Below are 288,358 nucleotides of genomic sequence, written 5' to 3'. Positions count from 1 at the left end.
GAATTTGATCAAACACCACTTAATGAAATATCAGGAATGCACAAGAATCAAATGTTTCTCATGCATAACTTTATGCAAGAACAATATGTTAATGCAATAAAAAAAGGAGACAGGGCAACTGACAAGTTGCAGTAGTGCTCATGTACCATTTTGAATTCCAAGAACTGTATGATGTCATTGGGGCCCTTCAAATACAATCAGTCCATCTATATATGGAGTCATGATTTATTTGGAAACATGTATGCAAATTTTGGAAAACCTTACAAATATATTATCAGTTATTCAGTTGAAAAAAGAGTAAATTTGTAGAGCTTGCAGGTAGCAAAAAACTCACCTCATTCTCTCCTTCGAAGCATGTAGAAATCACAGTTCAATTTAGATGTTTGCATCTGTGTCATTAAATATTATATATGATTATATTTGGTGACAAATTTGGCCATTTTGTACAACAACTCTTCTCTTTAACACAGTAAACCCGACCCCATTTGAAGGCAGCAAATAATTAGGAACAGTTGCAAGTTTGGAGGTGCTGTTTACAGTCAGTGCCACCAACATGGCAAAACACACTATTGGTTTGTCTGTTCTGGGCTACAGTAGAAACATGGTGTTGCAACATAGCAGCCTCTATTGAAAGATGACGCCTGACCTCTGTAGATATAAACAGTTCATTCTAAGGTTAAACAAACAAAACCCTTTATATGCCATATATGCTCATATGTATGTATGTATGTATGGTCATATGTATGGCCATATGTATGTATGTATACTCATATGTATGTATGTATGCATGGTCATATGTATGGCCATATGTATGTATGTATACTCATATGTATGTATGGTCATATGTATGTATGTATGTATGTATGTATGTATGGTCATAAGTATGTATGTATGCATAAGTCATAAGTATGTATGTATGTATGTTCATATGTATGTATGTATGCATACATATGTATGTATGTATGCATGGTCATATGTATGTATGGTCATATGTCTGTATGTATGTATGGTCATATGTATGTATATATGGTCATAAGTATATATGTATGTATTTATACTCATATGTATGTATGTATACATGGTCATATGTATGTATGTATGTATGTATGTATGGTCATATGTATGTATGGTCATGTATCTATGTATGTATGTATGTATGTATGTATGTATGTATGTATGGTTGCATGGTCATATGTATGTATGTATGTATGTATGTATGCTCATATGTATGTATGATCATATATATGTATGTATGTATTCTCATATGTATGTATGTATGTATGTATACATTGCCATATGTATGTATGTATGCTCATATGTATGTATGTATGCATGGTCATAAGTATGTATGTATGTATGGTCACATGTATGTATGTATGTATGTATGCATGGTCATATGTATATATGTATGCTCATATGTATGTATGTATGTATGTCTGTATGTATTTATGTATGTATGCTCATATGTATGTATGTATGTATGCATGGTCATATGTATGTATGTATATATGTATGTCTGTGTGTATGTATGTATGGTCAGATGAATGTATGCATGGTCATATGTCGTATGCTCATATGTATGTATGTAGGTATGTATGCTCATATGTATGTATGTATGTATGTATGCTCATATGTATGTATGTATGCTCATATGTATGTATGTATGTATGTATGTATATATGTATGTATGTATGCTCATATGTATGTATGTATGTATGTAAGTATGTATGCTCATATGTATGTATGTATGCATGGTCACATGTATGTATGTATGTATGCATGTATGGTCATATGTATGTATGTATGTATGTATGTATGTATGTATGTATGGTCATAACCCTCTATGGTACACATTATTATGCCAGTGAGGGAAATGTGTTTTTATGTCTCAAAATAGACTAAATAAACATAATCTGAAGAAATTTTATTTTTATTTTTATTTTTGGAAATTTTTGGGGTTCGTTGCCTGTGGGCAACATTGTACCATAATGGTGCATAAGTGAAAAAGAACGTTCCTTTTCCAATTTGAAACTTGTTTATTTCATAAAATATTCAATAACATCAAGTCACAATTCATTTTAAATTTTAAATTAAAAAGAATTATAAAAAGAATTTATATATATATGTATGTATGTATGTATGGTCATATATATGTATGTATGTATGTATGTATTTATGTATGTATGCTCATATGTATGTATGCATGGTCATATGTATGTATGTATGTATGTATGTATGCTCATATGTATGTATGTATGGTCATAAGTATGTATGTATGTATGTATGTATGTATGTATGTATGGTCATATGTATGTATGTTTGTATGCATGGCCATATGTTTGGCCATATGTATGAATGTATGCTCATATGTATGTATGCTCATATGTATGTACGTATGTATGTATGTATGCTCATATGTATGTATGCTCATATGTATGCTCATATGTATGTATGTATGTATTTATGCTCATATGTATGTATGTATGTATGCTCATATGTATGTATGTATATATGCTCATATGTATGTATGTATGTATGGTCACATGTATGTATGTATGCATGGTCATATGTATGTATGTATGTATGCATGTATGCTCATATGTATGTATGTATGTATGTATGTATGTATGCATGGTCATATGTATGACCATATGTATGTATGTATGTGTGTATGTATGTATGGTCATATGAATGTATGCATGGTCATATGTATGTATGGTCATATGTATGTCTGTATGTATGTATGTATGTATGTATGTATGTATGTATGTATGTATGTATGGTCATATGTATGGACGTATGGTCATAAGTATGTATGTATGTATGTATGTATGTATGTATGTATGTATTGTCATATGTATGTATGTATGCATGGTCATATGTATGTATGGTCATATGTATGTATGTATGTATGTATGTAGGGTCATATGTATGTATGCATGGTCATATGTATGTATGTATGGTCATATGTATGTATGTTGTATGTATGTATGTATGTATGTATGGTCATATGTATGTATGTATATATGCTCATATGTATGTATGCTCATATGTATGTATGTATGTATTTATGTATGGTCACATGTATGTATGTCTGCATGGTCATATGTATGTATGTATGTATGTATGTATGCATGGTCATATGTATGACCATATGTATGTATGTATGTGTATATGTACGTATGGTCATATGAATGTATGCATGGTCATATGTATGTATGGTCATATGTTTGTATATATGGTCATATGTATTTATGTTTGTATGCATGGTCATATGTATGTATGGTCATATGTATGTATGTATGTATGTATGTATGTATGGCCATATGTATGTATGTTTGTATGCATGGTCATATGTTTGGCCATATGTATGAATGTATGCTCATATGTATGTATGCTCATATGTATGTACGTATGTATGTATGTATGTATGTATGCTCATATGTATGTATTTATGCTCGTATGTATGTAGGTATTTATGCTCATATGTATGTATGTATGTATGCTCATATGTATTTATGTATGTATGTATGTATGTATGTATGCATGTATGGTCATATGTATGTATGTATGTATGCTCATATGTATGTATGTATGTAGGTATGTGTATGTATGTATGTACGGTCATATGTATGTACGGTTATATGTATGTATGTATGTATGTATGTATGTATGTATGTATGGTCATATCCCTCTATGGTACATATTATGATGTCAGTGAGGGAAATGTGTTTTTATGTCTCAAAATAGACTAAATAAACATAATCTGAAGAAATTTTATTTTTATTTTTATTTTTGGAAGTTTTCGGGGTTTGTTGCCTGTAGGCAACATTGTACCATAATGGTGCATATGTGAAAAAGAACGTTCCTTTTCCAATTTGAACATTGTTTATTTCATAAACATATGCAACAATATTCAATAACATCAAGAAGTCACAATTCATTTTAAATTAAAAAGAATTATAAAAAGAATTTATATATATATGTATGTATGTATGTATGTATGTATGTATGTATGTATGTATGTATGTATGGTCATATATATGTATGTATGTATGGTAATATGTATGTATGTATGCTCATATGTATGTATGTATGTATGCTCATATGTATGTATGCATGGTCATATGTATGTATTTATTCTCATATGTATGTATGTATGTATGTATGGTCATATGTATGTATGTATATATGCTCATATTATGTATGCTCATATGTATGTATGTATGTATGTATGTATGCATGGTCACATGTATGTATGTATGCATGGTCATATGTATGTACGTATGTATGTATGCATGTATGTTCATATGTATGTATGTATGTATGTATGTATGCATGGTCATATGTATGACCATATGTATGTATGTATGTGTGTATATATGTATGGTTATATGAATGTATGCATAGTCATATGTATGTATGGTCATATGTATGTATGTATGTATGTATGTATGTATGTATGTGTGTATGTATGTATGTATGTATGCATGTATGTATGTATGTATGGTCATATGTATACATGTATGGTCATACGTATGTATGTATGCATGTATGTATGTATGTATGTATGTATGGTCATATGTATGTATGTATGCATGGTCATATGTATGTATGTATGTATGCTCATATGTATGTATATATGTATGTATGCTCATATGTGTGTATGTATGCATGGTCACATGTATGTATGTATGTATGCATGTATGGTTATATGTATGTATGTATGTATGTATGTATGTATGTATGTATGTATGGTCATATGTATGCATGTATGGTCATAAGTATGTATGTATGTATGGTCATATGTATGTATGTATGTATGTATGGTCATATGTATGTATGTTTGTATGCATGGTCATATGTTTGGCCATATGTATGAATGTATGCTCATATGTATGTATGCTCATATGTATGTACGCATGTATGTATGTATGGTCATATGTATGTATGCTCATATGTATGTATGTATGTATGTATGTATGTATGTATGTATGTATAGTCAAATGTATGTATGTATGTATTTATGCTCATATGTATGTATGTATGTATGCTCATGTGTATGTATGTATGGTCATATGTATGTATGTATGTATGTATGTATGCATGTATGGTCATATGCATGTATGAATGTATGCTCATATGTATGTATATATGTATGTATGTATGTATGTATGTATGTATGTATGTACGGTCATATGTATGTATGTATGTATGTATGTATGTATGGTCATATCCCTCTATGGTACATATTATGATGCCAGTGAGGGAAATGTGTTTTTATGTCTCAAAATAGACTAAATAAACATAATTTGAAAAAATTTCATTTTTATTTTTTTATTTTTGGAAGTTTTTGGGGTTTGTTGCCTGTAGGCAACATTGTACCATAATGGTGCATAAGTGAAAAAGAACGTTTCTTTTCCAATTTGAACATTGTTTATTTCATAAACATATGCAAAAATATTCAGTAACATCAAGAAGTCACAATTCATTTTAAATTTTAAATTAAAAAGAATTATAAAAAGAATTTATATATATATATGCATGTATGTATGTATGTATGTATGTATGTATGTATGTATGTATGTATGTATGTATGGTCATATATATGTATGTATGTATGGTCATATGTATGTATGTATGCTCATATGTATGTATGCATGGTCATATGTATGTATGTATGCTCATATGTATGTATGCATGGTCATATGTATGTATGTATTTTCATATGTATGTATGTATGTATGTATGGTCATATGTATGTATGTATATATGCTCATATGTATGTATGCTCATATGTATGTATGTATGCATGGTCACATGTATGTATGTATGCATGGTCATATGTATGTATGTATGTATGTATGCATGTATGTTCATATGTATGCATGTATGTATGTATGTATGTATGTATGTATGTATGCATGATCATATGTATGACCATATGTATGTATGGTCATATGTATGTATGTATGTATGTATGTATGTATGTATGTATGTATGTGTGTATGTATGTATGTATGTATGTATGCATGTATGTATGTATGTATGGTCATATGTATACATGTATGGTCATACGTATGTATGTATGCATGTATGTATGTATGTATGTATGGTCATATGCATGGTCATATGTGTGTATGTATGTATGTATGCTCATATGTATGTATGTATGTATGCTCATATGTATGTATGTATGCATGGTCACATGTATGTATGTATGTATGCATGTATGGTCATATGTATGCATGTATGTATGTATGTATGTATGTATGTATGTATGGTCATATGTATGTATGTATGTATGGTCATATGTATGTATGCTCATTTCAATCAGGAGAGACTAAGAGTAAAAGAGAAATGGTTTATTGGCACATGCATGATATATGAAACATGAACAGTCTTTGGCAGTTAGACCCCAATGAGGTGAAACAATATGTATATATAAATGGGGGTGATGAAGCTGTAGTGAAGAGAACCCCCCCCGGGGTCCAGACACTGGTGGTGGTGGTGATGATGAGGTGCAAAGCAGAGACTGGTGAGGTGAAGTGGCTCTGGACTCCTGCTGCCTGGACCTGAAGGCTGGAGGAGAGGGCGTCAGGGAGGATCGAGGTGAACATCTTCTGCTACCTGGGTCCAGTCACTGGAGGAGAGAGGGGTGGAGGAGGGTCGCGCGATTGACTGAATGACAACTGATGGAGCAAAGACAGAGGCGATTTAAAGATTTGGCAGCAGCAAATTGACTGGCTATCACGACCGTGGCAAAATCTGAATGGATGGTAAAGACGAAGTAGAACGCCCACAAACAGCTGATTAGAGGGAATAGGAGGAAAGATGCGGAGTAAAGGAAAGTTGTGAATGAAGGCAGCGTAATAGAAGGTCTTCCTGACTGAACTTACGCTGAGCTACATATGTATGTACGTATGTATGTATGTATGCTCATATGTATGTATGCTCATATGTATGTATGTATGTATGCTCATATGTATGTATGTATTTATGCTCATATGTATGTATGTATGTATGTATGTATGTATGTATGCATGCATGCATGTATGGTCATATGTATGTATGTATGTATGTATGTATGTATGGTCATATCCCTCTATGGTACACATTGTGATGCCAGTGAGGGAAATGTGTTTTTATGTCTCAAAATAGACTAAATAAACATAATCTGAAGAAATTTTATTTTTATTTTTGGAAGTTTTTGGGGTTCGTTGCCTGTAGGCAACATTGTACCATAATGGTGCATAAGTGAAAAAGAACGTTCCTTTTCCAATTTGAACATTGTTTATTTCATAAACATATGCAAAAATATTCAATAACATCAAGAAGTCACAATTCATTTTAAATTTTAAATTAAAAAGAATTATGAAAGGAATTTATATATATATATATATATATATATATATATATATATATATATATGTATGTATGTATGTATGTATGTATGAATGAATGGTCATATATATGTATGTATGTATGTATGGTCATATGTATGTATGTATGTATGTATGCTCATATGTATGTATGCATGGTCATATGTATGTATGTATGCTCATATGTATGTATGCATGGTCATATGTATGTATGTATTCTCATATGTATGTATTTATGTATGTATGTATGTATGTATGTATGTATGCTCATATGTATGTATGTATATATGCTCATATGTATGTATGCTCATATGTATGTATGGTCACATGTATGTATGTATGCATGGTCATATGTATGTATGTATGTATGCATGGTCATATGTATGACCATATGTATATATGTATATGTGTATGTATGTATGGTCATATGAATGTATGCATGGTCATATGTATGTATGGTCATATGTATGTATGTATGTATGTATGTATGTATGTATGTATGTATGTATGTATGGTCATATGTATGCATGTATGGTCACAAGTATGTATGTATGTATGTATGTATGTATGCATGGTCATATGTATGTATGTATGTATGTATGTATGTATGTATGTATATATGGTCATATGTATGCATGTATGGTCATAAGTATGTATGTATGTATGGTCATATGTATGTATGTATGTATGGTCATATGTATGTATGTTTGTATGCATGGTCATATGTTTGGCCCTATGTATGAATGTATGCTCATATGTATGTATGCTCATATGTATGTGCGTATGTATGTATGTATGTATGCTCATATGTATGTATGCTCAGATGTATGTATGTATGTATGCTCATGTGTATGTATGTATGTATGGTCATATGTATGTATGTACTGTATGTATGTATGTATGCATGTATGGTCATATGCATGTATGAATGTATGCTCATATGTATGTATATATGTATGTATGTATGTATGTATGTATGTACGGTCATATGTATGTATGTATGTATGTATGTATGTATGTATGTATGGTCATATCCCTCTATGGTACATATTATGATGCCAGTGAGGGAAATGTGTTTTTATGTCTCAAAATAGACTAAATAAACATAATTTGAAAAAATTTCATTTTTATTTTTTTATTTTTGGAAGTTTTTGGGGTTTGTTGCCTGTAGGCAACATTGTACCATAATGGTGCATAAGTGAAAAAGAACGTTCCTTTTCCAATTTGAACATTGTTTATTTCATAAACATATGCAAAAATATTCAAAAACATCAAGAAGTCACAATTCATTTTAAATTTTAAATTAAAAAGAATTATAAAAAGAATTTATATATATATATATATATATATGTATGTATGTATGTATGTATGTATGTATGTATGTATGGTCATATATATGTATGTATGTATGGTCATATGTATGTATGTATGGTCATATGTATGTATGCATGGTCATATGTATGTATGTATGCTCATATGTATGTATGCATGGTCATATGTATGTATGTATTCTCATATGTATGTATGTATGTATGTATGTATGTATGTATGTATGTATGTATGTATGGTCATATGTATGTATGTATATATGCTCATATGTATGTATGGTCATATGTATGTATGTATGTATGTATGTATGTATGCATGGTCATATGTATGTATGTATGTATGCATGTATGTTCATATGTATGTATGTATGTATGTATGTATGTATGCATGGTCATATGTATGACCATATGTATGTATGTATGTGTCTATGTATGTATGGTTATATGAATGTATGAATGGTCATATGTATGTATGGTCATATGTATGTATGTATGTATGTATGTATGTATGTATGTGTGTATGTATGTATGTATGTATGCATGTATGTATGTATGTATGGTCAAATGTATACATGTATGGTCATACGTATGTATGTATGCATGTATGTATGTATGTATGTATGGTCATATGTATGTATGTATGCATGGTCATATGTGTGTATGTATGTATGTATGCTCATATGTATGTATATATGTATGTATGCTCATATGTATGTATGTATGCATGGTCACATGTATGTATGTATGTATGCATGTATGGTCATATGTATGCATGTATGTATGTATGTATGTATGTATGTATGTATGTATGTATGTATGGTCATATGTATGTATGTATGTATGTATGTATGTATGGTCATATGTATGTATGTATGTATGCATGCATGCATGTATGGTCATATGTATTTATGTATGTATGCATGGTCATATGTATGACCATATGTATGTATGTATGTGTATATGTATGTATCGTCATATGAATGTATGCATGGTCATATGTATGTATGGTCATATTTATGCATGTATGATCATATGTATGTATGTATGTATGTATGTATGGTCATATGTATGTATGTATGCATGGTCATATGTATATATGGTCATATGTATGTATGTATGTATGTATGGTCATATGTATGTATGTTTGTATGCATGGTCATATGTTTGGCCATATGTATGAATGTATGCTCATATGTATGTATGCTCATTTCAATCAGGAGAGACTAAGAGTAAAACAGAAATGGTTTATTGGCACATGCATGATATATGAAACATGAACAGTCTTTGGCAGTTAGACCCCAATGAGGTGAAACAATATGTATATATAAATGGGGGTGATGAAGCTGTAGTGAAGAGAACCCCCCCGGGGTCCAGACACTGGTGGTGGTGGTGATGATGAGGTGCAAAGCAGAGACTGGTGAGGTGAAGTGGCTCTGGACTCCTGCTGCCTGGACCTGAAGGCTGGAGGAAAGGGCGTCAGGGAGGATCGAGGTGAACATCTTCTGCTACCTGGGTCCAGTCACTGGAGGAGAGAGGGGTGGAGGAGGGTCGCGCGATTGACTGAATGACAACTGATGGAGCAAAGACAGAGGTGATTTAAAGATTTGGCAGCAGCAAATTGACTGGCTATCACGACCGTGGCAAAATCTGAATGGATGGTAAAGACGAAGTAGAACGCCCACAAACATCTGATTAGAGGGAATAGGAGGAAAGATGCGGAGTAAAGGAAAGTTGTGAATGAAGGCAGCGTAACAGAAGGTCTTCCTGACTGAACTTACGCTGAGCTACATATGTATGTACGTATGTATGTATGTATGCTCATATGTATGTATGCTCATATGTATGTATGTATGTATGCTCATATGTATGTATGTATGTATTTATGCTCATATGTATGTATGTATGTATGTATGTATGTATGTATGCATGCATGCATGTATGGTCATATGTATGTATGTATGTATGTATGTATGGTCATATGTATGTATGTATGTATGTATGTATGTGTATGTATGTATGTACGGTCATGTGTATGTATGTATGTATGTATGTATGTATGTATGTATGGTCATATCCCTCTATGGTACACATTATGATGCCAGTGAGGGAAATGTGTTTTTATGTCTCAAAATAGACTAAATAAACCTGTAGGCAACATTGTACCATAATGGTGCATAAGTGAAAAAGAACGTTCCTTTTCCAATTTGAACATTGTTTATTTCATAAACATATGCAAAAATATTCAATAACATCAAGAAGTCACAATTCATTTTAAATTTTAAATTAAAAAGAATTATGAAAGGAATTTATATATATATATATATATATATATATATATATATATATGTATGTATGTATGTATGTATGTATGTATGTATGTATGTATGAATGAATGGTCATATATATGTATGTATGTATGTATGTATGGTCATATATATGTATGTATGTATGTATGCTCATATGTATGTATGCATGGTCATATGTATGTATGTATTCTCATATGTATGTATGTATGTATGTATGTATGCTCATATGTATGTATGTATATATGCTCATATGTATGTATGCTCATATGTATGTATGGTCACATGTATGTATGTATGCATGGTCATATGTATGTATGTATGTATGCATGGTCATATGTATGACCATATGTATGTATGTATGTGTGTATGTATGTATGGTCATATGAATGTATGCATGGTCATATGTATGTATGGTCATATGTATGTATGTATGTATGTATGTATGTATGTATGTATGGTCATATGTATGCATGTATGGTCACAAGTATGTATGTATGTATGTATGTATGTATGTATGTATGGATGTATGCATGGTCATATGAATGTATGTATGTATGTATGCTCATATGTATGTACTGTATATATGTATGTATGCTCATATGTGTGTATGTATGCATGGTCACATGTATGTATGAATGTATGCATGTATGGTCATATGTATGTATGTATGTATGTATGTATGTATGTATGTATGTATGTATGTATGTATGTATGTATGGTCATATGTATGTATGTATGTATGTATGCATGTATGTATGGTCATATGTATGTATGTATGTATGTATGTATGTATGTATGGTCATATGTATGTATGTTTGTATGCATGGTCATATGTTTGGCCATATGTATGAATGTATGCTCATATGTATGTATGCTCATATGTATGTATGTATGTATGTATGTGTGGTCATATGTATGTATGTATGTATTTATGCTCATATGTATGTATGTATGTATGCTCATATGTATGTATGTATGTATGTTCATATGTATGTATGTATGTATGTATGTATGTATGTATGCATGTATGGTCATATGCATGTATGAATGTATGCTCATATGTATGTATATATGTATGTATGTATGTATGTATGTATGTATGTATGTATGTATGGTCATATCTCTCTATGGTACATATTATGATGCCAGTGAGGGAAATGTGTTTTTATGTCTCAAAATAGACTAAATAAACATAATTTGAAAAAATTTCATTTTTATTTTTTTATTTTTGGAAGTTTTTGGGGTTCGTTGCCTGTAGGCAACATTGTACCATAATGGTGCATAAGTGAAAAAGAACGTTCCTTTTCCAATTTGAATATTGTTTATTTCATAAACATATGCAAAAATATTCAATAACATAAAGAAGTCACAATTCATTTTAAATTTTAAATTAAAAAGAATTATAAAAAGAATTTATACATATATATGTATGTATGTATGTATGTATGTATGTATGGTCATATATATGTATGTATGTATGGTCATATGTATGTATGTATGCTCATATGTATGTATGCATGGTCATATGTATGTATGTATTCTCATATGTATGTATGCATGGTCATATGTATGTTTGTATGTATGTATGTATGTATGTATGTATGTATGGTCATATTTATGTATGCATGGTCATATGTATGTATGTATGTATGTATGTATGCTCATACGTATGTATGAATGGTCATATGTTTGTATGTATTCTCATATGTATGTATGTATGTATGCTCATATGTATGTATGTATATATGCTCACCTGTATGCATGCTCATATGTATGTATGTATGTATGTAGGTATGGTCACATGTATGTATGTATGCATGGTCATATGTATGTAAGTATGTATGTATGGTCATATGTATTTATGTATGCTCATATGTATGTATGCATAGTCATATGTATGTATGTATACTCATATGTATGTATGCATGGTCATATGTATGTATGTATGTATGTATGTATGGTCACATGTACACATAATGGTGCATAAGTAAAAAAGAACGTTCCTTTTCCACTTTGAACATTGTTTATTTCATAAATATATGCAAAAATATTCAATAACATCAAGAAGTCAAAATTCATTTAAAATTTTAAATTAAAAAGAATTATAAAAAGAATTTATATATATGTATGTATGTATGTATGTATGTATGGTCATATATATGTATGTATGTATGGTCATATGTATGTATGTATGGTCATATGTATGTATGCATGGTCATATGTATGTATGTATTCTCATATGTATGTATGTATGTATGTATGTATGTATGGTCATATGTATGTATGTATATATGCTCATATGTATGTATGCTCATATGTATGCATGGTCATATGTATGTATGTATGTATGCATGTATGCTCATATGTATGTATGTATGTATGCATGGTCATATGTATGACCATATGTATGTATGTATGTGTGTATGTATGTATGGTCATATGAATGTATGCATGGTCATATTTATGTATGTATGCTCATATGTATGTATGCATGGTCATATGTATGTATGTATTCTCATATGTATGTATGTATATATGCTCATATGTATGTATGCTCATATGTATGCATGGTCATATGTATGTATGTATGTATGCATGTATGCTCATATGTATGTATGTATGTATGTATGCATGGTCATATGTATGACCATATGTATGTATGTATGTGTGTATGTATGTATGGTCATATGAATGTATGCATGGTCATATGTATGTATGGTCATATGTATTTATGTATGTATGTATGTATGTATGTATGTATGTATGTATGGTCATATGTATGCATGTATGGTCACAAGTATGTATGTATGTATGTATGCATTGTCATATGTATGTATGTATGTATGTATTTATGTATGTATGTATGTATGTATGTATGTATGCTCATATGTATTTACATAAGTATGTATGCTCATATGTGTGTATGTATGCATGGTCACATGTATGTATGTATGTATGCATGTATGGTCATATGTATGTATGTATGTATGTATGTATGTATGTATGTATGTATGGTGATATGTATGCTCATATGTATGTATGCTTATATGTATGCATGGTCATATGTATGTATGTATGTATGCATGTATGCTCATATGTATGTATGTATGTATGCATGGTCATATGTATGACCATATGTATGTATGTATGTGTGTATGTATGTATGGTCATATGAATGTATGCATGGTCATATATATGTATGTATGCTCATATGTATGTATGCATGGTCATATGTATGTATGACTTCTCATATGTATGTATGTATGTATGTGTGTATGTATGTATGTATGGTCATATGTATGTATGTATATATGCTCATATTTATGTATGTATGTATGTATGTATGTATGGTCACATGTATCTATGTATGCATGGTCATATGTATGTATGTATGTATGCATGGTCATATGTATGACCATATGTATGTATGTATGTGTGTATGTATGTATGGTCATATGAATGTATGCATGGTCATATTTATGTATGTGTGCTCATATGTATGTATGCATGGTCATATGTATGTATGTATTCTCATATGTATGTATGTATATATGCTCATATGTATGTATGCTCATATGTATGCATGGTCATATGTATGTATGTATGTATGCATGTATGCTCATATGTATGTATGGTCATATGAATGTATGCATGGTCATATGTATGTATGGTCATATGTATTTATGTATGTATGTATGTATGTATGTATGTATGGTCATATGTATGCATGTATGGTCACAAGTATGTATGTATGTATGTATGCATTGTCATATGTATGTATGTATGTATGTATTTATGTATGTATGTATGTATGCTCATATGTATTTATATAAGTATGTATGCTCATATGTGTGTATGTATGCATGGTCACATGTATGTATGTATGTATGCATGTATGGTGATATGTATGCTCATATGTATGTATGCTCATATGTATGCATGGTCATATGTATGTATGTATGTATGCATGTGTGCTCATATGTATGTATGTATGTATGCATGGTCATATGTATGACCATATGTATGTATGTATGTGTGTATGTATGTATGGTCATATGAATGTATGCATGGTCATATGTATGTATGTATGTATGTATGTATGTATGTATGTATGTATGTATGTATGGTCATATGTATGTATATATGTATGTATGCCCATATATGTGTATGTATGCACGGTCACATGTATGTATGTATGTATGCATGTATGGTCATATGTATGTATGTATGTATGTATGTATGTATGTATGTATGTATGTATGTATGGTCATATGTATGCATGTATGGTCATAAGTATGTATGTATGTATGTATGTATGTATGTATGTATGTATGTATGTATGTATGGTCATAAGTATGTATGTATGTATGTATGTATGTATGTATGTATGTATGTATGTATGTATGTATGTTTGTATGCATGGTCATATGTTTGGCCATATGTATGAATGTATGCTCATATGTATGTATGCTCATATGTATGTACGTATATATCTATGTATGCTCATATGTATGTATCCTCATATGTATGTATGTATGTATGTATGTATGTATGGTCATATGTATGTATGTATTTATGCTCATATGTATGTATGTATGTATGTATGTATGCTCATGTGTATGTATGTATGTATGTATGCTCATATGTATGTATGTATGTATGTTTGTATGCATGTATGGTCATATGCATGTATGTATGTATGCTCATATGTATGTATATATGTATGTATGTATGTATGTATGTATGTACGGTCATATGTATGTATGTATGTATGTATTTATGTATGGATGTATGTATGTATGGTCATATGTATGTATGTTTGTATGCATGGTCATATGTTTGGCCATATGTATGAATGTATGCTCATATGTATGTATGCTCATATGTATGTACGTATGTATGTATGTATGCTCATATGTATGTATGCTCATATGTATGTATGTATGTATGTATGGTCATATGTATGTATGTATTTATGCTCATATGTATGTATGTATGTATGTATGTATGTATGCTCATGTGTATGTATGTATGTATGCTCATATGTATGTATGTATGTATGTTTGTATGCATGTATGGTCATATGCATGTATGTATGTATGCTCATATGTATGTATATATGTATGTATGTATGTATGTATATATGTATGTACGGTCACATGTATCTATGTATGCATGGTCATATGTATGTATGTATGTATGCCTTCATGCTCATATGTATGTATGTATGTATGCATGGTCATATGTATGACCATATGTATGTATGTATGTGTGTATGTATGTATAGTCATATGAATGTATGCATGGTCATATTTATGTATGTATGCTCATATGTATGTATGCATGGTCATATGTATGTATGTATTCTCATATGTATGTATGTATGTATATATGCTCATATGTATGTATGCTCATATGTATGCATGGTCATATGTATGTATGTATGTATGCATGTATGCTCATATGTATGTATGTATGTATGTATGCATGGTCATATGTATGACCATATTTATGTATGTGTGTGTGTGTGTATGTATGTATGGTCATATGAATGTATGCATGGTCATATGTATGTATGGTCATATGTATGTATGTATGTATGTATGTATGTATGTATGTATGTATGTATGTATGTATGGTCATATGTATGCATGTATGGTCACAAGTATGTATGTATGTATGTATGCATTGTCATATGTATGTATGTATGTATGTATGTATGTATGCTCATATGTATGTATATAAGTATGTATGCTCATATGTGTGTATGTATGCATGGTCACATGTATGTATGTATGTATGCATGTATGGTCATATGTATGTATGTATGTATGTATGTATGTATGTATGTATGTATGTATGTATGGTCATATCCCTCTATGGTACATATTATGATGCCAGTGAGGGAAATGTGTTTTTATGTCTCAGAATAGACTAAATAAACATAATCTGAAGAAATTTCATTTTTATTTTTATTTTTGGAAGTTTTTGGTGTTCGTTGCCTGTAGGCAACATTGTACCATAATGGTGCATAAGTGAAAAAGAAGGTTCTTTTCCAATTTGAACATTGTTTATTTCATGAACATATGCAAAAATATTCAATAACATCAATAAGTCACAATTCATTTTAAATTTTAAATTAAAAAGAATTATAAAAAGAATTTATATATATGTATGTATGTATGTATGTATGTATGTATGTATGTATGTATGGTCATATATATGTATGTAAGTATGTATGTATGTATGTATGTATGTATGTATGTATGTATGTATGGTCATATGTATGTATGCATGGTCATATGTATGTATGTATGTATGTATGTATGGTCATATGTATGTATGCATGGTCATATGTATGTATGTATGTATGTATGTATGTATGTATGTATGTATGTATGTATGGTCATATGTATGTATGTATATATGCTCATATGTATGTATGCTCATATGTATGTATGTATGTATGTATGTATGTATGGTCACATGTATGTATGTATGTATGCATGGTCATATGTACGTATGTATGCATGTATGCTCATATGTATGTATGTATGGTCATATGTATGTATGTTTGTATGCAAGGTCATATGTTTGGCCATATGTATGAATGTATGCTCATATGTATGTATGTTTGTATGCAAGGTCATATGTTTGGCCATATGTATGAATGTATGCTCATATGTATGTATGCTCATATGTATGTACGTATGTATGTATGTACGTATGCTCATATGTATGTATGCTCATATGTATGTATGTATGTATGTATTTATGCTCATATGTATGTATGTATTTATGCTCATATTTATGTATGTATGTATGCTCATATGTATTTATGTACGTATGTATGTATGTATGCATGTATGGTCATATGTATGTATGTATGTATGCTCATATGTATGTATGTATGTATGTATGTGTATGTATGTATGTACGGTCATATGTATGTACGGTTATATGTATGTATGTATGTATGTATGGTCATATCCCTCTATGGTACACATTATGATGCCAGTGAGGGAAATGTGTTTTTATGTCTCAAAATAGACTAAATAAACATAATCTGAAGAAATTTTATTTTTATTTTTATTTTTGGAAGTTTTTGGGGTTCGTTGCCTGTAGGCAACATTGTACCATAATGGTGCATAAGTGAAAAAGAACGTTCCTTTTCCAATTTGAACATTGTTTATTTCATAAACATATGCAAAAATATTCAATAACATCAAGAAGTCACAATTCATTTTAAATTTTAAATTAAAAAGTAATTTTAAAAGAATTTAAAAAGTTTCTTGGCTAAATGTTGCCTGTAGGCAACATTGTACCATTTAGGAACAACCCATTGAAATAAATGTGTAAAGTATAAAACTTTAAACTACTTAAATCAACAAAGATAACCATTACCATAACCATTTGAAAAACAAAAACAACAAATTCCAGTGTTTGATCATCACTGCTTCATTTCAGTGCATGTTTTGTGTCAGTCCCCAGTACTACATGAGTGAATTCACACTTTTTCATGCATGAAGTCATGTATGAATTCATGAACCCTTACTATAAATTGGTTGCTTTAACCATCCTCTCTATGCTTTACTAAAAACACGACATATTTATCATCTTTCTTGGATCATTTCCAAAAAGCCTTTTTTCATTTATCATGTCAGCTGAGAGGAATGTACCCATCAGGCAGAGTTCAGTGGTCTTTGGCTGAGTGAAGAGGAGGAGGAGGCCATTGAGCAGGAGCATTGGAGCACTGGAGCCTGAACGTTGCTAAGGCTAACAGTAGTCTGATTTAAAGAGACACAGTAATGTGCTGGCTGCTGGCTCAACTAAATCACAGAGATGGAGCTGTAGCAATGTGGAAGAAGAACACAATGCTCCCTTTCAAAGCAGCAAACCCTTTTTTCTCTTCATCTGAAAAGCCCCCTCTCTACTCTTTCTCTCCCTTTCTCGCCTCATCTCCTCTGCCAAGAGCTCTTGCGCCTGTTTTCTCAGCTGGGAGGATGGAAATCAGACAGAGGGGAGACTGGGAGACGACCAATGAAGGGGGGAAAGACACTGAGGGAGAGTGAAAGTTGAATTTTGGGTGACAAAATCAGGATTAATTGCTGCATTGGGATTTTGCTGCAGCAGGTTGTAGAAAGAAGATGAGAGGAAGAAGTGTCCCCTTGTGCTTGCATCAGGTGTCACTTTATTAGGTTACAAGTCAGGAGTCAAGTATGCAAAGAAAAGCACTAAAGTTATGTGACCTGCTTGGCCAGAAAGTTCAAAATATAGAGAAATCTAATGGAAATTTGGTTTCCATTAATCAAGAAGATAGAACAATATGTGTTTTGAGGGGATCAGAAGCTTCCATCTGGTGCAATGTGGTTTGAGGGCATTTCCTTCCCCCATGCTGTCTCTAGTCTCTCCAACACACACATACACACATGCAAACTACACTCAACCATAACCCCAATCCCTCTTTACAAGCCATATACCCCATAAGCCTGTAACCTCCCCCCATCCAGCAGCTACCACACCCCCAGCAAAGACAGTGCAGAGTATCTAATCCATTTCCTTCACCACTGTGGTTGTCATGGAAACGCAAAATTCCCCATCTGAGTGACGAGAGAAGGAATGGAGTGAGGAGGGAGCAGGGAGGGAAAGCAGAGAATTAAATATTTAAGGATGCAACACAGAAGGAAATGAGCTCCTTCTGCTTTCTTATTTTACGACTGCTCCTGCAACACTGTGGCCATAGGTGTGTGCGTGTGTGTGTAGCTACATGCTGGCATCACTGCATATGAAGGATGCGGTGCTGCATGCATGAAATTTTGGACATGCATGTCCATTTGTTTGGGAAGTGAAGTGTGTGCCCTGTGTGTCTGCTCTCAGAGGTTGGACACGCTGTGAATGTGCAGCTCCTCAGACATGCAGACTCTGACACAGAGGCATGTTGACAACTCAGCGCCATGGCGACAGGTGTTGCCGCGGAAATGGTGCAGCTGCTGCATGGATATTTCAGGCTAATAAGCATGCACCATCAAGCTCCAGTCCTCGCCGCTCCCCTCCCCACGTCTCCGCTCTGTTCCCTGAACCCACACACCCCTGCTTCATATCAGAGACTGGAATGCAAACTCTGAGGAGAGTCCATCTTGAGCATTATTATATAGTCAGCTGGCTGTTTGATAAAGGAATGAAACGCAGAGGTTGAGATAATGAAGGACTTCTGTCATAAAAAGAAAAATACAATAAATGACAAATCTGAGCCCTATACTACAAAAACACAAACACTATTGACTATGCAACCATCAGCTCTTTTAACCACCTGAAAACTTAATTTCATACCTTAAAGAAATTGTCTGACCATTTTGGGAAGAGTTGTATGACCAGGTCAGTTCCCCCAAAATGTTTGCTTAAGTATAGAGCCGGAGCCAGGAGCCAACTAGCCTAGCTTAGCATAGAGACTAGAAACACAGGGATATAGGTAGTCTGGCTCTGTCTGAAGTTCAAAAATCTCTGTACTCTCTAAAGCACACAAATAAACATGTTATACCTTGTTTATTCAATCCGAACACAAACAGAAATGTACAAACGTCAAGTTGTGGTTAACAGGGATTTTTCTTGGTAAACAGTTACTGCCTGTCAACCTCATTATGACAAGACTCCAGGATGTCACTGCTCTCCAACAAGTAATTACAGCATTTAGCACCCAGTAAAACAACAAGTCGTCGTGTTAAATTTCAGTTTGTGTACAGATAAAACAAATGTAGAAATGTAGAAAACAGGATGGAAATATGACATTTCTGTTTCATGTATTAATATGAGGAAGTTACCACCTGACCTGTGGAGCCATCACTGATGTACTACAGAGCCATGAGAACAATGAGGAGGCGGTTGGAGTGGTAACAGCTGATCTGTCATGTGAGTTGAATGTTCGCTAAGTTAGAACTCATTTGGAAAAAGTATGTCCATCTCCCATTCATAACTTTTTTTCAAAAAGGGCAAAAACTGGCACAAATGTAAAAACTATTTTTGTTTCCATTAACTTATTCTAATGTGATAGTTTAAAATCTGTATAAAAAGCGATGATGGAAACATGGAAACAAGTAATGTGTCACTTGGGCAGGCAGATTTTTGAACTACAGACAGAGCCAGGTTACCCATTTCCCACTGCTTCCAGTCTTTATTGCTAAACTAAGGTGATCACACATTTGTACAGTAGGGCTGGGTGTCAATACACAATACCTTTAAAGGTATCAACCAAAATAACCCAGCACTGAGTAGTATCGAAACTTCTTCAGTCAAATGAGATCTGTATTCAGTCCTTTTTGTATCAAGATGTGGAAAAAAATGACTATCTGAGTGGTTTTGCTTGCAGCCAATCACCACAAGTGCTCTTTGATTCAAGTGTGTCATTGTCTCACTACTGCAGCTACAGCTAGCAGCTATAAACAGTCTGTGGTGGTTAAGTTGAGCATGGTGTTTGGTTTGTCTGTGCTAGGCTACTGTAGATATAAAAGGCTCATTCTATGGCAACAAAAACACACTGATTCTTATTTTCAGGAGACTATACACCCATGAAAACATACTTATGAATACTACATTTAATTTCTGCCATATTCTGCCAATAAATCCCCAGAAATCTTACATGTGGGACCTTTAAAGAAGGTTTGGGAATGAGACAGTAACATGGCAATATTGTTTGCCTTGTAATATAAACCAAGTTCTATGTTCATTATTAGAAACTCAACAAATGTCTGGAAGAATTACAATCAAGACTGACATCAAAATCTACAGTAAAGAAAATGCAGAATCATGAACTATTAATAGATCCACACACATCTGAGAGAGTTGAGAAAGTTGCATATTTGTGAAACACCAGGGAATAACAAACTGGACGTAAACACATCTGAAATCAACAAGGGGGACCATGGGAATATTTTCAGAGCAGTATCTCATATTCTGACAGAGGTTTGAATGTCAGCAGGGTTGGTGGGATACAAGGGAGTCCACAGCATGCCGGGACCTCTGGGACAGGTGTTAAACCCATCAGCAGCAGAGGACGCTCACAAAACTGGGAATTTAGTCTTGAACCATGGGAAATACTCAAATACAAGACATACCAGTGGTTTAATACCAGAAGTTTTATAACAAATAAAGATGTGGAAGGAAAGATACACACATTGCTACAGCATGAGACCCATTCTGGCAAACTGAATGTATTTTAAGAATGCAAAAAAATCCATAAGAAGCCTCATGACACAGAAGTGAGGACAGAAAAACAAGAGCCGTATTTGTAGTTCCTTTGACGCAGTGCAGTGAGACTGTGCACAATTAAACTTCCCAAGTCAATGCAGTGTCTCATTTGGAAATGAGCATGAATCATGACTGGTTTGTTTACATGAATGTGTGTATGTGTGTGTGTGTGTGTGTGTATCAACAGCAGGCAGAGGAAACAACCCTCAGAGAGGATTAATTAGAAAATACTGCAGGACGTTCTGAGAAAGGGAGAGAAAAAAGAAAGGAGGCGGGAAGAGAGGAAAAACAAGCTCCAGTGCCCCAATTTACCGCTCTCATGGCACGTCACCCACCCTCCCTCCATCTTTCTTTCTTTGTTCTCCCGCTCACATCATCTACTCCGCATTTCTCTCAACACACAAAACTCATTTGAGTGGTCAAAATCATTTTATTCTGTCCATTCTTTTCTATTACTGCCCCTACATCAATTTCTTTGTCTTTCCTTTTGCTAACCTAGATAACCAGACAGACTCTGCCCTAGATAAAATAGAGATCTGTCGGTCTCCCTTTGTGACCCCGCCTTTCCTCCATCCCTTCATCCATCCCCCCATCTCTTTCCTCCTCTCCCCCTTTAGTGACCTCTCTGTCTCTCCATCTGAGCTGGCAGTGGAGGTCCAGAAAGCAGTTTGTGTCATTCGTCTGTCTGTGTCCATAAAACTCAAATATTCATGTGCCTCCTCTGCGCTGTGCAACAACAGATGATGTCGGGCAGCAACAGACTCCCAGTTTCCATGGCAACCTCCACCATCCGTTTCCCCCCTCCCATCTTGTCTTCTCCTCTCTCTCTGACTCAGTTGGGTGGTAGGAGAAGGATGGTGGTGGCAGTGATTACCTTCCTGGCAGCATTTTAGCATCACATGGAGTAGATCACTAGGAGGTGAGAGAATGAGAGGGGGAGGAAAAAGGAAAAACTACAAATAATTAATGTCGACTGGACAGAAGCTGAGTGCAAAAGGGGAAAAAAAGAAGAGGACTGATGATTTCACACTGAAATAAAGACAGAAAGCAAACATGTTTCGACACGGGAGGACACCAGAATGAGTCTCCCTGTCCTCCTTGCCAACTCCTGCCTCTCCTGGTCTCCTCCTCTGTGACGCCTCTTTGTCCTTTCAGCCCGGCACAGGGACTGTAAGCTGCTTACTATAATACAGCAACACAATGCCTCTTAATACTCTTCTTTTACCCCCCACACACCCTGCCTGTCTACAAAATGGATTGCAATGCAGTGCACTACCCCCTATACTCATGTACATAGTCTTTACAGTGGGTTCTTCTGGGATGTAGCTCTTCTGAACAGCACTTTAGCTTGTCTCTCTGCTTTCTGTGGAATGGTTTTGATACAGCACTTGACCCATCTGTTCTTTACGTTATCAGTATAGAGCTGTGACTCACAGCGGCTGCATGGTCCAGCTGTAACTGTCCACCATTCTCACTTTAGTCATTGTTTACAGGCCTGATCTTTCCTTCTCATCGCGTCTGCTGCAATCCCTATTTTATGCATGACTGACTAGCATCTAAAGTGTAATTGCCCTCTTTTTAAGATGCACTGCTTTTCCAGCTGCAGCTATAGTATGTTCACATCTGTTTCCTTTGTCAATGTGGGTCATCTCTACCTCTGCATTTGTCTTTGTTTTTTACTTCCCCTCTTCCTCTGGTAATACCACTTCAGCCATTTTAGCGTAAAATGCTTGGAGACAAAATACATTAAGTCCAGCATGCTGTGAGAAAGAAGGAGAAAGATGGAGGAGATGGGGAGGACATGAAAGAGGGACAGGAATGCATAGAGGTGTGGAGGTGGAAAAGAAAATAAACAAAAAGGGGAAAAGATGAGAGAAGAGACAGAGAGATGAGAGACAAAATGAAGTGAGAGATGAGGAAAGCAGACAAGACAGGCAGGGAGAGAGAAAATGGGAAAAAAATGAGGGAAATTGGGAATGGGTGCTGATTTTTGCCGGCAGGAGGGAAGTGTAACCATGGTTACCAGGAAAAGAAGTGATGTCATTGCCACTAATAGGTGCTTGACATGGTGGGGTATTTTGGGGGGTTGGCAGTGCAAGACTGTTCCCCACCCTCAGCAGTTTATTGTTACACATCAGGAGAAAAATGTGACTACTGTGAATGAGTTTGTGTATTTGGGAATGCTGAGTTTCTTTTAGCTTTTACAAATAACAAAAAATGTACACTGGCACACCATCAGACATTCCCAGTGTGTGCCATCTTCATCATTACTTTGCAGTTTCGGCTAAACACCTTTCTAAATAGTTTCCTCAAAGCTTGATTCTTATCCGTCACATACAGAAAAAGTGATGAAGCTGTCCCTGAGCTACTGATCAGGTATTCTACCTGCATTTAATTGTGACATGACATGCTGCAGACTGACCAACTTTGTGTTTTAATATTCTACATTATTATATATTTTATTGTAATTAATTTTATGTTCTTAGTTTTACCTGTCCTTAGTCTTGCATTCTGTTTGGTTAGTATCAGTACTATCTTGGATTTGTATTGTTTCTATCTTGCTTACCACTTGCTCCTTTGCTTTATCACTATTGTATTGACTGAATGTCATTGCATCATCATGTAACATCTTAAGTTAGCTAATGATAGCAAACACTAACACTAGATAATGTTAGCAGAAAGCTAGCTAACAAGTTGGCTAATCTAAATCAATCATTAGCAAGAAGTTAACAGCTAACCTACGATGTGACTATATATTGCTTTTACAGAAACAGGACAGCAACGCCTTTTAACCAGCTTCAGAATTTAGTTTTCTTCTCAACACTGACATGTCTAGTACACAGCATGTCTAACTATAGGAAGCAGGAAAGGAGGATTTTGATCAAGGTTCCATGCTTGCTCAACTGTCATTGACCACAGAGTAAAAAGGGGCCAGACTTAGAAAAGGACACTTTCTTTACATACAACCTTACCCAATTCCATTTGCAAATACTTGAACACAGCATGCCATAAATGAAAACCTCATGTTCAAAAACCTTAAATGTAATATAAATGAATGGGGGGGTTGAGCAGAAAATTAACCATATGGCTTACTGTGGCATGTAGAAAATACCTTAAGTCTAGTTAAACACTTGCTAGCAATTGTAAAAAAAAAACAAAAAAAAAACTGTGATAATTGCCTCACATGACTAAAACCTATATAATATCTACATAATAATCAGGAAGAGTCAGGCACCATCAATATCTTGGCACTTGAAAGAATCATAACTCAGTTTCATCAATAGTAAAGCTTGTCTCCATCCTCAGGGTTGTGACCAAAAGCATTTTGTGAGGTTTAAATGTCTGTCTGTGTTACACTCTGCTCTGTTTAACCTCTAAATGTCACTGTGGATGTTGGCTTGTTATCGTCAACCCATATATTCACCCTCCTGAGATGGGGTTATACCTTATATAGAACACACATGCACGCACATACACACAAATGTAGCTGTGCTTGTAAGACATGCTTGCACGCACAACCTCACACACACACATATAGACCACACCCAGAAATTTACTGCCCCCAGAGGAAATCAGACTGCTGCAGGCTCAGCTAATGTAGGTCAATTGACTGACAACTGTCCTACCTCCACCAATGTGTGTGGGCAGATAGGGGGCAGGAGGGAGGGACACACACACACACACACACACACACACACACACACACGCACACACACACACACACTTAAAAACACACATAAGGAAAACTGTCTTGGTTTCAATCCTTCCTTCCATGCCATGAAAGTGTAACAAGGTGTAGCATGTATAAACACCATGCACATAAACACACAGTAAACAAACAGGATAATCTATGTATAATTAAATAGGTCAGGGGCTCAGACCCTTGTGATTAGAGCCTGACTACTCCAGACAGACACAACAGCCTTGAGGGGTACACATGGATAACAGTATCACTTCAACTTCTTCACATCAGTGTTACTAGTCTTCATCTACTGCACCATAGCACCCCATCTTCCTCACATTGAAGTCCAAAGCATCAAGATAAGACTTAATCAATGAAGATCATTTATTGAAAAAGACTAAAATCAGTGTTGTTGCAGCCCTGAGAGAACATGTGGTCTATCCTAACACAACAGTGCACCTTAAGGTGCAGTGGTGAAGCCCACAAACAAAGCAGCATTATGACTGCTGGATCCTGATCAGCACTCAGGGACAGAATCATTGCTGTCTTTTTATAAACCACAGACATTCAGTATCAGCCACAGACTACCTCTACTGTTCAACTATCCAGCACAACCAGATCCTGCTTACTGTTACCTTTAGAAGTGTCTAGTTTTTTACCTCTACTTCAGTCACTAGTTGCTAAAAACAGCCTAATAAATGTGCAGGAAAAAGCATCCTAATGAAAGGACTGCACTGACAGACAGCCGAGGAAATATTAATGAGGACAGACAGACGTGACCTCATGTCTTAGGTTTTAATCAGATATACAACGATTAATCGAGTATTAAATTAATCTGCAACTATTTTTTACAATCAATGACTCCCCCCACCAGGGGAAGTTCTCCCAGTTTGGGAACCACTGCAACTTAATCAGTTTGAGCAATTTGTAAAGAAAAAGTGAATTAAGCGAATCTCTTTGGGCTGTGGTCAAAACAAGACATTTGAGGACGTCATCTTGGACATCGGGAAACACTTAACATTTACTCACCATTTCACTGATCAAACAACTAATCGAGAATCGAGAAAATAAACAACAGATCAATTGAAAACAAAAGCAATCGTTAGTTGCAGCCATAGTTTTAATCATGCAGTCTTACACTCATGGGCTATACTCTGACTCACACAGACGCCCCACATGGGTCAGCTGTGGTCACATTAACACATCATCATGACCATCAACAACATTAAGAGCCATGTCTCACACAGCACTACACTCCAAAGTGAGATTATGACACTAAACATGACTATAGGTTGTCAACTTGTCACTGTAAACTGTGTGTGATATGAACTGTCAGGTTTGTTGTGTCAACACTCATGTAGCTTGTACTGGTACTGGCAGACAGCTCCATAAGAGTATTTGCCTATTTCGGCAACAAACACGCTACTTATAGAGATTCCTCTGTTGTATATGTTTATTATACATGTGAGGGTTCTCTGTAGGTAATCCTGACGGCCTGTGGGCACGTGAGAGAGAGAAAAAGGGAAGAGGTGGGCGTGAAGAGAGTACTATGGTTGTGCATGTGGCTGTGTGACCCCTGATGCTTATTGATATTCTGTTGGCATCAGCCCGCAGCACAGCCTGCACAGCAGACAGACCCTCCTCTCTCTAAATCTCCCTCATATTTAGCCGAGAAATCCATCCCCAGAGAGAGACGATGATCCGCTGGGATGAGCCATGACATTGTGGATTAGGGGGGGGAAATGCTCAAAAAATGAAAATTTGTGGGTGGTGGCTGGATTGGTGCGTATTTATGTGTGTTTAGGGATGGTGGGGTTCATGGGGACTTTGGGCCGAGGGAGATCAGCACCCTTTAAAAGGGGGAATTGCTCCAATAAAAATGGGAACATAAACAGGTCTAAACACATGTTGCATCTAATGTTTTTCACCGTTTCATCACGCCAGTTGACTGCAAAAGAAAAAGTTTGGTTGCCTCCTTGCAACTAACAATTGTTTTCATTACTGATTAATCTGACCATTTTCAAATTATTCAATTATTGTTGATACAAGGTCAAAAAGGAGGCCATGAGAATCCCTATTTTGCAGCTTTTTTCACATAATTTAGCTCCATCATCTTTCTCCTCTTGGAAATGTCTTTAAATTTTGATTACTTGGTCTATTTTATGACAAAAAAAACTTTTTTTTTTACCAGTTGGTGTCATAAGAGGTACCACAGCAATATTTGATATTTTTACTTGAACAATGACTGACATGATTAATAAATGATAAAAAATGTTCCTGTTTAATTTTCTTTTGATCATCTAATGAATTGAAAATTGTTGAAGATCTACTTGCAACTGGTAAGAATGACTGACGATGAGAGAAAAAAAATGCAGTGGATGATGTGGAGAGAAAAGTGAAGAAGAAAAGGTAAAAAGGCTGAGGCAGAAAATTAAAATGTGCCTAAATTCTTCACCCTTGTCAAACTTTTCAGAATTTCTCAAAATGCCACACAGACCCCTACTTCAAACAACACACTATTCCCTTTACAAAAATCCCATCTGCTCCCTTTAATAGGATTTAACGCTTAAGTTGTCTCTATATACTGGACGTCTTCAGATCTGACATGGACAGTAACACACACACACACACACACACACACATACACACACACACACACACACACACACACACACACACACACACACACACACACACACACATATATACATCAAGGGCACTTTCATAAGATGATACCCATCACATAGGTTCATACTAATGTGCAGGACATGTTGAATGTTTTCTCAGCACACATCATATTGTTTTAGTGAGACATGTTTAACTTCCAGACAAACAAACAGACAAACAAGACGCAAACAGAGAACAGACAGGCAGAAACATCAGATGACACGCAGATATGAGACGAAGAGATCATCAGAACCAAAGCGATGGAGGAAGCCTTGACGATGCACTGAGTGAGTAATCAGAAACAGAATCACACGTATATCGAAGGAATGACGGGAACATAAATGGAGACAGAGAAACAGACAGACTGACAGAGATTTCTGCATGAGATGGTCAGACAGACAGTGTTTTCATCTCTGCACCCTGCTGCTTCAGGGTGACACTGGGCAGCACTGTGATGATGGAGATGTCACTCAGCGGTGTGATGGCACAGCCAATCGGTTGACACTCACTGGCCCATGTTAATTGTCTGCTAATTGTGTGTCACATGGAGAGTGTTATACAAGCAGCCGAGTAATTTGATCAGGGGGATATTACCAAGAAATGAAGACCAATGCAGGGAGACTGAACGAAGCAGGCAGGGACACATTTACACACTGAGATGCAGGCGTGTGAATTTATGCACTCGCTTGCAGGAAAATGCAAAACTATGCAAATAAACACACAAATGCACAGACACACATGCAGCACATAGTCAAATACATATGCAATCATACATGTACGAACATCCAGAAACATCAGTTAAGTCCCCCCTTACAGTCACTCAAAATCTGTTTCTCTAGAGTTGAAATGCCACAGTAGTGTGTATTTCTTTCCTGAAACAGCAGGAAAGTTGAGAAATGGCCAATCTAAACAAATGAAGAGAGGCTTTAATCCACAGTTCTCAGAAATTGAGACTGAGTGAAAGACAGAGAAGCGGTGGGGTGTACAGCCAAGTTAAAGACAAATGAAACAAATTTATTTCAGAGACCTGGCAATGTGAGTGCGAATGGCAGCCAGAGAAACACACACACAAAATGTCTGGGTCAGAGGAAAAGAAAAGGCAGTGTTTGATGTAGAAAGGATAAGGAAATAGCATGGAGTGGAAACATATATAATGTAAGAAATAATACGTTCTGTGCATGTAAATCTGTTGTTTTCTTTTCTCCACAGTTGAGGTCACATCTTCTCTTTTATATGCAACACTCCCTCCCTCCCTCCCCGTCTCCTCCAGGAGGTGGAGGGGTGGCAGATATGCTCCGAGGTTCACTTTGCTACCTGGAGACCGACAGCCTGCCTTGGCCAGCCAATCAGAGGCTGTGAAAAACAGACTCCTGCTCTTCCATTGGTCCACCGCTCCCGGGAACTCATTCCACTATCAATGGCCGTGTCATTGTGTCGTCTGGCAGTGCTGAAGCCAATTATACTGCCCCCTTTCTTTGTTCAGACCTCTTTTCTCCAGCAGACCCCCTTCACGCATATAAGGGCATAGTCACACACACACACACACACACACACACACACACACACACACACACACACACACACACACACACACACACACATACATACAAATCTCCCCCGACTCCCCAGAATGTCACAACAAGAGACTGAGAAAGTCTGGGAATCAGAGGACCTGAAGCTCATAGTAATGAGACATCATTATAGATTACAATCAACCCTATATCCTTGATCTGACCTAAACTGCAACAAACCCACAAATATAGACAAAACAGTTTATTTAAACAAAACCAAAACCTAAATATATTCAATTTTGAACTCAACTTCTGAACTTAATCCTTAATTCTCCCACAGATAGCCCAAATGGTATCTATACAACCCTGTTTCCTGTACAAACTATGTTAACAGATTTTTTTTTTGTGAAACTGCGACACTTAGCAAAAAGCTTGTGAAGTTCATAGAGTAATGAAAATTAAGGGTGTAGAGACTGAGACAAACCTGTTGCCTGCCTCCTGTTTGAAACTATATAGTAGTCAATGTTGACATTTCTCATTATTTAATCACTATCTGTTTTCACATTAACCAAGAGGTTTTACTTGTCAACCTTCACCATATTTGCCACAAGCAGATACTGTAAAAATGTCAGTAATGAGGTCTCTGATGATAATAATGATGATTTCACAGTGATTATCACTGCCTAACACTTTGGAGAACAAGACTAACAGTCACACTGTAGGCTATATTATTATATTCTAAATGATAAATGTTAATGGCTGCATCATTACACACATGGAAGATGTTAGGCTTCAGGACTTTCTGCCAGACAGTCCTTTCTGTAAGAGAGCCCCCAAAACTGTCTGCCATAACCGTCTCTCTGGGAATCGAGAGACATGGGTTTGACTTCCATGCAAATCTTATTGTTGGCTTATTTTTTCAAGGGCAGGTTCACACCTAAAGGTCCAGTCCCTGAATTGAACCAATGAGAGAGTGATGCATTGTTTCAGTTTTCCAGCCGGTCTGGTTCACATCCAGAGATTGTAAACCCAAATAACTGGCCCATACATGACATGCTTGTCTTGAGGCAAACTGCTGTAATGGTGAACATTTAATCTCCTATAATTTCTTCACAATAAAGGTCCCCCGTTATGTTATTATTTAAACGCTTTTATTGTTAAGGACCCAAAACAGGAGGTGTTCTTTAAATCAGAGGCAACTTGACACAACTACTATCACCTGAAGCAAACATGAAACAGTAAAATTAAGCAGATACTTTAAAGTAATAGCGAAGAAAACAGAAAATAGTCACACAGGAGAGAAACTTTAAACCACAGAGATTTAGTTAGAAGCTACTTGAACACAGAGACAATGAGTTGTTGTCAACTTCAGTAGCTGCTCCGCTCCATACACTGGTGAAGCACACAGAGAAGAGACAGAGGAATGGAACTGACCCCTTTCACACTGAGCCGAAATTAAATGAGGGCACATAAATGAGGTAAATAATAAAATATTTAGTTTCTTTCAAGAGGTTCACAATCTTAGGGGAAACACTGAACATCTCGTGAGTCCAGGTTTGTCTCCTGTCAGTTGATATTACGGTTGCAAACACGTTGCTAGTTCAGTCACCAAAAAAATAAAACTATTGTTAACCAATGAAATGACACATGCAATAGTACACTTCCTGTGACTGATTCTAATAGTGTTTGCATCAGAAATGGACAACTCCAGAATGGTCTGAGACCACCTGTCTTATTTGTATAAGTGAATGAATGTATATTTGACCGATTCTATACAATCATACACCTTGCTGCAGCACATTAGTCAGTAACTAGTCATATTGATATTACCAACCACATAATCAGCTTATCTTTGAAACATTCATCTGCTTATTGGAATTGAAAGTCAGAGACTAAAAAAAAAAAGCTGGAGATAAAGAAACTGGAGAAGTATAAATTTAAACACAGAAGAAGGTCATGGTTTGGACTTTAATGTTTTTGTCTTCACAGCTTAAAAAATGAGTGAATGGATAAATAACTTGAAACCAGTTTTGGCACACTTTTCCTTCTTAAACTATAAATGTTGAGCTTTAAAATAAAAGGCTTCACTCCATGTCAAATAAGTTATTGGCTTTTAAAGACAGTAAAAGTCGTAAGACATGATTTTCTTAAGTTTTGTTAAAATTAATATGTTATTTGGAACTAAAGAAAATATGTAAACGCATGCTTGGACACATAGAAAAAGGTCTAAACTTGTGTTTCCACATGGACATAAGTTACGTGAGTGCAAAAACACGCCTGGGGGAACTGTCTTTTGGGGTTCCATTTCCACTTAGTGGAGAGTCTTTGACACAGCTAAATCAAACTTGACAGTTAGCTTTGCACAAAGCAGGCTAGTTCAGTGGTATGAGTTACCATGATTACTGAGCAGGGATTTCTATAAGCCACAGTCGTGGAATGGATCTCTCACTTAAATCAGGACTTATTAAAAAAGCAATGCTTTTTCTTCATCCACATTGATGGCCTTTATTTTGGATAGGGACAGCTGAAGATATGATAGGAAAGGGGGCAGAGAGAGGGGGAAATGACATGCAGCTAAATGGGTCACAGGTGGGAATCAAACCAGCGACCGCTGCAGAGGACCAACAGCCTCAGTACATGGGGCGAACGCTCTACCAACTGAGTTATGGGAGCACCCCAGGAAATCCATTATTATGATTATTCCTAAAGGAACATGAATGTGTTTTTCATTATCAAATTTTAAAATTGGTATCAATCCATCCGAGTCTATCCCAACATTTCACTAGAAGCCACAAATTTAATGGTCGGGCAGCATTACAGAAAATAACTTCAAACTTTGAGAATGCACACACAGCTTGGTGCAGACCAGTTTGAGCTTCAATGCAAGTCCATCAAAATTAAAACACAACTCTTCATTACATGATTCTTTATTCACCAAATGTTCAAATATATCTCAACAGTGAAGAATGGCGACAGATAGTTGGAAACTGTCATCGCAATGAAGTCAAAGTAGCTGAAAGCTCTGGTGAAAAGAGTATGATGTGCTGGACAAGAGTTGTGCAACCTGTTGTACTTAACATTGGCTTACAGTACGTGCTTGTACTTCACAAGATGACCTCATCTTATACCACTTACAACTTGTGTGACTTTTACTAACATTTTGGTCCAGCTGAATATTTAAGTCAAGTAATCAGCCAATAATAATGTGTGGACGTGAAGGACCTTCAGACAGATATTGAAGAACCGTCTACTACGAAGACTTGCCTCCCAGTCTATTTTATCAGAGAACTTCACTCTGTCTTGCTCAGATGCCGACACAAACTCCTCTGTCTAATAACACTTCACACTGAAGTCAAAAACAGAGTTTGCTTTCCGTCTGTTACAGCTCCCTCTGGCTAACACGAACAGGATGTGCTCACATGTTTACACAGCCACGTGTGGTGTGTAAACACAGTCACAAGCATGAGTGTAACAGACTATAAGCACACATTCAGACACACCCACAGATGAACACACCTACGGGCTACACGATCCACTCGAGGATGCAAATGTGCCAAGGAAACACAACAAAGGGGACGCATACACAGCAGACATGAGTCCAGAACACACAGAAACACAGCCAGGTCGTCTGTTCTCAGCCACTCCCATACTGCTGGTGGTGTGAACAAAGTCCACAGCTTCTTAATCCAGGGAACTTTTGTTTGTCAGCTAATCACTTCATCACAGAGAGTCCCCCCCCCCTACCCATCTAACTCTCTGTTTCTGCCAGCCTCTTTCATCTGCTCTACTATATGTTCGTTTCATTCAGTCTCAAACCTCCCCACTGTTTTTAATTGTGACTCTCACCCTCTCCCTCCCTCTTGTAGTCACTCAAACGCTCTTCAGAATTAAGGAGACCTCTTTAAGATACAGTTTCCTTTTCACTGTGCACATCATCTGTTTGTTGAAAGGTTTTTTTCCTAGTCACTTTTAAGAACCCCATTATCTGCCTCCTTCTCATTTCCTTCATTCGCATCTGAATCCTTTCATTTAGAAGCAAATGAACTCCCAGGACATAAATTCAAAAGGTTCACGTTTGCCTCCTGACATCATAAGTTCCTCTTTGTACAGAGGGAGACACTGAGTAGAGAAAGAGTACAAAGGCTATAGATGATATGAGTGACTGTGTCAAGAGAGGAAAAGGTAGCCCTATGAATCTGCATATGAATGTTACAGTCTTACTTTCGTCCTGTGGTTTAATAGTGGTAGTAATTTAGAGTTTTGCTGCAAATTAAGTGAAAATGCATTTAAAACAAGCAACTTTTGCAGTAAAGACTGAATAGCTTGAAATGAAATTACTGCTTGAGGTGTAATTTTAACTGCTAACAAAATTCTCTTTTACTGGTTGGAGTCATGATACAGTATAGGGATGCACCGATACCGATACCAGCAACAGGTATCGGTCCGATACTGTCCTCACGTACTCGTACTCATAAAACTACTCTGATACCACGTCACGAAAAGTAGCGACACAAACATCTAAAGAACCGCGACGACGCAGAGTTCAAGGCCTTTACTGATGCTTACCCTCTTTTTTTGGACGCGTCGTCATCATGAGAGAGACTGTCCTCAGCATCATCCATTAATGACCGCAGTGACTTTGCGTAAAATTCCAGGTACGTCCATGTAAAACTGAAATAAATGCACAGAGTGCACCTGTAGACTGCATCCAGCCATTGTCCAATAAGTCCTGGCAGGTGTAAACTAGAATGCCTAGTCCGAAGACGAAGAAAAGACACCGCCGTCATCAGCCTATAACCCACTTTTCTTCGTAATAAGCTCCTACAACTTCTCTTTGTATACTTGTTCTTCACCAAAACGGCCTGACAGCACAGGACACGCAACTTCACTCTTTAGGGTTCACAGCAGGGTCAACAAAACTGATGCACACATGGCGCCACACTCATACCTGTCCCCCCTAAACAATGACAGGTAGGAACTAATTAGCTCTTAGACAAGAGGGACATGAAGAAGAAACTTAAATACTACACATGTAAAATGTAAAATTAAAATACTAGGGAAATTGCTGTAAATGATAATGAAATAATTATCATATATAACACCATTTATAATAGTAAACTTAATTCTGCAAGTCCATAATAATGATGTGAAATTATTATACTGAAATATACACAGTAAACTGCACAGCTTAATAAAGAACACAAAATCAGTAAAGTAACTTACTACAAATTACCTAAAAATGTAATGGTATAGTAACTATGGTTACACTTGTAGCGTGAAACAGCAACAGTGATTTGTTACATTTAGAAAGTGACCATCTAATGAAAATAAAACATGTTTTAAAAGTTATTGTAATAATTTTAATGGCACTATTAAGTACTTGTATCGATACTCTGTATCGACAAGTACCCAAATGTAAGTACTTGTACTTGAACTCGGTCTGAAAAAAAAAAAAGTGGTATTGGTGCATCCCTAATACAGTATTTGTTTTTATTCATTTCTTTTTTTGTAGTGCAGTCATAGATCTCTTAATAGTAAATACTGGGTTTAATTTCAGGAAGCACTAGCAATAAAATTTTGAAATGTCTAAGACAGAAACATCCAAGGCTGTCATTCTGTGAGGAAAAAGCTCCTGCTGTATCCAGGCATTTATCCATTTACCCTGAAGCCCAATTAAATGCTTTAAGGTGACATGCAAAACAAATATTTGTTTGAATTTGTTCCACAAAACACCAAAGGCAAACTTTATATATGTTGCCATATGTTCCTGTCTGCCTTCATGTTAATAAAAAAAACCCTGCTACAAAACAGGTATTTTAATGCATTAAGTATTTGCTATTATTACTAGTATTTGTGCAGTTACAACATTGAAATTAGGTCAGAAAACAGAAAGTTTCTCCACTCTGCTACATGAGTACAAGGACATCCCCAGTGCAGATCTATCACAGACATGAATCATCACAGATGAATCGTTCCAGCAACACAAGAACATAGGTTTCATTTCAACATCAAGGGAGGACACATATTAAGCAGGGGTTATCCACGAGGAAATTTTGACTCTTCATTTCCTGCAATCTGGTGTTTTTTATGCACCAATATGCCTTTTCTGCATCAGTTTCTATATAGAAATGTCTTTTTTTATGTAAAGAAAAAAATTAAATACAATAAAAGATAATGCAGTAAGCATCTCAGGGAAGTGGTTCATTAATATGAGAGTCCACTGCTACTTTCATGTTTTCATTAGGGGGCCTATCCCCTCCATTTCCCCTAAAATGTACACCTATGCAGCATCACTTGTTATGTAAATAACATAAGGAACACTCACACAAATACCAGCGAAGAGCAAAGAGCTGCTGAGCCGCCTTACAGTTTCATTTTGATTAGGATCAGATGCTGGAGAATAGCTGCCTATTTCTGTCTTCAAAGAGACAGGAAGAGTGGCGAAAACACACATGGATACAAAGAAATTATGCAAAGGCATTTTGATTCTTCCTCAGTGTTGAACCACACTCATTACTGTCCTGTGTGTGTGGCTACAGGTGTGTGCTCAAATAACAATCGTAAATGATGAAAGGAAGTCGGGGCTTTCTGGTTAAATTAACAGGGGAGTTAATGAGGTGAAAGGACGGCAGTGGCAGCTCAGGTTCACTGAAGAGCAGAGGCCTTCATTCACAGGGCACAGGAGATCTGCTTGGAAATGGATTTCTTATTCTCCAGGTCTGTGACATGAAATGACTTCTAAAAACAGAACTCATTACTTTTTCTTAAGCTCTCTGTGACATCAGAGATGTGATAACACTAGTACATGCTCCATTTAATATGAGGAGGCAGAAAACTGTGCACGAAAAGAACATTTGAATATTTTGAGACAAATGATCAATTACATGAAAATAAAACTGTGGGTTATTCTTGGGGGAAATCAGACAATAGTCAGATTTATATTTTATTTCTACATACAGGGGGGTGAACATTAAGGTAAAAAGGTTTAAAATAAAACCTTCACACTATGTTTATGCTGAGGTACGTTACCCATAAACTGAGTGCTCCATTCAGCTTGCCCTGGACAGTTTCACTGGCCAATAAACTGCTTTCTTGACTCTTAACAGTGGGCGAAGTCTACCACTTAGACTGACCTGTTCACAGAGCAAGGGAGAAAAAAAGAGAGTTCACTTTTCATGTGGATTTAATTCAAAAGTAAGCTACCGCCAGAGACTAAAGGACACAACTGATGCTTTAAAAAGCAGATGCAAAGATTTCAATGGGAACAAGCTGCAGCGACAGTGACAATATCCTGTCAGAACCTGTAACTGTGGAAAATTTAGGAGATGTAGAAGGAATCAACTCACCTTACAGAACAAAACCAGGGCAAGAGAAACTTCTCCAGCTATTTTTGTGTGGCTGGTATGACACAGCAGGGTGTTCCCAGAACAGGCCAGTACTGGCTGACCACTGCAGGGAGGAGATGAGTGGAAGGCGTCATCATGACTTTATCATAGTTTATTTTTGTAAACTTTTCTGAGTCTGTGCTGCTGTGAAGGAGAGAAGACAATGAGCATTGCGATTGTCAGATGGAAGACAGCTGTGCTTCCTCTGACTGAATTAGCTGTTAAAGGGACAATTCACCCCAAAATAAAAAAATAAAAAAATCTCTTAACTGTAGTGCTATTTATCCATTGAGATTATTTTGGTGTGAGCTGCCATCTTTTGCATAATGATAGTAAGTTTATTTATATAACACCTTTCAAAACCACTATTACAAAGTGCTTTACAGAGACAATTAGAATCAAGCAGGACAATAATGAAATACAGCACCACCTTCAGCACCATATATGTATATATATATATATATATATATATATATATATATATATATATATATATATATATATATATATATATATATCATGGATAAAAAGTAAGAAAGAGAAAGTTAAGAATAGTTAGGGCCTTATCAGAGGACCTCAGGTTATGGAAAGGTGAGGAGGAGATTAAGAACTCAGCAAAGTAGCTGAGATACTGTCCACAGGCATGTCTTCTCTCAAATATAGTGGAACTAGATGGCGCTTGGCTTTATAAACTGGCTACTCAAGATAATCCACAGACGTTGTTTTGAGCAGTTTCATGTCTGTCTACCGTCCACCAACTGTAACACTGCACAGAAGGAAGTGTGCATCTACTCATAGAAGAGAGGCTCGTGCTTGTGACAGCACAGGATGTAAACATTAATGGTCTCAAGTCTCAAGGGCCATAGAGGATATTGGTTACTGTATTGATGGATACAAATAACTCTTACAGTATGGTAATAGATGTATTCCTCTAAGCCCTCAGGAGAACCAGCAGAAAACTAACCTTGACTCATATTACCTCTTCAAATTGAATTCTTTCATCACAGCAATGCATTCAGTGCACATTAAACACACCAGTTTATTACTTGTGGCAGATGGCAAAGTAAATACATACTTGTCTGTCCATTTGCTCTGGAACTGGTGGTTTTCACAATAAACTTTGCATCTCTTAAGCTTCAAAAGACATTTCAAAGCTTTTTGTTAGCTTAGCTAATGTGAGTGTATCTCTGGCCCACCAGCCCAGCGTTCAACATGAGGCTTGACTGAGCGAATGGCAGGTGCAGAGTGGGTGTATGCAGCCAATCAGAGCATACAGGTGCTTTACAAAGACGTAACCAATGTCATATTGGCTGTAGTCATACAGTCTATGGCTCAGATGTCTCAAAGTAACTTGTGCCAGCCTGATTTGGCAGGCAGGTTCTCATGGGCCTTAGGAAATTTCAAATAGTCTGTATCCAGCCCATGGGCCTCTAGTTTAATAGCCCTACTGTAATTTCTCATCTATGAGTAGATGCACACTTCCTCCTGTGTGATGACACTGTTGGTAGGTGTAGTTCGGTAGAAAGATTATCTTGAGTAACCAGGCCATGATTTCTGGACAGAGACATTGCTATTTAACTTTTACAAATTTTCTTTTGGTTCTTTTTGCACCCTCTACAGAGAGCCATCTACTTCCATTATTCACAGGCAGACAGTGATATCTTCATAACTCTGCAACTGACGCCAAAACAATCTAGATAAATAACATTACAGGTAAGACATCAAAAATGTGGATTTTAATTTTGCAGTGAAATGTCCTTTGGGGTCACAACATTTAAAATGGGCTAAAAAACAATGAAAAATGACAGATTTTAATACTCTGGCCTCAGTTGGCCATTTTATCTCTGAGACAAACTGCAACCCAAGAAATACAAAGATGGAGGCCAAAGTTTCATTATCCCAGTTTACATGTTAGTTATTGTATTTGTACAGAAAGGGATACTGGAGCAAATGAGGTCAGAGTATTAGTGACAGTGGCTGAAATGGAGAGGAGATGCAAATGACGTAAACACATCATAAGGCATCGACTGTTCTTCACTCTCTTCCCTTCAAACACACAAACACACTGTTTCATTGGAGGCATCGTGTTGAAAACTGGCAACCAATGTTGGAAAATGTCTCAGGAAACCCTGGAGCCATGGAAAATCCTGGAATTTATCTGAAAAAATAACTAATTCTACTGTTTATTCATTCTTCTGCTGTCTTGGCAATAAAATCATAGTTTCACTGAGTGCAGAAACTATCTGGTATTTTACTGCACTGTGTGTTTACATTTGAAAGGGGGAGGAAGAGGGAGAAGTATGGAAGAACTCACTTTGGCAAAATGACAGGAACACAACTGAGCGACAAATCACACACAGACATTTTATCACATTAACACATCAACAGATGACGTGCACACTTTCAGTGCCTTACATAAAATCTGACATGACCAAAGAATGAGCCAGTCACATCGTTTAATTACTTAAGACAATTTTAATAGTTCTGTGTGGCAAACAGAATGACTATGTGCATTATTCTGTATACATAGAGCAATCTCTGGAAAAGAAAAATCGTGTCTCCATTCAAATACATTAAAACAATCAACTGTAAAAATTCACATAGAAAAACAATCTCTTAAAAAAATTAATGAACAAAAGGAATGACTCAAATTAGAAAACAAATATTCCAGTGATGTTCTGATATCCTTTTCATTGTTTTTGCATTTTTTTTTTCTCCTTAATGTTGAAAACAGCAAACTTTCAGTATCTGGTACACAGCTGACCTGGCACTGCTCACCTGAGGAGATGGACAGAATATTGCAGTTGTGTCTCTTGATTTAAATGCAGCTACTACATATTTTGTGCTCAAGACCATGCGGTGCAGTCTTTTATTACTCTCAGTGTTACAAGATTAAAATGAAGCACCAGCGCTCAATCAGAACAAGGATTTCTACACCTACTGTACTTAAGCAATCTTTTTCTTTTTCTGTTGTTTAACTGCCAGTTCCTCCATGTTCAAAGACTAACATTTTCATGAAAGATGTCATATAAATGCTGGTGTTGAGAAAAAAAAACAAACTTTTTTTTAAAATTCCTGATATGCTCAAGTTTTGGACTACAAAGACTCTCCTCAATCACCAGCAATATGAAGTATTGATTTGGAATTAGCAGCGCAATAAAGACTGCTTAAGTCCCCCTTTTTAGATCCTGAGGCTGGCTACAGTATTGTGTTTGCATAGGAATAAATATTGCATGGAGCAGCTGACATCACCTCGCAGGATTCCTGTCAGATATTATACCACAACATCATGGCAACATGTATGCTGATGGCTACTGAATACAAATAAGAGCAAAGCCAGACATTCAGCAACTACTGTTGCAATTTAGTGGGAGGGAAAGTGGGTGAGCAACAGAAACACAAACGAAGACAACTGGATTACACACAGACACACATATACACACAACTGAACATGCACACAGACAGACAGATATACTTGTCTCAGCAGTTTTTGGGCAGTTTTCCAGTGTGCTGTATCCTCGGCAGAAAGACCACAAAGCTGTTTATGAAACCTACCATTTATGACAACATGGTCGGTACCGTACAGTAATTACAGATGGCAATGCACACACATGCACACACTGAAACCTACATGCACAAACACACACACATAGGAAGTCGAGTGTGCACACAAAACTAAATATAGGCGACTGATTTCACACACTCAGATATTCTCACACACATAAACACACAGGCATGTAAACTGCTCAGGCTAGGTTTGTATGGAAACACCCTTTTAAACAGCAATGTTTTTTTTTTTTTTTTGGTTTAAATGTCTGTAGAAGGATTTATTCCTCCAGACTAACTTAACTTCCCTGTGGGGTTTATGGGAATGTTCATGTATGTAAGCAAGTTCTCTTCATATAACTGCTGTGGGCACATGTGGTAACAGAGCTTAGGCAAGTTTATGTAAATTATCCCTCCTTTTTATGTGAAATTTAATTAATGCATGCACACCAGTGACCTAAATCCCTTCTCAGTAAAAAAAAAAGAAAAAACAAGAAAAAACTGAAACATACACCCAAGTGATGACTATTATTGGACTGAGTCCACACACCAGCCCAGTACAACCTGTGACAGGATAAATCCTGGGAGTGAAATGACAAGACTGGGTTTCTGTTGGTTGGCACTTTTTTCAAAAATACAGCAGAATGTTTAACATTTACAAAAAGTAACACACAGTATATCAGACAATTACAAAGCAATATGTTTCATAGATTAAAAAAAAGTGAAAAAGCGCATGGTGTTGGCCTGGAACATCCAGAGAAAACTCTATGATGTACCAAATCCCAAACACTCCCAGTCTAAATTTGGGATTTGGAAATAACCGCAAAACAAAGTGTGGATCCCTCCTGAGTAAGTCTTTGGAATTGCTCAAGATGCCCTTTGATGAATGAAAGGTGAAAATCAAGTGATACAGAAATACAGAGAAACAGACAAGAATATATGAAAAGATATGTGCATATGCTGAAGAAAAAAATCTTTATGACATTGGCAAAGATCCAAAGGTTGATGAGGGACGTCCAGGGGTTGTGGCTAAGGCAAGAACCCTGCTCTCACCCCTGCCTCTCCCTGTCCTCCCAGAAGACACAGTCAATGCTAGCCTAAAAGACGGTCCTGTTAAGACAAAGTTAGAGTAACATAGGACTTTTTTTTCAGGAAGCCAACCTCAGATGGATGGATGTTGGCTACAAAATACATCTGTGTTTGGATATCACTGACTCTGTGAGTAAAAAAAAACAAAACCTTTCTGCTCAGGGTGCCTAATTGGACCGAGAAGCAGCGGCATCCAGTATTTCCTCTAATGACTCTGCTCCTTCTAATTTAGGCTCCTCTTTCTCCTCTGTCTCTTTCTTCTTAGCAAGTATGTTGCTGGATGAGGGTGTGTCTTCCTGCATCAGCTCTTTGGCCAGGATGTTGGTCACTGCATGACCAGCTCGTCTGTGGTTGGCTGCGAAAGGGAAAGAAGCAGAGTGAGAGAGATACATAAATGAAGAGATAATAAAAAAATAAATGATAAATTAGATGTCATCATTGTACCAAAACAGGTGCATGCAGATATGTCAGTGCATGCCATGAAGTGACATATCTGATGAATGTGCAAAAAAAAAAATGTAACAACGTAAGAAATATTCATCAGGCTGCTGAACAACATACCAATATGCAGCTCCAGGAACATCACAGGCTTGTGTTTTGAATGCTAAAACACAACATGGATGCTCCATTTTCCCCAATATACACATACGTGCATTACCATGATATTAAACACACAAATAGCTTAATGGTGTGGCTGTGTATGAGCGTGGATTATTGTGACATCTGGACCAACTCATTGCTAATGTCAGATTAGATTCAACATGATCCTGAAAAAGTGAGGAAAATTAAAAAAAAAAAAAAAAAAAAAAAAAAGAAACAAACAAAAAATAGAACATATATTTAAAGGAAGAGGAAGTGGGAATGAGGAGATGAAGGAATGGAGATGGTGAGTGTAAAAGCATGGAGGAAAGGAAGGGGTAAGACGGAGGGGTGAGGCACCACGAGGAGCAGGATGATTCATGTTGTGGGAAGATTAAAGAGGCAGGGATGAATGAAAATGAGACAAACATGGATAGAGGAAATGAGTAAGAGGAGGAATGCTAAGGAATGATAGAGGCAAGTAGTAAAATAGATCACAGACAAATTATGGCTGCAGTGAGGAAAAGATAAGAAATGCACAGAGAAACAGAGTGAGTGTGACAGATTGTGCCCTGAGGAGGCTGTCGTTTTTTATTCTTCTACCTGCTTACTCTGTTATTTCCTCTCCTCGTCCTGCTGCTGCTGCTGCTGCTCCCACACACCAGCAGCCTTGCCTTTATCTCTGATCCCCTCCCTCTATATCCTTTACCACTCTTCATTCTCCTGTGTGGGAGGACAGCTGTGCAGCAGCGGCCATTTTGAATTATATAGGTCAGTGGGAGATTGTGTTTGTGTGTTTGCTGTTATTTTATGCCTGGTGTATGTTGACAACTCTTTACTCCTCAAGCAAAAATGGCTCTGAATAACAGGTTAACATCAGTCCAGGACACACTTGTTATCACAAACAGACACATCGATGCAATGTGTTTCCGTGCTATTGATGAGAAGAAGAAGAGAAAAAAAAAGACTCATGATGCAAACCAATAGTAATACACATGCAAATGAACCATGGTAACACAAACAACAAACCAAAACTTGACACATGGTTCTGATGGAGCAAAACACACACAAAAACATGAGTTACCTAACAGGTCTCCAGAACTAGCTGTGACAAAGACACAATTGAGTCTGAGGAGAAAGAGGAGATGGAGGATTTGCAGATTTAGAGTCATGTTCACAGTTCACTTGTCGTCTTTATATGTGAGCCTCAGCTGGACTGATCAGCACAGACAGCTGGGGTGTCAAATAATCACCTCACACACTATCCGTGAGAGTCACACAGATCACTCTTTGTCTTATGAACACCAACACATGGGAACACTTTCTCTCCTTCTCAGTCTACTCTCACATCCGTCCTCCATGTCTATTTTTGTCCCTCTCCGAGCCTCTCCCTTACTCATAAACTTACTAATTAGAAATTATGCAAATGACCCAAAAACCGAGAGAAAGAGTGTGCGTCAGTGTGGGTGTTAGTGTATGTGTACTGTGATGAGCTTGTCCTAAAAAATCCAACCCGCAGAGAAAAGCTCTTCAAAGGCTGTCAGCCCAGCTCCTCTCGTCTCTCATCCTCCTCCACTCCCTCTTGAGAGAGAAGACAGAGAGGAGGCAGAGAGAGGAGGGATAAGAGTTAGGATCAGAGGGTTGGTGGATTGGAGGCAGCATGGGAAAAAGATGAATTTAGACAGAAACCTGCAGATTTAAGTATTAATGAGAGGAAAATTCTCAGAGAAGTTGTGCAAGTTTTCTCTAGACTTAAATATAGTTAAAACACATGAAGTTAAACAGCCTCAGGGGCAAATACAGCACCTGACAGACAAGTTTACATGAGTATATCAAGTTAGTTTCATCACATGGCATAGATGACACATCAAAAAATAAAAATGGCAAAAACAATATGGCTATTCTATACCGCGATGGAAAAAGTCATCTGATCTTTTACTTAAGTAAAAGTAGTAATACTAGTGTAAAATACTCTGTTAAAAGAAAGTAACTACTGAATCAAACTTAAATATTAAAATACACTTAAAGCATTAAAATACACTTTAAGTATCAAAAGTACACGTTCTGGAGAATGCTCCATTTCAGAGTTATATGTATTATATTACTGGATTATATCTGGTGATGCATTAATGTGTAAATCTTTTGTTTTAGTTAGTAATGGTGGTGCTAATTTCAGGTACTTTATACACTGCTGGGTAGATTAATCTCTAATAATACATCATGTTTGATTTATTTTTTGTTATTAAGAATCTGAATCTATAAAGTACTAAAGTTATTAAATAAATGTAGTGAATGCAATATTGGCTGCCAAAATGTAGTGGAGCACAAGTATAAAGTAGCATACAATGTAAATACTCAAGTTAAGTACAAGTACCTCAAAATTATACTCAAACAGTATTTAGATATACTGAGGATTCTATATTTGTCATATGTTGATACTTCTTTCTGAACGTCCTTGGGTCACTATACATGCAAATCTTTACAATCAGATCACAGAAATATATACTTCCATTTACAAAAAAGGACAAATGGTTTTCCAAAACAGCAGGGTGCTTAACTTAGTTAACAGTACTCAGACCAAATAAAAATAATGCTCTTTTTGGGGACAAAAAAGAAAAATAGAATTTCATCAGACTTATTCTTTCAGGAATCACTTTGTGGTAGATTAGTGCAGTTAGTTAGTTATCAGTTATCTACCACTGTAAATAAAGTGGAACAATCTTGCAGCTCAGCTGTCCAATGAGATAAATCCAACAAAGAAATTATCTCCTGTTCTGACCAGTCAGAATATGATTTTACTACTATTTAAATATCACGCTGATTATTCAAGCACCTCATAATTTGAACACATGGAGTTCAGCTGTCTGAAGGCTGGAAAATGATCCTGATGATGAAATGTAAGATGCAGTGTGACTCATGCTGGAGACAACAAGTCAGGATATCTTGGCCTCTGCTGTCTTGATTTTGACCGCTCTTCTCTCTTGCAAGCCTACCAGTCTTGTGGAGGTGCACTACAAAAATAGCTGGATTAGCCCTTTAACACGTGGCACTAAGAAATACTCAGCATGTGTGTCGTATCCAGAAACTTGCTGTGATGTTGACTAAATGATCCATGCACTTGGCGTGAATCCTGGTGTATGTGTGAAGCGGTAGGAAATGAGACGTCAAGACTCACAACAAAGACTGTTTTTAGGTGTGTTTACTGGTGGGAGTGAGAGTGAATGTGTGTGTTTGTACACTAAGGGGCAATCAGTGGCACAAAAAATGTAGTGAAAAGATCATCTGTAACGCATTACACTCCAGGAGACCCAATAATGACTGCCTGATGAGGGAATAAATGCTTTGTTGTACAGTGTGCATGTGCTGGGGGGAAAAATACAGAAACAGGGAAGAGAGAGAGGAGATAATTTGCAGACAGCTTGAAGGACAGTCTGAGATGAGAAGGTAACATGAACTACCTCAGGGGTTTTGTGAAAGTATGCAGGTAGATTATTCCTACCCTGCAAATTAATGAACTTAAATACTACATGGTGTGATACCAGTGGTTGACAAGGAAGCAGCCATCTTTATGCTCTTAGTTTATTGTCAGTACAGCAGCTGCAGAAAAGCCACCATCACGTGACACCATGGTAACTGTGCCACGACTAGAACGATGGTGTACTTGCAGATGTAGGCTGGACCTCCATCAGTGTCGCCATCTTAGCAGGGACTTATAGCGCCCTCCTCAGGCTACACTGTGTAAAACACTGCTGCTCTGCACAAGAGGACTGTGGGAAACAGTGACGTCATCTAGCACCACTACTGGCTTGAGTCTGTAGGTTAGTATTGATGTGAAAACACACATTTTATGTCCCTGAATGTGCTCAACTGGTGCATATGTGGGGTTTTCTGGCCTGTGTTGTCTCAGTGGTTGTTAGGTTTGCATGTGACATCACCACTGCTTCAGTAATGACTTGTTTGATGAGTGCTCTCCTATTGGCCTGAATTATCTCTCCTCTGTGTGTGTGAGAACATCTGTGAAAGCACAGATCTTTGCAGGGGTCGTTTTCTTGCAGACCGTCTGCAGAACCAGCGTGTGCCTATTGTTGCTACCCCCTTTTTCTCTGTCTCCCTGTTGTGATTGGTGCTTTGTCAACTACTTGCTACAGTGATTGGCTGCTCTGGAAAGGGTCATGACCCAGCAGATGGGTCTATAGTGAGTGTTTAGACGCGTCATTCCTCTACACACCAATGCCCTCAAATTGCTGTAAACACACAAACACACATACAAATTAGCCTAATGTAGCCAAACTGACAGTCTGTACTCACACCAAACAACAGAGACAGACCGTAATTTACAAGCTAAAGCACAGAGCAGTGACGGTAGTTTGAAAAAAGTATGCAGGCTGTCTCTGACACACCATGTGCCTGTTTGGGTGTATGTATTGGTATGCAAACATCCATGTGTGAGTTTGTATTGGCATGCAAGCATCTGGTGTGTGCGCTTTGTCTGTATGTGTTTAAAGGGGGGGGCAGACAGACGGAGGGTAGACAGCTGTAGCTGCTCATTCTTCACAACCAGCACAAACACACACACACAGTGAGCTGAGGCACAGGTCAAAGGTGAGAGGGTATATAGCCCCCACAGCCTCGTGGCTTCCCATTCAGTCACACTGCTGTGACACAATAAGCATGACAACACACTCAATGGGCCCTCAGTAGTTCTTTAACACCAAGTTGGTGACGTGTGCAGTCACCACAGCTGTGAGGGGAGGAAAGAAAGAGGAGGAGAAAAGAGGGGCACACTTCTCGTAATGAAGACCCTTACACACACAATAGTGATCATTAGCTCTAAATACAAATAATAATAAAATAATAAATGTGAGAGTGCTGTATTATATTAGTGTGAGGTAAATATAAATATATTGTCTATATATTCAGGATACACACTCATAGCATCCTAACATGCACCAAAAACCACATATCACATCTATAACACATCTCTAAGTGCTTGGCAGAGAGTGAGTGCCATTAAAATTTACTCTAAGTTGTACGGTGGCCATATTAAGTTGGTAGGAGTTTAATTCTGACAATGAAAATGCCTTGTTGATTGAATTTTTACTTTAATTAAAATGATTAATTTAGATAACAAGTTTCAATGGGCTAAATATACTTTACAAATGTCTGAATACATATTTAGACCAACTGGTCTTCTAACGTAACACCTATTGATGAGCTATCACAGTTAGAAAATGTAGCATTAAACAATTTGAAGATCCGACTTGAATTTAAAAAAAAAGTATTTAACTACTCTATATCTAGATATTCCTGCCTGAACCTCTCTGGAAAGACTCAACTCTGTCTCTTAGGTATCTAGTTTCTGAGGTATTTTCCTCCCCTTCCTCCCTTCTTTTCTGTTACAGCTCCAAGTTCTCTTTCTTGTGGTGTTTCATCATGTGTTTGAACAACTTTGTAGTGAGCAGCCTTCCTACTACACCCATTTTCATTCACATCTGTGAAACAGCCCCAAACAAAGCACCTCTTTAGTTCAGCTATCACTATGTGTCAGATTAAACTAGTCAGGGTGCACGTTGTGGTGCACAGTGCGTGCGTGTTGTTTGAGTACACACAGACAGCAGTGGAGAAAAGAGTAAATGTACTAAATTACCTGCACGAACTGTCCCTCTCTTTTATGAAATACAAACGGTACAACTTATAAACAGAAAGCAAGAACCCTAAACCAATCCATTTTTTGCTATCGATCCTAATGATGCCAAAACTAACCTTCAAAAGGAGACATGGTACCTGAAGTATCAATATTTTGAGATTGATCAGCCCACCCCTACTTTCTTAGAGTATGCTACACCCTTCCACCAGGTTTCATGAAAATCAGGCCAGTAGTTTCTTCACAATCCTGCTGACAGAAAAACAATGCAACAAACAAACCAAACCGAAAACATAACCTCTGGAGATAATTAAAGTGGACCTTTACTGATTTCTAAATAGATTTTCCGTCATCGGGTAGCCAGGGAACTTTTTTTTCCACTAACATAACTTTTGAAACTCAAGAGTGGATTAAAAAAATAAATTAAATGTATATAATGAGATTATTTCAGAGGTGTATAAGACTGCTGTCATAATTTTTCATAATGGTGCTAGATGACTTACTGAGCAGATACAGCCTGAAAGGGTGTGTAATGAAGGACTATACTCTAAATAATCATTGTCTGCTATTGTGAGAAACTGAGTTGTAAAAAATTGAATAAAAAAAATATATTATGGAACATAGTTCACAGTGAAGCTTGTTAACTCTCCTTAAATATTTGTCAGTCAGTAATTTTCAATGCTTTAATTATAATTATTACAATATTTAACAACAAAATAATAAAAACAGAAACCTTGTAATTAGCTACAGCTACAGACTCCTCATTGAAGTCATCCCAAAATCCTCATGCTGATTGTTATCAAACACGCTTGATATTTCAATGACCCTTGAATTCTAACTCTTGAGACATTACGTATGTCGGTATCAATAGTAATGTGAGATGCTCTCTGATTACACAATGTCTGGGCTTCTGCCTGTGCAGAGCAGTTGATCTGATTAGATGCTACATGCTGCAGCAGCTTGATGCATAAATTAGTATTTTATTGAAAAGTAAATAATCTCACTGAACATACTCCCTGATACTTTTAAGTTAACAAAGATGGGAAAAAAGAGTAATTGTATGACACTTCCTCTCAAACAAAAAGTGAACTGATGGGTTAGTCCTTTTTAAAGGTGATTGAGTTAAGACAAAATTGAGTGAGCAGTCAGACTAATCCAACTAATTTCTCTTCTTGATTATTTACACCGCACAAAGACACTATGGGCGTGCATACAAGTGATTTAGGAGAACTTGTCGCATTCACCAATTTTCTCGTACTGTGAATTTTCTTTCAGATACAAACTCAGTTTACAAGTGGTCCAGACCTGTCATACAATCATTTGCACTCAGTCTGCTGCTATCCAAACCAAACATTTTCACTACTGACTGTATATTTCGTTAGTCTGGAAACATTTTAAGTTTGAAAAATAAATTACTCTTCATAATTATTCTGTTTGAATTATACATACATTTCAAATAATAATATAATTGTACCGGTAACACAGCATTACAGCATTTGCTTTTCCTGTTTCTTCACTTTAGCAGGTCTTTTAATTCCACTGCTGACTCTGTTAGAATAACTGATTTTCGTTCATCGATCTCTGAAAGCAGAACGTCAAACAAAACTTCATTCTCCATTTTCATGAATGAACACTACCTGACATATGAAGCAGGCCTTAAATGGAATTATTAGGGCATAGATTTTGCTAATTTACAAGTCTCATGCACACAAATACACACAGGTGGATAATTTACACATTTATCTGAAGTGACAAGCGTTTAATCTGACGTGATGTATTCCTGCAAGCCCTTTGTATGAAAAAAGTAAGAGACATTTAAGATAAGAATGAGAAAATGCTCTTGCCTGAGGCCCATTGTGTCACACTGTAGTACCTGTCCCATTGGCTTTATGGATGAGCATGTCTTTTTTTCATGTATTCACAAAAGATGGATTCACAAACAAACTAACTGATTGAGGCAGCAGCAGAGAACTTCACATATTCTGCAAGATATAATGACTACTTTTGCTGAAGGACTCTGGTGGCTTTAGAGAGAACAGGAAAAGGTTGTCTAACTGCAAGGTAAAGCAGCGAAAATATTCTAAATATTGCATTCACATGCATATTGTTTTAGATGGGCCTTTATTAATTTGCTTAAATATGTCTTATTGCAGATCCTGTTCGTAGCAGTACATTGCGTAGCTTCTGACAATAGGAATCCTTCTGCTTCTCCAAACTGGGAGCGTGCCAACCACCATCCTGACTATGGACATCACACAACCCTACTTCAAATAGTCTGCACTCTATTCTCTTTAAGGCAGCAAGATTCTTCTACCAGATCAAAAACCTGACAGAAGATCTGGGCGATTAACACCAAGAACATGATGTAAAATAAGTGTATGCATATTTTTACATTTCATTTCTGGAACTAAGAAGAAACTGTTTTAATACATGTAGCTCAGCTGGTAGTGTGCGCCCCATGCACTAGGGCTACCAGTGCTTTGCAGTGGTCATGGTTCAATTCCAGCCTGTGGCCTTTTGCTGCATACCCTCTCTCTACCCTCCATTCTGTCTACTCTTCAGCTGTACAATAATTACAGCAGGTGAAACTCCTGTTTTAATTAATGTATGACTGCATTCAACCATGACTCATCCACCCCTTTGCTTATTTATGGCTCATTCAAAGGGATGAATCTTTGTTTTGTGTTTGCAGACTCAGTATGTGAAATCTGATCTGTACTACCATCGAACACAATAGGTAAAATTAATTATAATTTAACTGCATGGAAAAGTAGCATGAGGTAAGATGAGCAACTGGTTCAACTGGCCTCACGGCTGGTAGCATATTATATCTCACAGCCAGTGAGAGGGAGAGAGATAAGGAAACATCTCACCACATAACATGGCCATACAAAACAGATTCAAATAGATCTACGTCTATGCAGACTCAACAGCAATTTTTTACATCATGTCACATTTTTGACCTGAACCTTGATGTTGTGTTGTGCTGCTGTACAACAAACACAGAACAAAGTAAGTCTGATCTTTCCTCAAAGTCTTCCTTTCTGCCCTGTGTACAGCAAATTTTACAGTTGTATTACACATGATGGAGTAAATACTAAAAATACTGTGGCTAGAGGAATGTTTTTAGCCTGCTGATACAGCCTGCCTGTAGCTTTAGATGTGTATCACTTGAGCCAAAGTCAGAATGTGCCTCCTCCTCCAGCTCCACTAAATTGCGACCTCTGACTCAACCACCCAGGCCAACATGCTTGCGCACACAAATATAAAAACACACTGCTATTGTGTGGGTGAAGGACTTGGGAGGAAAGTAGATAACTAGAAGGACATCGCCTTTAAACATAAATGAAGAAAATACAAACTCTTATAATACTACAATTAACTTAAAACCTCAGTACACCTTCACAACCTCAACATCAGTCATGGAAAACCCTGAACTTTGGCAAAAAAAAAAAACAAGAATCACAAAATGGGGTGGAAAGAGGAGACAAGGAGGAGGCACTGAGCACAGAAGTGATGCATACTGCCACTTATTTTTTTCCTACTCCTTCCTACCACAGACAAGTGTGCGTAGGGAGAAAGGCGCTCGCTCCCTCTCTCTCTAACACACATGTTAAGGTATTTCCTGTTAGGAGTGTGAGGTGGCCAAACAGTATTATGGGTGACTGACTGAGCCCTCAAGTGGGCCCCTTTTTTCTCATACAGTGCTCCTGCTTCTCCCTCCGTTTCCTCCTCTCACTGTTGTCTCAGTCAGTTTAGTGGTGATGAGCCTGAGCTGTTTGTGATTAAAGTGAGATTGCTGCACTTAAAAAAAATTCTCAGTGTGACTTTGTGGACTACTGAGGACCACTGGTTACAAACTCTGCAACAGTACAGTCTACAAGCCATATGAATGCCTTTAGAGAGAGAGAGAGAGAGAGAGAGAGAGAGAGAGAGAGAGAGAGAGAGAGAGAGAGAGAGAGAGAGAGAGAGAGAGAGAGAGAGAGAAAGAAAGAAAGAAAGAAAGAAAGAAAGAAAGAAAGAAAGAAAGAAAGAAAGAAAGAAAGGAAGAAAGAAAGAAGTACAGTCTATGCTTTGGCTCTGAGCTATTCCACTCTGGATCGCCGCTTCACATCTGGCTTCTATTGAGGGAGGGATTGGGTTGCACACACTCTCCCCCAGTCTCTCTTATGTGTGAATACTGAACCCACACGAGTGCATGTGAACAAACACATACACATGCGCGCTCTCTCTCTCTCTCTCACTCAGTTAATGGGCATTGGACACTGTCCCACTCACATGGTTGCACATGAGTTTCATACCACTATGTATCATGTTACAACGCTACTATCCTAATAGGTCTTGTAGCCTATTTTCATTTGCACGGTCTTGCCAGACCATATTATCCCCAGAATGTGTTACATGTACAAGTTTAAAAACAGAAAATAATAAAAAAAAGAAAAATAGGGAGAAAAATATCCTAGCCTCCAATGAGTGAATGTAACTGGATTGGGCAGTGGGGCAGACAGCAGAGTAAGTAGGTAACCAGATTACTGGCCTGTCTCTGTGAGCTTACAAACTGAACAACATGCCCTCAATGAAAATCAATACAGGCTGGAGTTACTCACATACAGGCCATGGACTCCTGGCTAGCCAAATAATGACTAAAACAGAGTTCCAGTTTTGTCTTTTTTCTTTTTTTTCAGTTATGCCTTTTTGTTAGACAGGACAGCTGAAGTAAAGACAGAAAGGGTGAGAGAGTGGGGGGATGACATGGGGGTACATGGGGTGAATGCTCTATTGACTGAGCTACCAGGCCACCAGAGTTGAGTGATTTTGATACTATTCGGTATTTTATGACCTAATTTCAAGTAGAAATTTACAGTGAGCTGGGGTTTCAAAACCTACCATAAAAAAACATGAGAAACAAGGGTTAACTACTTTCATTCTTAGTGTTTGTGCAAGTTGAACATTGGACCAATGAATGGCTCCCTAACTAGTTGTAATTAGAGATGACTGTGATTAGATGAGCAGAGGATTAACTGTTGTTACCTTCGTTAGTCAGCAACAGAAATATTAGTCGGTTAATATTTCACTGATGTACAAGGACAGTACTCTAAGATGTTACGCAGCCGCTCACCTTCTCCCCATGCTACAGTGCCCGGATGTTACAGCTAAGTAGGAGAGATTACATCTTGTAAAACCAGCACGTTTTGGCAGTATTTTGATGTAGAAAACGAAAATATGACTGCATGTTGGCTGAGTCAGAATAAACTGGCATAAATCACCCACTGGAGTAATGTCTAACCACATTCAGCAGAGACATGTGGACATTAACCTGCAAGGAGAACAGGCTGCTGGTGCTAGCACCGCTAACATTAGCCACACAGTGTGGCAGGTAATGATAGCTGTGGGTGACAGCTGTTTACATGCAGACACTGATCCTGCTCAGCCTGAAAAGAAAATGCCTTTAATGAGTTGTTGTCATGTTTTGTAGGATAATGTGCAATTTTCAGAATGCATAGCACAAAGTGCCACACATTCCAGCGGCATTTAAAATATGATTATTGGTTATTAAAGAGTGTGATTAATGGTTTGAAATGGCTCTTAATACACAGTGTTTAAAGATAGAGATTAATAAACTGTGCTCAATTTTGACAATTTTCTGAGTAGACTGAGGAGACTAGTTGATATTGAAATTCAGATGGGGAAATTGGTGGCCAGGAACACCAGTAGTTGTAATGTCACAAAATCATATTTATATGTACACATTTTAAACTTAGATTGAAGGTGAGTGGGTCTTCAGCAGATAAATATGAGAATGGCATTCTGGTGTCAAACTCTGCATGTACATCACTCTGAACAGCAATGGTTAATACAATATTTCTGAGTGAAGTAAAAATAAGCTAAACACACTTTAATGATTCATATTTTCCTTCATACATTTTGCTCACTCACCGATCCCACTTCCATAAACTTTCTACCCACATTCTGGTTTATCTTCTTCAGTTCTAAAGTCATATTCCTCTTACATTTTCCGATTCCACAACCACACCCTCACCAGTTGTTCCTCTCCTAAGTAGCCTGCTGCCCACACCCACCCTTGGCACCCTCCCCCTTCTTCTGTTGTTGTGCCAGCCACTGGTGGAATTGGCTTTGCCCCCCCGTATCCATGGCCAGAGAGTACCACCACAACCCACAGTCTCTGAGCCATGCAACAGATGGAACAGAAACAGGGGAACACAAACAAATCTGTTGTTGTGTGTTGACAGAAACATAGAGACAGTAAGGGAGCAGGAGGTGGAACAAATGAGCCTCATATACTATGTGTGTGTCAGTAAGGTATGGATACCAGAAATCTGTGTGAAAGGAAACAGAAATCTGTAAATCAAGCCAGACATGACACTTTGAAACGTCTGCATGTGTTGTGAAGATTTACAGCTCAGCTTGTGTTTGAATACCTGCTTGCCGAGGTCCTCTCTTTCTCCTGAAAGCAGCCCCGGACTGCAGCGCCTCCAATAGGCCATCCATGATACCAGTTTCATCACCCTCTGTAAACACAGCATCAAACATGACATCAGCAACACATCAACAAATGCTGGATGAAATCAATATGAGGAGTCACATTTCAATTTTTATTTATGTCACACACACCACTCCATCATCACTACCATGTTATTTTAAATCAATACAACCCTGACATACACACTCATTTTCTTTCCCAACAACAGGGGAGTAATTAGTGGTTTTTCTAAACCCTCTACCTATCACTGTTCCTCTAAGACACGCCAACACACACGTGGGCATGGGGGTTATTTACCAGCCACGTGGCCACAATAGCAAATTAGCTACATTAACCCAGATGGGCAGTGACCTCGTTCAGCTACCGTCACTGCTAGGGGCTAGACACTGCATTTTAAGAGGGATAACCTGTGTAACACTTAAACACTGAGACCAAACCTCATCATAAACATTAAACTATCACAGATTTGATAAGTTATTGTAGCTTACAGATAAAGGGATATTGACTGGAAGGGAACCTTGTGTCTGTGTGTTCAGGTACAATACAGATTGTATGGGTGGTCTTGTTTGTTTACATCCACATTGTCGGCACAGACTCAGTCTGGTGGCCTTAAATCGGGGAAGGGGGAGTCAGACCAGTGGGGCTGTGGGGGGCTGCTCCATTGCATCCTGCTGTGTGTACAAGTGTGTGAGTGATTGTTTTGTGGGCAGGATTCAGTGGCACCACTCAGCGCTCAGGCAGATGGTTTTAATTATTTCTATTTGAACCTAAATAGAGACAGAGGGATCTGGAAAAAGGGGCAGTGAGGTTGGGGGGTTAAAGGTTTATGTCGTCACCTTCCCAACCCCCAAACACAAACACATAGCTCTGCTCACACACTCACACACACTCACACACAGAATATTTAATCCTGCAGTAAGCCATGAAGCAGATGGCCTGTGGTCTCGCCTGTCACGTCAGAGAAAGTCTCTCTCACATATTTCCACAGCTCACATACACCCCTCGCTGTCCACGTCCTGGAACTGCACAGATAGCACAGAATGATGTAGGCCATGTTTTTCTGCTTCCGGGGAAACACATCTGGCACATTTCCACTCACGCTAATCACATGGTTGGCTTAAACCACTGGTGGAAGCACACAGACACACAAACCTATTTGTGAATATGTACTGGAGGCAGTAGAGGGACCACACAATGACCTGGCTGTATATATAACAGGCTAATTGTTGACTGAATGAACTCCCGACTAAGACTAGAATATCCTCAGGCCAGTGCACTGTACAGCATTACACAGCTCTATAGTGTTTTTGTGTGTGTGTGTGTGTGGCCTAGGGCGACACAATTTTATGAAGCCACGTAGGAGGCTTCTTTATAAAAAGGAGGTTTTACAATGTTTGGCTTGTTTGCGATTAGTAATAGATATAATAATGGGTGGGGCCACACTTGTTGGGTTCAAACATTTGTTGATAATCATGTACTCTTGTTCATGCACATGATTCTTTGGTCTACGTTCTATTAATGGAAATCAATACAAAATCAATGTTGAAATGGTCTCAAAAACTGTGCCAAATATCAATACTGAATATTTGAAATGCTTTCAACACTCATTTTTTTTGCCGTATTGATACTTCTGTACCAGCTGCACTTTCTTGCTATCTGCTCTCAGACAGTGAGTTGGTGCAAACACTGCTGCAGTTCCCACATAGGCCCACCTCCTCTCAATTACTCACAGCACCATCTTCTTCTCACCAGCTGCCTTGTTAAATTTTTTTTTTTTTTTTTTTTAGGTTATTTTTTGCCTTTATTGACAGTGACAGCTGAAGGTATGACAGGAAAGGGGGGGTGAAGAGACAGGGGATGACACGCAGCAAATGAGCCACAGGCGGGATTCGAACCAGCAGCCGCTGCAGAGGACTAACAGCCTCAATACATGGTGCGCGCGCCCTACCGACTGAGCTATAGGGGCACCCCATGCCTTGTTAAATTTATTTCACTAAAAATCTATAATTCTATGCCTTCAATATGAGTCAATTTTTCCCTGTGCTATCGGAAATTATATGGAATATCAATATTTCTTAAGGTACAGTATCGAAATGAGAAATTCCAGCATCATAGCAACAGTACTACCCACCTCCAACACATGATACAAACAGCAAGGTATTGCCTAAAGTAAGTAAGAACATAAGACGGATTAATTAGTCTAATAGCATTAGATCATGAGCTCTGAAAGATGTCTATGTGGATTTGATCTACATAGCACACGCACACACACACACAGGAGGACAGCATGTTGTGTGGAGCAATAGCACCCCTAATGGATGTTCACACAATAACAGATGGTGATATGAATAGTAGAAATTACAGAGAAGAGATGAGTGACAACGAACACAGACATAAAAACAGAAAAATTAAAAGAGTATAAGAATGGAAGACAGTGTTTAAGTTGGCTGGAGACAAAATATCTATTTTCCTAATGTGTCATCATGATCTTGCCCCTCTTTCACAGCTGCCTGAGGTGAGACGTCAGGCTGCCCAGGCTTATCCCATCTCACCCCTCCCACATCCTTTTCTCCTCTCTTCCACTTACCCCCTTTCCTAAGAGACAACAACACAGTCTAATCCCCATGAGAGCATCTGTTGCCCTACTCTCCTTCTTCCTCCCCCCTCCCCCACACTACTCCCTCAACATGTTCTCTATGTAGAGCACGAGCACTCCTAGTGGCTGTTCCCATACCAGCATCTGTGTGGGTGTGTTAACCACACATGCACACACCCTCAGCCTCATAGATAAAAAGAACACAGGCTCACACAGTCTTTTACAGACACTACTGACACCTAGCTGTAGAGAGATGGAAAAGCCAGCCACCAAGTGGTCTGGCATATCTCCAAAGATGAGTGTATGAGAGCCATGGATGGATATTTCATTACTGTAGTTAAGTTTTATCAGATAAAATTAGAGCAATGAACTTGGACTTCTGGGTGTAGCATCCAAGTTCTCTGCCAATCTTGTGCCCTCAATCTTGAATTTTCAAGTTTTATGAGAGTCAAATAAAAAACAAGTAAAGATTAGATTTGATTAAATAAGTAATAATCTAATAAGAATGTAGAAAATTGAGTTACTATTCGATCACATGCTTAGCACATTGTGAGGCTCCACTGAGTGAGCGTCTGTCTGTCTGACTCGCAGCGGAATGACAGGACCACAAACTGCAAACACACGCTGACCTTCCAGGGTTTAACCAATAACTGGGATGTCATGTTTACAGAGAGACAGAAAGTGAGAAAGTGGAACATTCAGAGAATGCATGGGAAAGAGGAACTTTCAAAGACAGTACACATACTATATGTGAGTGTTAGCTGCCAAAAGAAAAAAAGGGAACAATGAAAATAAGAGTGTGTAAAAGTGTAGCTGCTGAAAACAACATTTGTCTACTAATCAGCCAGTATGAGGGTTATAAACAAATACAGAACAAAGACCAGGTGTGTGTATGCCGGATTTGTGTGTGGTTGTATTTAAATAGGGGGGGTCGAATAACTCCGGGCTACACGGGTAGTCAAATATGCCACCTGTATGTAAATGATCTCGAGCCCATTAATGCACATACACACACACTCATCTTTGAAGCACTATTATGTTCCAGTCATGCATGCCTCTAGAGGCTGAACATGAAATTTGACTACCTCACTTTTTTCCATAAAATGTCTGCTCCATGCTTTTAACGCAGAGACAAAATATTCCAAGTAGAGTCTCAGTGCTCGCTGTCTCTTTAAGTGCCCCTTTAAATGAACGGCAGACACAGGGGGAGGGACAGGAAAAAAGAAGAGGGGGTGATGGAACAAAAGACAGAAAAGAGAGGAGAGGAGAAGCCAGCTGGAACATGGAGCACTAGCAGAAAGGCCCGAAAGACTTTTTGTAAAAGAGGTTCACAAAACAGACACGCAGATACACATTCTTACACACTCTCACACAGTGCAGAAACACTTTGGCCAAAACAATCTTTCTCCTACACAGGCAAAAGCAAAACAAACATTCACGAGAAAAAGACACAGTACTTTTGTAACACACATACAGAAAGATATACACAGAGTGAGGCTGCAGCAAATTTTGACTGTGGAACTGCGGAGTCCCAGGAGAACCTGACTGGAGCCAGAGAGAGGAGGAATGTACTGAAACTAGGTCACAGTCTGAGAGAAGGGGGAAAAAGTGCCTGTGTAGAAGTATGTCTCTGCAAGGCAGGATTTGAGTTTGTGTATAGGAGGATGAGAGAGTGAGAGTGTGTGTGTATGTGTGAACAATATGCTTCTAGCAGTCTTTTCAAAGCATAACAGCATCTCACACAAGAGTGGAAACATGTTTTTGGTGATAAAGAGATTCAGAAATTCTCTTTTATGGAAGCAAATCCTCCTTGGTTCACCAGAGGAGTGAAAAGAGGTCCAGCAGTTCCTTGTATACATCCCCCCTTGTCCTCACTTTCTGTGGTGCTTATTGTTACTTGTTTACTGCAAAACGCAGGTCATCAACATTAGATTAACTCCAGTCTATAAATACTGATGGTTTGCTCTTTCACACACACATGCACACAAAGACACACACACACATTTTCCACAGAAGCATGGACTCTGACTGCCCCCAACTGGAATCTGAGGGAAATACAAACAGATACAAGGTGTTTCTCTCTCTTTCAGTCACACTCAGGTAAACAGATGCAGCAATTGTGACCTGCGTTGATGTCAAGAAGCTGGTTCTTCTTGAGTTTTTCCTCCTTCTCCTTCTCTGCCTTTTCCCTGGCCAGTTTGGCCTTCTTCATCTTCTCCTCAGCCTCCTTCCTCTTCTGGTTCTCCTTCACTGCTTGCTGATGGGGGAAGAAAGAGAAACAAAGAGACAGTCCATGTATGAAAACTGAGTTTGAGGATTGGTGTGGATAACTTAATGTTAAAAAGAAAATGATTCTTTATTGGAGATTGAATGTCTGTGTATCTAAGCATAACTTCAAAACTAGATGGCAGTTATCCACAGTAACTGGTAAAACAAGTTATGTCTGGCTGGAGCCCTCCCAAACAGGACATTTACAGTTGATGTATAAACTGACAATATAATGTAGTCTCTCTCATTTGTTTATATGTCAATAGAAACAGGTGCACAGCCTTTTTTCTCCTCTCGGATTGACATTTGTCTTTCATGTTTCCCTCTTTCATCTTTTCCAGTCCATCTGTGTGTATTTCTTCGTACTATATGTGTATGAATTTGATTTGAGGTTGGTCACTAAAGACTGAAAACCGCACCTATCCTCTTTTGAAACAGAACAGTTCATTCAAATCCACAAAACACACCTGGAACATGTTTTTAAAGGTGTTAAGGTCCCCAAAGAATTCCTCTGCAGAGATTTTTCTTGGGTCAAAGACAAAGTACACTCCTAGGTCGGTATATTCCTTCTCCATATTCTTATGCAGCAGATCCAGTTTCTCATACTGCTCACGGGCACTACCCACAAAACTGTGGAGACACAGTGTTAAGGAACATAGAAACAATATTTCTCTATGTCTCTAGATTACTTATGATGACAAGATCTATGGTTTGACATTTTATAGAAACAGACTCTTTTAAGCAATTGCTTAAATATGAGACTGAATAAAGAGGATATGGACATCTTCTCCACAAACAGGTCCTTGTCATTTTGAGGAGGAGGGAAGGTTTCCAGATCTTTTTCCAGGTTCTTGATCTGACGGCCCATCTGGTCAAGGTTCTTCTGAAGTGTCTCTACAGAAACTGCAAGGGACATAACACAACGATTAATGATACAGGCCACCTGCATACAAAGACATTTTTCAATGAGAACACACTGTATCAATATGATGAATGTAATGTGTAACAGAGGTTGTAATGGATGACACTATTCAGGGATGGAGATGCACAGAGATCAGTTTGATGTCTCATATACCTCTGCTGGCCTTTTCCACATGGATGAGCTCATCTGTAAAGCCCATGACATCAGGATACTGCTCCTGGCACACATCAGCGAGGAAATGGAGCAGTGTTTGCTTCAGATCACCTGATTTGGTGTCACGCAGCTGATTGGGAAAAGGATTGATTTAAAAAAGGCACAGTGAAAAGGTAATCAATGAAAAGTTATTACATGTCTGCATGTGCTGTCAATATTTCACATCTTTTGGTCAACAGCAGCGATGCCCAAACTTTTTCTCTTGGCGGGCCAAAACTGAAATGGTGGGTCAGTGTCTAAAAGCAACTTCCTGTGTAAAGTGTCACTCTTAGATGTTCATATTATGAAAAATAATTAATAATTAAAGATTCTCAATATTTAAAAAGTATTTTTCCTCACAAAAATTAAAACAGTATAGACGGGTTCATATCACATGTACATTTTTTAAGTAGTTTGTTTTTGCTAGAAACATCTGATAGGTCATATCAAACCATGTGGTGGGCCAACTATGGCCTTTACAGATGTGTAAATGGACATGTAAGTAAGATTATGGATTTTGAAAAATCTCATTATTTATGCACTTTTGTCTGTGTCCATATTGCCTACTTCACATTATAAAATCAAATAAAAACATGATAAAATGAATTAAGTACAGACACTATTGTAACACTAACTAGATGTAGCATCTCTGCTGTAATGAGAGAATTATGGGGCCATCTCTTATACAAGTCAGGAACATAGCCACTGATTGGTTGACAAGTCAGGAACACAAACTCTGATTGGCCGACAGTCTCAACGCAGGGCATCTTGGGATTGCCAGTGGGTGGCTAACAACAACTGTTTTCAGCATGGAAACATGGATAAATAACTACAAAAGATAGAGATTATTGGTTTGTGGATTTGGCTTTTTGGCAGTTTCTGAAAGGGAAACAAAAACACAAAGCTGAAATTGTACAGGTACAATGCTAGCATTAGCATTAGCTTAACAGTAGCCTGCACAGCTTAGTTTGGGGCTAACCCCATCATTTTTCCAGCTATTGGGAGATAACCAAAACAAATTATAAAATAACTAAATAAATAACTAAAGACAAGATTTTTCTTAGTGTTTAGAAGCTGCTGTGCTTATTAACTGCCACATTGTAGCGTGAACTGTACATTTACTGCCAGAGTGACGGTTTGCAGATTGACAGAGTTTAAATTTCTGCTCCACTGTGAGTGTGAGCAGCACCGGCAGCACACTTGCACACCGCACACACATTACGTACTGCCCTGTTCCTTAAAGGAGCTATACTGCATTTAGGACAGTACGCCACCATAAAGTCCAATAAAACTTAGTAAATAAGGCATTTGCGGTTAACCGCCATCCCACGGGAAGGGTCACTTTGTCCCTGCAATCAGCAGTAATCCACACCATCACAGCCCTAGTCCATACTTGACCTCCAGGAGTACACACCAGGTAAGACTAAGACTATTTTTTTCTTTTTTACTGTGTTTGTGTGTTTTTGTGTGTGTACTATGTCTACAGGTCATTTTACCTTGCAGAGGTATGATATGGAGAAGCCAAATGCCTTTCCATTACGGGAGCCAGAATTCATAAAGTTCCCAACAAGTAGGATGATCTCTAGCAGCTTAGAGAATTTCTCGCTTTTCCTGAGCTCCTCACAGGCTGCAGTCACAGAAACCACATCTGGCTTGATGTTGTTCAGCTGTTCCTCAAACTGTAGCTTGAACAGGATGGCCTGAAGCCGTGGCATCAGCCGCTTCACGCTGGACATCTGGAGGGAGAAAAGAGGGTGGGGGGGATTTGAGACCCATGCCTAGTACATTTGTCGCCACATAAATAGTGTGTGAGTATGTAGTTGTGAGTGTGTGAAGGGGATTTCTTCTATTACGCACATCTTCCACAGTTGAACAAAGCAGTCTGTGTTCAACAGGATTGTCTGTGTCTAATATATTGACAGCAGTATGACTCCATCTCATTTTCTACGAGTCATTTGCCATTTCACTGATTTCTCTGCTATGTTTGTGGTTAGTCATGTCAGTGTCAGCTGGGATGTTAGACTATACCAATTTTATAAAAACAAAACAAAATTATGTTTTGTGTGCGTGCATGCTTGTCTGTCCTCACCACTACTCCAAACTGTTCAGACTCGGCCAGGTCATCATATTCATCCTTCATCTCTCCCAGGACACTCAACTGATCTGGTCCTGGCAGTTGTTTGGTCAGATTCTAGGTGGCAATAAAAGGAAAATATGAAAAACAGGATCTGGATACACTTATGTTTTTGCGTGGGTGTACACAAAATTCAAGACAGACTGATGGATGTTTGAAAGAAATTTCTTCTGTGGGTTATTGTTGACAAATGGACATTCAGCTAATGAGCAGAAATCTTAAAGATTCAAAGTGTGAAAAATTTTTGAAGATTGTGATCTTGATTATTAGGGGTGGGAGAAAAAAAACAAACATTCTCTTAAGTCTCGTGATTCTGTTTTTTTTTTAACAATTTCTGAATCGAGTGTTTATATGTATGCTAACATATAATGGAAATTCCTATTGACATGCTAACAGAAATTAGCATTGCGATTATGGTAATATTATCTCAACAAATTATCTATTTTAAATCACATGATCTACATAAAATAATGTGACCTCTTACTTTCAGGCATATATTTCATCTGCTTTGTGGAAGCTAATTGTTGCTGTCTTCATATTGCTAATTCAGTCTATTACTCTGGCTTCATCACTGATCAGCTACAGTGATCTCAAAGGGTCAAAACTCAAAGTTCACGGTTTCAAAGTTCAATTTTATACATGATTGATGTTAATTTAAAGGCTCTTTGTATATGTGCAGTTTTTAGGGGCTCAATTCATCTTGCTTTATTTATTATATTCTCATGGCAATAGCGTGATGAGCAGGAACAGCTGAAGTTTACTTCAAAGAGTATTTTATTCACTATATTTATAAGCAGTATAGGAATGACGCTGCTGAAATAAAACTCAGATAGGTTGACTGACATGTGATGTGCATAGTTGTTGCAAATAAGACTCATAATATACAGTCTAGATGTGTACGATTCAACTATTTCACATGGTCTAGTGTTAAAAAAAGCAAACAAAACAGTCAACTGTAATATCATATCATAATACTTGTAGAATTAGAATATTTAATCACTATATATATCGATTTGTCACTCAATTATAGTGACAGAAATGAATCAGGAGATAAGTATATTGTCCCAGCCCTTGTGTTTAAGTAAAACCCTTCTTATGCTGCCATTTAGGCCAGGTCCGTCTTGTTAAAGAGATACTGAACCTCATATCACTTCCTGGTTAAATAAATATTAAAGATAGAATAAACAGGATTTGTTGGAGCTGTTCATAAATGCACCAAAAAGACAGTCGATTGATGAGTCTTATATTAGAGATGTTTCACCTCTTGGATGAGAGGCAAAACATCTTCTAGAACTTTATCAAGTCCAGTTTCCTACGACAACCTTTTCTGACAAACACCATGACCTGCATGACTGAGAACCTTCACAGACATGCCATAAGCACAGGAAAATAATGAGAAAATAAGAATGTGCGGGTGAAGGGCTAGGTCTCCGTTGATGCAAACACTGCCACATGATTCTGGTACGTCGTGGGTGATTATTTTTGTACAAGTCTACACCTTGTTTTTTAAAGGGGGGATATTGTCCATATTTTGCCCTTGAATAAAAAATATTCTGCTGTAAGGTACATCTACATGGCAGAGGCTTGCTGTCACAAGAGTATGCAATTATCTCAATTCATTTTTCTCTTGGTTATTATATTCACTCATGATGCTTCAAACAACTACATAGGCATTAACTGATCTACTTTGACATTTACTAGAGAGAATAACACAAAGGAAAACAAACTTTTCATTCCACACTGTACGGCCAGAAGATACATGAATGTTGGTATACACAGAACCTTTATATACCGAAACTGGAGCAGATCTGAGCTCTGTACCTGAACCATAGACTCTGTGAGGATCTTCTCATTAACCTCCATGATGGCGTTCTTGATCTGCTCATAAGGAATACGGAATGATCCCAGGAAAATAGCTGTAGGAGCAAACACAATTTAACAGTACTCATTAAAACCCAGTAAGGATTCAATTAAACACGTTACTATCAGCATTTGTCCACAATATGCGTTTAAAGAACAATGTTATTGGTATGGGTGGATCTGGCTTGTTAACAGATTGGGCATGTATGGACTTACAAAGGTTCTGTGCGGACTTGGAGTCCAGAACCTTGAGCTCCTTGACCTTCTTCTTCTGCATCTGTTTCTTTTCATCTCCGCCGGCCTGCTCATTTTTGGCTGGAGAGGCGGATAGAGACATTGACAGGGTGGTGGTAATATTCAGAGATGAACAGAAGAAAGAGAAGACTTTGTTAGAAATCACATTTGTTGACTAGAACAGCTGGATATGAATAGTAATAATGCTGGAAAGAAGGGCAGTAGTAAAATCAGAGGGTTCTGTAATAGAGAGAGAAGAGGATGCGAGGGATGGATAGAGGGCCTACATGACGGCTATAAAAACTGACAGACTTGGCATGGCCTTCACTTTTTCCACTCTCGCCCAACTGTATGGTGTCACAGAGGTGTTAGGATTATTGTATCAGTGGCCTTGGGTGAGATGGAACTGCTCTGAAATGGCTTTAACACCAGGGAGAGATGTCCCTGGTGTGTGTGGGTCTGGTAAATATGGTTGGACGTTTGTTAGCTGTAAGGCATTTAGAGTTTGCAATCAGCTCACACACATACATGTATAGTACATTCTATCAGACACACACACTTTACAACATTTCACATTAACGTGTTCTGGCAAGGTCAGGATTGTGACTGTAAGGATGTGTCAGTGTGTGGGGGTGAATGTGCACTAGATGAGAATTAGGAGTGAAAGATGAACAAGCACATTGGTTTGACCACATAACAGCCCACTGTGCACAGGCACATCAGATCTAAGGTCAACGTACGTCAGAGTGCTGGATGTCACAGCTCTTCACTTGTTTCTGCCTGTATTATCTAACCACTCATACTCAATTTAACCTTCATCTGAAAGAGCAGCACAAACACTGTATGTCATAATTAAAATCACTTGTCGATCAACAAAGTATTTGTCACTGACAAAACTGATAATCAAATATAGATGAGCCACATTTTAAGAGATTTCATTGACAACAAAGTTCACCATGAATAGACATTTAATAACAGAATAGATCATTAAAACAACTGATAGCGCGGGGCCTTATTTGTAATAGAAATAACAGGTAACAGGTAATGGAGCAAATTTTGGAAAAGGCCTAAGAGCAGGGATGAGTTTTGTTAGGATTTTATTGATATGGATATAAACACCACTCATTGATAGTGATAATTAGTGATACTCATTGATAGTACTTGTCACAATTTAAAAATCCATTAATTATTTTAATAATATTTTTAAAAATGAAAACATAGCATGAAACAGTTATTTTACCATAGGGTTTTTTTTTTGCAAAATTAAAAAGTTAAATTGTTTCCTGAGTTATTACATTTTGAATGAATTTGAATGAATGAATTTTGAATTTTGAATGTTTTACCCTGTCAGCTATTTATGTAATGTTACATAAATACCTATAGCAGTATTGTCCAGGAACTTATCGATATTTTCATAATGACCAGTCAGGAACTGGTACCAGTTTGATACCGATTCCTGCCTAGGAACATCTCTCAAAACCACAACTATTCTTGTTCACCCAGTATAAAAAAAACTTTAAGAGACAGTGGCCTTCATCATTGCTCATCCTTTTTTCTGCGTAGTTGTAAAGTTTGACAAACACCGGAGCATCTCAACTGCCACTGTTTTTTTGCAATCTCTATTTAGGTTTTGTCTAATTCTCAATGTGGCCTTGTCCTTGTATAATCTGTATAAAGGTGAGACAGTAACAGGAAATAAGAATCACTGTCTGGAAAACAGCCAGCAAGAGTGCTGGTACAGCATGTACAGTAAGAGCACGATGTCTCTCCTGGTAACTTTCCATCCAAAATACACAGACAAACAAATAACGTGCACCTGTTTCCACAGCCCCGTGATGACCTCATGTATGAACATCAGAGGCTAAAATTAAGTGTTTCACTACCATGCATGGCTCATCCTACGCTGGGGAGCCCAAGAACATACAACCATCGCAGCACTGAGTTAACTTGTTTCTTCTCTAAATTAGGCCTATTAGGTTATGTGATTTATGTAATCTAATACAACAGATTATTATTATTTTTTAAAACGGAAACAAGTTGATTGACAAAGTCATGAAAAATTATAATGAATTTTTTTTCCCTGTGAGATTAAAGGGGACCCCAGTCAGTAGGATTATGGTTAATCACCAGGGGTACTAAAAATTATTATTCAATGTAAATTAGGTTTACCTAACCCCCACCTCTCTGTACAATATATATGGCCTTATTTCTTCACTTCCTCACAGTCATTCCACCATATTCTTCTACAATCTATCCACAGTCAACTGCATCTCTCTCTCACTCAAGCAGCAACACTGCAAGTCTTCTGCACCCCGACACAGAGAGCCACTACAGCAAAAATGCTCATTCATCCATCTGTCCATCCTTCCATATGTCCAGTCAAACAGTGCTTTGTCTCTATGTGAAAGGCCAATCAGTCAGACAGTCTGTTAACGAGTCCGAGCCTCTTAATGAGCTCCTCATCTTTCCATTTAGAACACACAAGTGCACACATAACAGTCAGTCAGTCAGTCAGTAAGCGCGCTGTGGCCTCAATAAGTCCCATTGTTTCACTCAGTGTCAGCTTCAGCTTTAAGAAAACTCTTTCACAGAACCAACCATCACTTTTGTCTAATGTTTGACTCAAACTTTAAGGTAATCTGATCTGTTTGAACTCTGTACTTCTCTCGTTTGCATATAATTTGCGTTATACTGGATAATTATAATCAGCCTTGTGTATCATTTCATGTTGTTTCATGTATCAACAACACTATTGTGTCCAACACTCCAGCCATAGTCCCTGCTGAGAGCAGGAAACCACAGCAGGAAGTCAACCATTACACAGACACACAAGGTCGGAAAATCCATCAGGACATCTGAGAGGAAACAACATAAATATCTTCACACAAACACATAAACACAGCCAGTCAAAGCATAAAGGTTAGGAAGAAACTCAAAGGAAGTGACAAGAATCTATAAATAAACATTTTAAGACAGAGACAAAAACAGGGAGACGAAAAACAATCCACTTCTTTAAGACAGTGGCAGCTAGAAAATGAGGGAAAACACCTCTAAAAGCTTATAGTGAGAGAAATAAAGAGATTTAAGAGTAATTATGTGAATATCAGTGAACATGAAATATACATGTGCAGGCTTGTGCAAATGTTACAGCTCAAAGGAACATCTAATCTGGATAGTATAAACGCAAGGAGTGATAATCCAGTTGGTCTGGGACAAGACTGGTGACCTACTGACAGCATCATGTCACTAGGTCAGTGTGTGCCTGTGAGATGAGTCGGTGAGGGAGCATGCGTTTGTGTGTGCGTGTATGTGTATGTGTGCATCTGCGCTACAATAGCTACAGTGCCAGCTGCACTCTAGCCAATAGAATCTGTCTTAGCTATGTTGACATCATGGCTGATTCATAAAATGGGGTCTGGTGTGCAGATTGTAAAATGGCTGCTCTGTGGTTTCCACATGCTGAGCCGGCTCGTTCATTTATGAGCCGATGGCACCTCTAGTGGCGGTTATGGAGCGCTGCACCATGTTGCACTTAGTCATTGTGTGGGAGGAGAGGAGATGACAGAGGCAGAATGCATGTGTGACTGGACACACACACACAAAAGCATACACAAGCACGTACACACACACACACTTGTGGAGTGCTGACATCTTAACTTACACATGTTTTATCATCCCAGCTGTCTTTTTGTTATACCGTAACACAAAGAAGGGCCCTTTTGTGGAAGCAAATCACTACCACCCCTACTGACACACACACACACACACACACACACACACACACACACACACACACACACACACACACACACACACACACACACACACACACACACACACACACGTCTCTTTCCTGGAACACCTCCCCCTCGTCTAACCAACAGCTGCTTGGCACTGAGGGATGATGAAAAAAAGGACGGGGTTAGCCTACGTCTGTGTGCACGCAGACACGCACGGTGTCATGAAAGAAAAACTAAATTCTTCCATTTCTGACTTCTGTTTTTAATTAAGCGGGCAGAGGAAAAAAACAGAGAGATGGATGGGGGGAGGAGGTGAAGGAGGGGGTAGACAGAATCATGAGGAGCCAAGTCATGTAGAGGTCTCTGTCAATATGTAACTAAGTGTGTGTGCGTGTGTCTATCTGCACAAAGAGGAGTCTGTTTATCAGTCAGCAGACCTGAGTGTGTCCTTCACCCCCCTCCTAGTCCTTTCCTCTCTCATTCCCTCGCTCCTTAAAAGGAGAAAATGTGCAGTAGAGAAGGTGATGGGTAGCCAGGCTTGGAGAAAGAAAAACATTTGAAAAGAAAGACACATGGAAAAAAAGAAAAAAGAACACAAAGAGAGGGAAAAAAAATGTATAATACACTTTCCATCCCAGTACAACACAGAGAACAGTAATAGAATAAGTCCTCTCCTTGAAAGCACAGGCACTTCTCTTTTCTATCTCTTCTCATTTCCTTTCATGTGGTCTATTCATCCTCTCATCACCACTCCCTGCTTGTGGAACGCTGCAGTTTATTTTTAACCCACTAAAAGCTTTCAGATGATGTGCCCTATTGTATATCTGTGGCCCCCAAAAGTGTTTTTCATGGGCCCTCTGGTGGCAAGATGGGAGAAAAGCATAACATCAACTTTATGTAACTTCAAACCAAGTTTTTTCCATTCAGCATTCCAGGGCTGGAGACTGTCTAAACTGGACCAGAGGAGAGGGTTTAGGGTTTCAACATCAATATCTGTGGGGTGAACAGTTCTGTGGAAAATGTGGCTGACGTTGCTCAAGAGAAAGAACCACAGAGACACAAACAAATCTTTTGCCAATTTTTACCATTAACAAAGACTCAGTACATTTCAGGGAAACTTAATAAGAACATTTATGTTTAGAGTTTTAGAAAGTCTACTTCATGAATGCTGAAGTAATAGTACTAAAGGAAGAACAAGACAAAGGGGGGGGGGGGTTTAAGTTCTTTGTCTAAGGTAAACAGACGGCAAAAACTATGGCAGACAGAAGGACAGCTGTAGCTTTGGTCCCTTTAAACTTTAAATGTCCAACATTCTGTCACTCTCTATATAAGAGTGTGTGTGTGTGCGTGCGTGTGTGTTACAATGAAAGCAAGTTTGACAGAAGAAGAATAAGGGGGTTTCCACGGTAACCTCGAGTCTGAAAGAGCCCCTTCATCCTGTTTTTCACTGTGAAAGGAAATGAGGAGAAAAAAATTCCTGACTGAGTGTGTATGTGTGTGTGTGTGTGTGTGTGTGTGATTGTGTGAAAAGGACCAGATGGCAGGGTGGGGCAGGGAGGAGGGGGGACGGGGGCAGGATGTGGGAGGGCCAGGATGCAGGGGGAGGGCTTGTGGGAGGGGCTAAGATGGTGCTCACATGCGCTCCCCTGGTGCATGAACAGTGTAACTGCAGCTTAGATTTTCTGCACTAAGCTGATATTGAATATTTTAAAATCACATTTACTTTAGAGACATAAAATAGATTATATTTATTGCTAAAAAAATCTACAGTATCTGAAATACAAATATTAGTTCTGCTTTACCATCTGCTCACTAGACCTGGCCTTCAGGCTCTCACCAACAAGGAAGGCTACCACACTTCTGAAATTTTGTTTTTCAAAGGTTTCAAACAGATTATTTTAAATTTCAAACCTACAGGAATAACTTTGTCAGAATGTGTAAAATATGTTTTCTTATTTGATGGTCCTATAAAATCTACAATTACAAGTAATATAACATGTACACATATTTTATTTGATTAAATTTAAAGTTTGCATCAAACAGCTCTGGGTCTTTGGACTTTAAACAGGTAACATAAGATGCCATGTTGCCAAAATCTAATGATAATAAGTAATGTTTTAAAATAAATTATATGTATGCTTGAGGATTCTGATTTATAAATTATCTGTTCATGTGTTTAATTGCCTGTCTGCCTGCCTGATTCTTTTGTTTACATTTGGATGACTGGCAACTTTAATAGTTTTCATAGTTTAAACTGGAAAAAAAAAATATTTTAAATATCATACAGAGTTAAATGTTTTTTTTCTATCTAAATGTATTGACTACAAGGGAGACAAAGTGTAGATCCTTCAGTTTCTTATTTATGAGTGGAGTCACAGTGCCCTCCACTGGTGAATAAGGTGTACTGCTGCTAGATGGCATAAAGCAAGCAAACACCTGGATACACTGTTTATTTCCTTCACACTCCATCTCACTCACCATCCAAGTTGTGTGTGTTTGAGTGTGTGTGTAAAGGAGAGAGAGAGAAAGAAAAAAAGCCAAAAGAAAGAACATACTGATTGTGTTTGTGAGTGTGTATTTATTTGAGAGTCCAGTGGGTACAAAGGGGGGAGACAGAGGTGGACAGAGTGTGTAGAAGTGTTGGAAACAGTGGGTCCTGTGTGTGTGTGTGTGTGTGTGTGTGTGTGTGTGTGTGTGTGTGTGTGTGTGTTTGTGTGTGTGTGTGTATGTGTGTGTGCGTGTGCCAGTGTTGTTCTCTCAGGGCCATTCTGACCTCTCTCCGCTCTTCTGGCCATGAAGGTCTTCAGCGATGACGCACACACGGCATGTAACGGCATCACTGATGAGACACACATACACACACACACGGAGTATGCTGCCTGCATTGCTGATAAGGTGCACTACAGTCGACAAACCGACACAGCACTACCTTGAACTCGAATTCGCACTTGCTGAAACCACACAAACAGCCCATAAATCCCCATAGCAAATAACAGAGGACACAGACAGACCCCCCCCTGCCACACACACATACACACAGGGAGAGGTGAGCTGCTATGGTGTGCTTATTAAATCAGTCCTATATCAGCCAGTCTCCTTGGGACAGCAGAAAAGATTTACTACAGCAATTACACTGGCTAATTACAAGGAGGAGAGATAGAGGGAGTCGAGGAGAGCTACAGAGTGTAAAAGGAGAGAAGGAAATCAAATCAAAAGGAGTGAGAGCAAATAAAGGTGTGAAAACTGATACAATGAGAGAGCAAATAAAGGGGGGAGAGAGAGAGAAGTTGGTTTAAAGGACACAGACAATGAGCAGGTGACCTTGAGCCAGCCACAACACCTGTGCCTTGAATGGGATATATGGAGACAACAGAAAAATACAATGGTTCACTTGTCAAACTCACAAACCAGATGTTTGAGAGTGTGTGTGTGTGTGTGTGTGTGTGTGTGTGTATGTGTGTGTGTGCTTGACTGACTAACTGAGTGACTCACTGAGTATGTAAGTAGTTTTTCTGGGGTACTCTGGTAGTCTGCGTGGTGCTTTGGTGTTTGTTATTCACAGTGTGAATGTCCTTGACGCTGCACTGGCCTTCACAGCACAGTGCTCCCTCTACGGGGAGGAGAGTGAATTACATCATTAAGCAGGCTCACTCTCTGTTATGCCAGGTATCAATCAACCCTGATCCCCATTCCTCGTGCTGTGGAAGACATGCAGTGACATTTGCAGATACTTACATACTTGACGTGTGTGTATGAGACTGACAGAGGAGATTAGTGTTCTTACAGACAGGTATCTTAAGTCTGACAGTCTCTCATATGTGAATATATAGCCTATATGAGTAGCAATTAAGAACTGCTGCTGATGACTTGATATTTCATCATTCCTATTCGGGAAATATAGTTTGGACCCCCATCACTCAGCAGTTGGGGTTCACTTGCTCATGGACATTTCATCTAGGGCTGCACACTTAATCGAAATATTATTGAATTCACACTATGGCCAAGTGCAGCAACCAAATCACAGAAGCTGCAAATTTTTGATAAAGAAAAATGTGTAACATAACAGCCATTATACTTAAGTACAGTAGTACTGCAGGGATGCCCTGACATACATATCTTGTTTTCCCAATGCAAGTAAACATATTTGTTTAGTACAGACCCCAAAAAATGTCACATCATCTTGATTTTGATTTTTTTTTTTCGGAATGTACAATAAAGATTTTTTTTTAAAGACAAATATTACCTGCCTGTCATGGCCAATACCAATAAGATAACAGATAATTTCACATTTTTGTATTTTAAGAAGTACATATAACCTGCAATTTATGCACACCTGACAGTAAGAAAGGCTAAGATGTAGTGAGCAAAGATGAATGATTTAATATTCCATAGTTCTGACCAAACCAAATCAAACTGAACAGTACTGACTCTTCAAATATTCTGTTTTTAAAGAAAAAAATAATCAAATAACTTTACAGATATGCTTTAACTTTTATTGAGCAATTTTCTAAGAATTAAAAAAATGATTTGACATAATCTATGAGATTAGATATTAATAAAGCTGATATTTATCGGCTAATATACGCACATACCAATAGGTGTGATAGGCCAAATTGGTCAATAATTGATCAGCCATTTATCTTGGATCTAAAGTTTGCATCCAAGTTTTTTCAGTGAAAGGGAAAATAGTGATGTAAATAATGAATCATATCACAAACCCAGTATCTGTAATATGTTTTTACTATATTGTGCAAGCCTAATTTCATGCTATCAGATGCTTTGACTCAGGTCGTGTAGCTGAAGTGAATGCACAGTGCCAGCTGCCTGCCAAATGTACTGATATTTCCCTGCTTGTAAGGAGTCCATCCTGACCTCTTCTATGACATATGCACAACCAAGCCGAAAGTCTCATTTACATGAGCACAGAGGTAGAAATGAAAACTTATAAATTGGGTTTCTATCTCAATTAAAAAGTTAGATGAACTGTAACACACATGCACCCCATGAGGCACATTTTGCCCTCAGCAAAAAGGATTAGGTGCTGCGCTCCTGTCAGCCCTCAAATATTCATTATTACCTTATGGAAAGATAGCAGACAGAGAGCGAGTGGGAGCAAGACGGAGCAAGCATAAGGGAGAGTGCAAAAAAAGAGCATGAGTAAGTGATAGAGAGGCACTTTATGAATACAAGCAGTTCTGACTTATGCAAAGCAAAATAGATGAAAGGAGGACAGAGAAAAATGGAGGTCTACACGGTGTCATGCCATGGAGGACAGTTAAAAGCTCGTCGCAGGGCTAGAGCACACACTCATCCTCTGTTAATCCCTCAGTTTCTGTCCTCTCGTCTCCAACCATCCATCCCTTCACTCGTCTTTATCTCTGCTTCAGTGATGAGGACAAAGGAAAGCACTCACTCATTTTCTCCCTCCCTCCCCAGCTTTCTCCCCCCCTCCTTTCTCCTTCTCTTGGTCTCTTCAGGCAAGGCTCGCAGGCCTGATTAGCAATTGTGACTTGACCGCATGGTGGAAAGATTGGCATGCACGCACAAACACACACAGGAGCATGTACACACACACATGTATACACATACACACATATGTGGCAAAGTAGAGGGCAAGGGCCAGTTTTGCTAGGTCTAATTACCCCTTGAGCGAGGCCCAGAGACAATGAGGGGACCGGAGAGGAGGAGGGAGTTTTGCCTTTTCTAATGTCAGCCATTGCTCGCAGGACACACACATACACTTGAAAAAGTGTGTCTGACTGGAGGCAAAAAGATTGGGCTGTTTTCTGGTGCTTGTCACTTGTTTTTTTCTGCCAACATGTTAATATGACCAAGCCAAGGAAACTAGAGAGGAGAGGAAAGGGGAAAAGGGGAAAAGGAAAAAAGAGATGTGTTGAGAGCAAAGATAAAAAGGGGATGAGTAACAAAGTGGAGCAATTGCAAAGGGAGGCAGTATTGTGGGGAAGAGACTGTGGAGCAAAATGGATGAGAGACAAGGATGAGAAGAACGACTATGAACTGGCAACAGAGTAAGAGGAAAGAAAAGGGGAATGAGAGCCCAATTCTAGAAACTTTTAATTATAATTAACACACTAGACAGGCGCATAGGCCTCTCCAGATACATGCAAACCCAAAGCTGCCATTTGAAATGGAATGTGTAGTTTATTTACAGCTTTGAATACACTTAAAAAAAAGGGCAAGTATACTGATCCCGCAATCCATACTGCTGAGAACACGGTGAACACTTCTTTGCATTTGTGTATGTGAACCTCTCTCTTTGTTGCAAATGCTTTGGGAAAACTACTGCAGGTGTTTGAAATACATCAATAACAGTGGATCATAGTCAAACTAAGTAGCTGCAGGGGAATGACAACCATGATCTGGCAACCTCCACCTCTGCGTGGGAACCTGGGGAAAAGTCTCTCTCATCAAAGATCCATCAGGGTGCTGCAGGGTTTCTAGCTTGTGAAATCAGTTTTACCCCCTCCCTAAAACAGAAAAAAATCCCCCAACCCCAACAAATAAACTAAACAAGAGAAACAGATATTTAAACAGAGAGACAGAAGTGCAAATCCTCTCCTCGAACATCTGTCTGCTGGCCTCTCGCTGGAATTGGCTGTAGTTGGGGCTAGACAAAAAGACACGCATGCACACAAAGACACAAACAAAAACACAAATTCACAGAAGTACACACCTAATCCCACCATGTGCTTAGTGAGCCATCAGGGGACGTGTTGCCAATCAGACAGCTATGTGAGGCTGGGGGAATGAAAACAATCAAGGAACAGCACACAATATGGTTACGAGACTGGCAAGTGTTTGTGTGAGTGACAGACTGTGTACGTGTGCGCGTGCCTGTGTGATTGAGTTCACAGATTCATGCACACATAATGCCAGCCAGAGACCAGCCTCTGTGCTCACTCAGTGCATTCCTAGAGGGACTGTGCATGGAGAGATTTTCTGGGTCTTCTGTAACTAAAAATGATTGATGCTAAGAGTGGCATATTCAGGAAAAGAATCAATGTTTTAGGCTTCACTGCCTATTAAACCTGGGGCACAAGTCTTTGGATAAAAGCTTCTGCCAAATGAATGTGATGCAAGCAGACTTATCACAAAAACCAAAACCTTGATACACAACTAATATATAAAAAATTACAATACTTGATACATCTTCGATGCCTCAGCAAAAAGAAAAAGAAGTCCTGGGAGCATAAAATATGATTTTTTTGTCCCTTTTTTTTTCTTAAAAAAAAAAAAGAAGAACCTGCACACAGTGCTGGTACAGAAAAAGTCACTGAAAACTGTGTGGTTTTGTTCTGCTGCAAGCCAAATTTTAGGAGGGACAATAAAGAAATGATGTGACGTTTAATGGAGTACTTAGATAAATGTTTTTATAGCTTAAGTATTTTCACTACTATAACTAATGGATGTTAGATTGTTTTAAATGTGTTGTGTTGACAAAGTATCAAAGAATCAATACTTCTGACTAGTGGTTGACTGATATGGGTTTTACTATGGCTGACGATGCTATTTCAAGAGCAGAATGGCCGATATGCAATACTGATATCACACCAAAGAAAAGTCATGTAAAATTCCATTAGTTCATGAACACTACAATGTAATATACATGGTCATCTTAGCCAGTAACATGCTGTTTTATACTGTTCAATACTTTTGACAGCCATAGATGTAAGGGTCATCTTTTGCACTACAACGTTAATTTTCAAGTTCAACCTGCAGGTTGACCTGGATGTGATTTGTTTCTTTTATTATTTTAAAAATAGGACAGTGGAGCATGTTATGCTTTAAATATACTGGTCAAAAGTACAACAAAAAGTTGTAGAATACAAGAATTTGCCTTTAAGCTTTGACAGTAAGTCAAGAGAACCCTCCCAAATTTGTACGACAGGACTGTATAGTATTTTCTTTATTCTACCTGTTGTTTGTACTGTGGACCTGTGATCTAGCGTGTGTGTGTGTCTAGCGAGCTATTACTCCTCTCGCTGTCTTGTCTCTTCTCACGGCTCAGTGAGTGTGTCAGTCTGCATTGGCCCTCTTTCAGAAGCTACTGAAAGATGGCAGCACCATTAAAATTTAACCCACTATCTCGCCACTCACCACATACTGACAAGAGAGGGGGAGAGAGAATGGCTGAGATAGCCAGGCAGGCATACAAGGATATACAGGCATGTACCTAACCACAGATATGCACACACACAACCGCACAGACACACACACTCATTCCCAAGCAGTGAGTTAGATGTGATAGCGAGAGATGGGGAGCGACGGAGCGAAAGATCCCATACAGATGGAAAGTAAAGAATAAGATGGAACAGATTACCACTTGAACACCACACACGTACACACGCATCTGATGCATAGACGGCAGAGGAAATGAGTGGCATCAATTCAGCAGGGGAAATGGAGAATGTGTATGTGCCTTACGTCCTATCAGTCTACTCTATCCCCCTCTCTAAATCCACATTTCCACACTTTCTATTACTTTCTCCCTCATCAGCTCTGGCTTCTTACTCCTTCACAAGCAATACTTCTTTTCGTTTCTCTCCCTCTCCTCTCTGAATCTATCACTCTTTCTATTCAATATTTTTTGACGCATAGCTTTTTCATTTCCCTGTCTCGCCTCTTTCTCTCTGTCTCCATATTTTCTACCACTCTCTCTCTCTGTCTGTTCCTGTCCTTTTCTGCCCCAGTGGAGTGTGGGATAGCAGGCAGTGCTGGGAGGCCTATGGTCTCTTAATTAAGAAGCAAGGCGGAACGAGGCCACAGTTAACAAGGACACACACACACACAGACATTTGCATTGCTTTACTTGTAAGGACCCTGCATTATCTACATGGCCAGTGCTGAAGTTAACCATCAGCAATGCATGCCTAATCAGAGCCCATACACTCTAACTATGATCTAGACTTAATTCAAAACATAAATTCAAGTTTATTTGCACCTTGAAAAAACTCAGAAACAACTTTGGGGCTCCAACAATCAAGAATCAGTCCTCATCAACCAAGACTCCTCTTCATGGCACCTGTACAGGGGAACGCACCCATGAAACATCTAGCAGAGTGCTTATTGCTTGCATGTTTCCTGTAAGACAGGCACCTTGGGAAGGTGACACTGACACTGATTAGTGTTAAGAGTGTTAAGAAAGCACTTGTATTAGTTGATTCTTTCCACACTGAGCGCTTCCAGTGAACATGGGACCAAAACAACCTCAGAGACAGAGGCCAGTTTGACGACTGGGTATAAGCTATAGCAACAAGGTGGTGTTTTTGCCCAGTTTGGCTCTTGGCACCTTAAGGGCTGAGTCACAGCTAACCGACCTAACAGCAGGTAGTGGTTAGCTATGTTACTTTAGCAACAAGCATAGCTATCTTCCCATCAGGAATATCTGCAATTAAATCACAAAGAGTTGAAGATGATCCAGGTACTCCAAAATCAGTGAATAAAGTTATGCTTTTGTAAAGTGAAGCCAGGCTTCCAGGAATACTTCAGTCCACTTCAGAGCATGGATATATTCTCCTTGCATGCTCCAGCAGGAAAATTTAGTAACATCCCCAAGTGCAGGATCAGTCAACTGTTTTTAAGTGTTTTCAAGGAAAAAGAAAAAAACTAAAATACCATTAAAATACGCTTAACTATCTACACATCAGCATTTTTGTAATTGATGGACCAGATACTGGGATATAGGTGACATACAACACAATATATGATAAAATCACATAAGCATCAATTTTGACTCAGGGAAACCTTATCAATATGCATTATTAAGGGTGTGCCAGTCTTTCAGCCACAGGTGGGTACCATCACAGATGGTTAGCCGCAAAGTAGCTTCTTAATACGACCGGCTCAGCTCCACTCACGTTCTATCTCTTCGCCCATTTTTGGATTAGATGAGTTAGCTGAGTCAGGTGTTGCCAAGATAGAGACGTCCAGAAAAGTCTCCCCATGAGCTTCAAAACGGCTTTTCAGAAACCTACGGGAGATGGATGCTCAGCCCACCATTTATTATACTGCCCATTCAAACAGACAAAACATCCCCTCTTTGCAATACTGCTTTCACAGATAGGGTCTATAGGTCAAATTCTGCCTCACAAAGATAGAAGTGCAATTCACAAACATAAACAAGCACTCGGTACAGACTCACAAAGAAACAGAGAAGCTGACACAGTTAAAGACCATTGTGCTCCAGTACCCCCCCAGCCCACCCACCCAAACACATGCGCGCACATATGCACACACACACACACACACACACACACAAACACGATTTCCTCCTCTTTCACACATCACAACACCTAATCAGAGGCTGAGGACCTGGGTTGAAATCTGCGGGGCTAGGACTCAATCAGCTACTGCAATCAGGCAGAGGACACACACACTCAGCCACATTCATTCACACACACAGCTACAATTACACACAGGGACGACACACACGTAATAAGCCCTGAGCTCACGGACGAGAGGAAGGCCATCACATTATTCAGTCTACCTCATCACCACTGTAACCAACACACATACACACACAGAGGAGGCGGGATGGAAGTAGCTATTTTGAGAGCGCGTGCGTCCGTTCTCTTCGAAGGTGACTTTGGGCTGGCTGGAGTGGTAATTGGGTACACATACAAATGCCTTTTTCTTCCTTTTCCCCACGTTCTCTTCAAAGTCTCTCTTTTACCCCCCTCCTTTCCTCCCACCATGATCCCCCTCTTTCCCCTCACCGCAGCCCCCGAACGTGATTACATTTCCGACATGAGTGAGGGGTGAAGAGAGCGAGCAGTGGAACGAAGGAAAAGTGAGAGAGACACATGATTGACTTGAAAACAAAGAGAGGGTAGAAAACAGCTCTTGCATTGGATGGAAAAATTAAAAAAAAACAAAAAAACAAATGTGTAGACACACATACATAACCATCTGTCCACTGCACACAAAAACACACACCTATATATACATGTATATCATTTACCCAACAGGGGAGCAAGGTAAAGCGGAGGAAAAATACACGAAATGTCACTCAGACTGTCACCCTGATCTTTACTGTTGAGGTGCGCACAGACACACACACACACAATGGCAATGGCCATCTCATTTCCTCAGACGAGTGACATTTTCTCTCTCCCTCTCTTTCTGTCTCTCCTTCTGCACTCTGTCGCTGTGGTGATAAAATTAGCATTCATTTCCCTCCTCTGCTTCTCTCTCCCTCGACGGCTGGACAAGAGGTGAGGACCATGGGGACGGAGGAAAGGAGAGAGAGGAAGAGAAACAAGAAAGAAAGATGGGAACAAAAGAAGACATTAAGAGAAAGAGGAAAAAGCTTGGGAGAGACATGGAGACAAAGAAGCAAACAGAGCAGTGTGTGACAGGCAGAGGGAGAAGAAGGATGGGAAGACAAAGACAGAAAGATGCAATGAGAGAGAAAGAATAATAGAGCAAGTGGACAGGATGCAGACTTATGGAGAGAATGGGGGGGTATACCCTCAAGGGATTCTTATCACCATGACAACCCTCTCCTGTCTCCTTTGCTGTCCAGCAGCATGATGAACTCTTGCTACTTTAGTGGACCTCAGCATGGACAAAATATTCACTCTCTATCTCAGCCCCAGAATCAAACTGAAGTTAAATAATTAGCAGTAACAAGTTCAAACATACTTTTAACAAGTATTTACAAACTAGATATGCGTTTAAAGGACCAATATGCAACCTTCATGAATTAACAGCTGGACAATAATGGTTGAGTTTACTTTGTTTATGCTGTGCAAATCCGCTCTACATCCGTGCATGTGGGCGGGTGCATAAACCTGCATGTGTGCATGTTTCTACAGGGACAGGGTAGAGGGCCCACAGAGTATAATTAAAAGCCAGAGACAGAGAGTCCTTGGGAGCTACTGCAGCAAGAACTTTATGGGAAGATGGGGGGGAAAAAAAGGAAAACTGACCTTTAAAAACACAGAGTGAGACAGAGAGAAATGGTGAGAGATGAGAGAAGTGAAATGGAAGATGGGATGGTGTGAGATAGACTGAATTAGATTATTCTCAATTGAATGCAGCAAAGAAAGAACAAAAAAAGTGAGTGAATGAGCCGGAAAGGAAACATTATTGGACTGGGTTGTTTGTGGGGGGAGAGCCAGAGGAAAAAGAGGGAGACAAAGAAAGGGACGAAGACAGAGAGAAACAGAGGGAATGACAGAATTCTAATCAGAATCTGAAGAACAAAATAATAAGGCTGCCTGACAGCAAATGTCAGCTCAGGAAAGGTAGCAGATGGAGGGAGAGAGAGACAGACACAAGAAGAAGGGAGGAGGGAGGAGAGGAAAAAAGGAGAAAAGAATCATCCAGAAGGAGACAGGTGGGGTTGGGAGTGATGGAGACACACCATCACTGCTCCCTCCAGGAGGAAGGAACACAATCTTTCTGATGCTAAGAAGCAACACATTGCCATGAAAAGATATTCCCCATCTCCCACTGGAGGGAAACAGAGCCGCCAGGTCAGGAGTGCGAATCCTCATATGACAGCGTATATGTGTGAGTGTGAATGTGTGTGCTTGTACACCAACACATTTGCTGCCTGGCTGGGAAATGTTGCCCTTGAGCCAACCTTGACTGCTGTTTCACTCCAGCTAAGCTTTGCTTTAATTCCCTAATCAAAAGCCATCTCTTCCTCTCTCCCATGTTACTTCCTCGCGACTTGATGAGACAGGATCGTGACTGTCTCTCACAATCCTCTTGTAGCTTTCTCTTTTTGCTGTTCAACAATGGTAGCTGCAGAGATGCTAGAGATGGCAAGAGCAGACCCATGGATGTAATAGTTACAAAGAAACACTGGCTATGAAGTGTATTTTGTTTTTGTTTTTTGTTTTTTCAAATCATCATGTACAGATTGATAAACTTGACAACAAAACTGAACACTAATTATTTTTGCTTTCCTGAATACCAGGTTTCCTGTTCATTGCACCATGTCTCCATGTCCTGTTTATTATTTTGTTTTTGAACACAACTAAGTTATGGACACATGGTGGCATGATGAAGACCATTTTAGACCCCTGCGACAATATCATTGTCCATCAGTTTCACTGTTATATGCCATTTGGTAGACAACATCCAACCTTTCTTAACTGAATTTACAGAATAATTACTGTATTGTAAGTTATAATGTTATAATGATACAAAGTTCCACATGCCGCAGTACAAGATTTTGTCCATATTGCCCACCCCTACTCCCAAGTATTTGAATCTTGATTTGGACGGTGATTACCATGGCAGTGGTGGAAGCTTTAAAGCATTCGGGTGAGCTCTGCTAATTATATATATAGGTTCTACGCATTTGACATAAAACAGTTATTGCATCCAATAACATATCAGATAATTTAAACAAGTTTTAAAAACCAGACTATAAACCAACCCTTAATTCTAGAGAAAAACTGAATTGTAATATGTCTGTTTCTAAGCTGCAATTCTATATCTCCATGATTAAAGTGACTGAACTTTGGCCACAGTCTTTAAAATTTAAACACTTAACAGTGTCAAAAAGCCAGCCAAAAGTCAGCAGTGAATTATATAATATATGCATCGTGTTAAGGTGAACATGAGCGATGTGAATCTTAAAAGGAAATCAAATTTTAATGAGTTAAACAGTTCTTTTAAGTTAACCTAAGGTCAAAGGGGTAGAGCCAGGGTTATTCAAAACCAGAAATCACAGATTCCACTACAGTTTTGCTCAACAAGAAGTTTTAGCCTAGCTGTCTCACTGGTCAAAGATGTGTTGTGTCTGTTATAATTCCCATAAAGTACGACTGGCCATGACTCTCGATGCTATGCCAGCTCTTGCAGTAGGGCTATACCTGTTAACCCCATTTATTTTAAACTTTTTTGTTGCAGCCCCTAACTATTTTTGTGCTCTTGTGCTTTGTGCTCACTTGTCATTTTTAGTCAGCTACAGTTGACTCCATGGTTAGTGTGTTTTGGGCAATAAGGCATCTGTACAATATCTGGCTCAATGGATTCTCTGAAATACATGCAGTATGTAGTTGTCACAAATAAAAACTTTGATTGTCATAATGATATTTAATGGTTATCTTCTACAGATTTTTACTGTTTTGAAAATGAGAACCCTGAGGTTGGTTCTATTCTAGTCAGCAGCATCATAGAATCAATTTTATGACCATACGATCATGTAGAGAAAAAGCTCTCAGGTGGTACTGCTTCTAAATCACTTTTTGATTTAGGATTAGTGAAGTGATATTTGTAGTTAATAAACATATGATGGAAAACTTTTTTTTTTTTAAACAAAGGCAAGGGCTAAGTTGCAGATGGACACATTATTGTAACTAAAAGGCTGACAAATGCTACATTTATTCCAAAATAAATAGCAGAGTAATTTTCATAGGATGTTTATGAATAAATGTGAAGATTAGTACTTCTTATCTGTGTTGCAGGCATGTGGTTAATTACTGAAATTACACTGTATTTCTAGAATGTGTTGTGTCATTCTAATAAGCAATGTATTCCAGTGGGCCAAATAAACAAAGTTTATTTATTTGTTTCATATTAAATGTTTTTATTAAAAATAATCAATAATTAATGAATGGAATTTATGGGCTTTTCAGAAGTGGCATACAGAATGCAAAAATCTGTAATTACACAGATAATTGTAAAGACTTTTGAAATGGTTGGTGAATCTGAGAGGAAAAAAAAACGAGGATGCAAACAGACAGACTTTACTGGGCTCTACATACAATTGACTGGAAAACAGAGGTTTGTGTGTAACTGCTGATGAGCTAACTCTGTCTTCTATTTTAAAAATCTATTACAATTTATGTAATACATTCAAATGATATTCATGTGGTACTGCATGGCATTACATCACCATTAGAAATTGAAATGTCTGAAGAACCACGGCACTCTCCTTTCACTAACTGTACTGACATATTGTAAAACAGACTGATTTAAAGAACAGGTCCATAATTTCTTAAGGTTTTTATAGCATTCTGCAGCTTCCCGCAATTTTTGAAACTCTTCCCACATGGCCTGACATAGGTTTCTGAACGATGACGTTGCTACATATAAATCCCTGAGGTCAAGAGAATAGAGGACAACTTATGTCACTGACTTTTTGTGACGCCTGTTTGAGTTTCCATTTGAAAAATGCAGATGGAGTCGACCTTTAAAATTAAGAACTATACATGAGAAACACCTAGATATCTTAATCAAAATATAATAACCATACAGGATATGTTCACATTTGGATTAGACTTGAAGGATTAAATGTGTGTGGGTATTGCAGGATGGAAATCTTGACAATTATCTAAACTTCCCCCAGGATAATAGCAGGCATTCATCCCTGAGCTATATCTCTATAAGAAGGTCAAAAAGAGATGGAGGTTATCAACTACGTAAAAAGCTGTCCCTGCATTTCCCCATAAACCACAGTTACACCATCACACCTCAACCGTCCTCTTCAGTAAGGACATCTTCCCAATCACTTGTTCTCTCATTCTCTCTCTCCCCTCATCTCTCTCTCTCTCGCTACACCCAGTGAGTAATGGCGGGAGCAAAGGATAGTGGCAGAGAGCTATAAAAGTGTAATTTGCTCCATTTTCCTTGGGAAACCAAATTCACTTTCTGTCCTGTGTTACAATCTGTTAACATTCAGATGGCCAGCATTGCAGACAGCACATTACCCGCCTACACTCGCTACTAATGACCCTCACACAGAGTGCACACATACACGCACTCACAAGCAAGGAGAGCAAGGACACACAAGCTGTAAGTGTATAAAAAAGTCCAGTGTTGCATGTGCACACCACAATACACAAAGACTCAATATCTGGTCGTAATGGACTGAGAGAGGGCAGAAAGGGGGAAGGACAAGGAGAGAGATTATTAAGAGAAAAGGTAGATGGGATGAGACTCTGTGTAGAGAGGCCAAATATGGTTCCCTGAATTAAATTAAATAACTTGTTCAATCTTACTTTCCCCTCACTCTGCTGCCCCACATGCCTTCCCCTCCTCTAATCTGGCTCTCCTCCTCTAATTCTCTCAAAGTCTTCTTCACATGCTCTTTCTCTAGCTTTTTCTTCCATTCTTTCTCCTCCTTGGTGTAAATCTCCCAAACTCTTGTTCTCTTACTCCATCTCTTTGTCTCCTTGTTCACTTTTTCCATGCCCATCTCTGTCCTTCCCTCACTTGTTCGCAAATTCTCTCTCACACTCTCATCTCATCATCCCACCCTCACAGCAATCCTCTCTCTCTTTCTCTATCCCTCTCCTCCATTTCCACCACTCCTCTCTCAGGGAGCTAATAGCCTCCTCCTTTGTTCTTGGAGAACAGCAGGGAACAATGGCGGAGTGGGGCTTGTCGTTGTGGCAACAGGCATGAGACAAGAGAGGGAGAGGGAGGGAGACAAAGAAGAAAGGCAGAGAGAGAAAGAGCAAGCACAGAGGGGATGCTGGTTGTTAGCCGGGCGGCAGGGAAGCGAGCGCTGGCTAATTACACTCGTTTCTATGCACACCGCAATTAAACCCTGATGCACACACATACGCCGCCTGCGCTCAGAATATCCACCGCCAGCCACACATACATACGCACACACTCGCTCTGCAACATCAGAGAGAAAGAGCGAGCAAGAGAGGAGGTGGTAGAGAGGCAGAAAAATAGGGGGGGCTGGGAAGGGAAAAAAGAAATGACAAGAAAAGACTGAGGCTATTTTAAATCAATGCAACTGTTCTCTCAAGTAGCTCAGTAAAAGTTCATTAAACTTCGAGCTCAAACAATCAGCTTCATAAAATCTATTTAAATACTGTAAGTTGACATTAACCTATGAGGTGGCGCTGTGACCTCTTCACAGCCACATGTTCTCCATCTTAATCTAATCGTCAAACACCACACACCAGCTAACCGACAGTTGATGTATTATTACCAGTTGGCCTCCATCATATTAATTCTTCCCACTGTTTTATCAGTTGTATTCCTCCCACTCTGCATCTCCCATAAGTTTGTCTCTATCCATCTAATCAGCTCATCTGGCTCCATCTCTCCACAGGATGATCTCACTCTCTCCAGAGATGAAGAGCTTTAACTTCACACAAATTAACAAAGTGGGAATAGTGGAGGGAGTGAAAGAGAGGTTGGTATGAATGTGAGAGAGAAGGAGTTAGAGAGATGGAAATGAGGAGACTTACATCCAGGTCACACCACCCTGTAGGGTAGAACTTATGCTCCGTCTCATAAACACCCTTTCCCAGCTTCCTTCATCCCTCCATCCATGCCCTAACACTCTTTTCCATTAACACACGTCTCGGCGAAGCATGTGTTCCACGCTGTCTGTCCGTCTATTCTATTATTCATGCAGTTTAATGCCTGCCCAATGTGTGTGCATGTGTGCGTTAAGAGTGTTGCAAGTTCGTGTTAAAGAGCAGGAACGTGTCGCTACATGTCTGACGACCAGCTGATGTGTTGGTCACATTGAGCTTTCAGTGTTAACAGCAAAAAAAAAGCAGCGAAAGAATGTGCATGTGTGTGCACACGCATACCAATATGTACACAAGAAGCACAAATTCACATAGCAGCATGAACACACACGCACACACACACACACACACACACACACACACACACACACTCACACAAACGCAGGCTGCCAATGAGGCAGATGAGGAGTGAAAGGAGTCACATTAAACAGCCAAACTTGTCCTGTTTCGCTTTCATAGCCCCAGTCCATTTTCATAATGCATTAAAACTACCGCTGAGAAGAGAGGGAGACATGGAAAGGAGAGGAGAACGATGAGGAGGGGGGAGTAGAGAGGAATGGAGACACACAGAGAAAGAGAGAGATGGAAAAGAGGGGACAAGGGACAAGAAACATTCTCTAAGTAATCTAAAGCTAGTGGATGTATGGGGGTGCGAGGAAACAAGATAAGGATGAAGGGAGTGGAGGAGTTAGAAAAGAGAGCTCGTCTCAGAGGCAAGATATGGGAATAGAAAGTGTCTGATAGAGGCACAGACAGATTAGGGAGGTGGATAAAAGAAGATGGGATGCGCTGATAAAACAAGTAAGGATGACTGCGAAAGATGGGGGGAGATGATTTAGTTACAAACTTTAATTATATGTGTTACGAATGCACGTGGGTTTCTTCATGTGTGCATGTGTGTAGTGCACTGTGTTGTGTGTGAGTGTGTGTGTGTGTGTGTGCCTTTGTGCATGTGTGTGGTTGTACAGTGGCAAGGGGCAGAAGGTTCTCTGTTTCAGCACCAGCAGGCTGATGAGAGTTTGGGGCCAAACAGCCCGGAGGCAGAGCTGGCCTTGTTACTCTCTTTTTTCTTCCTCTCAGACACAAACAGACACACAATCTCAAATTTAAACCAAACAGAGCTCCTGCCACAGTAACAAGCAGAGCATTTGGAATCTCTGATCACAATGAAATGGCTAATACGTGAGAACAGATAAGACAGTAAAATATTTATTTATGAATATCTGGTTGTTTCATGAATAACTTATGTGAACAATGCTTTTTAGTTTAATATATCTTGGTATTCCATAATTACAGTCTCAATTGATACTTAAAAGACACATACATGGATTGTCATGTCTTAGCCTGTTAACGCTCCATTGCATGATATTTTTGACATTAATATTGAATCAAATGATCCCTGTAGTGTAAAAGGAATTTCAAGTCCTGCTTAACCAACTGAGAATTAACACCATATTCTAGAGCTACGTGTAGCTTTCAGCTCAGTGTTGTGGTTCAGCAGGTTGTACCACCATGTTTATTACAAAGACAAGGCAATTGTACATTATCTGCTCAGCACAAATGCTGAAGTACCAAAGTAAATCAATGACTGAACAAAGACAGACCTCTGACAAGCTAAAAAAGACTTTTCCTGTAAATGGTCCTGGGACAACAGGTGAGGACATTTTGAGCACAGACACATCAGGTGGCCAGAAAGACTACAGTGAAATTCCCATCTTCCTGTGTTTGCTGCATATATTAAATATCCAACGGTTACATATGCCACAACATGGGTCCTAAACCTTTGATAAGCTGACAGTATAGCAAGGTTTGCTGTTCTGAGTTGGTTTTGGAAACTTTTTTATTCAGTACAGAATGAAAGTCAACTTGCTAATATCTGGAACTTGCTTGAGGTACATAATCCATCACAGTTTACTCCATGTCTGCTTTTTTTCCCTTTTAGACAAAGTTACGTTATTGTCATCAGTGAAACTGCAAGTGTGATGCATTTTCTGCATGGCCTGGAGAGAAGCTATCTAACTCACATGAACTCAAATTATCCCTACATTATGCTTATCCTATTGTTTGTCTCCAAGTTTTGATTTTCTGTCTACCTCCAATATGTCATGATATATTAGTTTATAGCAGCTAACTCTCAAACAATCTTTGACTTACATTACTATACAAAAGCAAAAATAAAAAGTTCACAAAGTTTAATGATGGATTACTGATTTAAACTAAGCTTAAAATCTTCACAAATTGATTTGTATACCATGCTGACACAAGCAGAAAGAAACAGATACCTAGAAGGTAAGAAAAAAAACAATAAAACATTAAAAATGGAATGTGGCAATTTATGTTACACAATTTGCAGTGGGGCAAAACATGCAGGGCACCAACTATGGCCTATTAAATGTCCATTAACCTTCAATCAGTTCTACTACTCTCTTTTCTTGTCACTCTAGAGTGACAAGAAAAAGCAAATATCTTCTTGTTGGTAGGAAAAGAAAGAGTTAAGGAATCAGTCGAATAGAGGCAGAGGCATCCAAAAGCCTATCTCCTCCAAGTCAATGGCGTGAAGGCTATCTCACACACCTGACAGAGACAGAGTGCTGCCAATAGTGCCAGAGGGAACAAGAGAGAGGGAGGGCAGCAGCCAGTGAGAAAGAAAAGGGGGAAGGAGGGAGCAGAAGACAGCTAAAGAAAGGAGACAAAGAAAGAGCATAAACCAGAGGCATGAAAAGACGGATGGATAATGCTGAGCACAGTGGTCAGAAGACTATTGCTTGTTTTGATTCAAATGCTTGTTGCTCATTAAGGGAAGCAGTGACAGAAGGAAAGTCAGAGAGGCTTGAGCATTTTGTAATTGTGTGTTACGGGGGCTGACGACTAATAGAGGCACCATGTTATAAAAAGCACTAAGAGCTCCAGCAGCCACACGCTTAAACTTTAATCAGGCATTAATAAAAACAATATCATTACTGTCTGCCTAAGGAAGTATCAGCACACACCTCACTGAATCTGGCAGGCAGGCGCACACACACACACACACACACACACACACACACACACACACACACACACACACACACACACACACACACACACAATATTGCAGTCCAGGAAACACTCATGCAGACATAAACAACCTCATCGCATTTTTCCTGTTTTTATTCGGTCTCCAACTCCCTCCTCTTCCTCCTTCCGCTTTTCTATTGCCTTTCATCTATCAATCTAGCCTTAAAAACATTGTGCATAAAGCACAAACAACAAAGTATGGCCATACAACTGCACACACATCCACAAATGAGCACCTAGATGGGTGGAGGAGCGAAAAAGCAAAAAGACTGAAAGCATCGTCTCAAGGACAAAGGTAAGCCACTCAACTCTAGCCTGAAAGCAGAGCTGCTTCATACAGCAAAGGGGCTGAGACTTGAGTCAAGCAATTGTAAGTAGCGCAGCTCCCCAGTCGCACCATTCACCACAGTCGCACCATTCACCACAGAAATAAAGAAAAACTATGAAAAATGGGAAGCCAGACACAAAATGGACATCCAGAGAGGCACACCTGAATGCCGTAGCCCTCTTGAAAGAGTAGCAAAGCTATAGAAATCTCTCTCACACTCGTACTCTCTTTGACAAAGCTAGGCTGGAAGGATGAAAGCACTGAATGAAAGCCTTCACAGGACCTTAAAAGACAGCATAATGGTGGCACAGAAAGCGGAAAGGAGTAGCAGAAAACAAGAGCTAGGAGACGACTGAAAAAGTAATTTTATGGATGTTCCTAGAACATATGAAGGGAAGGAAGTTGAAGGGAAAGAGTATGAGGATGGATGAAGAGTAGAGGAGGGTAATAAGTAACAAGCAGGATAATAAGTAAGGCACTCAGAGAAGGAAGGAGGGAGTGAGGGCAGAGAGAACATGAAAAGATAGAAAAACTGAATGAGAAAGTAATAAAGTCAGAAAAATCAAAAATTACTTTACTTTTCTTTCTTAGTTCTGAATAATCCTTGCCCTATATACGCAGTCAAACAGACTGAGATATGTGTATGTGCATGCGTGTGAACGGATCACGGACCGATAACATTACACTCCTTAATTCCTAATTAATCCCTCTAAACTGGATTATGGCACAGAGCATGACAAGGCCAGGATTCCAGCCTTCACCCCAATGGCTGTGTGTGTGTGTGTGTGTGTGTGTGTGTGTGTGTGTGTGTGTGTGTGTGTGTGTGTGTGTGTGTGTGTGTTAACGTCACTTTGCTGTTTTTCAACTTGAGGTCTCACAAGGCTGGCCTGTCCTCGGTTACATGATGTTGGGAAATGAAGCTGACAGTGTCTCTGGTCCCCTATGACACACACACACACACACTCAATCACTGACACTCTCACACACATACAATGTCTCTCATACACACAAACGCTCAAGAAGTCCCTAGACCACAGGTCTTGAAATGCTTATAAATTATTGTGGTGAGTGGCAAGAACTCTGAGCATTACTTCACACATTTTAAGTAAGGACTCATGGGGGAGATGCGCTTACTCACATAACAGACACAAGTCCCCTGATACACACACTTGTCCTGGTTTGAAAGCTGCCACACAAACTGTCCCATATGATGTATTCTGCATTACACTGCCGTCTGAAATAAAATCAGAGGGCCCTGCAGACACCAATACTAATAAATTCATTTTAGGTTCTACTGTGCTTTGTAGATGAGTGTTTTGGAGAAAAACAGATTCCATGTCTGCTCACTCCTTTCATTTTTCAGGAATGAAAGTTGAAACTAAAAGAAAAAAGCTACAAACAACTAAGAATTGACTCTTTGTGGTTAATGTCATAAGTAAATCCTGGAAAATAGGGAATGTACAAAGTTTTGTATAACCAAGTGGATGTAGTGGTGATTGCAGCATGATGTACAAATGTGTGGTACTAAGACTACGTAGTGTGACATATATAAGACTTTCAGCTGGGCTGTATATCAACATTAGATTGATATGGTAGATGTAATATGAGACTAGATATGGTCTTCTTTCATTTTGGACATCATGACACGGCATAAGTGTTGTCTATTCCTGGTTTTAAGTGCTGTGTTACAGTAAAATTATGTAGTTTTCTTAACTTACTGACTGTTTGGGCGTTCTGTTATTTTCCTTTACACACTTAGTCACTATATCCCCATTATTGATGACTGTTTATTAAAAATTCAAATAGATATCTAGGATCTCGACAAAAATATGATATGTGGTTAAGTCAATATCACCCTAATATGTATGTTGCATTTTACTGCAGTAGATATTTAAGGCTGTGCCAATTTTAACTACTTTAAATTCGGTTTGGTAGTTTATGTGACCATGTTGACCATATTATCATTATGTTGTTGCTGCTGTTTACATTGCCCCAGCCCCAAAGTCAAAATAGGAATTATAGAATTATTTCCTAGGTGTATACATGTTTACGTATATAAATAATTGTATGTATTGTTTTATCTTATTATTTTCTATTACTTATGTTTTTATATGTTCTATATGTGAATAGTATGAAGGGACTAAAAGTTTTATTTCATTGTGCAACCCTGCGTTGTATAACGACAAATAAATGACCTTGATATATACAACATATCTCATGAAATCAGGATTATGTACTGACATAACAGCATGCTAAGACACGCTCCAGATAACCACAACATTGTTGTGGAGTTCTGGCACCTTTTTAGCACACAACCCCTACTCTCTCCCCACCCGTTCCATTGTTCTCCAAATTTGACTTTGGCTGTTAGTATAACACATGTGGTTAAAATAAATAAATAAATAAAAGAAATCTAACTGCAGTGAAATTCCACTGCTTTCTGAGGCTCATATGACAGAGCAGGCAGACTGGTAAGAAAACAGATAATATACACCAGTGTAAATATTTTTTTTGTCCTAAATAATCGAGAACAGGCCAGATGTTTCATATATGAATAAGCTATACGACTCTGCTTTGGTGTATTGTTGATTTAACATACAATAACGCATTGTGTAACCATTAGCCTTTTGTAAACAAGCTACTAAAATGATCCGAGCATTTGATGTCACTGTAACTGTGTTATTCATACAGGGTCAGCTGATTAATTAGCAGAGGGGGCTTTTTACAGGATTTCCAGAACAGGAGAGGTAACCCTGAAGCTGGACTACCCTTTGCTCCCAACAGGTAACTGAATTTATCTTCATTTGGTCACTGACTTAAATTAAATCATGCAAGAAATGTGATCTTGAGTACCTACAGTAGATACAAATAATAGCCTGTCCTATAGAGATTGCAAGTTGAAAGGGAAAGTCTGAAGAAAACTAAATCTGGAACACAGTATGAATTAACAGTAACATACTGTATTTCGTGTTACTGTGTGCGCAGCATTGTGTTCTCTGTGCTCATTAAACCATACTGGCTACAGAGAAGACTGTGGGGCCAGAAAGGGGAAGTAGTGTGATGGATGGATGGAGGGGGGTCACAAAGGGATAGATGGAGTGAGTTGTGGGGAATTAGCATGCTTTCATGCGTTCTACACCTCAGCGGAGAACCATGGGGCCTGTTGATGCCTCTAAGTGCTATGCAGTATTAAGTAGACAATCTCTAAGGAGACCCTGTGGCATAGTGCATGTGTGTGTGTTGCATCCTGACTGACCGCTAACTGTGTACAGTTAAGTACCAAGCCCTAAATAACCTATTTGGAGAACAGAAAGAGCCAAGTGGAGACATTCAGTGCAGACAAACACTGTCAGTAGAGTGAAGCATTGAAATGCTCGATGCGATGTGTCGCACTCTTCAGAGAGGAAAACCATCACAGAAAAAAGGCACAGAAAAGAAGAGAAATAATAAAAGGCAGAGAAAGGTCTCTGTCCATCCTGTCTCTTCTCTCACGTACTGTATACTGACGGAGAGAAAACCATGCAGGACACATGTTGATCAAGTCACATTTTGTTAAAAGCAGCACTGACATCTCTCCTACAGCTATCACAGCAATGCACTACTGTGACTGACTAGGACCAACCAGAACACCTTAACGCCTTGCTGTGAGAGCATGTGAGAGAGAAGAGGTGAAATAAGAGAGCTGGGCAAACTTAACTCAGTTTCCTCATTTTACCTCACCTCAATCTCCATCTCCTCAATCACTCTCGTCGCTTCATGTCTCTCCACCTTTTGATCATTTGTCATTCCTTCATTCCCTCCCTCAGTGCTCTCTTCAATCGTACACAGATCACTCCTGCCTCCATTCGTCCTTCTCTGAGCCTCATTCATTCTGCACCTCTCTCCTTCACTCTACCCTCAATAACGCCATCCGTCTTCTCATCGTACTGAACCAAGATTAGTCTCCATCCATCTGTATCTTTGACAATAATCTCTTCTATTTTTTTTTTCAAAATGGTACCCACAGGTTTTGAAAGTCATATTAATGTTATCTCAAGACAGAGACTTTTATTTAACAATTAAAAAAAAGAAAAAGCTTAAAAACCTAAAATTGAACCTTAGTAATAATAAATAGTAACCTGTTGGGGTCTAATAGCAATAGACTTTCTGAATGCAGGTGTGAAGCTGCTACTCTCATCCATCACTGTATGATAAATTTCTCTTTTTTTGTTTGTTTTTTTTTTGGCAAACAATGCAGCAGCCTTCATGTTTGTTTCCTTCATCTTGCTTCAATCAAGCAGCGTACTTGTTATCATCAATCCAGCACCCAAAAATTTGCACTTTCCCATAGTGGCGGCAAGCTTTTATCTTTCTTGGATTAGCCAAATACCTTGTGAGCCAACAAAAAACTATGTTTCTCCCATAAAGCTGGAGTGCTGCATCAAGTGCTACCCACATTTTTGGGGTATGGAAAAAAGGGAAAGCAGTACGTTTGTAGTTCTATGCAGAAAGCTTTACAGTCCTGAATATCCTTAACAGCCTATAACACCATGCAATTTTAGATTTTTATTAAAATGAAACTTGGTAGAAAAGAAACCTGTCTTTATATAGGGAATAAATCACTTTAATGATTTGAGATTAATTTCAAGACCTGCCACTACTTGTTTTACTTCTATTTTATCATTATAAGTATTATTTCCAATGCTGTTATGGTCTGTTGCTCTTGCAGTATTAAACCACCATCTTCTTTGAGGCTAGAAACAAAGAAAGCAGTGAGAAGGGAAAACCTTCAGTAAAAATCAACATGAAACTTTGAAAGCAAAAACTCTCTGGGTTCTTCAAAAACTTTCCAGAGCAGCCTTAAAAAACCATTCTTGGAGAGATCTTTAGAAGTCTCTTGCGCACCACACCATTCACCCAAACAGACAGGAGTTGCTGCTGATGCCATGTGCATGCACAACAAGTCCTGAAAGATTTGCTCTGCTAGCTGCATATCTACAGTGTAACAATTCAGGCAGACAAACCACTTCTAAGTGCAATGCATACAAAACAAAGGACAGAGACAGTGCATGTGACTCAAATTAGTTATCAGTACCTTATGTCTCCTGTACTGTAGCTCATTCTGGACGGTGTCATTTACTATGATTTTAATTTGAAATGGCACTGCTTCTGACTACTATGTGTACTGTATCTACAGCGAGATTTCATATTCTGGCCACGAAACAGGAACCAGCAGATTTGGGGTTAAGCTGTCATGGTTTTGTTTCTGAAAGTGGTCAAAAACAAGTTGAGGAATGATTAGAGCATTCAGTGGGGGTTTTAGTCACTCCACAGGCTTTGTTCAAGCGAAAATTGAATTTTTGCAGTTTTGGGGTGAAGTCAGACTCCAATTTTCAGGCCCAGTCAAGCTGTACAGGCCCTCTGAAATGGTACAACTCCAAAGCCCACTCACTCAGATCAATACTTAAAGTAGTAACTCCATTCACACAATGACAAATTACTCATCTGCTGTCTCTCTCTTTTTCTTTTCTCTTTTTAGTCCCTGATGCCCTGCTACCATCACCCTTCTTTGCCAGTCTCAGTTTCACCCTGCAGTTAATCTACTGGGTGGAGTGATGAGCGCTTGGGGAACCGACAAGAGGAAGATGAAGGAGATGTAGGAAGAGGGGAATGAGTATGGGGATGGGGATAGGGAGTGAGAGATGGCCATGCATTATTGAGTATACAGAGTGGAGTTTTTAGGGGATAAATGTGAAAGCATGTTTAGGGACAACCTTTTTCCCTTCAGCCTCTCCCTCCTCCTCCCTTCCTTCATTACTTGCCCTCCCTCCAACTCTCCTTTCCCCACGAGGATGGCCACATCTCTTATTCAGTGGGGAGGTTAAAAATTCAAAGCTAGGAGGGAGGAGGTGGAGGGGGAGAGAGTACCTGAAAATGGTCAAAATGAAGGAATGTCTTTAGGGAGTTTTCTCAAGTGCTAATCTAGAGAGCTCCTTGCTTTGATTAGGTGCGTGTGTGTGCGGCGAGGGGAGGGTGGTAGTTGTGGTGGGGGAGTATGAGGACGGGGGAGGTAGATGAATAGAGAGAGGAAGCGAGAGCAGCAGAGGGTGCAGACGTACACTTTCACGCAGTGCAGTGTAGTGTAGCACACAGCATGGTGAAAAATTAAGGTGCCTGCAGGGCGAAGGAGAACCCACGTCTCACAGAACACGACACATGCAGATACCGAGTAATGGAGAATGGGCTTCAGCATGCAAACACACACACAAACATGCAGCTAGGAGCACAAAGACAAAGACGCAAACCAACTGTAATTGACCAAATAGCATCAACACACAGCATTATTGTGCTTGCATAAAGTGTACGTTTAAGTTTAAGTTCTTGAGCCTCCACATCCATGACACATAGCACACACACAGTCACACAGTTACTGGTAGCAGATTAAGGTCAGAAAGTGGAGTGTGGCCTGGTCCACCAAGCTTTGTAAATACCATCGCTTTCTGGTGTAAATGCCACTGGGTTATCCATATTACACACGGCCTCCGCAGCGAGAGACCAGGGGCCATGTTACACCAGCGGCAATAAAAGCTGGGCAGGTTAGATACACACACACAGAACACAGATACAGCCTGGTTAAGCACAAAGTGAGTGCACACATATACGGAAATAAACAAGATAATGTGCACCTTAAGAAAGTTGGTACAAGTGTGTGCAAAGTTTGGGTGAAATTGATAGTTTTAATATGTGATTGTGTGAGACCCCTCAAGACATGGTCTGAGCCATCAGCATAATGGGTAAGATAGTCTAATAGCACCCTAATAACTCACTAGCTAGCTAACACCGCATCAGCAGCAGCTTGAGGCTACTGTTAAACAATTCGACTGAGATAGGAGCTTTGGACTTTAAAGGACACTTTCAAATGCCTGTGTTGCTGCCATCTATCTTGCCTTTTCTCATTTTACAGCTTGCTTTATCTTCACCCCTCACCAGTCTTCCGTCATTTTTCTGCTTCCATCCCTTGTTCATTGTCTCTTTTCATAAGAGCCCCTTTATCAGGCGAAGATAAGAGAAGAGAGATGGGGAAATCAGGAGAGAGAAGAGGAAGAGGAATAGGAGGATGGGAGATGAGGGTTAATTCTCCTATCTTGTCAACTCCATCTTTGAAGTTGTTGCTCTTTACCGCTTCATTTTTTTTATGTATGCTATCAGTGACATCAAAGTGGGCTAAGTCTCCCGTGTGTGTCTATGGAAGCGCGCGTGTGTGTGTATATGTGTGTGTCACTGCCCTAAGGGATAGGTAGCTAATATTGCAAAAAAAATAAACAGGGAACCGCTGCTGTATAGCAGAGCAGTCAGCAAGCACTTTTAGCTGCACAGCACTTTGATTCTTTCTTCTCATCTCTTTATCTGTCCCTTTTCTCCCGATTAACATGCTTTCTAATCATAGATATGGCTTCAGTATGACTTCCCTTCCTCTACAACTCATCAATACTTAAATTAAAAGCACCTCTACTTTCACAAACACTTTGACACCTAAGAGAGTCAGGCACACACACATGCAAGGACGCACACACAAAAAAACATAGATTTATAAGAAAAAACAAAGGGGGAGGGGGAAAAAAGAGGATGCTGCTGTGACCAAGAGGTGCAAAACAGGAAAGAAGAGTGGGTGGAAGGAATGTAGGTGTGCATACATATATTCCTTCATTCCCACATCCTTCCATCTCTGTTCACCCCCCCCCTCCTCCCCTTGGCCTGGGTGAAAAGAGACAGAATCATGAACACTGGGGATACTTAGCATCTGTAACAAGCTTTTGAGCTTATCAGCCAATCCCTCAATTAAACACACACACTGACAAACATTACAAACACATTCACAAGCACACACACACATGCACACCACACACAAAGGTTCTCTCAGTCCCTGCTCAGCTGTCATATCACTGGGAACATTTAAATGGTAATGGTCTTGGTATGAGAGATTGGAATGCTGGCTGACTGGCCGACTGACTGGCTGGCTGGTAGGGAGAGGAGCCGAGTGAAGCGAAGAAGGCCTATTCCGTTTAAAAACAGGATAATCTCCAGGAAAGAGAAAAGGCAGCAAGGAGATTAGGCACACACAGCGGTAATGCTCCAGCATGAGTACACTTAGCTCATTTGCATGTAAAACAGAGGAGAGATATAACGAGGGAGGGATGAAGAGAGGGATGGAATGAAGAGAATGAGTGGGACAAACGCGTGTGTGTGCACTTACATGTGTATGCATAAAGTGTACGCTTCTGCTAGTGTATGTGAGCGAGCTGTTGCAGTTGGCAGTGTGAGCCAACACGAGCACACACAGATGTGTTTGAACCTGATAAGGCCTGATGAATGAACGGCGTTTTGCGGCTGTTCCTCAACCATAAAGAGATGGTGAATGAGGGAACGCTTGCTATTGCCACACTGCGAATACACACCGAGGCTTAAAGCGTGAGCAAAGCCAACCTAATGCACCGCTACTGTTAAAGGCTTAAGAGGTATAGTTTGGATTTAAACTTAAGTACTGGCACACATAAACACACAACACCAAATACAACCTATAAACATCAAATCTGTTCATTTACAGGTCATACCTGCCTATTGAAGCTAGTCTATAATAGTCTATAGGTGCTAGGGGTGGGCGATACAGCTTATAAATAATGTATTGATATTTTTGGGCTGAGCTGCTATATATAATATATAACTCGATATAGGCATTTTCTCCAATATAACGCACTGTAAATTTGTAAATACAGAAAACATAGGATGATTTTATGGAATATGATGCCTTCTTGTAGATTAGGGTTGGGCAATAAGGACAAATCAAATACTACGAAAATTTTGACCAAATACCTAAATGTTGATATCGCCAGATTACTGTAGCAAAGTTTCTTAAGGTTATCAGCACCAGTAGTAACTATTTCATGTCTATGTTGGCAAAAAGCATATGCACAGTTTGGAGTTTACTGGTTCAATGTTGGGTTAATTTTGTGGTTGTTACAGCACGATGAATACAATGTTGTTCCCAAAACACATTTAAACGCAAAAACTCCAATTTTCTACAAGTAATGTTACGACCTGCAAAATTCCTGTGTAGGGCTGGCAATTGTATGAATCATTTGGTGCTTTCACAAAATATTAACACAATGAGATTTTTGATAAATAATCATCAGTAATGTGAAAATGTTGATTAAATTGGTACAGGCAAATAAAAGAACAGCTAGAAGAGTCTGTTAAGTTCAATTCACTGTAATGCGATAAAAACCAGGAAAAATCAACACTTATGCCATATCATGAGATGACAATATTCAAAATCTAATAAAATATCTAGAGTCATATTATGATATTGATATAATATCAATATATTGCCCAGTCCTAGGTAATGTTCAGACGTATGTGTCAGACGTCACTGTACACAGACCCATACTTATCCAATCGTGTGGTCATTTTGTCGGCAATAAGGCAGGGAGAGAAATTAGGGATTATAGATATGAGTGGAGCGATGGCTGCATCCAGAAATGGAGTGAGTACGAGAGAACAGAAGGAAAGAATAGTGTGATATTTTCCCAGCTCTTTCTACAGCATTAGTGACCCTTGCATTAACCTGCTTCTCTTTCTGCAGCCCCAGCCTGAACACTGCATGATTTATTAACAAGGCTTGCCACTGTGGGCTACACCAAGTACAAACATACAGACACATACACACACACTCGCAGAGAACTTAAAAAACATTAAACACACACACACACACATACACACACACACACACACACAGACACACACACACACACACACACACACACACACACACACAAACACACAAGCTTTTCAAAGCCAATACTAATTTAGCACAATCGCACAAGCACGCCCAAACACTGTTATGGCTTAATACAGTGTGCCCATTCCTCATTTAGTCATCTAAGTGCTTTATTAGTACATATTTTAAAGAGTCTCAGGAGACTGCAGCTCTGAGTCTACACATCCCATAAACTGTTATCTAAAACTCTCCCTAATTATACACAATCATACACACAAATGTACGCACAAACACACACAACTCACAAATGTTTCTTGGCTGCAACCTAGAGGGGATCCAACAGTGGAAAAACAAACATCTTCTAGTAGTGGGTTGTGGGGAGGATTATGAAACTGGGATGGAGGAGGAGGAGGAGGAGGAAGACCAGACAGGGGGAAGAAAGAAAGGAGTGGTCTGCCCACTGAAGTTAAAAGCGGGATCTTCCTCTTTCTCACCTGTGGTCATTTTTAACAAAAAACTTGCAAGTTATTTCTCAGGCCTGTCAAATCTCTGACAGCGATTCTGTGGCCATCAGGTATAGAATCAGAAGAGGCACTAAACTGCATTAGTTTTTTCACATGATGTATTGTCTATGAGCTGTGCTTTATGAATGACCAAAGGGTAAGTCTAAAGTGACGATATATCACACTGCTGACATTTTCTGAACAGCTGTGCAATCACTCTGCTATACTGTCAAAAAATAAACCGTTTCAAAAAGCGTTTGCCTCAGTTATTTCATTAGCATGGACATTCTCTCTGAATAATAATAATCTTGAGCCAGTGTCCAAAAAACAAGTCACCAAATGTGTTGAACTGTGCTCAGCAGATGATGTAATGACCTAATCAACAACACCGCACCTTAATTCTCCATGCATCTTGGTCTTTTATTGCCAATATATTACATATCTCATCTCATTCCTTTAACTGATTGGTCTACATTCTGAGAAAGGCCCACAGCTAGTACACACACACACACACACACACACACACACACACACACACACACACACACACACACACACACACACACACACACACACACACACACACACACACAGAGCACTTTCTTGCTGATTGGTGGCTCATTAAGGTGAAAAGTGGAAACAGGAAAAATGGAACAGACTTAATAGGAAACTTAGCAACACAAATACACGAACACACACACATACCTACAGAGAAGGAAATTGATTTCTTCAGAACACAGGGAGATCAAAAGGCTTACTATAATTGGTTTGTAAATGTGGCTGAGCTCACTCACCCACCCACTCTCTCGAGCACACACCACCATACAGACACCCTTGCACTGACAAACATGCATTCATGTGCAATAAACTTGTCTGTGTTTCATAGGAAGCAAATGTGATACAGGAAGGTGCTGCCGCCTGTGTAGGTGTGTTTTGCAGCAATATACATACGGTGGATGGCATCACAAAGTGGCTCCTCTTTACCGAAAAATAGAAATGAGGTCGTCGTACTACAACAGACCACAGAACCACAGCGACAGACACAGAGACACGGAAGAGGGAAGGGTGTAAAGGCTGGAGAATTGGGATATGAAAATGATCCTCACATTATGAGGATTAATAATCATATATGCTCCTGGCCCTTTTCTCTCCTTTTCTCTCCCGAATCAAATTAATCACCACCGCTCCCTCTAGCCCAGCCTTTCCCTCTGCACACACGTCTTTTTTTTCACCCACCTCCCTCCTCCTTTCTCCCTCTCTTGCTCTCCCTCTCATTCTTTTACTAATTGGGCTATCTGAGGTGCCGACTTCAAAAGACACCTGCTATCAAACACAGATGAAAAAGTGAAGAAAGAACAGTTCAGGATATATATACCCATATTAGATGAACAGTGCAGGAAATCTAGTCTTGTCACTGTCCTGCTCTTTCCCAAATATTGGCTATGCATAATAATGACCTCTGTTTTGATTTTGTTCACCTGTTGTTATTACTTTTGTTATTATCATTAGAAGAGTACAGAATTATAAGAAAGGCGGAAGAAAACAAACACCAAAAAGTAGAAAGCAGACACAAGCACTTCAAAGTGAGGATATTAGAAAAAGTAGCTTAAGGGAGAATGTGGGGATAAGCTTGCCGCCTGAAACCTCATACACCACACTAACCACTTTACAGTCGCACATACTTGCTCATCTAAACAACTCGGCTGTTTACAATTGCAAACAGTCCTATCAGGTCTCCGATTATAAGTGCTTACACTTGCAAAGCACAACAATGGGAAAAAATAATAGCCTTTTCCACATGTCTGACAGGAATAGACGGGAGGAAGATGGCAGTATAATAGCATGATGTCTCCGCTACAAATATTGCTGTGGAATTTGGCCAGTTTCATACCAATAAATTCTTGTGAATACTCTGGATGTAGCTTGTAATAGAATTTTATATCACACCAAGCTGTACTAGAAATGCACAGCTGAACAGCTTGCTATTATCTCAGACTCGGCATCAGTTCAACCACATTCAAAAGCTCAGTAACATAAAAAAAATGCAGTATTCAGTCTCATTAAGAATCTGTCTTCACATATTTTCCTTCCAAAATGTGGTGCTAAAGGTTAAACAAAGACATTCACTGGTTAAAATGTGCCTTCAATCCCAATATGTGTCAATGAGGAAAAGATGGTTTATCAACATCACACATGGATACACTGGACCGTAGAGATAAAGCCAGCAGGTAGCCTGCAAGCAAGTCTGAAAGAATTTGCTCAAACAGCTCCCAGAGGTGGTGCACTTTCTGAAAACCTTGGCAGTTTGCATCTTCAATAAGGCCTTGCTAAATTTATCGACTGACTATGTAATGCATAATTTTCAGCTCCCATGATGACAGCTTAGTTTTGTATGTCCATCCTGGCAAATAAGATGTTCAGCAGCACAGTACTAACAGTGGCCTTGGCTGTGATGGTTGTTCGCAAGGCAAGTAAAGTAGTTTGAGAGGTGAAAAGTCTTGAGGTAAAGGAGACTAGACTGGAATAAATCAAGGAAGGTGGAACTTTTCTCCAATAGTAGTCTGGACATGTTATGTTCTTGCTTGACCTCAGAACCACTGTTGAAAATATGTAGCCAATTTCATCAGGCAGAAGCACAAGGTCTGTGTGTTAAGTTTAAAGCACTTAAATGAGAGCAGTTGCACTCGTACTTTTTAAAAAGAAAAATGAAACCAATTCAACACCACACTATTTATTTAACATTTACGATCTATAACAGACTCATAACACTGACATAAACAAACTGCAGATAACTGATATGAATGCCTAGGCTTTCAAGTAGTAAGATTTCACAGGATCGGCTCTTGTTGGTGCAAATTTCATCAGCTAAAAAAAAACAAAACAAACCATGCTGCAATTATTTTGACGAATATTGCAGTAGGATATTTTTTTCATCAGAATTTTGATTTTCATTGAAAAAACTATTGAAATCATGATGATGATGTGACATTTGCTGGAGTCTCTACCAAACAAGAATGTTTTCTTCCATCTAGAGAACAAGATTTGTAGGTCAACTCTGCAGCACTGCAATACTTCATTATAATGTTATTTTTCCGTTATCAAAAAATTGCAGCTACTGCAAATTGGATATTGCACTTGGCCATGTTGCAATTTGACAATATTTTGATTAATTGTGCAGTCCTAATCCATTTCAACATAACAAAAGCAATATCACTCCGAACCAGGGCTGGATATCATTTAAAAACATTTTACACCAGTAGCAATACCAGTGGCCTTAAAGTGATACTGATACCAATAGAGTACTTCATTTGATGCCTTTTACTTCTGCTTCATTTGATACTCATGATGTGAAAGTAACCACTCCTTGAATAATCTTTGCGCATTTTATGCAGTTTTTTTTTTCCTTTTCATCAAATGTCAAAGGCATACATACAGTCACAAAACGGTTTGATGGCATGTTGGCACGGCATGTCTTTTTTTTCTAGATCTGGTACAAATTGTTAGACTGGAGAAGTTTCAATACTACTTGATACTGGGATACATCAGTCACTACTTCAAAAGGTATTGAATACCAATAGCTGGCCCTACTTCTAACCAATACAAAGTTTTTAATTATCGCCTCTGTAATTTACACTTTCCCAGAATTTGTTTAGTTGAACACTGACATGCTCAGCAGCTGGAGAGAACAGGAGCATGAAGTGTAAAACTGGCCTGAATTTAACTATGACCTTGACCCTGCTTTCAATGAGGGGAGCAAAAACAGAGATACATACATCGCTATACAGATTGAAAATAGGAATAACTACATAGATAAAGAGGAAAAGAGAGAGCCATGTACAGCCAGAGGGCGTGTCTCCCACCAGCAGCTCTGTGCTCTTCCACCGAGCCTCAGAGGTCACCCCTGACCCTGCCCAGAGCATGCTACCCCCCTGCACGTCTGTTGACTGTGTGGGTGTGTGTGTGCGTGCAAACCCAGCTGTGCTGCTGGGCTGCTTACGGAGAGGAGGAAGAAGGGTCAGGAAGGGTCAGCGGTGGCTCAGTGTGGTGTTGGCCTGTTTTTGCTGGGTAACGAGGAATGGGAGGCGCAAGAGGAGGAGGAGGAACAGGAGGATGAGGAAGAGCGAAGCCGGGTTCCCAAAGGTGAGGGATAAGGAGAAGGATAGGAAGGTCAGGAGGAATGTATTTGGCCTTAAGCGGTGTGTTTAAGCAAGAGAGGGAAGGACAAGGGGTGAAGGGTCAATCTGCATGAGCAGACATAGCGTGGATGAATCCACACATGCGCACACACAGAGCTCTATGTGATTCTTTTTCAAAAGAATGTTTATTCCTAACTACCAAACTTCAACCAATTCAAAACAAGCATAAGAAATCAACAACAGAATAAACTATAATAAACACACTGAAACTGGTTTCTATCTCTCAATCTCACACTCTCTCTCTCTCTCTCTCACACACACACACACACAGAGATATAATACACCCACATAGACAGACATACAGACAGGTGTGAGGCTATGAAAAGGCCACAGTGTCTTTATAGTCAGCTCTCAGAAAAGGTTATTAGACATCAACCGGAATAGGCGGCTGTCTCAGCCAATAAAAAGTGGAGGCATGGTGCATGGGCCAAGAGTGTGCAGGGGGGGGAGGGATGGGGGGGTCAAGTCAAGGAGTGACGGGCAGACGTTAGGACTTGCCATACAGGTGAATGCAGATGGGACAGCTGCCAACAATGACATTTAACTGACATCAACAGCTCGCATCAGCCATGTGTGCATGTGCACTTTTGTTTATGTATATGGCATGAGAGGTGTGTCTGTGTGTGTGTGTATGCTGAGACTGAATCTGAAGGTCAGATGGAATTATATACACACCCACACACACTGTCTGTCTGTGATTTCCTGGTGTCCTGGTTATGGAATGAATATGGAGGAGTTGGAGCAGAAGGCTCAGTGACACTGGGACAAGGTGATAGGAGTGGACAGGTGTGCGTGTGTGAGCGTACGCCCATGTGTCAGCGCTTTGTGCCAGGACAGCAGGTGGCTAGTCAAAGGACATCAGTGACCTTCTCCTTATCCCTCCCTCTACCCTCCTCCCTTTGTCCATCTCTCCCTCTGTCCCCAAGTCCCACTTCATCTCACCCGACAGTGAGCGCTCTGTCTCCACACAACAAGTCATGGGCACATTGAGAAGATGAACACACACACAAACACAGGTGTGGGTGGTTTATTCATGAACTTGTGTGAGATGCTGTTTTGACACAGTGTTGCTGAATAATGTAAATGTGCAGCGTGTCCTCCAAGCAGGGGAAGGGAAGGGTGAGAAAGGCTAGAGAAGATGTGTGGAAAAAGAACTAAATGGAAGTGTGTGCGTGATATTCTTACCTTTGGTAGCTGACGGAAGCAGAGCAGGAGAATTGAAATAAAGATGGAGTTGGGAGGAGAGGGGAGGGGTGAGGGAGAGGTGAGAAACAGAGAAAGACATTGCTCATTACTAGGAAACACAACATGATAACAGCAGCAGTAAAAACACACACAAGCCACACACTCACTCTTTGTCTGCGAGGAGAAGGCCAAGGTGAGTTTGGCAAAGAGCTCATTGTTTTCAAATAGCTCCTCTTTTGCCTTGGTCCAGAAACTGTTCTCAGAGAGTTCCTCCGGCCCAATCTAAGAGAGAGAATTGCCAGTATGTACACAGAGAGAAAGGGTGAGACAAAATGGAGAAGAGAGAGATGTATTGTGTGATAAACATATCATCAAATTGACTCAATTTTCTAAAAATGGTCATTTGTACACCTGGCAAACAATGAGATGAGCAGATAAAGAAGTCGACAGAACAAAAGAAACAGCAGGGCTATAAAAGGAAGAGGCAGGGGTATGATCGTAGAGGGAGGGGAAAAGGGTGAAGGAAGGATGGAAGGCACAAAGAGGAAAGGGAGAGGAGGATAGAAGTAGTCATTTTCTCTAATCTTTGCATACTGTCTCTACCACAAAGCGTCTTGAGCTTCACACACAAGAAAAGCAAAGAAATACATAGGGTTCCACTTCCTTCCCTCTCCCTCTTTCTTTTCTTTCCTCACCCTTACTCTCTGCATCCTTCCCTTTCTTAGTGTTGCTCTGTCTCTATTTTGGTCACAAGGCACAATTAACTTTGTATGTTTTTCCTTCACTTTCCAAGTGTTCTCATCAAAGGGACAGAGAAAAAAAGAACGTGAAACAGAGAGAGCGAGTGAGAAAGCAGTGGTAGTAAATTTACAGATATCAGTCCTTTCATTATGGACAAAGCCTCAGGGATGGGGGCGTAGGACGGCAAAGACAGAAAGTAGGGAAAGGAAATGTGATATGGGGATGAGCTGAAGGAGCAAGAAAGAAAGCCAGAGTGCACGCAAAAAGGAGGATGAGACCAAGCCAGAAAAAAGTTAATTTAAATTACAAAAGAATACTGTCCTTTCTAGCAGCAATTTAATTATCTTTCAGTGGCGCAGTTAAAAGAAGAAGGCTTATTAAAAAGCAATTTCTGTGACATCCTCGTCAAACACTCTCACTAGCCCGAGAGAGAGAGAGGGAGAGAGAGAGAGAGAGAGGCTAAATGCTGATGAAGTCTGCCGAAGCCATTAAACAGTAGCTTTAGGCTAAAGAAAGACAGAGGGCCGTTTTGATGTTTTAACCATCACAGATGAGAGGGAGGAGAAGAACATGAAGCACATAGTCATGAGATACACGTATGCATGCAAGTCACTTTAGGTCGAATCTCACTGTTTAAGCTCCATCTCACATTTCCCTTACACTGTTGCACACAAAAAAGCAAACCCTGAGCCATTTCAAGCTGTATTATAAAACTACAAATACAAACTAAAATACAATACAAAGACATTTACTTACATCAGAAGTATTTATATTAAATCCCTCCTTTTTTAATATAAGCATTATATGCTTATGTGATCATGAGGAGCTGGAATACAGCCTGCTATATTAGTCATAGAAGGATATACATAGCAGAACCGTCTCATTTTAAACACTGATGTTTTTGCCATTAAGACAGATCATCATGATTAGAGGCTGTGTTAGACTTTCTTGTTGTCTGTCAAAATAATCATAATAATAATAATAGGTCAGGAAAGTTCTGTCATATCCTATTAATACCCAATATTTTAATTTTAATTTTTAATGATAATCAGACGTAACCAATTAAATAGCATTTAATTCTTAAAAATAACTAGATCACAACAGATCAATAACACTTAACATAAAGAACAACCTTACAGATTATGCATTTATAAGTGCATGGAGCGAAAGGTTATACAAAAAAGATGATACATTTTCATGTCAACACCACACAACACAGATGAATGATTCTTTTTTATCCCCACAGTGACAGCAGAGGGCACTAAATCACTGTGGCCATTGTGCCTTACCAGTAAATAGTAACAACTCTGAATGTGGGATTTCGTGATAGATTGGTAACCTGCGCAACGTACTGTTTAACAGTGCTGCATGTGAATTACTTAATGTTATGGTAGATTGCTCTAACAATGTTTTAATGATGGATGGCCTTCAGACGCCCCCCAAAAAGACAAAATGAATGAATGAATGAATGAATGAATGAATGAATGAATGAATGAATGAGCCAGTGATGGTAAATATTTGTTCACTGCAACCCCTGCTCATGACACAAGTAAAATCAACTTCTTCAAGATGTTGTGAAAAACTTGGAAGTTGAAAAATTTCTGACGATGCCATAAGTTAAATTCAACCAAACATCTGTGGCTGAGAGTACCCACCTAAATTACTTAGTAACATATGTTACTGAAAATTCATGCTAAGTAGCTACAGCTAAGTTATGTCATGTTACGAATCAAATAATGTAGGATACATCGCCAGATGATAAACTAAATGACAACTTTGCAACTCTCTGAATATTGATAATATACTGAACCACTTATCTTAGGACTGACCTTTCTCCAGTTGGCTCTCTTCAGCTGGACCTCAGGCTTGTATTCCTTCTTAGGCTGAAGCCCAAAAGGCAGTGAAGGTGTAGCGGGAACCCCCCAGCCCCCCATGCCAAATGGTGGGGGTGGAGGCATGCCTGGACCTGGCGGTGGAGGAGGAATACCAGGACACCCAGGTGGTGGCGGTGGTGGTGGAGGTCCCATCCCAGGTGGTGGTGGGGGTGGTGGAGGTCCCATCCCAGGTGGGGGTGGCGGTGGTGGTGGAGGTACTGGCATGCCTGGTATAGGAGGTGGGGGAGGCGGAGGGGGAATACCGGCATGACCCGGTAAAGGAGGAGGGATTGGGGGAGCAGGTATGCCTGCATGGCCTGGTGGGGGTGGGGGTGGGGGTGGGGGCGGGGGCGGCGGTGGGGGCGGAGGGGGCATACCTGCATTCTGGCCAGGGAGAGGAGGGGCAGGCGGTGGAGGGGGCAAACCAGGTGTTGGCACAGGAACAGTAACTGTGATAACTTTAGTTTTGGCCTCTTCCAAATCTTTAGACAGCTTTTCAATCTGTAAAGAAAAAAAACATATATTATGTGATTATAAATATGATATACTGTAATGATATGGTGATATGAGACTAGATACGGCCTTAGATTTTTAATATTGTCTTTTCCTTGTCTGAAAGGCTATATTACAGTTAAGTGATTACATTTATTATATACATATATATATATATATATATACATATATATATATGTGTGTGTGTGTGTGTGTGTGTGTGTGTGTGTGTGTATACATATATATACACATATATATATATACATATATATATACACACATATATATACATATACATATATATATATGTACACACACATATACACACATATATATTGTATATATTGTGGAATAGCATAGAAACAAATACAGATTCTTTATAAGACATATGCCCAGCCCTACTTGACTGTATGTTGTTTGATGTAAAGTTCTTGAACTGACATTAATTTTGTATAGACTTGCCAATTTCCACCATTTCCAATGAACTTCCATGCCAGCAGAGTGATTAGATTTGAGACAAAAGGCAAAACAAAAGTGGTGAAAGAGTGACACAGAGAGAGATTAAAGCCTGGCAGGACTGAGTTTTAGGAGAGACGGGGAGAGAACGGAGTACAAGGCGCTGAGAGAAAAACATAGCAGGGGGGAATTAAGTCCACAGAGGAATTCAAAAGAAAAGTTTTAGAGAGGAGGAAAAACTTCTAAATTCTAAGTGAGGGTGAAATAATTTTTTTATTTCAACATTGAAACACTAATTTCAGTATTTACATCAGCGAGGTGCCAATGCTTGAGAAACAGTCCAAGTCAATAAAGTTCGCCAGCTAATACTGGCATATGAAATAAGACTTAGGTTTGAATAGGAATATACTATATGTAATTTAAAACGTACGTGTATAGAGAAGTTAATGTACTGTATGTGTTTCTTCGGTGTGTAAAGTGTAAACTAAGTGCATGTATGTGTATGAAAGAGTGACTGTTTGTAGCATAACAAATTGTTTGTGTTGTTCCCTCCTCTGACTTTGAAAAAAAGACAGTAACAGACATAAAGGGCCTCTGAGGCAAGCTTTCTTAGTGAGGCAGCAGATGAAGAGCTGGGCACATCATCACACGGAGGGACAGTGAGAGATCTCTACATGTGAAGAAATCTTCGATGGGCAGTGCCTCAAACACAGAGAAAGTGAGCCATCTTAGTATGAGAAGCTTGTTAGACGCCTGGCTGATGATGATGCTGTCGATGCATTGGACAAATGTGTGTGTATATATGCGTGCGTGTGTGTGTGTGTTTGTGTGTTTGGGCTTTTGTGTGGTGAGAAGATGACTCTGCTGGCATCAGCCACTTTGGATAAGGCTCATTTTGGAAGCAGTGTAGTTCCCTTACTGACAGACACACACAGGAACAACTTTATGTGGTACTATGCGCACACATGCACAGAGGCAGACTGTTCTGGGTCACTTGGTGTGTTTGTGAGTTTGGGTGTCACTGTGAGGCAGAGTCCAGCTGGTGTGGCAGCAGGACACTGACAGCTAAACAATCCTCATCTTTGCCTCCCTACTGTATGAGTGTACACACCAGCACACACACACACACACACACACACACCACCCTGCGTGTATCTTGGCCTTAAAAAATTCACTTTGTCCCATCTCGATCCTTTCCCTTTCTTCTTCTTTCTTCTCCCTTTAGTCACTCTTCATACTCACATTCTCCCACTTTCTTTATTTTTATTGAGTTTCTTAATCTCTAAAGGATTTGGCTTCTTTTCACATTATCCTTTTAGTTTTCTTCCTCTTTTCATGCCATGCTAGGAGTTGGCTAAATCATTAAGGCCAGGGGGCTTCTGTGTTTGTGTGGATATGCATGGATGTTGGACAACTTTTTGGTACTTAGACTTCAGCAATATTGCATTTCTCTAAGCCTCAAAATATTTTACCTCATTCAGATTTAGTAAAAGTCTCTGTTTTGTGTGTTTCAAGGAAATTAAACAAAGACCAAATCAATTGTCTAACTCAATCTTCATTTATTCTGTCTTACTGTTTTGGGTCTTCTCTATTGACAATGGCATGAAGCAAAGATAAAAGTACTTTATAAAGTCTGTTTGGGCTGGTCAACATGCCTCAAAGACTGTTGGAATTATCAAACTGGGTTCAAGTCACATTTAATTCAGTGACCCCAAGCATTTATTCAAAGATGAATTCACATAGTGAAAAACTTACTGAGAGAACTTGTCACATTTAACTTACTGGCTCAACACTCCACAGTAAAAAACACTAAAAACGCCAACAGCTTATATTTAGATTTTGAGCTATCTGAATTAAAAAGGAACTGAGCCCCACATGGACAGGTGTGTGTGTGTGTGTGTGTGTGTGTGTGTGTGTGTGTGTGTGTGTGTGTGTGTGTGTGTGTGTGTGTGTGTGTGTGTGTGTGTGTGTGTGTGTGTGTATGTATGAAATTGTGTGTACCTGCTGTTGCAGAGTGCTTAGCTGTTGTTGTAGTCCCTGGTTCTCCTTTTCTCGCTCCAGCTTAGAAGAGGCCAGCTGTTCCTTCTCTTGGCTCAAGTCCTGCAGCTTGTGCTCATAGTCGCCCTCCAGTTTCTTCAACTCCACCTGCAACTCGTGCCGTGCTGTCAACTCTGCGTCCAGCTAATAACCACGTAAAGGGAAACAGACAGGGACAGGCTCAGTAAGAGCATAAGGGTTACATAAAGGGTTACACTTTTTGGTGACTTTACAATTTTTGCGTAGTGGTTCATTATTAGAGACAACATCTTAAGGGCTATAAACAATATTTTGATTAATTCAGGCACTGACAAAATTAGTACCAAGACTGCACAGATATTGTGTTACTGTTGTGAAAAGGGTGTTCCTGACATGTTTGAGCAGTGTGTATTCAGGTAATTATTTTACTTTTAGCACTGTCAGTGACAGCAACATCCACCTGGAAAACAAATGTTGCAGAAGTCTGCAAATAAAACACACTGTGCATTAAGTAATACAACACTAAAATTGTATGAGAAAAAGCATCTGTGAGCATTTGTGTTAAAATATTAAATACTAGATATTATTAATGTATTATTAAAATATTTTCTTGCTGCCTGATATCAGCTATAATGTGAGACCGACTAACAAAAACAGGTTTTTCTGCTCGTGATTTTTAGATCTTGTGAACAAAGAATGGATCTGGTGTTGCTACAATTCAGGAGGTGCTCTGCTACAGGATTAAGGTTGTGCAAGAAGTCATGTATGAAATGATTTTTTAAACAATCTTTTAAAAACATCACGTCTAACTATCAACCCTGAAGCTTTCAAAACACCAGTGTTCTCCAATGAAATATTTGGAGCAGTGTGTGTTTGCACGCACATGCTTTTAGCCACCCTCTTCAAGCTGTAGCAGTTTCCGTATCTCAAAGACTTGTAGAGGCCATTTCCAGCAGTCTAGTGCTTTCACTTTCATTGTATAATTTACACTGCAAATTAGTATCAGTTATGGAGTTAGGATGCTTCAGTGCACTTGTATGAATTCACTTCTCATTTCGATTTTAAAACATTCACATGCATTAAAAAAGTGAGATACAGAAACATTTTACCCCCAATTTTAATTTTCTCACTTTCATAAATTTTCAAGGATACGTCCTCTAGGACACTTGACAAACAGGATAAGAGTATTTAAACAGATGAATCCATGAACACATAGACACACATGGCTGTTTAATTTGCCGACAGCAGATCCGTTACTCTCGCTGTCAGCGTCCTGACAGACTCATCCCTAATTCCTGCCAGAGACTGCCTGCAATTACCGTGTCATACACAACCAGCAATATGGTGTGTGTGTGTGGTCAACAAAAATTAATCCAAGTGTGTTCATGTAATGTGTGCTTGTGTGGATGATCCCATGTGAGAGTGTGTGTCTTTATGCGTGCCTGAATGAAGGGTAGTTTCAGCTCCCTCTTTGCAATTATCCTGTCACTGGGACAGCGACATCAGGGTAGCAGCACACCGCAATCAAGGCATTTACCCCCTTGTGTGAATGTGTAAGTGTTGCATGTATTTTTTACTAGCCAGAGTATTTGTCTGTTGGGTGGCTGTCAGACATGTGTATGCTCATTCTCTTAGTCACTCTCTTTTTTTTTCTCATTTGTCATCCCATGTCAGCCAGACACTGGTCGCATAGAATTTCATTACAATCCACATGTGTCTCTCTGTATGACGGGGAAAGTTAGGCTTTTACAATGTATGATTTTCTTTCGTGTGTGTGTGTGTGTGTGTGTGTGTGTGTGTGTGATTGTAATAGCTTTTATGCTGCAGGGCTGACACATAAATATGAAAGCATGCTGTCGTGTGAGTGCATTTATGATATTCAAAGTGAATTCATTTGTGCGCGTTTCACCTTCTTCTCAAGCTCATTTGCCTTTGCCTCACTGGTTTCCACCTTGGTCTGGTCCACCATGTTGTCTGTGGACAAACAGAGAGGACAGAGAGAAAAGAGGAAAAGGTAGGGGATAAGATAAGGATTTCAGACAACAGACCTGCACACGTCTGGCTATGGCAACATTGCACCTTTGAGTCTGGCACATGCTGTTTGCACACATATTTATAAACAGACACATACACGCAGAGCAAGTGTCCAGTGTGTCTCCCTATTTTTCCTTTGTCTCCCTACTCAAAGTCAAGCTGGTTGTGGCAGCATCTCATTACAACAGGATGCAATCTGTTGCATGTTGCTTCTACACATCATTACCTTTTAAGTGTCCCACACATACACCTTTGTCTGACTATAAGAGAGAAGTGGGAAAAGACTAATTTCATTCTATGTGAAATACATCTCACCCATGTTATTTCAAAGTCTTATATTCAGGGAATATAAGAAACAGGAGGGGTGAGTCACCCCTCCTGTTTCCGACAGACTGTAAAAATAAAAGAAAAACCATATAACAGTCTGGGAGTAATCCATTATCAGAGGTTCTGCTTGGCAGAGGACAGGGTGAGAAGGACACAGGCTAACCAACAGGGTACTTTTACAGAATAATTGCAGGGTCTACAGGTGGTTCAGTGCCCAAGGGCTTGCCGAGCATGTGCAATAAAAGAGCTAATTAACATGAAGATGAATGCCACAAAGTCACTGGATCAAAGACAGCTAATCATGATGCCCAGGAGAGGGATCAAACAGATAGATAGTAGAGATAGGAGAGCTGTGAAAAGCTAAAACAGAAAATGAGAAAATTACATAAACTTGTAGAAAGGGAATTATACAAATTATAAAGAGATAAAGTTTAAGTCTTCAGTTGCAATGAAAATATAGCGAGGGGAAAAGGGAGCTGAAACTATGCAGGATTTCTTATATTTGGATAAACTAGTAAGCAAGGCAGAGAAAATGAGAAATCATTTTTGTGAAAGAAGGTTTTGCCGGATGAAAGAACCTCAGAATAATATGCCAACCCACATACAATTTCAGAGTGTGCATTTTTTTGTAGGAGTTTACATGGTTATTGGATGTGTAATGGGGGGGGGGGCGGGGGGGGGGGGTTGCTACTTCTGTCATGGTAGCTAGGCTAAATGGGACAAACTTCGAATAGAGAGCACTATGGGAGCCAGAATGTAGGGGAAAAAACTGTGCTGAATTTCAGAGTTCAAAGAAAAACACTAAATAATGCATGCAGGGCAGAATTGGGCTGCTTTCCACCGATAATAACTCTGGCAGCCTTAAAGGAGGCCAGCCAGCCTGTGTGTGTGTCAGGACACATTTAGAAGCAGTGCAATTAGAGCCTCCTGTGGTGAGCAACGGAGACCTGCCATAAAGCAGTATTGAACTCTTGAGACATGTCCTGCACCTCCATTCTGTTCTGGTTTAGTTTACTTTAGTCAGCAGGTGTTTCCTAGTCAACATTTATAGCTGTCACTCACATCCACACATTTCAGCAAAATTCAGTATTTAATGTTTGTATTCAGTGGTGACAGGAGATGACATGATCAGTGGTCATCGTAAGACTTTCTTCATCTCCATAAAAAAAGTCTGTGTTACCACAGCAGCTGGTAGGGATTCTGTGTCGTGTTCACATGAACTTAGAAGACAGATTCACAGTTTTCCAGGTCTGTCTTAAAATAGTCAGGTGCCTGTAAGATAAAACAGTTTTTGCTCACTTTAATCATTCCTCCTTTTTATACTGGTCATTAAAAGATCTTTTCTTAATGCACTTCCAATGGAAAGGATGGGGAGGGGGTTGGTCTACAGTCTCTGTTCTCTGCAAATATATATTTCAAAGTTTATCTGAAGTTAACATCAGGCTTTAGCAATCTGATTTAATCAAATTTCCCTTTTTCTGTTTCCCCAGCTGCTATTTCTTGTAAGCTGCTGTGGAGGCATAGTAATACAAAGAGGGAACACAGGATTGCACAGTTAATCAAAATATTATCAAAATCTCAATATGGTTAAATACACTATTCACATTTTTTGATGAAGGAAAAATGTGTGACAAAATAGGCTTGTAATGAAGAATTAGAGTGCTGCAGTGGTGCCCTGGCCTACAAATCTTGTTCTCCAGATGTAGGAAAACAGACCCCAACAAATGTCACATAATTTTTCAGTGAAAATGAAAATTGTGTTCCAAAAAGGATCACTCCCATTAATGGTGAATCAAACTGCAATCACAGTATCTGTCAAATTAATACCTTTTTTTACCATATCATGCAGGCCTTACTAAATGAACACATTGGAAAGTACTTACCTGATTTGTTTAACACAGACTGTTGAAGCTTAATTTTAACGTCAGATAAACTTTGGAATGTATTTTTGCACAAAATGAGGACTGGAGATTTTGTTCCTGTGTCACTTTGACTGGAAGCAGATCAGGGAAATGTCTTTGAATGGCCAGTGTGAAAAGTCGGAATGATTAAAGCAAGCAAAACCGGTTTCAATGCTCATATGGGCACTTGATATTTGCCTTAAGACAGAGTCGAATAATTGTGAACCTATCCTTTAAACATAGGGAATGCATGCACGCACATGTAGCTGGGCACTGCTGACTTTTACTATATTAAGACTTTAAATACAATGCCTGAGTTACCATCTAACCAATCTATCATTTTATGTCAAGGATCACACTATAGAAGAGGACAAAGAAATCTCACCCACTCATATTGTGAAAACGGTCTCTGGGATTGCTTCGTTTCATAAAGCTTTTGTCCTCTTGATAAAGTTGCAAACTATGACTGTAAAACCTGTAGCACAATTGAGCTTACACTGCTACATATTTCCTCTCTGGCTCCACCCTGTGGCATTTCTAGAACACTACACATTTGTCAACCATGTACATAGACAACGTAACATGAATCATAACCAATTTAATGTTAAATAATATAGAACAGGTTTATAGCCATTGACAAGCAAAACAACAATTGTGTCAGTGATTGGAGTTGGGTGGGGTGAAAGACGAAATATGGTTCAAAGTTTCAAACTTCACAGTACTGTGAAACAATGTTTTGGTTTATCTGGTACATGTGTATTTTTGTGTTGAGTTGTTCTTTAATGCTTGTGAAAGTGCATGTAAGTACATGTATTGTGTTTAAGGGGGATGGGTGATGGGCAAGATGGCAACCTGAGAAAAGAAAGAACTGTTCTGGGTGTGTTGTGGTCGAACAACTCACCTATCAAGCCCTCAATGTTGAGGCTGAGGTTACGGCACTTGAAGTCAGGGTCCGCTCCATTTCTGTGAAGCACGATCTGAGCAACACACTCGTCTATCAACTTGTAGTACTGAGGCCTGCAGTAGGAAGGAGTGATAGATTTACAGAGAGATGGATTAGGAGACAAAGGAATGAGACAGGAGGAAGATAAAATGAGAGGGATGGTGGAAGAGGGTAACAATGGAGAAAAAGAGTTCAGATGTGGTGCTGGAGAAAAAAAAAGATAATGATTCACTCCCTACAACACACTTTGCATGTTGTGTCCACGATGACATTTATAGCAAATGTGTGTCTTTTACAATACCAATCTAGTCTGCTCACATTTGTTGATTTGTTCATGCAGAGGACGGCATTGACAAAAAGCAAGCAGGTTCATTTGTTCAGACAAACGTGTGAACACGCATGCTTTGTCACATTGTCTGCAACTGAGATTGGCTGTCTGTGTGAGCATGATGGTTTGAGTTCCTTGTCACAAAGATTGATTGTGTGCAACTGTGTTCGTGAGAGTGTGTTGGTGTATGTCCAGCGCTCCGTGTCTGATCAGGCAAGCTTCACACAGACACTCAATTTTGGAGGTGTCTTATTCCCTGACCCCATTAGATGTTGCCAGAGTCACAAACTCAATACTTTATTTATTCTGTCTCCCACCCTCCCCTGTCTCTCTTAGTCACTCTGCCTTTGTCTAACACTTATTCCACTCCTTCACTGCACTTCAAGTATTTTTTTTTTCTTTTTTTCTTTTTTTCATTTTAAGCAAAGATTTATCCATGGAGCAAGAGAGACATCTAGTGTGATTCTGGAAAACTGAATCAATGTGAAATTGAATTTGGCCAAATCCTAAATCTGGCATTAATTAGCCTGAACACATTAAATATATATTAGGTATATTAGGGGAAAAGTGGTTGGTAGACCTAAGGCTATATACATTGTGATAAATCCTAAAATAAATATACAGATGTCACTGCTTTTTAAAACTACATCTATTGAGCTCTGTACACTCTGTGAACACTGTATGAGCATGTCCATTCAAATGAGTGGATTTGTACATTCTAGTAAATTCCCAGGCCTCCATCTTTATTTAAGATTGAAACGCAGTGATATCAAGAATGAAAAAGGTATTTCTTCATCCATTCCCACACAAATGCTAACCCCTACATTCCTTGTACGCCCCTCCCTCTTTCTCTCAACATCTACCCAGCAATTTACCTCAAGACTCAATTTCTTATTCATTATTGTCTCGCCCTCAGCCTCCCTTCTCTTTTCATCTCTGTAATTATCAAGGTGTATTTTCTGCCACTCTACAGCTCTCCCTCCCACCTGCACTTCATGTCTCTCTGTGGAGTCCATCACAAACGCCCTCTATTATATTCCACTGGATCAGGAGAATGGGAGGAAGAGATTCCCTTCAGCTGGGACTATTTGTTTGGACCAACCTACCTTTTCCATCATCACAATTTATTCCCAAGCGTGTGTTTGTGTTAAAAATTTATCTAAAGTTCATGTCTGTCTGATATTATCAAGACAACACTAGACCAACTTATCTCAAATATGTGCATGCCTGCACATGTTCTGTGTGTGCTATGCCTCTATGTTATCAAAGGGATAGTTTGGATTATTTGAAGTGGGGTTGTATAAAGTACTTAGCGATAGCCAGTGTATTACCTACAGTAGGTGGTCACCAATTTGTCAAAGCAGAGAAGGGAACCAGCATGGAAACTAAACACTGTACTGCACTGGACGGGGTGAGCAGTAAAATGTGTTTCAGCCAGTTAAAAAAGACCCACCTAAAAAATTATCATTTTAAGAGCGTGCTAAATTTAGAATTCTTTCACTGCTTTACTTTGCCATCTGAAAGCCTTTTCCAACAGGAAACCATCATTATAAACCAAATTTCCATCCCTCCAAAGCAACCAGACAAAAATAGTAACTTTACCTTGCAGAACACCCGATTTGTTGTTTGTGTTACTGTTTGACTTTGGTGAATCTGAACTAATCTTTTTTACCAAAGTCACACAATAATCACCTCCCATGATTATGCAAGGTAAAATTACTACTACAGTGGGACTCCTGCTGCTTCTACAAACTGGGGGTGTGGCAATCACCATCTTCTATCAGTAGGATACTGGCAGTGGATATAGCTTATATCCCACGTCAAATAATCCAAACTATCCCTTTAAATAAAGCAAAGCATTCCTCCCTTTTGTTTTGCTAAGTGTCAAAGCGGACACACTTGTGTATATGTGCATACACTATACTATACAACTCTTGACTTGTCCTTAACATTATTCTACCCCCATCTTGTCATTCATTCAATCACTCCCTCTTCCCCTCTCCTCTGTTTCCCCATCTAAACCCCAGAGGCCTTTGGAAGATACAGGGAGAGACATTAACATATTTCGAGTGATAAGCGGTGATGGCATTCATTTCTATTAAAATGGAATTGTACGTCTTTGCATGTATTAATTTCTCAGCCTTTGAACAGTGGTCTAAACAAACAGGAAATAGAGAAAAGGGCTGAGAGGATGATGAAAAGAGGGAACTGATGAAGGAAGAAACTGCCTCTTAAGTTTTCCTTTTGTCTTGATTATTTTTTAATAGGACTGCGTGGGCGCTGTAGATGAAATTGCCAGTGATAACACTGTGAGTGTTACATAAGAACTTTTTTTTATGTATTTGATACAGCTGTATGATTTTGACAAAATCTTCATTATTTTTTTCCCCAATATCGATGAGGAAACAATAAAATACAATAATACAACAATTAAAATTCTAGAAAACTCCAACTCTCCTACATCTTTGCATTGCACTTAATACAGCTTTTCTCTGCATGCCCAGTCAATCATAACATTTTAATAATTAGCCTTATTATAGTTTTATTATCCATAAATGACTGTTTCTGTATCACAATGATAGAACAGCAGTGAGAAGTAAATCCCAGATGACACAATATTTGGGTTTTTGTCACAAAACAACATTATATCAACTAGGCTTGGGCAATAAAACAATAGTGATATGAATTAGCGATAGACACTCCATCAACAGCAATAACAAAATCGTTCAATAAAATGTTAAATAGTTTTTAATAGTGTTTGTTTATCTATGACCTTTGTCATTTGATAAACAAAGTCATTAAAGTGGCCAGATATATTGATTAGTGCCAATATCAACACATTAGCTCTAATATGTGAATGTATGAACATGCAAGAGAGTATCTTATGAATGTGTATGTGTTGGTGTGCTACCTGGCCAAATAGTCATTGCGGATCAGCAGCAGGTGCTGCATCAGGGATAGGAAGTGGTTCTCGGCCTTGGAGTCCTTCACAGTGTTGACAAGGATTTCAAACATTTCCCTCACATCATTGAAACAAACATTAAGGGTCAATTAACACAATGAATCATAGAGTTTAACACAAATATGAAATACTCCAAACACAACATTTTCAACAACTAGTGACTGAACAGTCTTGAACAACCTTTGCTGCATATTATTTACGCAGTTCATCTGATAATCCTTGTGTAGAGATAATGTAATGAAATCTCAACATGTCTTGCACAACTATCACAATCTTTCCAATCACACAAATACGTTGATGTTACATTATATGTGTTTGCAGACAGCAGATACAGTGTTGCAGTTTGGGAGGTAGACTGTGACTACACTGTACTGGTTACTCATGGGAGACACCTGGTGTTGAAAATCCTAACTGCATGTCAAAAGCAGCAAGGAGGATTACAGCAGCTAGTGAAATTCTCTTGAGCCTTTTTAAAAAGATTATATTTCAATGACACTACACTGTTACAGTAAGGGTCATTTTCTTGTTATCAAAATTTGTCCATTCTGGATGTCCAGTTAAGTCAAAGAGCCAAAAAGAGAACACATTGTGGGGCAAAGATAAAACAGCATCCTTTGCATCCTTCCCTTAAATATATATCTTTATAAAGTCAGGGAAAAACATTACAGATATTCAGGTTTGACAGAGATAGGCCATCACAGAAAAAAAGCTGTTTAGAGACAAATTCAAGTCTAGTTGTCACAATCTTTTCACAAAGTGGTCAGATATGTATGTCTGCAAGTCCACATACAACACTAGATATTAACACTTAACTAAATAGTTTCTAATGTTGCTGGATTTACAGGACTGCAGAAGAGTAGCTAATGTCTGTGAGATGCTAGTATGGAAATACTCATTTTGCATCTGTCCTGGAAGAAAGTAAGTGACCAGGCTGATTGTACAGAGAGAAAAAAGAGTGAGTTGATGATGTTTAGATTGCTGAGTCGTTAAATATAAGGAAAATGTAACAGACCTTGTTCATGGCAGCCATAATAATATTATTAAATAGTAGGGTAAAAACACAGGCATTACCCATGACAGTAATTAAGGTCTCGTTCTATTTAGTTTAGCAGAGGTTTGATAGGGAGCCAACATGCACAACAGCAGCACCCTGAGTCTGTTTAACCTGAATGGAACTGGGCCTTAATTAGTATTACTGGTGACATCTGTGTTTGCCATAGAATTTCTGGTCAAAATGGCCCATGTGAAAAATGTCTACCTTATATACTATCTATTTGAATTGGACATATTCTTTCACTTTGAAAAATGGTTTGATGACTGTTCCTTTCGTTGATAATACGAGAATACAAAACCACAAGCATGCAAAGCTATGCTGTAACCAGGTGTAGAATTTTCCAAGGTCATAAAGCAGCCCATGCCAATGTGTACAGAGGGACAATTTTGTCCAGTGAAAGGATATTCCATCTCAATACGGATGTCTTCAAGACGTGCTTTGAGGTCCTCGGAGTCATCTTCAGCTTGCTCATCAAACACTGTGAGTTGCACCCTCAGCTCTTCATTTTCTATCATCCGCACTTCCTGCGGGGAGAGCGATGGGAGATGGGGATGGGTGGGAGGTTGTAGTGGCAGAAAAAAATACAACAATCATTGCGTTAAGACCATTGAGAGAAAGCTTTTTTTTGTTGTTGCTGTTGTTTTAACACCACATGAGTGTGTGTTAGCCAGTCAGAAAGACAGAGTGAGAGAAACATCAAGAGTCACTTTGAGGAAAGATCAAAAGAGTGTTTTCAATACCGTCAGCTGTTCTCTGAGTCCCAATCTTAGCAGTTCAGAGCGAATATGGATCCTGAAGTCCAACTCTTCTCCCCGGCTGATCAAGGCATTGATCAGCTGCATGCAGCCACCCTGCCAAAAAATACATCATAGTCAGGCTCACAATTTAGACTGACTGGATAGATGATAACTGTAATACAAAACATGACATTTGTCAGCTGGGTAAATCTTTCACACAGCAAATTAAATCAGGTAGTTCTGTCTATCAAATGCAACTGTGTTGGTGTCATTTATCAAACAAAAACAAACACAGGGATTTATAATTGCTTAAGCCAGGGTAGGCGGTTTATTTTTGGCTGGAGAAAGATCTCTGATTATTCAGTCTCATTCCCAGTCTGTCAAATTACTGACACTTTGGATTGGTGGCTCGAAGTTGGTTGACTGTTTTGGGAATGAGACTCAACAATCAACTATCTTACAACCTGTGATTGATCCAATCATGGGCCAGAATTTCTAAAGCGTAAAAACAGAGCCAAGAGGAGGAGCAGAAGTCTAGTTTTCTCTTTGACCACTTGAATTACATTATGCTTAAAAGTTATTATAGAACTTTTGTCCAGTGACGCCAAAAAAAATATTGCTTAGGACAGCTTTAACGTAGCATGTGTATGTATACCTTAAGAGCAATGTTGTGGTTGTTCATGCCAGCAAGGAGCGGCTGAAACCTCTCAATGTCCCGTTTCTCTGCTTCCTCGGTAATGGCTTCCAAAACACGCTCATGACTGCAAAAAACAGACCATTATGCACATTATATAAAATGCTGCTACACGTCATTATGTCAACAAGACATAAATCCAAAATGTGCCATGAAGAAACATAATAACAGCCTTTACTGAAAGAACTACTATAAGTGATTGTTCAATTATTGCCGTCAATTCTAGGTTGCCAGTCATTGCAAATAGATAAGTTCAAAGTAGTTTAGACTTTACTGAGGAGGAATGATGAATGATGAGGATGATGTGCTTATCCAGGATCATTCATTTCTGTATGTTCCACTTACTAAATGACATGGTGTTTTACATTTCACTCATACTTACAGGTTCTCAGGATGTTCCAAAATTGAGATGGCAGAGAGCAGCTTGACAGCATCCACCATCATATGAGGCACTCTTGGGTTGATGGCTCTGACCAGCAGAGGAATTCCCTCAGCTGACTCCAGCATTGATTTCAGACCATACTAAAGGGGAGAGGAAGCAGATTCAAGTTAAGTCCTTTGATGGTCTTTTTAATGGCCTTTCTTTGTCCAGAAAAAAAAAAATCTGAGTGCAACTTCAGAAATGACGAGCATATATTTTCTTTTGATAAAAACAAAGTGGTATAACAGTCTGACAAGAGTTAGCACTTTCAAAAACCCTGCAAGGAAGCACAGGCTTGGTAATCCGTTACCAATTACTGATGTATTACTGCAAGCTGTTATTACAGACATTAACTACAAGAAGGCAAAGGCAGATTTAGTGTTTAATCAATATTATTAATACATCTGAAATCTAATATTTACCAATATTGTAACATTTATAACTAATGACCAATTCAGTATTCCAGTATTGCAATTTCACATTATATTGAATCATAACCCCAGTACCATGATACACATCATACTGCCAGTTTCTTGCCAAAACAGCACAATATATCAGATCATGCAAGGATAATGTTTGCAGCCAATCTCATTACAGATGCGCTTACATCTCCCACCCAATGCAATAACTCCAGAAATAAAAGTTATTACAACACTAAGATATTATAAAGATTGCAACCGTGCAGCAGTGATGTGTTGGATCTGCTACAACCTTCCATCAGCAGAGTGATCACACAAACAATTTCATTGTGTCCACAGTCTCATATCGTGACACAGTTTATTTCATTTCCACTAGATGTCCACACCTGCAGGCTCATAAAACGACATTTATGAGACAACATAGTGGGCTTCTAACTGTTAATATCTAATATACCAATACTAAAATTGCCAGCATGATAAAAAATGTAAGCCTATCATCAACAATTACACCTTTTTAAAGTATGTGTCACACCTAGCAATGGGGTCAACAAAACTCCTCACTAAGATAAGTGTTTCTGTCCCCTCCTTGCACAGAGTTGCTCTGAGAACTTTCCTAAATCACTCCTAAGCTAGGAATCGGTCTCTGATTTTTAACAATATTTGTGTTGTACCTATTTACCTGATGCAGTTTTTTTCTGTTTAAAAAGTCTATTCTTTAACTTTAAGTTTTTAGGTTTTATAATATTGATAGTAGCTAATCATAACTATGTTATTACATGTTATTTACATTCTTGTCAACACCAGATTATTGACACTCAGTTGCTGATGTGTAATGTGATAAATCTGAAGAGATTTACACTGCTTTCCTTGGGTTACACATCACCATACAGAAAGTGGAATAAAAATTATTCTATTACAACAACTAAGTGCAACCGTATTACAAGAAGGATTAAGGTATTTTGATGTACGTAAAGAAAAAGTTAAATCTCTTACCTTGTTGTTCATGAAGGCTTTAAGACAACGAATGATCTCGTGTTGACATTTCACTCCCATCATTCTTTTTGATGGATGACAAAGAAGACAGATATAGGAGGACATTACAAACAAACGTTGCTAGAGAGTACAATTAGCTATTCTGGGGTTTCAGTGTCTTACGGGTACTCGTCTTTGTCTTCCTGCAGTCTTCTAAGCAGACTCAGCAGCAGGGCCAGCCCCTCATCTCCAAAGTTCTGCACCCAACTGGAAGTGACAAGAGCACCTGTTTTTGTAAGGACTAACATGACACACTTGTATTTCTGGTGTTAAAGTACATTTCATTATGATGAAAAATCTGTTTTTTTAATCACACTAATTGCTTTGTTACATTTTTTCCTCAAGTAAAACTAATGAATTGACTACTGTGGATGTTGTTGGCTCTAATGATTTTACAACAGCACAACTATCACTTTTTATTTTGTGTATGTAGCTGATGCCATAGCCTGTAGGCTATTGTAAAATTGAAAATCTTAATATATTAATGTTTTCTTGTGCTGTAATGTTTGAAATAAAGGAGTAACTGGTCCATTCTTTCAATAACAATAGCTGACACATTCTGAATTCACATTCTGAAATCACTTTCTTCTACATCTGCTGGTCAATCTTGATTACTCGATTAACATATATGGTCAAAAAAATAAGAGATTAGACAATGTAACCAAGTTTGCACATTTAGACAATGCAATTTCTGACATTTTTCTTTGCAGAATGGCTTTAACTCCATTAAGTAATATCATGTTAATGAAAAATCTGTAACTTTATAAAACTGTGCAACGAAGTCTGAGGACATTTTTTAAGTTAACAAAAATGCATCACTGCAAATTACATGAGAATGTTCACACTGCTTATTGGTCTGATGTGTCTTGGCAGAGTTAATTATTTGGGCAATATACCAGGCAAGACTATTCCAGCAGAATGCCTAATGAACTTTGAGGTCATGTCTTGAAAATACTTTGCTGCTTCAGACTTTGCAAAGACGACGGGCTGCATTTCAAACAAGCCATTTAGCTCGAACTTTTCAATCGGTCCCCTTTTATCCTGGTTTGTCTTGGGCAACATCTCATAATCACTTATTGTACTGCTGTTCATGTGTCTTTGTCTATTAGAGTACAAGTTTTTGTTATTACTAATTTGTTTATTTACAATTGTAATATGTGAAGTTTGTCATGTAACATCAACCTGCCAGGGCACTACAGATGGAAATTAGCCTCTGCCTTTAATCTTGCATATTGACATGTAAATGTTAATTTGAATGCATTGTCCCTATTTTAAATCAATTATTAATTAAAAGCAAACAAGCAAAACACTTTTGAAGTACACCTGGTAGCTGGGTGGCATCAAAGTCAGATCACATTCCCACCATAAACAATGTTCCCGAGTTTGGGAGTTTGGGACTGGACCGATACCATGTCTTCTCGAGAGTCTCAGGCAGGTTGTCTTGGTCCACACCTGAGTATGATTACTGTGTTCACACCTGCCCAAACAAGTGGCACCAAGAAGGAAAACAAACCACGGTCTGATCTGACCAGACTAAAAACGCAGGTGTGAAAACGCCCTCAAGTGGACAGAGATCTGGGCTCCTCACCAGGACACTGACAGTTAATTTGAAGTCTTAATCTAACCAGGTGTTTCATGCATCTGTATGTCAGTATTAGGGCAACACCTAATGATTACTTTTTAAATGTTAAATGTATTGATTATTTTTTTGATTAATCTTTAATATTTCAATATCCTATTCAATCATAATCCTGAAAAACAGACACATACAGCACGTTAGAATAATAATAATAGTGGCATATTTTAAAAATCGTCTAATTTCCACCCTATTTAAAACTCCATGTCAGGTGCCTGATCAGAAAAATACTGGACCTCACATTCAAAAGGAGCTGCATATTAATTTAATAACTTTTCACTGTCACACCCTTCACTGAACTGGACAATCAATATTTTGAGTTAAAACTTAAACTGGTTATGGCATGAAGTTATTTTATCACTCCTGTTCTGTGCAGGTAAGATGATCACTGACAGTGTATTTTTGCATTAGTGCAGGTCAAAGAAAATACTTTTCAATGTTCATCTGCCAACTGAAATGAATTACAGTCTTTACTGTTAGTTTTAGCCATTTCTGTCTCATGTCTAAAGTACAAAACAGCAGAATAACACCATCAGAAGACGCACGGTCTAAAGTTAACAGTAGCAATGCAGACATCATTTTTAACATGGGGGTTATGAGACTACTAGAAAATCTATCTTGATTGATTTCTACTAACTGAGACATGTTTTGCGTGTTGATAATCCTGATATATTGTGTTTGGGTGTGGACATAAAGTAAACAGGGCAATGCTGCTGCTACTTCTGCTCCTGCTGCAGCTGCAGGATGAGGACAGGTCGCTCAGTGCTTCACTAGTGCAGAGCAGTTGTCCTGCTGTGATAAGTCACGTCCAGTTTGTGGAGCTAAACAGTGCCAAACTGTTGCATCTCTGTTTAAAATACGACCACACTTTAGATGACTGAGGCAAGGCTTGCTTTCTGCAGCCTGTTCTCCAGGTGAGTCCATGCTTTGACCCGGCATAGCAGTTCATAGTGAGGCGTTAACCCATGATGCGCAAATCAATGTATTTTATCAGCGAATCTCCCTCGCACTAGTCAGTATATGTGTGTATTACCTGACAGGGTTGTTATTGAGTGAAACTCGCAGCGATTCCAGACAACTCAGCAGCTGTGTGTCTCGGTAGTCTGACTTTAACTCCTGGATGTACATCATGGCTGATTTGGAGCTCTCCTTCTGGCTTTGACCCTAATCAACAAATACAAACAGACACAGTGGACACACAAACACAAAATTGGTTCTGCATTTATATTCGTCTTCTTACAGGTTGGAATTAGTATTATTTCCACAAGAAAGCACAACGGCAGGGCTCCGAGGGCAACAGTCAAGCCCAATTTGAAATTTTGATTTGCAGAATTAAAGGGTACTGTGTGTAGGATTCTCTCTTAATAGGCTTATTTCACAGTTAAATGAACTGTACTAGCTACCATCTGTGCTTAGTTATGTTGGTCCTTTGAGCTACTCGCTTTCAACATATTTGATTATATTCCTCCTGCTGCTGCTGGTGGTACCACTACTAGTAGGGTAGCTGGTCCTAATGTTGATGACTGTGATATTTCATAGACTCAATATTTCACCAGTGAATAAGTTTGTATAATGTATTAAACCAGTCACATTTTTCTCTGCATAAGCAAAGGCAGAAGCCTTTGTCTTCACATTTATCTGAAAAATGGATAATAGATAGAATAAACACTTCAGTCTGGCTTAATGACTTTTGTAACTATGTATTTAACACAGGATGATATGGCATGCAAAGGACCAAATGCTTTGTAACTTGTACTGATTTCAACCAGTACTGAAACAACTTGTGTAATGCTGTCTGCAAATTCCCATCAGCACACTGTGTAAGCAATATTTATTTTGGTACTGACAGCTTTAGACGTGTGGAGGTACTGGGAGACCATCTCTCGTTTGATCATAATGTCTTTTTCCCTCAGAGGCTGCTGCTTCTCCTCATTCAGGTTCATATCCACCTGGAGAAAGACAGAAAGAAGGAGATAAAAAGAAAAACAAAGCAGGATGGAGGGATAAACAAAGTATTTTGAGACAATGAGATGGCATGATGAAAAATGTCTAGTCCCAAGCAATTAATAAACAGAGAACGCACACTAAAATGGAAATCGTATTGCATTTATAAATGTGAGGAATTCCATTAAAGTATTTCAACTAATCTAACAAGAAATATAAAGCCCCCAGTGAGATCTGTACAGATGCTCACTTTAAAAGCGTGAGTAGGGGTGGATTTGATGTGCCAAAATACTGAGCAGAATTATGAGATGAATACTACATTACTTAATAACACTTCCGATTTAGGATTTGTGAGTGGAATATACCACGTAAAAGTTTCCATGGCTGTTCAGGGGAGATAATGAATAGGTGATTTTCAATCAGCTTTACTGTCTTTCTCACCAGCATCTGTTCGAAGAGGTCCAGGACGTATTCATCAGAATGATCATGTAGCATAGCAATCTGAGGATTTAACTCATAGTTGGCAGCTGAAGAGTGTCGCTGACCCGGCATGTGGCCGGGCTTCTCCTTGTCCTTCTTCATCCTCATGCTGGTGAAACGCTCCAACTGGATTAGCAGACAATATGACACACTTAAGACGAAAGAGGTCAGAGAGAAAAAACTGCAAAGTGTAACCATTACTGCAAGGCTACAAAACAAGGTAACAATCCGTAATCAACTCACAGTTTGAAGACAGGCTCTTAATACCAATGTTAAATAATTTAACAATAATTAACTTCTCACGGTCATTTCTCTTGTAGTTTTGGAATATAGAATTTTCTACAACAGTAGAAACCTTTCAACAATGTGAGGTGATGATTAGGGATTAGACATATCAAACATCATTTGCCAACAAACATTGCCACACAAAGTCAACATGCAGTGAAACTGGCAGGCGTAGCCGCATAACATAAGACTATTTTACCAAACAATGAGGGTTTTCATTCCTGTTGTGTTTAATGATTTTGTGTGGCAAATTGACAACATTTGCACAAGTATTTATATTATTATTGCCAAATGAAAAACATTGAAGAACCTCCATAATGAGTAATGAACAATAATCTGTCAATATATATAATTCTGTCATACTTCTGTTTCAGGTACATGAAAGCATCACTAGCTTATGTGCCAAGCATTTGTTGTCATTAGTGTGCATCTTAAAAGCATGCACATCCAGTGTGAGTACAGCATAGGACAAAACACAGATACTTAACTACATTTGTGTTACAGTGAATTAGGCTTGTATGACAGACAGCAATGACATTAAATGGATAATGGTGAGTTGGTTTATCAAAGGCCATGGTGACAGATGGATGAGTCAAGGTGACGGTGGCAAGCAGTTACAAACCTACCTCATCAGGAATCAGCCGTTTGAGTTTCTGTAAAGGATAAACAGATGAAAGTGAGACAAATGGCACAAAATCGAACAGACGGCAACAAAGGCGGTGACAAGATGGGTGGCAGATGGAGGGAGAGAAAAGAAAAAGAATCAATTAGACAGAAATCATTTTTGACAGGAAACAGATCCAGAAACCCCTCTACAGAGCTCATGAGTGATTCATAGTAGGACAGAGGGAAACACTATACAAAAATCACTGTTATAACTCAAGCCAGTTATTCATTCACATTTCTAGAGGACTAATACATTTAAAAAAGTGTTTAAGTTGAGGTAATTAAGACATGTGACAGACAGTAATAACATGTGTGAACTATTAGTAGCAGATCAGTAATCCTAAACAGATAGAAACATTTTTAAGTGGGGAAAGTGACACTGATGTATTGGAATACACTCGCATGTCTTGGCCACTAGGTGTCAGGCTATGTCCAATAATGTCACCACAGGAAACCCATTGTCAGGTGTCCCACTTTCAAATTGGACAAACGCATGCCCTGACAAAGTCCATGCAATGCTCATAACATCAAATTCTAGCCAATTAGAATAATATCAAAGTGTACCTAATTAAATATCGCCAACTAACATGAGTACCATGAACAATCTTCAGAACAGAATGATATCAACATTCTGTTCTTGACTGCAAATTTGCCTGGCATTCAAATTTAAAAGCAAGCTGTTTTCCATGCATTTTGACAGGATGGCAAAAAACTCAATGCACTTTGTGTTTGCCCTACACGAATGTCGACAACCTACAGGACAGAAGGATTAGTCTGGACATAATACCCTACCACTTGTTCTGACATCAAATAACATGTAACCTTGGGAGTCTCAGCTGCAGAGATCTGAGGGTCAAATGGTCAAAAGATTGCACACGTAGCAGGGTCTTCTTGAGGTCTTTTCATTTAACCACCCGCCCCCCTTACACACACACACACACACACACACACACACACACACACACACACACACACACACACACACACACACACACACACACACACACACACAAAATGCTATTGACAGATGTTTCCCTTCTGTTGTTTACTAAACCCTGGGGGAGAAAGGTGCAGTAGCCTCTCTATGTTTGGCTCAGCTTATACACAAACACAGATATACACTAAAGTCAGACAGTTTGGGTTTGATCAGATTAATGTATTTAATGTATAATGTATTTTGAATCAAATCTGAATCAAGACTAAGTATATTTTATGTCAAAGAAAAGTCAAGAAAAGTGGAAACCATTACTGCAGGAAAATAAATGCTTCACTCAAAAGAGACTGAGTATCTCAGCCTTTTGTTGTTAAAAGTGAATGGAAACCGTTGGAGAGTTAAAAAAAAAAAAAAAAACACCTTCATTGCTGAACCAATCCAAAGTCTTTAGGGCAACCCTTCATATTGTGTCACAAGTGATACTGTGTACTAAACTACTGAGGAGAATGGAGGGGAGAGCACTTCTTCTGCTAAGGCTTGGGAAAATGTACGTGGCATAAGTTTGTTAGGGGCAATACTCGCCGCCGCACGTGCAATTACCTTGCATTTAGAAATTTAGAAAGGACAATCAGTGGGCTGTGAAATCTATTGTTTGAAAAAGATTAAGATCAGTTCTCTGGTATTGCAAGACAAGCAGGTATCTGCAACTTTACTGAAGACATTCATTTTTTCTGATCCCAGATTAAGAATATGACCCCAAATCCATCCCCAAATAGTGGGGATGGATTTTGTCACTATATTGAGCAAGCAGGGTAGCCAAAGGGTTCATGAAAGTTGTTGGGCATTTCTAAACATTTAGTTGAGTATCATTCTATACAAAGCAACACCAAGGTCAGTACCAAACCTAGTGTTTTAGGAAGAGTGGGCATTTTTAAGGGTGCTGGTGAACATCTTTTTTGAAAGAATGATACCCTTTCTTGAGGTTCATCTTACTGCAAAAAACGTATGAACCAAGATTGTTAAAAACAGCTTTTCAATAGCATGAAGTGAGAGCATCTTTTCAGCAATATATCTGTAGACCAGAGTTCTACCTTGGGTTTTCCAATTCTGTTATTTTTAATTCTAGTGAAAGCTCTAGCTCTGCTTATTTTTGGCATTTTCAGAGTGGACCTGTCTCTTCTTTTTTCCTATTTCTCTTACGCTGATGGGTCTCCACATCTTACCTACTAGGTGTCAGGCTATACCCAATAATGTTCCCCTAGGAAACCCACTGTCAGCATCTCATAAAACGTCAAACATGCCATAGAAAGTTCTACAGAGAGCAGATACTGTACTGCAATATGAAAAAGTCTTTGAATTGAATTATTAGAACTTTCATGAGAAAAATAAAGGATAAGATCAAGAAAAATGCCAAGTAGTTGGTCAGACATGTTTCCCATGACATTACCCACTCTGACAGGATGATGTTAAGACTCACATCTTGCACTGCAGAATACTTAAACTAACATCAACTGTTTTGTGGCCAGAATTGACATGTTAAATGCATGATATACTTTGAGGATTTATCCAAGTGTACAGGTATATCACCTTAGAATGGGGGGGGCAAACTAGTGTCAGATGGGCATTGATATGGAGCATGAATAATTCCGTCTGCCATTTTCTCTGGGTCCACATGTGTTTGTGTGCATGTCTGTACCGCTGACGGCCCTCATATCCAAATAGGCTAAATCAGATGAAATGAATGAAGTTGAGAAATGAAATGGCTAGAGGCTGCAGTGAGATTGGCTTTTAACAAAGCAACACTTACTAGATTTTGTTCCAGTTATGCCCCATTTTGTTTCATTTTCTTAATTACCAGGCCTGCTGCTTTCACATGACATTGACTTAGGATGCATGTAGTAAATTTCATTTGTTGTTTCATTGTTCTTACCAGGATTTAAGCCAAAAACCTACATCAGCTCTCTCCATATATGCAATGTAAGGAGTTAGCCTGGTAAAACAATAATCTCCTGAAGCATTTTATTTTGACATTTACTCTATAGAGTTATCAACAACCTTAGTGTAGTTATTAAGACTCCCTCTGCCCTTATCAAGGGATGTTTGTACATCTTCAATAAGGTGGGCTGCCCTCATACTAGGACTGCAACTGTATCATTCATTGAATATTTTTCTAGAACACCAGAATAAGAGGCAGAGAAGAGGGAGAAAGAGAGAGAGTAAGAAAGACGGCACTGCGATCATGGAAGGGCAGCCCAGAGAATGTTTCCGCTTACACAGCTGCTGTTAAATAACAGACCATTGAAACATGCACACAGATACATACACACACACACACACACACACACACACACACACACACACACACACACACACACACACACACACAAACATACATACACAAATGTTGTGGTGCTATTGAGCCCACAAAATGGGAATAAATAGCTGACAGCAGGTACAGTGGATTCTGCATCATTGCATGGGAAACTGAATACAAGTGTGTCCGGATGAAAGCACTAGAGCTAGATGGGAGAGAGAGACAAAAGCCATTCTTAAATTTAACGAACTGTTAAGTATAAAGTTCCTCTTTTCAACCCACAAGGACAGTTAAAAGTATAGACACTCAAAGACAAATTAAACACAGTGTCTGAGCCAAAATTATTTTTGAGGGGGGTCATATGGGCCTATAAGTGCTGTCTTTCTGTCTGAAGAGAACCATAAAAGCAACAGTGAACCACTTCAGAACCACTTTAAGAACTGCTGTAAGTATCAAGGCCTCCATTAAATGGATGATACAATGCTGGCTATGATCAAAGTACTGGTTACTGGTTATTCAGAAAGCTGAATATAGCTATAGCTATATCTTACAATGATAAATTAATAACCCCGCCTGAATATTACTAATGTTTGGCGATCACTCTAGCTAACACACCACCATTTTTGTCACAGTGGAAGTGACTGGTTGTTTTCTTTTTTTGGTACAGTGATAAAATGAATAGTTGATTAATCAAACGGTGGAACAAAAAAAAGTATCACAGTTATTTCGATGATAGATCAAACCATTTACACAGAGAAACTGCCAACTATGTGTTAGTTCCAGTATTTCAATTTTGATGATTGGTTGTTTTTCATAATTGTACATTGAAACCTTTTGAGGTTTGGACTGTTGGTTGGACAAAACAAGCAATTTAAAGAAAACTACTTAGGATCTGGAAAATTGGAATGTTGGAGTGGACATTTGTGACATTTTATAAACCAAATGACCAGATACATTTTTCAAACAAATAACTGACAGATTAAATTGACCCATCAAAACTAAGAGTTCCCTCCACTTGGGCTGAGAAGGGCTTGGGCTCTTATTTTACTGAAATACCAAACTCAAACTCAAAAAAAAACAAAAACAAAAAAAGAAAAAAAACAAGGGACTCCTCAAGCACAGGCTACAAGCTAAAAGAGCTGGTTTGTCTAATCAGTACATTATGGCTGATTAGACAAAGTGGTATGTGTGACAGGCTCCATCTGATTACAGTTTGGGTGAACATCAACTTTGAACTTTTTTGCTCGGTTTTCATTTTTAAATCCAATATTATCCTCATTTCTCTCAATAGGCATGTGTAACTGTGCTGTATTGTGTATAGACATGTCCAATAATACTAGGTTTCCCCCCAGGAAATTGGTAATCAGAGGTCTAAACAATTATTCCATTAAACTGGGTAAAAGCCCACCAGAAAACTGCAGCAAAGAAGTAGGGATGCAACATCAATTATCTTCATTGTCAATTAATCTGTCAATTCTTTTTCAATTAATGTATTAGGTGTTTGGACTATAAAATGTCAGTAAATGGTGAAACATGTAAGTCAGTGTTTCCCAAAGCCCAAGCCCTGTCATAGAGAACCAAAGAAATGAGATATTCACATTCAAAAGGCTGGAATCTGAGAAATTTGACTTTTTCTAAAAACAGTCTATTAATTAATTAGTCAAAATAGTTGGTTCGTAATCAGTTAAGTTGTGATTTGGATGATCATAATGTGAAGTTTTACTAAGGGCTAGGGTTTAAACATGTAAACAAAAAAAATTAAAAGCGCATAGTTGCAAGTGAGGGGATATTTACAAAAGTAAGAAGTCCGGAGTGGTGCACTGGTTGCTGCTTTGTAATTTTGTGTGCAGGACAAACCCCCTGTAGTGCCCCAACACAAAGCCCTTTACCAAACACCCCCCCCCCCCAACACACACAGGCACAGACACACATATAGTACATATAAGTGTTCCAAAGAGAACATAATTACACAGCCCTGAAGGCAGCAGCAAAAATAAGGAAGATAGGGAACGGGCTCTGGCTGTCTGCTTGTCAGTCCGTATGACCAGACAGCTGAAGAGAACGCAAATCAGCAGATGCATTTGGCTTGTGACAACGATATAATGAGCCAGTCACACACTGCTGTTTCTATGTGTGTGTGCATCTGCACCTGTCTGAGCATACATACATATTTAAGTAGCAGGTCCTGAGAGCGGTGAGACAGATTATGTAAATCAGAGCAAGAATGAAAACTAAATAAATGCAGGATGGTAGAAAGAAGAGTGGCTACTTTTACAGGAAAATGAGTGAAGCATCCACAATTCTGTCAGATGATCATTCAAAATGGATACACACTAGGTTAATGATTGGTCTTTACAACAGGGAAAATATCTGATTTTCTGACAGATACTACAAATAGGATAAGGATGTGACTTACTGTGTATTTGTCTTCTGGCAACATTCACAAAGTAAGAGGATAACACTCAATCATTGTTTTCAATGTAAACCTTTTATCTTGTATTACCTCTTCATCTTTCAATTCTGACAGCAACCAAATACTATGAATATTTGAGTTTTAACCATTTCATCTGTTCCTAGAGCCCCCAGCATTCTACTGGTTCAAATATCAATGTTCATGTTTCATGTTACATAATAATGCAAGGCAAGTTTGTTTTTGCTTTATACATCCAGGAGGCAACGGCTCTCTATTAAAGGGGTAGTTCACCCAAAAATGAAAATTCAGTCATTATTTACTCATCCTGACGCTGATTAAGGGGCAGTTTATTTTGTTAGTCCCAAACAATATAAGTTAATGGTAACCAGTTTTCAAACGTAAAAAACAACTAGGAAAATAAATAAATAAAATGCCTGCACACTGCTTGTCTGGCATAATCCAAGTCTCCTTAAGTCCTGACATGCCGTTTGCACACTGTCACAACACACAAGCCCAGTTCAGACAGTGTGCATGTGAACATGGCTTCAAGCTAAGGATCTATAGTGAAGATTCAGGTGTAAAACATGGTGTAAATAACATTTTTTTTGGTCCGTTTGGCATGCTGGGGCTCGGATTGCACCAGACAAGAAGTATGGAGGCATTTTATGTTTTGAAGCTGTTGTTTGAAAACTTACATTTTATGTGAGATTCTGCAATGCTGTTTCCTGTGAAACTCCAGCAGTATTTTGTGGACAAAAAACTAAACCCAACCTTCAGTTGGCATTAGGTTGATTAGATACTGACTGACTTTTCATTTTTGGGTGAACTATCTTCTTAATCATTCAGGCCTCCACACTAATTGCATAGACAAATTTACTGTGATGCAGCACAGACCAAACTGAGATTGCTATGATGCCTACAAATTACCATCTGTAATACACCAGTGGAATTGGGAGCAGACTCCTGCACAGGTCTAGTTTTACAAACCCCACCGCTGCCCAAAGCTGAGAACCAGAGCTGACCTGTCACCTGTAATTACTTCCAAGTTAAATCAGCACCCATCCGGAACCGTGAACATAAGCCCCACAACCTGACCCATACCAACGATTAAACACACATTGATGTCAATTCCAATCTGACCCCTCCACCCTCCTCCTACCCTTTTCTCACTCTGTTTGAGTGGAGGTTCCACCACCTTGAGTGTACAAACCACACTCCAATGCCACAACAGTTAGTACCCCTGAGAGGTGCAGGTTTTCCCCAAACAGAGATTTCATAGATATTTTTCATGCACACATGATCGAGTAACATGACAAAATTCTCACCAAAACATTTGGCCAAAAAAAGCACTGGAGTGAGTTTTTATTTATTTTTTTTGTTTGTTTTCACAAGCTTACTTTGCCATCAATGTAAAGAATGCACCACGTCCTTGCCATTTGCATCTTTGTGAATGCAGTTGATAAGATTATCATTTTAATATTGAATTACTTATAACATCCATCATGATGAATGTCCCTGTTTCTGTCAGAGAAAGGCAAGGGTGTCCCAAAGGCTGCAGGTGTATTTACACCCCTTTTTAAGTGACCCTCCATAGCCAAGACTGTGACTCCAGAGTCAGACAATGACCATGTAGAGGACTGATCAGAATGGGGCCATACAGTCATCCAAGTGTCACTCATTTGTGTTCTCAACTGGTGCAGCGCTTGTGCTCCTGCAGCTGTCAGTGTGTTTCCATAATGACGCTGAGCCTCACTTGTGGCTATTTACAAACAGTGTTATTCTCACTGTCTCTGAGTGCACTACTCTGAGACTGTGAGAGAGCTGAGATGCTGGGGCTGATTTGGCCTTTGACAATGTACTGTCCACAATTTGGTATCATCCACTGGCCATTTTTGCCTTTAAGTCTTTAGTTTTTAACCTTTATCACTGTCAAATCACATAGTGACATTCCATTGTTTGGCAGGATGTTGGGGTCAATGGTTTGGTCATAGACTTTCACAATTAAATCCTGCTGGCTGATTAGGCTTGATACTACTGTATTAGCGAATATAAACATTAAAAACACAGCACATTCATTTTATTTTCTGATTTCTTTGAGGAAAAAAAAAAATTATTGTACTGCATGTGATAAAGTTCTCTCACGTGCTGCCTGTGGGTACTAGGGGTGCAACAGATCGCAGTTGTTCCATGTTCCGTACAGATCATGCCCCACGGTTTAGCACACATGTGATCCACGGACTACATGTAACCATCATAGTGTGACACAGTTTTACTGTTGCTGTTACTTTTATACAACACCTGAAATCTCAGTGCAGAGTTGTAGTTAAAGGACAAGACAGATGCGTGCTGTATTTCACTCTGCTGCGCATCTCTGTGAGGAGCTTCTGAAGTGGTCACATCACCTCGAGCGAAATCCGGGCGATGGTTTTGGACACTTTCACCGATGTTACTATGCCGTTGTCAAAGAAACGATTCATAAGATTGTGATATTTGTTGAAACTTTGGTGATAACTGCTGTCTTAACTTCTGCACACCTTCTCTCTGACCACTGGTGCAGATCTGTGTCTGCCTGTCTGTGACACAGTGTGTCTGTGTTGAGTGCTTATTACTCGTGACTTCTAACCAATGAGATGGGCAGTGGGCGGGACATTGAACTAGACTACGAGTGTCATAGTGTATTATACTGTACAGTGTATAATTATGTATTATAGATATTATTGTACTACAGTAAATACATTGTACAGTATTGTATAATACAAGAGCATAGAATTCAAAGTATACTGTACAGTTATAATAACTATAGTGTAATTTTTATCATATATTTTTAATATTATTATAATAATTATTATTACATAATATTACTACTGTGATGACTACAGACACAGAGAGATCAAAGCCAAGTCCATTTTCAAAATAATTTAACCCTAATCCCACCTCTTTTTTCTTTTTTGCGGATTTGAAAAATGATCCGATCCATGACTCAAAACTGTGCAATCCAAACTGTGAATTTGGTGATCCATCGCATGCCTAGTGGGTACGCAACCTTGTGCAGGTCTCTAGTTGGGAACATTCACTTTTTTTTTCTTTTTTTTTTTTTAAGAAATTATGCATAGACAGTTTGTAGAAACTGGATGGTAAACCATCCTGGAAATAGTAAGGCACTGGGAGAAGGCCTTTGTTATCATTTGTGTTCATATGAATGGACTAGAGGTCTAAAAGTCAAACTTAAGATGGATTTACATATACAAGTCATAACCAAGGGCTGAAAAAGCTGAGTTGCAATATTACAGAAATGCTGTAAACAATCATAACAAGGAGGTCATTGCCGATCTATACATGTTTTGCAGCCCTTTATATATAGAGAGTCTCACCAACTTAAAGCCTTTTGTCTTTGACTATCAAATGCATAAAGCATGGAATACTATACTGCAGAAATCACTTTGGTCTCACGACTTCACTGGGTATTTATAGAAACAGAGAGAAATAAATTACCTGCCCGTTAAGATGGATGTGGGGTTATTGCACTCATATTTCTATTTGTGTTCTGTTATTTGTAATGGGTAATGTGGTACTGGGGTTGTAACATTTCTAGAAATTATACTGTGGGAATGGATCTGGGAGACAGAGCTGGGTGGAAGAGAGGGGTATGAAGACAGGTGTGGAGCAATGGAGGGAAAATAGGGTGGAGATGGAGGGTAATAGCAGTGTAGGAGAATGTGTACTCCTCCTACTGTATATGTTTTCAAGAAAGATGGGTGTAATATCTAGATTATACATTTGAAAACCTCTGGCCACTGATTTGTTGTGTGTAGTCTATGTCATCTCTGTAACCTTGCTGGATCATGGTTGCTTAGATCGTTGCCATGGCGACATATTGAGCATGCATATAATATTGTTTCAGGGGAAGCAGCACTTGAGCAGGCACACCCAGACACAGCTGAAAAGTTTCCTATGCATGCAGCCTAAGCAGGAAATTACTAACAACCCTGACCTGCTGCGCACACAGAAAGCTACAAGGTTCCAAGTTAAAAAGAAAAAAAACATTCCCTCACATTCCCAATAGTTTACTTTACCTTGAAAAGCAAAAAACAATGAAATGATCTATCAGAAATGCTCATTTGAGCATTGCACTAAAAGATCAGGATAATATTGTAGTCACTGTTTCAGAGGAACCATGCTTGCTGACACATGCCAGGTTAGTTACAACTTCCAAGCAACCTGTGACAAAGAGAAACAGGCACTGACAGAAAGAGCAGAGAGAGCAAAAAAAGAGTCCCTAAAGTATCGGACGACATTAAACAAGGATTTAAGGTTTAATGCTCAGAGGTCAACATCTCCTCTCTACAATTCTACGCTGAGTAGGGCATCTCTCAATTATTTTCTATGCTGCATTTTTAATACGCCTCCACACCTCACTGACGTACTGACTCCAGGTGCATTTGAGTGCAAAGTTTATGTGTAAGAGAGATTAAGCTTGTATGTCAGGCCAAGTGGGGCATGTTTGCTGCATGACTGCTCCTCATTCTTAGTCTACTGTTGTTAATGGAGACACAAAACCCAACCACCCCCCACTTAAAAGAGGGCAGGTCATTGTCGCCATGTCTCCCTTTTTGCCACCCTGTCTAAACTAACTGAACAAACTTAAATGTGGTATCCATGGTGTCGTATCACAGTTCCATTGTGTCTAAGGACTTTGAGAGCTTAATGGATGGTTAAATGGTCCTGTATTAACTCATTAATGGTTAATAAAATCAGTAATTACTAAATAACAACTTTAAAAGGAATACATTCACTCATCAGTAAAAACGTTTCACAATTTATGTTATACAGATACAGATCATACAATGAATGTCATTTTAACTTTCTAGGGCTGCAAAATCCTGTCTAATCATTGTAGTGTTTTGGCATCAGATGATCCTTCAAACTCACAGTACTTAAACCTGACTTCCTGGATCATATTTCATCGATTAATCAGTACCTGAACGAACATGACCAACATGTTTTCAGTCTGAATGCCCAGTTAAGAGGGCTACAGTCTAATCCATGAGCAAGATGTAAGAACCACCTGGTCTATTACAAGGATAGATGCTTGTCCCCACAGGAGGCTTTTCAGGTGGCTTTTTCAGTTGTCGACTCACAAGATCATCTCAGGAGAGACACTTCGGTTTTAATGAAAACAGCTGTACACTCAAGACTGCATAACGGCTTGCATTTCATTCACACCATATACAAATAACCACAGTCTGAAATTATATTTTGATGAAAAGAAGTAAAAAAAAATCTAGCCCATCTATCATACTAATAAAATTATCATGCTAAGATTAGAAGTGATCCACCACCTGCTGGAAACAAAATACAGTGTATAAAAGGGATGAAGAGGACTTTTACCTCCAGACAAACAACAAACAACACTTTTCTCACTTTGTCAGTACCATTAAGCAATACCATGTCACAAACATATCGCCTAAAACTTAAGCTGTACAGCAGGTAGGGATGGTTACCAAAACTGAAAACTTATTTAAAGTTATTAAAGAGTGTAGTGTTGATAAGCTCAGATGTTACCAATTGTGCTCTCAGTATTGGAGGGGAAAAAAAAGAATCATTTAGAAAACTTTAAAAATCTATTTAAGCAATATAAACATTTTCTTTAGGGGCGCACAATAAATATCAGGGCTGATAAGTTATTAGCCAATATTGCCTATCACAGCTTTATCAGTCTATATCAGCATTGGCATATATTCACCAATAAATATCAGCCATAATAATATCAGATTTGGCAAATTATGTCAAAGTATTGCATTTGAATTCTTTGACAAAGTGCTCTATAAAAAACAAAATATTTGTATTATTTTTTTTACTACTACCACTAGAAAAAAATAAAACATTTGAAGGGTCAGAAGTGTTGTTTGTTTTTGTTGTAGTCTGTAAAACATACATCCAATTGTCACTTTCAACAGTTATTTATTTGGAATGTTTTGTTTTTCATTTAGTGCATTTTACATGCCAAACGAAACAAATATATCCCTCTCTCCTCTCAAACCCATCTCTAAAACCCGCAGCCTGTTAGTCTGTCACCAGGGCAACACTGTCGTTTGTGTGCCAGAGGAAGCAGGTATGACATCTGTCCTGTTATGTTGTTACCACCACTGTGTTTGCTCACTGTAAAATTTCCCTGTCAAAAGTCATCAATTCACAAATACTGGTTTCATGCAAATACAAGGTTTCAGACATACTAATGAATCTCACACACCGTTGTTGCTTACTAAATAACATGTTGGCAAGGCAGCCAGTGTTTGTTGTTGTCTTGCAATACAGAAGTCACTGACAATGTGTTGTCAGGTTCATTTAGCACAGTCACTCGATTCTCTCTCAGTTGTTCATGATGTTGTACAGTCCCATTGATGTTAAGTGTATATATTGTACCACTGTAATGTCAGTAAAGTCTAGTTCTACTAATTATCCTAATTATTAGCCTTGCCAAGCGTTAAGCTAACTGGCCCAGCTAGCTCCCTCTTCATTACTGTGAACACAGTTAACGTGGTTACTGCAGTTAAGTATTCACATAGTAACAGACAGAGTATGCTGATCTAATTTTACAGTTTTTAATGCTTTAGTTAATGCTACAGTCATTAAGAGGTCATGCAGTAGATTATGCAGCAAAGAGCTAATATCACTGTTCTCTGAGTGTGAGCCGCAGCTGCCGTGGGGGACTTGGCTTTCAGGCCATGAAAAATGGTGCACTCATTATCTTTTAGATGAACTGTATTTTGGCTGCTACCTTGGCCAGATCTCTCTCCTAAAGGAGATTTTCAATTTCAATAGGACTTCCTGATTAAATAATGGTAAAATAAAAATAAAAATATTTTGTGTGCAGTTAGATATGCTTCCCTTTGCATTTCACAGTTTAACCACACTTGAGACTACCCTGACTCACTCACTCCCCTCTGTGACTTGAACAAGAGCTGCTCGCTCCAACACCGCTCTCTCTCTCTCTCTCTTTCACTTTTGCTCTATACTCACTATTACTCTCTCACCCCAATGTTCCCAAGTAACGTAATTTCCTAACTGATTCAAGGTGAACTGGTGCTCAGTAAGACTAGAATTTGGTCGATGCCCTTAAAAGTACACAGGTTGTTATCCAACCCTTGTCACAGATTCACAAGCATGGCTAAGCTCTGCTGTGTGGTCAACTCTTAACTTTACCATGTAAGAAATGAATGTACAGTATATTAATGGTTCTACACAGTTACAATTGCAAAGCCTTGCACTGCATTTCAATCACATCCTGCTTAATTCGTAAAAGGGAAAAAATAGATACATATCAGTGTACATCAACTTCCACACACTTCACAGCATGCATGGCAGGCATGTTGGCCAGAGCAACAAACAACAAGTTATGCCTAAAATAATGCCAAATAAACATTCATTCAGAAAGCAGTGCAATGTTTCCCCTAACATTGCTTTGGGTGGGAAGCCAAGACGGTTGCGCAAGTTTCTTTCCTCTCTGTTTCTTTCCTCTCCATGTGCACTGCTTTGTTATATATCACTGTCCAAGTCCACTCATCCTGCATTTATTTCTGCTGTCATTATTGGTGCAGAAGTCGTTGACAATGTAAATCATAACATTAATGCTATAGGGTTAATTTAGCTCAATAATAATAATAATGAATAATGATTCTCCATATTTATTTCACAACATTGCTTTGTGTAGTCAATGTTAAGTGTATTCACTGTACCGCTGTTATGTCTGTAAAGATTCATTTTAGTAATTCACCTATTACAAAACTACTAGCTACTACTTGCTAGTTGTTAAGCTAAGTGGCTGGCTCTATGCCCTGTGTTACTGTGAACACAGTTAAAATGGTTTCAGGATGTTATTATGACAATAGTGGTCACTGCAACAGTTGGGTGCATGAACAAACACAACAACAAAGACAAACGTCATATACCAACAACCATAAAAAGCTGTGTGTAGGAAACAAAGGGGGGAGGGAGATTAAACAACATAAGTCTAAGGCTAAGCCTATAATTTGGAGAAGAGCAGGGATTTTACGAATGGGATTCACAGACACACTCACAGAGATATTTAAAGGAAGTAGTTCTGAATCACAGACGTTAACAGCACACAATTTAATCATGCCCTCAGGAGGAGGCAAAGGGGAGGAAAAAAACACCAGAAGCACTAAAATAATATGGTCATCTCCCTGCAATATCAACAGTGCTGTTCAGGTGAGATATTGTATATTTTCTGCTAGAGTCATTTCTACTTGGTTCACTGCCAGTACTGTCCCCATTCCTGATGCTGTGACACCTCCTGACAAACTTCACGCTGCTTTGTTTCAAGACTGCACGCTTCACGGATGTCTGCTTACTTTGCACTTCTAACAGTCATTTCAATACAGACCAAAGACATCTTCTGGCGGTGGAGTGTTAGGCCTTCAGAGTCATTTAAATAACGGCCGTATACTGAAGTCTAGCATCTGAGAAGTGATGAGGCTGCAACACAGCACATTTAGACTCATCCACCTACATGCATCGTCTGCTCACAAAGGGAGTGGAGCATCAATCCAAGTTCACCGACAACAAATCTCAAACTTTCACCTCCATATTACCACAAGAAATGGCAAGTGTCACCCACACACACACATTCTGTCTACCTCCGTCATATCCTCACATACTCAGTCCACTGTACCAGCACAGAGATTTGGATGATATGCATGCGTAACTGACTGCTCACACTGATGACTGCAACCTTCTAAATCAACACAGACAGAGGCAGGGTTTGTTCCTATGGCAGCTTTGAGGCTTACCATATGAACAACTCTAAGTAATTAGAATTGACTAAAAGAGAAACTGCAAAAAACTAAGGAGGGAGAACACAGGAAGGTTCCTGTCTATCTTTATGAGCGTTGGTGTGTCGCTGTCTACTTCTGTGTGTACCACCAAAGTATGAATTCAGGCAGAAGCCAAAAGCCATGAATCCCAGGCTTAAGAGAGTATATTATTAGAGTATATTCTTGGACAGGGAAATATCTAAATATGTAAGAAATAGGGATGCACCGATTCTACTTCTTTTCAGACGTACGAGTACGAGCACTAGTATTTACATCTGTTTATTTGCCGATAATGAGTGCCAATACAAGTACTAAATAATTCCATTACATTCTAGATGTAACAAATTGCTCTCGCTGCTGCTGCAGACAGTGTTACAATGGTTACTGTACACATTACATCTTTGATTAAAAGGAAAATAAAGAAGAGCATAGAGAAGTTGTAGCCCGTTTATTACCCACAGCCAGGAGGACTGGAAAATGCTAACAACCAAGAAAAGAGGTTTACAGACTTGTGGTAACATTTTTTTCCCTTCATCTTCAGGGTAATTAGTTGAGGCATTCAACTAATTAATGCCTGGAACACATATTGGACAGTGGCTCTAGTCTATAGGTGCATTCTGTGAGTTTGTTTACATTTTACATGGACTGCAACAATTTTATGGACAGTTGCTTAAGTCACTGCAGTCACTGGTGGATGAGATTGAAGACAAGTCTCTCCCTGATAATGACGGCGCAACCAAGAAAAGAGGGTAAGCATTATTAAATTCCATGAACTCTGCGTCGTGTTGGTTCTTTATATGTTTTATCAGAATTGCTGGTGTTGAGTGCTTACTTTTTGTGACATGGTCTCTGGTGTTGTGTATCAAAGTAATTTTATGAGTACGAGTATGAGTATATAGTACCAGACCAATACCAGGTGCTGGAATCGGTGTATTCCTATAAAGAGTATTTCAAAATGGGTATTAATAACCAAATGTTATTCTGAGCTGCTATTGGATGTGTATTTCCTTTAATATTTTGGTATATTTACAGCTAAGATACTCACAAATTAGCCTTAGTTAGTTTAGTTTTCTACTCTTACTTTGACAGCAATTTGGGTCATTCCCAGAGCTGTTGTCAGCAGATTTTATAGATGTACAGAAGTTGTTTTGGCGAAACTCAAAACCTTAACACACACCAACACACTTGACAGTTTCCTGTGCCAGTGGTGTCCCAGCACCCCAACCACACCTGTTAAGTATCTACAGCACTGATGAACCATGAAAAATCCTGTATTTGAGAACCTCAAATATTGCTAAGCTTTATTTGGGATTGATCCATATTAAACATTATTGCCATTTCTTGCGGTCTCTTGCGGACACAGTTCCATCAACTTGTTACTGGACTATAGGTACTGAAGCCTCTGCAATACCTCAGCTCACATAGTGATTATAATGTGAACTAATGACAGATTTCAGGTTAATCTTATTTTCCTACACTCCTCGCCAAGACACAGCAGGGTGTGCATGTGTGTCCAGCAGCTAAATTTCCTCTACAGTCTTGAATGTCTTAATGGCTTGATCCATGCCTTGCAACAGGCCTAGACTGCTGTCCTACACACATTCAATTGTGCGAGAGGCACATCAGCCCATGCTGTTTACAGTCGTGGTGTTGAGATACACAGAGCAGTCTGAGATTAGCAGTAATCTGTCAGGGGGAGACTGGGGAGAGTCACAGAGGATGACTGACACTGTAATCCTAACTAAGCCCCCCATACACAACACAGGTGCCACACACAGTCAAGAGCATTCATATCTGTGAGGATCAGTCTATAGGTCCGTCTATCCAGCGCCCTGCTTACAAGCAATCTCAAGCGTATGAGTGCACACATACTGCGAAACTCCCTTCACTACACTGCCCTCTGACACTAACTATCTGACTGACAGAGAAAGACTGACAGAAAAAGAACACCACCCCTTCAGTTGATCCATGTATGACTAAAAAGACCACTGTGACCACCATGTATAAATTTTGGTAGTGGTGAGACAACAATCAATGTAACTGCATGTCTTTTTAATAGTATCATCACATCATCATACATTTGTTGTTTTAAACACTTTTAGAGTAATAACTAGTTATACCGACTAACTCGTCTCTTTCTTCCTGACACCTTTTTAGTAGAAACGGCAAAGGATGCAATACCATAAAAAATAGGTCTGACATAAGCTGAATGAAACTTCTGAATAATGTGTTCCATTTTGTTTGTTTGTAAAATAGCCACTGGGGTGACCATAATACATTTTAGAATAATCATACAAAATATTTTTACAAACAGATATTTTGTGATATGAGGATAACTCTTAATTGGGGTGTGAATAAATATATAATAAACAATTTCCTGGTTACAGTATATCCCCCACTGTTGCACAACATGTCTTGTGCCTTCCATCTGAATAGCTGAATACTCACCTCTATCTGGCTGCTACATTTTAATAGTGGCCACTGTGGTCTCATATGGTAACAGTTGCAGCCTCTTTCCCAATCCAACATCAAAAAGGTGAGGGGAAAGGGTTTTCTGAAGCTATCTGACTATCCGACAAGCATGCTGGCAACTGAAGAAGCACATCACATCTTAACCAGCTGAGCTGGCCTCATTTTATGACATAAACACAAAACTACAGACACACACAAACTACTTAACATGCAACTGACAAAATTTCAAGAAGATTGAAGGTAGCCAACCAAAACATGTTTTAAAAGGAAATCAGTAAAGCACCCTGACTTGGAAGAACATGAATAACACCTATGACTCCATAATTATGAAGTCATAGTCCTTCAGCAGAAGCTCAAAAGCCTTCCATATGCTACTCAAGCAGTTCTGGCTTTCACAAGCACCGGAGAAGAAAGCTAATCAGACATGCTGCACTTAGAAAGCACAATGCAAATTCCGTTGCAGGCATCACCATTATAAACTGGGGAATTCAGACTATAATGTGCTCACTCAGTGGTGTGCAATTCTGTTGGTGAAGGTGTGTTTAGACTAGAAAATGAATCTATAAAATGCCAAACATTCCCTTGACCAGTTTCTCAAATGTTATGATTTGTAGGGCTGAGAGGCATGGCTTATATACAATAATAAATATCTCAATACTTTTAGGCTATTCCCTGATAAACAATACATATCTCCAAATACATATTTTCTCAGAGATAACATACTGGAAATTCTCACTGTGCAAACAATTTCATCTTATATAATATGACGCAGTAGAACTGCAATATGTACAAAATCAAATATCTCAATTTTTTGCCATGGATATTGTGACAAAATCACAGGGATAACCATGAGACTTTTGGCAAATGGCTCAATAGTGTGAATACAATAACTAATTGGGTAGAGGCGATAATAGAACAGCTAGGATAGTCTGGTAAATTAATAAAATTACTTCACTTTACTGTACTGCAGCCTTTAAAACTAGTAAAAGCCATGTGACAATATAACGATATCCAAAAATCAAGATTTTCTCATGTTTATGTCCTCCATAATGTGTGACCTTGACTATACTGACTTTTTCATATTCTTCTGAAGGAGGAATTATCCGTGCACATCCGTAAAATCAGGGACTCAATCTTGCTGTCTAATATACTTCCTGCAGGCAAAGAAACCTGAAACCTCCAGCACAGAGCAGACTTCAGTATAGGGAGCTTAAGAGTTAGCATTAGCTGTGTGGTGAAACCGAAATCAAATTTCCACACTGTGGACAATAAAGTTTTCGTATTCATAGCCACTGCCAGTTCCAAACTAACTCAACAAAATAAAAGATGCTAACTATGCTCAGGATTATGATACTAGTCCCCAATTTACGTGTATAACAGACTCCTCATCTGAGTTTAAGCCTGACTGAGGCTCAAACATTTTATGCTCAATCTCTCCAGTGTTTACTCTAACACTAATGCTAGCCACCCTGATGCGCACTGCTCTGCAGTCGACCCAGTGCAAGCAGTAGCAGTAGGCATGGTGCAAGACCAAATGCAGAATTTCTAAATGGAGAAACAGTAGATATGCTTCCAGCGCACAGTATTTGGTGTTTTTATTTCTTTTACAACAGGAAGACCATGTTAAACAAAATAATTATCTTAGAGGAGTAATTTTATATAATTTCAAACATGTATGGAGAAATTTTAAAGATTAATTCAACAGCAGAAACGTTGTCCTGATGTACCAAGGATAATTGAATTATTGTGTTACCAATCTCCAGCCTGCTCTGTATTCTAACATTATCCAGGCCTCTAAAGCATCCAGGCCTCCAAAGATTTGAGAGCTGGCTGTGTGTGTGTAAAGATATTTACTAGACCACTGGTACCTCCTTGCACAATTGATGGAAAGGAGGGAAGGAGAGAGATAAGGGTACGTAATAATGGGGACGAATAAGGAAGCATCCTGTTCGCTATTTTTGCACAACTTCCTGTCACAGCCCTCAGAATTTGAGAAATAACATAACAGGGTGGAAACACTGTACGCGTGTGTATGTGCACGCACATATGCATGTACACATACTCAACTAGAAAGAGTAAGAAGAAGGAGAAGTAAGATTTAACAGTTGACAAAATGAGCATGTAGATAATACGTGAACACACAGGAGGTCAGAGTAGCTTGAAAACAAAATGTATATGTTGTATTACATTTTAATATCGTTCTATTAAAGACAGACACCAGAAATCAACAGAGGCAGCAGTTTATTTCAAGGAAAAGCAGTGAGAGGGAACAGAACAAGTGAGCACCACTGTTTGGACTAGCCTGTTTATTCATCTGAACAGAACAGACTTTAAACCTAGTAAAGGCCTTCAACAAACATCTGGGCAGGTGAAACTGGCTGTAGAAAATATTCAGTAGCTCCGAACCACTTATGCACTGAGGCTTTTGTTTAAAGTTCTTCTCTGAGGAAAGGGAAATAAGCATGACAGGGAATGACATGCACAGAGTGATACAACCTGCTCATATCAGGCAAAAAAAGGCATGCATGGCAGCATAAGGCTTCTAAACAAACAGAGACCACAAGACATGATGTTAGGCACGACAAACAGTTAACACAAAAGGAGAAGAGAGAGGTGTGACATTGTCAGTTTATCTTCACAGTATACACTAACTTTTGACTGACTTAACTACCCTTCATCGTTCCTGCAACTGTTGATGTCACACATTGCCACTGTAGGACGTAACATACCCCCTTTGCACAGCAGCCTAAAAATACCATGTCTGCAAAAAACCCTTTCCTCCTTGAGCATGCAGAATGCTGTCGCAGACTAATTAGACAGCAACACCAACTCCGCCCATTTACATACTGCATGGCTGCTCCTTTAAACAGTCAGTCAATTAGTCTATCATCTGAGCAACTACTTACAGGCAGTACAATCATTACTAAGAATGGGCAATACGTATTAAGTCCTACTGAAAAATATGTAATTTTATACTGTTGAAAGTAATGATTTTCATTATCAATAATTGTGCCATTTATTTATTTTGTTTAATATTTTTTCTATTAAATGTCCAGAAATACTAAAAAACACCATCAAAATTTCTCAGACATCCTCAAATATCTTGTTTTGTCAGACCAGCAGTTGAAAACCCAAAGATAGTCAGTTAACACAGACAGAAAACAGAAAAATTAGTCAGTAGAAGTAGTAGTGTTGTTCTTAATCACAGTTACCATAACACATTAGCTCCATATTGCTAGTAAGCATACAAAGCACACAAATGTGGGTAGATTTTTGCAGTGGCTGGTAACACAGTCACACTCAAAAGCCACTTTGGCAGGCAGCTTATTGCTGGGCAATAAAATGATCTCAATATTGTATTGTGGCATTTTTTTACTCGATATGGATTGATCTCTTGACGTGACCAGTCTGCTTGACGAAAATAATATTCATTATCCGGAAGTGCAACAAAAGAGAGACAATATCATCAAGTTATCAAACACTTGTTGAACAAATAGAAAACAAACTCTGCCTGCTGTACACTGCTGTTATCTCTTAATCCACAGTCTATAAAGTGCTGAAAGTGAGGCCTGGAGGCAGCCTTACTATGAGCGAGAGCTGTCAATCAAAGACAGCTGACAGATTCCCTCACAGAGATATTTAAGTTACATATTTTTTGGATAGGGTCCCAGCAAAGAAACGTCATAAATGTAAGCTATGTTATCATTGAAAATGTCATCATATTTAGGTAAATTAACAGTTTGATAATACAGTGTGGTGATGCAAATTAATAAATTAAGTCGATATAATAACATTTATATTCACCACATGTCAATGTTTGTTTTAAAGATTATGCTTTTATTACATTCGATATGAGCATATTTTCCTAAATCTTGATATACCTCATATGTAAACTAGACAGACATTTCCCCTGATTATTACTGTAGGTGGTTCTAGGGTCAACAGGGGCCAGTGAGTTTAGAACCCCCCGCCCTCAGGAGTCTTCAATAATAATAATATCACTTCCTTGCAATGGTATGGTGCTGAAACCATGTTGCAAATGTTGTAAATACTGTTAAAGTTACTGACACAAATAGTGTAACTGAAACAAATTTACGTTGTTGTTTTTGAGCACTATTACTATTACTACCCAAGTTGAATGTGCCTCTCTGACAAAACTAGAACTCCCACTACATTACTGTGCACAAATATGGGCCTTCTATATGGCAACAGCTTTTCTGGTATCAGCAGACACATAAAAACCAGCACAAAAACACTGCATTGGGTACTTGATGTACTGTAATCAGCAGACACAGGCTCACAAAGTCAACTGTGTTGTCTGGGTCTGAGAGTTTAAAAAAAACAAACATCTGATTCAACAACCATTCAGGTGAAGGTGAGATTCCATTCTAAGTATGGTTTTTCAGTGGTGTAGTGACTCTGCATTCCTCTGTGTGCCTGCCCCAACAAATTGGTCACTGGCACTTTTATTACACAACTCAGTGCTCACATCCAGTCAGAACAGGCTTCAGCAAACCAAACACAGTACTCAGCTGAGCCAACAGCTGTTTCTTTTTGATCTGTTAAGTACAGTAAGGATAGAGTAGGGAGAGAACATACTGAATATTAATCATCATGCTCATTTATGGCATATTATTTCAACAAGTGTCTTTACTTCATTTACTTACAGGTATTTAACATTTTTACAGGTATTTAAAATTGCTGCCAGAACTAATTCCGCAGCATCCTAGAGGAACTTCTCTGCATATTTATTTATCATGTCTCATTAAGTTAACGATTTAAAGTGTAAGCTGACATTGGATTGGCAGAACTGCTCCATGTGATACGCACTAAAAAACTTTACTCCTGTTGCACTTCTGTCTGCATCTTATCAGTTACATCACACCTAAAATCTCAGATCTTTGACCACTGAACAATACCTGCCATTAAATCACTGGCTTGGGGTTTGACCACAGGTGGAACAGACTTCAAAGTTTCAATCATAGAGAGAAGTACAGAAGAAGTTTCTGCTGTGTGATTCAACACCTCTCTAACCTTGTTTAACCATGGTTTTAGAGTCAGCTGAGTAATTTAAGCTTTCCATACCCACCACACCACCTGTAACTTGTTATTATCATTTACTGCACCCTCATGCACATTTTCTGCCTTCCTTAATCTCCTTATCTGCATTTCTCTTTTCTGGCTTCTTTCCCACTCCTCCTCTTGCTTTCTGTCAAACACTCTTCTCTTCACTCCCTCTGCCTCCCCCAGTCCCTGCTCATTGATGGCTCACTTGCTTTCTCTTGCTCAGCCTTCCTCTCTAAAATACTCCCGTTCACTCTGAGCCAAGAGGCCCCTGCCACTAGCAGTCCATTAACCACTCCAGTTTCACGCTGGCACTCAGTCATTCTTTTCTTCAGCTCACAGTGTGCTCTTCTTCCCCCAAGATGTAGCTAACAGGAAACTACGTGCCTGTGTATGCCTAGGTGTGTGTGTTGGGGGAATATAACAGACATACATATGAAGAAAAGGAGCAAGAGACCCACTGCGCACCAAAACAAATTTTTAACTACTCTACTTGACTCGGATTACTTGAGTCAGACTCTGTGACTAAAGAGTTGTGACCTGACTGGCGTAATTCATGGCGTTATCTTAAATTAAGCATTTGCTGAGGTGGTTCCCCCAGGAAGTAGGTGCAGTGCTGCACAAAGGCTCATGTAGGCACAGATTTTATGCTTGAAGGAAGGTGCACTTATACTTGCAATTAATCAGAACTTAAATGATGTACACCAACATGTCAAAGTGCATTCAACACTTAAAATTGTGCTTCCTGACAACGTGGACCCAAACCCCCCATACAACACAGCATACATGTCAGACAAACGGAGGGAAATGACTGCTGCGTAATTTAACTGAGCGTTTTTAGTCGCTCTTGTTGTGCCTGATAGTGCTTGACTGTATTGTGGTTTTCCTCTGAGGCTGAAACACGCAATGCATTACTTTAGTTACAAGGTGGGTAACATATCACAATATGTTCTGTACCAAGACACACAAACTGGAAATTTCTGCATGAAATCCAATTACAAAATTATTATGCTTCTAAAATGTTTTATTTACATATATTTTATTATTGTAAGTCCACATTCACAAATCAGAATCATTAATGTATGGATGCAACATATGGATTTTTTTCAGCTGATACCAATAATTACTTGCTTCTCATGTTCAATACCAATAAAATATCTTTGTGTATTTTAAAGTGAAGTTCATATAACCTGTAGTTAATGCACACCTGAGGGTAAGAAACTCTCAGATGTACTGAACAAAGATGGATAATATACTATTCCATAGCTCTGACCCACCAAATCTAGCATCTGACATCGCTATTCCAACAAAAAACAAAAAACAGTTCTGAAGCTTCAAACATTCATTTATTTTTTCGAGTGCTTCAAACACCCTCACAAATATACTTTGGCTTTTATAAAGCATTTTGCCTCAGAATTCAAATTTAAACTGTGACATAATCTGTCAAATCAGATGTTATTATAACCGATATTCATCAGTCATAATTTGATCTTCTGAATAATGAATAATAATATAAATTTCCCATTGTCGGGTCAAATATTTATTGTGCATTCCTAGACAAACACCATTAAGAAAGTCAAGTGACTCACTTCTATTACCTTTTATTAATACGACATAAGTAATGCGCAGGTTCAAATTGTTTACACTACTTCAAATCACTGAAAGTAAGGTCCTATAATAATGGTTTGAAATCCAAAGGTAAGGTTTATAATTACAGCTCAAAATCCAACCTACGGTATCAACAAATCCACTGAATCAATCAAGCTCTGAGAGAAGTACAAGGATGTACCAGAAGCCTGAGAAAAGTAGGCTAATATTCCTTGTCAGGACCTGAGAAACTCTTCTTGAGAGAATTCAGCAAACACTCTAAAAACAGATAACATTCCAAACTCAACAACATGTTCCAGAGCCAGAATCTGTGATCTACAATTCACCTTGTATCTCAAACAACTGTCCAAGGCAGTGATCCCTGGCTAATCCACACTGTGCCTGCCTGCTAGGTTGAGCCAGCCTGTTTATGTCAACAGCATTCATGGATGCTGATCCTTTCTGTCTCTCTGGGCCTGAAGAACACAGATAGCGCTTTTGGGAGCAAAGGTAAAATGACCCGTTTTTGGCTTCAAACAAAATAAACAGATCATTCTTAGCTATGGACATACCTGTAAGCACAGCAAATCATGTTAAGCATTCCTGTCAAACATAACTACAGGTTACATATGCCAAAAAACAGCCTGTGTGTGAACTAAGACACACATACACACACACAGTCTGAAAGGGGTTGATGTTTGGGTAAGCAGCAATTGATGCACTGAATGGTGATGGAGCAGAATATAAAAGGACAAAAATGTCCATCTGTCATAAATTCTGCATGCTGCACACACAGCCATAATATCTGTCTGAAAGCCAAACCTAGTTTAAGTGACAGTTTGGCAGCGTTACTCCAACAGCATACTGTAAAATATGTCCATTCAGTCTTGATTCATCCAAAAACTGTGACTGTGTTTAGAAGAAGAGATGATGACTAAAACTGGACAACCCACCCACACTGCTTCATTCAGTCCCAGACAACAAGGTGGAGATATACTCACCCAAGGATGATTTTGGGTCGAAACTAGGGATGAAATTATTAAGTCTTACCGGTTTCAATTTAAACAATGATAAAATTCCAGATTCTGGCACATCATTCAATGCAGCTTTACTCTGCATCCATGCTGATATCAGAATGTACATGATGCCATTTCCAATTGCTGAGGTTTTCAATATAAAACTTGGTGACAACACATTTTAACACTACCAAGATAATACTGATGAGTGTGATTATTTTGGGCACTCCAGTCATGATATGAAATTTTCACACCACTTCATCTCTGGTGGGAACACCAAATACCAAGGTGACAGGAGACCACACACATCATTAAGTCTACCACATTACATCATGGTTTTTTTTGTTTGTTTGATGAGCATTCAAAATCCACCCCTAACAAATACATAGAAGATTTGCCTCAACAACAAACATAATATGAGGGATGAAGCTGTCCAAGGCGCAGTCACTGTAAGACTGAGGAGAGGCAAAGGTAGACGGTGATAAAAATCAGTTAAGTTAATGCCACAGACAAGATGGTTGAGAGAGACAACATCACTGTGGATCAAGCATGTCAGAGATAATTCTACACCCCTTGACCTCTTTCTGAACTCTGACAGAGGTGTAATAAAAATTCTGACAGAATGGGTTCAAATTTCAGAGTTGACGTACTGAAGTCAAGGGCATACCTCACTCTAAGGTGGGCAGTCCAGCAGCACATACAGACATGTGCTCACCCTCAAACTGACTTTTGTATGCAGTGTTATCTCAGGACATTACACAATTAGTTTCTGTCTGTGACTCATGTTTACTTACAGTGCTACCTAAGCCCAGGGCTCAAAATTAGCACCAGCCACCAGTCAAATTCTAGTAAAATATGTAAGTAGCTAGTAGATTTGCTTCACTAGGCATTTAGCTGTTTTACAAAAAAGTTGATTTTGTACCCTGCCTAAACACTACTGCAATATTATGCCATTCACCACAACACTTTCTTTATTGTTAGCTATTTCTCTCATTCTCTGTCTCCACTTTCAAATGCTGAAAAAGCACAAGAGCATACATTCACAACTTACATTTACAACAATTTACACTACTCCACTGACTGTGTCTGCATGCTGGTGTAGACCGCACTGTACTCTACTAAAGTACCATTTCCTATCATAAAAACCATGCATTTAATTAGGAGCAACTACAAGCTCCAGCCACTACTGCCTGGTATACATGCTATCAGGCTCATGCCCAGGTGGTACTATTTACATGAAAAAGTTCTCAACAAAAAGCCTGAACAAACTGTTCTCTGTTCTCAACTGTGTGCTCTAAGAAAATGTGTGTGCTCATTCCTGCCAGGTGGATATAAAACACGTTGCGGTGTAAACGACGTGACGTCTGAATGGGAAAAATGAAGCTCCTGAAAACTCTTTAAAAGTAAGTGCGCATCAGTGTGCATGTTTAAGAATTGTCTACTCGGTGACCAGATGTGTCTTCTGTGCATCCTCCATGGTTACCGTTTGTCAGTGTGTACAATATCAGTTTTCACCTGTTGCTAGACATGGCCAAGGGATTGAGTTACGCAACAGTTTTTACTGGCTGACGACAAGCTTCACTACTGATGACTTACTGCTCCCATCAAGACACCACGCTGAGTCACACATGCTGTCACAGCCAGGTAGACACCGCATGATGTCATTCTGAATACATCACCTTAAGAAAATTCAATGTGTCAGTGCCACACCTTACTATAGAAAGTTAGGCCATTCATTTGACACACATATCTCAAAATGTTTTCATTATATAAGTTTAAAATACATACCTAACTGTAAAAAAAAACAACAATCATAACTGAGTCTTTATAGTTGATTAGTATAATTTGTTTGTTTGAAAAATAAAATTTGAGCCAGAGCACAAAATTATCACCAGCCAAATGCTTATAAAACATGCAAGTGACTGGTAGAATTCACTCACCAGCTAAAAAACAATGGTAATCTACTGAGTGGCTATTAACATTTAACATTCACTAACTAGAGCTGCATAACTAATTTAAATATTATCAAACTGGCAATATGGCCATGATCAATATTTAAATCTCAGAGGCTGCATTTTTTGATAAAGGAGAAATGTGACAAAACAGCATTATAATTAAGTATTATCGTGCTACAGGGATGTCCTGAAACAAACCTTGTTCTTGTTGTTCATAGCCCTATCATAATATGTGTCAAAATCAAAATATTATTTTTTAATATATGGCGCAGCCCTATGCATGAATCATTTAGCCAGTGGACAGAAAAGTTCGTTGCTGCCTCCATCACATTTGTTGATGTGTTGCAATTTCTCAGCACTGCCTAACGTCAGGTTTATTTCACAGTGCAAGTCTGCGAAGTTGAAGAGACAGCCACTTCCTCATATGCTGACACTTAGTTTGACCAGAATCATGAGTCCTACACGGTAGGATTGCAAGCTCTATGACAGCTGGTGCAAAGCTTTAGGGGGTGAAAGTAATTACAGGTATGGTGGCAGATTGTTACTCTGCAACTTCACTTGAAACATGAGAGAAAGAAAATGTAACCATCACTGGAGGTGGGTGCAACACTTTAGAGCCCATGTACCCAAACAGCACAGAAGTCAAACAAGTTAAACCTGTGGGATACTTACAAATTTCTTTTTCCCATCTCCATCCTCATAGTTCTTCTTTGATTTCTTGTCCTTCTTGGGACCAGCAGCTGAGGCAGAGTTCCCCGTGGTGGGATCCATATTTATAAATTAATCCGTTTCCTTGAATTAGGTGTCAAAGTAAAGCCGTGTGGCGGTAATCTCACCACACTCAAACGTGAAAATACAAAGCAAATGTTTCCAATGACGATGATTCTTAACTTGCGAAAAGACCAACTGTTGATTCCCCTGGGCCTTGGCTAGTCCCCTTGCTAACTAGCCACAATTAGCACAGTGTTGCTAAATGATTTGGTAGAGTGCCAACTACACGGAACGAACCCCTCGCTAAGCCGCCTGTCTGTATCACTGAAGGAGGGAAATTCAAAGCACAACCCCAAGTCCTAGTGACGAGAAGTACGAAAACAACCTGTTGCGTTTATAAAACTTAAATGTGTACTTTATCCTATCGGTATCCACGTGTAGCACAGACCGAAGCTTTAACAGTGTGGATTTTGTCCCGAAAGTATGAGGTACTAACTGTGCTAACGTTAGCTTTAGCTAGGCTAGCGTGCCTGGCTACAGTAGGTAAAGTCTCCGTGAGAAAAAAAAAATCCCACTTCCACGAGTTGTTTCGGCGACTTCAACACGGCCGACGAGTTGGTGTTACGGGTGACTTGGTCCGGCAGTGTCTCGCAAATTAGTTTCCATGACTGCTACAAGTTTCGTTAAGTTTTTAACCCCTGAATGACAGCGGGGAAGCAACTAACGTCCCTAGCGCTACAGCGAAGTCTTCCTGTTCTTCTGACAGTCCGGTCAGAGCTGGTTGGGGAGGAGCCTGCGCTCTGCTGCGGTTACACCTGAGAGAGATGATTTAACTGACACCATCAGCATGACTGCATAGATATGTGGTGTCCAAGGGTCATCACTGCCCCATGAAGAGTCACAGGGTCTCACGCTAAAGTAAAGATCAGTCTATCTGCTGACTGATGCTAAAGAACTTGCCAAAATTTCCCCTGTAGCGTTTCCATGGCAGCACTGGTAATGACTTTTCCTTAGAACAACACAGGAGTGACATCACAGTGAATTGTGTCATAATTCTAGACCATAAAATCTACAAAGACTCGGGGAAAAGACACAAACGGTTAATTCGGATGTAAAATGAGCGGTTTGGTTGAATTATCCACCAGCAGCAGGCAGCACAGGCAAGTTAACCTGAATATTACAAGCACTGGTAGGTAGTAGGACAGATCAGGGACAATTGTAACATTTTGCTTCCTAACTTACAGACTACTTGGAAAAACTCTAGTCATCTTTTGACATGAGAAACATATGTGCACTAATTAATAATACAATATATACTATATCTTCACTGACAAGACTGCAGTCACTCAGTCTTGCAGTCATTAAATTGTATATACCAGTTAGTAGTGCCTATATAAGCATAGTTTTCTCAATTTCATTTTTGAAATTGAATGAATGAAATTGATGAAAGCTTAAATTCACAGTCATCTAAACTTTAGACAGCAGAGGAAAAATACTGTACATCCAAAAGGCAACTTTCATACCTCGTTTTTTGTTGTTGAAAACACTTCCTAAGGTGAAATGATGCTGCTGTTGTTCAGGAGGCAAAAAGAGAATCCTTCTGAGTGTGTGTAGGGTAAGTATCATCACTCTAGCTTGTTTCTGACTGGCGGAATTGAGTGGATTACAAATGTCCCCAGTCTTCCCTACTGCACTATGGAGTTATCACCTTAACATTTTGCTTAATTTAACCACTGGCACCCCATCCATATATGCAGTTCAACCAATAGTTCATACTGCAAATATCTAAGTAGCAGAGTTACAGTTTAGCACTAAAACAGTTCAAGGGAAGGACAAAGAATATTCTATTCCTCCTATTATTTCATTCATTACATGTAGCATAACAGCTAGGCCTATATCCCATAAGAGAGATTGTGTTACCTGTAATTAAAGACTAACATAGTTTCTTCTCTCCTACAGTCACTGTTCCTTACCTTTTCTTGATGACATACATTTCTGCCTCCTTGACTCAAATTTAGATAAGACTCGCTATAGACCTTACACTCAGACATCTAAATTTGCACACTTCCTTGATATTACACAGGGAACTGATCTTATCTTGCACATCTGGGAGCTGCTGGAGCTATTGTGCAAGTGTTACAATGATTGGCCTATTGATAAAAATGTAGGTCACGATCAGTAACCTTCCCTTCCTTATTGAACTATCAAGACAAGTGATCCAGCTTCATTTCAGTCTATGTTTTGTGTGGGTTTAGGTTTATTTTTTGTTTGTTTTCTGGTGTTCTGCAAAGGTGATGCTCCAGCATGCTTCAACATGTGTGGCTTGGAAACTTTACCATGTTGCAATCATCCTGTGACTGTATTGTAATCATACTGTGCAAAACAAATAATCAGACTTGGGGCGCCACCAAGTGGTGGCAAGCGGTGCTGCGTCATCAGAGTTAATACAGCGTGTCAGACGAAGTTAATGTACCAGTAGAAAGCAATTGGTGTTAGGCCTACTTTATATTGTTCTCTGAAATGGTGTTTCTGCATTCGCAAATGCAATTGGTGCTGTGAAAAATAGGGAAAAGACTATTAAAACATACAAGGAAATTGCAGCAAACGATTTAATCAAGGAGGCTCACAGCCCATTCTGTAGAATATGCTGACTAAATCGACCCAAATCTTGTCGGATTGTCATTGTCAGTCTAACACTCCAGGCAGATGTGGCCTTCTACCCGCCTCTTGTAATGTCTTATTTTGATTACGCACCACAGACAAACAATAATCACGGTGTTTAACTCATCAGCGGGGTTTTATATCTCAGATGAAGCATTGAGGAGTCACTAAATGAATATTCAGAGGATTTCTTTGACTCCAGCTTTCTTGGCTTGAGTAATTTTGTGTTCAATACTTGAACAGCAGTGTGTGTCTTACACAAACCCGTGCGCACACATGACATATACGCACGCACGCACGCACACACACACACACACACACACACACACACACACACACACACACACACACACACACACACACACACACACACACAGGAACAGGATTACAGAGATAGGCTCATCTGTCTGTCTCGGTATGTTGGAAATGTTTTCCAACAACAAGATTGGAGAGGATTTGCGCATCACCGGTGGCACTGAAACCGACAACAGTTTAGTTTATCGCGCAGGTCTCGTCATAAACTTCAGCCTCAAGTCTTCATTCTCCTGGAAATTGGCGCTATAAATTGTGGGGGAAAGGTTAATTAAAAGTGAAAGTGCACGATAAGGCTGGCGGCCCTGTGGTACTCGTAAAAACGCATCTACGCACATATGAGATGATTAACAGTTGGCCCTTCACATCAGCTCAGCTGCTGCTGCAGCATCATTTTCACCGTCGCCATTCATAAACAGGTGAATAGAGGAAAAGACTGCCACTTGAAAGCATATTTCTGTCTTTATGTGTAGAGGCCTACAATCTGCCATTTAATCACCAGTTAATAATGGACAAAGGGTGGAAATGGTGTGTTAATTGCATCATTTCACAAGACAAGACAGTTAAGTTACAGATATACAAAATATTTTATGTACAAACTACTGTAGACTCTTTAGGTCATGTTTCTATGGAGAAAAAGATTTATCGTTTCAGGGCCAGAAATATTGTGACTTTTGGACCCAAACTGCAGGGCTAAATTTGTAAGCAACTATTAATACAAGCTTGAGAGTATAGGTCTACAGTAACATAAACAATTTGTTTCCAAAGTGCAATGCGGGGGCCACAGAGGGGGTGGGGGTGCAGAGGATCATGGATTGCTTCACATTTCATTCATTAATAACTTGAAAATATAGAGTCTCTAATTAGATCAAGAGGTACTGTTATCTCTCCACCTGCAGTCGGCCCATACACACCACTCATCTTCACAAACGCCCCCCATGGGCTGAAGTGCTATGCTTTGGGAGATTGGAGCCTTGAAGTCAGAAATGTGGCCAGTTTTTGTTGTAATTAATCGTTGTGTTAGGTTTTGCTGGGAATTCCGGGATATTTAGGCCTTCCAATGCGTCCAGGATAAAGGCAAAAACTTTGTGTCCACAGTACGTGCAGCAGCAGTTCAGGGACGACCAGTTAGTCCTTAAACTCCTACAGGAGCCTCACGAGTCTCAGAGATCTGTCCTGGGGTGGTCCAGTCTACTTGTAGGAGGTCCGGGCCTCTCTCAGCGACCTGTCATATGGCATGGAGGCGAAGAAAGAGTTCCGCAGCTGGCAGTTGATGAAGAACACAATGAGCAGCACCAGCAGGAAAAGCAGTAGGCACATGACTATGTAGGTGATCAGATCCGGTTTGTGAAGCTCGCCCTCCCGGAGCCCCCCTCCCCCTCGCCCAGTGGTGGGTCTCAGCAGGGCGGCCACGCTCACCGAGCCGCCGTGGGAGGCGTTCAGGGAGGAGGGTGCGTGCGTGGAGGACTGGGCCATGAGCACCAGGTCGAAGTCTGGGCTGTCGGTGGAGTTGAGGAGGATCTGCCTCAGCATGGCGCCCCGCGGGCTCACCGGCTGCGTCGGTCGGCTGGAGGATGAGAATACACGGATATGGTTACGTAGCCTACTGACCCCGTGTTTGTTCAGTCTGGGTGTCACTTCACTAATGCAGCAACATGATAAAAATAGAAAAGAGTAAGAAGTGGATCCTGTGTGACAAAATCGAATAATCCCCTGATTCTGAAATATCTTTATGTCTGACAAGGTCACTGATAAACTCCATACAGTGACACAGGTAATCTACACTATATGTACAAATCAGATGCTAAGTGATCATGCAAACACCTTAAAGTAGGCTAGAGTCACTGTCAGATTCCTTGAAATGCCTTGAAATATTTGTGGAACCCCACAGCAACATTAAATGAAGCAAAGTATATGGTTTTAGGGAAGAAAATTACTTACTTTGGTGTGCGCTGCGAAGAGTTCCGCAGGTGAGCTGAAAAAGACAAAATTCCGGCTCCGCATTCCTCAGCGTCTCGGCTCTGTCCGCTCCAGCCCCGCCGAGGACGCGCCGTGGAGACGCAACGGGTCGATAGCTTCAGATGCGCGCCTACAGACCATATGTCGCCGAGTGGGATATTAAAGCGACTGCTCCTGTCACATTAAAATGAACCGATCGGATCAAACGTGTTCGCGCAAATCAGAGTTCCAGTGAAACAAGAACAATTCCACTTGTTGGCGTTTAAATCCAAATCGTCCTGCCACGCGTATGGCTCAGCACAGGCTGCTGTGGCGATATCCAAACGACTAGGGTTTGTCAGAGGTGCCGAAGTTCAGCGGCGAAGGACGTTGCGCACACGTCTCCTTGTGCGTCGTGGTGCGCAGCAGTACAAGATCACCTTTGCTTGTGCGTACTGGGCGCAGCTTTGCCTTTTTTTAATGGATTAATGGACAGAACAAGGAAGCAGCGCGCTGGGTCGTAAACAGCTTCCCATCTTCGTCCTGGGTTACGTGTGTATCACAGAGAGAAAGACGACACACACATAGAGAGAGGAAGAGTGTGGAGAGGGGGAGGAAGAGAGAGAATTGCAGATCAGGAGAGGAGAAGGAGGGCGCTGGAGGCACGTCACCGGACAGCAGGGATATGTGTTACTGTAAAGAGAGAGTCACAAGGCAAAGTCTATCAAAATCTATCTATCTATCTATCTATCTATCTATCTATCTATCTATCTATCTATCTATCTATCTATCTATCTATCTATCTATGTGAGAAAAAGTTGAGTCAGACTCATTTCTGGGCCAGTGTGAGTGTGGGGAATGTCTCACACTGGGGTGATGAGAGAGTAGTAAAGGTGAGAGATTGGTGTGTGTGTGTAAGAACTCGTAGGGGTGATTAAATTTTAGAAAAGGTCTCCCAGGTATTGTCTCAGTCTTAGTGCCTGACTCATTCAAAGCAGAACTGACTTAAAGAGAAACAAAACTGCTCTGGCACCTCACACAGCTGTGCATGTAGAGCATACATTTGTTTGCTCCCTGTGAAACTGGTGTGACATTGGTGTTGGACAGTAAAAAGAAGGTGCTAAAGATGGAGACTGGGAGGCAGTTTGCTCTTACATCATGCGTCGGACATGAGCGTGCATACAAAGGGCTAGACCCTAAAAGCTCGGCCGATCTGTTTCATATTCATTTGCACCTGCTCTGTCACAATAGCATGGCTGTCAGGCATGGAAGGCAAGGACGGAGGGACACACACACTGCAGAATACTGTAAACCATGAATACTCTACTTGCTTTGACCGGGGACCACTTTTGCAAAATGACAGGAGGCTAGGGGCAGGTTAATCAACAAACAATCAAATGAACTTGGTGCAAGCATTGTCAGATAAATTGGATATTCTACTATAAGGGTTTTCAAAGTCTCAGACTGTGGGCCTCCCCTCAGACAAAGCTTACAAAAAGGTTTGTCTTAGGGGAGGGTCTTTTTCCAGAAATCATGACCCGGTTATTCAAGAAAATCTAAAGGCCTTGTTGAGACCTTGTTTCATGTTAGAACTACTTTCTTTTTAGTTTAAAAAAAAGCTGCTCCTGAAGATTCTTCTGTGGAAAGAAAATACTTGCAGTAGATTCTACCATAGAAAGACAGTACTTTCTACATAAAACTAATCATGAAGATATGTGGATTATCTCTTATCTTTTGTACTTTTTTGGCACCGCAAGCCAAGTGCTACAGAAAAGGCAGACATCTCTATGGCCGATTTCTCCAAAACTTGGCAAATCACACCAAAACAATCTAGAATGATAAATAGCACCACGGGTCAGAGGAAAAATATGCATTGTTTTGGGGTGAACTGTCCCTTTCACCAAATTCCTAACCCTAACCCAATCTGTGTGATCTCCTTTTGATAACTAATGTAATGTTTTTCTCCTCCATTCACTGAGCCTCCCCTGAAACTGTTTGGAGCCCCCGGGCCTGCCTCCCACTTTGAAAACCTTTTACTGAATTTAATAACTACAACTACATTTTATTTGTGCTTTGGTAGCATTTGAAAGATTTTATACAACATTAAACATAGGTGGAACCTCAGGCAATCACAGAAAAGTTGAAATGATTCATAAACATAAACCATAAACTGTTCCTGCAGGGACAGAATGAATGGCATATTTAAGATCTTTTAGTATGAAATACACATTTAAGATATACAGAGTACCTTTACTGTGTAACCTTTGCTCCTCTTCGCTAATAATTGTCCTCCCCTGCAGAGCTCACCATCTCATCCTACTGCACTTTGCACACCTGAAAGGCCATCAAGCAAAGATCATACAAAACTGGCATATTTGTCTCTCTTTACTGGAAAAAAAAAAGTACTGTAATTTTTTTTCTTTTTGAATTAGGAGATGGTCAGAGGTCTACCTGGCACCCTATTGAGGTCCAGATTTGGAGAACAACTTTGATGCCACATGTACAGTACACAAACACACAATAAAAAGTTTGATCAAACTAGTCTAAACTAACAGACGAGTACCTAACAACATCATGGTGTCCTGGTGTCCCACATCGATGCTGCTGTATTCAGCAACAAAGAGGATTACAGTGGACCGGAGTTTGGTGCAATAAGCTTGTCAAATGGGAAATCTAAATACAGCCCAAAGCCTTGTTTACATAGGGACAGCAATAATTGTGAATAATTGCTAAGGAGATTACTGTTTATTATAGCTTTTTGGATGTGGCACTTGTTCTCTGCTTTGCTATGGGCCTGCTGCTATCCTCATCCCCATCACACTTTCACACACTCTCACACACACACACACCTACAAAAATACTCACATGCAAGACAGGCACAAAGGCAACTCACTCACAAAGGAAATTTGACCCATTTTGTCAAAAACTGTGCCTTCAAGGGGTGATGTTGTAGAGTTATATTTGGTTGCCAACAGATGTTAGTTGTGCATCATAACCAGGTGATGTTGTTTGGGTGAAAGAGAAAATAAAGAATGGGAAGACAGAGAAAAGGGATGTAATATACCATGACACATATGCTGATTGATGCTTTGCTCTGTGACTAATTGTGAGAGGTATCAGGCTTTGCTCATTAGCTGTAACCCATGACAATGGAATTTCAAATGCGAGTGGTGAATTGTAATTCTCCACCACGGTATAGACTATATTAAGGGTCTCAACCAAGTGTCCTTCTCTTCCCTCTCAGCACCATTAAGCATCATGTCACACAAAACAATGACCTCTCCTTTTCTGTGTGTTTGTTCACAAGCTCTCCCTCTGTGTCCAGCATGCTCACACAAACAAATAAGAACACAACATAGACCCTATACATCACTGGCTGTTTTCATCACATCTTTGCTTCTCTAATTCCCTCATGTCTTCGTTGTGTGGTCTGTTTCTCTCACTCCTTTTCATGTGTATCTCTTTCCTCTTTCTCATTCTCTCCCTCTACACCCCTTTCTCCATCTCTTTCTGTTTCTTAATCCTTTTAATCCATAAAAAAACTGGGAAAAAAGACAACTCATCCATGAAGCTCTGAAAGCTCACAAAGGAGATAAACAAGAAAACTAAAAAATTTTCAGGATTTATTCTTCTGAGTTTAATAATGTTGTTTTACAAGATGAAAACAAGAGAAGGAGAAGTGCTTAAAATAAGCTTAATGTTCCCGCTGATGAGACATAACCAAAGTAAATGGCACGCCATTCAAGCCAACATGGATTATGAATGTGGAGCCTACACACACCAGCCACACCACTCTTTTGATAAAACACACTGTGATACACACTCCTCTGCACTGTCAGCTAACTGGAGAATTGGGTCTGCTCAAGGGTTGTTATTTTATTACTCTTATTTTCCATTATTTCCTGGAGGGAGAGGATCAAGATTTTGAAAATCCTCCCTCAAAGCCTTGCTCTGCCACTGTTTTACATCATTAAGTTTCAGTCACCTCAAATTATGCCATGTCAAGTGAGGGTGAAGTAGAGAGCGCTAACAAAAGCAGTAATCTGCACTCACAGCAGTGCTTTTCTCGGCCCGTTATTGCTAATTCCGTTGAGACAAAATTGTTCGAGTCTACTGAGTTTTGTTTATTTTTGCCTCATGAAAGAGTAATTTTGTTTTGTTGCTTTCCTCAGCATGAACTCCAGAGAGCAGAGGAGTCATTCCCCACACAGGCAGGAGTCCAACAGCCACCCAAATGTACTGTCAAGAGTCTATCCATCTCTGCTGTTCACTGCATCACTGGCCCACGAGAAACAATGTTACAAAAGCTCCAAAATCATTCATAATCAATTTTTCTTGACAATGCTACAACAGCTCTAAAATCATTAAAAATCAATACCTCTAAACAATATTACAAAGCCTCCAAAATCATTAATAATCAATATATCTAAACAATGCTACTATAGCCTCTTGCTTGCAAAGTCACGCACAAAAAGACACACACATTGACGTAGCATCTGATAACAGTGATACTTCCAGACAGACTCTCTAGACTAAAACACTCATGAGCTAGAGAGAGACAGATTATGAGAACACTGGCGTGCACGATCCTGCATGCACACACACAAACACACTCACAGGAGATGTTTGACATGTATAAACCACAAGCAGACACATACATGCGCTGCTACAAACACATGCCCCAATCAGTTCAAACCCTCCCCCCGACACACACACACACCACAGACAATATGATCACTAATGGCTACACAAGCAGCTAGGACTCCTTTATCTCTTGTGTCAATACAATTCCATTTTCTGTCTGACTGATTTCCAACAAGGATCTTAAACAAACAAAAAAAAATGACACGCAAATGTCTCCCCTCTCTCATTTTCTGTAATTGTCTTCATTTTCTTCTCACCATCTCCTCTTTAACCTCTGTGGAAAAATCAGCCGGCAAAATAGGATTTCTCCCTGCCACCGCATCAAACGCCCCCATTGGCAGAAATCAGACGCTCTACAATTAGTCACTTGATTATCTCGCCAGAACACCAAATGCTGCTTCTCATCTCAGGGAGGAATAAAAGGAGAGATATTTACTTTCCCTCGCAGTAAAAGTGACAAATGGATCAAAATGAGCAGCAGCTGTCATGTAGCCACTGAAACATACACATGTCAAATTATTCATACAATAAATAGGCACATTATTCATCCAAATCCTATTCTGTGAGGCTATAGTGAAGTGGACAAGGAAGTATTCAGATACCTTACTCAAGTAAAAGCACTAATACAAAAATCATATAAGACAAGTTTTATTTATTCAAATTAAACTTAAAATTTTTAGCATTAATCTCCAGAACACTTCAGAAAATGAGTTCTTCTAACACGTAGTCTTTTGACTTGAAGTGATAAGTTGAATGAATGTACTGTACAGAGTTCAATCAACTCATTACATCTAAAGAAACATGAATCAAGTTTGTTTTAATTTTGTCAGTGTGATTTAACAATTAACTTACAGTATTATCTTAAGCTTATTGAACATGTTCTCTCAAGTACAACTGAAAATTTATATCAAGTTAATTTGACTAAAAATGATTTGTTTGATTTGAACCATTACAAAACTACCTCAACTTGTCTTCAGTCAGGTAAAAATTTTAAGGCATCGTGGACACGAGTTATTTAGAATTAAAACGGTCTATTTTTTACAGTGTATCCCACACTGTATTCTGTTTGAATAAAAGCTCTGCACTGAAAAGGTGTAATCAGGAAAGTATACTTTAAGGGCTGAAAGTTAAAGTACTCAATTAGTGCATACTTATTACAAATGTAAGAGCAGGATTTTACTACATCAACTAAGACTGCAAACAAATACTATTTTAACCATGGATTGATCTGCCATTATTTTTTTTCTGTGAAAAATGACTCAAACTAGTGGTTACGTTTTTGTGCCCAAGGCACAGTAAATGGCAAAGAAAAATCTCAAGACACACCTGTATTCAGATGACAAGTAAAGTACAAAAACAGACAAACTTAAAAGGAAAATTTAAATTTTTTTCTAAAGTCTATGTTGAAATTACATTAAAATGAACAGAATCAAATTTCACATTTTTACAAGTGTGATACATTTTGTCGATGCATATTTTTATTTATACTCTATTTTATTGCAGTATAGGATCAAACACACATTTTATTTTCTTATGTACACAGTGTAGGCTCAGATCCCAGTGCAGGTCAAGTGTCTTCTCAGATCTATTGCAAACAAAGCTGACTCAGCCAGTATAGGCCACCAGGCTATTTCAAAGTGTGAGCTTGAGGACAGTAAACAAATAACAAGAGAGGAGCTGAGATGCTGAGGCTCAGCTCTTCTCTTTTACCTTCTTTTTCATCTGCATTTGAAATGTGAATAATTTTGGGGAGGTTGTGTTCAGGATCAGTGAAGGAAGTGGAGTGCTTTGGGTAAATGGGTGCTTGCCTGAGTATGGGGAGGGTGTCTCTGGTCCGGTAGCCATGCAATAGGGCTGAGACTCACCCTAGAAGCCACAGAGATGCAAAACATGATGAAATAGATAGAGAGGGAGGACAGGAGGAGGTGAGTAGTAGAATAAAGGAGGGGGGATGGGGAGGAGATCAAGTGGGAAATAACAGAACCAGTGTTCCCTGTAAGACACAATCTCTGATCCCACCATCAGTATGTGTGTGGTTTTGTTGGGTGAAATTGTGCTGCCTGTAGGCTAAGTCTGGGTGAGAAGAGGAGAAGGAGACAGAGAAAACCAGACAGGAACGTCTAGCTACTCAGGAACGTCCTGTTTCCACCTGTGATTCAGACAAAACTAGTGACACATAAAACAGAGAAAAAGAAGAGATGAAAACAACCGCGGGACAGAGACAAACAGAAAGTGACAGAGAACAAACAGCAGATAAATAAAAGATGGTGAAACAAACAAAACAGGAGGATGACTGAGTGAGTGAGAGATTGTGGAGGTAAAAAAAAAAAACAGAACACAACACAGAGCAGAACAAAGGGGAAAGAAAGGCAAAGTGAGTCAGAAGATGAATGGTGGTGTAACAGCTATGGCTAGCCCATAAAAGGGAAACTATGTTGTAGGTACATAAATACTCTGAGGGGAAATGTTGCTGTATATGACGAGCAGCAGCGCTGGGATTGTTATAAACATAACTTCCTCCCTATGTCTCACTCATTCTCCTTTCATACTCACACACGGCTTTTTTACCGAGAGTGAATGGGAGAATATTTGCAATCCAGGAAATGTTGTCGCAGTTCCTGTATTGCATTCCACATCCATTTTTCACTTCTGTCAGTAATACTGAGATAAAGATTCAAGAGTGGATACGAGAGGAGCAGAGCACTGAGGATGGCAGCGGTGATAGTAGCTACTGCATCAATGAGCCAATGCTGCTAAATGGAAGATGATGTCAGTGATTATGAAGATGACAGATGATATGGCACAAAGCTGTGTTGATGCAGAAGGTGATGATGATGATGATGCTGCTACTGATGATGATGATGCCTGGTGTCAGATTATCTGAGTTTGTACGATAGGATGGGTTTTTGGACTTAACTTTTTTTTTCTGTCCATTTCATTTAGTTGGATTCCATAGTAAAATTTGCTGACAAGGATCAGTAGCTCTCAGGAGTTAATTAGTCATGTCAAGTAAGAAGACAGACAGAAGACAGACGTCCAAACTACCCAGAACTTTTGGTCCCAGGAACTACTTTTCAAAGAATTGAAAGGTCCCTATAGTCCACTCTTGTCTGTGTTTCTACAGTGGTCTAAAGACCTGTGAAAATTAAGCAAATCAGTTGCTGATGCAATTGCATATTTTTACAATGTTTTTACACATCATTTTCATTTTCTTGTGATCTTGTTTTAATGTCTTAAACTTCTCCTCACACTGTTCCCTAGTGTATAACACCCTAGCGTTCCAAAATGCGTACTGTTGTCCAAATACTGAGTTGGAGTGAGTATATTATATAGGTTGAAGTAAATTGTTTCGCCCACCCCCACCTTGCCAGATTAGAAGCTCAGGCAGGTTGCCTTCAGGTTACAGGGACAGCAAATAAAAACATTCCAGAAATTTCATAGGAGAATGTGCTGCCTATAGTATTGCTGTCAGAGAAGCCAGTATTTCAGCTTAGCATATTTCCTTTATCTCTGATGGCATATCATGGTCATTTTATGATTAAGTACAGTAAATACATTTCATATGTCTCCTTTAATTTTCTTGTAATCTTGCTTTAATTCCTTAAACTTAAACTCTTTTTACCAGTGTTAACATTGTTCAGCTCGCTTTATTTAGGAGATTTTCCTGCATGCTTTATCATTGTGGGTTGCCGTTTCCAAATCTCGATGGATTTCATCCTCAGCATAAACGCTCAATAAGTAAAATGGTGTCCCTGGAACTTAATTTGGACCTCAGTGCCTTCAGTGGAAACACACTGAGGTCCTCTAAAGGCCCCTAGTCCCTGGGGAAATTTCCTGCAGTGCAAATGTGGTATGGGGCTCTTGGTAATGTGTAACTTCTCATTTTTCATGGAGTTGAATACTTATTTTGAGGGACAGAGTGTCAGTAAAGAGAGATTTCATATGTAGAAGCATCCAGAAGTAGAATAAACCTTAAATCTTAAATTCCACACACGAATTACACGAAGAGAAATTCTCGCAGATGCTCAGGGTATGAGTTGGGCAGGAGGTGGGCCAAAATAGACATATTCAAAAGGGAATCCAAACATGTTTAACTGTCCCTTTAATTAGGTTAAACAACAGGTCAAAGACTGCAGCTTGTTAATAATCAGGCTCTATGTATAACAACGAACACTGCAAACCATTAAAATCCACAAATGCATTAAATTTAGCATTCAAGCTCTGAACCTTAAACAGGGTGAGTAGAATAACTGTTACAATACAGGAAACAGCAATGTTGTGTTTTCTTATTATGCTGACAGTGATGATGACAATAATGGTGATTTCTGGGGAAAATTTATCCTACAAGATAGATTCACACCTGACACATTTATGCTGTGTGTGTGTGTGTGTGTGTGTGTGTGTGTGTGTGTGTGCTGTTTCATGATCTACCCTTGCAATTAGGAGCACAATCATGGCTGCGTATACTCCCATTCCTGAGCGCAGCCTCTGGGGCCAGTTGAGCCACCTGGAGGGCCTGTCAGAGAGTTGTCATATCAATCCCTCCATCCATCTTGATCCAGTGCGCTGTTGCTTTGAAGAATTGGTAAACACTCAACGGGTCTTTTCTTCTTATAGCCCCCCAATAGCCCCTTCCTCGCCCACTCCATCAGCCCTCTGACTGCTCCAGAAATTAGATATCGGCGTTTCGCCAATGATGGGGACTTTTACAAAATAGTCCAAGCACTATAGGTTTGTGATTTTTTTACAGGCTGCCATGTCAGAGAAGTAAAAAATGTGAGCTGGAAGATGATTTTTGTTTTTTCTCATTCTTATGATATGAAAGTAAGACATCTGTATGCTCTAAAACGGTCTGTCAGTCTGTGTGTTTAAGAGGTTTGCGCTGATTAGGTCCTCTCTGGAGGGCTTTCCTCTAATGACACACTGTGATGAGAGACTGAAATGGCTCAAGGAGGTGATTGATGCCTCGAATGGGAGCTGTATCCGTGTGTGAGTGTATGCAAAAAGGATGAATGACACACACTCATTTGTGAGACTCAGAACCGAGGCAAGAGCAGACGTTTTTTGAGTTTAAGCCTGCTTCTGTGTTAATTCTTCCATTAATATGTGAGCCTAAGCTTTTGTTTGTTTGTGTACAAACAAGTTAGCATTAGCTGTTTTAATGAGAGCGTTTATGACAGAGAGTCTGGTGTGTGAATGTGCACGCATATGTGACTATTCACACCTCAGCGAGTGTGTAATGTGTGTAGATTTCTGCCAGCGAGAGAAGGCGTTTGAGTCCACCTACGTGTGCTCAATCTTCTAATAATATATGAGGAAGGGTAAGCTGCTATGTATGTGTGTATTTATACAAGCAAGTAAGGATATTTTTTGCAAGGGTGCATGCTGCTAAGTTTGTCTCCTGAGGGAGCTTCCAGGAAGTGGGTGGGAGGCGCGTTGGATAGGGAGCCTAATCTCTCCTCCAAATCCCTGGAATCCCAGTCTTTGAGAGGCAGGAGGTCACATCACTCACTGCTCTGCCAGGAGAGACAGAAACAGAGAAAGACAGATGGAGGAGGCGAGAAGGATGGAGAGATGAAGAGGAGGAGAGAGGGAGGAGAGAGGAGGGAAGGTGGGCTGGAAACACTTCCATGCCTTAGGCCTTTGGGACAAATTACACCAGAGAAGGGATGTCAGTTCTACTGTGGTGCTCTAAGACACACGCACACGCACGCACGCACGCACACACATACACACACACACACACATTTAAAAGGATTTCACACACAGGCACACAGGCTAATGTCTTTTCACAGGTCATACAGAACTGATCATGGACAGATACACTTGATTATTATTGCATAATGCCCTTAAGGCCAGAACTCATATCAAAAGTCAGAGGGAGAGCACTCAAGGAAATCAGATGAGAGAATTTCCTGCAAACTTTCAAAAGAACATCTCCCCTGGACGGACTGACTTTGTTGCTATGGAGATAGTCCAGTAAGGATCCTGTCTGCTGTTTACGTGTGTGTGTGTGTATGTGTGTGTGTGTGTGTGTGTGTGTGTGTGTGTGTGTGTGTGTGTGTGTGCTGTACAGCATTTCTTGGGTTGAATTAAGTCTGTTTTCTTTACAGACAGTGTTTTGGCATTTCTGCTTTATTGGTCTGCATATATAGAGCAGCAGTGAGCGATGGTGAGGACAGAGGAAGAGGGGAGGAAACAGAAGGAGGGGGTGTGACAAAGGTTATAAACCAGACTCCACATTGTGATGCAGGTCTGAGTTTACCCCAAGCCTGTAATTGTGGTTATTGTAGAGTGTCTGCTTAAAGCTGTGCCTGCCAACATTTCACCTAAAAATATAACATACCACAGAGTTAATAAATTTTAAAACCATAATTATTGCATTTATAGAGTTAATAAATTCTAGTGGAGTGCATGATAAAGTTATTATAGTTAAGTAAAACTAAACTAAAAACTAAGGTGTGGAAAAAAAAACATTTTAGTTAACTGAAATAAAGACTAAAACTTTTGAAAAAACAAAACAAAAAAACTAAAAGTAATTGAAACATTTTGTAGGCTTACATACAAAACAAGTTAAATTAAGAAATATGCAGGGAATACTTTGTCAAATGACTTTCTAAATCCTGTCCCATTTCCGTCTATCCTGTGCTCTAGTAACAGTTCAGTAAGCTTGGTTCCCAGCAGAACCTCAGTCAGTTTTCTCCTCTCCTGTTTCCTGTACTTAGATGTACTGTGTGCTAAGCTTATCTTTTCTGAAAAGAAAACCCAAGTTTGAAGATGGTTAAAACATGTTGGTGAGGGTCATGTAGAAGCGACATATAGTCACAATGTAAGTTAGCCGAGTTAGTAAAATGCTAGCTAACTAGCTAGCAAATGATTGATGTAGATTAGGTAGCTAGTTACATTATGTAGCATCTTGCATTTGCAGCTGTCCAATGTAACTAGCTAGCTAACTACTGATGTAGATTAGTTAACTAGTTAGCTAGCATTTTGCTATCTAAAAATTTATGCGCATTTGCTAGCTAGTTAGCAATTAGCTAGTTAGAAACAGGAGAGGAAAAAGTTGACCAAGGTTCTGTCAGGTTCCAAGGTTGCTCAACTGTCATTGGAGCCAAGAGCAAAACAGGGTGGCGCTTTGGATGGATCAATTTGGTCATACACCAAGAATGAGTAGACATTGGTGCATATATTTATTGAGACACAATTATTTGTGAGTCAGTCAAAAACTGGTGTGTGGTCACTGTTAAGATTGCTTCATGAACTGAAGGTGCAAAATGCAAAACTTTATTTTGAACAGTATTTCATGCGTGAGCTTATCCAAAGAAAGAATGAGGATGAAGGCTAAACATGATTTTTAAAAATATTTTTTTCACCACTTACATCATCAGCACTCATAAAAAAAATCCCAAGGTTTGTGCAGTTTGAAGGTCCACATTACATTATTTGTGGGTATTAAAATTCACAAAACAAATACCTGCAGCTGTCACAAGAGACCACCAGTGTATTAACTTGCCTATCATGAGTTTCATATTAAAAAGGCAAGATGAATAGAAGATATTTTTAATCAAAATATCTTTGCTTTTGAAATAACACTTAAATAAGTTGTCACAAAAAGAAGTTGCACTGACAGCCAAGACACCCAAAATCTGTCGACCCTTGACATACGTAGTCTAAAAGATGACCATGTAAGGTAAGATTTAGTGGCAACTTTACAGGGTTCATTATCCTGTGTGTAATGGCAAGCTAGATAATAAAAGGAAGTCTTTCAGTGACAGCCTGAAACAATACAGAGAGAATAAATGGTATGGAGTAACTTGGGCCATATAAACATCTGGACACATGTTGGAACAGAGTGTTTACAGTGCTGCTTTAGAGGGCAGCTTTCACGATGTCTAACACACCAAATGTGTTGGCGAGGTCAACACACACAGTAACAGAGGGGTTCTTTGGCTTTTGGGACCCTCTTTAGTCAGTGTCGCTCTCAAACAGGCTACTGTATATTGAGTCTGCAGTAATCTCATGTAATGCTTTTAAAGTAGAGTGAGTGCGCTTTGTTTAAGGAATTGTTCCTGAAGTTCAGTTCCTTATCACATGAGGGGGTTGGCAAGTACAGAACTGAAGTTTATATTTACAAGGTTTTTAATGTTTTTTTTGCAACTTTTGTTTTGCTTATATAGATGTTGTGAATGTTCTCAGGCTGAACAGTTTTAAACTCTTCAAACATTTTGTGTTATTTTTCACAGTCTTTTGATTTTGTGGCACAGTGTTGAGGAACAGTTGCTGTTGTGGATGTGTAAACTCCACTAAGACATGAAATTGGACAATACAAATACACCTGACATACACAAGTTTCTGGATGGTGGTTTATGTAAAAAAAAAAAAAAATCAATGAGACTTCAAACACAAATGCTTCAATGCTTCCTGCTATTTAAGTAATTCCATTATCAAACAGTGTCCATGCTAGGAAAGGAAATTTTTGCATTTGACTTTTTTAAAGGCATGTCTTGGCAGTTAAACTGTGTAAAAGTTGTGCTAAGCTGCATGTTGGCAGAGGGATCTGTGTGAATAGCTTTAAAACGGTAAGGGCTATGATATGCCTGTAATTACTTGTAAAAACAACTCTAAACGACAAATCTGGCGACCACTTTGTGAATTCCGCCATCTTGCGGCACCGCCATTGCTGCGGTGACACGTTGTGTCCTTCACCCTCCGTGTCTGCTGGTTGTGTCTCGAAGGGAACCCCAAATTTGCTAGACTTTCACAAGATTTTACATAGTTTCAGTAACTCTCATGAGATCTTGTGGGTCTGTGGTTCCCTTCTTGACACTGTGTCTGTTGTTGCCTGCTGACAGTGACAACATGGATAATTGGATTGACAACGTTAAATAGCGGCCTTCAGTACCTGATGAAGGTACTTTTTAGGATGGCGATATTAATGTTAAAATTTTACACAGTAGTTTGACGTTGGTTGTGAAATGGATAATGGAGAAAAGAAAAACGGACCACCTCGGCTACATTTCAGTGATGGAGTACTGTGTAATACACATTAAAAAATGTATGTCAATTCACATTTCATCAGGTATTCAAGATGTTCAGGAATAAAGTTCTTCTCCATTAATGTTTTTGATCCACTATGACACATGGTGGTGCATTTAGCGAATCTATGTAGAGGCTCTGGTCTCAGACAGCTGCACTCTTCATGAAGTAAAGGCTTGTGTATTTTGCATTCCTTTTTTTTCCAAAGTTGAAGTTTGACTCGACTGTTGGAGCAGTGAAACTGTACAGGTTCTTCCAAACTTCTTATACATTGCTGTTAAAAGCAATGTTACAAAATACAGAAGTGTTAAAGTAGACTTCTCATGTTGGCTCGCATTCTTTCGTGCTCATATTGTAGGGAAACGCCACCGCAGCAATGGCGGTACTTTGCCGTGTTCGTCTATAAACCGTCTCTAATATATTGTAAGTATAAAATTCTCACTCTACACAAACATACAAATGTTGTTGTTGTGTAAGTGTGGTACTGTGCACTTTGGAAGTGTATAATTTCATGTAAATGTACATTTAGAGCAGTTTGGGTCCTCCCGGCTGATCAAATGTTTGTTTAGAGAGCACTGATTCTGAATGTGTATGTTTGTGAGTGTGTGTGTGTGCATACCATTGCTGGGGTGAAGAGCAGCACTGCGGCCACATGTTTGGTTTTGCTCCAGTGTCTGCCATCGCCTGAGGGCTACTAATGGGAACAAACACTGAATATTTAGACTCATTCAATTTGATCAAACTCCACCTATCAGCACAAACATACAGAGTACTCCAGTGATCAAACAACCAGTTTAGAGCTTACTCTCTTTAATTCAAGGATCAAAAATATGACAATATACAGTACAAGATTTTGCTTTAATCAACATTTCTTGCGTACAAGTTAAAAATACAGTATTTCGGGAGGTGGGAATCTTAAAACCTTCTCTGGGAGTCCTTTCATTATTAGCCTGGTTCTGCACACAGAAAATAGTTAGCTGCTCTTTCACTCTCTGACACACACAATACAAATAAATAAAGACACAAGTTTAAGTGCCACTACTTATATAAACAAAAAACTTGACTCTAAACAACATTTGTGTATCTGAAACAAAATTTGGTCACCTCATATCTCTAAAAAGTCAAACATTTGAATTATGTTTAAAGCCTTCTGATGAAGAATTATCACTCAACTTCAGTGGTGCTAAGAAGTGTGCTTGGGCCTACTAGCCATGAAGCTTTGGAAACTACCTGTAAGGATTCAAATATAGACACATTTGTTATGAAAATGTATCCTGTAAGTTAAAGTTCTACTGTAATGAATGATGATGTTAAGATGTTAACAATATCTGATTTATTTTGATGTATAGCGACAGCCCTCTAAATGTCTTAATCAGCAGGCGAATGCTAATTCTAACCTATGCAGCTAATGGCATTTGATAGCTTCCACAAAATAAAAGGATAATAAAATTGTGGTGTTTTAGCTTGATAATATTTTAGTTTTCAAAGGAATGAGAGGGATTGCATGATGTATTCTAATTATCTGAATCACCAGCAAAATGCTTGGAGGAACCCATTCAATTAATTGATTAAATTAATAATACCAAAACTTTCTCGGTTATGAAGCTTTTAATTGACAACATTTAAATATACAAAGACCAGTGTTGTGTGAACATCGGATGTTGCTGTTTCCCAGAAGGAGTGGGAAACAAAATGGCAAGCCATCAAATAACATGATTTTGGAAATTAGAACTATAAATATAATAATCAGAGAGACTCTTGTTCAAGTTGCTGATTCCTGATTGTGAGGAGGTGAGGACTGGGGATTGGACAGAATATAAATAATGGATGAATGGCTATGTTTTGTCATCAAACTCCAAAAATAGACTGCCGTTGAATGAAGGACAGATACTGTGGCTGATCCCCGAGGTCAACATAATCTTTAGCACCCTATTTGTATCTGTCGGTATATTGTTTGTTGTAGATACAAGTTTCCACTTAGCACAATAAAAAATAAATTATTTCTAGTGGATAGAATTAGCAGACTATGCACTATTATTGGGATCACATTTTCTCTATATTCTAGTTAAAGCAACAGTACAATTATCACCTGCTCATCCTTATTTCAGTCAAAGTCTAACACAGTCTGTTAGCTGGTACAGCAGTATGTCAAACAAGTCTCCAAGAGAAAAACAAGACCATAAAATTACTCCACACAGCTTCTGTGTTGTGTTTTGCAGTCAAACGATTGTTCCAAAAGTCTAAAACTGCCCATCTCTCATCATATCTCAGTATCTCCACATTTTTTCATTTCACAAATGTCTGGTTGCCCTGAAGCGGTCAGACAGAGTTTTTTTCCCCATATGTGTTCCTCATTAAACACTGAATTCCCGATTTTTACAGCTTTAAACACAACTCCTTGAGGATGTGTCGCTTTTTAGTGACTGTATATCAGAAAACGTGCCACACAAATACACTTTGTGCTGCATAGGCAAGTTGGAAATGGAGAATATCCATAACTGTTATCTAGGTCATATTTAACATGCTTATGGACTTTGTTGTCCAGTTGTTCAAATATGCATGAGACCACAACTTTCCCTTTTTGTTTTTTTAATATCCTGTCTGTATCTGCTATGCATGAGTTAGCCATATGTGAAACATATCTAGCAGCATGTGCTTTCTTATTTTCTATTTCATTTCTTTCTGAATGAGGTAAAAACATGTGGTCTGGAGTAATGTTATTGTCACTTGTTACTTTCAACCAACATAAGATAACTTGGAGAGAGTCCACATGGAGCTGCAGTACTTTATGTCTACACAACACACTGAGCCCTGTTTAAACAATCTATAGTGCATGGTCTAAAGTGAATGGTGCAAGTACATTAAGGGCAGGTCCAAGTTTTGCTAGTTACATGGCACATAATCTGGGCACAAAGTAAGGCACAAAGCTCGAAGGGTTTGTATTTAGTTTCTTAATTAATTATAGGTGTGTTTTAGGCATAACATAAATTAAAGCAGAGCCAGGTGTGCCTGCAACTGGCACATGGCTGTTTAAACAATAGATTTGCCAAGTTGGAGAATTGTTCAGGGATGCTGAAATGACCTACATGCAGTGATGCACAGATAGTGTTAAAACTGTAGGCATTGTAGTTAATCTGTCATAAAATGAACTACGATTAATAGCAGAAGGGTTGCAGGTAGTTGAAATAGGGTGTCATGTCTCCCCATTAAAGTGATAGTTCACCCCAAAATGAAATTTCACTTAATATCTACTCACCCCTGTTCTGATGTGAGGATGGGTGATTGGGTGATTGGAGTGTTGCAGCCAAATCCAGTACAATTGAAGTGAATGGTGACTAGTTTTAAAATGTAAAAAAATAACACAGAAAACCCACAAAATGTCTCAAATTTGACCCCAAAAAACGCCATTTACACCATGTTTTTAGCCTAAATGTCAACTGTAGCCTCTCAGACTGGATCCATGTGCACATGCCTGAAGCGGGTCGCGGCTTGGACACTTGGATTACACCACACCAGCAGTATGGAGACATTTTGTGTTCTTTTTTTACATTTTGAAACTGGTCACCATTCACTTCAACTGTACTGGATTTGGCAGCAACGCTGTGTGTTTTGTGAACTGGAGATCTTCACCCATCCTCACATCAGCACAGGGGTGAGTAGATATTGAGTGAAATTTCATTTTTGGGTGAACTACTGTTTTAAGAGACATTGTGCACATTTATACATCAGGAACAGAAGCATAGATGTTTAAAATTAGTGAAAGCAGCCTCTCTAATCACTGAAATAAATTGTTGAAGAAAACACTTCATCAATACAACACAACAAAGAAATCACCTGGATGGCTTGTGCTGCTTGACAAACTTTAAAAGATGATTGCATGATTAGAGAAGCTGCTTTCAGTAACTTTTTAAAATTTTCATGCATGCAGTAATGTCACAGCTCCAAATATCTTTACCATTTATGCAGCAAAACAAAAAACAGTAGTTGTAAACTTGACAAGACAGAGAAAAAGACTCCAGAGGAAACCGAAGACTTATGTTTTTAGACAGCTCTGATAGAAGTCAAGACTTTACTTTAGGCTGCTTTACTCCAAACAATTTTACTGTATGAACTTTGTGTGTGAGAAGTTTTGGATTTGTAAAGGTACAAAGGACATTGACATCCTGACCGATCCTGTCGGGAGATTTAAATCCGCCCATGAAGTTCATGTGTAAGTTGTAAGTTAACACTCCATCCTATTTCACCCACCTGCAAACCATCTGCTATTGATCATAATGTTAATTTTTATGAATTTCACTGATATTTTAATACTGATTTTTATTAAGTGCAGTGCTCTAGAAGCAGAGTGTATGCACTTTATGAGCCTATGTAGACACATCTTGTTATTTGAATGATGGACCTTTTAAATTTACTGCACCATTGACTTCAGACAAGGTTTTTGTTCTGCTGCCTCAGGATGCACCAACAATGCACCTGACCACACCTCATTTTAAGACCAGCATGCACATGAGTGCACAGATGAGCGCAAGTACATTTGCTACTTACACAAAGTGGGTGTTAAAATGACAACTGCATTGGTTGAAAACTAGTAGTTGTGCTGCACTGTGTGCTGCTTTGCACCGAACGGAAGATAGAGCCCACTGTCTGTTATGTGGATATACAAAGGTATCTGACTGACATTACAATGAGAATATAATGTTACATTTTTCAGTGAGCTTTAATGCCTTGTTTCCTGCTAACATCTGACTCCTGACCATAAGTTGTGCATTGTAGATGGAAATGCATTAATTAGATAGCCTGGTGTATAAAGGAGTGTACAGTATCTTGACAGGCATCACTATGCTTGTCCTGACAAAGTGACAACATAGAAGCAAGCCAGCTTTTCTGGTGTGAATAACAGTGGCAGTTTTTTTTCATAAATATCTTTCTTTCTTGCCCCCTCCTTCCCTCTATTTCATCCCTTCTTTTGGTTTCCCAGTCTCGCTCTTTCAAGTGGGCGCTGCACTCATATCTCTTGGCAGCGGATGTGGGGGCCCTCATCTCTGCGCTGCCTCAGTCCTCTGCCCTGTGGTGCCTCCTCTATCTCATGGTGTTTGTGTTCTCCTCCTCATTCGTCTCCCTCTATCCTTCCCCCCCTTCCAGCCTGCAAGCCTCTGTCTTCGTTCTCCTCTCTCACTCCCTGAAGACGTTGCCTTTTAATTAGAATTCAGCTGTCAACACAGACCCCCTCCGACTAAGTTTACTTTACCTCTGACCCTTTGACCTCATGCTTACTTGCATTCACTGCTATCCTGTTTTCACATCCCTCCTAATTGGCCATTGCATATACAAAACACTTGCCTCTTGCCTTAAGTTAGCACATTTTGCCCAATTTGTTTCTAAAGCTTTTCCTTTCCTTTCTGTCTCACAAACATCCTCCTCCCCCTCTCCCTTTATTTTCTCCCTTCTTTCTCCCTCTTCTGCTAGCTGTTAAAAATACCCACCTTGACCATGCTTTCTACCCCCCCCCCCCCACTTCTGATTTCACCCTCCTTCACATCTTCCTCCCCTCCTTCCCTGTCTCTCTCTTTCTTGCGAGGCCTGTCAGTGTCTCATGGTGTTCTTGCCAAACTTGTCGCCAAGTTGTTGGATGAGTAGTCCCAGCTCGCCGGCGGCCTGGGACTTCTCCTCCAGGAGCTCATAACGGAGGCTGGAAATGTCTTGCTTGATCTCCTTCAGCTCACCTACAACACAGTCACACACGGACACGACGATCAGGGCACGTGAACATAAGTGTACATGGAAATTGTACACAGGTGAGCATCGTCTCCAAGGCCACGAAACTGTGCTATAGGTGAGACGTGTGAGTATATGCAGCACAATCTCATTTCATGGACTTTATCCCACACATACAGACTAACACACTAACTCTAACTGTAATGCTTGTCTCCATGCACACACATGCCCTGCCTGAGCAAAAACCACAATGACAGTGGGGCTTAATGAGGAGAGAATTGTTACCTTCATTGACTTCATCGCTCTCTCTGTCCACTTGAGCCTTCAGCACATAGCGCTTAATCAGGCGCTTCATGATATTCTATGAGGAGAGCAAAGGAGGAGATTAAATAGAGAGAAGGTGACAAGTGTGATGTGACAGTGTTTAGTGTACAGTGGTAGGGACCAGCGCTGTGTCTCAGAGACTGTGTGTGAAATATTGAGTATTGATCTGCAGCCAACAGGGAAGACCTGCAGCGGCCGCTAAGGCTCAAGCAGCTCTCTGCATGTAGACAGTCTGGATGTGGGTCGATACCTGTCACCGGACATACAGTACACATACAAATGTCTAATCAAGTGACATCTCAATGTTTGGTGCGAGTAATGGGTATTTGTATGCTGGATGTTGGCAAAAAAAAAAAAAAAAAAGAAACACACAAAGCAAAAAGAAGGAAGTTAAGATTTCCCTCAGGGCAAAAGGTGAAGGGCAGACTAAGGAGGAGAGCATCCCATCCCTCCTCATTGTGATATTTTCAGCTAATTTACAGAGTGTCTGCTTTCGATCTCCCTCAAACAGCTCATTAGAGGCACTTTCAGCCTTACTCTGTTGCTCTCTTTTTCTTTTTGCCATTCCTTCTCTGCCCCTTTCACCTGCAATCACTTGTTCAATCCTGCCTTCCTTTCAGTCGATGCCCTTTCATCCAAACTCTTGTTAAATTCTTTCCTCACTGCTGTCTGCATCTCATCTCCATACTTTCCTCACTCTTCCTCACCTCTGTCATTTCTATCAGTTTCTTTTACCTCTTCTCTCGTTTTCTCCCTCCATCTTTCTACCTGTCATCCTCCATCATATCACCCTCCAGCTGCTCCCACTCTCTATACCCTTCTACATTTCTGTTGTTTTATATTCCTCAGCTTGAATGTTGCTCTCTGTCTCTCATTTTATTCTTTCTTTTCCCATCTCATTCTTTTTTTCACCCATCATTTGCTCTTCACTTTACTTACCTGGTATCTGGTTGGGTGTTTCCTAGATTTTCTGGGCATGAACTCCTCTCCTGGGCGTGGATAAGACCTAAAGCGCTCATCCTGTTGCAACAGACAACAGTCCAGTGTTAACGTCACATTTCAGGGTTGAGTGATCCTCTATAATGGAAGCATTTCAAAAGGGTGTTAGAGGGGGAGGCAGTGTACTGCCAAAACAAAACAGCAATGAAAGACAGGGCTTAGTGTTTGTATCTAGTCCTCACAGATGCCTTCAAACAGAATTGACAACATCACTTGACCAGAGTGAATCTTTATTAACTGACTTCTGCGTCAATGCTTTCCCCCTCCATGACCTTGCTTTGTAGCTTGTGTGTCATTTCAGCGCTGCAGTGTGAAAATGAGTTTTAACTTAAGCGTGGATACACACAACTGGTTGCTACTCCATATGCACTAAAGCTGCAGAGGCCTGGAGATATCTTAGTGTGAAAGCCAAATAATATAACCATACCAAAGAACCATTTTACAATAAGACTATCCTTATAAATAGTTCATAACTGAATTATTAATTAGGTTGTAAACATTTTAGAAATCATTCATAAACAATAATAAACAACTTATAAGCCAGTTTTCATTCATCAATGTGGTCTCACTATTTGGAAAGATACAGTTACTGCCTACTACTAATTAATCTTATTAATGAGTTACTAACTTATATAACTGGCAAAATGGCACCTTATTGTAAAGTGTAAAATGGTTCATGCTGAAAATGAAACATGCTAAATGAAACTTTTTGACTTTTAAGATATGGTTAAATGACTGTAACTTTACAAATATCTGATGAAGCTGACAGGTATAGATGCTGCTGACAAAGTGAGCTCAGTAAGCAATGTGATCTGAGTTGTAACAGTACAAATAAATGTGGGCTCACTATTTCAGGATTTGGCAAGCAACAGGTCACCATTGCCATTTTTATCTAATGTGTTGTTACAGCTTGTTAATGATTTATAAAGTGTTTACAACCTAATTATAAACCATTTGTAAATCATTAATAAGAGTGGCACCCAAAGCCAATAATATGGAATGGGAAAAGGTGTAATTTATAATGATGATTTAAGTTACCTACAGTAGAGACCATTTAGGACTACATTATTTGTTCTCTCATTGATTTTATAATCAAACTCCTGAATCATTGTTTTTCACTTTGCGGGGGAACTCATTTTGTGTTCTCTGAAAGAACAAAATGTACAGTAATTGTTGTAGTACTTTGAGGAACAGAGAACACCTACTAGAAAGACAAATGATGTGCTATAGAGAGGGAAATTAACTTTTTATGTACTCGCTGCTTTATTGAACCACACGGCCAGATGGCAACCGCTGTTTCAGCTTCACATGAATGTGAGGAAGGCATCTTTTATGCAGTGGGCTTCCAAAGCTTAATTTTCTTTGTTGTGTACTCTGTGATCTAGTCCCTATCAATAACCTGCTTTGTTGCTGCCTCCATTTAACTGATAACTAACTACTGTGAATATATGAAAGACATTCACCAAATGGCTGGAACATCAACTACTGCATGCAAGCATACACACACAGAAATACTTACTGAACAAACATGTGAACTTACTACTTTTAAAAAATCAAATCCACATGCAAACATTCATTAAAATAACATATAACCAGAGGCTCAGTCAATTTCTTTTAAACATATATGATCCAGTCGTTAAAACTGGTATTTCACCAACCACCGACTCGGTTATCTTTCTGAACATATGCTGCTCTGGAACTCACATAATTAGCTTTGATTCAGCACATTTACTTTTCTCAAACAGTGTAATTCCTGCATGAGAAAGAAGCAAAAGACTGAAAAGAAAAAATGACTGAAAGACCACGTGTCTTCCCTAAATCTCACTTGACATTCTCGATGCTGCACTGTGGTCAAGTGGGAGCTTATGTATTGATCGTCTGCTGTACCTGTTCGGCTCTGCAGCTAAACTGTCAGAACTGCAGGGAACTTTAGGAGCTCACGGAGGCAGCAGGGTATAACCCATCTTGTCCCCATCTGAAACCTGACCAGACATTTGAGCAGACGCAAGCAGATCCAATGGCCTGACTAATAGCTTAGCCAAGGCGCTGAAGTGAGCCATTTGAGCCAAGGAATCAGACAGAGGAAATGCCTGTGGACAAGGCCAGCGCTAAGATTGATTCTGTGTTAAATGGCCTATGCTATTTTCTTCATGCAAGACTTTCTTTTCATTACAGTGATTTTATTTAGATGGACAATCCTTAAAAGGCAGGAAGTGTGAAAACAAACAAAGCTGAAGTTTCATCCCAAGGGCAGTGGGAATATCATGTATTTCCTGGGTCTTCAATATAAGGCCATCTGAACGCACTGTAAATAATGTGCTGGTGATTTCGTAATTGACAATCAGTCCATAAACAGTTGACCCATACAGGCGAATCCACTGTAGATTGTTGGGGGTGCAATTACTGAGCTTATTCTTTTCCCCTTTTTCAGTTTCAACAGCCTTTTAACTGAAGCCACATGGTAAACAAAACATCATTTAGCTGCAAAGGAGCCTGCAATATCTGAATGGAAAATACACTCCTGGTAATTAGTGTGTCGTCTATTGCAGCAAAATGAAAAATTGCACAAAAGCAAAGAGATTAAATTTCAGTTGACCTGAACCAAACTCTATTAGAAATTACTGGTTGTAACTTGCTTTTTCTGTGTAAATTGTCACTTCAAAATGCTGAATTGGAGGCCAGAAAAACAAGTTGCATGTTGTCAGTAATTAGCTTGTAATTATTGGCTCTCACCACAGCTCCTGGAAAATGTAGGAATAGTGGAATCAAATCACTCAGAAAACAAAATAATACCAGGACGAAGAGAAGCAGTCTATTATTTACTGGCTGCTGCAGCTTGGTTTGGAAAATAATGAATTAACCATTTTTCATAATGTCAAAAATAATATCAGCCCATTAGTTGTTCCCTGTTGCACAGGATCATGTGGGCAAAATGACAACATATTTTTTTATTTTGTGCCTGTAATTTGTTATTGTATCGGGAGTCAGGAGAGTTCCTCACACTGACCTTGGCCTGTGAGTTTAGCATCCCCAACTCCAGCTCGTTGTTATGGCGATGGCTGTTGGCCTTGCAGAGGCGTATCAGGCAGGACTTGATGCGGAGGACCAGGTAATAGAAGGACTTTGGGCTGGGAACCAGGTTGAAGGGAGCAGGCAGGGTGCGGCCCTCGTCAAAGTAGGAGAGCCACAACTTGGCTCGGGCAAACTTCCACTCCACGTCAGCGTCCTCCTGCAGAGACAGACAGACGGACACAGGGGGTGCATTTGAAATAAGCCAGGCCAGTGATGGGTGAAGACTAAAAAATAGACTGCAGAAACCGTTGAGAAAACTGCCTCAAACACGTAAAGGTTAAGTGTATATCACTGAGGAGGATTTATTCACCTAAATGGAATAAAATATTAACATAAATGGTTTTCGTAGTGTATTATCAACAGAAAACAAGAATCGTTGTGATTTTGTGACCTGTGAGCTGTTTTTCTTTATCTGCATAGACTGTGGGTCCTCTTCTATGGAGTCCGCCATGTTGAACTGCCATGTTTCTACAGTAGCCCAGAAGGGACGTAAAAACTGGGTCTACATATAGCTTTTTGTGTTTTGTATGACTTTCACGGCCATCGTAGTTATTCCTACACATTTGGCAGGTGAGTTGGTTGTAGTCTGCTATTTCACCACTAGATGCCACACACTGGTCTCACCTACTTACTCACTCACTTAATCATCGATATACTCACTCACTTACTTATTTACTCACTCACTTAATCATTTCCTCAATTACTCACTCACTCACTTACTCACTTACTTACTCACCTCCTTACTTGCTCCCTTCCAGTTCTTGGACTACTGGGGGGCAAACTAGCAGTTTAACTCTATTGTTTACTGTAAGTCATCTCCAGACAACAAAAGCTATTTTAGAGAAAATGAATCAAAAATTAACATGTTATCACATTAAAATGGTATTATTTCATAGTTCATGTGAATACTTGTAAATTTTGGTAAATGTTTGGTATTCTGTAACTAATTGCTATAATCATAATTATATGTGATTGTTATCAGAGAAACTATTTTGAGTTGCAGGAATTAAACTTGAAAACAGAGGGAAAACATTGTTTTGTCTAGGGGAACTGAACAACATATCCATATCAATATATCCACTGCTGGATTTGTGTTCACTTTCCTAGTGGAATATAAACAACTGAGTATCTATCCATCCACAGATTCTCAGCAGTGGCATTTTTGTCTTAGCGGGATGTTGCAAGAGAAAAGAAACAAAAAACAATAAAATGAAAAACAAACAAAAACAATCTCAAAAAGAGTAACAGACAGTTTTCTTCTGCGTCTATTTGGTGAAAACACTGTTATTGTTTATATTTCTCTTTTGTGACAACTTTCCACTGTGACTCCAGCTTTTATTTTGTATTCTGTGTTTTTGTTTGTTGCCACTGTATTGATCTTTTTCAGCTTGTGGTGTTTTCAACTCACTTTTTAATCCTCCTGCAGGCACTGAGGTGATCAAACAATGATCCTTATTGACTTGTTGACAATATCGTAGCCTTTCAGCATCAAACGACCATCTTATTTACGTACCTCTATCTCCTGGTACGAGCTGTTGATCATGGCGATGAGCATGTTGAGGAGGACGACGACCATTGTGACATTATAGACTCCATACAGCACATAGCCGATATTTTCTATGAACTTATGGTCGTACTTCAGCACCACTGAGATCACTTCAGACAGCCCGAAGATGGACCAGAAAAGAGTCTTAAAACTCTCCTCCACCCTGCAAGGAAGAGAAGTCAGTATGACAGTGAAAACACACTTAAAGTCCCACCATGTTAATTGCTCTTTCACTCAAACACATGCGCTCACGCACATACAAACACACAAAATGCATTTTACTGTTGTGGGGTTTATGAGGTGGCACTGATGAAATACCTGATGAGTCATGTCCAATTTGCACACGTAATCCAATTTATCTCTCACACATACACACATAGAAATACATACACCTACTTTGTCAATTACACACTGCTGCTGCTGCACTGCATATACACATACATCAAAACATAAATGACTTATACAAAAGCAAAAAAAATACAGGAAATGACTCATCTTAAGCATTTAAGAGATCATTTGGTTTAGAGAAATCAGTTCATTAAGTCTGTAGCCTTGTTCTGTGTCGACCTTTGCACAAAATAGATACTGAAACGTCACTGCAGTTAATGGGAAAACAATTAAAGTTTCACCCCATGACTTAAAATGAATGTGTATGCAGTCTTTTCTGAGGCTGTATTTAAAAAGATAAATGAAGCAACATTTCAACACAGGGTTCATTAAACACAGAGCAGTTTCAAAACTTCATGGCAGTCAAATTATAGATATGATAAATCAAGCACTGCTAATGTTGTTTCATTGAAAAAATATAGTATGTTTTTTCTTTTAGTCCACAGTCAAATCTCCATTTAGCCTGACTGATCATTCTCTGACACTGACCCGCATAAGCGCAGATTTCAGGGGGGATGCAGGGGACAAAAACATGAAAGTAGTGAAGGACTTTTATTTTGACAAACAGCAAGAATGCACAACAATGCCTGTGGTAAAGTATGTAGTGGTAGTATGCAACCTGAAAAGCAATGGTTGCAATCTGTCATAAAATGAAAAGAAGAAGCAGCAATTTTAATAACCTTGGAGGAGCCAGAAGGGAAAAGAGGAGGTTTGATATTAGGACTTTTTTCGTGAGTTGTGATAGCAGCTAATGAGCTCCTAGATCAGGGGTCTCAAACTCAAATGGGCTCGAGGGCACTGATGGTATTGTCATCTCATAGGGGGGCCACTTCAACATTCAAGTACTGCAAGAATGCGCAATATTTCTGAAAGTGTACACTTTTTTCCATTACTAACATATTTTAATCATACTTAAAAAAAAAACTGCAAACAGTCCAATACACGGCTAACCAACATTAGTTAGCTGTACATTGGACAGAAGCTCAGCAACTCTGCTGTTACTTAGTCATTAATACCCCTGGTAAAACTAAACTAATTCAATAAAATTAAAAATCAGTAGTAGACTGGGGCATGACTTTGCTCTCCTGGGAAAAAAAGTAACCTGTATTTGGGCCCTATCTTATGCTGATCTAAAGTGCAAGTTGAAAACGCAAGGCGCAATGGATATACTTTGTTCAAGTTGTGTCCAAATTCACCTTTGCTGGCTTGGGGGTAGGCCAGGTGACTCCTGCCCTGTCCCGCCCCTTGCGCCAGCAGTGCACAACGGGATACACCTATCAGCTGTGCCTAAATGCCTCGATTAATTCATGGGTGAGTTTAGGCCAAACATGCAATAAATTAATCAGAAATCAGTCGGCTCTCATCACCTTTAAGAAGCAGGTGTGCCAGGAGCACAAGTGGCGTCAGCATGATGGTGGAGGATTGGGGTAGAGGAGTGAGGAGTGAGGCGTGGAGGAGATAGATGATGTGGTCAAGAGGAGAGGTGACCCGACCCAGACAAAACTGTATCTCAATCCGGCTGCAGATCCACCTGAGCCAGATTGAGGTGCAGCTTCATGTCTGCCCATGCTCCAACACCTCCTTCGTCTCTTCTTGTCTTTTTCCTCATCCTCATCTCCTCCTTCCATCCTCACTCATTTGTCCTGCTAACACTACTGTGGGTGGAGGAAACAGAATTAGAAAGTGTTTCTGAAGTTTTAGAACTCATGTGAACTTCAGCGTTTACACTTTATTGCTGATAGAAAATATGTTCAAATGACACTTTGCTAATCCACACTGTGCAGACAGACCCACTGCACCACAGACCAGGTTTTAGCCAGTCTAAGGAGGAAGTGGTTTTTACTCCAATGCGCCATAGCAAATAGCAAATGTGCCTGGCCACGCCTTCATTTTGCCTTCATTTTTAGACCTCCCACCCATGACCACACAGACCAGGCGCAAGGTAATTTGCTATCTTGCAGACATGGCAAATATGGTAACTGTGCTGCTGTAAGATAGGAAAGCCACCTGCACCACCAGCTCTAGAGCTTTGCACCCTTTATATTTACGCAAAAGAATCCCTAAAACACGTTATCATTTTCATCTCTCATGTATTATTAGTCACTAATGACAAACAAAAAGCAATATCATGCATTAAATAAACAAAATAATTCAAGAATTTAAATCACACGTCACAAAGTTAAAATATGGCAATGGAACCGAAAAGAGTGTTGCTGCTTAGAATTCCTTATGAATGGGTCTTAAACCAGTCATATTCTCATTGTCGGTTACATGTGGAAAATAGCACTCAGACCTCTCTTTTAACATCTAAAGGTGTTTGGCACATAGAGCGTGCCTCGTGTCTGTCTGTGGCACGGCTGATGCCATCTGGCAAACAAACAGCTTAACTTCAGTTTGCTTTGACAGAAGGTTTTTAAAGGATTTTTTCAAGGGTATAGAATTTGCTTCTGTGTTGGGAAATGAGTGTGTACAAAGGACTGATATAGTAAATTATAAATTCATTCACAACTTTTTGTATAGTTGTATATTGCAATATTAATGTATAGTTGTCACAAAATCTCATGCCACCCTGGACTCTGACGGCACACCAGTGTCCCCTGTACACCATTTGGGAACTACTGGACTTGATGTTAGAAGTTGATCTCCAGGAGAATTAATATTTGAAAGCCACTCAGAAGGCCTAAGAGCCTCACTGCATTATGCCATCTGGATCCCAAATTTTGTGTTTTTCATAAATAGAGACATTTTCACCATAAATCAATGCAGAAAAGACACAAACTGGTGCATAAAAATTCACAAGAATGCAATAAATTGTGCTTGACGTTCAAAATTTCCTTGAGGAGCACTCCCTGACCTACTAATTCATGTGTCCTCCCCAGTGTTGTAACGAAAAAACAAGGTATTACAGCACAAAGCTGCAAATCTTGTTAACATTGACATTCAGGTACATGTCTGGCGTTTAATATTCCATGAGTGGCAAGCATGGGCTTGAGATGACAGAGGAGGAAGAGATGGAGGGAGGGGGGCTCAGTAGGGAGGAAGAAGCTGCCTGGTTGGATTGCTAGAGGGGCTGGAGGTGGAAGGAGGCTGTGGGGAAAGAAGATCTGTCGGCTCCTGGTCTGAGGCTGTAGGCGTCTTCCAACTTAAGTTCTTTCAAAGAGACGCAGTTTCATTGGCAAGCAGAGAGCTCAGTGAAGGCACAGAGAGGAAAAAACACACTCTCATATGCCTAAAAAGACAGAGACAGACAAAAACACACACAGGCACAGACTCTCCTCTTCTCTCTCTGTCTCTCACACACAGATGAAAACAGAGACTCCTCTGGGTACTTCAGCTTTAACCTTTCAGGAAGAAACCAAAACACACTCTTTAACCCTCAAGACCCGATCTTTGTGTGTTCCATCTCTCTAACTTAGGTGTAAAACATCTAACAATATGCTCTGCCTTTATCCAAGCACACTTACCTGGAAAAACATTGCTTTCTAACGAAAAATTACCAACACATTGAGTGTACAAACTGACTGTCGAAACTGCAATTACTTACATACTTGTAACACATTTAGCATAGACCAATTTCTTGCTGCTTATTAGAAACACTCCTCAATGACTGGTGTTATCAGACTGGCCATTGGGTGCCTGCATATCATTATTCCCTTACATCTCAACACTTCTTCATTCAGTAAAAGACAGAAACTTGGAGTAACTATGGATGTATTTTTCCTGTGAATAATGGGTGAAAGAATATTTCCTTTCTTGACAATTTTGTGATTTTACTTTTTATGAATGAATGTAGCGTACTTCACGTAGCTAAGTCGCAAACTGCACACATCTCCCAGCTATGCAAATATAACGGCAGTCACTGGTTACTCAGCTGACGGTGGCCAGTTGGGAAATTTTAACATATTGCCAAACCCTGGAGAATAGTGAAACATATTGCTTTAATTACACTCAGTACCTGCATATCATATTAGTGTGCTCTCCACTGTTGTGGCCTCAAAGGTGCAGACCCAATTTTTGGAAAACTGAAATACTCCAGATAATGAACTACCTTTGATCTAATCCCTTTTAACCCCTGACCTCTGAAGGTAATGACATGAGGCAATTTCCCAAAGCAAGAAAAGATCACCTAAAAGTTATGTTAAGAAAATGTTGATTTTAAAAAGTGCAACAAAACAAAATCTAATTATATGCAACAAGGCATAGCCCAAAGCATATACTTAAACTGAGACTAGTAACATTAATCTGCTGCTGACCAGAGAAACAATCAGTGACAACATGTAACCATAAAAACATGTTTTAAATAACTACTTTGAGAAATAAGTGCCTCTATCACAGTGAAAATGGATGCAGAGGCATGCACATTACACTACCACTATCATCATCACCAATACAACACAGTGACTTCAGGCACAAGAGGCATGTGAACAGAAACGCATTCATTCACATTCAGTATTAATAATAGTTCTCGAGTGGTTTCCTTCTTTATCTTGCTGTAATAGATGGCCTATACACCAGATTGCTGCGAGACTAAGAGCAACCGAAGGCTCTTATCAACAATACCATCTTCTCACTCACTATTCACATCACATACATCCACCAGCCTATCCTGCCATCAACAGAGCTGAGAAAGGAAGACTTTTGGTAGACTTGCCTTGAAAACCTGTTATTTTGAACCTTCTCTCTTTAAATAATGTCTCGTCACTTATCTGGAGCCTCTCTTACAAGATATAAAATGCTCTCCCGTAGCTTTGAAATATGAAACAAAATTTTTTTAAAAAAGGGACAATAATCACGATCAATAGTCACGATTATGTTATATCCCAATTACCTTTTTAATCAAATTATTCTTAGTCTTCCAGCTCTCCTTCCCACCCGTGTGAAATGCTCACTCGATTTAGATTTTCACATTCCTAAAATGTTAGTGTAGATACTGATGGAGGGCTTTGTTCCAAACACTTTTAATGTGCCATTAAACCAGACACTCGCAGGGACACAAACACACAATTTAAATGACACACTCACCACACAGCAGACTATTCATATACACTGTTCATCTGTTCGCCTTGGCAGCTTGTTAGCTTAATATAAAGCAACCTCCAAAAATGGGCCTTATTATTTATGTCTTGGCAGCATTACTGGAAGTGAACCCATGTGCCATGTATAAATATACATGGCTACATGCATTACATCTCCTCACTTCTATCTGTAATACGCTAATACAGATACAGAATATGGACAGAAGTATATACAGGCTATATGCGGGTTTCAACAAGTTAAATGTAAAACTCTTTAAGGGCTTTTAGGACCATTATGCATGCAATTTAAGATCTATTTCATGTTCATATTGACAGAGTGAGTAACATCGAGAGCACCTCTGCTTTTAATGTTGCCACAGACCCTGTATGAAGGTCACTTGCCAAAATTGCAGGAGCTAATGTTGTTAGAGCAGAGTGGGTTGTATTGGGTCCAAACTTTGGTGACTGTCCCAATGCAAATACATATTAACAACGTTATTGCAATGGTTCCAAAACTTTTTTTCTGACATGCCCCTCCTCAGAAGCTAAATAAAGTTCACACACATCCCTCACCCCACTATTATTGCGGGGTGGTGGGTCTGCCACCCAGTTTGGGAACCGCTGCTTTATTGGGTATTGGCAGATGTGTGCTCGTGATTTTTTTATGGACATTTTATGTTTTTTCCTTACCTCCCCATGCAACCTCGATGATTTTCAAACAGGACTGAACCGAAAATACAAAAAATATTGCTATTATTTTGACAGTTATTGTGAATGCGTTATGATTGGGAACAGTCATTTTTATATCACAATTTTCATTTTCACAGAAAAAAAACTGTTACTGCTTTTGAGATGTGTATGCTTTTTTCTTGCCTGTTGATTGTTTTATGTATATGGTGACACTGAATTCCCCCCCAGAGGATTGGTAAAATGTTTCATATCGTACCACACAATTTTCCTTTACCAAAAATTGCAGTTTCTGTTGCACTTGGCCACACAGAGATATTGACAGTATTTGGATAAATTGTGCGGCCATACTTTAAACCCAAAGATCCAAACTTGAGCTTTTTCTTGCACAAGGTGCAGCAAGCTTCAAATTGGTTATTTTCAGGAGGCCTCAACCAGGCACTGCTGTTCTCAAGTTACATCTCACTGAACTTGCACTTACTGACATTAGATAAAAGTAACATTAGCAGAAACAATTTTAAGTTATTATTCTAGAAGTAGCTATTTTTTAATGACACCATGTTAGCCCACATAGCACATCCCAGCACACAGCTGGGTGTGCTTCGATAAAATCTGGCCGGCCAGCACAGTTTGCATCAGTGGTAATTGTTTGCTTTTTTAAGTTGTTACAGCATGATCGATACAATATTTTTCCCCAAAACATGTTTAAAAGCGAGTTAGTGCAACTTCAGAAAAGTAATGTTAACATTTTTAAGGCTTGTCAAAATCAGATTTAAGATATTTTAAGACATTTTAAGGCCTAGAATTCAGATGATTGGAATTTAGACTTAAGACTTTTTAAGGGTGCAAACCCTGTGTATATGAGAGTAGAAGGTCTTATTAAATTCTTGATAATGTTGACTCATGGGCAGCTGGTGCTGCTGTGCATCATTTGTTCTGCTCACCTTGTTTTCTGCTTATTTAATTCTCTGAAATCGGTGTGAGATGCCTCTCCGGGAAGAAGTGCAATTATTGAAAATCTAAAATGTATCCTTGGAGATCAACAACATTGATAAATTTGAATTTGGTTCTTGCCTCTTGTCAGCTAAGGCCCTGGTCATGTGTGTATTATGCAATACCCTCTTACTGAGACAAATGAGATGCTCGAAGATTTTTTAACAACCCAGGAATGAGATTAATCCATATCAGACTTGTGTGTATGTGTTTTATAACAGCATTGTACCATAGGCAGTGAATCAGCAGGGACAGTGGGCATCTGGAGACAGAGACGGACAGTGTGTTATTATCTGTTATTAAGATTGGCAGCTCCCAATAGGCTGCACACAACATGACAGCTTCACACGCACACACACATTCACATGCATGCAACCACACACACATGCACCCCTGCAGGACACTGACAGTAAAGGACTGACTGTAACTCACTCTTTCTACCACACACACGTATACACTCTTAGAAATAAGGGTTCTTCCTGAAGGACTTTGTTGTATATAGAACTAGAACTTACTTGTGAAGAATCCTTTTTTGAAGAAAGGGTTTGTCAATGATTTTTTGTAATACGAAGGGTTCCAGTAAGAACCCTTTTCATCCAAAGAACCCCTCTTGGATGAAAGAGTTGACAAAGAAATTGTTGACACCCTTGAGGAACTCTTCTGTCAAGGGTTAAAACCCTTGGAATATAGAAAGGTTCTCAGCAGAACACCCTTGGTTGGGTTCTTGATAGCACCCTTCTGGGTTTTTTAGATGGGATCGACGTCGCCCATTATTCATTTTCAATAGTAGGAGAGCAGGCAGTTAAGGAGGTGTGGGCGATCACACAGGCAGAGCAACAAACTGGCAAGATCCTGGAAAAATGTTGCAGTTGTGCTCATCTCACATGCCCACCGCGGGGCCAGAGTTGAACTTTTTCCTATGTGATGTGCAACTACAATAACTGAGAGGCTGAACCTCGCTGTTTGTGAGTTTCCTGATACGTATAATGATAGTGCCTTAAACAGGAGGGCTTTTGCATGGCAGAGCATCGGGACAAGACTGGATATATCACAGAAGCTGTGTCCCTGGTTCCTGCACAGAGAGCACCTGGTGTTCTTGGAGCGCTTGTCTGCTTGGCTGTTCACATGAGACCAGCGGGAATGCAGATGTAGTGTCACCCACTGTCTGGAAAGCCCACTAGAAGGTTGAAAGATTCTGGATAGAACCACCATAGAGGGTCCTGAGTGGAACCATGACACTATAAAGAAATGAAAAGGGTTCCAAAAGCCTAAAACCTCTGGAAGAGGCAGAACCCCCTGGGTGGGTTCTTGGTAGCACCCTTAGAGGTTGAAATGTTCTGGATGGACCTCCTAGACGGTGTCTTGGGTTGAACCATTACACCATGGAAGGGTTCTCTTTAGAACCTCAGATAGGGGGTTTTGGACAAAACTTTTCACAGATGGTTCTAGTTATAACCCTTTATGTTGGGTTCTAGGTAGAACTTTCCGAAAGGGTTCCAGGTGAAACCTTTATAAAAGGTTCTACCAGGAATCAAAAGAGGTTCTCCTATGGGGACAAGCTGAAGAACCCTTTATGGTTCTAGTTAGCACCTTCATTTCTATGAGCGTATGTATATATGCAGTCACGCCACATGCGGCGTGGTGCGCTGGTGTGTGTGTGTGTGTGTGTGTGTGTGTGTGTGTGTGTGTCGGGGGGGGGGGGGGACTGGTGAGTCACCTCAGCTCGGCGGGAGCAGTCGAAACCCAATCACTGACAGGTTCAAATCAACCTCAACCCCCCCAGGGACATGCTCTCAGTGTCTCTCTCTGTCTGTCTCGCTTTATGTTTGTCTGTGTTGTTGTTTTAGCTCCGCGTTGGTTTTCTCTATCTCTCTCACCCATTTTCTCATTATATTCCCATTGCCATTGCTTTTTTTTTTATCTTTCTCTGCATCCCCCCCCCTTCCTCTCTCACGCTCTTCCCATCTTTCAGCCCAACAGCTTTTAGCTATTTTTGTGTCACTCAATCTATTCACTTGATTTATACTTTTATTTTTCCCCATTATTTTTCCTGCTGTCATATATTTCTCCTCTTTGTTTAATCTGCAGCAATATTCTCACACTGGCCGAATGTAAATGTGAATGCAAATACAGACTTTGTGAATGTCTGTACACGACCTTCTGTTCTGTCTCTCTCCTTCTGCCCTTCAGTCATTAGCAAGATATTAAATTTCTCCTTCTGGATCACCTCATCTTTGTTTTCTCTCTCCTCTCCTCTCCTCTCCTCTCCTCTGGACAGACAAGTATAGACAAAACATCTTTAAATATTAAATTAGTTTAACTTTCTATCTGTCGCACCAAAGGAGTTGTCACCATGGCGACAGTGAGGGCCTTGCCCACCTCGGCTTTTAATGAATGAATGAATGCTGCTCCCGGGAGATGCCTGCCTGCCTGTGTGTTTGAAACAGAAACAAAAAGAGAGGGAAAGAGAAAGGAGAACCGAACAAAAAGTGGTGTGTGTGTCTCAAGAGTTTGCCTTTTTATTAGTGTGTGTATGTTTGTGTGACAGACAGCAGGAAACAAAACGAGGCAGAAAACGAGCAATGTGAAAGGATGCTGTTTTGTTGTGTTTCTTCAGGCAAGTTGTGAGAAAAATCTTATTAAGCAGGGAATACAACACCACAAGACGAGCAATTAAGAGCGTTTTGATAGTGAATCAAGCCCAACATAACTAAAGTTTTTTTTTATTTGCCTGCTCCCTCGATGTCTGCTTTTCTGTCTCTCTGTTATTTATGTCAGTCTCTTTTCATAAGACACAGCAGAAACCAATGTGTCGGGACTGATTTTGGCTACTATTATGTCTCATATCAGCCAGACCAATTGTGGATTTGTTTTGCACTTTCCATTTACATATCGAAACTGCTAATAGACTGTTCACCAAACCCCTCCCTAGAACAGCAACTGTCCAATGACAGCTTTGCAACTGTAACTAGGCAAGCTGTGCATTTCTGCACATGTTGAAGCAGTGTGCACATGGCTATAGTAAAACCATTCTCAGTGGGGTGGTGTCTGTATTTGTCTCTACAAAACCAAAAACACAATTAGCAATTAGCTGTGAATTACATTCGCCAAACAGCACAGTGGTTGTGCCACATTCACATTCTCCTGGGATGGACCCATTTCCTGAGTTGGGAAGTCATTCTTCACACTTAGGTTTGTTCATGAGCTTTTAAGTCATCATGTGGGAACAAAATGGATGCCATAAAGGGAAAGAGAATGGTTGTTGTTACTGTAGTCGCCGTAGCATCTGGGTGATGGGTTGGCTGAGACTACCATCACAGTGAAGATTCATGTTGCTACCCAAGTATACTGAAACAGTTTGAAATTTTAAATCACAAGGTGATTTTGTCACAGACTTGTTGCTGCATTGTACATTCCCTAAAACCATCAAAATATTGCTTTACCCGATTTATTTCTAATAAATAATCTTTCTAACTAATCTAGGTCACAGCATGGACAGCAACAGTTACAACCTAATACCATATTACATATTACATGTGAGCAGAAAATTGATATGCAATACATGAATAAATAAAGTTATCAACCAAAAATGTACTTACTTTCTTTACTTAACTTTATTTGCTATTACTTTATTCAGTCAGAAGCCCGTTTTTGTCTACTTCTGTCTGAAATGAAAAAAACTACCATGAACTTCAAGAGGTTAATCTCTCACAGTCATTACTGTAAACTCACTGCATATATGCTAATCATTCATGTGTGAATAGTTACTTAAATCTTCATACAATAGCTTAATGAACATATAGGAGCCTTTCCATGACCATATGGATAATGTCCTTGCTCTGCAGCTACTTATCTCAGCTAAAGGAATGAATTTCAATAGGAAGATTTGGTTTCAAATGATGGCCTCAGTGCGACTGTATTTCAGATGGATTACATCTCACCAAGAGGGAAATTGAATACTTGACATCATTTGTCATGATAATGGAGGAATCTATTGAAAAATACTGAATATTGGCACAAACTCTAAAGCTACTGGTGCAAGCATTGACATTTAAAAAGGCTTTATTGGTCTCACTGCATGAATGCATTCTTTTTCTGTTATTTTGGCCTCTCGTCTCTCTGTCTGTCTCGCCTTAATTGTAATTGTGTCTCCTCTCCTCATTTTGACATTCAGATATGCTTGACTGCTAAAGGCTGAACACGACACCTCTGCCTTGTCTTCAGAGCTAATAAATTCTCTCTTTTGCTCACCCCGATTTCTGTCTCAACCATCTCTTTCACTCTAGCCTCTGTCAGCCATCTCTTCTCTTCCTTTCAGACCCTGTCTTTCTCTCCAGGATCCCGGCTTTCCCACCATGATCCAGCTCTATCTGTCACTCCAGACTCTACAGCTCACACTCCTGACACTTTCTTTCAGTCTTCACTTCAGCGTCAACTTCATACTCGAGCCTGCATCTTCATCTCTGCATTTCTATTCTTTATCCACTCCACTCATCTTTTGCCTCTGTTTTCACCCCTGCCCTCTCTCTCCTTCTCTCTCCATTTACATTATATTACATGGCTTTGTCCTTGGCTTTAATCTGATATGCTTCCTATCTGGCCTGTACTGTCTCAGCACTCATTGTGTCTTTCAATTCAATCATGTTTCCCTCGCATGAAAACAAGGCTCATGTTGCCAAAGCAACTTAATGACTTTAACAGACATAACATAGAATAGCACATTATGCCACATAAACAGTGAACAGGTAATATGCATGAGATATTTTTAGATCTTTTCCCACCTTTTAAAATGGTTACTGGTACAATGTGTGCAGTCTAAATCTGTGTGGCTGTCTGTTGCTCTGTCTGTTTGACCTTCTCTCATCCTCCCTCATTCTGTCTCTGTTCTCCTTCCTCCTTTTCTATGCATCTTGAATGGTCTGCCACATTTTGACTTAACAAGAAGTCGAGCCAAAAAAACCCCTCCTCTGCATCTGCATCTGCATCTGCATCTGCATCTGCATCTGCATCTCTCCCTGTGGTTATCTTCTTATCCTTCATTCCCTCCTCTTTCCATGGCACTTTATCTCGGTTTTGTTGCACCTGCAGTTAGCTGTTCCTGTGATTGTGCTGCATTCATTACCTCCACCAAGGAGGCCATATTTTTGGTGTTGTGCTTGTTAAGTTAAAGCAAAGAGGAAGAAGATGGTCAAAAGTTTTTGACAACAACAAAAATTGTGATGCTGGAGGAGGTTGTAATAATGTACATCTTGAGAACGAGGCAAAAGTAGAGGCAGCGTTGTAGTGTCTATGCGGCCATTAAATACATCGTCAAAAATGAGCCTTTAGTCAGCCATGTTTTTATTTATCTTTTAGTCTGTTAGGAAGGAAAGCAAACCAAATCAAAACTCAATTTGGAAGCTGCACCTTGCTGTCAGTTAGTGGTCCACACAGCATCTGAGACTGATGGAGGCCAATTTAACAACAGGGAATACAGTACCACATGATTTACAGTGGCTCCAGCCAAGACTCCAGGCACACTGAAAACATGGTGGGTTCAGGAGGCGTTTAAATAAATCAACAAAATCTTCGGTCCCCTTGTTGGTTGTTCCAACACATCCAGAATAATTGCGCTGTTTGCATTTAACACGTGGCTTGCTTTATACCCCAAAAATATATATTTAAATGATTAAATTAAAATGATAAATGTATGACTACTAGTCAACTAATGACTTGAACTAACCACTAACCGAGTAGGAAAATCTTTAGTCAGGGGCAGTCCAACTTGATGAAAGTGTGCTGACCACAAAAGGGCCCATTAAACTTTGGCGTGGATCTGAATCACAGGGCAGTCACACAAATTATTTTTCACTTTTGTTAATATTAGGGGATGGAGCACTTGGCCTTGGCAGGGGTCTGCACCAAGTGTTCTTTTAGTTCACTATTATTTCCACTGTTTCACTTCACCATCAGCATAATCATTATTTAGATTTTTTTCCTCCCCCACAATGAATTTTTCTTTACTCTGCCCCAAAATATGCATTGCTTTGATTTCAGAACACTTCCCTATTTCATCTGTCTCTCCTTTTTTCTGCCTTTACCTCCCCTGTCCTCTCCCTCTCTGTCTGTCTGTCTGTCTGTCTGTCGAGTGTTGTCATGCATGGTTGACCAGAACATGGAGACAGGTCCACCGCTCCACCAGCGCTGTCCAAACCAGAATCCTGATAAGCACGTGTGTGAGAATTGATATGTACATAAATGTTTGTTTGCCCTCCTAAGCACCTGTTATGCCATATGCAAAAAACAAACAGTGACAGTGAGCATGTGTGAATGTGTGCATGTGTGTCCTTTTGTGTGTCCCCCTGCTTAAGTGTATTTGCATGTTTGAGAACATTACTGTGTGGGCACTCAGCAAAGAGCATGTGGTGTGTGTGTTTTCTTTTTAAGTGTGTGAGTCAGATAGCCGTCTGAGTCTTCGCGCCTCTGGGGATCGGGTATGTGTGGCTATTACTACTCAGTCTTCATTAAGCCTTATCCAGCTGTGCATCTATGTGTAGCTTGTGTGAGTGAGTGTATGTGTGTGTGAGTGAGTGATATCCTCCTCCTCCTCCTCACTCTTTCACCACATCCCACTCCTCACACCCTCCACACCGTCCCCCCCAGCCTGAGTAGCACCTCCTGGGGTATCATTACTACCTCCACCTGGCTCCCTCCTCATCTTCCTGTATCAGAGCTATCAGACCAGCCCTTTCTTCTGCCCTCCATCAAACATGCCCTGTCAGACAGCTGAAGTCACACAACCCACACACACACACAACTGAGCACAAGCACACACACTTACATCCAGGCATATGTTCTCTGCTGGGTGACGGAGAGAAAAGAGGCACATCGTAGTGCACTGATTTCAAATTCTGTGAGACAATCACGGAAAAAAATATTAACAAAATATTACACGAAAAATAATAAACAAAAGAGCTGATTAGATTGACGTAACAAAAAAATTAACAAGAACAAAAATAAATGCAACTGTGTCTCCCTGCTAGGTTCAGTCCAAGCATTTGCTCTATACACCATTATGCAGACAAACTGAGATTTAAAGCCAGACTGACCCCTGGTGGCGAGGCTGACAACTGCAACAGAATTTAAGGGGTTTCTGTCATGCTAAAAACATCTTTATGCAGCTTCCAAGTTATTACTAAGATTCATTATTAGTAACCAATAACTAGATCTTCCCAAATAGTGAGCTCACACCGATGTATGAAAACTGTGTTCTTTATTACTATTTATTAACAATTTCTAAAGTGTGACTGTAAATGTATGATAATGTGCTGTCTCATTGTAAATTGGCACCAGTGTAAATAAAAACAGACAAAAAATGCAGTCAGAAATGGAGATAAGCAAAAGTAGGTTCTATTTTTTTTTTTTTTTTTTACCATGGCTGTGTTAACACTGATTATTGAAATCTGCCTTGATTTTGATCTCTAAAGCAGAGGAAACTACTGATGATAAGGTACTCTTCAGGGCCTGGGGTCTTCTCCGTACTTCTCCTTTGCTTTTTGAGAAATCTTCTTTATGTCTGACTCTCTCAGGTTGTGACCACAATCTCCCTGACTGTCCATTTCATCTCCATTAGACTCTGTTTCTCCCTGTCTATCTGTCTTACTGTCCGTTAACTCCGTGTCATGCCTATGAACTGTCTGTCCGCTCATCACATTGCCTGGATCTTTGGACTCCATGTGGGCAGCCAAGCAGAACTCACAGCCTCTAAGACCCCTGTGCTGGCGCTCAGCAGAGGAGCTACTGTATATGCACAGCACAGAGTTGCAGCATAAGCCAGCATGGGAAAGTAAGAGTCCTCCCACTCAAAGTCCAATCACACACCTTTTATCATCAGTGATTCTATCTAAGGTGAATGCTCAGCAGGTCATTAACTTGTAAATTGCTCCCAGACTTCACATACCACACAGGTGATAGGAATATGGAAGGATAAAGGTGTTCAAACATCTCATATACTTAAAAACCAACTGTGGCTGCACAGTTACCTCAACAAGAAATTAAAACTCCATAATCACAATACCAGAGCCAGGATAGCTAACCTGAACCTTTATAAATTTAAAACCATGATGAGTCAGATTTCTTTCATTTATGCTGGAGCTACGGAATGGAATAAACTGCCGCTTGCAATCAAGAAGGTGCACAACCTACAAGCTTAAAAAAAAACAAAAAAACCCAGAGACTCTTAGATAGCATCTCCAAAAAAGGACATCTGATTGTAAGTGGACTGTTTGATCGTAAATGGATCATGAACATTGAATGGCTGGCTCCATCTTGATGTGGCAAGGACAGTCTGATGGAACATCAGGAACCTGGATGGAAATAAGTCCTGGACTCTATCACGTTATCCCTGACAATGTCATATACACCGGTATTTCTTTTTACGACTGTATTTCAACTTTGTCAACTAAACTAAGCTAAACTAAACTGATGCAACATAGACTGGTATATGATGTTATTGCTCCTGGTATCATCGACTTTAATGTAGCTTACCGGCTGTAGCTGTGTGAAATACTAGACTATCTGAAGGTGGTGAACACAATTTCATAACTTTCTGATCTAATGTTGCTTAACAAAGGTGTGTAAATGGATAGTGCTTATAGGCTAAGTGAAGTTACACACACACTATGAGAATTGCCCCTGCATCAGGTGGACAGACAGGTATATTAACTGATAAGAGGAACAGGCAGGCAGACAGATGGACAAGCAGTCTGGCACGGTAAAGTCTGCCAGCAACACTGAATCACAATCATTGTGCAGCTGGCCAAAACAACTACAAACAACAAAGTGGTGGCAGTGCTCTCAGGTCATTGTAACTTTATCATGTTCAATCAGTTTGGTTCTCTTGTGGAGAGGGAAGCCAAATAGCTGAATTAAAGAATATGACAAGGCAGGTCTGTGGTACATCAAACTACCGTGTGGTTTACTGGGAGTATTCCAAACCAGCAACATCAAACAAGCCAACAGCACAAGGTTTATGCTTGTGAGGAGACAGATGTCAACATCTGGCAGCAGTTTGTCACGATTGAACAGCCTGCTAATACAAAATTAACTGAGGACAAGAATTCAAGTCATACTCTGGACTGACATCCTTTATGTGTTCTTCACTGAAACCTGTATGGTAAATTTTCAAAAGAGGGTAAACAAGACCATCATGAAAGATGGAGTTACTTGTGACTTCATTAGTCACATTTATTAGTCTCGTAACAAGGAAATGTGGACCCTAACACACTGTACCAGATGAAAAACTGCAATTACATAGACTTTTCCCTTCTGGTTAGACAAAAAAAGGACATTATATGACAGTGTAATTACAGAAAGACTTGTACAGCATTTTTTACTCAATTAGATTGAGCAGAAATGGTTTAATGTCATCTGTTTTAATCTGCGGATGTCTTCCTCTGGGAAAATGAATAATGATATGTGACAACGAGAGACCTCAGAGAGTGTTTTCATTTTGAGATGAATGATGATAAACAGACTTGCTGAGAGATTCTGTCAGCAGCCCAAGACGGATAACTTTCCTACAAATATGTGACAATGACAGTGAAAAGACCCGCCATCACTCTGTCTGCTGCTGATGTGAGAGGATGAGCGTGCAGACACACGGATAAGATAAAATGAAGGAAGGAGGCAGATGGTTCAAATTGTTCATACTGATGTATTGCGGGACTTGTTGGACTGGTTGATCGCTTTACAGTCAGGTTGATATATCACCCTACAACCTCTCTGTAGAAATGCTGCTGTAAAATTGATAGAGTTTGATTTACTTATTGCTGATGTGGATAACATTTAAAAACACATTTAAGGCATTGTATGGTTGATTTTATGCACTGTAGCCTTTTAGTGAAATCTGACTCTTCAGTTAAAATGAGCACTTGACCATTTGAAATCGATGACCCTGATAATGAAGTTAAGTGCAGCACTTAAACAGAGAAAGTGCGTTTAGAGTACTGTGGGAGTGTTATGACCCCCTTTGTAATTTCAGTTGGATGATTTCAATTAATAAAGACAACAATAGTCTGTCGCACTTGATTTCTTTAAATAGACTGCTGAAGCCAATACAAGTACGAGGAGGAAGAACCACCATTGTGTTGATTTTAGAGGCCCCTGTGAACAGAAGCGATAGTGTTTCCACTGTAATAAGAAGAAAGTGTTACGTCTAAAATAAAATCATCTGAAGAAAAACCTTCTCCAGCTTCTTTTTAACTGGCAAACATCCAGATAGGTAAACACAGACTTGTTTTATCTGATTTCGAGGGGAATCCAACCTGGTGGCAGTCATTAAGAACAACTATATAGGAACAACCAATCTTCTTGCTTCTTGCTGGTCAACTTGTGTTGGTCATATAGAGGCATCAGTGTTTAGTTGAGACTTTTTCATAATCAGTTAAAAAATCCTAGCTGTATGTTTCATTGTTTTGATAAATGTATCAAATTATCTACCATAATTGCAAAGTTTTATGGCTTAACTATATTTTATTTCAAATTCTAATTATCTTATTTATCAATTTATCTTTCTTGATGCAAGAGTTTTGATGTTTTTTAGCTACTTGTGGTATGCTGTTTCTCCTTTGTATTTCCTTGTTGTCGTTTTTCCTTTTCTTCGCTTTTATAATTGACTAATTGATGTAACTGTAAATGAGGGCCGCTCGTCAATGTTCGTTGATAAAATTAATTGACTGTGCCCTGACACTTTGGATGGGATGGATGGGAAAGTTCTTGTGCCTCAGAGAAATTTTTACTAAATAGTTACAATAATAAACTGTCAAAACATCTCGAAAGGATTATCTTGTTCTTTTGCTACGTCCAGATACATAATCATTTTTATTTTTAAAAAAATCAGTAGGTCAAGATGTTTTGCCTCATCACCCCCTACGTGTTATTTTTTATTTTACACTTAAATTACACCGTTATGGTTGCATTTTCCCACTGCTCAGAAAGAATCTGCCACTGACTGACAATTCCATTTTCATTTTGGTCAAAAATAGTTGTGATTGTGTTAGGTGTGTGCTTGTGGGAGAGGTACAGCTGAGCGGATCTGTCTTCTACAGCACGGTTAACACAAAATGGTGCTGGAGGTAAGTCCAATTTCCTACCCATAACTTTGTTAAAGCTGTGAGATGAAACCACAATTCACCAGTGTTTGTTATAGATTTTAGTGAGTCAGCCATCGCATTCACTATTCTCCTTATTAAATTTACCCAAATAGCCAAATTGCCAACAATAGGCCTGAGGGAAGATTAAAGTTCGATCTCTGCCACTGACAAAGCACCACAGATTTAATGAACCCAGCAAACAGTCTCATCACGGAGGATATGTGACGATTGATATTGTCCTGGGAGTTTCCTTATTTTATGGCTTTGTCTCGCAATTATAGTAACATGGGATGGAAATCAGATACTTTTGACGTGACTTCTTTTTCTTTTTTGCAGTCAGCTGTGATATAAAACAACGAGGGTAGGGCTGTCATGTAGCTTCACAGCCACAGCACAGCCTCCATCTCATTACACACATCTCACACATTTGCCAAAACACTCTTGCAGCCAGGCTTAACTCACGTGGTGAAGGCAGGATTGTACTTGGCTCCCAAGTAGTATGAGTACAGGTTGAACATGCCAATCATGAAGGCCACGAACACCATGATGAAGATGACCATGAACTTGAAGATGTCTTTGACTGTGCGCCCCAGTGAGATCTGCAGTGGGCCGAAGCTCTCGTTGGCTGGCAGGATGTAGGCAATGCGCGAGAAACTCAGAACCACAGCAATAGCGTACAGGCCCTCCGAGATGATCTGTGGGTCTGAGGGGCGCCACTTGTTCCTGGCTGGAAGAGAAGAAATAAAAACGCTGAGTAAGCTGTCAAAGGTTAACTTAAGTGTTTTTCAAGTGTCTAAGTGACTAATGGGGACAGCAGTTTTAAGGGAGAGGGCTGCAGTGAAACTAAGGTACAACATAATCCCTCCAGGCAACTGTGTATAATCAAAGCCAGTCCAGTAAAAGTGCTTGTTTTTACCAGTGACAATGTTACTGCAAGTGTCTGACATTATGGAAAAACTTGCTACAGAGACAGACCTTGTCTCTCTACAGAAATTAGTAATTTTATCATCCTTAAAACACACTTCAAACTCAAAACAAACAAAATAAACGTTTTCACTGCTCCAACAATCACCAGCTCTAGTTGTTTGTTTGAAATAAATCCTTTATTCACCAAGTTAGATAAAAAAAAAAAAAAAAAAAAATATATATATATATATATATATATATATATATATATACATATATATATATATATATATATATATATATATATATATATATATATATATATATATATATATTTGCTGCGCAACGGTATTTCTCCCAGCTGCTTGTCTGATGTCCGACCTCCCTCTTGCTCCTCTCCTGATATTTTCACATCAGAATAAAAGGGTGTTGGAACAGTAGAAAGACGTGCCATGTAAGTGTGGCGAGAACAGTAAAGAAGCCATTTTCTTGTTAAACAAAACACATCTTACCATTTAAAAAAGGTCTGTCTCAGTTGCAATACCTTCCATAATGATGTTAGACACTTAAAGTTTTTCACAATTGCTAAGACACATCTCTTGAAACCTTCAACCCTTTCCTCAAAACTGTAAAAACAAAAACAAATCTTCAAACTACATTCACAAAATCTTCAGACTCTTGTGGTAAAATCAAACAATGCTTTCAGATCATACACACAGACATTACACACTACATCAAACAATGGAAAACAGCATGTGTGTATGTGTGTATAATACTGTAAACACATTTTGCATTAAAAAAAGCACATTTCCAGCTTAGTAAAGAACATACTTTATTGTTAGTATTTCAAGTAAAACTGTAAAATACTGTAATATAGATGATGGCTTCATACTGCATCAGCATCATGTCTTTGTGAACGATCAGACCAGAGGACTTAGTCTACATTACAGGCAATGTTGTTCCTTGCCGGGCAACACGGGGAAAACCCTCTGGTGTACCGAATCCAGCCTTGACAAGACTCCATGCCTTGACCACATGCTAGGTCAATTGCCTGTGGGAGATTTCCCCAGGTATGGGGGTTTTGGCCATAGATGTTCCACCGCCATGCAGGGAAAAAATTATTCTGTCGGGTTGAGGAAAGGGGAGGATGGTGGAAGAAAGATTCTGAACCACTCACATATCCCAATTCTAGTCAGCTGGTTATTTCAAATCATTAAAAACAACTGAACAATTTTGAGTCATTGTGTGTAAGCTGTGTTTTAGTTGTGTTCAGCTTCTACCATCCATATTTACCATTTTTCAACAGAAGTGCATCACAGTGCAAAATGTGTTTTAGTGAGTAAGACTGCAGTCAGAGTTTTGGCAAAAGAGTGAATGATTTGATAAATGGGTTTAGGGCACTGATCATTTAATAGCAATAGTGAAAAACTATAATAACAATGTGAGCCAGATAATGTCAGAAACAAGCACTTTTAGTGGACACAATTTGACGGTGCCCATGAGGACTAATGTAGCTTAATTTAGCTTCTGCTTGCTGCAGAGCTCTGCCTCAGTGCTGGACCAATTATAAAAATTGCTGTCCCTATTAGTTACTTAGACACAAAAATGTGGGAAAGTAGGGTCCAACTTGAAAAATACCAAAGTTAGTCTCAAATGTATCATCTGAATTAGTTATGGATGCATAATCAAAACAGAGGTCGTTGGATAGCTGTTTGATTTCGAGTGAAACTGGTTATTTGCTAGTTTGGACAATAAAATGGGTCCTTAGTTCAGATTCTACCCAGCTAATATTTTTCATACTAAATAAATCTATAGTTTCAAGCGTGCACACAGAGCTACAAAATTAATGTTGAACCAACATTCAACTATAATCATCCACAGCAGCATTTGAGGATTTAGGATTTGAAAAAAGTTGGTCAGAGAGTGGTTTACTATCACAGTATCTATTCAGTTATACACTCCAATAAAATATCAGCTTTCCTTTGGCTTGATGTTGAATTCAGTTGCACATAAGTTTTCTTCAACAGTTTTTCTGGGTATGTACAGAGCAAACGTTTGGTTACTGTGGGATCTGGATGTTCCTCAAGAGCATAAACTTGGCTTTTAGGAACATGATCTTTGGTGGAGGAGAAGGTGCGGTAAGTAGACGCATTATGTGAGGATGGAAAGGGATGTTGGAGAGAAGAGGGTGAGAGAGGAGAGAAGGCAGTGGATATGAGTCGGGTGGACAGCAAAGAGAAGGGATAAAAGGACAGCGTGTCCAAGGAACAGAGAGAGGGAACAAGAGGGAGGGGCAACATACAAGGCACAGTTACACATGTAAACAGGGATGATAACTGAGCTGGATGGAAAAATGAGATACAAAAGAGATTAATTAAGTACCACAGAGAAAAAATTAAGTAAAAGAACAAAAGACTCAATTTCAAGATATTATTAACTGTTAAACTGCGGCTATCATAAAACAAGTAGTACGCATATCTTTTCAGTGCAGACATTCAGACATATGGAGAACAGCTTATGGAGATAATAACACACACTGCAGCAATATACACCTTCATCTATCTACTGATGTGTCATGACCGAGTCAGACCACCAGATGACAGCACTGATGAAGGTTCCCTCAGCAGGCCAGTGAGAAGTGTACAGTCCAGTAGCCTGCAGCAGTGTTTTAATATTTTGAGGAAGAGTTCTGGTTCTGTAAGTGAAGTAAAAGTGTTGAAGTTTTCCTGATTTCTTTAATATTCTGACACTATATTTCCAAGAAAGGCAGACAGAGTAGGGAAGGCAGGTATTAATAATTGTCTGAGGTGGGGTTTGAATCTAAATATCCCTCTTGGTATTCTGAGAGAGTTTTCAATTTTACAAAATAACTGTTCACTGTGTGGGGTCTGCCTGTCTGTATATGTCCACGTTTACTTGTTCTAATTATTTCCTTCAATTAAACTTTTGCATGTGCCAGTGTGTCATTGAATGTGATGTGCTGGCATCAAACAGAAAGATCAAACAGCTGAATGTGTGAACTAGTATGTGTGAACATATTGAGGTAAGAATGCAACAATGACATTTTTATCTGAATGACAAAAAGACTCTCATCTTCTAGTGTTCCAGCTCCGCTTTTTTAGTTAGTCATGACATTTTTGTTCACAAATACTAGACAAATGCTATTTCTTATCAGTGACTGATGTAGCACAACAATGATTCAAGCACCTCCTGAAAGCTTTTACATTTTCTCATGTGGTGTCAAATTAGTCTTTCCTGGGAAACATTGTCTGACAGATAAGAAAGGAGGCGGTTTGACATTTTGTGCCACAGAAATAAACAATCTTTTCAGACTGAAGATCAGAGGAACAGCACATTTATCGTGAATAGAGGGAGTTACAGTGGCTGGGAAAACAAAGAAAAGTCTGTGACATACAGCTAATCTTCGGGAAATACAGTGTTAGTGAAGCTACTTTGAAAGCATAGTATTGCAAGCCACCAATTACCTCACAGTGGAAGAAGTTGAGCTAGGGAGAAATCTAGTTTTGTTCAAACTGCTACAAGGAACTCTCATATTATTTTGATTTCGGAGGCCACTGTCTACAAAAGCAGTAGTGTCTCCACCATAATGACCACAAAGTAAAAAAACATAATAAAACATAATGTCAAAAATTAAATTATTTAAAGAAAAATCTCCTCTTGCTTCTTCCTAACTCACTTATGTACTATTTACAGTAACTTTGCCTGGGAAAACACATGCTCTTCTGGTCTACATATGATCCGATTTCAAGGAGTATCTGACCACATGGCAGACATTAAGAATTGCTTTATAGACATAGCTGATCATCTCGCTGATGGTCTTGTTCGCATATGCATGTCACATAGATGCATCAGTGTTAAACTAAGACTTTTAGTTTAATAACTACTTAAAAACTCATTGTGTCACCTTTAACTACAGAGAAAAAAAGTTATCAAATTGACAGTTCATATTCTACCAGGACAACTCAGTTAGCCAGGTAAAAACAGCCTGCAACAATTACTCTGAACTGTGAATAACTAACAATTATCAATATTTAAGACTAATGGACACCTAATATGTCTGACAAATACATTCTGGTGTATGCCACCCTTACAGCAGTCACGATGAAGATAAAAGGGGGCAGGGTCGGTCAAAGAGGGTTTAATTACAGTTGAGAAGCAATGGTACAGTAAAAATTTAATAACCATTACTTTCCTTTTATGGCCCAAATTGTTTCAGTATTAACTTCACAAAAGGGCAAAATGATTAGTTTAACTACTTGTATGCAAATATGAATGTAGTCAAATTACCAGCAGGCTACTGCAAAATGGGAAACACTTTAGTAAAGGAACATGAATTATCATCAACTATCATGAAAACAACTTAGGTATTTCAATCATCATGATGAGTTGTTAATGGTTAACTCATGTCTTCATTGTAGATAAGTAGCTCACTAGTTCCCAAAAGACAAAAACACCAAAGATGTGACCAAACTCAACAAAAACAATCTTCAAAACCTTTAATTAAAGATTCATTCATATTTTTGGCGTTACTGCTTACCGTAAGTGAAGTAGGCGACTTCGTCCGGCAGTGAGGCATTGCTGAGGTCTTCGTCTGGTACATGCATGTCCACATACTGCTGGGCTTTGGACGCCTTTAGGAACGCCATGAAGCGTGCTGTGAAGGACGCCACAAAGATGGACAACATGCCAAAGTCTAGAACGTTCCACAGGTGCATGACGTACTCTCTGGGCCCGTCGCTCCAGATCTCCTTACATTCTGACCAAATCATACCTGAGGAAGGACACCAGAGAAGAGATGTCAGTTATACTATGTTGCACACAAAAAAAACCCATGGATATATCATGGACAGGTGGAGAACACAGGAGATAAACACACAAAAAAAGATAAAGAAACCCTCACAGGCACTCATACAGACATAAACAAGTTTATACATGCACAGACATGCTCACAAAAAAACATGCTCACACAGATGTTGACAACAAAGCCTATAATTTATACTCAACCACTCAGACATCCCCACTTATAGCTCAGGTGCACACACACTCAGTGGAAAACCTAATTCCTCCCACGCATCCACTCTATCATTCTCTATTTGGACCCAAAACAAGGAGAAAATTGTTTACTGAAAAGGCAGCCTGATCAGTATCATTTCTATAACAATTACTGGGCATCAAAACATGCTGCTGGAATTACAATTACCCTGCTCTACCTCAGCCACCACTCAGCACACACACACACATACACACACACACATACACACACACACGCACACATGCATGCACACACAAGATCACCTGCTGCCAAAAATGACCACGGATGGGAAAAGAATGGTGCCATTACACATAAACAAATAAAAACAGAACCATATGTGTGCCAACATAAACCATACACAAACCACTGACATAATGTTATTATGTGTGCTTGTGTGTGCGTTTGTGTGGATGAAAGGCAGAACATCAACAGATGGGAAGCAGCTGAGGTCTGACAGATATTGCCATGGGCTATTTATCAGTTCGGTTTGTCTTTGTCTCTCTGTCGCCCCTGTCTATCTCCCTGTTTCTTCATGCCTGTCTTCTTCTATGCTATACACCCTTAACTTTACTTATGACTGGGTAAACATACTTATGGTTCTGATCAAATTGATTCAGTACTATCGAGTATTGACAGAGAATTTTGATGCCTAAGAAACTGGCAGTTATCTATATTTCATAAGCAGTGTGATACAAGCTTGTTAATGATAAATAATTAATTTTCATTAAGAACTGAACCGATTAAAAAGTTGATAGTCTAGAAATGGCAGTTATTGTGCCTCATTTGACACTGTTTTGTTTTGCATTGACACAAAACAAGGAAAATTAAAAAAGATACTAAAATACTGCAGTCTAAATAGTGAGTTGCAGCCATAGACAGTATGTTAATAAGTTAAATCCCTAATTAATATACTACCTATGGTTGAAATGAGTTGCTCCTCCCCAGGCTTGAGGAAGCTCAGGCAGGCCACAGGAACACTACAGGAGTGCAAGACGAGCGCAACACTGTAATTTGACAATAACAATCGACACTGGAAGTTTTTATCTGTCACTTGTCTGTCAATGTAAAGCTGAGCCCATTATTCCGAAAAGAAACGCTGACAGCTCCAAAAATACACACTGTGGAGTTGGAGTTCAGTGGCTGTTTGTCTTACTGCCTGCCAGACTCAGTAGGGTATTGCTCACTTTAACATTTTGCATTAATTTTAAGTCTACTTAAAATGAAACAGGCAAAACAGCAAAAGTAATGGCACAGAATATGGTCATTTTATGATAAATTACAGTAAATACATTACAGAGTGGTCTTTTAACAATTAATTATTACTCATTTTCATATGGGTTAAGGAAAATGCACAAAATCTGCTACCCTAGTCCAGGCAGTACAGATATTCCATTGCCTTTTTTTAGGCCAGTTATTCAGGTTGATTAAAGCGCTCAGAGTGAAAAGAGTTCCTCCAGCTGCTCCTGGGTCTTTGAACAGCTTCTTCCTTTAATATGAGTAATTGTACCATAATTTGTAATGCAATTTTCTTTTTGTTAAAGTGGATTTTTATAAAATTGGTATCAAAAAAGGTATCACTCAGGAACCAGCATCAAAGCCAAAGTATCAGTAACAGTACCAGCGTCAAAAACTTTTGAACAATTAAATTAAATTAACTGCTCCCATCTTCTTTCCATTTTTCTTTTTCTCTGTTCCTCCATCTATTATTTCCTCAGCACCGCCTCTCAGATCAATCTCTGAATTTCCCTCCAGTTTGTTGTTGGGACTCAGCATGACCACTGCTTCAACTGCTTCAACTATGCTGCATCCAACCAGGAAACTTGTATTTGATGATAAAAGAGAATGAATCCTTGTATTGCCATAACACTGACTTTCTTCAACCTGGTTGGTATGGTGCTGCATTAATCTTTAATTCTGCCTCATATCAAAGCTGGGCAAAAAGGTTCACAGGAACTTTGCTGATTTATGGGGAAGGTGTTGTGTTAACTTTAAAGGATACTTTGGATGGATTAACATCAAAAACTTTAAAAACCTTGGGAGAAACATTGCCATAAACTTTTCTTGCTTGCACATTGACTAAGTACACCCATACCGATTAAAAAGAATAATTCAAAAAGAAAGTCCACCAGGAAACATTTTGCCTCCACTCTGTGCTATATCAAGGTTATTTCTTATCGTGATGGAGAATCTGCCTTGACAGCGACTATCTTATATCAATTTGCATTTTAATTGACTGTAACTGCGCAGAATTTCAAACGCTGCCACAGTGTGTGTGCACCATGTGTGTAGCAAGGCGACTCACCCAACACCCACTTCATGATCAACATCTCTGTCCAGGAGAACTGGGTGGTTTTGACCCTGAACACCTGTCGCGGGTGGTCTGTGATGGTCTCGTTGGGCAGGTTCTTGACACCCTCAAAACGGTCGGAGGCGTTGATGACCAGCAGCCCCAAGAAGATGGTGAAGGAGACAGCATGGGCCACAAACTTCATAAAGGGGCTTCGCAGGATCTGACCAATCTGGAAACGAAAGGATTGAGCATTTAATAAGAAATACTGCTATGTACCCCAGGGTAGACCAATATATTAACCACAGAGAATTATTACAAAGAGTTACTAATTATATGATGAACAGTTGATGTTTTGCTATGATGAAAAGCAAGCTCACATCACCTGAATTGTCTTGTACCATCATGGTCCAGTGACATTAGATTAAAGATCAAGGGATAGGCTGCATTTTTCTGCTATAATCCAGAATGCAGTTGTCCACTATTTTCAGGTAAGACAAAAGTAACAAATAACAAGCATTTTTACATTTCAGTAATTATAATTGCGACATTAATTTGGAAAAGTCATCAATTACATGTCAAGTTATTACACTGTTGGGGACTAAATTATGTAAAAAAAACATGTCACCATAGCACTACTATCTTTAAGCTGATGTCTGAGCTAATTACAACATTAGTCAATTTTACTAGCCATATTTGTCAAGTAATTGAGTTTACTTGTGCTTGTGAACACAACAGCTTGCAAAATCTCTTTTTGTGTCAGGGGATCTGCCTGAAGATACATGTTTGAGTTGTATTTTCCTTGAACAGATAAAAAAATGTCTATACACAAGTGTAAAAGTGCAGCCAAACAAAACATCTGCTTTTATTTACCAAAATAAATCAGTATTCATGCTTTTTGTTCCTGAGTTCCCGAGATTTCGGTCCTCAAGAGATGAAAATCTGAAAAGCACCACTACACAACCACCTTAGCAGGAAAACAGCAGCTGTTGTAATTCATGGACGTGCTAGACCACCGATCATTTTCACAGCAACATAATGCTAGAGTAACTAGATGCCAAACAATCAGCAGAGTTTGTGCAAATGCAACATATGGGGAAGAATGTAATGCAAGGTGGTGCAGCACAAGGAGCATTAAACATGCCATCACACAGAGGGATCTGTTCATAATTGAACAAAAACATGCCAAGACACACAAATCCATCCATACACACACTCAGAGACATAGGTACACACACACTTCCAACCCCATACAGACATCATTGAGATCACAACATTTGCCACTCTCTAAACCTGCTGAGTTCAATATTAACTACCCACAGGATATCTCTAGTCTCTGCATGCACTCTAACACATCAGATTCAGTAGCTGTTCCCATGCCACACACTACTAAACCATGTGGGAAGGGTTTGTCTGGTAAATCTCAACCCTCCAAACCCTGTTCTGCACCTCCTCCTGCCACTGGATGACTCTGCCTCCTTCATTTACCCCGTCTGCACCGCTGATAACACTGATTCACCCCCACCACCCACCCCCTGAGCTTAAATGAGATGGTCATCCTAGATCAGGCCTACTGCAGTGTGACGACCGCAAAACCCCATGGGTTTCTTCTTTATCATTGTGATGGTGACAAGAGCTGATCTTCTCTCAGCCAATGAGATGGTGGCTGCTGGCAGCAGGTGGATGCAGTATGAATAATAGAGCCTTGCTGCAAAATGGAAATCTCACAAGGCCAGAATGGAGCTGCTGTGCTGCGCTATTATTCCCCAACATCTTTCCACCTGAGAGAATCAAGCCTGACGTACACGGAGCGCAAACAGGCATCCACTCTGAATAATTACTTATCTAGATATGACCTTCTGTCACACTGTAGATTATATTGCATAAACCACTTCGTGTTTAAATGACAATAGATTACGTGGGGCACCTATAACTGTGTACATTTTTGAGTCTCTCGTCATTGTTCCTTTTTTCCACTTCCTGCTCTCTCTGTAACTCACACACAACTAAACAATCCCATTTATGTATATAGATTATTAATTGATCGGTCTGCCATCAGGCTTGCAATCTCCTATATTACTATAGCCCTGCACAAAAAACTTACTTACTTACTAAGTCTGATATTTTTTAGGTGATGCAATTTTTGCATTCTTACTGACATGAGATGTGGCACTTCAGACTAATGATGCCCACTCATTGAATCAGTGATAAATGGATTGTGACCTTTTCAGCTATGTATTGATTGGATTTTTTTTGTAGTGACCTAGGTTTGAATTTCCCAAGAGACCGAAAAAGACCAACAAAAGGACAGAAATCAACGAGAGGAAATCTTAACACGTGATTAAAACAGGCTTTTTTCACAGTAGCCATTATACATGTTGGCTCACTGGAAAGGCTCCACTACACTCAATAGAATGGGACCTTAATTAGTATGATTGGTAAAACCTGTGAAAAGGGTCTATAATTAAAACCCCAAACTCATTTCGTCCTTTCCTTTGCTTGTTTTGTTTACTTGTTTTCATTTCTTGTTTCCTTGTTACCTTCTTTTGATTCATTCTTAGTGCATAGAGTTTAATTAAACATGTAATTTAAAGCAACCCACCCAACTTCAACCTGATTACATCTAATCAGCCAGAGAGATTGTAAACACCTGTGTAGGTGTGCAGAGCCTTTAATTCACCAAGTAACTAGTACCTGGAGCCACCATAAAATATAGTGTAATGTAATTTATGTACTTACATGCTCTACTTCAGTAAATGTAAAGTCACTTTCCACGGCTGACTGAATCACTAATTAATTCAGAAATGTTTTATCAATAATACAATGCTACACATTGACCCTTCTGTGGAACTGTATGCTGTACTGTATAAATCTAATCAAATTTAGAGACAGAGTTATTGCTTGACATAGCAATGAACCTTCCTCTAGGAGGAGGGGAATCAATCACTTTTTTTTTCTCTTATTCCATGTCTCATCTCTTTTCTGTCACTCAGAGAAGACTGAAGAGTGTACAATTCCCAACACAGTGTCTTGCATAAGTATTCGCCCCCCTTGGAGCTATCCACATTTTGTAGTATTACAATCTGGAATTCAAGTTGATTTTATTGGGCTTTTTACCATTTGATTAACATAGCATGCATAATGCTTTGAAGATGCTGCGTCACCAGCAATAATTAAGACAAAAAAGCAGACATCTGTTGGATGCCCAAGAACAGTATTCACCCACTGTGAGTGGATGCTTGGTAGAACCAGGTACAGATTCAACAATCAAGCCTTACATTGCTGTTTGACATGATACCAGACTACACTAGATGCATAAAAAAATGTTCCAAGACATTTATTAGTTTCTGACTCTGAGAACATGACAAAACAGTAAAATTTCCCAATATTGTATCTCTGAACTGCGCTTTTGATAAATAATGTAATATTTTTTCACCTCCATTCACTGAGCCTCTACTGAAACTGTTGGAGCCTCTCTAGGAAGACCCACCTTGCACTTTGAAAACCTCTGCCAAAAACCACTCCAGTGTAGCTCTGGCTGTATGTTTGGATCATTGTCCTGCTGGAAGGTGAACCGCTGCCCCAGTGTCAGGTGTCTTGCAGGCAAAAACAGGTTTTCCTTAAGAATTGCCCTGTTTATGGCTTCGTTTTTCATAAAGTTTCATTTCATTTTGCACCTCAATCCTGACCAGTTTACCTGCTAATGAAAGCACCCCCACCATGTGTCACTGCAGGGATGGTGTGTTCAGGGTGATGTGGAGTGTTGAGTTTCTGCCCACATAGCATTTTGCCTCAGGGCCACAAACTTCAGTGCTGCTCTATCTGACCAGAGTACATTATTGGACATGTCTCCCACATGCCTTGTTGCAAACTCCAACTGGTATTTTTTATGGTTGTCTTTTAGAAACAGCTTTTTTTCTCGCCACTCTTTCATAAAGGTCAGATACTGGGAGTGTATGATTAATAGTTGTCCAGTAGACAAATTCTCCCACCTGAGCTGTGGATCTTTTTAGCTCCACCAGAGTTACTTGGTTGCTTCTCTGATTAATGCTCTCCTTGCCCAGTCCATCAGATTAAGTGCTGCTAAGAGCCTAAATGCAGTTCACAGATGTTTGATTGATTAGTTTGCAATCATTTAAGTTCATATGGAAAACAACAGTAATTTATATGGTTCATTGGAGGACATGGAAGGAATATTTACAGTATTTACAGGTTGATATTTACAGTTCATATTTACAGGAATGCAATTACTTGATTGTTCATCAAAACATGTAGATAGGTAGTGCAGATAGGCTGATTTAAATGAAATAAAATCTAACTTATATTACATTTTTAATATTATTTACACTTTATTTATAATATGTAGTACCAGGTACACACCTTTAATTTCCTTGTGATAGTCTTGTGAGAAGCAGTTTGAGAGTAACCTGGATTCAGTCAGGCAAGTGGAGAGTGGAGCCACCTCTACCACCTTTACCTCTCACTCTTTTTCTCATTAATGATTTGCGCTATTTTGTTGTGTCAAATTAAACGGTTAAACTTTGGCCAGAGGTTCTGTGGATTTTTTGATGTGGATTTGAACAAGAGGAATCATTAGACTATCCAGCTAAAGCCTCACTCATTAGATACATGTTATTGACAAAACAAAAAAAATAAATAAATTAAATCAAAATACACAAATGTGGACTTAATTTAACTAATTATGTGATTTCTGAGGCCAATCAATTGCATCTGATGTTAGTTGGGGATTTCACAGCAAAACGAGTGAATATGCTATTCAATATGCAGGTTTGTATTTGTAAATAGTTTTAAAAATCATGTAATAATTCCCCACTTTAAAATCATGGTCTATCTTGTGGTGATTCGCTACATAAAATCCCAGTAAAATCCATTTTATTTGGGGTTGAAACATGAAATTATGTGAAAAAGCCCTGGGAGGTTATACTTCCCATTGCTCTCTGCATGTTTTTATCACTTGTCATCATTTTCAAGAAATATTCAGTCTGAAACATACATCTGTTTTTCATCATCTCCAAAGCATATCTCTTGGATGAGTTACTACTTATTTTTGAGCAACAAAAATATCAATATCTTCTTTATATCTCTCAGTGGATATAAAATGTAATATGGTTTGGGACTGTGATAATGGCTTGTTGTGGTGGCATAGAAATGGGGGATATTATGAGCTGTAAGAGATGAGCAATTAATGAGATGAGCAGAACAAAATTGCTTGATTAAGGCCAGGTGTAGGAGGGCACAGCCGAACTCAACCAAAACCTTCTTCTGACTTAGTGTGTTTCTCTTATTACCTCTTTCTTTATCTATTTCATTATCAAGACCATTTAATATACCTTGTTGTCTCTGTTGAGACACTGTCACATTGCTATTAAACATCCATAAACATCTATTTTATCTCAGTAATTAGTTAGATTTAATTAGTTTTTACTATCCCGCCCTCAGCAGTTCTGATTTTTCAACTTCTCAAATGTATTTTCAATATTTAACTGGTCTTTTTAAATTATGTTTATAAAAATAATAATGAAACACAGTTTCAAAATGCTATTTAATTTGTTATTCCGCCGCACTGCTTCTGTTTTTTCATGCTCTCACAACTGCATCAGAGTGTAACACACAGCCTTATCAGTTGGTAGATTCATAATTAAATGTAAACACATGAGCATACACATGCATACATGTGCACACACATACAAATACTACTACCAGAAGACATACACAGGTGTTTTTGTGTCGTATGACTGGATCTCTCAGCATTATTGTTCTCCATCCTCTCTCACACACTTGAGGTCACCTGCTGTCTCTCTCTCTTAATCTAAAAAAATATTAATTTAACAGTCACACCTGACATGAGCCACTCAAGTCCTCAACACTGTTTCTGAATTTACCATAACATGTGCGCACACAGTTAGACACACCACTTGATGATGAGGTGGGGGATAATCCAGGTTGATGACTAGATTTGCACACTGCTCCTGTGTGAGTGTGTTTGCGCGCGCGTGTGTGTGTGTGTGTGTGTGTGTGTGTGTGTGTGTGTGTGTGTGTGTGTGTGCGTGTGCGTGTGTGTGTGTGGTTGCTTGTGTGTCACTTCACAGATTATAATTTGCTTGATGGAGTATTAACAAAATGTGGCCTCAGGACCCTACAATCAAGTAATGATTACACAGTGCTCCTTAAACCAGAAATCTGTTATGTTTTTTAGTAACACTGCCATTTTGTCAGTACGTCCAACACTTTGGTTCACAGTAAATATCTATCAGTAAATATCTCTTTATATTTTTTCCCCAAAAAGCAATAAAAAGAGAGAGAGAAAAAAAACGCAGCTTCACTTAAATGTATTAAATGCAAACTGCAATGAAAGCACATAACAAATATGATATGAAAAAATAAAACATTTTTTATGCTTTGTATGCTGTGATAGTGGGTAATGTTGAGTTTTCCTGTTTGGCCCCATTATGGCACCACTGTTGTCTCCCTGCTGGTGTGAATAAATACTGCCACAATGATGAAAAGAATATATTAGCTAACTGTCACAGTTACATGATGGTGCACAACCTGGATGTCAGGTAGAGCAGCGTTTTCTTTGATATTGGAAGGTTTGTTAACAGCAGGTCTGGTGAGACAGATGTACCTGAGGCCACTGATGATGAGGGATTAGTTTTTGTGCCTTTTGTGAATCTTAAAATTTAGAAGAACAGGAGCATGAGAATGATGGAGCTGCCTCAGATGACAAAAGCTCTGAATGGGATGGTCATGTAGTGGTCCTACAAGAAGAGAAGTTAGGACTGATGATGAGGAAATCTTATGTAGTTTGCTCAGCTACCACCAATTTGCTGCTATGAATGCGCAAGTAGTTTTTAAGAAGCCAGAAGATCTCAAAAGCAGCACACTTTCCTGGAAAACCTTGCCCTTCAGTTGTTATGGCCACGGCTATAGAAAACGAAAGAGGTGCCACCACTTCCAAAAGCCTGTAAAAAAAAATCTTTTGTTTGCCCAGAAACAGAAATGCTTCAGCTGAGGATCTCCAAGAAATATCATATCTGTCTATTCACCCACGACCACAGTGAAGCGGTGTGAATGACGATGCTGCAATGACCAGGTTTTAGGTTTCACGGGTGCCAGTCCATGAGAAGTTACAGTAGCTTCTGATTAAGATAGCACAGTACAAATGTGACATATAACAAGTTGAATCAACAAAAAAAACAAAATATTTTCGATACTGATAAATGATTATAAATAATTTCATACACGGCATAAATGGTTTGTTTGTTATGACTCTAATATATGACTTAATCTGCATTATATAAGCGCCAGGGTGCTAAAAACCTGAGGTATGTAGGAATGTTTGAAAAAACACCCATGCATTTCAGTATGTGATGAGCTCAGGGGTGAAAGAAGGACAAAGAGGTCCAGGGACAGGGTGAGGTCATAAGCATGTGTGTGCATACCTTGCTACATGGCATTATCCAATAGGCAATAGCCAGGAAGGGCAGACCAACAGTGACCCCCAGTACTGTCCAGCACTTCACCCCGATGGATTGCTGCCTCAGACCGGGCAGGTTCTCGTACCAGATAGTCAGCAGCTGCTGCTGACAGTTGGGATGGGCAACGAACTGGAACGGAAGAGACAGAGACGAGAAATATAAATCAATGGAGAAAAAAGGGAGAAGAGATGGAGGCACATGGCAAGGAAGGTGAGAGGAGAAAGAAAGCGAGGGGAAGAAGAGAAAGGAGCAATTAGCAGCTATAACAGCAGTCAATATGGACTATTTCAGAGAAGCAATACTAATTTGCTTCTCTCACTCTATCTTCATAATTCTTTCTCATTATTTTACAGATCCCTTGAGGGGTCTGTAAAGTCTTTACAGCACCAGCATATTGAGTAAACATTGTGACACTACATCTTTGGCAGCTATAACAAAATGGCTCAGTAGTCACAAACAGGAAGAGGCTGACTATTTAAATGGCTGACAGCATGCATAGTTATATTGGGCTTTGATTTTTGGAAAACAAAGACTCTGTAGATAAAAAGCACATTGAGCACAAAAATCTGATCTGACTCATTATCCTAGGGCCTTTTTACTGGATGCTTTACACACAAACATCAAATACTGCTAACAGGCTCATGCATCACCAATAGTGGTCCACTCCACATAAAATCTACAGTGCATGCAACATTCTTCACAAGCGCATTTTGCTGATAATGCAGTCGGGTTTGAGAATGCAGGAATGTGGTAATTATCTCAATACTTCTTCACCACTGGATCATACCCAGGACACAACACTCTGAGGCAGTGTGAGAAAAATTACAGCAGTGATTGATTCAAAGTGGTGCTATGGTACATTTTGCTTTTAGTTCTGATAGTCCAGTTTTTCTTTTCTTGAGATACCATGAACATATGGTATTGAATTGTCAAAGTTAAAATAAGTAAGGGGGTGAAGGAAGCGTTCTCTATAATTATTCTGCCCCTACACATGTTATTTATTCTGTTAAATTGCTTATCCTTTCATGAAACATAATCAGCTCCATGACTTTTTCATAACCTGTGTAACCTAGCAAGCAGCTAAACAGAAGTAAATTCACCATTTGCGATATAGATAATGTACAGTAAGCGAGGAATTACTGCAAAATTAATCCAGACAAAAGTCTTGAATGACCCTGAAGCCGTTTATTTTTGCACTGTACATTATCCTGCTGATTACATAGGGTTGTTAGCAACAGTCTGTTCTTTATAGCAATGGTCTGCTATTCAGAAATTGCAGACTGTAGATTCCCATATTTGAAATTTAATAGGAGTATTTAATAACTAAACTGTGTAATAATTCTTGTTTAGTAGACCTCAGCTCTTCAGTTTCAATGCTGTACTTCATTTCTCTGCCATCTAAAGACTCATCTATGAGTAAGCTGGCAACATATTGACCGAATCAGCAGTTTTTTTTGTTGAAGTATTTTTACTATAGCTAAAACACTATGCAGCTAAGCCAGCAGTGTTTCCCTATGTTAACTGCCTTGATACTTTCCCTGTTCGGTACTTACTGTTTAGTACTGTAGTGATTCTGATACTGTGTGCAGGGGTGTAGGTAACTAAATACAACTATTCAAATTACTGTAATTAAGTCATTTTTGGGGGTTCTTGCACTTTTACAAGTAATTTTTCAAGTTAGTAATTTTATTTGGACTTGAGTATGCATTACATTATGTAATCCACTTAGTTACTTTTAAAGTCATAATTGAGTACTGAGAATAATTTGAATTAATATTCAGACCTTTCATCAGCATTTTTGTAATCTGATCACAAATGGGCCAATTAAAACCATCAAACATGGATGAAAAAAAGGAAAAAAAAACAGCTGCAGCAGCGTAGGTTTGGAGAGGTGACTGTGGTAAGTGAGCAAAACAGAGCAGAGTCAGTAATAATTTAGATTCAAAATCTGGCAAAACAGAAACCCATTTCATTTGAATAATTGCTATTGATAATGAATTAAACATCACCAGCTAAATAACAAATACTCTGAGTGGTTTTTGAGTAATATACTTTCTACTTTTACTGAAGTAATCCATCAGTAATATAACAGTACTTTTCAGAACGCTTTTCATCATTGCTGTATTGTGCTTACAGTTTCACAAGATTCTCAGTCAATGTCATCCAAATGAGCACCTTTGTCGAGGAGTTTTTGGGAGTGTTTAGCTGGTTGCATAACTACTGTCAGCAGGTGGTGAGACGGACACAATAATAAAGAGCAGGCAGGTCTATTTTCTCTAAAAGTTGTTCTTCATTTAGAATGAAAATATATCAACAGGCAGATTGGCAAAAATCAATTTAACATACAGTACAATATGTAAAAGGAAGCAGGCAGCCAATAAGCATCACTGTGTGTTTACGTTCATTACTGAGGCATGTAAGCTTTATTAGATGAGGATTGGTCATGCAGCTCAGCATCTGTTGACGACTTTACTTAAAGAAAGGAGGTGATGAATGGGAACAACCACTGGTCTGGTAAGGAAGGACAGGATGGATGTTTTTGTTCCAGCTGGAGGAAGGATGTGAACAACAGAGCAATCAATGCTCAGTAGGAGGTCAACGAGTGTAACAATCAAACTGTTTGTATACTGTTTTTCACTCACATCTAACATCTGAGCAACTGGTCAAACCTGCTCTCCTTTGATTTTCTCTTTGTTTCCTCCCTCCATCAATTATCCCACCAATCAGCCCCGGTCATTGTGTAAAGGGAGCATTTATCTGAGCTGACGATCGGCATCCTCTGCTCCCATCCGCCGATCGAAACACACAAGTGCACAACGTGTATGTGTGCACTCAATCATTTTCTGCATTCTAAGGGAAACCACACACACCCATAAACACTGCACACTAAATCGTAGTTAATATAGTTTCCTAGTGGTATCCAGTGACCAGTCTATCAACCCACTGACCCATGACATGAACCCTTCTTGAATTCATCAGCATTCATGCAGTCATGCTCCACCTGGTTGCCATGGCAATCTACCCCTCCTTCTCTCCTTGCCTCCTGTGTAATTAGCTTTCTGAGTATTGGTCACGCTCTCTTGTACAGGATAAAAACAATGCTCAAACAGGCTGTGTACTGCCCAGCACACACAAACAAAAACAAACTAGCAATAACACACAACCAGGTAAACACACACACACAGACACACACACACACACAGACTCAGGGTATAACTGATTCAAGTAAACATGCAGCACATGAAGGTCAAACAGGAACATGGTGTGTGTGTGTGTGAGAGAGAGACAGAAAGAAAGTACTGCAGGGGTAAAAGCGGGTAAAAGGGATTTTGTTTGACATTTTGTAAGAACACCTCTGCTCAGCAGGGATTAGCTCTCTGACATAGAGGCCTGTTGGTTGTTTACACAGAGCCCTCAGAGGCCAGACACACGGGCATAAAACACACTGTACACGTGCACAACATGTCTCATGGACATTAGTTTACTTACACATAGAAAAATGTACAAGTCGATTCAAGTGTGAAACACTACAGTAAAACACTTTTGATGTTTTCCCATGTTATGTTATTGCTGTTAAGACATTATTTAATTATGGCACATATCGAATGTAATTTACTTTGAGGGAAATATTTAAAGCTAACACTTAAAATCATATTCTCATTGCAGTTTATAATTAGGAGCATTCATGGATTATTAACCTATTTTATCCGAAACAAAACAGAATGTGGATAGAATTTTTTTGTCTGATATGATTTTTCATTCATCCACATGGACATCGAACAGTAGTTGGTATGGATGAACTGTCTCGCTCAAGGACTCTTGCCAGGAAGGATATTTAGTTCTCCCAACAAGTCCTCATATAAAATCATCAAAACAGGTATTTTGTCAGTGCTTTTCGAAACCTATTAGCACTGTATAAACTCCTCCTGTAGTATGGTATAGTAAGAGGCGCTGCACCAGTTTTTCATCATAAAGATATAGTTTACTTGAATAGTTGTATTTTCTGTGGCTGAAAAAATGTCATGATTATACAATAGACATATCGTCCGGGTTATCTTCTTGGTTCAAATTACAGGGGAGCTAATGGAAGCTTGGCGCCCCTGAAAAGTACACGCTCTCCCCTGAAAGCCTACTTTGATACATTTAGGGGGAGCTCTAAAACATCATCCATTTTTGTGTCACAGGTTATATTTTATTTTTTATACATTAAGGTTCCTGAAATAAATAATGATAATAAAGTATGTAAATGTTGTGTTTATTTCCTATTTATAGGCCACTTTAAGCTGTTTGATCGAGCAACCTTCACTGCTGTTTTTCTGAATTCTTCATGTAGCGCTCCAGTAATTTGCTATTGATATTTATAGTGTATTGTTGATGGTCACAGTACAGGAGGTTTTAGGCTTTGGCTGAGGGGAGGCCAACAGTGTTTGACTTAAAATATTCTTAGAGAAACAGATACTTACAACAAGATTTCAGGTTTTGCATGTTGTGTAGTTCCATTGCATGTGAACGAAATGTTAACCAGTCAACCTTTAAATAAAGTAGATGGTTGATTCATCAGTTACTTTTTGGTCATCTTACCTTCTTGACTTCGTACTTGATGGCCAATTTGACACGGCTGAGGCAGGGTCGGTTGTACGGGCTTGGAGGGCACTGGTCCACGTCACCGTTCAGTATGGCCTCCACTTCCTCTGTGTTCCGACAAAGGTCCAACACACCCACCACGAAGTCCTTACACTGCATGGACAGCTTGCGGTAGTCATTCTGCACAGGTAAGAGTGGAGGTGAAAAGTTGAGTGGGGAGGAAGGAGATGGGGAGAAGGGGAAGATGGAAGAAAGGGCAGGAGGGAGAAATGTAAGGACAAAAGAAAGTTAAAAACAGAATTTTAACTTTCAACTTTGAATTGATCATGTAACAACTGGTTTCAGAGAAATTAATCTTCAACTGTATAAATGCAAGCATCATTAGAGGGCAGATTCATCATACTATGAGTGTGCCTTTGGCTGGCCCCTTTGAGTCCTCAGCTGTGTGAGACTGGACTTGAAAAATGTCAACCTCATAGAGACATTTATTCTCATTTGCAAGTATAATATGGCTTGCGTGTAAAATACTGAAAAGGTGATACTTTGATTTGGTTCTTGACCTTTCCACACTGAAATAAATCAGCTTGACTTTGCAAAAAAAAAGCCTCATGTATAAAGCAAAGAGCTGGAATATCTTTAAAAAATTATATTTGTCTACAGAGAGAGTCTACTTGTTTTATCTCAATTGCCAAGCAAAATGACGTAAGCTAGACAAAAAAATAAACATGACAACACTGTCACTGGTCCACTCTACCCATAGAGATAAAGTAATCATTGTCGCAGTAATGTCACACCTGAAAATCACTACTGTACATCTTTGGAAACAGTCACAAGCAAAAACTGAATGCACTTAAAACCCATAAATGGTGACATAAGTGATCTGCTCTGCTTTTCTGAGGCTCAGTTTAAATGCTTATTTAGTACATTCCAATACCTTATTTTATGGATACTGTGACTTTGCACAAAAATAGAAAGTACTGCAAGGTAACCCCTCCACAAGTAAAAGAGTAAAATAAATAAATAAAGCATTGGAGATAAGCAACACAAAGGTGACAATAAGAAGACAGAGGAGCGTGTGTTTACAGGGGGGAAATTCATTCATTTAGTAATAATTTACTAATAATAATTTAATAATTATAGTAATAATTGTTTTCCTAGGTAGGAGGCAACAAAGGAACACAATTGATTTTGTGGAGTTACAGAGGAGCTACTGTTGCAGTCTTGTTGTACTCTTAAGAACATTTGCATAATAGGAGATGATGGAAATACTGATTTGCACTTTATTTTGACAGGATTTTCAAATTTCAATAAATGTGCATTAGTTGAATGGAAAAAAGATTATGGAAAGCAGCACACTCATACCTGCTTTGCATTAATTCAGACCTATAAAGATTGATGTTTTGTCAGGGTAAATACCTTCATTCAACATAATGACCATCTGACTGGCATTTATACTAACGAGAGCAGGCGGTACAAATTAAAACAGTCAACATGAGGCCAGTCAAATGCTTAACATGGGTCAACATTTCGAGAAGACATGTAATCAACGAGCACAAACCAGAACCTTTCTTTCAACTTATAAAGACTGAAACATGGATCTTTACAAGTTGAAACAAATGCATCAACGTTATGAATGTGCAGCTTTTCATTCACTTTTTAGTGACTGCCTGTAAGCCAGCACCTCACAAGGATATGTGTGTTTGCTTTTCCTCAGTTTTCACTATTTTCACTTGGATAAATACAGTTATGCTATTCCAGTCCTACAGAGCCACCAAAATCCTGAATCCTGCCAATCGCCACTGTCATATGCAAAAACTTAATTGGGTTTTTAGTTCTTTGAACCACGGTAGTTAAATAAAACTTCATCCACTTCACAACAATTTCTGTCAGATCTTTCAACAGTCTCTCCTCTTGCTCCTTCACACAGTTTCACTCCTTTGCCTAAATGATTTTTTTCTGTTGGTTTATGTCCTCTCTTAAAAATACACCACCTTCAGGCTGCCTAAGTGAGGACTTACCTGCCCTGGTTACTAACTCAAACATTGTCATATACTCTTCCTCACTTAAGTAACTCAGTGTATCTATATGATATTGTAGACTTGTAGATTAGTGATAATTTTCCACAACATAGTTTGGCTGTACAGGGCGTTCCACAAAGATATGGAGCAGCAAGCCAGTGGAGAAAAAGTAGCCAGCTAAGGGAGTCTAGGTGCTTCCCCTGTGGGAGAAGCGAGTTGTTTGACCCTGCCTCCCCTCACCTTCCTGCCTTGTTCTGTTTCTCAACAGTTGGCCAACCAGGTAAACAATCTGCAGAATGGAGCTTCTGGCAGGTTTAGAGTCCCAAAGGACTGATTCTCATTATGCATTCACTGCTGTGTTTGTTTGGTGTGCAAACATACCATTACAGTACAGTATGTTGATAATGCTACTTTCACCAAAACTTTTACACAGGTTTTCCCAGCAAAATCATTATTATTCAAAAATGGTGGGGACTGTCAGTTCTACTCCAATTTTCTTTTAGGGACCATTTTTTCTATGAGCAAGTACAATAAAGTACATTTGCACAGTATTTATTACACCTCCTTACCATGAACGTTATATGCATTCCTTCAGTGCTTGACCCTCAAGGGAGTTTGTACACATATTTTTTACACATTACTTATTTTCTATTTTTCTACATATTGTAGTATAATGCAATATATATATATATATATATATATATATATATATATATATATATATATATATATATATATATATATATATATTTTTTTTTTTTTTTTACATATTTTTCACATTTCTATTTACATATAATATCTCTCTGTGTATATATACACCTCTATTCTTGAATGAAAGCAACTGTGGGATCAATAGTATTTCTTACTTTTGATTTTTAATTTTTCAGCTTGTTCATACTCTCAAATTCTTCTCAAACAGCTGAAATATACTCAACACATTTTAAAATTCAGCACATCAGGCTTGGATTTGTCATTAAAAAAATATATCTGAGCACTATGTTTGATAAGGTTGGTCTAAAGGCCCATCACTATCTGCAAATTAAAAAGCATATTCTAGGCATCAAGCATGTATTGGCCCATTTGGGGACATAAAGGGGAAAGGCGTCATTTGGTGTATTTTACCTTTAGGCGACTGGGTGAAAAAATCAATCACAATCTCACGTCTGTTCAAATTCATCTAAAGGCACAGCTTCAGGGTAGTACATGTACGAGAATGACTTCTTAATCACCAATATTTGCATCATAAGACACACATCAAGAACACACGTGCGCACCACAGCACACACTCAGTATAGGTATGTGAAAATCCAATCACAACTCAAGGTATGCGGTGTGTGCCTCAGGGGCCAAGATAAAGGAAAGGGAGTGATGTTGTGAGATTGGAAATGGAGACAGAGCAGTGTGAAGCAGAGTGAGAATGGCTACAGATGAGTGAACTGAGGGGGACATGAGCCAAGGCTCAAACATCGAGGGAGGGGGGTGTAAGATGGAGGGATGAAGGGGGAGGAAGGATAGAGTGAGGTTGCATTACTACACTTCAGTGGACATTCACTACCATGAGTTAATCTCTTTCTTTCGCATTCACTGCAACCGTGTATCTTAATTTAAACTAAATTAAACTAAAATTGGCACGAGACAAGCGCAGAGTCTAATATGATTTAAAAAACATTAAACAACACCCTCCTCCACCTTACTTTCTTTCGCTTTCTTCCTCTGTCTCTCCTAAGGCTACGTGGAGGGTGTGTGTGCTGTATGTGTCTGTGCGTGTCTGCAGGCTCTTATGAGAAATTGATGGGCTGCTTTAAAAGGTAAGATGTTTGAAGATAAATGTTAGGCTGTTAGGGAGGTCCTGTTCTGCATTTCAGAGTCCCCAGATATACATTCAACGTGCAGCACCAGCAGCTCTCTCATCTCAGCACACTGACAAGTCGCATATGTGAACCAGTGCGTGAGAAAGTTGTGTTTGCTGTGTGTACGTGTGTATGAATTTTATTTTCTGTAAGCACCGATGGATACATGAGCTGTGTCCTATATAACAATGTACAGCCGCGCATGCATTTGGTTAATATTGTAACATTAAGTCTGCTTTTGTATGTTCTTTTGTATTATAGAGAATGGGATTTTGACGTGAGTGGCAGTGAGTAACAAAAGCATACTTGCCAACACTGATTTTGAGACCTCTGGTCTGGTGGGCCTCCCTGAGAAAAATCTGCATTTCAAAGACTTTGTTTTCTGCATCTGGTAACTTCTTAAGATTGAAAATAACAAAATAATAAGCAGGGTTTCCACCAGTGTATTGCAATCCTGGTAGTCCACTGCAGCCCAAGTTGAGCCCCCAGTGGGCCTAAGCATAGGGGATTTTTATCCTCAAGGGATGTATTTTTATGATGTTTCTTAAACAACAGGTACAGTGGGGCAGTTTGGTTAGAAACATAGATATAATGGTTGGAAAGCAGACCTTCAATCCAGTTTGAAATATGCCATGAATTTACACATAAGTTTGTCAGTTTAATAGATAATTTTTCAAGTCAAGAGAGTCACAGTTGACTTTCTTTTTTAAATTTGTGTTGAATACTTATTTCTAACAACATATCACTTAGTAATATTTTCAAATCTCCAGTCAGTTTTTAGCACTGACTTGATGTAGGGTTCAATGAAATCTGTGTTATGGCTTTTTTAAATTCTACGTACCATGATTCCTTATCATGATTATGCCATCATAGAAATTATAGGGCCCAACCTTAGCAGTCATCAGTCTGTCGCTGGCCCAAACAATCTGGCTGGGGAAACCCTGATATGTCCACGTTTTTCAAATGGATGCCTGTAGATGATCTTTAACTCAAACTTCTTAGCTGGAAAACACAATGGGACCACAGCATTTAGCCATATTACTTAAAATGAATATTTTACATTTTCTAAGGGTATGCTTAAAACTTTCCTTAAGAAGCAGGAAATCTTTCCAGGACATTTGAAATTTGCTTGAGTATTTCTTACTCTCTATTTCTCCCTCCATCTCTCACTCACTGATGAATAGGAGGAGTGAGCATGGATGTATTAAGGAGAACTGGGTACAGCGAGTGTAAGTAGCTCTCTTCTGCATCACTTGCATTCTAGGAAATTACATTTTGTGTAGCTGCATTGTTGTCTTGTATTGTTGGTGGAAAGAGTAGAGTTTATACACAGTACAGTGCCTGAAATGGTTATAATAATGAAAAGGAAAAAAAGGCGTGAAAATTTGTCAGAAATCAGGAGAAATATGGGAGAATTGTGACCCTGGGAGGAAAGCAGTGGAAGGCAATGAAAAACAGGAGTCTCCCAGGAAAATTGTGAAGGTTGGCAAGTATGACATTGTGGTATTTTAGGACACGTAAGATAAAAACAAGTTGTCGTAGGAGTGGAGGTAGATGGTGGTGTTTATATCTTATCCAAGTGAAAAAAAAACACAGTGGAATGGTGAACATTGGCTTTACAACTGCCATAACTATTCTCATAACCAGTGTGGGAAACTGCTAATGAGGTACTATGTTTTTTTTTTTTTGCTTTCCAGCTTGGAAGCAAAACAATGGACTTCAGGTTGCCAAAGACATGGGTAGCTAACATGAACAAACATCGCCTTCAGCAACATTTCCTGACACATGCTTATGTACATGCGTGTTGCATTTTCAAACAGGTAAGTCAAAATCAAAACACATTTAACTGACATGGGGTTACTGCTGGCTGTGCATACATAACGTAGGATAGCCAAGCTGTTGCTATACAGCTAATGTTGCACAACTATCTGGCTGCATAGTAACACAGCTAATAAAGGAAATTCTGTGTTTTTTTCAGGCAAACCAGCCTATGGAATGCAGCAGTCATCCTTGCGAAGGGTTTAGATATGATTTTCATTGGAAAGATTTTGTCTGTGTGCTGTATCCTCACAAATATGTATTGTATGTATATGTAACTGTATCCTTTAACAATAAACTCCCTTGTGACCGAGACTGCAGTTACAGCATTTTTCATATGTTGCAAATCACGTTACTTTCAGTAGAGTGCAGATCTCTGCCAGGCAACAGACGGTGAAGCACCTACCACAATGCCACTACAAATCCAAGATGCAGCCAGTGGAGATTTGCAAAGTTAACAATTCAACATTAACAACCCCCACACCCCACACACATCGTTCCCAACGAGATTTCAAACTGAAACAGTTGTGGATCACTTGGGGCCCCTAGTGACTAGTTAAGAAGAGTGAAACGTCAGCTGTCAGTGGTCGTATTAAACAGAGAGCTCACAAAGATATGCTGCTCTGTGTGGCTAAATAAGTTTTATGCATTTATAGGCTGGTGAAAGCTTAATGTGAAACTACAGTGGAAACCACTTATAGTGTCCACGACTCACATGGATATCACATGTTGTTTAAATAATTTGCTGATTGAAATCAAGGAGTCCGTTTAGTTAGTTAGTTAGTTTGTTAGTTAGTTAGTTAGTTAGTTAAGTGGCTCTAGTCACCCTCATTGAGTGGATTGATACCTGGTCACATAACACCCTGTTGAGCGGGCCCTAGGTGAGGGATAGGGCAGAGGAATTGGCAGTGAGCCTGGGAGAGGACAATTTCAAGGTTCCCATCGGCTGGCTTGTGCATTTTAAAAAGAGGGAGAACATTGTGTTTAAGAAACTGCCTGCAGATTGCTGAGGTCGACACTGTGTCACACGATGAATGGCTTGAGGACCAGTGGGTACAGATGACACAAGAATACACAGGGGGAAACATCTGGAATGCCGATGAGACCAGGATTTATTTTTGAGCACTATTTGACGGGACCCTGACCTTCAAATCTGACAATAAAAGACGGGGGGGGAAAAATCTAAGGAAATGATCACAGCTCTGTTCCCCTTCTTTGGTGCTGGAGAAAAGAAGAAAGTTTTTGTCACTGGCAAAATGATAACTCCTGCTGGTTCAAAAATGTGCACAAACTGAGTGGGATCACAAATTGGGCCAAGAGAGGAAGAACATTGTGCTGCTTATGGAAACTGTCCAGCCCATGATGTGAAAAACATAACACTATAAATCATCCAACTTGAGTTTCTGCCAATGACCATGACCTCCATTCTCCAGCCCTTTTACCAGGGAATCATCAGAGCAGCTAAAGCTTACTTTCGAAAAGAGATGTCCAGCGCTGTACTGTGCCAAATCTGCCTCCTGGATGCTATTCTTATGCTTCGGGACGGGGTGATGTGGAAGCCCCCTCCCAACAAAAAATTACTGGAAGAAAGGATGTCTGGTCATGTCAGTGGAGCAGGAACTGACAACTGTTGATCCACCTGCTGAGATAAGCGCCGAGTCTGAGCAATGGTCTGCACCTGATGAAAGGGTCCCTGTGTCAGAACCTGTTATGGTTGAAGACACCATCTCTTTGGTGCAGCTACAAATGCTGCTGGCAGCAGGGGTGGGTTTCCCCTTGTTGTTATAATTGTTCAGAATATTTTATGAAAATGTATATAAAAACTCTGTTATCAGTTACGCTACCATCTTACTGTTTTTGTAAACTGCACAAACACTTTTTAGGCAATAGCCTGATTATAATTTCAACTACAGTAAGTTATATTTTCTATATATTACTGATGATATTGTATCTGACTTACATATGGCCATACAGTAATATAATTTGTACAGCGCATCTTTTGAAAAGCATTTGAAACAGCTGTACTTTGTTTTGTCAATAAAATTTAGTTAATTGTGAAGCTGTCAGTTTCATTATTTTATATTCATGTAATTCATATACAAATGTCAATTAGATGGTAATCTGCATGAAAAATGAGGCGAAATAGAAAAAATTGGTTATAACTGTCATCTGTGTCTGGTAATCAGTTTGATCCCTGACAGGCGCTGATTCAATAATTACTTGATCATTACTCTTTCTATGCTCCCTCAAGTAAAGTGATATACAATACTGAGTAACTACTGAGCAGTCCCTCCTTACTTCATGATAAGGAACCATACCACAATCATAAAAGTGTCATCAGTGACATGAAGTACTGTTTTTTGTTCAAGTTACATTCAGTGACATGATGGCTCAATCTACGCCGTAACTCTTATTCCCCATGTCTGATTCCACATATAAAACAGGACTGTCTAAGGTTTCTTGCGCACTGTCTTAACATTATTTGATATTTTAAGTTAATGAGAGGATGATGTGAAGAGGGACAGGAAGTCAAATAAAGAGAGGAGAAAGAGGGGTGATAATGAGATGGTAATGAGACAGATGAGCTCCAACACAACCCTGGTCCCTCAGGTGAGCCCTTCTCATTAACTTGTCTGGAGATGGGAAACAGAGTGACAAGCAGAAAGGCTGAATGACAAACATGAAGGTGGGGCAGAAAAACTGAGCCAAGGATGAATAAGGACAGACAGAAATTAACAGAGTCTAGGAAAAGAATGCAGCAACAAATGTGTAGACAAAGGGAGACAAATAAGAGGAGAAACTGCAATTGTAATGCTTTTGACATTAATGATCTCAAAGCATAATTTAGTATGTAATCGATAGGAACCGAGCAGTGTCGGCCACTCAGAAGAGAAATATACCTGTAAAGTCTTCATATAAAGTCCTGTAATGTATACACTGTATTCTGTAAAGTAAAAACAATAAATATAATGAAAACTCTTCAACTGTACATTTGGCTTGATAAAGAAGGGGATTGTCTACAGTAAAACCAAAACTTTCTCCTGGATATAAAGAATGATATACAAAAAAGGGCAATTTCCTCTCAAGGTGGAATATAAGAAAAACTGAGAATGCCACAGGGCCAGCAAAGTGGCTTTTAACAGGTCTCCCTGGCAAAGAGACAAAGAGTCACAAATGTCATGTAATTATCACCACAAAAACAGAAAACAAAGGAGTGTGAACAGCTGGAAACAAAGTGGTGGTGTATCTGTCATTGCTTGAACACAGTTCAGACACATCCAGTTGTTGAGTTATCTTTCATATTTGGTTTTCTTGCTTCTTGAGCTCCTTAGCTGACTGATGAAAAGGCTTATATACTATCATCCTATTAAGGCTTATATCCTATCATGACGATTTGATCTTTTGTGATTTTTTGTGTAAAAATTGATGGTTTTGAACAAACTGTGATTTTTTTTTATTCAAACATGTTTTTGTCTCCTGAATTGGCTCCATTTGACATTACTATATTATACAGTAACAACAAACATGGGTAGAGAGAGAGATAGTGATGACATGTAACAGTTACAGGAATCAAAGTTTGGAAAAGTTAAAATATACAGGCCCATGAATACACCAGGACAACACTGGTTTAGTTTTCTTTAATGGTTAGGCAATGATCTGCCATTTTGTTATATACAGGTATACTGATAGAGATGGGAATCGAGAACCAGTTCCAGTTGAAAACCAGTTCCAATTTGTCTGATCAATCGAAATCATATGCTTCAGAGCTTATCAATTATTTTTTGCTGAAGCTGTCATGTTTTTCTGAAAGTTGTGCCTTGCAAAAAAGCATTACATCCAACTCTACAGTGCAACATGAATGAATCATGGTGGAGGGAAAGAAAGGGTCCACAGTCTGGCTTCATTTTATGTAGAAAGGTGACAAAAGTGCTTGTTATGTCTGTAAAATAATTGTTGCAAGTAAGGAAGAAAGGAAGCCCCGGCAATATTGTGCAACTGCTTTCTATGCAACACAGGCTTAAATTCTAGACATGGCATGCATTTGTCATACTATGTATGAGTTTAACTGTTTCCAGACAAATTTAGACAAGGAAAACCTTAATGAAAACAAATGTTGTACAAATAATCTTTTGTTTCATCCTCTTTAGACAGACTCACACCACTGCAGAAGACCCAGCCTCAGTACATGGACGCTCTACGCTACTCTACTAGGACCCCCTGTATTGTAATGTTTTGAACAATGTAGTATTGAAAAGCATTTAAGTATCCATGCTTTGACACTTTTATCCCCACACAAAACAATTGATCAGGAATCAATATGGGAATCGGTACAGAATCTGAACAATAAGGGGAATTGATAATGGCAGTGGTATCAATAAAACCTCATCATTTTCCATTCCTGTGTATTGATAAAAGAGCAATTATGTTTCCAACTGCACTGACCAGCATTACTGGTCATTAGTGACAGTGGGTTGACTCAGTGAGTCTCATCTTTCAGTTAGTGTGATGGCCTTAATAACCCAAGCCAACTGATTCGTGACAGGTGTATCAGCTGGCACAGTACACGGGAATCATCTCCCTCTCCACTTCAAGCCGGTACTTAAAGCCTGACAAAACCTGGCACAGTGACTGAGTGGGCATTTTGTGCCCCCGGCTTGAGCCAATCAGGACAGATTCCAAAACATCCAGATTGGTTTGATTCCTAGTGTGCGCTTGTGCGCGTGTGCATGTGTGTGTGTTTGGAGGGGTGGGGGGGGACTGCTATGAGTCAAAGATGTAAAGACCTTAGATCCAGCCACTTCAAACAACTTCATTAACTATTACACACATGAGCAACTTCATTTTCTCCAGCATACACAGACACACAGGCACACACACAGACGCGCACACACAGACGCACATGCACACGCACACACACAGTCTATCCACTACCATATTCATGGAAGCAAGGTTCGTTTTAGTGACTGCAGTACTAAGTATGCTATCTTTTTTTCTCAGTAAATCTCTCATATTTTACATAAAGTGTTTCCAATTCATATTTCATCACAAGCTAAGGAGAAATTGCATTGGTAATATGGAACTCAGAAAGTAATAAAAAGCTTGGAAATCCATTCAAGAAGAGAGTCTAGTGTCTAAGTCTAATTATTGGCAGGAATAGATCAACAATTTTTCATTCATCACCAGGTCCCTATTCGGCCTAAACTCTTGAAGAAAAGAAAATAAATGTCAGGGACCGTGAGAATGCAAGGACTGTAACCTTACTAATGGTGATAAATTACGCTATTTAACATTCAGATTATATCTGTTTCATTCTGAAGTCTTTCAATTAAATGTATGGAGTTTGTATCTTCTGAAGAATACTGCTTTGCCAAATGAACACTTGTCAAACCATTTAAATATTAGTATTTTGTGTATGTTTGGGCATTAAAAAGTGAGGAGATTGAAAGAGTGAAAATACTGATGAATAAAAACAAAAAGGCAAAGACATCAAGAAAAAAACAGAAACCACCTTACCTTGAACTCTGTTTCGATATTGGCCAGTCTTGCCAGTTCATTGCTGAGCTCCAGGGCGGTCAGCACTGGGTCTTCACTGCTGAGCGACAGGTATGCCGCACTGGCCAGGCCCTTATATGCATTCATCCTGGAGCGTGAGTGACTGAATGAGTCTTTCTTCTGTTTCTCCACACATTCTGAACACTTACAGAAGTAGTCATGTGGCCTCTCTATGCGGGCGCCCTTTGTCAAAAGGATGTGGACGATCTCATACTCCTGACAGTGAGCTGCGAGGATGATGGGCGTGACGTCATGCGAAAAACGGGTTCCATCCTCATCATAGGCATAAAAGTCATCATCACGCATTTCCTGCTCCAGGGGGCTCAAAGCCAGTCGGAGACCTCCGCCAAAAGCAGGGTGGGCGAGAATGGCTTCAACGATTCGAACGTAACCCTTGGAGATCGCCAAAAGCAGACCATCCCCGATTCTTGCTAAACCATCCTTCTTTAGAAGCAGCTCAGTAACCTCTAGATGCTCATTTCCCACTGCCAGCTGCAAAGCATTCTGGCCCATGTAGTCCACACAATTGAAGTTAAGGGTTTTGGACTCATCCAGCATTTTGCGAACTACAGGAATGTTTCCGTATTCAGCAGCATCCAGAAAACGCTCCTCCTCCGCTGTGAGGGGAGAGCCACGTTCATTGAACATGTAGGCCGGGCCCCGCACTGCCTGGCGACGCCCCTTCTCTCTCAGCGTAGTGTGCCGGCGATGCATGGCTTCCACCCTGGAGACAAAAAAGAGAGAAGGAGTATTGAAGTGATGGAGGGCGAAGGAAAGAGAAAGAGAGCAAATGATGGAGGCGAGAGGAACAGACAGTATCATTAGTTACATCAAACTGAGGATGGTGTAACAAGGCAAACAAAGTCATTACTGTCTCCTTTTGTGGACGTCTACGTGGACGGGGACTGGTCAAACACAATCAGCAGTGCTTAACACAGACTTCTCTCTTGACCCCAGAGAAAGTTCCACCATGACATCTTTGATGTATCTGTCCCCGACCAGATCAATGAAGCGCTACCAGGGTCAAAGCTCATTGCAGGGCCATCTCAGGTCAACCGCTCTGATTGGCAAGTGAGAGATGAGGTTGTCACCTTAATTGGTTCTAGTTTGACAAACTCACACTGAGTGTGGTGGTCATCCTCAGTGGCTCTTTGGCCAGTGGTAAAACCATCTTTATCTATCAACACAGGCATTCACACAGGCATGGACATGTAAGTAGCTCTATTCAGTTGTCTTTATTTATTTTCTTCCTAAATGGAGCACAGTTTCCAGTACAGAAGGATATAGCAGGTAAAGATTTTCATCAATAGTGACTTGTCAAATAGGACTAGCTGCACCTTGCACAGAACCTCATGGTCATCACCCAGTCTCTGCAAACATTTTATTGTACTCTTCCTATTGTAGTTTAGAAACACAAAAATCTTTCAAAATGAAAGAGCTGCTGTGCGGCCTGACACTCTGACCCACATTGTGGGAAAAAATAGCCTTGATGTTCCCCAAAGCTGGAAAAATGAGAGGGAGAAAGACTGGGCGACAGTGTGGGAGTGGAAGGACAGATAGGGGATGTAGCTGAGCTTTGAAATGAAAAGTGTGATGAGAAATTAGCAGTGGTGTTGGTGGAAAATTATCCAGAACAGTTAAGATCTCCAGTGTGAAATAACCAATTTAGTCTTTAGATGTATGAAATACAAATATGACAGTATGTCACTCAGAGTGAAAATGAAACTATTCTTACTGAGAGGACTCATGCCTGCTTTCTCACTTGAATAGAGAGACTGTGTTCTCTGAATTTGTGCAGTGACCTTACAAATGACGAGGGGACGAAAGAAAAAAAAAAAACATGTAAGGTTATTTGTAATTAAGGCTATTTGCAGTTCCCCTTACTTTGTGTGTGTGTCTGTGTGTGTGTGTGTGTGTGTGTGTGCACAAAAGGCTGGACATTGAAGGAAAAGGTGAAAATGGAAACCTCGTCATGGTGAAAACATTCCCTGGGGGCGTCAAAGGATGTGGAACTGAGAAGATGAAGAAAGCGCACCACCAAAGGAGAATCACTCTCTCTCTGTGTGTGTGTGTGTGTGTGTGTGTGTGTGTGTGTGTGTGTGTGTGTGTGTGTGTGTGTGTGTGTAAATGAGAGTGCATTTGTCAATGCATGTTTAAAGGGTATAAAAGGTCTCCAGCTCTTGATTTTCGATTTTCACAATCAGCTGTGTATGCCTTAGGCTGTCAATCAATGGTAGATGGCAAAATCTACCTCTTTCTCTCTTTCTCACACACAAATGTGCACAACCACACAACTGCTATCTACCTCAGACAAGAATACAAATGTGGACAAAAGGTGCACCCATGGAAAAAACATGGATGCAGCAACATCGGCACGCACTGAGAATGTGGACACAACATACATCATCTGGAAAATGTGATAGAAACCAATTGCCTGAGTCCAGACCTTCGATTCTGCCCACTCCACAGAGCCGACTGATTCTCTCATTGTGACATGTAACAGCAGTTTCGCGATTAAAGAAATAAACAACCAGTGAGTGTCATGGGGGACTAACGATTAGCCCATTGGCACCATGGGCTGGCATTAACATCACTGTCAAGCTGTTGTCAAGGGTTTAAAAGACAGACACTGCTATCAAGGCTGTTTTAAGTCAACTAAAGAAGAGAAGTGTGTAAATAAGCTTAGGTGTTGTCTTTGCTGCCACATAAAAGAAACAAAAAGGCATTATGGTTACCGCACACAAGCCAATACATTGCTATTTTTTCTGCTAATTTTAGGGATACTTTCATATAGGGCTGCACAACTAAACACAAAATTATCAAAATCACAATAAGGTCAAGAACAATATCCAAATCACAGAACCAGAACCACGATACAATTGGAAAGAGGAAAGAGGAAAAAATTGTGAGAAAACAATATTATAATGGAGTACTGTAGTGCTGCAGAGATGCCCTGGCCTACAAAACTTGTTATTCAGATGAAAGAAAACATTTATTCCATACAGACTTCAAAAAATGTCACATCATCACAATTTTAATGGTTTTTTTTCCTCAGCAAAAATCATGGTCAGCATTTTAAACCTCACACAAAATGAAGCACTGCTACAAATCTTTGCATATATCATATCATTATACAGTGTTTTTGATAATCAATGCATTTTCACAAAACATAATATCACGATGCTCAGGTGTATCAATATTTTTTTACACCCTGCCAGACTTCTGATTTCAGGCTACTTCAATTGTCTTTAGCCAGACTCATAGCTACTAATCAGCCTTTCACAGTTTATCTGTCTATCTGTAAATCTGCTGTGATGAGTACACAAAGATGCTATAGTAACGTTACAGGGACCTCTTGTTTCTTTTCTAGAACACACAGAGCATATCTACACATCTGGGTGGCTGACTAAAGTAACGTAACTACCTCTCACACACCCACATTCTCACAAAACCATAGACTGTGGGGGCAAAAACAGTTTATTGGCATGGCAACGCACCTTTGTCAGCTTAAAGTGACGTTCGATTCAGGTGCATATATTGGTCTCTGTGGATTAGTTAGAGAAATATATACCCCTCCCACAGCAGAAATCAGTTAGAGTGGAGGCAGAGGTAATGTCAGACTGAATTGTCAACTCATTACACTCGATTTCCATATTCAGTCTGATATAAGGCTAGTAAACAATACAATAGCCATGCAGTAAATAATGCGTTTATGGAGATCATAATAATAGAAAGTATTTGTTTCTTAAAGCCACAGCTGTTGTTGATTTACTACAATGCATTATGCTTGCGTCCAATATCTCTGCCAACTCCCCATCTCTCTAAATCCACACACACACACACTTGTACACACACACACACTTGTACACACATATTTGTAAGCATTGGGAAGATTTCCACATAAATAAGGGGACAGTCTGGCTGCCAGCCCATTTAGATAACCTTATAGTCAGGTAATGAATCGCCATTTCCCATCCCTCTCTATCTTCCTCTCCATCCATCTCTGACTGTTTGTGATTCTGATTTGAAATAGAATTTACCTGCATCATTTCTGTGTGGAATTACAATCACAGCGATAGGATGAGGCAGACACAATGGAGATGGATGGATGGAGACAAAGTCTGTGTGCATATGGGAAAGAGAGGGAGAGAAAGACAAGATGAACGAGAAAAAAACGAGTAAGTGAAAGAGAGATTGTGTAAATGTCTGCTGCTTATATACCCACTGTGTGATTTTGTTCTAAAGGACACTTTACTGTACCATTGTTGCAACCAAGACCACCAGACAAGAGTTCGGCCCATCGCTATGGCTGCAATCATCTTCCACTGAGCCCTCTGCCGCTGTAACAAAATAATTTAAAAGTCTACTGTATTTGAGGTAGCGTGTCCCCTCAGAGTTGCTATAAGGCATGAGTTGTTGGCCAAGTTCTGTATTGATATGTGGGAGTGAAAATAAACAGAGACTGTTGCTTCTGGTCATTGCACGTTACATCTGCATGTCTTGTTTATTATTTTCTTATTAAACCTGCCCAGTTGGGGCCCAACCTCGAGAGGCTCAGTTACACTGGTGTGTTTCTTTCGATCGTACCGTTGTTATTTCTGCTGTTGTTTTCTTAGCTTAGCTTTTTCAATATAGTCTGAGCACAATTAAGTTCTGGACATGTGGTGCAGAGATGAAGACAGACTCGCCTGGCAGAGATATGAAAGTTAATCTGCCTGCTCCCTGTGGGTACATGAGACAGTTGAAGGCTGCAGTTAGAATGACAGTGGGAAGAAGCTGTGACTACAGTGGTGAGCTGGTGAGCAAACTGCAACAAGAGAAACATAAATTTCATTGACCATCAGCCACATTTCATTTTGGTAGTCATATGCTGATTTGGTAGACATCACCCAGCCCTATGTACATCAGACTTTCTCACATGGGTGTAGCATAACATGATGTCATGCTACAGGAAGCAGGAATCCCAATAACATTTCACACATTACACCAAAATCATACTCTATTCCATCCCAGTCGTCGTCTCTGCCTACCTGTTGAGTCCAATTTTCACCCAAATTTAATCCCTACTTTCTTTCACAAACACCTGAGGGCAGCCAAACATCTGCTTGATGTTTGACTGCTCTTACCAACTGCTTCTTTACTTCTTTACTGACAAGGGAATCAAAGGGATAAACTGAAAGTGGCTTTAAGTTACAATGGGTTGCATGGGTCTTGATTTGCATTACTGGCAAACTCTTCACGTTTTATGATGTGCTGTTTGATTTTACAGTATGTGAACACTTTTAAATCCCTAAACCACACACTGCAGCAGTTCAGCTGTTACTGACTCACAGCTCGGAGTCAAAGGCTGCTACAGATCAGCCAGACCCCTGTCCAAGCAAGCAGCTCCCTCTCTTATTAACAACTTAACTGTCAGAAAAGGGAGAAACTATCTTGCATCACTGCTACTGGTGAGTCCCCCTATATAACACACTATTCCGGAGATCTTTCCCTATCCAGCCAAGCTGTAGTTCCTTTACACTAATGATATCGTGCTTGGAGTATATTATATTGGCAAGCATTATTAATGTAAAGTAAACCCCACAGTACATTGACAAGGCCATAAATTGGTACCACCAAAGATGGCAAATCTCAGGGTTTTTTTTTTTGTTTGTTTGTTTGTTTGTTTTTTTGTGGGACCTATATAGGTACTGTGAAACATAATAATGGTTTCAAGTAAGTAGCTTTACAATTTTTTTGTGATAATCATTGTTTTAAGGGAAATACCAAGGGGACTAGATCAGATTTGGAAGGTGAAATGCACAGGTAATAGGAAGCTCGGGGCCAGTTGATTCCAGGAACAGCATCTGAGGTCTTTGTCCGGAAGAGTGCAGTCCATTATCAGAGATGAAGAGATCATATTTGAAACCAAGATATTACTCATGCTTGGCCACTACATGCATCATATCTTGAGAAGATGAACAGTGCTCCTACATTCTTTGGATTAACAGTTGGTGTCACTGAAGGTTGATAACTGTGACTAAGTGACCACTTGGGAAGCGTTATTGTGTTGAAATATCATCCAGAGTTATCGGGTTTTACAAGCTAGAATCTGACACCTTCTGCATTACTAGTCAGAGAAAATTCTGGCCCGGGCCAATGGACCACGTTGGTGAAATAAGTAACCAACCAAAAAATACTTTCTTTTGACTCTATTTATACACTTATGCAGTGTGACTTCAATATGATTGACGTATTTTTGTGTCTTACGGTGCTTTTGGAAAGGTTCTGAAAGTTTAGAATTAGCTTCCAAGAAACAATTATTAAAATACAGAAAAAAATCATGGTCAAAGCACATCTGTCCACATTTTAGCTGATATCTGGAAAGTTATCATTATCTAGAGCCATGTTGTTGAAGTATCAAGCCATGAAGACAATGTTCACTGTGCCTGACTACACATGTAAGAAACTGAATGAATGAAGGAATGAATGAGAAACATACTTGTATAGAGGGACGTAAACCCATTTGTTTTTCTTGGAATTAGAATCAGCAGTAATGTAAGTGTGATTTTATTAGTGAACTAAAATGAGCATCACTGGGCAAAAGTTCAATAATACCCTTTGAAGGGACAGTTCCCCCAAATTAAAAAAACATATTTTATCCCTAGCCTATAGTGATTTATCCATCTAGATGTCTTGGCTGGACCACAGAGACAAGCCCAACTGGTTGTTGGGTGGCTGAGTAAGTAAATAAGTAGCTGAGTGATGAAGTTACACCATTGGTCAGTCTAGTGTAAGAGTCACTCTTTCTAAACGAACCATGCAAATAGTACTCCACTATGTCATCAGGGGGCGTTGCTCTTGAAGTGATGTCCACAGGGAGAGTTTACAAAGGACTAACCATAAGTTTGCCTATATGTGGGGGGCTACAGGCCAGTGTTACATCAGATTTGGTTACCGATCAGATTCTGCAACCTGAATCATTTTTTGAAGTCCTCAGATCTTTTACTTAAGTAACATATCTGATATATTAAATACATTTAATAGAGTATATCATTAATACTAATGACTTGATGCATAGGTAGGATTTTACTACATTAGTCTTGGCCCAATCTGAGTACATCTTCCAACACTGCAGCTCACATAATCTAATGTGTTACTTGAGATAGTCCACAGACCTCGCTGTGAGTAGTTCAGATTCTTAAGTAGCTCCAGTAGAGAGAAAGTAGTTCCTATGTAAAACAAGGTCTGTAGGTTATTTTGAGCAACCAAGTCATGATTTTTCTAAAGAGACACTCGTTTTGAATTTTTCAAATGTATTATCTATTTATTTATTTATTTATTTTGGTGCTTTGAGCACAACAGGACTTATGCCATTTAGTTCCATTATATCTGAGGGAAAGCACAAATCTCTACAGCTGATGTCTCCAAAACCAGGCACTCACACCAAAACAGTACAGATAGATAATATCACCACAGGCCAGAGGAAAATATGTAGTTTTGATTCAGGGTGAACTGCCCCTTTAAGAATGATGATACAAGCACATCAAATGTGCTTTTTTGAAAAATTAAAAAACTTTGGTAATGACAGGATTACTTGAAAAATAGAGGGGAAATCTAAGCAAACCACTGATCGTCAACAGATTCAGCATACAGTGAAAATCTTGTTATTATATTGTGAGCTCTTCTGTCATTAAGTCCTTATAATCAGTTTTGAATCGATCAAAATGTCTTAAGGATGGACCACCACGTTCATTATTTCCAGTTTAAGCAGTCAGCAAGGTTAGGTCATCTACTGGTGAACTATAGAAAAGGAAAAGAAGACGAATCAGGTCTGAAGTGACATTTTGAGTATAATGAGTGAAAATGAAGTTTCGAGTCAGCAGGAATATTTACAGAACTGACTAATGAGTTAGTACTTTATCAGTGTGAAGACATGAGCAGAATATTTTAGAAGAGTTACACTCTCAGTTCTCTGCCCCTCTGTCTTTATCAAACACACACATACACACAGACAGACACTCTTTCAAGCAGTAAATTGCCAATTTTTAAGATCAAAGGTGAGTTGCTCACCATATTTCCCTGGTAATGAGAAACAGGCATGTTCACCCTCACTTACCCTCTCTTTCACTCAAACACACACAAGCATCCAATATTTAGCCTGGTCAGGCACCAGCGAGAGTATACGTGCTTCTCTTCCATGCAGGGCCTTTTAAGCTGAACACTGGGGTATCAAAGGGGCAGACCAGGGAAGATCAAAGAGCCAACACTGAGGCCTGCCATTCTCAAAATCTGATGGTCATAGCTAGGCTGGCAGTGCTGCATGAATATCCATTAAGTTTCACCATTCATGTCCCATGTGTCTCTTGCATTAATTCACTGAACTGCATCCACCAAAAGGTCTTGTGGCCACTCATCCCACCATCTGGTTAAACATACAAGACAAAAGAGTGAAATTATATAGGACATTTGCAAAATGGCAGAGAGGTTCCCAATCGGGGTTTTATGAGTGTGTCTGTGCATATTTTGTGTGTGTGGAGAGTGTAATTGTGGGGATGTACTGTGCAAGCTGATTTCTGTAGACTGCTGCTCCAGCTCAGTGTCACATGGTTTTTGCCCCGGTGTCTCTCTCTTACTGAAACTAACACATACACACAAACAAACTCACACACTCGCAAAATCCCTGTTGACTGCTGCTTATGCATTTGTGCACCGGAACCAATCAGGATGCTCCCTCTCAACCCAAAGACAACATAACAGCTGTAGGGGAAGAGCCTCAAAGCCACACTAATTCATTAAAACTCACACATCCTTAATTTCCTCATGTTTACTTTCCATGCATATATATACAGTACAAATATGCATCCACAACAGACACATACAGCTTAATAAAATGAGAGAAATCCCCCAAATTCGAGACAAAACACCATATTTCAGCACAAGCTAAGTTAAAACAGTTTAAACAGTTTAATTTACTCAATGCATATACTGCAAATGCATATCACAATCCAGTGCCCTTGATGTCATTCATAAAGGATCTAAAGCACAGCACAGTGTCAACCATCCATAACTGCACGGACAGGTGATGCTGCTGCCGCTTAACTCTACTCTCTTCAGAAGTGACCTCTACTTGTTGACATCCCAGGTGGATTAGCTACTGTTGATTAAATTCCCTCAACCCAGAACAGCTTTGTCATTTCTAAACTATCACCCAGCAGCCTCTTCGCATGAATGAAATGTGCAGAGTTTCTAAATAAGCACATGGGGTGGCAGGGCCAAGAAAAGACCACTTTATGTTTCTGCTCAGATGAATAAAAGTTGTGTTTGATTATGTAAAAGGATGACTCACGTTTGCCTGCTTTCGGAGTTGAAGTCGGTGTCGATGTGCTCAACAGAGTAGTGGTTCCCGTGGTCCGACAGCTCCGGAGCCCGGTGCAGTCTCTGTCCGCGGTGCTGAAGGCGCTCAGCGGTCGCTGCGCCTCGTCCTCTCCACTTGGGGAACGGGTCATCATAGCCGTCGTACGCCGCGTCTATCCGTACATGATCCCGCCGCGAACGGAACGGGGAGCCCGTGTCCCCTGTGCCCTGGTGGAACTTTGGCGGCGTGAGGCGTGGGGAGCCCTCGGGTTCCCGGTCCTCCGGAGACGGGTGAAGACACTCTGGAGAGGCGAGGTAAGGCGGGTCCGTGTCTCCCAGCAGCGGAGAGGCGGAGGAGAAGAGGTCCAGGGGACGCGTAGAGGAAGGAGATCCTCGGGGAAGACGGACAGACAGAGGCGGGGAGGGAGACCCGGAGAGATGCCGTCTCTCGCCGCTGTCGCTTTCCTCTCCCTCGTCAGACATGGGGAGAGTTCGTCAGCTGCATATACTTAAAATATTTTGGCTATGTGACAGACATTTAACGATGTTTGTCAAAGTTTCAGATGCACAAGTTTCTTCTGAGCGGTGCAGCAGCGACGAGCCGAGCCTCCACCTTTACACAGAGCGCGCGCACTCTTGGTGCTCTCTAATTGGTGCGCGCGGGAGCCAGCCCTTTACAAAATGGGGGAAAATGAGCAAGTGACAACGCTACTAAATAGCTACAAAAAATTATTACATGGTAAGATGACATTTAGCGGAGACCAGGGGTGGGTGTAACACTTTTCTCTCGGAAACTATAAGATTTGTTGTGTTAGAACGCTAAAATTAGTACTCCAATTATATCACAGAATTCATTAATTAATGCCAAATACATTGTTCAATCAACCTGACCCACTACCGGGCTAAGTTTAAACACAACTTGGGGTAAGTTGCAGAACTGGAAGTCAGACAAACATGCAAGTCTATGCTTTCAAGTGCCAGATGAGAATGGAGCAAGACAGCCAAATCTTTGTTATGTGTCAAGCTCACATTAAGTAAGTCAAAATTCAAGTTAGCTAGTAACATGTCCACAGTTTAACTGGTTACATGGCTCTGAATCAGTTCCCCAATTATCTTAACATTAACAATATGCCTTCTCAATACAATTCATAATCAGTGTGAAGCCAAGTCTAACATAGCTTAAACTTAATGTTAGCTAAAAGGCCACCATTTCACCAGCCAGTTAGTTAGCTAAAGTGACACGTCCATGTAACATCACCTTTATTTTTAGGTTTTGTAGTAACAGATGAAGTTGGATGTTGTGACAGTTGTGTCAGTGATCTTTGAGTTACAGATCTTACATATTGCTGTTCTCTTCTTGCTATCATCATCAGCAACATAATTTTACTATTTTTGTACTAGCCCCTTCATATGATAGTTGCCTCATTCATTGGCCTGTGCTCATTGTAAGTCAAGCAAGTCTCAAGTCCTCAAATTGGAAAGTCTCACTTGAGTCATGTGATTCGAGTCCTCTGCTTCTGGTAAGTTGTAACAATAAAATTAAGAATTAAAAATTAAGACCACACCCCAGAATATGGATCTGAAGTTTATTACGCTTGAGAACCAATGAGGTCCTGCCATGTTTTTCTTAGAGGGGTGTTTGATAGTCCATTGTAAGTGGATATACAAACTTCCTCACTAAAAAGAATGTATAAATAGTACCTGAATACATATATATAAAAAACCCTAATGCATACACAAGTAACCAATTCCTACATAGGTCTAACTTGCTAACCTGTACCTGTCTTATACTTAGAACTACATGTGGAGTGAGTCCAAATTACAAGTCTTCAGCCTCAGTCACGTAATCAGACATACTCTTGCTGTGCATTGAAGACTTTTTGCCAGCTGTGATAGCTCACACAGGGCAGCTGTCTTGATCACTGGTCTAAGATTTTGTAATTTCTTGAAGTATCTGCTCAGTGTCACATGGCAGGGTATACGAAAAAGTTAATTTCTCACCTGGAAGTCAGTGCTTTGGCTGTAAAAACTGCACACTTCTTCACACAGCCATGAAATTTCATATACAATGCTAGTAATGACATGGCCATACATGAAATTGACCATATAACCCCTAGATCAGCCCATCTTTGTGAAAGCGGTGCTGTTACAACCTTCCCTGTTACAACTTTCCATTTGCTACGACCACCCCAAGCTACACGTTTCAGTCTGAATGTTTGAAATGCCTTTGTACCTTTAAAACATATTTTACTGCACTTTTCTTGTACACTAACATACACACAGGAGGCCAGATCACTCAACTGTCTTCTTATTTACTACCAAGCACACACAGCTGACCTTTTACGAGAAAAGTAAAAGCCCACACAAGTAGTAGTAAGTTACCACCAAATAAAACTAGAATTATAAAACAATGTCCCCTTCTTTATAAGAGACTTTGAAGTGTGACCAGACTGTTAGCAGGGGTGAGATATGGACTGGGAAAGGAAGCGGGAAGGAGAGAGAACACACTTGAAATAGTTGGAGGTTGCTTGGGGAGTGAAGGGTTAACATACCCACCTGTTGTATGCCAATTACTGGTTATGACATAATCTTGTTATTGCTTCAGAGAACAAGCAATTAATACTTAAAGCATCCCACATCTAACCTCAGCAGTAGGTTTGTCTTAGTATACACTGAGCTCTCACAGGCTCTTTGGTAGGTTTACACAAACCTCAACACAAGACGTTTTAAAGTCTTGGTCCTCACATATTAAATAATGCAATGTTTGAATGTCACCCTGTTAGTGTGTCTGTGTGTGTGTGTGTGTGTGTGTGTGTGTGTGTGTGGTCCTGTAATTAGAGGCAGAGAACCATTAGTCACAATGGAGACTTCCTGCACCCCCACACAGACAATAACCAGTCCTATCCCAGCTCTTTGATCTAGCTTTGTATTTATACACCCCACACATGCACACTGATCACAACAAATCAAATTAACACACATCACACACGACAAACTGTTTTTACTAGTGTTTGGGTAGAAGATTGTTTCCAAAAGAGTGAGATCTGTGGATCATCTAGGACAACTGCATTTGTTTCTAGAAAAACACAATGCTATTGAGTTTATATATATAAAACATGGCAAGGCAACATGGCAGCCTCCGAGGAAGAGGACCCACGCGCTCTTAAGCTATAAAAAGCTAATTCTAAGGTAACAAAACAACAGTTCTCATTTTCAGGTGGTTATGGACTAATAAAAACATATCAATATTAAATTCAATTTGTGCAATGATCTGTCATAAATCCCCATAAATCTTACACACTGGACCTTCAAATAAAATAATCATACATTTCTTAATAACTTAAAGAAGAAATATGTAAAACCCTAGCATTCAAAAATCAATTCTGCATTTAAAATAGCAGGTTGGAGCCATAAACAGAATACTAAATAGGTATATTTAATATATAATCTATGGCTGAAGCGAGTTGTTTACCTCCACCCCCTCCTCCTTAGCCTTGAAATTTAGGCCAGGGTCGCCAAGTCCAAGAAAAACGTAGACGTGGCAACCCTCGGTTAGGCAGCGTACCTGTAAGCTACAGGGTCACTGAACAGGAGCAAAGTTATATTTTGATACTGACAAGCAACGATTCCTCCACTGTGAGCTGATCAGCTGTTTCTAACTGTCAACTGTCGTCAATGCTAAACCTGTTATCTTGACAACAAAAGCCAACTGCTCCAGCTGCCAACATCTATCATTACATTGTTCAATTGAACCTGTATAGACATCTGGTCCAATGAAAAGATTACTGAAGATTTATTACAAGTCATAAACAGACATGAACTCATCAGGCGAACATTGAGCATTACTTTCAACTCGAATAAGCGTGAAACAGGCAAATAAAAAATAAGCGTCCTTAATCTCTGATGACATATTGCAGTCATTTTATGACAGTAAATATATTACCTATTTCTCCTTCAATTTATCTTTCTTCAATCCTGAATAGATTACAGAAGTCGTTTACCCATGTAAATATCTGTTTAGAAATAAAATGCATTCGCTTATTTGGAAATAACAAAAATACAGGAAGCCAAACTTTGTAGATTTATGTGTTCAGCTGCTGACCATTAAGCTTCAGGGTTTCCCTACTTACTTTCGGCTCACTTCAGTAGCCTGAAATTGCTCAACTAAATGACAAAGTCATTTCCAGGAAATATTTTAGGAAATAAAAGCTACATGTAATTTCTTTTCCAGGAAATTAGGAAGCTAAGGGGCCCATAAAATTTTTTTTCATGTCAGATTTTCACATCTTCCCCACATTAGAGTGATAGGATTCAAATGGAAAAACCAGTGAAGCAGCCCTGCAGGATGAATTACACGTGTGAAAATGATTATTTTAATGATACTGTAGAAGTACAAGACACTCCTTAAGACTGTGGGTTGACTCTTGGCAATCAAAGAAACTGGCTTGGGCTTTCATACCAGTACGCTCTTCACATTGTGAAGACACCCTGTGACCTTGATTGGAATAACATCTAATGGTAATGTATTGTAATTGCTAAAGTTGCCCCAATCCATCTAAAGTCTGAGCCCACAGGTAATACTGATATTAATGAGAACTGGGAGACACCACAGTTCGTGAAGTCCTGACTGAATGTCAAGAGGTGCTGAGTGGCTTTCCGTATGTGTGTGAGCATTTGGGAGTAAGTGTATACCATTGTACCTCTTCTGTCATATTGCCTTGGCCTTTGAAGTAGAAAACGGTTTTTGTGAGTGTATGTATGTGATTATAAAGCTCAAATAAGCTACTTAAAAAAGCTTTATCCAGACTATTTTTGTTTTGACAACCAGCCAAGAATACTGCATTTAAAGTGCCATTGTAAGAAGCATAATATTCAAGAAGTCAGCCTATGCCTTAGAGACGAGGTCTAACAATTACATAGTACTCTAGTTGTCCAAACCACACTATTAATCTTCCTACTTTGCACAAGTAAGCCACTGCAGATTTTAAGAATCCCAATAAATAAACCAGCCTCCTTTAAAATGTTAATAAAATAAAAACAATGGAATTACTCATTTGGCCATTCAAAGGAGTAAATCAGTATTGGATAATGTGGGGTCTCTCTATGAGATTAAATTTTCTGGTCTCACCTCAATCACGGGTGTCACAGCAGGAGTTTTTTATTGCCTGTCACAGGCAGAACTCCTGCTGCGAAATCACTGATTGGGGGCTTTTAGAAAAGCTACATGCTTGAAAGTTTCAATCAGAGAACAGTGCAGCAGCACTTCTCAGTCCTGTGCTGCTCAGTGTGAAATTACTGTTTCAGAGCAAAGCTAGCAATCACTTAATATGGAGGGGTTTTACCATATCAAACACTACAGTGAATTCTGCTCAAAACATTTGAGTTAAGACACTGTATTCCTGTAAAGACGGACAGATATGGGCAGAGATGAAAGGCAGGAAGACAGAGATGGAGGTGTTTGATTGAATTACATTATGCAATACAACAAAGGTCTTCTATAGGGTTACATTAAAGGAGTATTTAATGTAGGGTTACATGAGGCAGTACTTATCTATAGCCAGTGTTTTACTAACTGTAGACGGCACAGCCCCAGTTTGGAAAAGCACACTGACTATTGCTAAGTACATACCACTACACATTAAATAATCCAAACTATGCTTTTACCACACCACTTCAATCTTCTGGCAGCTAAAACATTAAACATTCTTGTCTCACTAGTCATATTAAGACATACAGCCCCCACTAATCAGACAAGAGAAGAATACACACTCTGAGATCCAACATGACAGCAGACGCCTTTCCTCTTTACAGGCCCTGCTTTCAACTGTTTCAGTAGATGGGAGTGTGTCCTCCCCCCATCTGTGGCATCAATGTCTCGTTGCCTGTAGCATCTGGTGGAAAACCCAACACCTCTCTGATGAACTCTCAGGCAGCTAAGTCAGTCTAGTCTGTTCGACAAGCTGTTGGAGGTGTTTCCATCCTCTGGTGAAAGCAGACAGCAGATGTGCCAGATTTGTGATGCCAGCTATTGCTTCTTCTGAAGGAACAAAGAGTTATAGGATAAATGTTCACAGTTCTGGCTTCACATTTCACAGGTGGCAGTATCAACAAATGTGGCATTCAGACAGAAAGCCCACCAGAAAGAGCTGACAGTCCATGAAGCCCTAAGCTGTTTATGTTGTTGGCTGAAGAGGGAAAGCCAAAACTCTGCTATCCCAGCAGGTTCACCAAGTCCTCATTACCTTCATCCCCTTCAGGTATAGAGCACACCAGGCCTCCGCCACTGATGTTCTGAGCATAGAAAAGTGCCTTAAATGGATCTAAAACACAGGAGTTACATTTTTAGGTAGAGTGAGCAGGAAAAAAAATGGGGAAATCTGATGGGAAATCACATATTAAAGTTCACAAACTAAAGCCAGATAACCATTCCTTCTTCACTTACTCTTCAGATGCCATGCTTAAACACACACAAACACACAGGAACAAGCCTTTAAGAAATCTCTTTAAAAGAAATGTCACATGCATATGGGAAGGTGACAGAGATAACCTTCATGTCTCAGTATATGTTTGTGCACGCTGGCATAATCATATATATTCAAGCTTACAATATATTCACACCTACAGCATGTACACAGATGAAGATACCACAAGAATGTTACCTACATAAATAATTCACTAAATAATTCACTAAACTAAGGACACTGGAGAGCAGGGTTTGGTTAGGAAGAGACTGTGGTAGAATACTGACAAGTCATGTTGTTCACAGTGTTCTGTCTCGTTTTTGTCAGAACTGACTTCCTGAACATTTAACTAAGACCACACTCTTTAACTAACCTTAACTGTGTGCTTTGGTATGGAAGAGGATTTAGGGCTACATATGAAAAGTTTTGTTCTGACTTCATTCTCAGAATTCTGACTTAAAACTCAGAGCTCACATGCAAAAAAAAAATATATATTTGAGATCTGACTTTAAAATTTAGAACTCTGAGTTTGAGGCAGAATTCAAATAACTTTTCCACATGGCCCTAATCCTTTTCAGTAGCTTTGAGTTTTCTTGTTATACTGATAAAACGTCAAAAGTTAAAAATTAAATTTGAGTGTTCAATTGCACCCAGCTGAGAATCACACAGCAGCTATTCAGCTTGTTACACCTGCCCTCCTGGCTGAACTATAAAGTGTGACAAACTTCATGAGAAGCAGGTTGTTGTGGATAACCGGGTGGATAACTTTCACTCAGGGGACTGGGGTTTGGTTAGGTTAGGTTGGTTAGGATTAGGCACCAAAGCTACTTGGTTAGTTTTAGGCAACAGAACTGTTTAAGGTGGATTGTTTCTGCCATTTGCAGGTGTAAAAAGCCATACTGTACCCCAGGCACAAGCATTCTTGTTGGTTACTGACACTAGGCACCAAAACTACCTGATTAGGTATAGGCACCAGAACTACATGGCTAGATATAGGCACCAAAACTACTTGGTTTGGTATGGGCACCGAAAACCACTTACATTTAAACTACTTGGTTAAACGTACGCAACAGAACTATTTGGTTTAACATGACTTGTTTCTGCCATTTGTGGGTGCAAATAGCCACAATGACTATATCACCCTGGGTGCAAATATTTTTGTTGGCTACTGACACTGGGCACTAAAACTTCTTGGTTAGGTATAGGCACCAAAACTATTTGGTTACACTTAAACTACCTCATTAGGTTTAGGCAAAATAAATAAATAAATAAATAAATGAATAGATAAATAAAAATACAAGGTTAGATTTAGGCACCAAAATATTCGATTAGGCTCAGGCGCCAAAACTACTTGATTAGGCTCAGGCACCAAACCTGTTTGTTTAGGGTTAGGTAACAGAACTATTTATGTTTTTTTTTCTCACAGTGTCAGTACATGGGGTGAACACTCACCACCTGAGCTACAAGGCCACTAAAGCATTTAGTTTAAGGTTACATGTCTGCCATTTGCATGTGTAAATGGAAACATTGGCTTTTCCAAACAGGTGCAAATATTATTGTTAACTACTGTGTTTCAATAGCATCTGTCAAATTTTAATCCTGGTAGCGCAACAGTTTCTCTTATGCAAATGTTGTTGCACGTTAACATAACTTTTAGGAGCCAGAGTTGCACACAGAGAAAAATGAGAGTAAATGGCAGCCAGTCGGTGACAAAAATCAATCAGCGGGTCTCAGTGTCTTTTTTTTCATCCCTGCATCTGTCCTCCTCTTTTTCACACCCTGCCCTTTAGCCATTCCTTTGCTGTCAGATACTGTCTCACCCTCAGCTCATTTTGTCTATTCTAAGTTCCTATCATTGTTCCATCAGGTCTGGAGACAGTTTTTGGTCATATGCTGCACAAGTTAGGATAGATAGAGGGTTTCATTTCAAATTTACATGTATTGTATTTTCAAAGCCTGTGTGGACTAGAAAAAAAATAGTGTATTTCACTGAAATTGGTTTTATTAATGTGGAGGCGCTTTGGGGCAACATTGTTGTGGAAATGTTAGAAACCCAGAATATGCAAATCCAGTGATTCTGAGACATCACCTGAAGGATTAGGAGACATTTTCAAATTGTAAGAGACACAAAAAAGCACACCTTTCACTCAGTTCTTCCATCATTTTTGGCTTCATTTTAATCTTAACCAAATGCTGGGATGGCTGACAAATAGCCTAGCTTAGAGTGGCTTCTCTGGGGGAAAAACTGTGGGAAAAGAACAGTCATCGGGATTTATCAACTCTAGTTGGAGTTTATGGTTCGAGGTTTCTGACTGAGTGAATGAGGCAGCCTGTGTCAACATGTAAACATGGCAACCTGGCTTCTTGTTCTATTGACTTGAACAGGCCAGCCAGTGTTAATATGTCACAGGAAGAATGGTACAAAAACCAATCACTCACACCCTCCATCGACCTTATGATAATTTTATTGGTCACTTGATCAATGACACGTCATGCTATCAGTGGGGGCAGTGCTCCCCTGAGGACAGCAGAAGACAGCGATGTTTCCTACAGATTTGTTCCTTAGTTTACCTCATTCTCTCTCCTGCTCAAACCAGTGAGATCCTTTACAGTTGAGTTTGAATTAGTGGGCAGATATTGGAGTCAATCCATACACTATGCATATTTTATTGGTACAGAGCAACGGGAGAGGCATTGAAGTGTTTAAAACTTTTATTATGTCCGCTCGCCAGGGTTTGATGAATGACTCGTGACAGAGCATTTAATGAGGTATTCTGCCAACTGGTCTTTATTAAACATATCAGACACTGTGTGTGTGCATGTGTGTGTAGCTGTGTGTAGGTGTCTGAAGCACAGACCCATATGCTATTATGTATACACACACATAAACCAATGCAAATTCATGCAAATAAATACTCTCTCTCTTTTCTCGCTCTTTTTGTTTCTTCTGTTATTACATAAATATATTCACAGCCACTTCTGATGCACCAAAAATATTTCTAATGGCATGAATTGTTCAAATCTCCTGCACAGTGCACAGTAATTGCCATTTATTATTTGCACATATACACACACATACACTCAAGACTCTGTGCTCATACAGCACACACACACACACTGCAGTAACGTAGTATCAGAAAGCTGCTCAAATGCATCTAGTTGACATCTACATTTATTTACAACCTAATGAGCATTCATAATATTATGCTTTTATGTATTAAAAAAGAGAAGTCCATTCTTGTCTCTCCTTGCTTCAGTGCTTTCTGCACATTCCCACCTTGACATATGACTCTAAGTTATTATGGAAAGTGATGGCAAGTGTTTCTGGCTCAGCTTAAACTGTTTTGCAGTATGTGTGTGTCTGCTTGTGTGTACATAATTGTACCTGTCCTTGAAAGAAGACATTTCAGTAGATGGAAGAACTGACAGGGAAAAATAAAATGTATTATTATTAAAGACAATGGGGGAAATGAAAATGAAACATAAGCCTGCTCATGGCCAAAGTTACTGTTGTTGTGAATTTAAATTTTTCTTGTCTGGAAAAGTGAATTTTTCCAACAGAGGGCCAAGAGACAAAAGGACAACTGACATTATTCACCAGATTAAAGTACATAAATCAAAATGTGCTCAGTCCTTTCTTCTACGGCCTTTTCACACCGCTGCATGGTACCTCATTGCCTCCAGTCATTTCAATGAGGGAAAGTCAACAGGGGAGAAGTGGTTTCAACCACGGTAAGAAAAAGTTGCTACCCACATGAATGCACACAGATTTTGCTTTGCTGCTTAGAGTTCACTGTGCTGAACTTCTGGTGGTTGCTGCATCCCTTAAGCCAATCAAATAGAAAAGGGGCAGGCATTGAAGAAATAGCATGCCTTGTGGGTCAGAAAGAAGCAAACATGGAGAAGCTGATAATGCTGGTGTCTGAATGCCCGGAGCTGTACAAAATGGCACTAGACACATACAAGGAAAAACAATACATCCTACTCTTAGAACCGACAACTGAAGTCTACTTTCTTGGGGAATTATTTACACAATGGAGCCATGTCCCACGGCTTGGACTGCAATGGCAGCAGCCACTTTTAAAAATGCTTTGCTTTTTGGGGAATGTTCTTGCAGGTGGGCAGTAAAGGATGGTTATTGCGTGGTGGTGTGAATGCTCATCTCTGTCTTTACTATAAGCTCCAGTTTGCATCCCTAACAAACTTGGTATTGAATAAAGACAATGACTGGACCAGTACCACAGGGACAAGGTTGCATTTCTTCATCAATAAAATTGTCTATTTCAGCAATTATCGCCCTGCAGCCCGTGGACTACATCTGACATGCCAAAGCTTCCTGAACTGGTATTATGCGTCACGTAATAATATAATATATATATTATTATAAACTGGCAAGATTTTTATCTAGTATCTAGTCATTATGGATTTCCCTGATTTATTAGGAAGCTGTTCATACTGATATTAGATTCTTCTTCTTCTTCTTCTTCTTATTATTATTATTATTATTATTATTATTAATATTAATATTATATTATTATCATTATTATTATTATCATTAGAGTGTCTGCTAAGAAACATTGTGGCCCTTGGACAAATGCAGTTGATGACCACTAGTCTTTTCCTTGCAAGGAATCACAAAGCCAATCAAATCAAACTCTACACATAAATTGGCGAGTCTAAAACAATCAGGTTTTCAGTAAATGTGCATTGATGTTTCACTTGCTGTCAATTAGAGTGTTCACAGGAGATCAGCAGATGATTTTAGCGCTCTGGGGGTGAGAGGTGTCACAGACTCTGACTGGTAGTCCATGTGAAGTGAGGAAAGTGGTTTCATTCCACCATGCAGAGCGGATCATTGGAGTAATACCTGCCACCAATTATCCTCACCAGTGGCCTATGCTAGGAGGATCAACAGTGTCTCTGCCTCTGAGGCTGCTCCCTCAGCTGAGCAGCTGGATGTATATGGGGGAAAAACAGTAAAGTCACAAAGCAAGAGAGCCCCCCTACTATGTAAACAAACCACCTGGGTTGAACTTAAATGGATGTGATGTCTACTTGAATGAGAATCTAATTACAAATCATTATTGATTTCACAGCAGGGCAGGCTGAAAGTCTTTGTGCAAGACCTGAATGTACAATAACAAAACAACCGTTTGTAATGATGCAAATTAAACTATAACTAAAACAACATAAACATTAAACTCATCATTCTGAGAAAATAAAAACTTCTGATTTCTTGTGTATGCTACCTAAAATTAAAATAGGAAAAAAAATAGAAAAACAAAATTATTCTATATATAAAAATCTATGTGAAGAGTTACATTGTCATTAAAAATCTTTCATACAGTTACAATTTATTTCACACGGCAATAGATGAAAGACTTTCATTTCTAATAATGTATACAAGGACTTTCATTGGTTTATTCAGTAAAGAAATCAAAGTCAACAACCCAAGCTCCTTCTTTCCACATTGTTATAGAAACTGACACGTTCTCCATTGATTTGATTTAAAAGCTGAGTGCCACTCAGATATTTCAGAGGAATACTTGTGCATTTAAGCATCTGCTATAACTAGCATACCTTTCATGTTTAATCATGAGCTTTTAATGGTGTGTTGACTGGATTTAATGAATCAGATAAGACACTCTTTTTACTTTTATTTCAACACTCACATCTGTGATGGTTTCAGTGGTGGAATTGTACATCAAGAGCATTGTGTATAACCAATTAGAGCCTCTCCTCTGAATTGTCATTGATTGTAAGTAATTTGCCAAGTGACAGTCTCATAATGCATATAAATGTAAGGAGTGGAAGTTAAGGAGATAGATGGAAGTACAAAGCATTAACCTTTGACACAGAAAGGCAGAGTTTGTGTGACATTCGCTCTAGATACTGCCTTTGGCTTTTTTTATTTGCAAATCTCACAGCCACCGTAGTTTCACCTACACACTTGGAAGGGGTAGGTGAGACGAGGTGTTTGCAATCTGATCGCTCACCGCTAAATGCCACTAAATCCTACACAGTGGTCCTTTAATGATGCTGTAGTTGTCTCATATTTTTGCTCAGTTTTAGCCAAATGATTTTTGTTGCTAAAACACACATATGCAAATCCCTTAATCATGCTAAACAAATGGAAAGCAGTGACAGTCATCCTTTGCAGACATGTTCTGCCAGTATTTTGATAGATGACATTCCCACAACTATATTCTTGAGTGTTCCCCACCTTCATGCCAGTAGACTCAACACAAAGAAACACAGCCATCCCCTTATTCAGTCCTCATCTCCCTTGTGTTTCTACATCCATCACAGTTTGAAAGTTTCAACAATCTGTCTTTGCGCTAGGAAAACCTGCCACCACTTCAATCCATTATAAATGACAAGAATTAAACCCCAGTTGCTCTTTTCAGTAAAAGAACAAACTTCTAACCTTTTTACAGTCACCTTTCAAGCACATAAGGGTAGTAATTGATCCTAAAAGGGTAGATTTGGGTGGATTATAACTTTGCATTTCCGTAATATCCCCATCTTCTGTGACAGAGGGTTTCTCTCTAAATGACTCCACATTTCATCCGCCACTGGCCTTGTGGTAAACCCACACAAGCCTTACCCCACCGGCTTGTTACACCTCAGGTTTCTTTGCCAAAAAAACCCCCTCGTCTCAGCCTCACTCAGCCTTGACAGCCATGGGAAATCCATGCTGTAAATTGACAAAGGTCCAGAGAGAATGAAGTGCATTTTCTTTTTCACACTTCTGAACAGAGACGTGAAAGTGACACAAGGCTGTGGTGTTAAGAGTGAGTGCTTTTTCATGACAGCTAGTTGTGCTGTAAAGGATAACAGCCCAATAGGTGCATTTAATTGATAAATAAAGAATATTAAATGACAAATAAACAATAAAACTCTGAATTCTTAGTCCTCATATTTGACAATTGTTAATATATTTCGCTTGTCAATATGTTTCATGTAGGTTTTGGACAACAATGGAGCTCCATGGCACAGTGACATGAGTAAAATCAGTATACAATTTTGTTTGTCACAATAAATTTATTATTCTCTACAGGGGATTTGTTGAAAATAAAAAGATTAAATAATGCCAGCATTATCCCCCACTGATTTTGCATATGACTATCAGTTTACTAGTCATGGTTAGGGTTACTCAGCTTGTGAAAACAGTTGAATAATGTCATCTGTGGTTGCGGAGGAGCTTTGTCAAGTCTGAGAAAATTACTCAATCACTTGACTGGGTATGAGAATTGCAGAATTGCTGTTTTAACCGACAAGCTATAGCAAGCTATACTTAATATGCAATGAAATAAATATAAAATACATACTTTTATAAAAATATAGATATATTTACACATCTGAGCTATCTTTTCTGTGAAAGGAAACACTTATGTTGAGAATAAGGTTTTAGAAAAAGCATCAGGATTTCCAGGAAATTACATTAAATCCATATTTTACTGACCTGTGGGGCCTGTGGATATTGCAGTAAAGTAAACCACAACTGTTCCAGCAGCTAGTGACAAAACTGTTTTATAAGTGTGGTGATTTTCAGGTCTGATACCAGTGGGTATCTATTCAAAATTGTGTTATTTATTATGTTACAGTATTAGAGCTAAGGTTAAATCTAAAAAAAATACTATTTGTATTGTACTCACATCCAATCACTGCAGCCATTCTTTAATTTATTGCATTTTGTATTTGGACCATTACTGCAGCAGCTACAACTGATACAGTCTGTGGTGAGGTGAAGGCAAGTGAAACACATTTGGTAGGGTTGGCAGTTCAGCACGGGCAAGATGCCACCAAATCATTTGAAAATAGGGCTTTATGCAGAAGGATTATTTCAAGAAGTAGTATGAGAGATAAACTGCGGGTCTGTGGGTAACTCGCACACGCACACACATGCAAGCGAGCAATTGTATGATCCCCTCCAGGCTTTTGCCTGGTGCAGATAATGAAAGGTCATACTCAACTTGCTCTGTTCATTGATATTTATTGTATTTTCTGGATGTCGCCTGGACGGCCTTCAACCTGAGCAGCAAACAGACTGCACATACACCTGTCAGGAAACTGAGCATCACTTCTAATAGTTTCCAGATCCCTCTCTAGTTAAGTGCAGTAATATCTTCAGCAAAATTTGAGCTTATGAAAAGCTATCATTCAACAAAATTAGATGAGATACCTCTAAAATGAAAGAAGTTGATCTTGTGATCTTGATTTCATCAGTAAAATTTTTTTTATTGCCATAACTGCTAGGTTTTCCCTGCAACCCTAATGCTGTAATGTTTACTGTATGTACAGACTGTATGCTTGCCTGTATGTGCATTAGCATTTATCTTCACTTGATTCTCCTGTGCTGCCTTGGAATTTAATTAGAATATAAAGCAGGTCTATCCTATCACCACAATTCTCAGTCATGCTCAACATTTCGATCATTTGCTCAAGGCATCAAATGAAAAGTCATACATGGATACACAATCAAATCAATCTAAATAATTTCCTTTGTAATATGGCTCAAATGTTAAATGCATATAGATTCAAACTCCACCACAAAGCAGCTTTAATGCAATTACTGCATACAGACAAACACATTTAAATATATCAATACTGTGACAGAAGTCTGCAGGCCAATATTCTCAGAGGAAGACCCCATTATTAATTCCAGGGTTCAATAGCAGTTTCACATCCACACACCTAGTGGTCCGACTGCATCAGCCAATGCTCCACTGGCTACCTGGCAGAGTGAGAAACTATCTTTTAGTGACTGATGAAATTCAAATGAGATTTCTAGTTTTTCCCAGGCATTTAAATGAGGTGAAATATTGGTTGTCAGTGTCAGCTAACGATCGTGTCAGTATAGCCCAAAGCATTTAAATGAACGAGAGTGAAGGGCTGTGTTTCATAATGAAACGGGAGACCATGCAGCATATTAGATCATGTTTCTCCGTAGTATGGGTTTAGCTTTAACTCCCCACGCCTTGCCAAAATGATCAAGACATCTCGTGAACAGACATAACATCCCTCAATCCCATCTGTTGAGCTATTTCCAAGTACGCTTTGCTAATCTAACAATCCCGACTTTTCTGATTCACCATTAGACTCGGTGTCTGATGCAATCCTTGAGAAAATGAACTTGACATGAGTATACCAGATTCCCTTTGGCCCTACCTGGGGTTAACTAGAAGACGTCACTCAATAAAGTGACTTCTTGTCACTGTGGGTGAAATTTTGTCATCATTAGTGTATGCAATTTTGAGCTGCCAGAAACCCAGTGTCTGGATGTGCATCTTTGGTGTTCAGAGTGAAGAAGATAAAACTTTAAAAAGATAATAATAATAAACACAAAAACATAATTGCTTTCCCAACCATTTTGGCACATAGGCAAATCCCATTAAACTGTAAGTCACCCCACCCCCCAAGTCTTCTGTGGCTGAGGGATGTGGTGTTTTTTTCTAAAATTGGAGAAAATTAAGTTTTCGCTACAGGGACATCTTTAGAAATTCAAATAGACTTGGGGTTTGATCATAGAACTTTGATGAATTGAAGACTTGCTCTGTTGATTCATAACTGTTTCTGGTTATCTTAGGTTCCCCTTTAATTCCATTACTTGATTGTCTGTTGTATTTTTTATTATTTTCCTCCTCCTGCAGTTTATTCATTTATTTTGTGAATACTCCTTGAGTTATTAATACTAAAAAGAGCTACTTGACATTTGAGGCAGTTTGATTTGGTCTGTGTTTTAAAATTAAAAGGAGAATTAAAAGGATGGGAGAATGATTCAGGGGGAGAACATGGAAAATCATTGTACTGTACATGTAGCATATGACTGTGTTTTTGAGAATAAACATAAAGAAGGGGACAACAAACTCATCCAACCCCCCCCACCAGTCCTATTACATTTGCCCTTGAGCAAGACACATACAACCACTAACACCTCTTACAACATAACCAACATAACATTGATGTTCTGCACACGAGCTCATTGGATATTAGTTGCATTCATGCTTCTTCAGCTTGCTGGCATCAGGAGATTATGTGCCACATCAGCATGTGCTAAAGCTGACTGAGAAAAAAAAAAAACGATTCAATTCATTTAAACCTACAGTATGTACAGAAGCTGGCTCACTTTCTGGTGACTGCAGCTTAACTCTCCTTATCTTCCTGCTAACCGCCGTGTGTTAGCTGAAGCTCCTTCTGTCATCCAGTTCTTCTCCTGGCAAACACTTCTGCACATGTCTGGCTTAAGCTATGATGTCAAGAAGTTATCTGAATCCTGTAGGCCTATTTAACGTGTCTATATGTTCCCTGTGCAAATATGATCGGGGATTTAGTTCTCCCAACATAAACCCTCAGTATGCCTCTTGGATTCTCGAGGAAGCTTCACTAAAGATCACAGACTTTTTCTGCTAAATATGACTAAACGTAAGTGCACGCATATAACTGTACATTCATGTCCGCTGATAATTCGAAGAATCTCTGACTGAAATATAATGTAGCTCAGTCAGAGACGTTTTTGTCTTTGGAACTGACTGTGCAAGTGTTTATACAGTTAGATTTGGAAGAAAAGGCTGCTGCTCTTTGAGGGAGCTCTCAAAACTCTGATGAATGAAAGCTGATGTATGTAGAGTATGAGTCACTGGCAGCGAAGCATGAATGAGGCAGCTGATACCAATCAGCTGATTCAAGCAGGATTTCATTGCTCTGCCTCAACGCAATGTTCCATATACAGTACTGCAGCTAAAGTATTTGTTAGATATCGAAGTACTGGCGTTTTTAGTGTTTTAACCTTATACAGTATATTATAAATACATAGCTAGGATCCAGAGAATATGCATCTATACATCTATATATCTATAATGTTATTATATTATTATAATATTATATAATATACCATATTTTGCATTCTTCATCCCTTTCATACTAACTTGAGCCTTTCCCAAGTTCCCTACTCTTCATACTCATTCTGCTGCTTCTCCATTCAAATAAAAGACAACAGTTTAGCATCAGCTTTTTAACAAACCTTAAAATATTCCACATCTTTCATATGCTGATATCATTCAACTTTTAAAGCAGCAATGCAGTGTACGATAAGCTTTTCACACTGCAGTTTCTTCAGAAATTGTCTTCTCTGGGTATTTAATATCTAAATCTAAACTACATGCTCTTCCACATGTTAAATGAATCCTTTAAAGCCACAAACAAATGAATCCTTGGAGTTTGTCACATGTTCTTACAACATCAGCTTTGATTCTTTTTAGATTTCTCATCATGTACACCAAGTAGCCAGCATAAACAAATCAATACTGTGCACAGTTCAGAACATGATGCTGTTGAAACATGGCTGGATAGAAGGATTTAGGAAGAATGTAATGACAGCAGGATAAAAACGGAGCATGCAGGGTACGCAGAATGTTCAGAAACAGCTGTATCCCTTTTACTAGACAAAGTTTAGGTTTTATGGCTGAAGGTGGCTGTGATGTACTACTGCGATGGATTTGAAAGTTATCTGCAATACAAATGACAGGACAAGACAAGGAGAGAGAGGGGAAATTCAGTGTGTACACCTGGAGAGCTGTTCGCCGGCTTGTACTGTGTGCACTTGTCTTATTTTATGAGCACAGTGTGAGAGTTAATGATGAAGACTCCTCTGCCTGAGACGGGGAAGAGCACAGTATCTGCAGCCTGTGTTCAGTGTGTGTTTTACCAAAGTAAACATCTCCCCCATAAAGCACAAGCATCATTTATACTGCCAACTCGCTGCTCAGTCGAGGTTCCTGCTCGTTAAACTGGACAGAGTGGTGTGTGCGTGTGTGTGTTTCTGTACTGTAGGTCTACCATGAGCAAAACACAAGAGCTGACACCAACTAACAAATTGCAGCTGTCAGATGTGTGTAGATAGTGTAGATGACAGTGCATTTTTTTTTTTAGATTTATTGGATTCTGAAAATGTCTTCTTAACTTAAAAGGTACAAGCGTTTTTTCATCCAATAAAGGAGCAAGTAACTTCTCTGAAAGCATTACAACAAATTTGAAGTAGGGTTATGAATTAGTGCAAATATACATTCTAAAATTCAGTATTCCCCCTATCAGTTGCATCCATCTACTTGACTGACAGAGAAGGCAGCAGAAAAGTAATAATGACACTAGAGGTTTGCACTGTAGGATGTCAAATATCTGACATTTTAAGAGAGAAAAGCTTTCTTCTCAGATGCACCGAGTGTGAACAAACACACACAGTGACGGTGCATTTTTTTTTTTTTAGATTTGCTGGGTTCTGAAAATGTTTTCTTAACTTAAAAGGTTACAAGCGTTTTTTCATCCAATAAAGGAGCAAGTAAGTTCTCTAAAACAAACTTTTAGTAGGGTTATGTATTGGTGCAAATATACATTCTAGTGCCACAGGAATCCCGAACCTTGTATTATCTTATACAAAACCTATTCTGATGCTTTTGATGTAGTTTTTCAAAAATTTGTGAGTAACCAAGTAAGTAATAAGTTTCAAGTCTTTGCTTTAAAGCCCTATTCAAGACAGGCGAGTACTCAAGTCAAGTCCTAATCTTTGAATATCAAATCTTAAACAAGTCAAGTCATGTACTTCACCAAATGTTATGCCATTTTAACAACAGAGTCTCAACTGCTTGATTTGTGTTCTGGCTGCACTGCAACCTCCAGAGCTGTTTGTGATCATTCTAGGCAAAGCTTGTGATTTCATCTGAAGCGCCACAGCACGTCCCAGAAGTGACTGTTAAGTCTGCTCTGGAGAATTCAAACTACACACGTTACGTACCCATGGTAGAAGCACACAACTCGAGAAAAAAAATAACCCAATCAACAAAACCTGAACAACTCAGGTAGACAAAATGGTCCATTTCTGAAACGCTCCTGTTGTGGTATGAAGCCCTGTGAGGGACAGATAAAAACTGTGTCGTAGATGCAACATGCAAAAGTCGAATGGAGGCGTTGCTTCTCCAACTGTAATTTTTGACAACCCCATTGTGCAAACTGCAATTCGTTTTTTCTTGACCATCACGTAGTTTTTGTACACAAACAAAATAAAGCAAAAAACAAAACACACCTTTGGAATGATTTTTTCCAACTGGAGCTCAGTAACATATTGTTAGTTCTTCATTGTTCTCTCCTGCAACTTGATTAGGTGCTGCTGGATTTGGTTCAAAGGGGATCTGAGGAATTAAGTGCTGACTTGCTGAGAATGAATAGCATTAAGGTTAATTGATTCAGGAAATGAAGTGGAAATAATTGATTAATGGCGTACTTTAAATAACAAACTTTTTAAGCTTTGGGCTTGGTGGAAGGTGTCAAGTATTTTCAAGTCAAAAGGCTCAAGTCCAAGAGAAGTCATGAGTCCAAGTCAAGTTAAAAGTCTTTTTTCATTATGTCAAGTCAAGTCTAAAGTCATCAAATTTGTGACTCGAGTCTGATTCGAATGCTCACCTTTGAAAAAAAAAGAGCACTGATATCAAATCAATACTCTCTATTGGCTGAATTGGAATGAATAGCAGGAGAGAAAAAGTTCAGTTCACTTGATAAAAAGGATCAGTGAATTTGAAGACATGTCTTTTTTTTTCTTTTATTTGGAGAGTGAGGAAATGCTGAACACTGTAAATTCTATGGTTATTCCCAGCTACTCTTTAGCTTTGCAGAGAGTATGAAAGAGAGGAATTGGAGTGTGTGTGTGTGTGTGTGTGTGTGTGTGTGTGTGTGTGTGTGTGTGTGTGTGCATGTGTGTTTCCCCTCAGAGGCAAACAGGAAATGCAAGTAATTGGGCTCAGGTGCTCATCCATAGACTGGGGCAAGACTTTTCTCTCCACTCTCCATATACACACACACACACACACACACACACACACACACACACACACACACACACACACACACACACACACACACACAAATAATAGACAAATACACACAAACACAGAGGCTTTGCATTTTGCTTCTTCTTTCTTTCAACTCTCTTGCCTCTGCCCCTTTTCTCAATCTCTGTCCGTCTCTCACCTGCTTCCATCGTGCTTCCCTTAAGCCTTGTGTGTCCATCACATTCACAGGGCATACAGTCTGTCCCTTTCTCCTCTTCTTCCTCGTCCTCCTCAATGTGCCCCCAGACTGAAAGGAGAGAGTTTGGAGAGTGCGTTGTGTAAAATATGGATGAGATTGCGTTGTGAGGGGTTAGACTATTTGAGCTCAGAAACAAGACAGAGGGGATGCTGGGAAGAGAGAAGAATGGGAGAAAATAACAACCAAAGAATGTGAGTCTTACTTCTTGCAGCAGACAATAAATACTGTTTGAGCTGGGAAGTGAAAGCATGGGAACAGAAAGAAATGCAGCGTAGGAATCAGAAAAACAAAGAAATGAGGAAAAGAGGGTAGAGGTGCACAAACAGGAGCAAGGCAAGAGCGTATTGATTCCACTGATAACCATTAATCTCCCGAACTAAACATTTTATTCAAAGGTAATGAAGGCAGGGAGGTGCTCCCTCCAGTCAATCTTATTTTCCTCCATGGTAACAAGGGCGGAACTGAACTGCGCCAACTTACTAACAGGCGAAGATTATTCTGTAATGAATTACAAAAACTAATCTTCTCGTTTCTGTTGTTTCACTTCGTCACCACCTCCACCATCTCACAATCACATTACTTCTCCCAAAGGTTCTTAACAATAAGATTGCCTCACACATTGTTAGTGATTCAGTTTAATACATAAGTAGTGAATTTAATATGAGAGGAAAAGCTGATGGGGAATAGCTTCAAAGAGCAGGACCGAGACTTGAGGAATTAAATCTAGATCCCTCTCTGGTGTGTTAAAAAAAAAATTGTATTCAAGTCTAAATTGGAGGCCAAAAATAAAATTGGGGGTGGAGGAGGGGTTGTTGCTGAAAGGTTATTCTGTCCCCACAATCTAGCAGAAGAGGAGATATGAGGAGCTGCGTGAGAATTGCCTGGCTTATCTATCACAGTGCAGAGCAGCCACTTGTCTCTGTCACATTGTCTCTCTCTCTGTCTTTTACTGTCTTCTACTGTCTCTTATCACAGTTTTTCAGTGACACTTCACCTCATTTGCAAATTGAACAGCTGAGGACAGAGGTGTATTTGTTGTGTATTTGTCTGTTTGGTGTCTCTGGACCGTTGTTGCTGAAAGTAATTATTTTCACTGTGCTACTTGACATCACCTGGACTCAGCTCAGGAAACATGGCTGCGATTCAACCTGGAGTTATCAAACCTACACACGCATTTATACACACACAGCATCTAAAATATAATCAAGATCAAGACCTCGAACAAAAGGAAAACTAATTGCACCAAAGCAAAGCCACTATTCTCTAAATCGGCATGGATATGTTGCATAATTCCTTTGGAAGGGTGACAAATCGACAAATTGACCTTAAACTGACCTTCAAATTACATTTTTTCAGCACAAGTGACGTCCTGTCAGAGAGAGACAAGAGGTGAAAGGAGGCAAGAAGGATAGCAGACTGTTGTGGGTTATGAAACACATCATGCCGTCTACATACGCATACACACTGTGATATTTTCAAAGTTTGTATTGATTGACAGAGAAGGCAGCAGAAAAGTAATAATGACACTAGAGGTTTGCACTGTAGGATGTCAAATATCTGACATTTTAAGAGAGAAAAGCTTTGTTCTCAGATGCACAGAGTGTGAACAAACACACACACACACACACACACACATTCAGGCAAGCAGGCTGTCTTTTCTCTTAGAGAAGAGAGAACATTAATCCTCTGTCCGACACAAGGACAAACTGTCCCTGCCCCTCAACAACAAACATTAGTAGTTTAGAAAATATATACTAAGGGCAGGTTCACACCTAAAGGTCTGGCTCCCGCAATGAACCAATGTGAGGATGATATATTGTTTGAATTTTCCAGCTGGTCTCCAGCGGCAAAAGTCATGTGGTTGATTACTGGTCAACAAACAGCCCAATTTCTACCTGCATATCGTACATCATAGAGCACTGCAGGTTCTGTTCATGCTAGTTGATCTGGAGTTCACATCAGCAGACATTAGAGGACAGCGCATATGAATGTCTTGTAGGACAGTGAGTATTAAATGATTTAATAGTGCCTCAGTATTCTTATGCACCTTCTCTAGTAACTGACAAATATTCTTTTCTGCCCAGATATTCAGGAGGCGTTTCACTTCGTCTTGAGTTGAGGCTGCTACTTCACCAGAATGAAAGAGAAAATATTTAACCAATAAAAGTACACATACATTCAATGGTACACTCCCTGTGGTTAGTTGACTTGACAGGGGTCTGATGCCGCCCCTTCAATGAGGACCAGGGAGCAGTTGTTGGGTCCACAACAGAGTTCTGGTCCAGTGTTCACACCAACCCAAACAAACTGCACCATGGGAGTAAACGCTCCAAGGTTCAGTTCGACCAGACTAAACAAGACTGGCGCGAACCTGCCCAAAAACTTATTAATCCGTGTGTCAAAGAAACAGTTGCTTTTCTTTTTAGATTTCAAAAACATCCACTCGGTTATTAAAATGACAATTTGAACAATTTTAGGTTATGATTAAAAAGCCCAAAAAGTTTTTACAATTATACACCTATGAATAATTGCGATCAGTGACTTTTAATTTATTCATTCAAATATGTAGGTCAGAATGTAAAAGCTCATTTTGTGGTCAAATGGATGCATATGAAATACTTTTCAAAGCCTGACTGTGTTCCCCAATATCTGCTAACCTGCAAAGAACCAGGAATTGACTGTACACCCCCTGAAGCTACAGCATGTAACTCTGGCTGTGAGTTCAGAGGATCACTTACTTCTTCTTTATTAAATTTACAAGCTTTACTCTTGATTATAGGCAATGAAAAAGAAAACAATTGACTCTCAGGATGATCAAATGAAAGAACTTTTTCCTCCCCTCCCTCTCCTCCTCTTTCTCTCTAATGGGCTTAATAAATTATTTAAACTGTGTTAAACAAGACGCAAAGTTTAATTAACTCGGGCTGCCCCTGCTGAGCTGGAGATTAAACTTTTTTAAACGACTTCCACTTTTGTCTTCTCTAAGTTAAGTTCATACATTATATCGCTCAGCGCTTCATCCTTGTCCAACATTAGGACAAGACAGGGACAGCTAATCCTCTGCATCTTATTTCTCGCTCTGCTCAGCACAGAAATTAATTTACCACAGTTAAAGTTACATAAAAGCTCAGGCACATAAAAACACCACTGAATCTTGCAAGAGGATCAACAGATGTCCATTATCTTTATGATGTCAGGAAGGAAGCATGTGTGAAAATTACCCTTCACTTATTGGATCTGACCGATCTGAGAGGTAAATGGGTTCAATCCGTAATTCAGAATCACTGAGTACACAATAAATAATGAATTGTCTCCTATGTCTATTTACATGAACTCTGGGAAATACCCAACTTGGTAATTGAGCTCCTGCTTGAAGTACCTACGACAGGAACATGTGTCATCGAGTTACTAATACTTTGCACAGGGATTAGGCTTTAAAAGTGTTTGCTCAGTCGGCTGATTTAAACAAATATTCTTAAGAGTACATTATGTCATGTCACATGTTCATGTGATAAGATGTATATACCACCTATCACTATGAGTCCATTGAAGAATGTTTACTCTCTTTCATTGCCTTGATCTCTGTTTATATTTTTTGTACTATGTGTGTTGTTTTGTACCAACATACCACAGAAAATTTCTTATATTTTAACAACCTGCATGGCAATAAAACTGATTCTGGATCTGGTTCAGACTGAAGATTCAAACTGAACAAACTCCGCCTGCTGATGACTTTCAGGAAAGTCTAGTTAATGGACTTAAGGTTTTGTACTAAAATCATTTAGACAGGTCAATAACTCTTTTCTGTAGTTACTCACTCAGCGCTCCATATACGTAGACATACGTATACATACGTAGACGTACATGTAGACATCAACCATATATCCAGATGCATCCCTGTAGATACTGTCTCTCTTCCTCTTCTCTTTTCAAGATGATTCAGTCTGTCAGGACACAAAATGTACAATCAAGTGAAACTTTCTGACATCCAGTGAAACAATGATTTCTATCACTGTATTGCAACATTAGTCCTGTAATCTATTACTGTTTAAGAAATACACCAACTGGCATATTAAGCTAACTGATCAATTTGCCCATTTACAACAATATCAAGTCAAGTCACTTTTAATTCTATAGCTCACAAATCAAACATTTGCTTGAGTAGGCTTTACAATCTGTACAACAGTCTCTATCCTTAGCAGGGATGTAATGAGTTACAAGCAACACACAGAAGTAAAAGTTTCTCTTTTAAACTTTTTGACTAGTCTGCTCTAAACATGGGCATTGGATGCAAAGGTGGAAATCATGCGAGGGGCTCCAAATAACCACCACCCTTTAATGATGATGGGATGATGACGGAGCAAAACCCAGAACAAAAGGCAGCTTCCAGCAACAATCTCTGACCACATCTGGCCACACACCAAACTCTACAAAGAAAACAGTTCAATGAAATCACCGTGTATACAAACCCCTTCTAACCTTCACAAGCACATTGAAATAAGTCGACTGACGTAGGTGACAATGTTGTTAGTTAGCTGAGGTTAGCTATGATCATTTTTCATGTGCAAAATTAATCTTTAATGTAGCTGACATCAACATCCCCCCCCAAAAAACCAATGCACAGACTCATACAAAAATGATGACTCTCAATCATCACCCACTACCCTCCAGGAGTGTGTGGCAGCGTCTGCACCACCCATACTCTCTTAGTTTCTCATTATTTTGATGAGTTTTTTGCTTGGGAGACGTTGCCAACCCAAAACATCAGTATTTGACATCCTGGGAATGATACCCAATTAACTATCTCTCTGGTGCACCTACAAACAGGAAAGGACAAGTCCTACTTTAATTCTTGGACTTCTAAATTTGTGGTGCTTTAGAAGGTAGTTAAGCAAACATTATGTCAACTTCAACGTTAATTTCATAATTGCAGTACACCCTAAAAATACTGAAATGGAAAGATACCTGTACTTTGAGTAATTTATTAACCACATACTATTTTACCCATACTTAAGTGATTTTTTATGAGAGTAATTGTCCTTTTACTTGAGTATAAATGTTCAGTACTCTACCCACTACTCATTCTTTGACCCTGAATTTACTACAGTCTTACTACTGACCCTACCCCCACATTCTTGCACATACAATGGGATTCATTAGTGTACTGTACTGTTTCATTCTGAATTATAACTGTTCCATTATGCGACAATGTAGATGTCCCATTGAGAAACACAGTGAAGATTTTAAACCACATCAAAGCAGTAAATGGAGTGCTGTTCCACTTTGCCAGCAGAGAAACATTTTTTTTCAAGGTAGTAATATTGAAAGGGTCTTTCCTCACAGCTAATTAAATTTGTCAAGCTCGGTGTCCAGGCCTGATAAATATAATAGCACATCCAGGAGTATTAGGGAAACCTAATTCCTTGCTTGCCTCTACTTTCCTCTTTATCTGGTTCTGGCCTTCAAAGAAAGAGAGAGAGAGAGAGAGACCGAAGAAGACAGAAATGGAAGGACTTTATGATAATAGGAGGAAGGAAGTGAGAGGAGACTGAGGGAGGAATAACAAAAGAGGAAGAGGATGAGATGGGTGCTTGCAGCGTCTTGTCTCCTGTCCAATCTTATTTTCAGCTGGAATTATTTTTCATTAGTGCTCATCTCTTATGATTTGCAGCCGCTCACAACCTGTCCTTTCCTCTTTTCTACTCAAATTCACGCTTTTGTCTCATCATCACCCAAATGCACACACACACACACACACAATCACACACACACACACACTAACCGCTCCTTTTCTCTCCTCCTTCCAACTTCAGCCAAATTTAATTAACAAGTAAAAAAGTACAAACTCTCCCATGGGAAAATAAACACAAATAGCCCCTTTGGAAAGAGCCATGTCAGTTTATAGTTTGCGTGGGAGCCCCCGCACACTCTAGAACATATTAGGCAAGAATGGACAAGAGACAAGTGGGTGCAGTGTATATATATCATCATCATCATCATCATTCTGAGGGGAAGTAGTTGAGAAACCATCAGGAAACACATGACCAAGCCAAGAATCCTAGAAGCCAATCACCGCCTTCCACCACGATAAACAGCACTATATATGACTGCAGTAACAGTGTTACACAACAGCTCTTGTCTTCACCAGGATCTGCACCTTTGCACCTTCTCATTAAAAACCGACCTGTGTTTCTATTTCTGACACTTTAAGAGTTTAACTGCTACTCTTAGTCCACTGTGCAACAAATTGCATATTTAATGGCAAATACACAGTGCCCATTTAAAAAAGGGTGAAAAGGGGGCTCATAAAAAGTTTTTGCCAGCCTTATTGACAAACAAATAAAAATTGTTCATAATCAAACAATAGCTAATAACAACTGCAACAAAAAGGACTATGAATCTGGCTACAACCAGCGACTTGAGTCCTATAACCTGAGAATGCTGTAACAAGACTTTTTCAAAATGTATTTACCTTTTTAAGTTTACTCCAAAGGAGAACATAATGTACAAAATTAACATCATGCTATATTGAAGAAGACCTGAAACTAACTGACTGGGAACGTGAACTCGTTTAGAAACATTTCCTGAGGTAATTAATCAAGTGAGAAGAAGAATCATTTTACCATAAGAGTACATACAATCTGATTTCTTTTTGAAACCAGCGGTGTTGCCCCCTGCTGGTGATTAGAAATAATGCAAGTTTAAGGCACTTCCTCATTGACTTCACTTTTCAGACCCAGAAGCTCCATCCACTTTTTAATACACAGTCTGTGGTTCAAAAGATTACTGCTGGCATATGTGCTCTGACTGAGGCTTCATGCTGAAGTGCATCAGCAGATTTGTCACCATACTGATTGAGAGTAAATCCAACCTGAACATAACATCAGGTGATTCTTTTGCCCCCTTTTGTCAGATGTTACCAGTGAAAGGTACCCAACTTAATGGTCAGACAGTAAGTTATTTCTGATGACACCCATATTTCACCTCACAGACCATGTGACACCATTCTGCATGTACCAAACCGCACTGCATCCATTTCTATATACACGTCTTTAGAAATAAAATGGATTTTAGGTAACTGGCTGTGTGGAGATCTTGTTTAACCAGATTCAATTCATCAGCTGATTTCAGGAATTGACTTTGGAAGGAATGAGCAACAACAAACCATCAGTAATACCTGTAAATGTATGCAGGTAAGTATCAAACAGTATCTGATCTGATCAAGGAATTAAAGAAAAATATTGATTTTGAAAAGCACTGAGGCTCTGAGCAAGACTTGGATTTACATATATTTGGAGAGGTGACACACTTTTGCATGAGTTTCCTACAGATACAGTATCTAAGCTTATATTGAGACCAAATCAAAAGTGAATTATTATGCAAGGATTCTTCCAATTTACTGTATATTACAAAAGCTTGTGTCATTATTTATTCATATCTCAATACCTCTTTACTCTAGCTGACACTCTCTGATTGAGCTTAACCTAACTTAACTGAAAAAATTCTATTCAGTATGCTTCATTTCAGACTGTGGATATATATTTGAAAAAATCAAATCAAATCATGCACACATGTATTAGACATACAAGCTTATATTAACATACATACAGAGATTCAATATATCATTAAACTTGTCTCAAAATGCATAAAAAGACTTGTGCTCTGCCCTCTCCAGCATACATAGGTTCTTTATCACTTCTTGTCATGTCGGTACATGGACACTGGCAAACATATAACTAACACCCACAATAACTTATAGCCTAAAACCTGCAAACTCTCTTCTTTTTGTAATCAGTGAACAGTATACGGGGATATACAGGACAGCTCTGTACAAAGATACCTTGATATCATTTAAACGTGTGAAACGGTTATGTACAAGCTTATTACCCTGAGCATTTAATTTTCAGCAAATCAGCTCAACACTGAAAGATGAAGCAAACCCCAGAGCAAGCTTTTATATCACATTTCTGATCGTCGGAGGAGTTGTTGCGGCAGGCGGCTCCAATTTGTCCTGCTGAACTGTAGCCAAAGCAAGCTGGCAGCTTCAATTACCTTTATCATTTAAGCATGAAGAGTGATCAATATGAATGGGAAATTGGGCAGGGTTGTGCAAACAAAAGCGAGTGCGCTCATATTAAAAACATGTTTATAGACGGCAAGGCAGCCTGGTGAGAGGGAGAGAAAGAGAGAGATTAATGAGGGGAGAAATCACTGTGTACAGTCAAACTGGTGGCCATAGTTACTCTGTGTGTTTATGCATGGATGTGTGTTTCTATGTGCAGGATTCTCCTGAACTCACAAACATGCTGAGATCATGACACCATTAAAACACACATCTGCATCAGACCAAATCACCATGCATACCCTGTGAGCCTAATGCACATTTCCTTTCAAACAGCCTGCCTCAATTGGGCGGCAGTGGTAAGCACTGCTGCCTCACAGCTGGCTGGGGAGCTGAGGAGTCTGCAGCTGGGGAAAGGCCTTTCTGTGCAGAGTTTGCATGTTCTCCTCGTGTTCGCATGGGTTCTCTCCAGGTACTCCAGTTTCCTCCCACAGACAAAGACATGCGTTAAAATAGGTTAACTGGTGACTCTAAATTGTCCATAGGTGTGAATGTGAGTGTGAATGGTTGTCTGTCGCTATGAGTCAGCCCGCCTGATGAACTGGCAACTTGTCCAGGGTGTCCCCCACTTCTCGCCCAATGTCAGCTGGGATAGGCTTCAGACCCCACTTCACTGCAGCCCACTTAGAGGCTGGATGGGCGCACTGTAGCCCCACTCCAGACATGGTCATAGTTGTATGGGAAATGCAGATCAGCTTAGCAAGGCTTGACTTGGCACAGCCAAAAGTGACAATGTGAAACTTCATTAGTGGCATCGAGCAGTGACCTTGCAGACTCCAAACACCTTATCTCACTCTCACCTTCCAAGTGTGCAGGAGAACCTATGGTGGCTGTGAAATTCATGCAAAACGCAAAAGGCAGTGTTCGGTTTGTCCGTTCTTGGCTACAGGTAGAAATGTGGCAGCCTTCATAAAAGAAGGCCCACACCTTCTGTAGATGAACAGCTTATTCAAACTTAACAAAAACACAACAGTTCTTGTTTTGGGGTGATTATACACCCATGACATAAGGAATGAAAACATTCTTATGAATATTATGTTCAATTTCAATTTCAATATAACTTTTACCCAATTGACCCCAGCCCACTTCAAACCAGTATGAAGACCACAGATGGGAAAACCAGAAAATTACCATTTCCAAAAAAAAAACGAAAAAGAAAAAAAAAATCTTATGCTACATCTTTGCATTCAAACTTTGTGTAAAAATAGTGCATTCCTGTAGGAATCTGTCACTCGTAATAAGCTGAGATAGAAAACATATTTTCAGGACATTTAAAGTACAAATCTGTCAATTATTTTGAAAAACTTTTTTGTTGTGCTTCCCATCTTTAAAGTAATGTGTAGAATACAGCCAAACTTGACCAGAATAACCAGGCTACCATCAACTAAAGGTCAGACTGCAAAGGAAGGGCACAAATTTACCCCCCTACATATCTCATAAAATTGTCAGATGAATGGGTTTAGTCTGCAAAAAAACAGAAACGTAAAAATGCCAATTGGTGGCTTTACACAGGCTTATCCTTCGGACTATTTCTTGTCCTCATAGTGTGGTTGCCAGGCAACCAGAGGGAACTGCAGTAAGTCACTACACCTTGTCAAGAAATACCCCAGTGCATACGTTTTTCAGGTTTTGTACAGATGAAACAAATGTGTAAATTAGTGAACTTTAGGAGTGCTGGGAGGCTTTCTTCTTTTTTTTACTTTTTGACACAGCCAGGCTTGTGGTTATAATATTTATGTTAAGTTGGCTGGCTTTAGCTACATAGGTAGCATACAGATATCAGTGGTGGTATTAAAATTTTCATCCAATTCTCAGCAAGGAAGCAAATAAGCAAATGTAAATGCTGAAGCATTCCTTTAATGGAGCATGTGTATGTGTATTTGGAGAGAGAAAGCTTGTGCACACACCTCAGGCTGCAGGAATGCTCAGTATTGATAGATGACCCACAACAATGGCCAACAATGTACAGAAACATACAGATTTTAGCTTTAGTTGTCTGCAATGCACCAGAATCAGCCTCAAAGAAGTCTCCCAATGAAACTCAGAGCCGTGGTCTGCCTGGTATAATGTCAGCTGGGTTTAATGTGATTTCCGTATTACGTAGACACGAGACACAAGGAACAGATATAGTTACAGCAGAGAAGATGAAAGGGGTATATCTTCTGATTTGAAAAAGACTGAGTGAGAGACATCAGAGAGCAGAATCTGTATACCAATAACACCCCCAGGCCTCATTTCCTAATCACAGCTCTAATGAAGATGAATGTTTAGCCTGTGTGTGTGTGTGTGTGTGTGTGTGTGTGTGTGTGTGTGTACAGGCACGCACTTTAAATTCAATGAGTGGGACTATTTGCAAGTGCATATATTACGATTTATATCTCTATACATATAATAAATGTAATTTTATGTCAGTGTCTTTGCTTGTTACTCTGATTTTGTGCACATTTACCTGCACACACCATCTGTATGTGTGTAACGAAAAATTCAGATTGCAGAAATGCATATTGATGTAACTGCTCCGCATAACAAAGCAGTATTCATTGTGAACTACAAGCTGCACCTCCCTCCAGTAAGCTGCAGTAATGACTTATTATCCCTGAGGGAGAAATATGAAGCGAAGTATTGGTAAGCTATCAACTGATTAGACAACACAAACAACAAAATGTCAGCTCAGCTCTGTGGTTATGGTGCCATGGCCGCTGCTAGCTTGACTGCTCATTAGTTTACTGCAGACAGAGAAAGACTGCCTCGGCAATACGACCTACCGTGTGCACCATGTAAACGTATGTGGAAACTGGAAATACAAACTCACACATGCAGAATATTAAATAAAACTTCGATATGCTTTTGTAACAGTGGCGCTTGATTTCTCTTTCTCTGCTTGTCCCCAAATATCCATATTGAATATTACTTTGCTTCTCTCTCTGTGTTTATGTTTCCCACAGGTGTGTTGGCTGTGGCTCTCTCACTGTGCTTGTGGAGCAGTTTGGAGCTTGTGTATATCAGTGGGTTGTCTTGATTGCTGCCATCTATTGCGTTGCTGTGAACAACATTGGGGGCAAAAAAGTGGTAAACACAGAGAGCAAGAACAACTGAGCAAACGCAAAAGGGAAGGGATACATATACAGTACACAAACACATAAAATAAGCATGTTTTTCAAACGAGAGCACATTAACTATGAGCAAGGCAAAGATGAGAACCCACAGGTATGAACACACAGAAGCACAGAACCATACTACATAGATATGGATACCGTACATGTGTATGCAGACGTCGCACGTGCACAAACAGGAAGAGACAGAGGGGAGGGAGCAGTTCAATGAAAATGGTAGAACAGATTACAGGACTTGTTGGGCACGGGGAATCGACCTTGATTATACAATATCCAACATCCAATATTGAATCCTTCCGGCACACTGATATCTTACATTATATTTACATCCTGCAGATGGCTAGTCATAAATAAGTAACACCAGCCTGCCTATGTGACATAGTGATTTCGTTTATAACTTCATCATTCACAGGCAAGAAAATAGAGGGAAAGCAGCCGATGTAAGGAAATGTAAGCAGGATTTAATTAACAGGGCGAGTGACATGACACAGACCACATTATGCAGCATATGAAGGTTAACAGGTAATGTGTGCATGAATATTTAAGTCATTACCAAGCATTATAGAAAAGTTTGCGTGCAGACAAACACAAACTGACACACACACACACAGAGGCACACACACTCAACTGCAATAATAATTTCTAAGTGCTCATAAACCCCCTGGGGATGAATATAACAGCTGATTAACCAGCTATCAGGCCCTATGAAGACCCACTGGTAATTTACAACAGCCATTATCACTGTCAGGTAGCCAACACACACACACATTTTCTCCCTCACTCTTTCCCGTACTAATATCATTTAATAAAGCAAACATGAACATACAGGCGCTACAGTATATTAGTGTCATGTTGTTATCAAATAGGAAATAAAGACACTTCAATTTGAGATGTACAGTGCAAATCACTCTGTATATTTTTGTGGTTTTTTGGAAAGTGACTTAGTTTACAGGATTAAAACAAAGAACAATTAATAATAGATGAACCTCATTTTCTCTGCAGGTTTCAAAAATATGTCCAATTTCGTATTTGATTTCAATCAAATTAACTGACTGAGAGTCAGTTAAAACTCTAGGTAAAGGTGTTGTTTGGAATATTTTTAGATAGTGTAACTCAGTGTAAACTCATTCTCACCATAGATCATGTCGTCTTGAATATGAAAAATGACTAATTGAAATCAAAATGTAAATGTTATAGTGTTTTTTATCCAGTAAAACAGCTGCGAGCAGGCAGACAACTCGTGACATACCTCACTCTAGATCAGTGTTCCCCAACCCTGGTCCTCAGGGCCCACTGTCCTGCATGTTTTAGATGTTCCCCTGCTCCAACACACCTGATTCACATGATCAGCTCATCATAAAGCCTCCGCAGAAGCCTGACAACAGCCAGATCATTTGAATCAGGTGTGTTGGAGCAGGGAAACATCTAAAACATGCAGGACAGTGGGCCCTGAGGACCAGGGTTGGGGAACACTGCTCTAGATAGTACAAACCAAACGCACCCTTCCAATCTGGCGGTCTGTTTAAACTGCTAAACCTCCCATTTCCGCCTCTGCCTGCATGCATTGCTGCCCCGCACAGTGTCGCTGCCTGTTCATTCATCATCTCAGCATATTAATCGACTATTGTTGCTCATATGATTGTCATCTTACCTGCTGCTCCTCCCAAAGAAAGGTGAAGCTCCAACAAGAGTGAACCACTTCCCAAGCAGCTTCTCTCACTCCTCCAGTTTCCCGTAAAAGGCCGACAGGAACAGAACCTGGTTCCTCCGCTGAGTCAGCCTTCCTGTCCTCTCAACACTCAGCATCACGAACGCAAACTAATTCCTCTGAATCGACGCGAACTTTTTGCCGGAATGTAAACAATCCGGGTCACCGCCTGCAACTTTTTAACACGGGCCAAGACGCTCCGCTGCTGCTGAAGTCACACCCCAGAGGACTCTGGGAACTGTAGTTCCAACTCCACCGTGGGTTCTCGGCTCCTGCCCTCGGATTGTTCTGTAGTTATTTAGAAACTTGGGTAGAATTCAGTGTTGCCTTTGGTGTGTTCAGAGACATCATATGCCAAGGATCCCTGTAGCACAGGGGAGAGTTAGACACCTGTTTGGCTATTATTTCAGATAAGGCATAAAATTTAGAAATATTTAATTGTGACAATTTTGACTGATGTTGCAACTGTAACTTATTTGAGATATTATAAAGATGCAGTTTTTACATTCTCCTCATATTCATCTTAAATATATTTTTATGGAGTTATTTGTGCAAGGAGTTGTACCAAACAAGACGTTTTTCTTAAGTCCGTAAATATGCCGTGTAGGCAGGACATGTCTGCAGCATGACAATATTTAAATAGTAGTTTAACCCACATTTTGTATTCAACACTAATTGCACCTCAGGCAACTAGGAACTGCCTTATTGCGATTTTGGTAGTTTTGATTAACTGTCTGCCCTGATCTCAGACCTCACTCTGCTAGAGCTAATCACATTCAATGTTCTGTCAAATCAACATTTGGTTGCAACTTTAACTTTTGCATCTTTGTCACCTTACCAGAGGCATTATGCTGCATTCTGTACAACATTTGCAACTTCCCTTTGTCTTTCAGCTTTAGGATGAATTCTTAGTGACTGTATTTCCCTTGTTGCCACCAGTTCAGCATCTCCAGTTAAAGCTTTTCAGGAGTAACGTGTATGTCTTTCAGAACAGGCATGCATAGGTGAAGCATTTAGTAAGTAGTCATCATGTTTTGTAGAGTAATGTTCAATCTTGTATTGCAGGGTGTAAGTGCCACATATCACCTAACACCACTTTCTGTCCTTTCTCGTCCATGATGAAATTCCTCCGTCATTGATCCCTGATGCTTCCATTGGCATCCCTTTTCATTGCCGATGGTGGCAAACCCACGACGAGACTATGGTTCTCATCAAGCTGTGTGATCCCTGCCTGAGCTGCATCCTACCCTGAGTGCTATTCTCCTTCACTCCCTAAGAACTGGCACGGCTACAACTTCAGCGCTCCACCTGCTACATCAACCCTGAAGTCCCTGGGTCGCTGGTCATCCTCTGCTTACCTGCTACGCCAGACTCCAAATGACTTTTGACTGCACAAGCTCATGAGTCCTGCTCCCCCTAACCATCAAACCATTGTATTTACTCAATATCTAAATCTCTTGCATATCAGGTGGTTGCTGGGTATAGCATATCATCCATCTCTGTGTTTGCTGGGGGGAATAGCCACACAGAACAGTCTCTCTAGGTAGTATATTCCCTTCAAGCCGTGGTGCTCCTTGGGAATGGGCCTCTAGGTGGCTGGTCCTCGGGCCCACACATAGCAGTTTCACTAAGTAGTAACTGCAGAGCTTTTATGGGTGGTTACAAAAGCTGGTGCCTAGGCCATCACATAGATGATCTTCACATTAGTAGTGTCAGGCTCCATGCAGTTTTGGGGGGGTTTCAAGAATTTGCTCATCTCTCCCCTTATACCTCTATGTAACTTAACCTGCGGGGAGTGATGAAGTTGGAGCCTAGACGCCAAACTTAAGTCATGTTCTGCTGCAGAATAAACACTCTAAAACATGAGTTGTCTGACTGAAATTGGTTTTACAGGGAATTAACATGCTGAACTATTTCCTGGTGACCAGCCACCAGGTAAAACCGCCACACTTACATTTCTTGCATTTTGGTTTGTGTGTGGATTAAATAAACACTTTGTTAATTAGTGAGATTTGCTAGTAGGCTTATTTTTTTAATTCTCAAGTGAGCCAGGCCAGCTAGATATGAGAATTATCCATCTTCTTATCTAACTCTTGGCAAGAAAGCAAATAATCATATTTCCCAAAATGTCAAACTAATCCTTTCTTTGCTGTCTAAACACAAGCAGCACAAAAACTTTGCCTGAATAAAACCAAAACAATAACCACATTCAGTACTTGTGTTGTATATTGCAGTATTATAATGCAGAAACATTTTGGTCGGTACCAAAAAGTTATTGAGGTTTCATACTCTGAAGCCCTAATTAACACCTGCTCCAGTCATGATGCACACCAGCATCAATGACGTAAGGACACAATATCATCACTTTTCACGGAATTTCTTCATTGTTTTATCCTTACTGACCTTCACAGGGATAGGAACACAAAAACCCCCGAGGACACTCTGAATTGTGTGGTTTTCGTGGCCACGTTTTGTGGGAATAAATGAGATATTGTGAAGTGGGTGTTGTCTTTGTTGGATTGATGAGACCTCCATTGTCACAAACCTCCCACTCTGTTAACATCCTGACAGCGAGAAAAATGAACGCGCTACTCTGTTGCATTCCTCTTGGCCCATGACTGACAAGCCTTTAGCATCGGCAGGAATAAAGCAATTCAAGGCGCACAGTCCCCAGGTACACACATATTTAATACACACACGCACGCTTCCAATCTGACTTGGCAGCTGCCGTGCACTTCCGCTGTTGTTCTTAGTATTACTTCAGTTTTGAAAACACAGAGGATTGATTTAATTTGCGTCAACAACAGGGATGGTGTGTCCCTCTGTTCACATTCCCACATACACACAATCACTTTCACACAAACACAAACTTCATCTGGCACACTCATAAGCTTCTGCAATTTAGCTTATTTGAAACCCTTTTCAGAACTAGAGCACTGCCACTGCTGCAGTTAATTTTCAATTATGGAAATCACAAAATTCTTGCTAGTTTGTGAAACCACAGAGACCAATCCTCTGCTGGACTGACAGAATCATACAGACTTTCAAAATAATGTTTTTCTATTCATACTAAAACTACTGTTTATATTAAAGGGTAACTACGGGCTAAAATTCTGCTAAAACTCTCAACATCAAAGGAGTGAGGGATCAACAATTATAGATGTGGACATGCAGCAATGTAGTGTGATACTGAGGGTCATGGGGGACACTGACCCCCACTCAGTACAACATGGAAAAAGCAGGTGATCAAAGCTAACCAGCTGTGAGCAGCTGCTGTCAGACAGGAGTTTGGTGGAGTTCTGACAGTAACTAGAAGATGTAGCTCTCTGCTGTTAATTGCAGTTAATGTTACTGTTGTTTGTCAACCCTAAATATCTTCTTATGCTCTAAATATTGTACATGTATCCAGCCCAGTCTCATTTCCAATTCATCACACACTGACAGTTTGTCACTGCACCTTGGCAACTCACACTGACTTCAATGTAAGTCCCTCCACGGCTATAGGAGGTGCACTGTAAGTATAAAGAGGGATAAAGAAGCAGAGAGTGACGGAGGTAACGTATTGTACGTATTATACATATTTTCCTCTTCTCTGTAGTGCTATGTACCCATCTCAGTGTTTTTGGTGAGAGTCTCTCCAATATAACGGGATCGAATGGCGCTTGGCTTGTGGTGCTCAAAGCGCCAGTAAATTACATTTAAACAGTTTCTACTTTCTTTACGCAGTAAATTGAAAGAGACGCTGCTGTTGAGTTTTTCAAACGTATTTTTTTGGTGCTTTGAGAACAACAAGATGCGCGTCATTTATTCCCATCATACTCCAACGCTCTGCAGCTCTCACCACATAAATCTAGATGGATAAATAGCACTGCAGGCCAGGGGAAAAATATGTATTTTTCATTTGGGAGTGAACTATGTCTGTAATACATCCATGCAAACTGTACACTACAACTACATGATTAGGTAGAGGCGAGAGAATTCAGCTGAACTAAATCCAAGCAGACACAAGCTTATTTTGAGCAGAAAAGCAGTTTTTATACAGTGTGTTTTATTAGAAACAGTATCGCTAGTATTAACAATATATGTCAAAATTAATTTATGTGATTAATGTGTACAGCGCAAGAATATTATTTAGTGTAGAGTTTTTCTTTAAATACACTGTAACCAAGGATGTCTAAAATTCACACACACACACACACACACACACACACACACACACACACACACACACACACACACACACACACACACACACACACACACACACACACACAACTACTGTTTAAATGCAGGCTTTTTCTATGGCCAAACCCCATGCCCCAGGGACTGGCCACTTCAACTGGGAAGAACTGTAGTAATTGTCTACAATGGTCCACACAAGCTCATCACCACACTGACAATCTGGGATTCACCAGATTGTGTGCTTTAGTGATAAAGGAAGCATTTAATATTAAGAACTTTGTCAAATGTATCTTTGCGACTTTGCAACTTAATGTAGTATTAACACAGTATGACTGGTGATTATAGTTGTGTTAATACAATAATCCTCTCTTGATAAGTCACTTTTTTTGAAGTATCATGGAGCATTTTTTGCTTTTATTTGAGAGTAGAGAGGAAAGAAAGGTGAAAAAGAGAGACAGAATAACATGCAACAAAGGACTCCCACTGCAAAAAAAAAAAAAAAAAAACTGACCTAAAGAGAGACTAGAGGTGAAAATTACAGATTACTTTGCTGACTTGAATTATGTATTTGCCAGAAAGCAAATACATCACACATGTTCTGCACTGTTTCCCGTTTTTGCAGGTTCAAACTGTTCAGTTCAGTAGAAAACCAGGCCTATCCAACCTAGAGTTCTGTTCTGTGTGGCTATTCCCCCAGCAAACACAGAGATGGATGATATGCTATACCCAGCAACCACCTGATATGCAAGAGATTTAGATATTGAGTAAATACAATGGTTTGATGGTTAGGGGGAGCAGGACTCATGAGCTTGTGCAGTCAAAAGTCATTTGGAGTCTGGCGTAGCAGGTAAGCAGAGGATGACCAGCGGCCCAGGGACTCCAGGTTTACAAAACTGATAGCTCAGCAGCCAACTATCTAAATCAGAGTTATATTGTGATTATTTCAGTGGCTTTTTCTGGCTTTTAGGCTTTTAACTAGGGAGCATCGTGCCATGTATTATAGCTGAGATAAAAGCAGCGCTCTCAGTCACCAGTGAAGGGGAGGTCCATTGCTAAGAGCCAATGATTTAGCCAGTGACACAGATGATTCAGTACAGTCAACTCTGTCTTAAGACAGAGACACAAGATTTGTTTGTACATTTACTAGATGGAACTGATGACTGTCAAAGGAGCATGTTAAAGAGAAAGAGGGAGGGGTGAATGCAAGGGACAGGGTCATGACACTTCCAAAAAATATTTCTCCTCTAAAAGACTATTACAGTAGTGATACTGGAGGGATTTATGTTTCCCTTTTGTCTCCACGGTTGACTTAATTTGACACACTTGCTGTTGTTGGTGCTGACAAACTGACAGTCAGTAAGTGGAGAATAATACCCAGAACCCACCTTATTTATAGTAACACCCGTTTACTGTATTCTCTTCCACTATCTGCACTTAATCCCTGATTCATGACTTTGGCGCTAAATTTTTTATCTATCCAGCTGACATAGTTTTCATTCTGTGCATTTCCAATCATTTGTCTCTCTCCCTGCCGCTCACTCAGACTTCTAATAACATCATTCCACTGGGAGCAGATAAGTGTGGCTGTTGTGATAAGGAGCTGGGAGAAGGAAAGATGCAATCTGTCTCCATCTCCTCCCACTGTCACAGCAGCTCTGATCCCACTGGTGGCTACAAACGTCAGCTCTATTGATGTGCAGTACAGCATGGCTGCTATCTCTGATCTACAGAGGATGCAGCGTCTCATCTACAGATGCTGATGTTATTCCTCCGCTTACCCTGCGTATTTCTAATAATGAAAGTTGAAAGGTTTGGAGAGGATGGTCGTGATGATGGTGGTCAATAAAGCAAGAGCTGAAGGATTTAACAGGTTAAATATTTCAAGGTTTCGGTTAATCTTTTTACTTAAATTAAAGATATAAATTGATTAATTATGAGCTAATTTTGGACCCACAGAGTGCATGAAACCTAATAAAAATCCATTTAATGGTCTTCCCCTCACTTATCAGTCCTAGGCATGTTCAAGATACACTGTTTGCATCAAGTAGCATGGATGTGCTTTTTCAGACCTAATTAGTTATTGATCCTATCATGCTGATAGATTAAGCTACTTTTCAAGTATAGATCCTGTCTATTTCAAAGCAACGCTCCATTTTGTGTGAAACTGCTTCTATGACACACTTTGCATGACTAACACACAATCCTCAATGAAACTGCATTCATTTAGTGTTGTTATCATTACTATTAGCTTACACAACTAATGCTTGACCTGAATTTACATTGGTCTGCCATTACGATACCTAAACTGAATTTTAAAAACACATAGTAATGAATTATTCAACAATATACTAACATCTACTTGAAAAAATACCACATTTCAGTTATTATATTCATACACATTACAGTCACTACCACAATACATGCTCATTTTATGTTATGTTACCATGACATACACAAATTAACCTTCCACTCGTCCCCATTTCATCTTCACTGTGGCAGCAAAACAAGTAAATAAACCATGCTGTTAAACTGGGCTGGCTAAACACTTCTGGCTCTGACTAGATCCAGCAGACACACTGTACAAACAGTGAGAAACTTGCAAACCCAAAGCAACACTGAGACTTAAAACAACCCAAAATTACAATACTGTCCCTGCACATTTTAGCCACAACTACACAGGTGATTTCTATACTGTGGCTGATCTCGACCTCCTGTGGGCACGTACAGACTGCGCTTTATTGACAGCTGACTCACTGACCTGATATCTTTGTCGCCTCTGTCAGGGTGAAAGACAGCCTGAGAGCTCGTCACTAATTCTGCATCGATTAATTCATGTAAAATCATGAGGACAAAAAGCAGAGAGGTTAGGATGTAAAAGGCACATTACAGAGAAAACAGAAAGAAACTCTGCGAGCACTAGCATCTTACTGTCTTGCTAGCATGTTAGCTCACTTGCAAGTAGGATCCGTGTCACAAAGCTTCTGGCATCACCTACTTAACAAAGATCAGAGAAGGACAGAAATACATAAAACAAAGAAGTCAAGGTGCCGAGGCCACGGTGCGCTGCTCCAGAGAGCTGGTAAATTGATTTATTAAATTGATAAAGCTGTTGTTTTGCTGAAGTGTTGATGCACGTTGTAAATTAAAAATGTATGATTTGGCAAGCTTTTATAGAAAACATCCTTTGGGAGTGTTGTGATGCACATCTTATGGTGTGTGTTGTACTTCACTGTTAAATTAACTAGTCACTCCACTCAAAGGAGGCATCTATTGTGAATATCTAACCATCTAGTCCTTGAATATAAAACAACTAAAGCAATAAATAAATCATGTCTGTGCAGTCGTCGCCATCACCAGGGTCTTATTCAAACTTTGGCAGTTAATAGGACAAAACTTTCCTTGGACTACTCTGGATGTTCACTGCTCATTTTTATGTGGGTTTTTCATCTTTCATTCTGTCTCGACTATTGCCTAGAAAGCTTTCTGCTTGCCTGCTTTCCTTTTGGATGACCAGTGGGCACTCAAGCACCTGCTTCCATTGCTCCTGATACAGGCCTTATTCATTTATTTGTGGTAGTGGTATTATTTTATTTATTGAGGCCTGAAATTGAAGTGCATTGCCAGATCACAGATTTGATCCCCTGTTCCTGAAACGTGCTGTCAAGGGCCGGCAAATCATGTCACCAATCTGACGACACCTGCTCCTGGGATAATTGCCACACTTTTACTTTCCCTCCTCACCCCACATGCATACACAGTCACTATCCCTACCTGTCTTGTTCAGTGTCACTCAACCACTTCAAAAAAGTTTCTGTATTTTGTTCACAGTTTCTCCCTCTCGCTGACTCTGTCACCTGCCTTTTACTCTTCTTGCTCGCCTCCATGTCATTCTTTGATCCCTGCCTACCCGTCTTGTCACTCTCAGACACTCAGACACACATTTGTCTCATTCTCTCTCCTCAACCCTTCAGTTTCTTCCCATGTTTTTAAACCGATGACTGACTTTGACACATGCTGAGACTTTCTTTTTTTTTTCTTTATCTCCCTTCCCATCTCCAGTAAAGAATATTACTTGCAGCAGCTTTATGTCTCCAGCCTTTTTCAAAGCAGACATGTTGACTTATCATAGCGAGAAAGCTTAATGAGGGCTCAGTTCCATTAAGTGTAACAGTGAGCCAGTATGCACAATACCACCAGGGACCTGAACTGGATCACCTAAATATCTCCCTTGTATTAGTATAAAAACAGCCCTTTGCTCTTATATTACCCACTTCACTCAGCAGGAGTTTTCAGATTCTCCACTTCAGTGCATCGAAACTTCACCTCTGGCATTAGACTGAAGAAAAATACGTAGTATCACATGACGTCCCCTGCTGATCCCGACATGAGCCAGCTCTTTCAAGTATTTGTGTTTTGTAAGCTCCCCCTGAGTCTTCCTTTTATTCCTCTTTACTCGTGATACAGCCACCCATCTGCTTTATTTTTAACACATTAATACCAATTTTCACAGGGTGGTTTCTCCTTAGTAATGAATTTGTTCTCAGCGGGAGATTTGTTCAAAGCTTTAATAACTTTGTCAGTGTGCGCAGATAATTCCATTCCCTTAAGGTATGATTATTTTCATGTAAGTTCTAACAATTAAGTCTGTCTCTAAAGTCTGTCTATAACCAAAGTGTATAAAACCAAGACTAAACAACTGTGAACCAAACATAAAATAGTTTTAGTTGAGGAGAAAAAAGCTGTTATGTTTTAGTGAGGTCATATTTTCAACTAAAGATATTTAGGTATGTATGTTCATAATCATATGTTTTTCTCCCTTTATATAGCCTCAGCATAGGTTCATAGGATAGGTCAGATTATTTCAAGCGGGATTGTTTGAGGCACTTAGTGTTTTACCTATAGTAGATGGCAGATGGCACAGCCTCAGTTTGGAGAAGCAGAGAGGAGTCTTGGTGTAGGAAGCTTGGCAGTGTACTGCTGTGCTAAATTTTAAACGCCTAAAAAAAGCCAAACTAAAGAAATCAATATCAGTTTAAGCGTACATTATATTTAGAGTATTTTCACTGCTTTACCTGGCCATTAGACAGCCATTTCTGTCAGGAAACCGCCCTTATATAAGCAGATTATCACTCTCTCCAAACTGATCAGACTTTATTGGAAAAATCAGTGATTTTACTTTGCAGAACAGTTACTGGTTAGATCTGTTTTTCTTGTATTATTGTGTGACCTTGGTGTTTTCAAGGTTAAGTATGTGACATTTCGAAGGATCTATCGGCAGAAATGGAATATAGCATTCGCAGGAATGTTTTCATCAATATATTTTTCACTTTTCACTCAAGACACTTCTGCACTTCTGCTTCTGAATCTGAATCCTGCTTCCTTGTTTCCATAAAGTGAGGAGGTCCTCCACCCGACAGTCATGTAGTTGATTCACTGACTGTGAAACAGCTGGTAGAATTTGTCAGATGCGGCCACTGGGTTGATCTATAGACCT

General features: G+C 39.3%; 4 protein-coding genes and 1 long non-coding RNA gene across 7 annotated transcripts; all 5 read right to left on the bottom strand.

Annotated features, from left to right (window-relative positions):
• Positions 1-41,654: 41,654 nt before the first annotated feature.
• Positions 41,655-64,882, bottom strand: LOC146326784 (protein diaphanous homolog 1-like). Of its 2 annotated transcripts, XM_084719138.1 has the most exons (10): positions 64,796-64,882; positions 62,930-63,031; positions 62,337-62,576; positions 60,802-60,931; positions 60,506-60,629; positions 60,194-60,359; positions 59,583-59,715; positions 54,801-54,890; positions 43,801-43,844; positions 42,354-42,492 (listed from the first exon to the last, which is right to left on the bottom strand). In XM_084719138.1, exons 1-9 carry the CDS (start codon positions 64,835-64,837, stop codon positions 43,801-43,803), a joined length of 1,071 nt encoding a protein of 356 aa, XP_084575264.1. In that variant the 5' UTR covers positions 64,838-64,882; the 3' UTR covers positions 42,354-42,492. The 2 variants fall into 2 exon arrangements, with proteins under 2 accessions (XP_084575263.1, XP_084575264.1); XM_084719137.1 differs by lacking the exon at positions 43,801-43,844 and having other exon boundaries at positions 41,655-42,492.
• Positions 64,883-104,922: 40,040 nt separating this feature from the next.
• diaph1 (diaphanous related formin 1) lies at positions 104,923-156,631 on the bottom strand. Its single transcript, XM_084719842.1, has 18 exons — positions 155,796-156,631; positions 128,495-128,521; positions 127,545-127,709; positions 127,007-127,108; positions 126,193-126,323; positions 123,647-123,730; positions 123,485-123,548; positions 122,034-122,173; positions 121,613-121,718; positions 120,961-121,071; positions 120,627-120,744; positions 119,116-119,233; positions 115,835-115,950; positions 112,581-112,645; positions 110,657-110,836; positions 107,663-108,208; positions 105,260-105,374; positions 104,923-105,101 (listed from the first exon to the last, which is right to left on the bottom strand). Exons 1-18 carry the CDS (start codon positions 155,892-155,894, stop codon positions 105,037-105,039), a joined length of 2,352 nt encoding a protein of 783 aa, XP_084575968.1. The 5' UTR covers positions 155,895-156,631; the 3' UTR covers positions 104,923-105,036.
• A 2,630-nt stretch (positions 156,632-159,261) lies between these two features.
• On the bottom strand, positions 159,262-161,337 carry smim32 (small integral membrane protein 32). 2 transcript variants are annotated; one of them, XM_084718403.1, is made up of 2 exons: positions 160,749-161,337; positions 159,262-160,374 (listed from the first exon to the last, which is right to left on the bottom strand). In XM_084718403.1, exon 2 carries the CDS (start codon positions 160,338-160,340, stop codon positions 159,999-160,001), a length of 342 nt encoding a protein of 113 aa, XP_084574529.1. In that variant the 5' UTR covers positions 160,341-160,374; positions 160,749-161,337; the 3' UTR covers positions 159,262-159,998. The 2 variants fall into 2 exon arrangements, with proteins under 2 accessions (XP_084574529.1, XP_084574530.1); XM_084718404.1 differs by having other exon boundaries at positions 159,262-160,361.
• Positions 161,338-179,992: 18,655 nt separating this feature from the next.
• Positions 179,993-245,776, bottom strand: trpc7b (transient receptor potential cation channel, subfamily C, member 7b). Its single transcript, XM_084718402.1, has 12 exons — positions 245,192-245,776; positions 235,825-236,587; positions 224,622-224,804; positions 220,005-220,169; positions 212,557-212,773; positions 209,760-209,993; positions 204,758-205,022; positions 186,049-186,244; positions 184,471-184,692; positions 181,404-181,484; positions 180,426-180,501; positions 179,993-180,148 (listed from the first exon to the last, which is right to left on the bottom strand). The coding sequence occupies exons 1-12, from the start codon at positions 245,680-245,682 to the stop codon at positions 180,009-180,011; spliced, it is 3,033 nt and encodes a 1,010-aa protein (XP_084574528.1). The 5' UTR covers positions 245,683-245,776; the 3' UTR covers positions 179,993-180,008.
• A 4,932-nt stretch (positions 245,777-250,708) lies between these two features.
• Positions 250,709-265,787, bottom strand: LOC146326780 (uncharacterized). The gene is made up of 3 exons (XR_014770576.1): positions 265,680-265,787; positions 251,337-251,519; positions 250,709-251,236 (listed from the first exon to the last, which is right to left on the bottom strand). It is a non-coding gene; the product is annotated as an uncharacterized LOC146326780 (long non-coding RNA).
• Positions 265,788-288,358: the final 22,571 nt, after the last annotated feature.

The sequence above is a fragment of the Lutjanus erythropterus genome, chromosome 5 (genome assembly GCF_056507025.1).
Source record: "Lutjanus erythropterus isolate fLutEry1 chromosome 5, fLutEry1.hap2, whole genome shotgun sequence".
NCBI lineage: Eukaryota > Metazoa > Chordata > Actinopteri > Lutjaniformes > Lutjanidae > Lutjanus > Lutjanus erythropterus.
Note: the sequence above shows the minus strand (reverse complement) of the source record. Positions and strands in the feature narration are given on the sequence as shown.

What these genes read in the sequence shown, in the direction of transcription:
- LOC146326784 (XM_084719137.1), bottom strand. Translation starts at nt 64,837, where the DNA reads ATGGAGGTTAATGAGAAGATCCTCACAGAGTCTATGGTTCAG. An exon ending in CCATATCATACCTCTGCAAG is followed by an intron (nt 60,932 to 62,336) that starts GTAAAATGACCT and finishes TTTCCCAATCAG; the next exon opens with CTGCGTGACACCAAATCAGG. An exon ending in CTGTTTGTGGAGAAGATGTC is followed by an intron (nt 60,360 to 60,505) that starts CATATCCTCTTT and finishes ACTGTGTCTCCA; the next exon opens with CAGTTTTGTGGGTAGTGCCC.
- diaph1 (XM_084719842.1), bottom strand. Translation starts at nt 155,894, where the DNA reads ATGGATCCCACCACGGGGAACTCTGCCTCAGCTGCTGGTCCCAAGAAG. An exon ending in CTCAATAACAACCCTGTCAG is followed by an intron (nt 123,731 to 126,192) that starts GTAATACACACA and finishes TGTCACTTCCAG; the next exon opens with TTGGGTGCAGAACTTTGGAG. An exon ending in GAAGACAAAGACGAGTACCC is followed by an intron (nt 123,549 to 123,646) that starts GTAAGACACTGA and finishes TCCATCAAAAAG; the next exon opens with AATGATGGGAGTGAAATGTC.
- smim32 (XM_084718404.1), bottom strand. Translation starts at nt 160,811, where the DNA reads ATGCGGAGCCGGAATTTTGTCTTTTTCAGCTCACCTGCGGAACTCTTC. An exon ending in TCTTCGCAGCGCACACCAAA is followed by an intron (nt 160,362 to 160,748) that starts GTAAGTAATTTT and finishes CGACCGACGCAG; the next exon opens with CCGGTGAGCCCGCGGGGCGC.
- trpc7b (XM_084718402.1), bottom strand. Translation starts at nt 245,682, where the DNA reads ATGTCTGACGAGGGAGAGGAAAGCGACAGCGGCGAGAGACGGCATCTC. An exon ending in GGATAATGCCATGTAGCAAG is followed by an intron (nt 212,774 to 220,004) that starts GTATGCACACAC and finishes TTTCGTTTCCAG; the next exon opens with ATTGGTCAGATCCTGCGAAG. An exon ending in TACAATCCTGCCTTCACCAC is followed by an intron (nt 186,245 to 204,757) that starts GTGAGTTAAGCC and finishes TCTTCCTTGCAG; the next exon opens with GGTGGAGGAGAGTTTTAAGA.